The 241165-nt window shown below is 47.5% G+C and overlaps 2 protein-coding genes, 1 long non-coding RNA gene and 1 pseudogene across 6 annotated transcripts; 2 read left to right on the forward strand and 2 right to left on the reverse strand.

The window, feature by feature from the left end:
* The first annotated feature begins 24241 nt into the window (after positions 1 to 24241).
* WDR44 (WD repeat domain 44) lies at positions 24242 to 75371 on the forward strand. Its single transcript, XM_075007858.1, has 20 exons — positions 24242 to 24408; positions 41029 to 41062; positions 48464 to 48538; positions 49202 to 49856; positions 51245 to 51327; positions 52401 to 52496; positions 54924 to 55060; positions 56027 to 56110; positions 57164 to 57270; positions 58846 to 58997; positions 60509 to 60647; positions 60775 to 60839; positions 63334 to 63447; positions 66609 to 66731; positions 67483 to 67674; positions 67922 to 68023; positions 69581 to 69696; positions 72567 to 72694; positions 73621 to 73752; positions 74274 to 75371. The coding sequence occupies exons 1-20, from the start codon at positions 24332 to 24334 to the stop codon at positions 74366 to 74368; spliced, it is 2706 nt and encodes a 901-aa protein (XP_074863959.1). The 5' UTR covers positions 24242 to 24331; the 3' UTR covers positions 74369 to 75371.
* Positions 75372 to 80163: 4792 nt separating this feature from the next.
* On the reverse strand, positions 80164 to 82861 carry LOC142020372 (small ribosomal subunit protein eS4-like; annotated as a pseudogene).
* Positions 82862 to 84824: 1963 nt separating this feature from the next.
* On the reverse strand, positions 84825 to 87271 carry LOC142020332 (uncharacterized). The gene is made up of 2 exons (XR_012647365.1): positions 86994 to 87271; positions 84825 to 86221 (listed from the first exon to the last, which is right to left on the reverse strand). It is a non-coding gene; the product is annotated as an uncharacterized LOC142020332 (long non-coding RNA).
* On the forward strand, positions 86611 to 222614 carry DOCK11 (dedicator of cytokinesis 11). Of its 4 annotated transcripts, none has more exons than XR_012647363.1 (54): positions 86611 to 87072; positions 117541 to 117657; positions 117883 to 117972; positions 119171 to 119253; positions 120274 to 120343; positions 122414 to 122509; positions 127301 to 127435; positions 128519 to 128696; positions 129023 to 129102; positions 130813 to 130896; positions 133203 to 133337; positions 134889 to 135104; positions 135827 to 135949; positions 136892 to 136974; positions 138539 to 138661; positions 138832 to 138908; positions 139905 to 140089; positions 140165 to 140230; positions 140669 to 140761; positions 141135 to 141258; positions 141894 to 142015; positions 142596 to 142682; positions 144210 to 144299; positions 147778 to 147896; positions 149818 to 149887; positions 150056 to 150181; positions 150930 to 151001; positions 151752 to 151898; positions 152341 to 152424; positions 153110 to 153221; positions 155071 to 155109; positions 156510 to 156688; positions 161152 to 161268; positions 162840 to 162915; positions 164079 to 164191; positions 172011 to 172122; positions 172993 to 173059; positions 173859 to 173906; positions 174531 to 174673; positions 175312 to 175427; positions 177859 to 177996; positions 186927 to 187109; positions 188025 to 188138; positions 198503 to 198718; positions 198812 to 198869; positions 200857 to 200963; positions 201125 to 201247; positions 202945 to 203058; positions 203952 to 204098; positions 205359 to 205569; positions 207126 to 207316; positions 208667 to 208767; positions 209668 to 209778; positions 210290 to 210427. XR_012647363.1 is itself a non-coding variant. In XM_075008070.1 (54 exons), exons 1-54 carry the CDS (start codon positions 86971 to 86973, stop codon positions 222110 to 222112), a joined length of 6264 nt encoding a protein of 2087 aa, XP_074864171.1. In that variant the 5' UTR covers positions 86612 to 86970; the 3' UTR covers positions 222113 to 222614. The 4 variants fall into 4 exon arrangements, 3 of the variants coding, with proteins under 3 accessions (XP_074864171.1, XP_074864172.1, XP_074864173.1); XM_075008070.1 differs by lacking the exon at positions 209668 to 209778 and adding an exon at positions 221990 to 222614 and having other exon boundaries at positions 86612 to 87072; positions 210290 to 210428; XM_075008071.1 differs by lacking the exon at positions 209668 to 209778 and adding an exon at positions 221990 to 222614 and having other exon boundaries at positions 86612 to 87072; positions 142599 to 142682; positions 210290 to 210428.
* The last annotated feature ends 18551 nt before the right edge of the window (positions 222615 to 241165 follow it).

Consider the following 241165-nt stretch of genomic DNA (forward strand, 5'->3'; position numbering starts at 1 on the left):
TTAATCATTCTTCTTGCTCTTCTCTGGACCTTCTCCAATTTCTCCACATTTGTTGAAATGTGGTGCCCAGAACTGGACACAATACTCCATCTGAGACCTAATCAGTGCAGGGTAGAGTGGAAGAATGACATATTGTGTCTTCCTCCCAGCACTCCTGTTAATACATCCCAGAATCACATCTGCTTTTTGTGCAACGGCGTCACACTGTTGACTCACACTCAGCTTGTGGTCCACTATGATGAGGTGCATCATCAAAGTTGGAACTCTGGAAATGGTGATCTGGGGAGTCAGCACTGGGGATATCAGGCAGCTGGGCTGCTCAGATTATGACGTCCCACTTTGGGGCAGGGATGACAGAGTGTGTGCCAGAGAGGCCTGGGGGGAGACTCATCTAGGACCATGGGTTGCTTAAGAGCACTTGAGTCCAATATGTGAGCCCAAACCAGCAGCCTGGCATATATCCAGGTGGGGGCGGTTTGACAAGGGCTTTGACAGCAGCACACAGCAGGTTCCTTTTGAGAACAACATCTCCTGTCTGTCTCATTGACCTTGGGGATGGTCTAAAGTGCAAACTAAGGCTTGTCTAAGTGCAGCGGTGACTGACGCTGCTGCTGCCAGGCGTGCTGGCGGCAGAACAAAGAGGCAGTGGCCCCGGCAGCAGCGGTGACCAGAGCTCCAGGCCCTTCAAATCGTTGCGAGAGCGCAGGGCTGCGCACTCTGAGCAGATCTGAGGGCAGGGGAACCCAGCGCCATGCTCCAGGCAGCGCTAAGGGCTGGCTGCCCCTTACTCCTGAGGCCCTGCCCCTTCCGGGGGTACACAGGCAGCCTGCACCCACGCTTTACCCAGGGATCTGGGGAGACATTCAGCTTCCCTGCCAATGCCTGAGCCCAGCTGAGTCCTGCCACCCTGTCCTGTGGCTGTCTGTTAGGGACTCCTGGTTATCTAAAATTCATTTGCCTTTCTTTAGAGGGGCTGTGAGCATCAAACCCAGACCAGGGGGGCCTCAGCTATCGTTCAGACTCTCACTCACACCACTAGAGAACGTGGCTAGCAAAAGTCTAGCTCCCAAAGGGCCCCATCCCTGAAGCAACTGACTGGGCGAGATGTACAAGCCCACCACAGACAGGGACTCATGACTCAAACCAGAAAGAGTGACAGGAACTCCTCAGAGTACCTCAGCGAATACCTGGCCGTGGCACCTGAAGCTTATTTGCTTGTCTTCTGAGCTCTGCCTTCCTCCCTGCCCTCTTCATCCCAGCCCCTGTCTGGTCCTAGGTCCTGCCTTTCTCCCACACCCTGCCTGTGCCACTGATTCCAGCTTTAACCCCTGGCTTAGTGGCTGGCTCTGGCCTGTTGCTTGACACCTCAGTCTGGACCCAGGTCTCATTACATGTTCCTGACTCTAATCATTAGACCTGCCCACCTCGCAGCCCCTCCACCTCTGCAGTGGTGACTGTCAGTCTGGGCTCTTCCTCCCAAGAGCTAAAGAGTCTCCATTAGTTCTGTGTCTGGGTAGCGATGGCCTTTCTGTCAGCATTCCTGTTTCCTTGCCTTCACTCCTTCCGGACATTTCAATTTGCTGGCCTTTGGGATTGCTAAGCATATGAACAATACCTTGAGCAGGCTCCATTGACAGTCCAGTTGGTGTGCTATCCAATCAGCTGTGCAGGGAGCTGTTCAATTCTGTTAATAGTAAGCCCGCTGATCCATAGAAATGCATCAGTGACAGTAAGGTTGGACAGGTTGGCCGAGCCATTCATATGCTTTCACAAGGTAAACATGGGAGATTCTGACCAGCCTCTTGGTACTTCTTGTCTATCAAGGAACCAAATTCCCACATCAAGTATATGGGAGTTCACTCTTCAACTTCTGGGATTTGTAGAACCATGGGAGCTCACACCTTGGGTGTTTAGTCTGGCAGGGCTGGCAGCATGAGCTCAGCAAAACTGCCTAAATGTTTACACCGAGCTCTCCCTCTGAGAATGTTATTTATGACTCTTAATGGGCACAGCTTGTTTATGACTAGAAGCAGCTGAGTTGCCGATGTCATGATGCCCTAGAGAAGACAAGGAAATTGGTTCTTTGGGTTTCCTTAGGAAACTAGTTGCAGTGCCTTGTGCCAGATATTTTAACTTTGACTCCAAACCTTTGGACCTCCCAACAGCATAGTGAGCAGCACAAAGCTGAGACTAACCAGCATCCATCTCCTCCAATTACACTGAGCGCACATGGCAATTTCAGCTTTACTTACTGTAATGTGTCCTTTACCACGATCATCTGCCTTGTGCTTTAAAGGACACTGTCTGGCATTTGGTCTTTGGTGGATTCAGCAGTTGCTTCTTAGCATAAGGGTTCTGTCTGGTTAAATCAAGTGTCATCAGCAGCGTTCTTTGCAGCGAGTGCTCCCCGCCTCTGAAAGGTGCTGTTTGCCTTTTCTCTCCACGGGTTCCCGTGCTCCCAGGGAATGTGGTTTCTCTTCCCCTTGGACTGACTGCTTTGAGCGCTAAGGCAGGTGAACATGGCATAAATGCCTACAGCAGCAATACCTAGACCTCAGTGGTGCAGGAGCCACACTAGCAATGGACATCACTCCCCAAAAGCCACCACCCTGTGAATTCATTGTTTTAGTTGCTATAGTGCTATAGATTCACCTTGAAACAGTAGGACAGGGAAATATTTAGCCTAAACACAGACCTACTATTCTCACAGCAAAATAGCAGACCAAAATCTCTCACTTTTATTTTACCAGCTACAAGTAGGTAAAGACTTCCTGATGGGTTAGTAACTTAGATGGGTTAATAATGCAAACCGCATGGCTTTCTAAAGACAGCTGCAGCTCTCCATGCAAATCTGAAATGCCTTCCAAAATCGGGGAGGGACAAGGTGTGGAACATGCCTTCAGAAGACTTAAAAGAGCATCATTCTCATGCGTTTGTGGGAGCACGAGCACCTGGTGGCCGGGCCTCACTCGCAAGGCAGAATGACCATACACTCCATCTTGGAACGCTATCATACAACGGCGGGAAGGTCTGAAGTCAGGCCAGGAGAAAGAAATCAGAAAGTTGACAAGTAGTTGGAGAGTCCCCAAAGAGAACATCCTGACAAGCAGATAGTAAGCCCCCAAAGAGAACAGCTGGGGCTAGTAGCTGGAAGCCCCCCAAAGAGAACATCTTGGTTGTACAACATCAGAGGGTCCCAGGGGAGGTTCAGAAAAAGACCAAGGACAGAGGAAATCTTGTAACATGTTCTGACAGGCCGGGAGGATAGAAAGCCCAAATTAGGTAACAAACGCTTTAATTGGCCAGGTATCGAACCCCCAAGTAAGAAACAGTATAAAAGGTGATTTAGCAGGAATAAGGGTGTGGGCTCCTGGACACAAGGCGGAGGCTAGCAACTTCCAGTCCAGACAGCAGACCCCGGCCTGATCACCCGGACGTCACCACCACGAAAGGTCCCAACCAAGCCGTATCTCTGACTTGAAGGGCCTCTGTAACATAGTTGTTGGTGAGATGTGGGAGCATTGGATGTTATTGGTAAGTCACATGTAATTATATACAGCTATATGTAACCTAGTGTTTAGCCTATGCCAAGTAAATAACTATATATATATATAACAAGTGTTAAGTAATTGTAGTTATGAATAAATGAATAAATCACTATCGGTAAATACCACTAGCTGGTCTAGCTGGGTCTGTATAGAGAATTACTGGGACTTAGAACAGCCACAGGGCATTGTGGTGTTCACAATCGGAGTGTTATTGTTCCTGGTACTCATAATACTGTGGAAACCTAGGTTTTAAAGTGAATACACTGAATTACATATTGCTGCTACACTATATCAGGCTGCTATAAAGGTGGGGTGGTTGGTCCCGGGCCACCCGACTTCCCCCGCTGTATCACACCCCACGCACACCCACGGGACCCGGAGTAGGTCGGCACATCGTCAGCATTCACTACAGAATTGAAAAAACACATGGTTTATTTTGTTTTTTACAGCACAAATATTTGTAAGAAAATGAATAGTGTGCGCTGTGCTCTTTGTGTTTCATGCTGCAATTGCAATCAATATATTTGAAACCATCCAAAATATTTAAGTAAATGGTGTTCCATTGTTGTTTAATAGGGCAGAGTGTGGGAGTCAGGGCAGGCTGTGGGAGTCGGGGCGGGGAAGGGGGCTCGGGGCAGGGGGCTGGGAGGTGTGGGACAGACTGTGGTGGGGGGCAGCCAGAGGAGTTGCTCTCTGGGGCCAGCCCAGGGAGGCAGGGGCCATGCTGCACAGCCGAACACATTGCTCATTGCTCCTCGACACCGCGCTGAGGTGATGAGGGCCATGGGGGCCAGGCGGAGGCAGTGGGGGCCACGCTGCCCAGCTGGCAGCTGCTCCACTGCCCCCCTGTGCTCACTCTGGAGTATAACAACCCCTGCTACCAGATACCTCTTATTTTGTTTGATGAGAAACCATCACATTCCCTGTACATCCCATTGTCCTGGCACAACCAGCCCCTGATCTTGCTTTAATTATGATAAAATCAGAGGAATCTGCACACCAGATCTGGTGGTGCTAGTGCTTAGGAGGAGTTCCTGAACAGACTCACAGATGGACAGACAGACGCGCAGACAGACAGCTGCACGAACTCTCACAGATACAGTAGATAAGGTCTGCATGGCATTGGGAAAAGCCAATACTTTGTTAGAGTTTGCCTTTTTTTCCTCCAGCATTTCTAACCTAACCCAAGGAGAACCAGGTGCCCTTCATAGTGTTTATTGTTGTCATGAAGCTTCCTTTTTAAAGCCTGTGTATAATTACAAACGTGAGGCCAGAGCACCACCGTCTGGCACCGTACTGAAAAGCAAGTGTTGGAGCCAAACCGAAGTTTTCTGTTGATCTCTTTTATCCCTGTGCAAGCTGGAGCAGCTCCTCCCTGGGACACTGAATTCCTTCCCTCCCTCCCAGCTGGGTTCCTGGTTTCTTTCACTGTAGCTCTTCACCCTTTGGCGAGTAGCCAGTGCCCGCAGGCTTGGCACACGGGAATCAGGCTTGTGTAGCTGAGGGGCGCACTCCTGAGATGGAAGGAAGCTCCATGGTCCTTGGAGGCAAGTGAGGTTAAACTCTTGCCAATGGCACTGTGTTGCCTTTTGTCCTGACTTGCAGTTGCGGTTTAGCCTGTGGCACTGTGGTCAGTAATAAACCTGAGGCTCTGCTCACCAGGGGGAAATGTTTGTCCGGGTCCGCTCATCCCATTGCAACCCTGGTCGTTTACATTTCCCTTCCTAACTCCCTGGGGTGTCGGCAGAGTGAGGTGTGCTGTTCTCCATTGCCCCTGCCCTGGTAGCTGCCCTTTGGTTCCAGATAGAGCTTCCTTCACTTGCCCTGTGAAGCCTTAAGTGATGGAACACTTGCCTCCCTAAGAGACCACCTTGCTCCCTGGGCTACAAGCCAGTTGGAGTCACCCCCACACGCTACTTCCCAAAGGGACCCTCTGCATGGGAACCTGCCCTTGTTAGAGCACCCGGCTGTCTGTCTGCTCTCGCTGGGGTGGGAGACAGGGGCCGCACAACAGGGCCTGCTGGGGTTCTTAGGGGAAGTGTTAACAGTTTGCTTTGTTTGTCTTGTCCCTGGTGCAGGTACCCAGTGTGAGCAAGGTGTCACTCTGTAGCATGAGTAAATGTGTCCAGCAAGGTCACTTCCCCAGAATCTGGATCTGCTCTTCAGATGAGCAGCCTGATTAGCTAGTCCAATTAGCAGCCAGCTTGAGCTGCTTCTCTGGGCTGCCTGGTAATTAACCCCTAATGCCCTAATCCAATGTCTGCCACCTGGGGACTCCCCAGAGGCTGCAGAGCCCTGACCACCCAGTCAGGCACTACCATTTTGTCATGTGCTTCAGGATCCTTCCCCAAGGTGCAGGATGCTATTACCAACCCTGCTCCCCTCCCTCTCCACTTGCAGCCAGGTGCTTCCTTGACACTGGAGCCTCTGAGGAGATGGCCCCTTCACATAAGCTTGCAGGTGGGCAGCCCAACCATTCATAACCTCTTTAGTGTATTGAGCGCTCAGCCTGCAGCCTGGGAAGGAATATGAGTAATTTCATGTGTCTCCCTACCTGCTGTGTGGTTGTAGGTGGCCATGAGACAGTCATGGAAAGTTTTTTAGAAGGACTTTGGAGGGCAGGGTGCTGTATCCTTCCAAGGTCTGGACATGTAGAAAAGCAACAACCCTTAGCATATGGCAGTGGTAGCTCAGTAGGGTCCGTAGTTTATTCCACTTTGTTTCAGGTCCTAATTGCATTGGTGAGCAAGCCCCGAGAAGTCATTCGTCTGCTCTACTCTGCACTGATTAGGCCTCACTTGGAGTATTGTGTCCAGTCTTGTGGGCACCACATGTCAAGACAGATGTGGAGAAATAGGAGAAGATCCAGAGAAGAGCAATAAGAATGATGAAGGTCTAGAGAATATGAGCTGTGAGGGAAGATGGAAAGAACTGGGCTTGTCTAGTTTAGAAAAGAGAAGACTGAGAAGGGACATTACAGTGGTTTACAAGTACCTAAAAGAGTGTTACAAGGAGGAGGGAGAAAAATTGTTCTCCTTGGCCTCTGAGGATCAGACAAGGAGCAGTGGGCCTAAACTGCAGCAAGGAAGGTTTAGGTTGGACTTGAGGAAAATCTTCCTAACTGCCAGGGTGGTTAAACACTGGAATTAGTTGCCTAGGGAGGTTGTGGAATCTCCATCACTGGGGATATTTAAGAGCCGGTTAGATAGACATCTGTCAGGGATGGTCTAGACTCTACATGGTGCTTGGCCCTGCTGTGAGGGTAGGGGACTGGACTCAATGACCTCTTGAAGTCCCTTCCAGCTGCAGTGTTCTATGAGTCTATGGATGACAGCTGAGACTTCTTGTAAACCCTGATGTTGTTTTTTCCTTTAGACGCTCTGTTACTGAGTAACGGGAAAGCTATAGTAGCCGAATGCAAATTTCTAACTTTTAGAAGTGCTGTGGGGGGATCATCAGATCTCATTTGCTTCCCTGTCTCCAGGTATGGCTAGACTGCAGGCTTCTGTCAGCAAAACTTCTGTTGACAGAGCGCAGGTCCAGACTGCAGATCTCTCAGCAGATATCTGCCGGTCAGCAGCATTCTGTTGGCATCCTTCTACACCTCATGCCACAAGGAAGAAGAGTTGTCTTGGGGGAGGGGAGGCTCCGACATTTGGCCCCGTGTGAACAGGCCAAATGTCAGAAAAGCCTCTCTGGGCAGAACTGTCAGCAATCTAGACATAACCTCTGAGGCCTGACAAACAGACCATTTCTCGAGTCATCGAGGTAAGGTTAAATGCAAGCCTTATAAGTCAGGCCTCTCAAAAGCCATGAGACTGGCTGAATAATCACGAGCTTTTTTGCAATAAATTGGGAGTGCTTGTTGTTTGCTTCCTGAATCTCATTTTTCAGAAGTGGTTTAGGCACTCGGGACCTTACTTACCACTGCCATTCAGTTAATAAGGATGAATCTACACTGCCGAGAAAACACCATGGCAATGAGTCTCACACCTACCTCTACCAATCAGGCTAGGCCCTACACAGCTAAAAATGGACAGTGGCTGGAGTCTGAGCCACCCCCTGGCCAGGGTCCAGAGCCCCAGTGTCTACACTGCTCTGTGTGCTCTGAAAGCCCAAGACAGCTGTCTTGGACTTTGAGATTTTTCCTCAGTGGGGTTTCTTTGTTTGTTTGTTTGTTTTGCGGTACAGATGTACCTTTCGGCAATCTGATGCTCAGGGGAACAATGCCTACATACCTGTAAAGCCCAGGGCCTCCCTCTCTTGGGTTTCTTTGAAAATCTCCCTTGCAAATTATATCAGCCTGTGAGCAGACTTCAGATCCTGTAGGCTGGCAGGGTCCGACCAACCTGTCATATAACACTTCAGTGCAGAGCCCCTTCCTCATCATGCCATTTGGCAGGAACTGGATTAACATCAGCAAACGCATATTACGATTATTTAATTGTACTGCAGTAGTACTTAGAGGCTGCAACCAAAACTGAGCCCCATTGTGATAGGCACTGCACATCCACGTAGTGAGAGAGCCCCTGCCTCCAAGAGGGAACAGTCTGAATACACAAGACAGATGAATGGTGGGAGGGGAACTGGGGGCAAAGGGAGATGATGTGATTTGCCCAGCATCATGCAGAAAGTCAGTGGCGGAGCTTGGAGTACAACACAGGGCTCCTGACAGCCTTTGCCTTGGGCCGTTCATGTCTACCAGGACAAAAGGCCCTGCTTAGTCAGCCAGGACAGAAACCTGCATCATTACTCTTCTGAAGCAAGAGACTATCCATTAAGATTCACTGCTCTTTGCAAGCAGCAAGACAACTCCAGCATTGCTCCTACTGCTTGTTATTGTTACATGTCTCCATGCCCCATCTCCAGGGCTGCTCTGCTCCTCTCTAGACAGCAATCTGCTCCCTGTTGCAGTTGTCACCTGTGCCTTTTCCTCAACCCCACTGAGGGCTGGGAAAAACTCCCAGGGTCTCCTGGGGAAGCAGCTGGACCCTGGTTCCCAAGAACGACCACATGCCAAATCATTCCAGATATTTCACGTTCCTCAGCAGTGATATTCACTGTGCAGGCAGAGGGTTGCCGGTGAGTGCTGGCTGGTGCTATTTACTGATCAGTTTTGCTACTCCCAGGTGGCGTTTCCTCTAGGCAATGTCATGTACTCCACTGTAAAAGTGATGGTCTGTTGAAATTGGACTTCAAACACGAGCTTCAAGGAGAATTTCAAAAGGCAGCACAGAGCCATAGCCCAGGTTATGTTACTCTTTAATTAAAGCTTCTTACCAGCCATCTGTCAGCCAAGAAACAACATGCAAGCTGCCGTAACGTGGGTTTGCTGGAGTTAACTGGCGAGGCTGTGGTGCTTTGTGCTTGTGTGGAATGTGTGTGTTTTGCTGCTTTTCTTTTGAGTATGGTTACTTGCTGTTCATGCCACTTACAAGAGGGTTGGTGGTAAGACCAGCAGTGTGTCCAGTCACAGCTGCTGCAGCTGCTCCATCTAATACCCCGACACCAACAAGAGAAAAGAGGGGTGACAGCGGGCCAGTTGCAGACAGCACTTTGGCATGTTGCTCTTGCAGCAGCAGACAGACGCACAAACCCTCTTGACTACAGGGTTTAAGAGCGTGGAGTGTGTTATGCCTTTTGCACCCCTGGGCGTCTCACCACTGGTGGCGTCAGACAGGTGCAGTAAAACTGCCAGACCCCCCACAGAGCCCAGTCAACACTGAAGTGTACACGACAGTAACTATTCCTGCCAGTTTGATTGAGCTGGCCTCTGTCTTGAAATCATCTGGCAGGGCCACCCCCTGGCACGTGGCACACACTCCTGAAGGTTTTTCTTCGCCAGCGAGCAGGTTGCAGTCCCTGGAGAAACGCGGTGCTGTTCGTTTTCAGATGCTGTGTCTCTGCGGACAGCTAGGACCAGCAGCCTGGGAGTTTGCTTTCTGCCCTAATCTCTCTGTGAAGGAGAATGAATGCTGGGATGGCTGGGCTCCCTGAGAGCCAGGCCTAGGTCCTGGGCTGAGATTTCCAGAAGAAGCAATTGCCTACCAGCTGGGTGATTCCTGCCATTGCAGGATTAGAGGCAGGGGGTTGGATGAGATAGTCAGGAGGGAAGGTCTGGTCAAGCCTTGCTGTAGCAGCCACCATGCATTCATGTTCCCGGGGTCGTTGATTGCCCTTCCGAAGTACTAGCTGAAGAAAGGAAGGGGAATTTCATCACGTCCTGAATATGGCTAAGAGGATAAGGGAAAAAACAAACAAATGCAAATTTGAGAACTGCAAACTTCCTTGCTGCATCTCTGCTTGTATCCGGCTCTAGAAAAGGGCTGGTGATAGGCCACATCCTTAGGCAGACCGTGCATGGCAGTGCAGCTAAACTGTTCCGTTCTGATAGCAGATGGGAGGAGGAGCAGTCGGCTGCTGCTGAAGCCCATGCTAAACGCAGCCAGCTGGCTTGGAGAATTAGTCCCTGGGTGAGACTGGCCGTGTCGGTTTCAGGGAGAGAAAGAATCCTGTGAGGCCTTTCTGGTTGCTGGTGCTGAAGCAGGAAAATAGATGCACTTTGGTTTAAAATCCTTGTGGTCTGAGGGTTTAAACCACAACCAAAACGCTGTGTTTGGAGCAGGCTGAGGGAGGTAACCGGTGAGATGGGGTCATCCATGACCTATCATTGCAGCCAGCCAGAGCAGCACCCAGTGAAAAGGTGAGTGAAAGGGAGAATGGACGGGCTGGAAACACCACCACGGCCTCACAGCTACACTGAGGTTAAATACGTTCTGTGTGTGGTCACCACCCTGAAGTGGTGCAATTCACGTGTTTCCTGCTTCTCTTCTCACCTCCCATCCTGCACACTGAGCAGCTTCATTGGCAGTCTAGTGCCACTTTCCTGTTTGTTGTATTACTGTGGAATGTCAACCAAGGCCGAGGCCTCCTTGTCCTAGAGTAGACAAACAGGCTCTGCCCCAAAGGGTATCCAGCCAAGGCAGATGACAGACAGTGTCCAAGATCCCACTGATCAGAGGGGAGAACCTAGACTCCTGGTGACCGGCATACTGCACTATCCACTAGGAAACACTGCCTCCCACTAACTACTGTGAGATGAGTCCATCGCACAAGCCAGCCGTGTATTCAACCCAGGGGATACTGCAGTCTCCCCTTCTCCTGAGTGGGAGATGAGCCTGATGACCCAGCCGGGGGTCCCTCTCCTGGAGGGACAGACACAACCTTAACGACACCGGCCTTTTCCTTCCCTCCTGCTAGGGAGGTTTTCCACTGGGGCAGGCCAGCGTCGAGGGGCACTGGTGTGTCTACTTACCGGTTGCAGCTGCTCTAGCTTTCCTCCCAACAACCACTGCTGTGCTCCTCTCCCTGTGTGCAACAAACTTTGGCTCATCACAGTCTAGGGGTTGGCTTTGGTCCCTTTTCTGGGTTAAACGGCAGTGTACCAAAACCCTGATCCTGCCATGGAATCTCCCAGTTGTGGCAATTGTCTCAGCCACACCTCAGTTTGCCCCACAGCCTGAACCCGGCAGCTACCAGACCCACAACGTGAGCTACTAAAAGACCAGGACCAGATTTGTCAAGGATTCCCATAGGAAGTTTCCCAGCTGGGAGCTGTAGCAGCATCAGCTCCTCGGGGGATCAGGTCCCAAGCAGGATGTATACCTCACACTAAGCCATTCCTCAGACGAGCATGAATGCCAGGCAGAAGCCCAGTAGCACCCATCACAGGAACGGAGTCCACAGTGGCTGAGCCAGGACAGCCTTGGGAACTGTGCCCTCTCTCGCCTCCCAAAGCCAGGTCTCACGTCACTTACACATTTCCATGGTTTCTTGGCTTCAGCCCTTCCAAGTAAGACTGCTGCTGTCTCTAGTGCCAGCCATGCACCCAGGCAGCAAATCTGGCTATACTTCTGGCGTGCTGCTACATGCACACAGAGCTTTCCGAGGCCATGACAAAAGCTGAACCCCTTAACTGAATTCTGCTCTTGAGTGGTTCATCAAGGACTGTGACATTTACATTAGTTAATACTACAGCACTGAGCTAACATTTAGCTGTACATGGCTAAAATTAGACCAGCAAGCAGGTGTGTGGCATACGAGTAACCATGAGGATCTGATTTAAACCCAGGAAAATACGCACATTCTGGATTCGGCCTGAAACTCCAATCTCACCCCAGCCTATTGTACTTGAGCTCTAGTCTAGAAGGTATCAGAGGGGTAGCCGTGTTAGTCTGGATCTGTAGAGCAACAAAGGGTCCTGTGGCACCTTATAGACTAACAGAAAAGTTTAGAGCATGAGCTTTCGTGAGTTAACTCACTTCTTCAGATCCAGCATCTGAAGAAGTGAGTTAACTCACGAAAGCTCATGCTCTAAACTTTTCTGTTAGTCTAGAAGGTGTGACAGAGAGACTTGGCTCTGCCCACACATTTCTTCAGTGTATTTCTTCTTCTGCCTCTGGCTCAAAGGCAAGCCTGACAATCATTGTAGCCCAGTGGTTATCTTCCCAGCCCCCTGGATCCAGACCCCCTGCTCTGACCCCCTCCATTATTTATTCAGTGGGCAGTAGCTCTACATCAGATGGTGACATAGCTCTTTCTTTCTTTCTTTCTTTTTCTCAGGACGTGCTTTGTCCAATTCAGCATTCCTTCATTAGCTTCTCTTTCCATAGCTGCTATCTTTTGCTTGTCTTTTAAACAAAGCTCTACAAGTTTTAGTTCATAATCAAGTTGCAGTTATTTCACGGCTTCCTGCACTCTAAGTGCTTCTACATTATCTCTGGCCTCTAGCAAAGACTTCCGTTCTTGAATTGTGGCTTGCTTTCTTTCTAAAGATGATTCTTCGAGAAGTAGGTCTGACGCCGGAAAGCACGTGACTTAATCAATGTGTTAGTCTCTGAGGTGCTAAGGGACTGCTTGCTCTTTGTGAAGCTACAGACTAACATCGTTCCCCTCTTGTTCTCGTTAGCCTAGCAGATCTCCTCTGTTACAGGAGCGGGTGTGGTTTTTCTCTAAGAAAATATGCTTCACTGAAATCATTTTCTCGTGAAGATTCAGTCTTCTGTCCAGTTGTTTAGTGGAAGGGAGAAGCTGAAATAGGAAATGGTACAAAATCTCAGTGAAAAGCTTCTTGTCTAAACCTCCAGCTGTAACCCATGAGAGCCTTGTGCTGCTCCATCCACCTTTTTGGAGGAGGCAATTCCCAGAGAAAAGTCTATAACTTCCTTGAACATTTTTCTGATAGTTAGGTACTGGGACCCTGTCGTAATGCTGATCAGAGGAGTATTATTTATAAGCTATAATGGTATAACAATTTCAGAATACTTTGTAGTGTCACTCACAGTATTCAAGTTACCATCATGAGAATTTTTGTAACAAAGCCCTTCTATTTTGAGTGTGGGTCCAGAGGGTGTGGACAAAATCAATTGTTTCAATTTTAGTTATTTTATCATTAATCTTTAATGTTCCTTATCAAGCCTGATATTGGTTTTTACAAACATGAGTCAGAAGTGATTTCCTTTGTTTTTATAAAAATGTATTTGAATTTCTTAATGAATTTTGGCTTATTTTATACTTTTGTAAGCCTGCCAAAATTTGATTAAAAGGCAGCTTTCTGTATCACACATTTTCCATGGTACACAGTGACTTCATTTACTTCTCAGTGTGAAGAACTTCTAATTTAGTTTAAGGAAATCAGACAAGAAACAACAAAAGCATTTTCCAGGGAAGGCCCCACTCTGTGGCACCTCTGCGTAACAATGCATCAACTCTGCTTCATAAAATGGTAGGTGGCCCTTAGATATTTAAAGTATTACTCAGAAGGCAAACATAACCATTATATCATCCTCTCTCTCTCTTGTTCTCTCTCTTACACACACACACACAGAAGACTTTTCTCTACTTCTGACAACAGAATATCTGCATTTACAAAGCTTGAGATACAGCTGGTCTGCGCATGCAAAAGTTGGCAGCACAGCACAAATACATAATGACTAGACTATGCCTTTGCATCAAGGCTGGGTGAGTAAAATGTTTTTGTTTGTAAGACTAAGATGATAAAGTAGCAGGAAAACTCTTTAAGGTATCGGAGGGGTAGCCGTGTTAGTCTGGATCTGTAACAGCAACGAAGGGTCCTGTGGCACCTTGTAGACTAACAGAAAAGTTTTGAGCATGAGCTTTCGAAAGCTTTTCTGTTAGTCTATAAGATGCCACAGGACCCTTCGTTGCTCTTTAAGGTAAGTACCTGCGGACTCTGGGGCTTGGAAAGACCACTGAAGAGGCAGACGGGGAGCTCCACTGAGAGCTGGCTTGTCTGATTGTTCTTCTGCCCAGCAGAAAGCCAGTAGCAGTGCAGTTTGGAACCTCACATCAGTAGGTGCACCCTGTGCTGTTCTGCTGCGGGACTGTAGACCATAGGTTCCCCACCCCTGTTTCTAAAGACTGGCAGTTCAAGGGTCAGTCCAATGAAGAAGTGATCTCTGCTGCACAGAGGACGTTCATCTCATTCCTGCACTTGGGTCTGCAGTTAAACGTGGTCGTGCAGAGCAGGCTATGTGACCTGCCACCTGAACATGCACTCCTGATGCTGCTGCTAATTACAGGAGAGGGTAGAGACTAAATACCATTGAAGATCTGAGCCAGGGTCCCTCTGGATTCCTCAACATGCACAAGCAGCATGGAGAGAACTCCTGAGCCGCAGGGGTAGGCTGGAGTGTCTGAGTGGCCCTACGCTGCCCCTAGGGGAGCCCCTGGCAGGGTGGGAGGAGGGGATGCAGACACAGCCCTCAGCATTGTGGAGACCCTGGGCTGCTCCAAACTGCAGTGCAGCCCACGAGCAATTTGCAAACAGCTGCTGGCCGTTAGAACAAGCCCACCAGAACAGCCTACAGCCTTACTGGGGCTGTGTCCAGTCACGTGACCCCATCCCCTGGAATGGCTGTGTAGAAAACTTCCACTTTTTACCCCTGTCTATCTGGCCACCTCCATTTTTGCTCTTGTGTCCTCTCTACCCTCTGCCACCTTCTACACTGTTCTCAAGCAGCTCCCCTTGCTTCACCCTTCCTTCCCTCCTCCAGTGCTCAGCCAGCCAGTCTGCTGCCTCCACCCTGGAAAGGGCTCCCCTCTTGGCCCTCACAGCTCCCACAGGATCCTGAAAAGACTCCTCTTTAAAACCCACCTGTTCTGGAAATCTTCCTCCCAGCTTCTCTTGCCCTGGGCCTCTCCTGCATGTTTCACCTTGAGTTGCTGTGCCATGGCTTATTTACACTGTCTGGTGTCTGAGGCCTGAAATGCCCCAGGTAGCTGGTAAAGTGCGGTGTTAAATGACAACATCAGTGTTTTTTGACAACCCTGATCAATAAAACCTGATCACAACTGGTTTCATGCATGCAAAATGGAAAATGACTGCCTAGGAAGGAGTACAGGAGCAAGGGATGCGGGGCTCATAGTGGACCACAGGCTCATAGTGGACCACAGGCTCAATATGATCAACAGTGGGACACTTGCAAAAAAAATAGCAGACATCCGTCCGGCACTTATTAACAGGAGCAAGACACAAAACATGATTCTTCCGCTCTACTCTGCGCTGAGTGGGCCTCAGCTGGAGTATTGTGTCCAGTTCTGGGCCCCACATTTCAGGAAAGATGTAGAGAAACTGGAAAAAGTCCAAAGAAGAACAACAAAAATTATTCAAGGTTTAGAGACATCCTAGGGAAGACTAAAAACATGAGTTTGTTTTGATTGAAAAACGAGCTTACTGAGAGGGGACATGCCAGCTTTCAAGTTCCTAAAAGGTTGTTACAAGATGGAGTGAAAAAATTATTCTTCTTGGTCTCTAATGGTAGGACAAGAAGCAATGGGCTTAAATTGCAACAAGGGAGATTTAGGCTGGCCATTAAGAAAAGCTTCCTACCTGTCCAGTGGTTAAACACTGGAATAAATTTCCTAGGGACCTTGTGCAATTTCCATTGTCAGAGATGGTCTGGATGATGGTTGGTCCTGCTGTGAAGGTAGGGGACAGGACTTGATGACCTCCTGAGGTCCCTGCCAGTTATGTAATTCAAGGATTCCAAGAAGCCCATTTCTGCATCAACCTTCTTACTGCCATAAAACTTTCAGCTGGCATCCATGTGATTGACGGTGTTGCTGAGAACAGCCCATTTGTTCCTTTTGCTGAAGCATCTGTTACATTATCCCCTAAGACATTCTGTTTCCCAGCATAATTCCCAAGCTGTCGGGGAGCTGTGTTCTGTCAGGTTCTCACACTTTAAAGAGTTTATCTCCAACTCCAATGCTTCATGCAGGAAAAGGTTAGAACCAATTCCTCTGATCAGATTTTCCATGTTTAGTAAAAGCAGAGTAAAGCAGACACACGTTCAGGTATCAGCACCCACCGACCCACCCACCCCCCTGCCCACACACCCATACCTCTGCAAGGAGAATTCCAGCAGCCAGGGGCCTGTGACAACTAAATAAGGGACAAGAGCTTGACAGCCGAGGAAGGGGCACAGGGATCTCCAGGGTCTCGAGCAGGTCGCCAGGATTTCCAGAGTTAAGAGGCTACATCCTCTGCTCCTGTTGCAGAAGAAAAAGAAAACCCATCAGCCAGCTCAGGACTGGGACTCAGGAGCCCTGTATTCAGTTATTCCTGTGTGACCTGGGGCAAGCTACTTAATCCACGTGGAGCCTTAATTCCCCAGTGTATGGGGAGGACAACAGAACTTCCCCACCTGCTCAGGGTGTGTGAGGATATGTTAATGGTTGTGAGGGGCTCAGCAGCTGCTGTGATAAGGGATGTTCAGACAGCTGTACCTCTGTCCCTTTCTCCATGGTACTTTCTCCACCTATATCTCCATATCTTCCTCATCCTACAGGCAACACAGCCTCTCTCTGATCCTCTTCCACAGTGCTTCAGCCAGCCTCTGCTCGGGGCTATTTAAAGCAGGTAGTCCTGCCCTTTGTGTCCACGTGTTGCTTGTGACAGTTGTCAATTCTTTGGGCAGGGATCTGGCTAGAGACTTCTGATACGTCCATAAAACACCGAGCACAACCCGGGGCACTAGAGACACCATCATCATCATTTAACCGGGAAGCCAGACATTACGGATCCCAACAATGACTCCACTTTCCAGGGGAATCCCAGTGAAATGATTGGTTAGCATTTCCAAGCATCCCTTGGCAGTTGTCTCCCTCTCCCCCTATAGGAACTACATGGACCAACCCAACAGGGCCCCATTCTAGAGCGGAAGTGAGGAAGTAAATTCAGTGCACATGGGGTGGCTTATGGAAGGTGGAGGAACCTGCACAACAATCACAAGGAAGAGAAGGAAGACACCAATCGTTACTAGCTGGTGCTGGTTGTGAATTGTGGCTGTCATGGCAGTTCTTGGCTGGTGCCAACAGGAAGGCTAATCCAACTCTGAAGCGAGCTGCTGCTGCAACACCTATTAATGATAATGTTAATTGAAGCGGCTAATGTCACAGCTTCATGTGGTCCTGTGGCCCAGATTTCCTGTGTCCTGCTGAGCTGTGCTCATTCCAGGACTGGGAAGAACAAAGGGAATTTAATGGCCCCCTAGCCCTGGGGCTGACTGATGACAGTTAGGGCCTTTGCACAACTCGGAGTAGCCTGAGGGCTGCTCTAGCTTACACCCAAAACAGCCAGGGATCACCAGAACACAAGAGCACTCCAATGACTCACCCTTTTACCTGGCCGTACACCCTATGCCTGAGCTTTAGAGAAAGCAATCAGTGGGCAGTAGCGCCACTACTCTGATTCTGTCCCACTGGGGGTGGCTAACCAGGCAAGTCAGAATGGTGGGAAGCTGGCAGATTGCAGGGAATACCTGGCGCCAATGTTTCATATCCTGTTCTTAAAAAATAACTGGTAAAAAGGTCATTAAAAGGCTTGTGCCAGACTCCTCACACAGCAGGTACAGCCCATCCAGATCTGTGAGCCTTACCCCAGAGGGATTCCTTTGAGCTGGAGACATACCTATCTCATAGACCTGGAAGGGCCTTGAAAGGTCGTTGAGTCCAGACCCCTGTCCTCTTTTTTAAAATCTGTTTTTCCCAACCTCTGAATGGCCCCCTCAAGGACTGAATGCACAACCCTGGGTTTACAAGGCCAATGGTCTAACCACTGAGCTAGTCCTCCCCGCCCCTTAAGACGCCTTCACAGGCAGGCAGCAGTGTTCCCTCTCATTTTTTTCATCTGAAGGTGGAATAAATTTTATCACATGCACCAGGGCCTGTGTGGATGTGCACCACCAATAGACCATACATGCTACCCACTGTGGGTCACTGTGGCTGCTCTGTTAATCAGCTGAGTGGCAACTGAATCTCTCCTGGGCTACCACTCACGTGCTCAGCTTACAAGGAACCCTGACAGGCAGCACAGACATACTGTTCTATTCATGCTTAGACCAAAATGTCCTCAGCCGGGTGCTCACTGCTTGGACAGGTACGCCAGGGCCAGACATTTAGTCAAGTCCTGTGCCCTTGGCACTTTGCAGAGGAAACTCATTTCTGGTTTCTCCAGCGGGCTCTACCTCTGGCTTGCAGTCCCCTTTCACATAGCCACAGGAGAGCTGGCTGGTCGGGAGCTTTTTTAAGATTACTGCAGACACTCTGACCCCATTATTAACCTCGAGCTTTTCTATGTTTTGGGATTTTTTGTTTTGTTTTCTGACATGACATTTGCTTCCAACACACAGGTTTTCTGCTTCTCTTGGGACAAGTTCACTTCTGGCTCAGGTGACTGCCACCCCAATGTGTGCCTGCAATGTGTAGCCAGTGAACATGAAATGTGTGGTTTGCACCAGGGTCCTTGGCTATTTGCTGCAGTCAGATAGCTGGGGTAGATCACAGCCGCATGCCAGACTGGGGCTGCCTTGTAGTTAAGACAGCCTCAGCCAGACAATCTAATTCTCAGTTACTCCAAATCTGAGGAAGTGGGTCTTACCCACGAAAGCTCATTACCTAATACATAAAATCGTTAGTCTTTAAGGTGCTACAGGACTGCTTAAGGGCTTTTTTGTGAAGCTACTGACCAACACAGCTATACCTCTGAGACTCTCTGTTACAGATGTCATTATTTTCCTTATTGGCTGCCAAAGCATTTAGCACAAAAAATTGCAGCCCCAGTCGGAATTGCAAAGATTTGCTTGGGTTGCAGAGACTTGCTTGGGATGGGGGGAAAAAGGCTGAATACTTTAAAAATACCAGTCACAGTCCATACACTGTATTTCTGGAAACTGTATTTCTGCTATATCCAAACTGTGCTCTTCTGGTTGGCTGGGTACAGGAAGGTTAACAAAATTCACCCTTTAAAACAAACTGGAAACAGCTGACCACACCCTGAAGAAGTATGAGAGAGATTAAAATCAGGGAAGATGCTCTTCTATTTTGCTCCTATGAAGTTGGCAGGAATGTAACACTGTGGCTGCCACATCTCATGCATACCTCTCCTTCCAGCCTTTTCCTTTCAACAAGATTTACTGATGCTTAATGACATCTGTAAAAATCCTTCATAATGAGGAATGTTGTACTTCTCCATCCTGATAAAGAAAGTTTGGGTTGCTTCTTTTTAGTCCTGGGATAATAGTCCTACCAATTTCCTATAGTGTCTGACAATTGCTGTGACTCTAGGCAAGCGTACACAGGATAAAAGCTTTCAAAATGTGAGGGCGAAGATATAGGAAATTGGCCTTGATCCTGCTCTTTACGTAAGATTGGAATTAAATGAAGTTATACTTTAGTGCAATCCAGACTTAGGCTCTTGGTGATCTTTGAAATGCTAATGTTAGTTACATCTTAGACCAGAGTAGGAAATAATTTCTGATGGGGCCACTCCAAGAATTTGGAAAGTGCTCAAGGGCTGCACTCTTCCATGTTAATGGTGGAAGGGTGGGGTCTGGAATGGAGGTTGGGTGCAGAAGGGATCTTGGGCGAGGGGACTGGGGTACAGGAGGGAATGTGGGGTCTGGGAGGGGGTTTATGTGAAGGTCAGGGTTGTGATATGGGGCAGGGAATTGACGTGCAGGCGGGTTGCAGGGTCCAGGAGGGGTATGGGTGCAGGAGAGGACTCTGACCTGGAGAAGGAGGGGGTGCAGGGTCTGGGAGGAAGTTGTGACCCAGGAGAAGAGGTTGGGGACAGGTAGAAAGTGAGGTGCCAGGTGCAGGCTATGGCTGGCAGGCACTTACCCGAGTCAGCTCCCAGCCAGCAACCCAGCAGGACCCTCAGGTCTGCGGCACCCTGCAGGCCTCTCAGAGATGTTGGCTGTTAGCGCCATGTCTGTTTCTGCACCGTATGCTCCTACCTACTGGAGATAGGGTCGGGGGCTTCGTTCACTGGTCATCAAGCCTATTTCTCTGCAATTTCCTTTCCCTGGGTAACAATATATTCAGCCTTACCAGTTCTGTCAGCTACTGCAAAGCACTAAATGGAAGAAGCTCTTCATATTTTTTTCCACTTCTTTCCCATTACCATTATATCATTCGCATGAATAATTTAGAGACCACTCTGTTGTCTTTAATGGAATCTATGTGTCATGCAGATGGCCAGAATAAAATCATGGGCTATACATTAAACATTGGATCATTATTCAGTAATTTGCTGCATGGGGTATTTCACCCCATCGTTTTTACATAAAAATGCAAGGTGCCAGCCAGGTCACACTTTCCCTTTGTGTCAGGAGAAATACAAAACTGCAAAAGGATGCATCTGACGAAGCGGGTCTTTGCCTATGAAATCTTATGCTCCAAAATACATTAGTATATAAGGTGCCCCAGGACTCATGTTGCCTTTTTCAAGGTGATATCAAACGGATTTTCAGAGATTACTTTGTGTGTGTTGGCAGCTCTCTGCCATAGAATTACATTTACACAATACCTAAAACTTGCGGTGCTGCATGGCCCTAACAGTGTCACAGCCTTGTTTTTGGTATCGGATGTTTTTTCCTGCCCTACAAAACATATTGAAGGAGCAGGCATGGATCTCACAGCAGATTGTGCTGACCAGGCCGGATGGCACAAACCAAGGTAATGTCACCCCAGGCTTCTAAACAGTTGCTAAGAGAGAATCTTCTTGACAAAGCTGACACTCCATAGTGAACCTAATTCAGCTTGTTTCTGAACCTGCAATCTTCCTTAATGCAGAGGCCAATCTAAGATCCCAATCCTGCAATGACTTGCACCGATGCTTAGCTTGAGGTTCTGAGAGTAATCCCATTGATCTCTATGGGAACATTCACAGTGCATCACATTCAGTATGTGTTCCCTAGTCTTTGCAGAATTGAGGGCTAAGGAAACCTGACATGCTGTCAATCAGAAAACGCTCTACTTGCAGATTCTGAAGCAGAGGAGACGACTCACTCATCAAGAATCAGGATCCGTACAAGTATCCGTAAGAGTAGTCTATGTTACAAGGACCCATAATTCAGCTTCCAGCCCTGGCCAGAAATATTCACCTTGTTATCGATTACTAATGTATTGCACCAATGTCTGGAGTCCAACCAACACTGTATTTGGTGACGTACAGACACATACCAAGGTGGCCGGAAGAACATACAACCTAAACATAAGACAACAGGAATAAAAAGGTGGACCTAACAGATGCAGGGAAAGTACAAGGTAACAATGAGACAATTGTGATGAGCATGCCATCTTGGCAAGTGCTGATACATTAATTCAGCTTTGGCTCAGTAACATGTACTTATAAAATTGCTGCACAGATACAAACAAAATGAGCGTTTAGTAGGCGAGAAGGAAGTTAGCTCCCTACAGCAAATTATTGTTGCCTTATCCACTGATTATTTGGTGGTGGATGGAAAATGTCCACGTTGGATAAATCTCATAAGCAGGAAAATATACACAGGGAACTAAAGAATTTGTCTTTCATTGGATTCAAATCTGTCCTTCAATTGCTATTCCCTCACTGGTGTAACTCAGGATCATGGTGCTCTGAAACAGCACCTTCTGGATCTTCTCTATGTAATCACTGTCTTCCCTATAAAAACAAGCCACCAGAGTACCACCCGCCCACAAAAACAAAGATGCAAGTGTCTGAGTCATTTCAACAGCTCCATTTATTCATGACATGACACTCTTCAGTTCTCTTTTTAATGGGTGCTACTTACCTTCATTTTTCACAACCCACCTAGCTCCACCCTTCTCCTGCCAAGTTGACCACATTTCTGGATTATAGAGCCATATGTCTTAATGATCAACCTAGGTTGGGGATGGGGATTTCCTGTATTATCCTCCACATATCTCTGTACATGCCCTGGCATTGGCTTTCACCAGTCAGGGAGGGATGGCATCCAACTGTTGGTCGGAGCTGCAAGATGCATTAACAGGTGTCTTGTCAACAAGACATGAGAAGTCATTCTTCCTCTCTACTCTGAGTTGGTTAGGCCTCAGCTGGAGTATTGTGTCCAGTTCAGGGCACCGCAGTTCAAGAAAGATATGGAGAAACTAGAGAGGGTCCAGAAAAGAGTGACAAGAATAATTAAAGGTCTAGAGAATGTGACCTATGAAGAAAGGCTAAAAGAACTGGGCTTGTTCAGTTTGGAAAAGAGAAGATTGAGGGGAGACATGACAGCAGTTTTCAGGTATCTAAAAGGGTGTCATAAGGAGGAGGGAGAAAACTTGTTCTTCTTGGCCTCTGAGGATAGAACAAGAGGCAATGGGCTTAAACTGCAGCAAGGGAGGTTTAGGTTGAGCATTAGGAAAAGGTTCCTAACTCTCAGGGCGGTCAAAGAGTGGAATAAATTGCCAAGGGAGGTTGTGGAATCTCCATCGCTGGAGATATTTAAGAACAGGTTAGATAGATGTCTACCAGGGATGGTTTAGACAGTACTTGGTCCTGCCATTGGGGCAGGGGGCTGGACTCAATGGCCTCTCGAGGTCCCTTCCAGTCCTAGTATTCTATGATTCTATGTTTTGATATGAATGGATAATCCATGAGAGTACCAATCCATCTCAGTTTGATAGTAATTGTTACACAGAAATTACAGCACCACAATCTGCACAAATGTGCATGGGTGCATTGGCCCCGTGCTGTTTTTTCCAGATGTCGTATGTGCGTGGGGTGGGGTGGGAGGTGCCATGCCAGCTAGGGGTGGTGGAAGGAAGCAGTGGGGGGGCATAGAAGGAGAAGGGATGACTGAAGTGCTGACTAACTTAACTGCTTATTTTCTTTTTTGGGGACCTTGTACTTAACTGAGTCATGCAAATTTAGCCAAGGTGGAGCTGCAGCTCACTGCTTGACAGGCCAGTAACTGTGCAAACAGAGCACCCTGCCAGCCCAGGAACTAAGTTAATTAAATCACAGCCTCGCTGAATGCCTTGTCCTTCTTGACCAAATGCTTTGTCCTTCTTGAGCACTATAGGCATAAGCTGTTTTAGGGCAAGAGCTCCCTCTCTCCAGCTGTCTGTGCAGCACCTAGCATGGCCCTGATGTGTCTCTGCAGCACATAGTACAGAGGAACCCTACCACTCCCAGCCCAACAGAGCTAAGTACCAAGTCTGGAAGCACCCAGCAGTGCACTGCAGCCCTAGTGCCCTTTGCCTGGAAGTGCTGGCACTCCCCCTTCTGCTGCGTTTGCCCCTGCCTAGCACAGCGCAGAGCTGTTTGTGCAATGTTCATGCTGTAAATGAGCACCAACTTTCCAGGATAAGCCAAAACACAGACTAATGTGCTTTCAAAACAAGCCACTCTCTAACAAAATCCCAGCTCTGTATGTGACTGGATTTCCCCCCAACCCAACATGCAGCTTGGGATTGCAGTGAGCCCACTGTACACCCCTGGATCTCTCCCCATAATCCTTCTCCCCGCAAAGAGTGAAGCACTAGCCAACTCATTGGCCAGGGAAGCCAAAAGCCAGGGCAATGACCCCAGGAGCAGCCAGGGACTGATTATGAACCAGTGCGGCCCTGGGACAACGCAGTCACCAGGGACCCACCCCCCACTGAAATTTATTCATGCCTAGCATTACTCCTAATGCCTAGTACCATTACCCACCAATTAATTCCAAAGAAAGAGTGATGGGATATATGTCTGTTGCGCCATTCAAGCGAACTGTTTAAACCAGATGGAGTTATAGAGCCCAGGGCCCCTCACTCCTGGGGCCACTGTCCCATTGGCCTTTATGTCACCCACCCCTGGCAGCTGCCCCAGCTCTGCACAGAGCGCACGCTTCAGGACACGTCCCACCAGAGAAGCTCTCACAGCCAGGCAGGCCCCTCTCCAGAGTGGCGCAGCACTGCCTGGGGATGGGGTCTACACTGCAGCCCAGGGCTAGGTGCACGGCGCTGTCTGGGGCTGGAGCCCAGCCTGGAGCAGGGTGCACAGCGCTGTCTGGGAATGGAGCCCGGCCAGCAGCCTGGAGCAGCGTGTACGGTGCTGCCTGGGCTGGGACGCGGCCTGCAGCCCGCGCGTGGGTGCACGGCGCTGTCTGGGGATGGGGCCCGGCCGGCAGACCGCGACACCCATTCCCGGGCCGGGCACGCAGCGCAGCGCAGCGCAGCTCAACACCGGCGGCGGGACACCGCACTGCACTCCCCGCAGGGGGCGCTGGACCCTCGCCCAGCCAATCACCGGCCCCGCTCGGCCAGCACCGCGTCGCACAACCCGTCAGCAGCAGCCCCGCCCCTCTGCCGTTAGTGGGCGGAGCCTCTGCGGCTGCCCTCGCGAGAGTTGTGCGGCCTCTGCCGCCTGCTGCCCCCCGCCGCCGCCGCCGCCGCCGCTTTGCGCTGTGGTCCCGGCACCTGCGCGCCGGCTCATGGCGTCCGACAGCGACACCGAGGAGTTCTACGACGCGCCCGAGGAAGTGCACCCGGGGGGCGCCTCCCCTGCGCCGTGAGTAGCGGCCCGGTCCCGGTCCCGGTCCCTGGCCTGGCACCGCCCCGGCCTAGTGTCCCCCGCCCCGCCCCGCCCCGCCCCGCCGAGCGACCCCCTCCGCGTACTGACCCGCTGCCGCCCAGCCCAGCTCCCTGCGCGCCTCCCAGTGCCCTCAGTGTCCCCCCCCGCCAGCCTCGGCACCCCCCTCGGTACCGCCCCCCCCGCCTAGTGCCTCCTCACAACCTCAGTGTCCCCCCCCGCCAGCCTCGGCACCCCCCTCAGTACCGCCCCCCCCCCGCCTAGTGCCTCCTCACAACCTCAGTGTCCCCCCCCCGCCAGCCTCGGCACCCCCCTCAGTACCGCCCCCCCCCCGCCTAGTGCCTCCTCACAACCTCAGTGTCCCCCCCCGCCAGCCTCGGCACCCCCCTCAGTACCACCGTCCCCCGCCTAGTGCCTCCTCACAACCTCAGTGTCCCCCCCCCCGCCAGCCTCGGCACCCCCCTCAGTACCACCGTCCCCCGCCTAGTGCCTCCTCACAACCTCAGTGTCCCCCCCCCGCCAGCCTCGGCACCCCCCTCAGTACCGCCCCCCCCCCGCCTAGTGCCTCCTCACAACCTCAGTGTCCCCCCGCCCCGCCAGCCTCAGCACCCCCCTCAGTACCACCCCCCCCCCCCGTCTAGTGCCTCCTCACAACCTCAGTGTCCCCCCGCCCCGCCAGCCTCGGCACCCCCCTCGGTACCGCCCCCCCCGCCTAGTGCCTCCTCACAACCTCAGTGTCCCCCCGCCCCGCCAGCCTCGGCACCCCCCTCTGTACCGCCCCCCCCGCCTAGTGCCTCCTCACAACCTCAGTGTCCCCCCGCCCCGCCAGCCTCGGCACCCCCCTCGGTACCGCCCCCCCCGTCTAGTGCCTCCTCACAACCTCAGTGTCCCCCGCCCCGCCAGCCTCGGCACCCCCCTCGGTACCGCACCCCCCGCCTAGTGCCTCCTCACAACCTCAGTGTCCCCCCGCCCCGCCAGCCTCGGCACCCCCCTCAATACCACCGTCCCCCCCGCCTAGTGCCTCCTCACAACCTCAGTGTCCCCCGCCCCGCCAGCCTCAGCACCCCCCTCTGTACCGCCCCCCCCGCCTAGTGCCTCCTCACAACCTCAGTGTCCCCCCGCCCCGCCAGCCTCGGCACCCCCCTCAGTACCACCGCCCCCCCCGTCTAGTGCCTCCTCACAACCTCAGTGTCCCCCCGCCCTGCCAGCCTCGGCACCTCCCTCAGTACCACCGCCCCCCCACCTAGTGCCTCCTCACAACCTCAGTGTCCCCCAGCCTCGGCACCCCCCTCAGTACCACCGCCCCCCCGCCTAGTGCCTCCTCACCACCTCAGTGTCCCCCCGCCCCGCCAGCCTCGGCACCCCCCTCAGTACCACCGTCCCCCCGCCTAGTGCCTCCTCAGCAACCTCAGTGTCCCCCCGCCGCCAGCCTCGGCACCCCCCTCTGTACCGCCCCCCCCGCCTAGTGCCTTCTCACAACCTCAGTGTCCCCCGCCCCGCCAGACTCGGCACCCCTCTCAGTACCACCGCCCCCGCGCCTAGTGCCTCCTCAGCAACCTCAGGGTCCCCCCGCCCCGCCAGCCTCGGCACCCCCCTCAGTACCACCGCCCCCGCGCCTAGTGCCTCCTCAGCAACCTCAGTGTCCCCCCGCCCCACCAGCCTCGGCACCCCCCTCTGTACCGCCCCCCCCGCCTAGTGCCTCTTCAGCAACCTCAGTGTCCCCCCCCACCGCCAGCCTCGGCATCTCCCTCAGTACCACCCTGCCCCCCGGGCCTACTGCCTCCTCAGCAACCTCAGTACTGACTCCGCCAGCCTCGGCAACCCCCCCCCAGCCTAGTGTCTCTTCAGCAACCTCAGTACCCCTCCCCCCCTGCCAGCCTCCGCATGCCCCTCAGTACCGGCCCCTCCGCCCCGGCCTGGTGCTGCCTCAGCAACCTCAGTGTCCCTTCCGCCTAGCGACCCCTCAGTAGCAGTCCTCTGCGCATTGGTGCCTTAACCTCTCCCGCCGGCCCCGGCGTCCTGCTAGTGTTCACCCTCAGCACCACCAGCATCGACCCCTCTTCCCCTAAGCTCCTCTGTTTCTTCCCACCACTGCCGCCTGGGTCTGCTCCCCCAGCCCCTGGGGCCTGTCCGAAGTGGGGTTTGCCCCCTGCCCCCCCCCCCCGGGGTGTGCCTGGAGGGCATGCAGTCAGAGAGAGATGCTGGGAGGAAATGGCTTCCTTTGGCCCCGCCCCAGATGGGGAGCCCTGCAGCTTCCCCAGCCTGGTCCTGTCTGGGCCACCAACCCCCTAGTGACCCTGCGTAACAGCCCACAGGCATTCTCCAACCTGGGACTTCTGGAGCTTAGTGTAGGTGCCTCTACAGCTTGAGCTAAAGGCCAGCTGGCGCTCAGCTTAGGCTATAGAGGACACTTGTTCTTTCTCTGTGAAGTGATCTAGGTACCACTATATAGGACAGTTAAACACACCTAGGTGTGTGGATTATGCCTGCACTTCCCTTCTGCCTTGGGGTTAAATGCCTGAACACCAGGGAAGGTTTTTAAGGGTTGGGTAGGACAGCACCAAGACTTCAGTCTGTCTGCCAGTGGGTAGGATGCCCCTTCTGGTTGTTGGGGTATATGTGGTGATCACAACTGTATGGTATTAGGACAGTGGTGTCCAACACTGGCCACGTGGTGATTTGGTTGGTTGAGTGTGGCTAGTTGGCTTGAACAATAAATATATTTTCAGAATAACGTGGCTAGTTTGCTATCTTTAGTGAGAAGTCTTGTGGCACCTTATAGACTAACAGATATTTTGGAGCATAAGCTTTCGTGGGCAAAGACCCGTTTCGTCAGATGCATGAGTGGGGGGGTGTGTGCTTCAGGGGGTATTTAAAGAGTGGGGTCCCAGTAAACGGGGAGGGCCAGAGCTGACAAGGTCTATTCAGCAAGGTGGAAATGGCCCAGTATCAACAATCTGGCTGAATAGACTTTGTCAGCTCTGGCCCTCCCCGTTTACTGGGACCCCACTCTTTAAATGCCCCTCTGAAACCATCCCCCCCACATCCATCTGACGAAGCAGGTCTTTGCCCACGAAAGCTTATGCTCCAAAATATCTGTTAGTCTCTAAGGTGCCACAAGACTACTTGTCGTTCTTGAAGCTACGGACTAACACGGCTACCTCTCTGATACTTATCTGCAGTGAGTCTACTTCAGAACTGGTTGGATGCCATGGCCTTAGGGTATCATCTGACTTAACAAACTCCTAAAAATTTAATGTCCTGATTGAGGCTGCTTCCAAACTCTTCTGTCATAAAGTCTTTTGGTCTTTGAAGAATTGTTCATGTTTGCTTTGGTGTCTTCAGGTAAATGCAGTAATAAAAACTTACATGCAACAGAAATGGCTTCCTACAAATGTGGTGAAATTAGCTATTTAAAATAAAATCCCCTTGCAACATTTGCAAGGCCTTCAACATGGTGCCAAATACATCAGTTCATGAGAATGGCACTGACTGGTCTATATTAATTGACTCTATTGAGAGAGAATCTGCTTATGAGAAACAAGTTTGGTATTTTATAATATAGAAGTGTCAACCTAATAATGAATAATGTGACTGTGCACAATTTTGAACTTGTGTTCAGTTTAAGGCTTTCTTAGGAGTTGAGGTGTTAGAAAGTAAAACAGTTATGTACTAAACACAGAATTTTTGAGGTAATCTATGGGTTTTGTAGACCTACTTTAAAATCATATTTTATGCTTTTATGTTACTGTACATTGATGTTGAGTTTGAGAATGCATGTACAACTAACAAGCCACACAGGATTCTGCAATTTAGATGACATCATTCATTCTAGTATATTTGTGCTACATCATTTAGTTATACATTTCATAGGCTGTACTCTTGGTAATGCTAATCTAATGCTTTTTGTTTTGAATTAGAGAGGGTACCATTACCAACATTAAAATCAAACCATTACTTTTCAGTAACGCCAGATTGTTTACAGTTGTAACCTATGCCTATTTGTATTGAAGAATTTTTTAAATGTCTACAGCTGCAGACAGTACAGATAGAAAAGCTTATGCCTCATAGGTTTGCTGTGCTTCAGAAACAGCTCTATTGCTGAAAACTAATTACGGTTTTTGGTACAGCAAAATTTTTGAAAGTTTCATTTTTGTTTCAAATACAAAAGCTCTTTAACTGGCTGCACTTGATTATACAATTATGTAATTTTTACATCTCTATTGTCTTCATAAAATTGTATTTGTGTGCCCTGGCCAAGTAATGCACATCCTTAGGCAAGGACATAAATATTTTTACCACCAATGTCTACTGCATGTAATAGACATTATTTCTGTATATAATCTAGGAATCATACATCAGTGAACCACAGAAGTAAAGCAGAATCAATTATGTAAAACTCAGGCTTTTTTTTACAAGTCCATTTCACCCTGTGTGATCTACAATGAACTACACAGATGTATACCACTTCTTTCTATAAACTAGTAGAATGCTCTCCAGGCATTATAAAGCATCTTATTGTTTATATGCTTTTAGCAAAAAAAAAAAAAAAAAATAGTGTAATCATGAAATGACCACATGAAAATTAAGTGTTTTTTCTGTAGCACGGGTAGCAGTGGATTTAGCTAAGTATGTTTATGTATTACAGTTACCAGCCACAAATACCTGTCTTTCTAACTGTATATTTTAAATATTTATTAGCTATATCGGTTCTGTTTTGCTTACAGTCTGAACCGAAAGCTGGGCTCCTTTTGCATTGGGAAACTCATATGTAGTTTGTTGAAAGAGTAGTGAGATATAAATTAAGGGATCTGTTCAATTTTTAACACTTTAAGTGAGCTTCAGTTTTAAAATCTGTGGCTCAACAAGCAGCTGGTGTCCAGTACTAAGCAATGTATGTTTAGTCAACTCTGTCTGTGCCTCCCTTACACCAGTGCACTGTTGTCAAAGATGATGCAGTCTGCACTAATAGGTTTTTATGTACACTGGGTTATTTTAATGCCACAAAGACGTATTTTGGGTTTACTAGATTTGATATGTAATTTTTTTTAAGGTCTCTCACGCGTATCATGCCTAGGCTGGAAGCATAATTTAATGGCCACCTTCAGAAAGGTCCACGGGTCTTACAGGACTAGACAGTCCTAGGGCTGGGAGCAGGAGAGACCAGCCAGACCAGTGGCAGGAGCCCAAGGCAGGGCAGCCACCGCTCGGCTGGGAGCGAGGGGGAGTGGGGTCAGCAGGAGCAGGGCCCGGGCTTGTAAGCTGGCAGCCCAGGCTGGGGAGCGGTGGCTCATCCCCAGGGCAGGATAGAAAGCTGCAGCGCTGGGGAGGGATGGCTGGGGCTGGCAGCCTGCAGCTGGAGAGCCTGTAGAGGAGGAATTGGGGTTTCAGGAAGCTGTGGGGAGGGCAGCCCAGGAACAGGGGCTGAGGCCAGCAGCAGGGGCAGAATTGGCCACCCCTGGTCCAGCAAAATCCCTGATCTGGGACCCCTTGGGTTCCTAGGATGCCAGGTAAGGGAAGTTGAACCTGTAATCTTAAAATCTTTGCAAATTAGGCCTACTCCATCTGGCTTAAGCAGTTTTTATGTTGCCCACCTATATGGGTCATACTCTTCTGAGGTTGGAATAACTTTTTTTTGTTTTACCATCCCTGTTGGTCTTGAAGGTTTCTGTGCATATGGGGTGGAGTGGGGGATTAGTATTTGAGTTGAGGTCCACCAGAAGAAAAATGCCCTAGGAGAGTAAGAACTGTTTAGAGGCTGTTCCCATGCATACCACTACACATCAGTTGGGATTTGTGATAGCCTGTGTGGGTAGATACCCAGGCAGTAGTTCTGTTTGATGTAGCACCCACTCATAGTGGTCTGGCCACAGAAGAGGCTACCAGATACTCTGGTAGTTCCCCTGGCATTTTGTTGGTGTTCTCAGCTCAGCATAATGAGTCTTGCGACATCTTCTGAAGACTGGTAATTATGAGTATTTTCTTGCTAATTTTTGCTGACAGTCATGCAAAAGTTTAGCCATTTGATCCTTAAGAAGAGCTTTATCACCCACAAAAATAGTTTTCAGTGCATTACAGACCTGAATGGGTGTCTTTTAATTTGGTGTATGTGTTTAATAACTTGAAATGATCATACTTGAATTTTTAAAGAAAATGTTTTTAGTATAACTTTCTGTGCTCATCAAGTCAATCACAGCATAAAGTTGGGCTTGATGTAAACATCATAAAGCAACAAGTGAACAAAAGAAATACTGCTGAGTCTGACTTAGACATTAATATGAATTTAACAACTTAGCAAAAATAGTTTTAATGGAAGTAGATAGTTCACGTGAGTCTTGCCTATTAAGACAGCTGTATTTAAATCATCTTTTAAAGTTATACAGAACTTTGTGATTGAATTGACTTTACAGTGGGCTATCTCTCTCCCTTTCTAGCCTTCTTATCAAATAGAACATCATCAACCTTGGATAAATTTACTCCACGTCATCAATAACATATCGTATCAAGTTGACATATTGACCTTATTTATATGACTTAATGTACTTTGTTAATTTATGAATTCTTTTTACATCTTGCTTGCGTGACTAGGTTTTTAAAAATTGTTTATAAATCTGTTTAAGTGTAAAAGACCTATGCAAATAGTACATGCAACAAGAGTGGTTGTATACTTTTAATGTTCTGATTTTTAATAGCATATCGGTAGGATTGAGAATGTAAGGGCAATATCCTTATCTCAGGTGACAATGACTTAATCTCCCACTCCAAAATAAGTTTAGATATTGTGAAACATTTATGAGCACCCATATCATTTCAGGAGCATACCTTCTCATAGCTTCCTTCTGTGCTGTTTCTGCCAAACAGAAGGGGCTTGAAGTTGTCCTTGTAGAGCATAGCCTTGGTGTGATTAGCAGCATATTCATTTGTACAAGGGCATTCAAACCCAAGGCTCCAAGTCTGGATGGTATTCCAGTGCCTCTGGGGGCCTGGGGTGTACCCAACAGTATATGCAGGATTTAAGCTTTCATTGAAATTCAAGGTAGTGTTTCTAGTTACAGGGGTACGTTTTGAATATGAACCAGAATTGTGCTGTCCTGCTAAGATAACTGGGAGAAGGTCAAACAATAGCTGATATATGTCGAGTACATCACTTATATCTGTTGAATATTGACTCTTAAGTTTAATGATTGTTTAAATGTCAAAAATTTGACTTCTGCACATATTAGTAAAATAATTGGCTTTAGAGGTGGATAAAATGTATTAGTTCACCTTCTTTCTTCCCTGTAGCCTGAATAAGATTTTCCTAATGTAAATATTCTCAGGGATTTTTTTCAAACTAATTAGAAATAGTTCAGGCAATGTAGTTGCCATCATATAGTTAAGGGGGCTGCTCTTTTAGAAGTTTTCTCAAGTCTAATCCTTTTATTTTTTCTTAATTGAATACCATTATTCTTAGTTCAGCCCAGTGCTCAATATCAAAGGATTGAAAGAGTGGTAAAAGCTGCCTATGCATGGGTGATATAAATTGGGCATTAGTTTTCAGTTTCACATGTGTGGAGCACATCCCCCTTTATGCAGAAGACTGTTTTGATTGTTGAGAGTTTGCAAAGTAGTCTCTTTGGAAAAGGTTGGTTTGGTCAGGTTGTCTTAATAGGTGAGGTTAGGTTATTCATTGTTAAGGGTGTCTGTGTAAGTGTCCTGCAAAAACTTGGACCTGATGGAAGAAAAGTATAGATCAAAAAACTTAACATTTAATTGTTTTGTAACTTGGACCCTACCAATTTCATCATCCATTTTGATCAATTTCATGGTCTTAATTTTAAAAATAATAAATTTCAGAATTTCATTAAACTATTTTAATCTGAAATTTCGTGGTGGTGTAATTGTAGTGGTCCTAATCCAAGGAATTGGTGAGTCACAGGATTATAGTAGAGGGGTTGCAATACTGCTATCGTTGCTTCTGGGCTGCTGCTGGTGGTGGCTGAAGAGATAGGATTCAGAAGTAAGGAAGGCATGGTATGACACTGCCATCTTTACTTCTGCACTGCTGTTAGCTGCCTTAGAGCTGGGCCCCTCACCAACAGTTGGAAGTGGTTCTGGGAAACAATTTTTTTTTCTGACAACATCCGACACCAGAAACAGCTTGGGAATTTACTTATCACTTAAGCTAAAAGGCATAGAGTGTCTTGAAGAATGATGCCTTGCAAGATGAATTATTGCATTTACTATACAGTTGATCCACTCAGTCATATCTGCGTAACTTTTTCCCAGTAAGCAGTTTTCTTTTACGTTTCATTCTTGTATCTAGGACCTGCATCATCTTCAGGAACTTTTTACACTTGACATGTTTTCCTTTTTTATCCAGGGAATCAGTTTCTTCAAAATATTTCCAGGTAGGGTCTCTCTTGTGCCCAGATGCCATGACAGTTTTTCTGTGGTAAAGCTGTGGTGGAATATAGGAATTTGTGTGTGTGCTGAATAATGAATTCTCTTTTTATTTTCAATCCACTTCACTGTTCCTTTCCAGGCTGCCTCTGTCCTTTTCTTCATGTTGTGTCTCTTTAACTATCTCCTCTGCCATGATTGGCCCAGGTCCTCCACCACATAAGCATGGAACAAAAACAGTCCTGTTCAGTTTATATCTCTCTTTCCACATGTTACCTTTTAGCTGACTGAGAAGCAGAAACTGAAAGCCCACAGCTTTCAAGAAGCAGGAGTTAGTAAGTAGGCTGGACAGACTACAGTAAACTCTTGGATATCTGGCATCCATGGGATCCAGAGGTAGCTGGATAATCAAGGATTCTAGATCAGCATTTCCCAAAGTGTGGTACGAGGCCTAGTACCGGTTCTTGGGGGAAAAACCAATACTGGTCCTTTAGAAAATACGCAAATTATCACACACAATCCTATTAATTTGGTACCTTTTGTATTTTTTCTGTGTAATTAAGATAATAAGTTATTCCCTTAAGTATTTTATATCAAGATTTATATTATGTACTATTGTTGTTGTGAATAAATAATGAACAGTGAAAATTTATTAATTTTTTATTAATTTTTTGTGTGTTTGTGTATTGGGCTGCAAAAAAAGGTACTGAAAAAACCCCAGTTTCCAATGGTATAAAATGAGAGGTCCTATGGCACCTTATAGATTAACAAATTTTTGTGATCATAAGCTTCTGTGGGCAAGGGCCCACTTAATTAGATGATGCAGGTCCTGGATACAAGAATGAAACATCATAAAGAAAATGGCATACTGGGAGAAATTTAAGTGGATATGACTGACAAAGTGGGTCTTTGCCCACAAAAAATTATGCTCCCAAAAATCTGTTAGTCTATAAGGTGCCACAGGACATTTTGTTGTTTTGCAAGTTCAGTATTAACCATTTTTAAAAAATCAAAAATTGTGATTTAGATAAAAATCCATTTTTAATGGTAGATTTTTATCTACCCCACCTCTTCTGCTGTGTTCTGTGCACTTCCACACCCTTTGTTGCCTCATCCCACTCTTGCTTTCATGCTTCTTGACATGCCGCTCTTTATATCTGGAATGGCATCTGCACATCTATCAGAATCTGTAACTTGCTCACTATATAATTATTTTTTTTCTTTTAACCTTTGTATCTCATTTCTCTTGACCCTCCCTTGTCTGTTACCTTTTTGGGACCTAATTTCTTTTATAAAACTGACCTTTTCAATGGAGACTTGGTCTCCCAACTCCCATTGTAAATCAATAGGAATTGCGTGCCTAATGCCCCTTTGAGAGTTAGTCTCCATTCCTTTGGGAAGCATCATGTAAAACTATGGTGCTATGTAAATATTAAATATGGATAAAAATCCACACAAGTAACAGCATAGAACACAGTTAATCCTGAGGATTAAGGGCTGAGCTTCCCCGTCCAGGTTGGGGACTTCAGTAAAATTAAATATTCTGAACCAGATCTTTAGGGAGCTAAGCTATCCTGTGTAACTGAGAGTATAGGCTTCATTGCCAAAGTATAGCTTTCCTTTTATTGGTAACTGTGCTTCTGTGACAGGACATATGGAAAGTCCGTCTCTCAGACAGCTGGGTCCTAAATCAAGTCAGCTGTAATTAGTTTTCGATACATCACTGAGGGGAAAAAAAACAAATTTAGGTGTTACGGACTGACAACTAAGATCAGAATATGTCCTAGATGATAGGCTGTAATAATAGAGGATAAAACTGAAGCTGTTGTAAGGACCCTATATAAACTGATGAAATGCCTTATCTGGACTACTGATTTTAGGGTTGGTCACCCCATTTCTAAAAGGGTATAGTGATAGAAGGGGTGCCAAGAATGGCAGTGAAGAGTAATAGTCATGAAGATTTTTTCAGAAGAGGAAACTAATTATGGCTGACATGATTTAGGACATAATTCAGGCTCTTCAATTCAGAGAAGAGGGAAGTGAGACTGTAGAGAGAATGAACTATATGGTTAGGGTGATTATATGCCTATGAGTAACCTTTTATTATACAGCAAGAAAAAGGGGAGGGGCCACCCAAGGAAACTGAACAGTGGCACATTTGCATCTGACACAACTTGACCTTCATATGATGAAGAGGGTCTTTGCCCATGAAACATTATGCTCCAAAAAAATCCCTTAGTCTGTAAGGTGCCACATCTCATTGTTTTCATGGATACAGACTAATATGGTTACCTCTCTGATACAGTAGCAGACTTAGTATTGATAAGGGGAGACTTTTTTATCAACTACACGCAGGAAACCTTGGAATATACTGTTAAAGGGGATTAGGCAGAGCACAGTAGAATTAAAAAAAAGACTAGACTTAATTTAGTAGGGTAAATATATGAGGGTTTCAACTCTTGTGTTCTTAGGATATAAGCGGTCCACTAGTGTCCTGTGGTTACTGTCTAACTTCCTCAAGACTATTATATTTTTTGAATTTTAAACATTGAAGCATCATGTACTTGTCCTTATTAGAGACTAGATAGGATGTTGATATTTGTCTGAGAATTCCTTTCCTCCTTTACTTACTTACTTAATCAGTGTCCAAAACTGTGCTCAGATTTGATAGGAAGCCAGAGCAGTGGATGGAGCATTAATTATATGCCTGTAATAGCTCACACCTCGGGAGACTAGCTTTTGCGTTCTGTCTGATGATGATTCCAAATGTTTGCTTTCCAAGGGTGGGTAGAGTATAGTGCAAAAGAGTGATGGTGTAGACCAGGCATTCTCATACTGGAGGATGTGACCTGTCTGGGGAATCATGAGATTATTATGTGGGGGTGTTGCAGCCTGTCAGCCTTCTCCCAAAAGCCAGCTTCACCGTGAGCACTTAAAATAGTGTTAAATATGTATTTCAAAGTGTCTTAATTTATAAGGAGGGTCACATTCAGAGGCTTGCTGTGTGAAAGGGGTTACTAATAAGAAAAGTTTGGGAACCACAAGGTAGGCTGCTGCAGTAAGACCTGAAGATAGAAATAACTGCAGCCTCTACCGTCTGTATGTCTGGAGGGACACATTACTTGTCATTGCTGTTACTTGGAAGTCAAAGTTTAGCAGTGAATATGATGACTGGACTGGATTGAGCTAGCTGAAGACAAACATACACTTCCTGTACAAGATAGTCTTGTGGCTTCCCTCTTCCTGTAAACCTCATTTTCCTGTTAACCTAGGCTGCACGTAAATCAATTTGCTCCCCTCTTGTTCCTTCATCCCAAAAAAGCAAGAAGATTGTAGTTAAGAAATTTGACAAAAGACCTGTCATTCATAGACGTTAAGCTCAGAAGGGTCCATCATGATTTTGTTGGCCCCCCTGCATACCTTATAAGAGTTGGCTTATGAGTATGAATATGCATAACTCAAAAGGTGCTTTAGACAAAATACCTCATGTAACCTATCAGTTTTAAAGTTACAGTCTGCTGTGTATATATATGATTTTTGTGCATGCATTATTCTTGTGAAGTTAGAAATATGAAATATGTATTTGTTTATGGTTTTGAATATACTGTTGAAGGCTATTATTGATGAGCTGGAAATGTGACGACTTGGTGATCAAATCAACGACCTGTGAATAGTCTTGTTTGTCCTGTAAACTCAAACAGTGGTTGGTCCCAGAAAGACATGACCATACCATCTAGTATTAGAATCCATTTTGAAACCTGGTATTTTTCTTCTGACTTGGGAGATGAAAAACAAAAGGTTCTTGCACTTAGGAATTTCTGCTGAAGCAATGAGAAGCAATCAGCCTTTTGTTTTCAGTTGGCTTTTGAAACTGACTGACCTCCCCTAAAAGGACACAAAGGAACTTCGAAGATGTAGACCCAAATCAGAGTAAATGATCAACTCTGATTTGAAGCTTTTATCTGAAATAATAACTGTTTAGGGTAAGAATTCACATTTAACAAATTTCTTAGTGGATTAGACCTAGTTAAGCGTTATCTGTTCATTTTAACTTAGTAACTTTACTTTGATCTGATTGTTTTTATTTGCAGCCACTTAAATTCTAGTTTTTGTACTTAAAAAGGGGAAACATGGAGGAGGAGGAGGAGGAGGCCTTTTACAGCCTGGTCAGTTTTAGGATGAATAGTAGGTGGAATGAATGTAAGTGCAAGTTTTACAGGATGCTGCTGGTATTTTCAGATTTAAGTAGTTTAAGCTAGTTATGTTTGTGGCTGTTGCACTGACTCATTCTTTGACTCCTGCTTTGCCTATTAATCTCCTTTGGTTCAGGTGTAGAGAGGTGGCAGGGATATGATAATCTAACTTAAACAAACTATCCTGTAAACATTTCAGCTGAGTCTACATTTGCCCCCTCCTTTTGGAGGGGGCGTGTTAATGAGGCAGTTCAGAAGCTGCTAATGAGGCACTGGCATGAATATGCAGTGCCTCATTAGCATAATGGTGGCCATGCGTGATTTGAAAGTGCCGCTTTTGGAATACACAATGCCCGTATAGACGGGGCCTTTCAAAAGGAGCCCCCAACTTCAAAAGCCCCTTCTTCCTATAACCAGATAGGAAGAAGGGGCTTTCGACAGTGCATTCATAACTAATAATAGCATCTATCACCTTCACTTGCCTTACGGTTTTTAGTGCATTACATTTCATTGCTCATATAGCATTAAGAAACTTTCTAGTTGTATTTTTTGTGAAGGCCCAAACTTCTGTAATATTTGTATCAAATACGTTTTATGTCTTCTGTACACTTATTTATGAAACAAACTGCTGCTGTTCAGATACAGTATTTTGTGAAATCATGTCAGAATGAAATAGAATTGATAAATAATTTCAGGGGGCTAGAAGAGAATAGGAAGCCACTGCAGAACAATATTGAAGATACTTCTTATAGGTAAAAGTGCCTACTAACAAGTTTTTCTGTGCTGTGCTTATTCTCCTGATTTATTAAAATGCAAAAATACAAACTACTCATGTTGGAGGAACAAGTAGTGACATTTATGAATAATTGAAGTACACACAAGCCTAATGAACAGGACTTCTTATTATTTTTAGAATACTACTGATTGATCTCAGAGAATTATGCCACCACCACCACCAAAAGAATAATTATGGCAGACAATCTGAATGCCCTGTTATGTTGAATAGAGGCCACAGCAATAAAAATCTGTAATGTGACTTTTATTCAACAGATTTATCAGATACTTGTGTTATACATTGTCACATCCTTGAAATTCTTATTGTATTATCATTGTAGGAATTCTGTACCCTTCAGTAACACATCAGATGTTGAAAATAGTTAAACTTTATTTTTCCCAAGCAACTGCAGGGAGTTATTTTGAATCTAAAAAGTCTTCCTGTAGAAGGTGGGAAGAATAAATTGGTTTACTATTTTACTTACTTTGTGTAACTAGTGAAGAAATGGCGGTGTTTCCCTTCTTTGTTTCCTTTCTTAGAAATCAGTGTTCACACTGATAATTAGGTACACATATAACTGTTTAGTATTACTTTGTGACAGGTAGGATGTCTGAAATATCATTTGCCAGTAGGTTCGTGTAGATCCATGGTGTCCAGCACAGTAGCCCAGTGGTGTACAATAGGAATTCAAAGATTGTCACGCTTCGGGTTGTCGTCTTCCCATATTTGCCACATTGTTATACAAAACTTGATGAAGCCAGGGACCCCCATATCCCCATTCTACTTCAATGCCAGCTACTCCCCAGAGCCTCAGGGGCCTCTGCCATCATGCTCTTCTTCCACCAAGCCTTGGGGCTAATGCCCAGAAGGCACCTCTCTTGTACGGTTCTCAAGAGGAGTTGAATTTAAAGGCTTGAGGAGCCACAGGTTGACCACCTCATATTCACCACAACACACTGTCCTGTTCACCACATGTGGCGAGTGGAGAATGTATTGGACATCCCTGCATTAGCCACGAGCCGCATGTGGCTGTTTGGTTGGTTGAGTGTGCCTAGTTGGCTTGAACAATAACAACACAAAAATTGTTGTATTCAAAAATATTTTTAAATCAAAAAACAAAAGTTTTCAGAGAATAATAATAAACAAAATTTCAGGAGATCTTTCTGAATTCTAAAGCCACTTTCCTTTTATTTGACCCATCTGCTGGATGGGTCAAATTACTTATATTTTTAGAATAATGTGGCTAGTTCAAAAAAGCAGTAGCCACTATAGTGGCTACTGCTTCAGAAATAGTTGGACATCATGGATTCGATTGTAAGTTTTTTCAGGGGAGAAACTGTTAACTGTTGTAGTGTTTTGCACTGTGGTCCCCCCATTCTTGATTGGTCTTTAGGCACTGTTACAATAAACATGTTTAATAATATGACTAAGAGATAAAATACTTCTGATTTGTGGCTATCATGACATGATACTGTGTACATCAATGCTCCTTTCTCCTTTACAACCTAAAATTGGGGACTTAAGCACGTAAGCAGAAATGCGAGGTGATTATGGATAGCTGCTGGGAAGAGGAGTGGGAGGAGGGGGGAAGTGATAGGTCATCTTCCCAAGCAGTATATTAAGAACAGTAGTAAAAGGCACATACTGATTTTTTTGAGTTGAGTATTGATTTATTGACCTGAACACCTTGGTCAACATTTACTCTTAGTAACTGTACATCGTAATCACTGAAATAAGTTACTATCTGTATTTTCACAAATATTCTGCATATTTTGGGCATAATAGCCTGGAGATATCCAATGTAATGATAAATATCAAAAATAGCTTTTTCCTATTAAAGAGATGATGTCAACTTGAAATGTAGTCAGCTTCTAAAATGACCTGAAAGTGGGCTTGGATACTTCATTAAAAACAAATAAAACAGAAATTCTACTCTATTCTTTCAAGGGTCTTCATAAACAATCAAAAACTTGATGACTGAAGTAAACCAAGTAAATATTTTTCTGTAACCTTTCAGTTTATTTTTTTAGTTGTCTCTGTAACATTGATAGTCTTTTTTTATTAAACAAAAAGAGATGGTAATTACGTGTTTTTCAAGTTGATAATGCCCTTTGCAAAGGTAATTTTGGAAAAAAGATGAAGCAGTCTGGAGGGGAGGAAAAAAGTGTTCTCATGCTGTGTCCGCACTAGGCAGGGTTTGATGATATGGCTGTACCAGTGAACCCTCCTACTGGAGTTGGAGTTTACACTGCTGAGAGTTTTCTTCCAGGTGGTGTGTCTATTTCCCAAATTAAATGAGCTATTACCCGCAAAAGAACTTTTTGCAATGGGACTTTCACTGGTGCAGCTGTATTGATTAGGGGTGTGATTATTTTTTTCACATTTCTAATTGATGTAACTCGGGCAGCAAAACTTGTAGGGTTGGAATAGACCTAATCAGCTAGGAATCAAAGATTTCATTGTGCATGTGTCTCATCAAAGGTGTGGTCATTGACCTTTGCATCAGTTAAAATAACTGAACACATTGTTTAACATAGTTTCAGATTTTGATATTCACTTGAGGACGCAAACTATGAGCGACGGAGCCATCCCTCAAGGGGTGTGGGCAACCCTTCCCTAGTATCTGATGGTAGGTGTGTAGGGGTCCTTATCATAGTCCATGCTAGTTGGAACCCTGATTGCAGCCTCTTTGGAGAGGCTGGACGTGGTCATAATAGAGAGGACTCTGTCAGGCCTGAGGCACCTGACTGCTCTCTCTTGGTGTTTGTACTGCTTTTCAGTGAGGGCTTTAGTTTTCTCCGGTATGTTTCACAAACAATAATTCTTTTAAATTCCATCTGATTATAAACAATCAGTGGCTGCAGAGATGAGAGAGCATCTGTTTTATAGAAGAAATTGGGGAAGTGGGGCAGGAGAGTCTTATTTCTTAGGTTCTTAGGTATTATTTTTGGCTGGGGATTTTAAGGAGATTTAGGGAATTGTTTTCTATGGTCCTATCAAATTTCAGTGACGTTGAGCAGTTCGCTACCTTCCGCTTCTCTGAAAAGTCTTCATTATAAGTGTTGTAGAACCTGTGGTATAACCACTTGTCTGTGTAAAAGAGGCAAACACTATTTTTAAACTGGAAATTCAAAGTAAGCCACCAGTTTAGAGAAACCTTTGTCATTGTTGGTTTTAATTCATTTTTTGAGCTTTGTTCTGCATACTTTTATCTAAATCTTTTTCCTTTTTTTTTTCCACCCTTATCAGGTCACCGACGAAAGTTGGGTTCCATGCATTAAAGGTGTGTGTCTCCTTATTTAATCTTAAATGTTTATAATTTAACAAATGCTTATATAACATGCCTGGTCTTAAGTCCTAATATTGGGTAGTATTATGTCACAGCATACCTAGGCAGAAGATTGCAAACTAAGGATGGGATTTTTTCCAAATCACACTTTCCTTGTTGCGGGTTTGTTGGGGTTTTCAATGCTTCCACTGTTTGTGAAGTTTAAACGTCTTATTTCCTTTGGCTTTTTTTTTTTTTTTTAAAAAAAAAAGGACCTGCACTCTTTGACCAAAGAGCTAATAAATGGTGACACTAATTTGCAGAGTTTTTAATTACTCAGCCAGTGTGTAGAGGCACTGAACCCATCTTTTGTATTGTATGGTGATACAGGAGCATGTTGGAGAGTTTTGGTCACCTTGATTATGTTGACCTATTTCAAAAAAATTGACTTTCCTAAAATTCTGTTTATATTTTGGTGACAGGAGGCAGTAAAGTGTTTATTCTTCAAAAGCCATTACTTTGTGTTAAGTGAAAGCAAAACTCTAAATTTAGCTTATTGAGACAGCATCACCACTTCCCACTCAGGTAATTAGTATGCTGCTTCTGTGCACAATGACAGTGCAGCTGAACCTCTGGCATTTATTATGTAGGTCTGGCTATGGTATACATACAGACAGAATTCATTGTATAGATTGGGAGAAGGGCCAAAGGTGGTATTTTTGTTCTAGAAGTTTTGGGTAATTAGTAGTGAAAATAGCAATATTTTTATTACACAGTAGAGGTAGAAAATAAGTTGTAACACTGTCCCAAAGCTAACAGCATATCTTCATTCCACTGTAATGTGATTTAGGAGAAAAGATTCTGAAAAGTCAGTGACACAATTCTGCTGGTACATTTTGTAGGTGTCTGACCTTGTATCCTGCTTTACTTTGTGTTTCCTTCACATATGGTATTAAATGTTTGAACTTCTTGGTTAATGTATTTCCATTTAATCCTGGTAGAAAGTAGTAGGTGGATATGGATTAAGTTGGATTCCATGTGTTGCTGGTTAATCTTTGAGTGAGAGGTTTTGGCTGTAAGCTTAATTTTTACGTACATACAGGCTGCTTCTACATTGTTGTTTCAATTTTTCAAAGATTTTTCAAAAGAAGGGATCTCTTTCAAAAGGTCCCCTAGAGTGTCTATGCACAAAAAGCATTCTTTCAAAAGTAAAGTGAAAGAATGTGGTACTCCTTTCAAAATTGCGTTCCTTTCTTGTTTCAGGAAGAGTGCCTCCTTTTGAAAGCTTCTTGCAAAAGAAAATGTGTGTAGACGCTCCGCAGAGACTTTTTCGAAAGAGCAGTCCTTATGAGGCCTGATTTTTTTTTTGATCCCTGGCCCATTCGTTTGAAAGGGCTGGGTGGACACTCTCTTTTGAAAGAGCAGATCACACTTTCGATCCTTTTTTTTTTTTTGTTTGTGGGTGCACTCTTTCAAAAGAAGCTTTTTTGGAAGAGATCTTCTGGAAGGGATTCTTTCAAAAGATCTCTAATGTAGATGTAGCCACAGTGGCTGGGCATGAATGTTTGTTGCTTATGGGGTTCTCACTGTATTACTAATTTTCTTTTTCTTTAAGGAGCATCTTCCTCAATCACTTCACCTTCAAAATCCATCTTCTATAAAAGCTAACTGTCAGTTTTACTGCTTGGTACTGTTATCAGTTCATTAAACTTGTCACTAATCATACAGTTGAAGCAGTTTGGGATCTTTCAGAAGTTCAAAGTCTAATGTGTTAATGTCAACACCAGTGGAAATTAATATAGCAAGCTTGTTGAGGCATGGACTGTAGTGGAATGTGTTTTTTGTCAAAATGTTTGCTTCTTATTACCTTGTCAGTAACTTATGCTGTTCTTCAAAAACATAAAATATTGTAGGAGTTCATTATATGATGTGTTGTCACTAAGAGTACTTAGAAAAAGTACATTAAAATATAAAAGAATTTCTGTTATAGGAAAAATGCCTATGTACTCTCCTGTGCTGTGTCTACACTGCTCCTCCCTTTAGGAAGTGGCAGGTAAATGCACCTGATCAAAAATGTTAGTGAGGTGCTGGTATGACTATTCAGCATCTCATTTGCATAATGGCCATTCGCCTCGTCGAAAGTGCTGCTTTTGAAATGCACAATAGCTGTGGGGGTTCCTTCGACGGGAACCCCCTCCTTTGAACGCTTCCTTCTTCCTTAAACAAATTAGGAAGACGAGTGCTTTCAAAAGTGGGGCTTCCTTTTGAAGGAACTCTGTCTACACGGCTATTTTGCATTTTGAAAGCAGCACTTTTGATGTAGTGAGTGGCCATTATTAGGCGAATGAGGTGCTGAATAGTCACATCAGTGCCTCATTAGTATTTTTGGTCTGCTGCATTTACATGCCCCTTTTGAAAGGGATAGGCAGTGTAGATGTAGCTCTGTTATCCTATTGAGTAATTTTGCTCCTTAATTAGTTCTCTGGTGGAATAATTGCAGGTGGTTCTCGGTTTTGTGCTAGTGTACATTTCTGGGACAGCACTTAAAATGTGTGAGCCTAAAGCTAGGCATTCAAAAGACAGCTGAGTTCCACTGAAATTATTGGTAATTGCTGGATGCTCATCTTAGTTAAAAAACAGGTTACTAATTTAGGTGCCTGAATGTGGATTTGGGAGCCTGAAATCAGGCTCCTACTTTTCAAGAACTTTCCGTTATTTTCTAACTCTTCAACCCAAATTGTGGGATTGGATTATAAATCATTCCCTTGGTGGTCCTCAGACCATAAATATGTTGACTTCTGATTTTTAGCTGAGATTCGTTAAGATGTTTAATTGTAGGCTAAACTAGATCCCATGCAACAATTAAAATTGGGATTGATACCACAGTAAACTGTTCCATATCCAGGAGCCCTAAGAATAGGAGGTTGCCAGATATTCCAATATTCTGGATGATAGAGAGGTATACCTAGCAATGTGTAACACTAAAGAAAAACAAGATTCGATATGAAGAAACAAACAAAAACGGTATGCAGAGTGCTTTATTAACCAACAACAGTACATATTGAACCTCTCTAATCTGTAACACACTTGTCTGGCAAATTCCGTAATCTGAGGTGATTTTAGTTAGCTGGGTAACTGTTTAGCGTGGGTGTGGCCAAGTTTCTTGTGGTCCCTTAAAGATTGTTTACAGCCACCAGTCCTGGATCTCAGTGTTCTGTGGTGTTATTTAGATGTAATTTACCCCTAAATGTGTTCTAAAAGCACAGTAAGCAGTGGAAGTATTGGTAATGTGCTAGAAAATATTGATATCCTGTGGTCCAGCAAATTTTCTCACCCGGCACCGCTCAGGTCCCAAGGATGCTGAATGAGATAGGTTCAACCTATAGTACTGTACACTATAAACTTATACTATATTTGCTATATTTATTTGTATTTACTTTCCCTATACTGTAATTATTGAAAACATAACTAAAATTTACTTATGGTTAAAATGTTGGTTGAGTGTTCCAGATGATAGAATTCTGGATATGAAAGATTGTACTGGGCATTTTTGACCCAGCTTGATATTACTAGGTTACTAAAAGATTTAGAAACAGTGTATCAGTGGTTCTCTAACTGTTCTTTGAGAGCTCAGGATGGCTCATAATCATGTGCCGGTGCTGAAGTTAGTCGCCCCACCAAGGGCAGAAGTTCAAGGGCTCAGCCCTGCATGGTGGAGTTCATGTTACAGGCCTCACTCATCTCAGGGTGATGGTACTTGGGCTTTGGCTTTCCTGCATAGAGCAGTGGAGCCTTGGCTTTGAAGTTGGGGTCAGGCAAACTCAGATCTTACGTCTTTGTTCTACCCCTCCCCATCTCGATCCTGTTGTGGTTTTTGTTGTCAGAAGGGAGTTGTAGTGCAGTGAAGTTAGAGAACCCCGAAAGAGAACAAATTCCTATTAGAATGGTGGTTGTTTAAAATCTCTGTCAAGATACAGCAGTCTGCAAAGTCCAGAAACGAATAGAGGTGCTGTAAAATGAAAAGAGACTGCATTATTAAGATGTGCAAAACTTCAGAAATCTTTTTCCTTTAGCTGTGACTATCATATAAAAAGTGCCAACATTTTGAAGTCTTAATGAAATAGGAGGTGTGGGTGGTGGGAGGCAGGGAGCACTGCTCAACTCATATGAGAGTGGCTGCTTTCTGGCTTGCTCTGTCATGAGGCAAAAATGTGTAGAATAGCTTTGGGTGCATCTGAGTCCAGAGAATCAAGTGTGGTCATTTTACCTTGCTTTGTGCATTGGTTTTACTTCGTCACAGGTTAATCACTAAACTAATGGCTTGTCTGATGACTTGTTCCAGCCAGTCATGTGCCAGGCTTTCTCTCTTCTGAGAAAGGTTAGCTAATACTGGCTTTTGCCTGTGGGTTTGGGCTCTAAGTGCCACTCTTTTCCACACCACTGATATAATATGCGAGTAGCAAAGTAACTAAAACTTACAGGTCAGCATATGATCACTATTGTCAGCTAAATAGAAAACTAGCTTTTTTGTTCCCTTAGCAGAGTGAGAGGGTGAATTCCTAAGAAGTAAATTGCAGTAGCAGATATGTAGGGAACAATTGAAATGATCAGACACATCAGTTTTCTAGCATAACTTTTTTTCTATTCCTGAAAACTGTTCATTATTCCTCCCCGGGTTAAACTTGACCAAATGGTTGTAGTCTCCTGAAAAAAATGCATTGAATGTCATGCTTGAGAGTTGCGTTGTATGTTTGTTTTACTCATACTCAGTGGAAATACTTTTCAGATGAATGGTACAAGGTGCAAATTGCCCTGGATATGAAATATTTTCTAACTACAACATTTCTTATATTTGTAATAAGCAAGTACCCTATAAAGATGACACCTAGTGACTTTCACTTTAGGGTGGAGCAGTTTTGTCCATCTGTGGAATGGTAAATAGTTGTTTAAGTATTTCCTTGTTTGTGTTCAATGAATCGTGTAATGAAATAGATCTAATACAATCTATTTTGTTATTACATTCCAAAAACATCTGAGTGAATATATTTTTTTTATTTACTTGTATTACCTAATTTTGCTGCACTAGGTGTTAAGCGGTGATAATTAAGACAATATAAGGTTGGGAATTTTCAAGAGCTCAAAGATCTATTTGATTGCCTGATGTGACTACCCTGATTTAACTTGGCACCTACTAATCGCATTACACTTGCTATTATGGGTGATGGTATTACTAGGTTTTAAAAGTGTGAAAAATATTACAGGTAACTAAAGATCATTTGTAATCAGCTTGTGTTGCATATTCAAAACAAACTTTATGTAAACTACCATAATATTTATGCTAGTTTGCAGTTTTGTAGCTGTGTTGGTCCCAGGATATGAAAAATAAGGAGATAAGGTAGTGTCTGTTATTGACCCAACTTGACAAATATATACAAAAAACCCAGGGATCATCAAACATACCTTCCCAGATCCAGTAGCCACCCAAGACACCAAAAAAATCTGTTATCTAAAGCCAGAAACTCAGCTACCACTTAATTTGCTATGAAAAGTGTGTCAGGGAAACACACTTAAACACTTACAAGTGCCTTCACCAAGCAAGGTTGCCCTACTAGAGACATGCCTTGGAAGAACCTGTTTCAGTACAGAGAAGGAAAAAAATCAACTGTCCACTCACCCTAGTTGTCATCTGTCATCCCATGCTGGCACTGAAGGGGACCACACCCTGAAAGAAATCTCTTCTGACCTTTCTTCTCTGGCTTTCGGACAACTCTTAAACAGTAGCAAGCTCCTCATGGACTGGGACAGGTCAAATCAAGATTGCATCAAGCTTTGCCAAGAACGGATCATACAACACCTCTAGACATATCTCTAATGCTAAGATGAAAAATACCTCTCACCGTACACCTTTGTGAAGGCCCCTGGATCCTGCTATGCCCATTGCAATACGTAGTACATGTCATTTGACACATCAGATGACCCAGAAACAACTATGTGGGGGAATCCAGACCATCACTCCACTCCAAATGAACGCTCAGAAAAATCAGGCAAAAACACCATCTCATCCATCAGTCTTTGACCACGAAAGCTTATGCTCCAAAATATCTGTTAGTCTGTAAGGACTTCTTCAAAAACAATGAGAAGTCCTGTGGCACCTTATAGACTAACAGATATTTTGGAGCATAAGCTTTCGTGGGCAAAGACTCAGTTCGTCAGATGCATGACTAAAGACTTCTTGTTGTTTTTGCAGATACAGATTGACACAGTTACCCTTCTGATACTCACAGGATTGTTGCTTTATATCAGACCTTTGACTCATCATCCTCAAAGAGCCTGCACAACTTCTTTTAAAGCAAGGCTGGGAACATAAATACATAATGCTATTAGACACTAAAAACCATGGATCTAACAGGGACACTGGTTTCATGGCTTGTTACAACAATCTGTAACGCACACCTGCTTGCTAATCCGTATTGGCCCACTTCAAACCTCTTTTGCATAACAATCTAACCTTTATTACCCCCTCATTTCCAGTTTCTTGGTAGTCACTCCATCACACTTATGTGACCCTCTTATTTGTGAGCCCATTGATGGCTGATCAGTCTGGATTTTGGAGCTGCAAGTTTTATGACAGATGGGACAGGTGTGGTGGTACAATTTGAGGGGTTCTATCACAGTGCAGAGCAGGACAGGCAGAGAAGAAAAGAGCTACAAAAACTGCCCTGCCTCCCTCCAACAGCTACTAACTCATCTCAAGTGACCAGTAACACATTACTGCTCCTTCATTGTCTATATCATTGTGATTTCTTTCCTTGGCCTACACCTAAAAAAGAACTCCGGTTCAAAAGTTTGTACCTTCTACCAAAAGATTGCCTTACTTGTCTTTTCTCTTTTACAAATGTTAATTTTCATTTGCAGATTATTAACTATGCTTGCATTTATTTCTCATATCTTCACGTTACGTTCAGTTTGGTTATTTTAGCAGGGAAGTCAAAATACTGTGGTGTTTGACAGTTCAGAGGGAAAAACACTGGTTTTCATAAGCGTGAGATTCTGATTTCTATGCAAGATCATTTAGCAATAAGAGGTTATTTTTAGATAGGCAGAGATCTTATAAAGCACATAGAAAATTATAATGATAGAAAACTACTGAAATTTAATTACTTTATTTCTGTGTGATGTGTGGTGTTCATTTCTGTTATCCCAGCATGATGTATCTTTTCCAGTTTTCTGTGTGAACTACTAGTGAAGCTTCTCAATATGACAGCAATAAAATCAGTCATCAGATATAGCAGTGTATTTGCCCCCTTTAGCTGTTTTCCTGCTTTGCCATTTAATTTGTATCTTTGCTAGATTCTTTGTTAGTGATGAAATTTCTTACTCCTTTCTTTTGCTTATTACTGATGGTGATTTTTTCAGGAAACAGACAGAAGTATACACAGAATTGCAAATGAGGACCTGATACAGGAAGTAAAACAAGATGACTCTAATGAGGTTGGTTAAACAATTGATTAACAGTATATAAAGTGTCTAAACTTAGGTTTGAAATTTTCCTAGCTTAATTAAAAATCTTTCTAAAATTAATTGTAATATGTATAGCAATATATTGAAATTGGAATTAATAGAAGTTTTAGTTACATTAATACAAGATTTTAAGAAATAGTTTAGTTGGGGTGTTTTTGCTCTCATTTGGGCAGGAGGGAGGAGGAGGAGGAATCAAGCTATGTATTTTCAAAATGAAGATTCAGGATTTGTAGTCACTAAATCATTTGGCTATTTTGTAGTTTAATAGGGGGAGTGAAGGAGATTATAAATGTCCAAAATAAATCAGCTTTGATTTTTTCTGTTTTATTACAATCTAATCTTTAAAAAAGAACTACACTGGCAGGCAAGAAAATGCAGTTTCCATTTCTTAATTCACTTGCCTCCATTAACTCTCAAGCGGATGTATTCTGCAATCAACATCTGGTCCCATAAATTTGTTCAAAAATGCTGGATGGTAATATTTATAGTTCTTGTGTCCTTTGTTTCAATATAAAAACAAGGTAACTTTTCCACAGACGCTGAGGCATATTCTATGTTGTGGCATGGACTGTGTGACGTGCGCTCTGAGCTGTTCTGTCCTATATTTGTATGTCTTCTAATTTTTTTTTTAAGATTATTGACAGTATTATAGAAGAAAGCCAAAAAGTGCAACGACTAGAGGATGTTCCTTTGTCATCCGAAGAAAAAGAAGTAACTGATCAAACTTCAGATACAAGTACTTGGGTTACTGGAGCAGATCTCCTCAGTAATATTCCTGAACTACTAGCTACAGAATCAGCATTACAAGAAAATTCTGAAGAACGTGTGGCTCGCAGTACATGTAAGGAGGATGAATTGGAATCCAGGTGTTTTCTTCCTTCTGATCATACCATTGAGCATCAAGAAGGTGAAACCACTAAAAAACTAGCAGAAATAATAAATGCAACTGAAGAGCTGAAAATCACTGAAACTGAAGCACCAAAAGAGACAACTAAAAATGAGGAAATCACAGAAGTGAAGCAGTCAGATATCTTAGAGCAAGTGACTTCAGATTTTTTGTCTACCAAAGATCTTACAACAGAAGAAATGCCCCCAGCCAAACCTCCAAGGCAACTTAGTGTAGAACCTGATATAGTTGCTAGCACTAAGAAATCTGTCCCGGCACGCCCACCACCCCCAACAAATGTTCCTCCTCCAAGACCACCACCACCTGCACGACCCGCTCCACCACCCCGGAAGAAAAAGAGTGAATTGGAGTTCGATGTGCAAAAATTATCTGGTTTAGAAGGCAAGTATATGCTTGTTGTGAGGTATTCTGTCTGGATTAGTGAACCAACTTTCTGTCAGGCAGTTGCCATTTTTCTGTTTTTTCACTCAAGCTGAAATTTAGTGAGCCTCTTTTCCTTTGGCTGCCTGGCCTTAAATTGAGGAGATGCAGCTAACTGAACAATCCTTATGAGATTTTCAGAAATCTGAGAGTTAGGAGCCTGAGTCGCTTTGGAAGTCATAGGATTTGGGGTCTTAACACACTATTTCTTTCATAATTTTTACCTGCTTTTATTCATAACACCTAAAACAACAGAACAAGAGAAAATAAGTCTCTTTCTAATTTAACTTGGTTTTGTCATAATTGTCAGTCCTGTGTCACTTTAAATCAGTGGTTCCCAAACTTTTCGGCATCACCCCTCGCTTTTGATTTTTGAGAATCCCTCATGCGCTCCCCCTCCACCTCTTTTACCACGGGCCAGCGCCTGCCTGAACCCCTCCCCTCATCTAACCCCATCCTCTTCCTGTCCCTCAACCCACACTCACTCACCTTTGCAGGAGGCAGCTAGCTCAACATGGGCCTTTGCCAGCTGCCTGCTTTTTATAGCAGCTGCACCAGTCGCCCACATGAAATGGCAGGGCTGAGAGCTAGAAGCAAGGGCTGTTTTTTTTGTCTTTTTTCTTTTTTTCTTTTTTTTTGTGGGCGAGGAGGGGGGGCTTCTGGGTTGCCTTGCACTGGTTTTGTTCAGGTGCCAGTATTGACATAGCCTTCCTCCTGCCACTAGTGCAAAGATCACGATTAGATGACCACTGAATGTCCCTTTCTCTCATAGGCTTTTGTGTTTAAAGAAGCTAGTATATTATTTGACCAAAGTACAGTATCTGATCTGCCTGTCTGAGCTCTCTGTACTGGTCAGTAGAAGTAGTTACCTAACAAAGGCCTGTACAAGGAACAGAACAATGAAGAGTGTATTCAGCAGCTTGATATATGGCAGGCTTCCCATAGTTCTGCAAATTTAGCTGAATCATGCATAATCTACATGCCCTTGCTAATAAACAGAAGGAAACAAAACGCAAGTGCTGCTGAGGCCTAGTAGTAAAGAACAAAATAAAAACTTGCTGAATGGAGGGGAGCAAAACTTATATTCAGGCTTAATGGTGGTGGTGGATTTGTGTGTGCATAAGAAATCCAACTGGCAATGCAGATTAATGATGTCTGATATTTATTTTTCTTTTGAAAATGTGGTTTGCTAATGCAACTGACTAAATGAGGGCTGTTTTAGTATCGCTTTTTAAATTAAAAAAAATTCTAGGGCATGTAGTATCATAATTATCTTTTTCTAACCTACATTTTCTTTAGAATTCCTAAACTGATTTTAACAACTAGTGGTCTCTTTGCTTTGAATGCAGTGACAGAATGCATGGCCAAAGATTCTCAGCCTTCTTTGGATCTGGCAAGTGCAACCAGTGGAGATAAAATAGTTACTGCACAGGTTAGTAAACTATTATTCTGCATTGTGGAGTCCACATCCATCTATCAGGGGCCCATATGTGTGTACACAGACAAAATGAAAAGTCCTTGCCTCAAAGAGCATATAAATGAAACAAAAATTTTGGACAATATTAAAGTATTTAGAAATCTTATTAAATGGGCTGATATAAATTGACACTTTCTCTAAGTTTGTTACAGTGTGAATCAAAACATGTATGTATGTATGTGTAGCCAGTAGTGTGTAGAATACGATGCAGCAAAAGGAAAAATAACAATAATGAAGTGACAGTATGTAGGTTTTAATTCTTGGCAGCACATTTCTGCAGATAGTCTCCCACAAGCACTTGTCTCCCAGAGCAGTTACACACAAATGCTTTCCCTTCCATCTCTGGGTTCTCACTAACCCCACCTACCAGCATCCCAATTAGTCCTGGGTGAGGAGAGCCCATTACGATAGGATATATATTTGTTTTGTCAGTGAAGATAGTTTAATCGGAATAACATTTTTCTCTCTCTCAATGCATCTTTTATTGGATTGTACAGTAGGTTTTGGCAAGCTTTTTGAAATTATTGTGGCCAAAATGACTTCAAGTTTACTCTGTTATAGCCAGCGGAGTTATGCATGGATTTGCTGGAAGGTCATTTCAATATAAGCACAGTCATACTTGGTTGGGATAAAAGCCAGGGAAGCTATGTGAAACGTGGCATGAGAGTAAATAGATCTTGGGGTCCAATCTTTCACAAGTGCTCCCGACCCACAACACTTAAACAGAAGTCAGCTACAGATGCTGAGCACTTGTAAATATCAGGCCTATAGGTTTAAAGATTGTGCATTAGGTAGTCCATCTGTAAAGTTATTTGTTCAATGGTGGTTTAATTTCATAACGCTCAAACATATTTATAGACATTAAATGTACATTTTCAATGGGAGAATGGTTAATATCTCTATTCTGGATATTTTGTGTAATGTAATTGACTATTTGACTTTTGGAATTATAGTGAAACTAATGTACTCTGAAGAATATTTGCAATGAATGCATATATTAATATATCTGTGTACACCCACAACTGCAGGAAAATGGAAAAGCAGCTGATGGACAAACAATACCAAGTGAAGTGCTTGGACCGCAAAGACCCAGATCAAATTCTGGAAGAGAACTCACAGATGAGGTATTACTAGGACTTGTACCCAGTTATTTCTTTTACATGCTTTTTTCTTTGCAGTTTGAGAGGTAGAATAGTCATGTTTCATCACCCATGCTTGTGCCTTGTTAAACCATGATATTGAGAGGTTCGGAGTGTTGTAGAGTAGCATTTTTCTACACAAGTTGTGTGCCCAAGTGAATTGGGGCTGTGAATGGTCAACAAGTGTTTCAATGCCTCTGTGTTGAGTGTACTGAAATTCCAAGAGTGGTTGCTTGCATATTTTCTTAGAAGGTGGAATATTTTCCGTTACAGTTGTGACTTGTATTCTTGTCCATTCTGACGTTGTAGGCTTTCCTCCCCTTATAAATAGGTACTAGCTGTTTTGGTTGTTGGAATAACACTGTTGGCTTTGTGGGTTTTTTTTCAAACTTTTCCTTTATGTATCTCTTGTGTCGTTCCATACCTTAAAGTGGTATTAGTTATTTCAGCAAAATGTTGGATTCCATTCCTATTGGCGTAAGAATGTCTGTATTGAGTCAGATCAGTGGTCTACCCAGTCCAGTGTCTTGTCTTCCAAAAGTGATCAGTGACAGATGCTTCAGAGGGAACAAATATAACAGGGCAAAGTATTGAGAGATCCATTGTGTTGTCCAGTCCCAGCTTTTTGTAGTCCCAAGGTTTAGAGACACCCAGAGCATGGGGTTGCATCCTGGATTATCTTGGCTAATAAGGATAGGTGGACTTTTCTTTATTTTTTCATGGATTGCTTTCCCCCATTCCATTCTCAAATGAAGTAGCATTGTGAGTGGGAATTGAAGCAAGTTTTTTTTGTTGCATCTAAAAAGAATGGAGGACAGCCTCTCTTGAGATGGAACAACCAACCTCCCAGTGTCATTGGGAAACAGCTGACTTTTATTAATAAGGGAAGAAATGAATGATAGCGTGAATAAGCCAACCTAGGATTTAATGATTGCTATCATGGGATAGTGGATCATGGCAATGTTTACACTTCAGGTTTTTTCTAACATCACTTATTTTGATGGTCTGATGTTTAAGTAAGTAATGTTGGAAAATCACCACAGCACTGTGAAACAGAGCGTTTTCATTTACAGTCACAATTCACAGCCACGGAATTGCAAGAGGAACCTTCCTGTGAGTTATAATAGCTGTGCTTTGTTCTCATACATTCCTTTTCAACTCTGAAAGGGGCAAAAGGGAGTCAGCAAAAGTCATTCACAGAGCTGGAATAATTGTTTCCAGGAAAAAAGCCCTCTTATCTTGAATTACTCTGCTTGGCTGTGTGCACCACTTTGGGGTTCTTTTCAGACTTTTTTTTTCCCCCAGGAGGGGGAAAAGTATAGATGTGCCCTAAGTTGATTGTCTGTGACATCAGTAGGTTAAATTGCCTTTAAGAAACTGTCCTTATTTTGTCCTAAGACTCCATAGTTGTAGCTTACAGTGTCTCCTGGTGAAAAGAAGTTGCCAGTGGGCAGATAAGATAATAGTTTATCTTGTATTTGGACACAAAACTCAAGTAAAGTTTGAGGGGAAGGATTTCAGAATTCTGCAAACAACATCTTATCCAGTTTTCTAACTGTATAATGGTGCTGTTGCCTATTAAATAGGACAGTATCTGTTACCAAATATTGATTGAGAAATTTAAAGGTAGTTGAGTTTGCATGTTGTGAAACAGAAGACAAGTTAAATAGTAACAGAGAGTAAGCCGTGCTAGTCTATACACTAGCAAAACAAAAAGCAGTCAAGTAGCACTTTAAAGACTAGCAAAATAGTTTATTAGGTGAGCTTTCGTGGGACAGACCCACTTCTTCAGACCATAGCCAGACCAGAACAGACTCAATATTTAAGACACAGAGAACCAAAAACAGTAAGCAAGGAGGACAAATCAGAAAAAGATAATCAAAGTGAATTGCTCACCTTGATTATCTTTTTCTGATTTGTCCTCCTTGCTTACTGTTTTTGGTTCTCTGTGTCTTAAATATTGAGTCTGTTCTGGTCTGGCTATGGTCTGAAGAAGTGGGTCTGTCCCACGAAAGCTCACCTAATAAACTATTTTGCTAGTCTTTAAAGTGCTACTTGACTGCTTTTTGTTTTGATAGAAGACAAGTTAGGTTGTGTTCTAAAGAGGTCATTGTGAATACATCCCTTCACACATCTAAACTGTGTGACTCTGGCCTTCTGATTCAGTTAATTTTCATTTTAAAAAAATGCCATCATTAGCATTCTGTGTAATGTCTAAGACAATTTTTGAAGAAAATTATTCCTGGAATGCAGTATTGCAAAGCATAGAGCATACTGTAGAATTTCCCACTACAAACAAATGCAAAATAATTCAGTATATATTGTGTTTTTTTCTTTAGTATCTTCTAAAAATCATTGTCTCAGAATGTAATGAAGACTCAATTAGATTCTTCATATTTTTCTTTACTGCAGGAAATTCTAGCAAGTGTAATGATAAAGAACCTTGATACAGGAGAGGAAATACCACTGAGCTTGGCTGAAGAAAAATTACCTACAGGCATTAACCCCCTGACATTGCATATCATGAGGAGAACTAAGGAATATGTGAGGTATGAGTGAAGATGATTTCTAGTTGTTTATCTCTGATAGCTTGAGATATATTCCTGTAATCCCTTTTTTAATAGTAATTTTTGTTTCTGTACTCCATTATTTTGTTGAAAGCCTTCATCAGAAGCAAAGATCTGTTTCAACCCATTTATCCATTCCTGATGTATTTAATTTGAATACTGTTACCCAGTTCTCTGATATTAGGTAGTTTAACTAGGTAACAGGATGTCTATTAAAATAGTGCATTTTAGAATACTTGATTATTATACAGTAAATGTCTGACTGGCTCTTCAGATGTTCAGCATCTTTGAAAATCAGCTCAAACTCCAAACCAAACAGTAGTAAATATATATAATGTTGTGTCACTTCTGACTGAACTAAATCCATTGTATTACATCAATAATGGGTGCCTAAGAAGTAATTACAATAGGTTTCTGGGAGAGCAAACTTTAAGTATCGTCAAATTAAGAGGTCGTTAATGCTTTGACATTCTAAATATTTGCTTAATATATAATCAGAGACAAAATATCATAAGGGAACAGAAGTGTCCATAATGTTAGGAAACAATAAATGTTATATGTACAGATAATTTGTTACCCAGTTCATGTATTTAGTCTATTTCAGACATTCTTTTTTGCTTGTTTTGAAAACTGTGGACTTTAAGGCTATTTGAATGTGCAGAATGTAATAAATAACATGTAGTTTAGGTTGGTTATTCTGGAGAAAGATGTATATGCAGTTTTAGTCTTAATCAGCATAACTCATGCATTTGCTGGCTAACATTATTGCTTGCTGATTCTGATGCTGAACATTTTTGGAGGATGTTAAACTTACTCATGGTCTCCTAAATCAAGAGATGTGATACAAGTATGAACTTAAAGGATATGCTTTAATGCTTAGTAGAATGATGCTAAGACATTAATTTGTGGTGTTATGGTACATTGCTTATAACATTGTTTATTTCACAGCAATGATGCAGCACAATCTGATGATGAAGACAAAATGCAGTCACAGCAAACTGATTCTGATGGAGGAAGGTTAAAACAAAAAACGTAAGACTTTAGGCTTCTTGTGTCCATATGTTTCATGTAAACTGCCAGGATCTTTAGAAGTGCAAATGTTTTGATTTTATGTGACTATCTACAATCTGGTCACAACTTGTCTGCTGCCTCCTCTTTAATGTTTTAAGAACGACATCAGACTATGGATCTGAAATCAGTTATATCTACTAGTATATATGAAAAATAGGCAGCTATATTTTACTCTTATTTATGCATGTGAGCTAAAAAAGCTGAACCAGCAGATTTAAAACAAACAGAAGGAAGTACCACTTCAAGCAATGCACAGTCTAAAAAAATCAATCCACCATTGACTGTCAGAGGCTGCAACTGGACAATAGGGAATGAATCCCTAGATAATTGCTCTGTTCTGTTCATTCCTTCAAGGATCAGGCAGCAACCACTGTTGAAAGACAGGATACTAAGCCAGATGATGTATTTGTCTAACCTAGTGGGGCCAGTCTTATGTTCTTACATTACGCTCTAAAATGACAAATGAAAGAATAAAACTCAAAGGCTGTGTCTGTACTAATCCCCTTCTTCGAAGGGGGCATGGAAGTGACACGGACTGGGAAATATCAATGAGGCACTGCCCTGCACATGCAGCTCCTTGTTAGCATGAATGCGGCCATGCGAATTTCTCAGCTGTTACCTTTGAAGTCCTGACAGGCTGTCTAGACGCAGGCACTTCAAAATACATGCCCAACTTTGAAATTCTTTTACTTTTCATTTGATTTGGGAATAAAGGAATTTTGAAGTTGGGCATGTATTTTGAAGTGCCTGCATCTAGACAGCCTGTCAGCACTATGAAGTTAGCGGCTTCAAAATTTGTGCAGCTGCCAATGAGGCACTACATATGTATGGCAGTGCCTCATTGATATTCCACAGTTTGTGTCATTTCCATGCCCCCTTCAAAGAAGGGGACTAATGTAGACACAGCCAAAGTGTTTCTGGAGTCAAACATTGTGTACTATATGTGATTAATTTTTTTTTTTTGTGCAAGACATGGATGGTTAAAAAAAAAAAAAAATATCCTTGCTTTTGAAGGACTCAGTTGAAAAAGTTCTTGGGCAAATCAGTAAAGAGGGCAAAGCATCTTGCTGAAGAATATGGTGAACGTGCTGTAAATAAAGTTAAAAGTGTTCGAGATGAAGGTCAGTGAAATAAAATCATTATCTAATTAAGGGGTCTGCAACCTGTGGCTCTGGAGCCGCATACAGCACTTCAAAGACTTCTTTGTGGCTCCCGATGCTATAACTGCAAAGTGTTTGGTTTTGTTTTTTTTTAAAAAAAAACTGTCCTGATTATTCTCGATATTTCAGTGAATGTCTAAAAGCCAAACAATAACAACTCATATCTAAATAGCAAACGATATGAGATCTCGCAACGTGGGCTAATTCCCCCTTTAATATGTGCAGTGCATTGTAGGATATGTGTGCCCTTTTCTTGAAATAGGGGTTACAAAAAGTATGGTTTGACCATATTTGTTAAGGACTGCCTCATAGTCACATGCATTACCACTCTTGAATTACTGAGAGTTTGTTTTTTTTTTTTACCAAATTCAAAAAAATGGCACTTCAGGTTGCTGACTCCTGATCTAGTGGAATCTAGTCGTCTTGTGTATCCCTTCAGCCCAGTAGCCAGCTGTACAACGGAATCTGAGATCTTTGTTTGAGCGGAAAATTAAACATTATGCTTCCACCCAAAAGCTTCCACATAATGTGGGTTTTTAGACTATGGTCTGTTTTGCAGCTCTTTGTGACATGAAAGGCTAACCCTGGCAAACTGGTTCCACACACCAACTTCAGGAGGTATCATTTGAAACCTCATGAGCTTCTGAGCATCATTATCCTTTTAACGTGATTATTGCATATGCAGTTATGAGATTTTGTTAAATTTTGTTACTGAAATATATAAGTCTGAGGAACATGCACTGGTTAGATCATAAAAGATAACAAAAGGATTGCAAACAAAGCCTTCTATATTGTCCCTGAAGATGCTTCAAAAGTCAGGTACACAGAAGACGTGAGTAAGAAATTTTACAATTCACCTGGAAGATGCCTTGGAATTTCTCATAGAGGACAGATTAATTGTATGCACCTGGGAGGGGCAGGGTTTCTTAAGGAGAGGGGGAATATGTAAAATCAGACAAGGGCTTCCCCATTTACGTCTTCTCCCCCACCTCAATGCCTGGAAGCAGAGATTGCTTGCATGACAAAATAGAAACATCATTGAACTGTGGGAGGGGTGGTCCCAATCTGTAAAATGATATTGCAGTTTATAGTAACCTACATAAAGTTTGAGAATGAGATTGGGATTTTACTATTTTTTTTTTTTGTAGCCAGTTTTTGACTTTATGCCATTTTCACTTAAAAATTATCTTAATTTTCTTTCAATGTTTTAATCTTAAACTAGTATTTTGACTGAAGTATCTAGGGGACTCTGTTTGGGTTAACAAAGGAAATGGCATTGAAATGGCACTCATTAATGAAATTACTCAGATGAAGGGTGTCTTCAGCAGTTGAAGGAGTTCTATTATTCTTTCTTTCAATTAGATTTAGACATACTAGTGCAGTAGCAGCCATGGTCAATTTGTAAAACCAGAACTCATTTCTAGAGGAATCAGCTTGGTTTTGAACTATCTTTTATTGCAAGAAAAGTGATTGAGAAATCCATATTGTTGGGATTGATGTTATCTAATGTGCACAATTCTCCTGTGTTCTGCTTAGTGTTTCACACTGATCAGGATGATCCTTCTTCAAGTGATGATGAAGGAATGCCATATACAAGGCCAGTTAAATTCAAAGCAGCACATGGCTTCAAGGGACCTTACGACTTCGAACAAATAAAAGTAGTTCAGGATCTCAGTGGTGAACACATGGTAAGTTTTTATCTTTTTGATGTCAAATGCCACTTTGATTTAAATGAAGAAAATACTTCTGGTTGCTGAGTGCAGTCACACTAGAATAGTGTCACGAGTTTGGCAGAGAACCCATGATTCCCAAGTCTCGTTAGGCTCTGCTGTCAGCAGGTGTCTCTAGAATCCCCTGCAGTGCTTATTGGCCCAAAGGATGAGAACTTACTTCGTTCTCAGTTACTCCATTAGCTTGAGCAGGAAAGTCTGTGCACTGGCTCTAAAGGTTTCAGACCTGCTGATGAGCCATGTGGATGTCATTGTGGTGTGTTCTCACTGTACATTTTAAATGGATGGAATTGTTTTCTCACTTTACATTTTAAAAACCTAAGAAAATTATATACAAATGGTTCCAAGAACATTAAGATTTCAAAGTCAAGCCTCAAAAGCTAAGCCAAAATTCAGGTTGACTCCCCAGCCTTCGTTCAACTCTCTTGTGCATATGTATTAATATACAGTTGCTAATTATGTGACCACCTAGTACTTTTCCCACCACAGGACTCCTTTCTCATTTACTGCACAGTATGGAACTGCTCTGGAGATTAACCAGGGTTGTGTAGTGAAGGAGGTTATTGTCTTTAAGACCTTTGCTTTGTTGTTGCTGAGGGGTGTTGCGTGCAGCCTACAAAAAGAGAAAGGAAGGTTTCGTAAGGTGGTTGATCATGCCCCGGAGAATTATCTTGTCTTGCCTCTCCCACAGTTGCTGTGTAGTACAAATCAAGTCACTTAAAGCAAACTTTTCACTGAGGGTCACCAATTGTGCAATCTTCATTTTTTGTGATCCTGACATGAGGCCCTAGGGTCTGATTTGTAGACATGCTGAGCACTCAGCTGCCACTGAAGTTGGTGGAGCTGTGCTTGGAACATAGCAAGTTCTGTGTGGTGCTGCAGAGCCTAAAAAATCTGACGGTAGTATCTCAAATTGGGCATACAAAATCAGTGGATGTTTTTGACCTTAATCTGTCTGTGCCTCTGAAATATGTAGAAAACCATCCATTCATCCTACAGGGGTATAAACTAATTTCACTAATGTTTGTGCAGCAGTCTCGTAGAATGGTGCGTGTCCGTAGACAAGCTCATGAGATGTTCATTCTGGCTTTTTCACATGCGCTGAATAGTGTGCAGTACCTAATTCGTGGGGCCACATACTGAATAATGAGGTGAAATAAGAATTGAACAGCTGCACTTTAAATGAATGTTGCTCATCTGTGTACCGAGTGAAGCAGGTGTCCTATGTAAAAAGTGTTATGTGATGTAATTGAAGACTGTTATGTATGAACTCAGGGGAGGGGGACGACAAAGGAAGATTGCACAGGCAGCCTTAATCCAGGACTTCCTCACTTTTTGGTGCTTACCTTCACAAACTTAATATAATGTTCTGTTAACATGTTGAGCGTGTGTGCCAATTAATGTGATTATGATTCTGGTATGGAAAAAAAAATGTTGTTTTTATTGTGAAATCCTCTTTATTTTGACAGGGTGCTGTTTGGACCATGAAATTTTCTCACTGTGGTCGATTACTTGCATCAGCTGGACAGGACAATGTAGTGAGAATATGGGTTTTAAAGAATGCTTTTGACTATTTCAATAACATGAGACTGAAATACAATACAGAAGGTACTTCTCCATACCTCACTGGTATTTTAATGACATTAGAAATATCTAGACTTTTTCTTGTGTGGTGTGTTTTTTTTAAACCTACTTAAATAGTTTCTAACGTTCTGGGTTTTAATCTGTATTCTAGGTCGTGTCTCTCCCTCCCCATCTCAAGAGAGCCTGAATTCTTCCAAGTCAGACACTGACGCAGGGGTATGTGTACTAGATAATGTAGGAGTTTAAGCAATAAGTGTCCTCTTTCTGTCAGGCTGTAGATTGACACTGCTTTAATCCAAAAAACAGGCCCCAGTTCTGGAGGAGATCCAACTCTGAAGTCTTGCTTCTGCAGTCTAATTCTTTGTTGTCTTCCAAGGTAGTTTCCCACACTAAGAACGCAGGCTTAGGTCCTATGTGTTAAGACTCAGACATGTATTCACTCAGTCAGAAGCTAGGATTTGCTGAAGGTGTTTAGCCCATGCATGCTTGTGGTACAGGCAGGAAATAAATTGGAGCAAAACTAGATAACTGCTTGTTACAATCTTCACATCTTCATTTGGATATGTTATTAATTAAAGCTAATCCCTCAGTGGGTATTTGAGCTGAATGCTGGAAGTAATTAAATACAAATAATTTTGAATGTCCTTACCTGATAGTTTCTTTCACAACTTTATTTAAACATGAGTTTGACACTGTATCCTTAATTGTCACCAAAGCTGAGATTTAATCATGGGCGTTCGTAGTAAAAGTCTCAGAACTTGTCCAAGCGATAAACAAAAATTCACAGCCCATGATGTGTCCATGACTTGTAAGGGTTAGCTTGCATATTGAGTACATGTTTTGGGGGAGCCTTAGGCACTGTGGCTAACATGCATGGGGTGGGGGCAGCCCAAGCATCCAGCCTCAGGACCACCCAACCAGTGGCTGATGTGGTTGGCTCCAGGGGCCACCCCAACTCTTTGTGTGTCCCTGAGCTCAGCCACACCATCAGCTGCAGAAGTCATGGAGGCCCTGAAAAGCCATGGAATCCATAACATCTGTGGTGGACATGCAGCCTTAATTCTCACAGACTGGCGAGGGGACTGAACAAAAAACCCCAGGGGGTGTTTTAAGAATCACATCTATTATGAACAGACTTGTATACACATCTGTTCTATTTGTTTATACAGTTACATAAACTGAATACAGCTTAGTCAATAAATCAGGGAACTGACCTGTCTTAAATAGGCAGTATATGTTTAGACCATGTTATTTTTAAACTGTTCAAATCAGTTGAATACAATGTGTTGAAATCTTGTGATTGACGTTTTTGCCAGTTAGTAACGAAGAACACTGCAGTAACATTAGCTAATGCTTAGTTTCACAGTTTGTCTGCAACTGCATTGCATGTTTAAAATCTTTTCTGAATATGTATGTTTTTTTAAACAAAAACCCAATGACATCTTTGGGTAAATCCATACCAGCATCATACACCATGTCAGTGCTTATGTGGATGTTTGTCTGAGACCTAGTTTTTAAATCAAAGATCCTATGCAGAAGCCAACTACTTTCCTTTCCTTTTGTTTATTATTGAAAATCTCATGTATATCACTGCAGTTTCTAAATACCCATTCCTAGAAGGCAGTAAGAACCTTCATGTTTTTTATTTAGAACTTTTTTCATTAAATGGATGGTGAAAATGTATAGCCAGAGAAACCGTACTCAAATATCTAAAACCCTGTATGCATTCTAGCAAGGTATTGAATTAATGCAATAGCTTGCCTGCCTTCTCCTGTAATGGAAAACGCCACCATGTTTGACATTTCAAAATAACTGAAAATTTGAGCTGTATGACATACCATTGTGCTTTTAGAACATTATACAGTAATCCCTCAAAATGCACAATTAAATGCAACTCAAACTCCTGCTCCCCCCGGCCCTGGTTTAACCCCTCCTGCACGCGGCTCTGGCTCACACCCCCACCATGTGCACAGCTCTGGCTTGTGACCCCCCCAACACTTAGCTCTTGTTCAACCCCACGCCCACGTGGCCGCAGTTCAAACACCCCCCGCAGCTCCAGCTTATCGCGCCCAGCTGTGGTTCCAGCTCTCCTCCCCAACTCCACCCCAGCCCTGCTACAGCTTATGCCAGGCTCCAGTTCATCCGCATGCCTGGCTCCGGCTCAGTTCCCCACCCTGTACCCAGCTCCAGCTCAACACCCCCAAAGGGATGCATGGCCCCAGCTCACTACCCCCGCACCCTGAGCAGCCCTAACTCATCCCAGACTTAACCCACCTCCCACAGCCCTAATCCACTGCTAGTCTTAACCCTCCCGAACTGCCCCCTACCCCAGGACTTAACCTTTCAAAAGGAGCTCCAGGTGGGCCTGCTCCTTCCCTGGCTGCAGAACGTGTGTTCTGCTGGGGAAAAAAGCCACCCCGACTTACATGAAATTCAGTTAGGCAAGGTTGTGTAGGAACACAGCCTTCACATAACTCAAGGGACTACTGTATCTGTGAACTCAATACACTGCTTATAGCACTATGTAATTTATTTTGAATGTTCAAATAACTGACATGAATCACTTCTCAGATGCTTCGTACTTAGGTTTTATGTTTGTGATAAGATATCTGGGACACATCTGCATATCTCAGAGCCATACCACTGTGTTCTGTTACCCTGCTTTTTTCTGTTGCACTGATTGATTTTTGATGTATTTATGTCTTAACAGGTTTGCAGTGGAGCTGATGAAGATCCTGATGATAAAAATGCCCCTTTTCGTCAGCGGCCTTTTTGCAAATACAAAGGTCATACAGCAGATCTCCTTGATCTCTCATGGTCTAAAGTAAGCCAGCTTTGGTGCAGACTATTTAGAACTTTCCCCTTTTTCCCATGTTCTGCTGTGTTCCTTTTCCTGCACTTGCCATTGGCACTTCATGTATAACCAGTTAAGTGACAGGTACAGCTCATCCATGAGTTGGCCGATAAATGTCCAAAATGCGTTGTAGCTGTTTCATCTTTTCTCAAGTCGAGTATACAGCATAAAATCTCTCGCTCTAGCTGCAGTTTTCAGGGGGGCCAGATTCTGACCTGGTTTAAATTGACATAGTCATAGAATCATTCAAGCTGTGCTTGTTTGTTTTAGATGAGGATTTGATTGCAGAATGTTCAGTACTTTTGCCTTGGCCGTCTCTGAGTTCTATCTGTGTTGTCTGTTATATCTGAAATGTGATCTTAGGTGCCGGTCTGTGAAGAGTTTATTTCACTGCATCCTTTAAATATATTATGGCTTCATCTATGTTGTCAAGAAGCAGAATCAACTAGTAGTTTTCCATCTTTTATATAATTAGGTCATGTCCTACCACCACTGGCTGTAGTTTGATTATCTGAAAACGTTGCTGTTCCTCATTCTCCCTTGTGTTTAAAAAGTGAAGAAGACTTGAACTGGTTATTTCAACCCTTGTTCATAGAACCATAGATGACTACAAGAACTGGAAGGGACCTCGCCAGGTCATCAAGTCCAGTTCCCTGTGCTCCCTGCAGGACCAAGCACCAGCTTATTCCATCCCTGGCAGATGTTTGTCTAACCTGCTCATAAATATCTCTGATGATGGAAATTCCACAACTTCCCTAGGCAGTTTGTCTCAGTGTTTAACCACCCTGACAGGGAGTTTTTCCTAATCCAACCTAAACCTTCCATGCTGCAATTTAAGCCCATTGCTTCTTGTCTTAGCATCAGAGTTAGGGAAACTAATTTTTCTCTCTCCTCTTTATAACATCCTGTTAGGTACTAGAGAACTGTTATGGCCTCCCCTATGTCTTCTCCTTTCTAAACTAAACAAACCCAGTTCTTTCAGTCCCCCATAGGTTGTTTTCTAGACTTTCAGTCATTCTTGTTGCTCTTCTCTGTATCTTCTTCAGTTCACCCACATCTTTCCTGAAATGTTGATGCCCAGTATTGGGTACAACACTGCAGTTTAGGCCTAATCAGTGCAGAACGGAGTGGAAGCATTACTACTTGTCTTGTTCATAACACATCTAAAATTCATCCCAGAATGGAGTTTGGTGTTTTGTTTTTTTAAGCAAAAAATGGCCAGTTCACATTTTTTAGTGTCATTGTTGACTCAAATTTAGCTTGTAGTCCACTGTTACCCCTAGATCCCTTTATTGTAGTGCTCCTTCCTAGACAGTCACTTCCCATTTTTGACTATTAGATGAAGAATTGGCTACATAGCAAGGAGGCCGGAATGGTTGTTACTCCTTTTCAGCGTTCACTGGCACAGGTTGAATGACAGCCAAACACAAAAATTCAGCTTGCATCTAATTGTACAACCCTACTGACTTGTATTGATGAGATCGTACTTACTGGGGGCTAATTGTGGTAAATATTCCTTTATTCTCTTTGTCCTTCATAGAGCACACAAGTGAGAACTAAAAGATGAAACAGAATTTTCAGCTGGAAAAAAAAAAAGCTCTAAATAGAACTAAGTGACTAATGCATTCAGACTGAAATAACTCTGAAAAGCTCTGAATTTGAAGTGGGAGGGAAGGGGAATATCCACCGACCTATTATGTGGTTTTTAGTTCCTCAGCATTGTTGCTATTTTTGTAATCTGTACATTCCACTGTTCTTGTGCAAAATTGTATAGTTGTCGAAGCCTGCGCTGTATGTCTGCAGTTAAAATGAGAAAATTATCTTACCTTCAGTTTTAGATTACATTTTTAAAACAATTTATCTTTTTCCTGAGTTCTCTATACCCAAATAAAGAACAGTGCAATCTCTTAGGAATGCAGACATCTGGCCAAAGAAGACCCAGGCAGTGGTCTTGGCCCTGTCCCTAGATTTTCTTCTTCCCATGCATTTTTCTGTAAATACTTTTTAGGAAATAGTCTCAGGGGCAGGGGGTGGAGTAGCTGTGTTAGTTTGTAGCTTCACAAAAAATGAGCCATCCCAGAGCACCATAAAGAGTAACTAATTTATTTTAGGTCCAATCTGAAGAAGTGGGTCTTACCCACAACAGGTCATTGCCTAATAAATGTTAGTCTTCAACGTGCTACAGGATGGCTTACTTTTTAGGAACTAATTGTTAAAACCAGTTCATTGCCACTTATTGAAATTTTTTCTTTGTTTAAAAAATGAATTCTTCCTAAACTACTTTTATACCTTACCTGTTTTAGAGCAATAATGGATATTTTGGGTGAAAATGAGATTTTTATGAAAAGACCAAATGTTAAACATGATAGGAATGAATGAGTGATCTGTGAAAGCCTGTAAATTTCATTTGGCATCATTTAGTCTTGTAGTGTGAAATTTAGAGGTTGAAAGCTGTGTGTTTGCCATCAGTAATTCTGTTTAATATTTAAAAAACCTACAGGCTGCACCTTTCAAATGCTGTAAAAATTATTCTGTTTAAGTACTGAAAAATATGAGTGAATTTGTTTTTCCATTTCTATGAAAAGGGAAAGTTTATTCTTGATTAGTTAGTTTGCTCCTGTTGATTATTTCTCTTCTGAAACAGCAACTTTGCAGCTGGTTTCTGTGGAGGTTATGTTCATGTCATAAATGCGAAATTGACATCAAAGTAGGCAATATGCAGGAACAGATGGATTCTGAGATTTTATCCAAAATTTTCGAGTAATAAATAAAAGGAGAATAAAGTCTGAAGTAGAAATGGTTTAAGTGCTTTTTAGTATTCTTCAAGAAATGATGTTGGATACTTAAGAAAATAATGGTAGTTAGTCAGTGCTTCTGCTAATTATCTCGGTTAGTAAGCTAGTTGGTGCAACTGTTGTCTTTCCAGCCCCCTCAAAGTTATTCTGTTAGTGTTTGAGTGTTAGCATTTTGTGAGGGGTAAGCTTTTCATTAATACTGAGTTTCTGTAGAAGTATTGATACTTGGAAATTCATGTTATAATCTTAGAAGGAAATCTATACCAAACTGCATTTGTGCTGTGTACCAGTATATTTGATAAACCTTTCAATTATTTCATGTAACTTCTTCCGCAGAATTATTTCTTGCTTTCTTCTTCAATGGATAAAACAGTCAGATTATGGCACATATCCAGAAGAGAGTGTCTCTGCTGTTTTCAACATATAGATTTTGTCACTGCGATTGCTTTTCACCCAAGAGTAAGTAGCTGTTGACTTTCATGTGAACAGAGGAGAATATATTTGAAAGCAGATTTTGGCATCTCCCTTTATTGTCAAACTGAAAAATAGAGTCTCGGTTCAAGTTGGACTCATGAGTACTCTTTGTTCCTCTTGAAAATATTCCCTGTGTTCTTCATGTTCTCTCCTGAATACTAGTTATTGCAAAACCTTGGTCTCAGTTCAATTTAACCATGACTAGCTGACGTGATACAAAACATGAATAGTTGTTTTCTGCACTGACCACAAATAATTTGACTAGTATTTTATTAGTTAACTGGATTATAAAATAAACAATGTTTCATAATAAAATTTCTAATCTTGACAGCTGAGAAGGAACACCTTCCAGCACACTCTGGAAATTCATCACAACCTCTTTTGAACTTACTCATAGACTCTGGAAGGAGCTGTGTCCAACCAGTCAGAAAAACATCAGTCCTTAGCAGGCTATGATCAGAGAGAAAAGAATTCTGACACGTGGCACCTCCTGAGAGAAATGCTGAGCAGTTAGAATATCTTAGAATAGAAGATATTGATAATGTTGCTAAATTAAAATAATGCTAGGTATGTTACATTGTATATTAAATTTTATTAGTGTCTTTCTCTTAATTCAACTAACTAATTTGTCAGTGAATTCCTGTTTGGGATGAGTGTGGTGGGACAGGGTGTCCAATATATATTTTGGTGCATATACATGCTTTTACTCCACAGCTTACAATGTCTGCCCTTTTAGGATGACAGGTACTTCTTAAGTGGATCACTAGATGGAAAACTCCGACTTTGGAACATTCCTGACAAAAAGGTGGCATTATGGAATGAAGTGGATGGGCAGACAAAATTGATAACAGCAGCAAACTTCTGTCAGAATGGCAAATACGCAGTGATTGGCACATATGATGGCAGATGTATTTTCTATGACACAGAGGTAACATTTCTGTTTTTGTATATAGGGTTAATTAGACATGGCTTCAATTTATTGATAGAACAGTTTCATTTCTAATTTATGTTATGTCAGGTAAACACTTTAAAGCCTTTTTTACCATTCTTTTAGAAAAATATAAGCTTTCTTAAACAGTTACTATTTTTTTAAAATTCTAGCAGAGTTATTTAGGCTGCCTGCAGTTTTATTGCTTGCTTTTAGGTAATTAAGAATCAGTGTAATTTCTTTCTAGCATTTGAAATACCATACCCAGATACATGTGCGTTCTACCAGAGGACGGAATAGAGTTGGAAGAAAGATTACTGGCATTGAACCCTTGCCTGGAGAAAATAAGGTACTGTAATATAGTCCAAAAGATATTTCACATGCATCTTCAGCAAATTATTAGTCTCAGGTCCTCAGAATTCTTCCCAGGGCTCTAGGGGACATATTGCCCATGCTGACTTCCACATTAGTTTCTGGACACTGCTGCCATGTAAACATTTGCACAGATATAGTTAAGTGGATAAGATACCATAGTCATAGCAGAGAGACAAATGCTATTTTTAATACTAACATTGGAGCTATCTAAAATTACTGAAATTGGCCACTGATTGGTACACCAGGAAGATCTTACATCTTTCTCTTGGTACCACTGACTTGTTCTCTATTAATTGAGTTCACTTGTGGAAAATTTGCTGAAGTTACATGTGATTTCTTACAATTTACCTAGAAAAGTTAAATGTGATTCAGAAGCTGCTATTTTAGGATATAAGTTACTTTGGTGTTTCCATAGTACCTCCCCTTGTTCATCATACAGGACAAATTATGGGTCAGGGAACATGTCTTGAAACATACTATAGCACCCTAAACTTAACATGACAATTCCCAGGTGCCAGTAGCGTTTGGGGGAGGTTCCATCCCCTTTGTGTCAGGCACAGCCAAGTCCCTGTCCTGGTGGCAGTGGGGACTTCTGGGTGATCTCCCATCTCCATGCAGTCAGTGGCCTGTGTTCTGCACTGCCATGCTGGAGCCACATCTGTTGGCAAATAAAAGTTGCAGAATTTTAAAATATTGTGCACATAACTTAATTTTTTGGTGCAGAATTCTCTCAGGAGTATCTCATTCACTACTAAGCTGTTAATTCCCACCTCCAGTCAGCCAGGGATGCCAGCCTCCGTCTCCCACTTCTTTGGATTTTTAGTTAGGTACGTTTATGCTTTCTCCCAAGCTGGACCTCATGTTTGGGTATTGCCATTTCTGTAAATATTCCTCTTATTTCTGTAACCCTCTGCAGGGCTACGTCATCAGCCTCCTACGTCTCTCCCTGAAAGTCTCCTTTGACACGAACCAGCTAAGCACTTGCCAGAAGTTAGGCCACTGATAGGCTGAGGCTGTTGCTGATCTCGATGACCAGTATTGTCTCACTGTTCCCTTGTACCCCCAGATCTGTCTGTTTTACTCTTGTATATACTTTGGTTGTAAGCTCCTGGAAACAGAGATTGTCCTTCCATTCTGTGTTTGTGTAGCACCAAGTGCAGTGGGTTCCCAGTCCATGACTGGGACTCCTAGGTGCTACAGTAATCCAAATAATCTGTTTGGCGGCTTGGTCCATAACTGACATGGGTGAGCATTTCCTGTAGCTACCGTTTGACCTATGAGCAAAAATGGGGAAATGCCCTTGTTACTAGTTCTTCTGGGATAAATGTAGGTGGCAAGAAGGAAAGTAAGTGCCATTCCGCTTCAGTACGTGAGAATTCTGAGGTTCTGTGGTTTGAATCACCTGTGCTGATCTTGTATGCGTTGCCTGGTTTGTGCAAAAGGTGTGCGCTTTGTGTAATTTAACTTATGCTAATTTAAAATTGAAATGTCGTTTCCAAATCTTTTTGCAACATTTTTACTTCACTTATAGATACTAGTCACCTCCAATGACTCCAGAATCAGGCTATATGACCTAAGAGATTTGTCTCTGTCTATGAAATACAAAGGTTATGTCAACAGCAGCAGCCAAATCAAAGCCAGCTTCAGGTAAGAAGTGGGAATACAGTAAACCCTGGATTTAACAGACTTGGGAAATAATGGACGCAGTCCCCCACCCTCCACCAGCTACTTCTTCCCCCTCCCAGCCCCCACCTGGCGACTGACCACACCCGCCGGAGCCACTGCTGGATCCACAGGGGCTGGAGGGGCCACCAGAGTGTCTGGGGTCACCGGGGCTGGAGGAGCCACAGTGCTGAGCGTGCCAAGAGCCACAGGAGGTGTAATGAGCTGGGCCAGTGTGCAGCTCCTCTCCTGGTAATTGGGAGATGGAGGGGTGAGGGGAAGAAAGGGGCAGGAGGGCGGAAGGGAAGTTGGGGGCAGAGGACAGGAGTGAGTGATAGGCTGGGAAGATCAGTGCATTGTCATACAGTGTAACCATTCGGCATTAACGGACACCCTGTCCCCGTTAGCCCATTAAAGTGAGGGTTTACTGTACATAGAATGTGTTGTAGCGATATACTTTGACTCCCCAAGAAAGTGGTTAAAGGTAATGTACAAAATCATCTTGTTAGATCATACCTGTATGTAACCTCATGTGACCTGGAGTAGCTTGGATGCTAGGTCACTAGAAGTCTGAGTTAGTTGTAGGCAGGAGAAATCCCAAGCCCCCTCTGCAGGCAGGGTAGCAGAGCCGCTCAGGGATAGAGCACTCATGTCAATGAGCTAAATCTCGTTCCCTCACCAGCACCATTACTCTCAATTCTTGAGCCCTAGCTCAGAATTGCTTCCACAGCTGGCACATGGGAGGCACACGGGAGGCACACTCAGATGCTGGGAAAGCTCTAGGACTGGAATAAGTACCGTTGCAGTGGTGAGGGGAGAGGCTCTTTGATGTGTTTCTTTCATTAATGTAGAATATGTCTTGGTGGCTGTTGACATCTTGGTTCATCCTTCCCCAGCTGTTGTATGGAAGTAAAAAGGCTCTTGATTACTGCTATTGTTGCCACCCCCATCAGCAAGCTGCTTGCACCTCTGAGGTCGGGGAAATGCTCCTTTTCTTCCCCTGCCTCAGATTGCGTTGGTGGGGGAAGGAATATTTGGCCCCGTAAGAATAATATGCTTTCCCTGCCTACTCTCCTTTGAGCTTCTGATTCCACTCAGGCATGATGGTGCCTGTTAAAAAACAAACGAACGAACAAAAAGTCTTGGGAGTTAGAAGGGGGTGGGGGACCTTTTTTACAAGTTTAACACATGGTAGTCAGGTCAGGCGAGTTGCAGAGCCAAGCCTCTGGCAGCCAGGCGCTGGGACTAGATGGATCACTTGATAGGTACCCTGCAGTATTCCTTCTAATTTTTCCTGTGGGCAGAATAAATTTTGTGTGCACCAAGGCATGTGCAGGCGAGCACCACCAATAGAAACATGCTGCCAGCTGGGGAGCACCTGAATCTCTCCTGGGTGGCTGCCCAAGCACTCGTCTTACAGGGAACACCAGTGCCCTGTTTTGTTCATTCCCCTTGTAACATCTGGTGCCAACCATTGTTGGAAGACAGGATCGTGGGCTAGATGGGCCTTTTGGTCTCACTGAGTATGGCTGTTTGCTCTTATCCCTGACAAGGAGGTGAGTTTGGTTAGCTGCTTAACCCAAAAGCTCTTCTGGGATTCTTTTCTTATGCCAAAATTGAACAAATGTACAAAAATTCTAGGCATTCTGTGATAGTGACAGCAGGGGAATGAATAAAGCCCTCAGTGATGATGCTAGTAACCCTGTACGTTGTGCAAAGTTTAAATACTCTTGCATAGTTTTGGTTTTTAATGTTACAAGAATAGAAGGCTAGTCCAGTTAAGTACTCAGGTTAGAAATTGCATGTACTACCTCGATTGAGCCTCTCCTGTATGTGTTATGACCCTGTCATCATATGATCACATCCTGTTTCTGAAACGTCTGTCACTTGCAAACATTCATGTGCAAATTTGTGCTTCTAGGTATTGGTCTGTTTGGCAGACCATGAATATCTACATTGTATGATAGGCTGCACTGTGACTGTGTATCTCGCAAGGTGCTTTATTTCAGGTTGTAGCCAGAAGCAGAAATAAAACTGGACTTTGCTTTTGCGTGAGTGATTTTTCTTCCCACTGAATGTGGCAAGCTAGAATAGTGTAATTCCTACAGTTGCAGTAGCAGCAGGAGAGTAACTTCTTTGCAGCAACCAGTGTCAGTTGTTGGGAGTATTTTGTGCAGAACAGGATGGCTAGACATTTGTTGGAGGTTATCAGCAGTGGGCTGCTGATTTTAGAGCAGGGCTACACTTAAAAAGCTGCAGTGGCACATCAGTAGCACTTTAGTGAAGATAGCACTACACCAGCAGGAGAACTTTTGCCATTGGCATCCTTAAATACTGCCCCTTGGCAAGGCGGATTATGTCAAAGGTAGAAGCCTTCCCATTGACTTAGCACTGTATATACCAGAGTTAAGTCCCAGAACTTTGTTGCTCAGATGAATGGATTTTTTTTCACTCCCCTAAGCAACATAGTTAAATCTGTTTAAGTTTGTAGAGTAGACCTGGCATTAGACCCTCTGGGTTTCGTATTTTTAGTGGCCATTGGGTTGTCACTGAATGAAAAGAGCTACTTTGATTGGTATTCGTGTTTCCACAGTTGCCTACTTTAATTCCTCACTCTTCTGGTGTCTAAATCCTTTTCTGGATTCAAATTTAATCATTTATTACATTCCAGCTGCCGTATGTAACCACTATATATATATATATATATATATATTGGAATAACTTCTTATTTCTGTTCTTTTAAGTTTTAAACATCAAGTATATGCTTTTCCATGGTTTCATATCCTTTTAACTACAGTAATGCTGAGTGGAGAAGCTAAACATTAAAGTAATAAGTCTGTCTTTTGTATCTTTAGCCATGATTTTACTTACATTGTAAGTGGCTCCGAAGATAAATATGTTTATATCTGGAGCACCTACCATGACTTAAGCAAGTTTACTTCAGTAAGGAGAGACCGAAATGATTTTTGGGAAGGCATTAAAGGTAAGTTACTTGATCTTGTAAATATTTCATTTTTTATCTAAACTTCTACAGCCTTAGGAATTGAAGGTTCTTAAAATTATTTTGGCTTTTACTTTTGCCAGCAATAATTAAAAATTTGAAGGATGGTCACACAGACTCATTAACCTGTTATATAACAGACATTGTTTCTAGAAGCAAGATGAAATAATATATTGAGCTTTGCTCACAATGAAACTTTTCATTGGGATAGATGAAGAGCTCCTTCAGAGTACTTGACTAGGTAGAACTAAATAAGGGGGATGGTAAGAGATGGATGTAAGGTTTTCAAATAATTCAGAACGGTCAGTGCAACTTCAGTCAGGGTCTGGCCTTAGCTTTCTAGATACATTATAGTCATGCAAGTCAGCAGAGCTATTAGCTAAGTTGTAGAACTGTAGGGTAATCACATGGAAAAGTGTGTTGCTTGGTATCTAATTTGTTTAAAATTTCCAGGGGGTTTCTTTTGTATGGAGGCATTAATTTGACTCAGAAAGCAAAATGACGTGCTCAAACTTTAATCTTTGTAACCTGCCTCTCCTTTAAATGAGAGAACATGGCATCAAGATAAAGTAAACAAGATCACCAAAGCACACATCTTCTCCCTTCCCACATCCAAGGAGCTAAAACAAAATTCTTTGTATCTTTTTTGTGGTCTGGGCAGTTGTTTGTATTGTGTACCTTAACTAACAAGCACCTGTTGCAGAGATTTCACTTCCTCTGCTCAGCAAGATGGCCAGAGCGCTCCCTACGGAGCTCCAGAATTCCCAGAAAATGCCAGTTTTGTCGTAGTTTACATAACGTACATTGGCCCTGTCAGTCTTGGGGTTTTTTATGGTATTATCACACACTATATATTAGTGATGTTTCTTTAAATGAATTATCTTAAAATTTGTTTCGCTCTTTTTTAGCACACAATGCAGTCGTCACATCAGCAATTTTTGCCCCAAATCCCAGTTTGATGGTATCATTGGAAACCTCTGAAAAACAAGACTCTGAAAGCAAAGGAGATGACTCTGAAGCATCAGACACTATACCTTCTGGTAGGTTGCTAAAGTCCATCTGTATTTGTTACCAACTGAAAAGATCAGACATGATTTGATTCATAGCGTATAAATGAATTATCAGAATGTTCTTGAGGAAAATTGTCCTTCATCCCTTGGTATAGGCATTGTATTAAAGAGATGCTTTAATAGATCTAAATATACCCAACTTATTCTGTGGAAATTGTTTGAAAATGAGAAGAGTCCCAAGTTTCTCATTAGGAACATGTCACTGACATCCAGTCCCCATTAGGAAGATGCATTTTTTTCATTCAGACTGAGGCCAATGGGACTGCCTTGGTGATAGGTGCTGTATAGTCCCATAATAAAGACTGTCCCTCACCCAAATATAGCTTATGATCTTGCCAAATAACAGAAGGCAACTGCTGACTCTAACAAATGGGGATTATGGAGAGGACGATATAGTTGTACCTAGTGTTTGGGTGAAAACTGCACTAATAGCTTTGTTTTATAAGTAGTTTTTCTTTTAAAATCAACTAAATTATTTCTTTTCCCTTAAGGTGCTTTGAAGACAGATCACACAGAAGTGCTTTTATCGGCTGACTTTACTGGAGCAATCAAAGTCTTCATTAACAAAAAGAAAAATATGTCTTAATTATTAGTAGTTGATAGCATTAAGCAGCGGTCCCCTGGAAGTAATATTCTATAGATGACATGGACAGAAGCAAAATATCTAATGTAATAGCATCACTGACTGATTTAGCTTTAAATCATTATCTTACAGCTATTCAGTTATCAGACCTTTTGGGAAGTAGTCTCACCCTGTGAATACCTGGGCTTGTAGGATAGAAAGAAATGTGTAAAAATAACCTAGCCAAACAAATAGGCTCTACGTTTTCTAAATATTATTATTTTGCTACATAATTATTAACATGCACAGATTTCTGCATGAAAACATGATAATATATTCACACATGTGTGTGCCTTTTTGGTTACATGTACTAAATTGAACATATATCAAGAGTTAATTTATTTAGTGGTGCTTATGGCCACTTGATGGGGTGGGGAAAAATAAATTTTGAAAAACGCTAAGTGGTCTAACTTAAGGAAAATTCAGTCTCTTTGCACAACGTTCCATTTCTAAGGAAGGTAATCTATTTTGAATTTGTAGTAGTTATGATTCAGAATATCTAAGTTATGCAAGTTTCTGATGGATCAACAACCATGTGTTAAATATTTTTATAAATTTGTCGACTTTCAGGATGTGAAATTTTTGTTGTCTTAATTGTGGATTTAGATTCCTTTGTAGATGTTGTGTATATATATTTTGCACACTGGAGCACAATATTTCTATGTAAAGAATTCTTTCATTCCTTATTCACGAGCACCATGCTATGCTCACCTAAAAATAAGCTGCATTAGAAACAATTCTTATATTTTACAACAATGTAAAATAAACTGTTTACATATTTTTTAAGCATTGTAGTTTAAAAAACGTTTTAAGTTCTTTTCCTTTAGAGCTAATTTGAAAGTGTTTGTAAATATTCATATAATGCACCAATGAAATAACATTCCGGGCAACATAACCCATGAAATGTTATTGATGGTTAAAATTGCCTCAGAGAAAAAAGATGTATCATTAAAAATTGTCACAAACACTTGGAAATGTTCACTTTCAGATATTTTATATGCTTGTCTTTTTGCCTTAATATGGTTTCCACCTGTTTCTCTCAGATCAGGTTTTTTTGCATACTGTTTACTTGACCACTCCACTCTCCCTAAGTATTTTCCTTACCTGATTTTAGAAGGTAATTTTAATTTTCCTCTTGAAAGAAGCAGCAGGTAGTGGGGGATTGTGACAATTTTACCCTACATATATTCTGCCATTTTCCTGCACTGCACCTTTTTGGGCAAGGGTGTGAAATATGTATTACTGTTACAATCAGACCTTTGTGCAAACCCACTGAACATCCACCAAGTGAGGAACTAATTATTTTTAAGTTTCTTGTTCTCATGCTACACAGCAAAAGCTGTTCTGCACAACCCATCTGAACCCACCTAACCCTTTAAGTCTCCTATCTTTCAGGAAGGGTCTGGAGAATGGATTCTAAGGTGATTAGGTTGTACTTAAAACATACCATCCACTTTGGAAATTGAATAAAACATCTGTTTATCCCCTTAGCTGCTGAAGGACCTTACTTAAGTTTAAAGATTCATGGACCACATCAAAGTATTCAGTACCCTTCCACGAACACCACTGCGTTAGCTATCGTTAATTATTCAGCTCCTTTTAGAGTATCTGGCAGTAAGTAAAATACTCAGACTATTTCTGATTGAGACAGTCTCGTACACTAAACCCATTTTAGTTTTGCGCCCATAGGTCTCTCTCTACAGTAAGTGAGACTGTTGCATTCTGCTCTCATGGTATCTGAACTATGTGATGATTCTTTGAATAGTTTAGATGCATCAATAAAAAAAATCACATCCTGTTGCTGCTAAGGTGGGCCCACAGCTAGTCTACCACACCTGGTGCCTTTGGTTTTTCCCTTGTTCTCTTGCCCTGCTTCCTACTTCCTTCCTTGTTGTCTTAAATTAGACTGTAAATTCTTCTAGGCTGTTTGTACAGTGCTTGGCACAGGGATGCACCAATCCTGTGCGTTGGTGCTACTATCAGAAGTAGGAAATATAGCTACAGGTATTCATGGGTATTCATGTATGGGGTGTCCAGGATGCATTGCACCTCTGGTGTGGGGACTTGCTGTGTTGCTTCGGGGGCAGTTTGTGCACCTTTTGATCCCCACCTGGCACCCAGCTCTCACCTGTGGCTCGAAGAAGCTGTAGTGCGCAGGAGCCACACCCCGATAAACCGCTTTGACAGGTGGGCTAAACAAGGTGAGGGTAGCCATCAGGTCTGAAACCTGCGGTGAGATAGGGAGTTGCATATCCCATCATGCAAAGTCGGCCCCTGCGGATTGGACGGATGAGATCAACAGCAAGATCCAACGACAAGGAAGGGGGTTCTGCAAGGCTCCGTGGAGAGCGAAGGGCATGACAAGGTACCAAAGACAGCATGGCCATCCACTGCAGCCTAGGAAGTCCCAGACATGACAACTTTTCGTACCAGTGGACCCAGGCTGCTGAGGTCGAGAGAGTGGAACTGTCCCTGTGCAACGGCTTTTCCACATTAAACATTCTCCCGCACGGGTTCTTTGCACATTCTCAATGTCATCATCGGACATGACGGACTACCTACATTCGTCCATCTCCTAGGTGGTGAATTGCTGAGTACTTGGCTACAGTGTACCACAGGAAAATGACCTTACAGGTTTGTCCATTCAGGCCTCTGCTCTTAGCCTCAGCATCACAGAGCTCTGGAGGGCACCAGCTCTGTTAGGGCAGGCATGAGCCACTGGCACCTCAGGCAAAAGGAATCACCCAAGAAGCTTACAAGGAGGTACTTCCAGTCATTCCTGAGGTCTTCCTCCAGTGGCCTGCATCTCCTCCAACAGACTACCTCAAGTTTCTTTCTTCAGCAGATCATCAAAAGCTGTGCAGGCAAAATCCCACCTAAAAGTCACCTCTCAGCCCCTGCCTGCCAAAAAGAAAGGGATGGAGAAAGAGGGGGGGGAGTCCTTGTGGGGGAAAAAAATTTGTACTTGAGAAATACTGCAAGGAAAGAATGAGCTTCTGACATGTTTCTTTGACTTTCAGCTTCCACCATCGCTTCCTGGAAGCAGAGTGTCCGAGGAAAGAATGCATGTCTGGGTGATGTTTAAAGAATGGCTCGGAGAAGGGATTAGGGTCTTTGCAGCCTTTGAAAGAAAAGTACTTGCATTTTTCTATGGATAATGTGGGAGCTTTTCTTGTGGACAAGGGAGGTTAGTTACACTGATTGTTGAGTAGCTGTAGGTGCGTCTTCAATTGCACAATATAACTATAACTAGACAATTCCTGAGAGGAAACCAGTACCTTTTACTGCCAACATCTGCTCCCTTCCCTGATGTTTGTAGTTGGATGGGAACGTGCTGCTCTTGTGTTTTAATCAGTAATTTCAAGGACGTGGATGAAAATATTAAGTGTTTAGTCTTTCCTTTTACCTAGTTTACACTTACAGGCAGGGCTGCTGGGGGTGACACAAAGGAATGCTATCTTCACACTATTTGTTACATTAGCCCCCCAGCCACACCCTATGCTTGGCACTGTACAGCCACAGAACAAAGACTCTGCCCCCAGAGAGCTTATAGGCTGACAGGTGACAACGGGCAAGGACAAGCAAACAAACAGTGTAACAAGGAAGCTCTTTAACCAGCAATGCACGTTAAAAATAGGGAGGGGCTGCATGGGGATGCAGCCTGCAACCCACTAGAGCTCCAGTTGCAGCCTGCAGCCCTCTATCTACCCCTCTGCCGCAGACCACCTCCTATGCCCCTGCCAGCACTTTAGGAGCGCTGCAAATCTGCTGTGTTATGCCTGCCCTGTCCTGCTCCTCCTCTTGCTCCCAGAGCTGGAAGTTGCAAGCAACTGATTTTTGCAGTGTTCCAGCTCTGGGGTGGAGGTACGGGAGTGGGGTTGAAGCAAGAATTAGATCTGTGATGCTCTGAAAGTGAAAGGAGGGCAGTGCCCCCGTGCGCGAGACGGGCTGCAGACTGCGGTGGAACCCACCACTCTAACCCAAAAACCACTTACGCAGGAGAAAACAACAGTGTCAGTCTTGGCAGAAACATGTCCTAAACTCTAAGTAAGGGGGAAACTAAACCCCACCCACACTGGCACACCTCTGAGCGCTTCAGGTGACGCTAGTGTAGGGGTCTGCAGCTGAAATCGTGAGAAGAGCCAGTTTTTCAAATTCACTTACAAAATCAATACTGCCAGAGCCACAATGCACATGAATACGAGGCCGTCCTTAACGAGTAACATCAAACTACCTTGTCACCCATTTTAATAACAGTGCACACCATGACTTGTGCCAATTAAAGTTGTTACCCCCCATCTCTAGGCCTTGCCTGCCTCAGCCCCCTATCTCCAAGCTTTACCTCCCTCCTGCAAGCCCACCCCCCCACATCCTCAGGTTTAACTTCTCTCAGCCCCAAACCTTCCCCCCATCCCCTCATTTGACCTGTCTTAGCCCCAACTCCACATCCCCAGGATTCGCCTGATACTGCTCCTCCACAGCTACCATCTGCCCCACTGTTGTCTTAGCATGGCTGCACAGCTCTGGCAGGGGCAGGTTCAGCTGCCCTTTCCCCCCATCCCTCCTGTGGACTTAGCATTTCCCCCACCTGCAGTGCAGGCAGCTGCCTGCCCTGCTGCATTGGAATAATGGAACTAAATTTAATTGGTTTAACAGCTGGATCCCTCCTGCTGGCCATTAAACCAATTACATGTAGTTCCATTATATTATACCTGCCATGCGACTACGCTGCAGAGTGAACACAAGCCAAGAAAGCTACAGCCCCTTTCGTCAGAACATAAAGCCCTTAGCCTGTATCCACAGGTCTGCTGTCTGTGAGGCAGCACTATCTTTTGTTGACAGCCATAGGACTTCAGACACACTGCTGCACAGAATGTAACTTCTGCTGCCATGTGGGTGGGGACAGCGCTTAGTGCATTGTGAATATTACTGGGATGTAAATAATCATGGCAATGTATTAAAAATAAAAGGAAAGAAAAACATTAGATATGCTGGCTAGAGGCATCAAAGACCTGTGTATGCATCCTTTGAGCTATGTCTTGCAGAAGGAAGAAAGCAGACGATGTTTCTAGAGCACCTATTTAAATTATATTGATAGGTGGGGTTCAGAACCAGACAAAAGTTACTATAGGTGGAACCTCTCTACTACTGCTCCCTCTCAGCTGGCAACATCCGTAATCTGTCATGATTTTTTGTTAGGCAGACAACCACTTACAGGTGTGACCAAGTTTCCCCTGGTCCCATAAAGTTTGTTTCCAGCCACCAGTCCTGGCTCTGTGTTCTGTGCTGTTATTTACTCCTAAATATCTTCTAAGAGCCCAGTAAGAGTGGGAATTTTCATAATGCTGCTAGAAAATATTGATCTCCAGCTGTCTGACAAAATCTCTCATTCCCTTCAGTCACGGTCCTGAGGGTAATAGACTAGAGAGGTTCACCCTGTAAATATTTGATTTGATTTTTAAAATACGTATATTTTTGTGACTAATGATTGTGTGTACAAGGTGGGTGGGATCAGTGCATAATTCATTAGAGAACCCTTCCAAAACTAGGCAGAATTGAATACTTGACCATCTAGCATTACCGCTAATTGAATAATTATATTATTTGACTAGTTTCATGAAACTTTAATAAATTATGCACTGATTCTGTTTGTCCAAAACCAAAAAGAGTACTTCAATAGCTGGTGCGACAGATGATCCTTATAGCTAATCTGTAGATTTTATGCAGATGGCAACCAGGGTAGGAGTTGTGCATGAGAATTACTGGAGAAACAAAGCTTGTTTCCAGATGTTCGTGAGCCTGGTAGCAAATCTGTTGCCATTGGCATCCTTCATGTGCACCGCGTCAAACAAGCCTCGGTCTCTCTCCTGGTTAGTGATCGTATCAATATGGTCCAAGATCACCCCCAGTCTCCATGTACAGGTTACCTGTGTCAACCCTGAAGAAGTCTCTGATCTTTCCAGTCCCAAGGTCAATCTGGATAGTGTCATTCACCTTGATGAGGGAATCTGGGCAACAGATGGTGCCAGCATCATGGGCCACCCAGTGAGGGTGCCCAGAATATGTTCCTCAACTTGCACAGCTTCTATTTGGCCTCATCAGCTGTGATGTGGTGAACAGCAAAATGACCCTTGGTCTCAAAGCAGATGGATGTGCTCGCCTGTCTTCTCAGTGCTGATGACATCCATGAAGCCAGCAAGGGAGGTGATGTCAGTACAAACTTTGCCATCAATCTTGATGACCCTTAACATGCAGATCTTCTTGACCACCTCTCTCCAGGAGATGGCACTGTGTCATAAAGCTGCTAACCATTCCTCCCACAGCACTAGCACACAAGGGTCAGAATGTCTGCTGGGAAGAGAGAAGGGACAAAGAGCTTTGGGCTTGTTTTGCACAGCCTGGGGCTTCTGAACAGTCCTGAATTGCATCCCTGCTGCTGCCAACAGTTCCAAGCGGTAAGTCCCACTGAAAAGTAATTTCTCCTTGGTTTGCGCTAGGATCTGTGATGTGAATACGACCATACTGATAAAGCGCTAACGGTCTCCAGACAGCACCTACACAAATAGGTGTGGGGTTGTATATTTGGTAGTTTCAGCGATTTTTAGGGATAAACTCAATTCACTGCTAAAGTTTAACTTTTTCCACTGATTTCCCTCTATTTTGTAGCCAGGATTAAAACCCTCTACTATCTAAATACCGAGAAATGCATTTGAAATCTCGAGCTATGCTCTTAGAGAAGCCACGTGAGTGAGACGACCTCTGCTGAAATCCTTTCACTCCTTTATCCCTCCTCATTTCTGGATCACAAATGCTCTATAGCCATGGATTATCACTTATTATTTGTATAGCAGCAGAGCTCAGCAGCCACAGTAACGCATCTGGACCCTCACTGTGCAAGGCACTGTACAAATACAGAATGACAAGTCAGTCCCTGCCTCGACCCCCCTGTGAGGAAAAGTAGTACTGAGTGAGGCCCAGAGGGGTAAAGCGATGGCCAGGCAGACTGCAGAGTCCCAACTCTGTGCTGGAGCCATCCAACCATTCCTCCTAGTATTTGTTAAGCGTGAGCACAAAGGTGGGTGGGAGGGTAGAACATGCAAGCCCTGTTTGCTTCCCAGCAAGGAAGGCATGGGAGACCTCTGGTGGGGGATTGTAAATGCCTGAGCTTCAGTGCTGGGTTATCTGTATGTTAACCGCTGATTTAAAGAGTTACAGAAGTTGTTTGTTGGTATAAACGTATCCACATTCATGTCTCCAAGAGCCCTTCCTGCAAGACAGGGTGACATGGCTAGGAAAGCAGCATAGGAGGTCAAACACTCCATGCAGGGCCTGAATTTCTCACACTGCAGTGAAAGCTCTTTGTCACCCAATGGGTGGGGTGTAGGTGGGGGAGTCAGTCTGTCTCCGTTAATGCTCCCTCTCCTGGCCCCCTCTTCAGGAACTGACCCCAAGAGTAGAGGATTCAGGGGATCTCTTACTAAACTGCCTTTAGGAAACAGAACACGACACCCAGCAACACCGCTGTTATTGCCACCACGTGCCCCAGCAGAAATCCGGGGGGGCTTACAGCTGTATGAGACCTGACGGAAAGCCCTTGTGATTTATTATTGGTGCTCATGAAAGGTGCCTCAAGGACAACCAACCAGCCTGGTGTTCTGAGCAACTTTCTGACAGCTGTGAGCTGGTTGGGGTGGGGGAGCAAAAGTCATCACATTTATTTAAACAACAAGAAGTCCTGGGGCACCTTAGAGACTAACAGATATTTTGGAGCATAAGCTTTCGGGGGCAAAGACCCGCTGAAGCGGGTCTTTGCCCATGAAAGCTTATGCTCCAAAATATCTGTTAGTCTCTAAGGTGCCCCAGGACTTCTCGTAGTCTTTGCGGATACAGACTAGCACGGTTACCCCTCTGATACGAATTTACTTATTTTGGGGGAAAAAAGCCCCAACATTTTGAAAGTTAAAGGTTTTGATCAGCTCCTACATATTGTTAAAGCTCTATTTCAACTCCTGCCTAAGTCAGAATGAAGTGGGTGTCCAGATGTCATCAGAGAAAACTGAGCGGGGAATTTTGAGAAGACTTGAAAATCTTGTGTGTGATTTCCCCAGGTTGCCCCCAGCAGACCAGCAGCAGCCACGTTAATAGGTTCAGAGAGATTCACCATGAGGGTCTGTGGAGAGCTCCTGCCTCTTAGCCACCTGCTCATGTTGCTCTTTGCAATGGGCAACACTCCCATTCTGCGTCCTGTCTCAGCAAAGTGGTTGCAAAGTACGTCCCTTTGATGGCCCTCTGAGGCCACGCTCCTGTCATTTGTCTGCAATGACAGCATTTCATTAAGCCTGCAGCTCTTCTCCTCTCTGCTGCTGACTCCTGTGGAGGGAACAGTTCCCTTGGGAGCATGGCTCACCAAGGCACTGCACGTTGGAGGATGCGTGCTGGCACCTCCCTGTCACTCATTTTGCGTTCCCCTCCCAAGTACAGGCCTGTCCTTCTCTGTTGCTTCAATGACCACTGATTTCAACTGTACCAGGAGGATGCGCAACTGAACTGATGCTGTATGACTGCCTTACGCCTAAGTCAAAACTCCACTAGGGGAACCCAGGCAGCAGCAGAAAGCGGCACCAAGCACTGCCATTTCCTGCTCCCACTGGTGGACAGCAATATAGGGACGCGCAGCCCCTGCACCTGCCTGGAGGCTCCATCCCAAGGCACCCACTGGCCTGGAACCCCGTATGCCAGATGCTGTCAGGGGACAGAACGAAAGCGGCTCTCTTGGCTTTGAGGAAACAGGTCCTCTCTAGGTGTGCATGTCCGTATGCCTGGGAGCCAGCCCATCAGTACAGCAACTCAGTGAGACCTCTGCCTGAAACGTCTTCTCATGGAGAAGTTGCTCCAGCCAGATTCTGTCCTAGGCAGCAGAACCCTCCAAGCAGGGACTCTCACAGCACATCAGTTTTGGAAAGAAGTAGTGCTCACGCTGCCAGGGAAGCAAGAAGAGACTCATCACCTCAGGGAGAGAACCACTGCCAGAAGAGGCCATCCTTCGTGACAGCCACGCTGAGAACGGGCACTTCTGACGCGCTGGGAACCACTTGTACTGGGGCCCCTGTCCAGGAATTTAGTGAGTCATGATACAAGCACAAGCCAAATTTCTCCTTCGCAGCACAGACAATGCTAGTGAAGATGACAGCACCACAGCCTTCTCCAGCGCCGACACCCCAAGAGCATCAGCCCCGTGGAGAGATCTACCTCAGCACCACTGGCATTGACCAAGACACCAGGGAACCAATCATCCCCCATCACTGTTACTGCACCAGGCGAGGAACCTTCTCTTCTGTAACTGCTGACAGGCCACCTAGCAACTTCCTTGTCTGGATAAGCCTCCTGTACAACACAGCTGGGAATCAGCACATGGGTTTGCCTTTCTTCACTCATTTTTCCACCCAGAGTTGCCAGGCACAGAAAAGCAAAAGCCTCTTTAACTATGAAATGGTGCTTCCTGCCCAATAAACAAACTGCTTAAAAGCCGACTAGTGTGGGCAGGTGTGCTTTACAGGTTACAAATAATGTTAAAAATTATTTCAACCAGAAGAAGAGCATGTTTGACCCCTGCAGATAATCTAAATAACTCCTTTGTGCCTGCAGTGGTTGGTGATATGAAAACCGTAACGGAGAAAGTCCTCTCCAGTTGTGTTTAAATAACAATACTGCATAAAGCACGTGAGCTCTTTTGGAATATAATTACAGCAAAAACTACAATTCAGTGTTTATCTGTCTCGACCGGGGTCAGCAATCTTTCCAAGGCGGTGAGCTAAAATTTGACCTTTTGACCCCCATGTACACTCTGAGTGATCACCAAGCTGGTGATACCTTTTAAAGTCACTATTAGTCCTACTTACAACAGCTTCATTAATAAATTAAGATGCAAAACTTTACCACATAGGTGGTGGTTGGCAGCATTAGCTGGCCTTTTGTTAACTCACAGGCAGCCTGGCTTTGAGTAAACTCCTTGGCTGCATGGGGGAGGAGGGACAGGGGTGAGTTCCTACCACACACGCTGATGAAAATCAACTCTCATGCCACCCTGGGCACCTGTGCTGGGGGTCGCTGACCCCTAGTCTGTATTTAACTGTACATTAATGATATGTTGTTTACTGATACATAGGGTTTTAGCCCCAGGCCACAGAGCCTAATAAACTAAACACCTTAAAATCAACACATTGGTAAAAATAAACACCATACAAAAAAGCCAAGCTCCACCCTTCGCCCAGGATCCATTACACCTTTACAATCACCACCCCTAACACAACAGCACACATGGAACTAGGGTTAGCCATGAAACTATTGTTGCCTCCTTCTTAAGGTGGCACAGTGGCAGTTCGTGCCCGGTATGCAACGCTGGCCCAATAACACACCGAGAGTGGAAGAAGAATCTTTATTTGGCATGCCAAGTAAGGTGCAGGGGGATCTCTCCTCAAAGCCTGCACACCTTGCAACAAGCAGTGTGCAATACTTATACCTCTCTCCTCCTTTGTTCACCCCCTCCCCACAAACCAGGGGAGAGTCTCTCATAATTCCCTTATCCACTCCCCCAGCTCAAAATGAATTCTTACTGGTCTTATGCCATTCCGCTCTGGTAATTCCCTATTGAGCAGGAGGTCAAGTACCAATAGATTATTAACAAAAAGTAAATTACAGGAAGGTAGAGTTATTCGGTCGTATAGAACATGAACAGGATCTCATTAACAAAACAATACTGAAAATTAAGGAGGATTCACTAACAATGCTAAATTCAATATTGAACCTTATGAGAACATCAATAAGCATTCATTTACAAAACAATGTCTCTATGAGATCAGAATATAATAACGTTTCCCGTGCCAACACGATAGGGAGCCTTTCACCTACTTTTTTCTTTGTTCTGGCCTGCTGTGCAAACTCCACAGCAGCCCGTATTACCGGTGCATTTCTATTCCACAGCACCTAATGCAGGCTGGGGTGGTTCCACTGTCAACCCCCGCTCGACCCTGCAGAAGCTTGTGGAGAACACAGCTGGCTTGAATGAGCAAGTGCAGCCCCTTTTACAGTTTGGGCCAGCGCGTGGGTGGGATCGAATGCGGCATCTCACCAAGGGCACGGAAAGCGGGTTTGGAGTCACAGGCAGAGAGGCAGCGGGCCTCTATCTCCTAGGGCACAGCGAGGCTGCATTCCATCGCCAGAGGGGTTCAGTACGCGCAGTGCCAGGCTGCTGGAAACGCAGGCGGCTGAGTCACACAAGCCATCTGGAAACAGCAGCACGTTCTGTGGCACTGCCTGTCGGCGGATCCGCTTGGGCAGGGAGCGAGGTACATCGGTCTGGTTATTAATCCAGCCAGAACTAAACCCCTGCAGTATCCAGCTCCACCTTAACCTGTGCGGAGAAGAAGAAAAGAGCAGCAGAAACTGCCCCGCGCCCCTCCACGAGCTACCCACACCTGCCCCTTCTGGGAAAAGACCTGCGGCTCCAGACTCGGGCCGATCAGCCGTCTACGGACCCACCAGCAGGAGGGTGACATGACCACGTCCTACTCACTGCCGCGCGACCGCCAGGAGAGGAGAACCTGTGGGCTGCTGGCTCAGTGCCGCTCTCTTACCTTCCCGCACTAGCGCCAGCGCTTCGGCGCCTGCCGGGGCGAGGCCCCCGGAGATCAGGCCCAGCGCATTTAGCCCCCAGCCGCTTTCTTCTTCCCTTCGCCGCGGCAGCCCGGGCGGCAAACGCGCGGGAAACACAGCGGTGCTGCCGGCAGCAGGGCGCGCACCCCTAGGGCTGGAGCACAGCTGGGGCGCCAGCCAGGCAGGGCCAGGGCCAGGCTGGGGTTAGACGCCGTTCTCGCTTCGGAGCCACTCCGACCTCTCCTCACCCTCCTTGGCTGGAACGCCCTGGGCCTGCCCCAGCTGCACTGCCCCTGCGCTGGAGCCAGGCAGGGACCAGCACCAGACCCACAGGGCCTGGCAGAGGGGGCTGCAGGGGCTCCCAGCCCGCGCTAGCCGTAGTGCACCGCCCGCCCCGGCCCCGCTCGGCCCCACGTGCACCGCCCGCCCCGGCCCCGCTCGGCCCCACGTGCACCGCCCGCCCCGGCCCCCGCTCGGCCCCGCACTGCCCCACGTGCACCGCCCGCCCCGGCCCCCGCTCGGCCCCACGTGCACCGCCCGCCCCGGCCCCGCGCTGAACCACGTGCACCGCCCGCCCCGGCCCCCGCTCGGCCCCACGTGCACCGCCCGCCCCGGCCCCGCGCTGACTACGGCCTCGGGGCCCGGCCTCCTCTCCAGCCCCAGGGACGCGCTGGGGCTGCCCGGGCGGGCACGTCTCGTTCCCTGGGCGCGGAGGACGCGGGGCGGGGCAGCGGCCCCCGATCTCCGCCTGCGCCTCCGGGCCCAGGGGGCGTCTCCCGCCCGGCTGCGGCGCTTCCCCACCCAACCCCCGGCGCCGGCCCCGCGCGTGGCCCCGCCCCCGCCCGTGCCGGGGCGGAGCCGGAGCCGGGGCGGGGGCGCGCCCGGCCGGAGCAGCCCGCGGGGAGCCGCGCGCCATGGCCGAGGTGCGGAAATTCACCAAGCGGCTCAGCAAGCCGGGCACGGCGGCCGAGCTCCGGCAGAGCGTCTCGGAGGCGGTGCGCAGCTCGCTGCTGCTGGTGAGCGCCCGCGGGGCGGGGGCGGGGGCGGGGGCGTGCGGCGGGAGGGGAAGGGCCGCGCCCCGCTCAGCCCGGGCGGGGAGGGGAACTGGCGCCTCCTGCCGCCTCCGCCCGCTCGGCGGCCCCAGGCGGCGCTGCCCTGCTCGGCCCGGCTTGCGGGGGAGCCGCGGCGGGGGGAGCCGGGGCCCCCCCGGGAGAGGAGTCACGGGCGTGGCCCGGCGGTGGCAGGCGAGGGGCCAAGGGCGGCGCGGCCCGGCCCGGCGCCTCCTCCCTTCCGCTCGGAGCCCCACGTGGGACTTGCCCGCTGGGCTCCGCTCCGCCAGGGGCCGCTGGGCCCCGCCTCGGGGTTGCGGAGTCCGAGAGCCGCTGCGCGGCTGTGACCTGCGGTCCGGCCGGGGGAGAGCCCCGCAGGCCGCCTGCTCGACCTAGGGCGGGCCCCTTCCAACGCCCTGGGCCCCTCCCCACCCCGGCCCTGGCTCCAGGCCATCGGCCGCCCTCCCTGTGGAGAGCTGTGGGCACAGCCTGGTGCAGTCCAGCCCCGCTGCCTTAGCGCACCCGGGCACCAGTGAGGGGCTCCTGCCTCCTGCCCCACCGTGGCGGGTGGCGCTGGCTCTGCGGGGTGTCAGGGAACCTGCCCTGCGCTGCATGTCCGTGTCCTGCTGTCCCCGGTGCCGGCTGGGTGCTTCTAGCAGGGCCGGGTGTGGGGTGAGGTGGTTTATCCCTCAGGGTGGAGCTGGGTTCCAGGGTTGTCCTTTGAGTCTCCAGGAATTAGAACTGGCCAAGCACTTGGGTGTGTTTGCGCTTCCAGTCCCGCTGGGAGAATCTGGGAATCGCAGCTCCTCGCAAGCTCTAATACATCGCATCTCCTCCCCTCCCTGAGCTGGGGATAGAACCCAGGAGTCCTGACTCCCACCCGCTTTAACCCACGAGGCACCACTGCCCTCCCAGAGCAGGGCGGAACCCAGGTGTCCTGGCTCCCTGCGCCCCCTCCTCCCACTCTCTAGACTCCAGTCCTTTCCGGGAGCCCTGATAGCCAGCAATTGACTTACGTCCACAAGCTCCGGCTCAGTCCTGGTTTGCAGCTTCCCCATCCCTCCCTCCTGGCTCTGCTGGCGCTGGACCTCTGTGGAGGAGCCTCAGCTAACTGCTAAACGGTTCATTAGCCTGCGTGAGGGCTACGGAAATGGGCACCTTTGTGATCCAGTCTCCTGGTGGTTATGGATTGGTATCTCTGCCGTGGGAACTCCAAGTGAGCATCCCCTGTAATGCTTTAAAAATAGCCTCTGCGGGGTCGTAGGTCGCTGGTGCTCCAGGCGTGGGGAGCAGCGTGTGCCTGCCAGCCCTGGGCTCTGGGTGTGTCTGCTACGCTCACGAAGATGTGGGCTGTGGAAAGAACACAAGGAGCTGGCTGGTGGGTGATCCAGCATTTGACATTAGGATCGGATCAGAGCTCCTGTGGGCCTTGGTTTGACTTGCTGCCCTATTCCTGGTTACATGACAATAGGAGGCAATGAGGTTTCCCACACAGCTGTAGGGTGAGATTGTATCAGTAGCCACCCTCCTGGCTCCCGTTGTTTGCCTGCTTGTATGGGAGTGGCTGGAGTCTTGGCCCGAGGACTTCTAACAAAAGTCACTTGTTCAGTGGCTGCCGTGGAGCAGTGTGTGATGGGGTGGTGGTGTATGTTACTTCAGCTCAGCCGCTCCAAGAGCGCGGGGGAGCCTAGAGCTGACAGCCCTCTGGTTCAAATCCCTCTGAGCAGATGTTTGGCCATGAAATACATCTCGGGGCCCCCACAGGAGAGGGTTGCTGTCTGAAGGGCAGCTTCACCCTAGGGGGTAAAGTGAGAGCACAGCATGGGAGGCGAGAGAGCATGTGGGGGGATGCCTGGGTCCCCTACAGACAAGGGCTGGTTTTGCTGAGTGTCTCTCTCCTGCAGACCATAAGTACTGTCTGGGATCTCGGGGCCTCTCCTCCCCGCTGTGCCCAGGGGTCGTGGGGAAATCCCCCAGCCGACAGGGAAGAATGGACCCTTATGACCCTGCACAGAAGAACACACACACCAGAGCTTGCTGCCCGCAGGGAGACCACAGGCTGGAATTGGGGTGCTTCTGCTGCAGATGCTACCGAGCAGCTCAGGGAGATGTAGCTCAGGCTCCCCGAGCATGGACTGCAGCTAGGTTCTTGCTGACTTGGCAGTGTGCGTCACCTCCCCCTCGTGGATCACAAGTCTTGGCTTTACCCTGGGGCTCTTGCCATTGTGAAGTCCTGCCAGTTAGTATCACGGGGTAAAAGTTCCCCCTTGGAACAGGATCCACAATGCAGAGCCTGGTGGCAGAGGCTGGGAAGCAGATCAGCCCCGCCCAGGTCATTGCATAAAGTCATGGCGGCTTCAGCACTGCTCTGTGGAGTTCAGGCATCTCATTCCCCTGGTGAGAACTAATGGATTTTGAAGGCGCAGAGCTTCTGCCATTACATCATTGCACAGATGGGGAGTCGATTGCTGCTCCCAACATGTTTAATGTCTCCCAAGGGCGCTGTCCCCGGGTGGTGATGAGGAAGGAGGAATTGAAGCAAATATAGATAAACACTTTCCCACAGTGTTGCCAGAAATAGTGGCTGTTTGATCGCTGGCAGTTATGCCTCCTTTTCTTTACAGCACAGAATGAGAGAACAGGAAGGGACTTTGAGAGGTCATCTAGTCTAGCCCCTGCCACTCATGGCAGGACCAGGCACCATCCACGTCACCCTAGCAGGTGTGTCTCTAACCCACACTTAAAATCTCCAGTGAGAGAGATTCTGCAGCCTCCCTGGGCAGTTCATCATTCTGTCACAGAATGAGGGATGGTCTATTTCACTTCTTCAGGCATTAGCTGAAGGATTATGAAGTAAATCAGCCATGGACATAATAGAGCATGTTGAGAAACTTCAGACAGTCTCATTATCGATCTGGGGTAGTACATTCCCTGCACACACACAGGTGGGGGTGCACAGGTGTGTCCATGCGTGGTCTCTGACACACAAACACAGGTGCACACGCACTCAGAGTGGTTCCAGTTTGGGGAATCTCTGCTGGCCAAGGGCTGTATTACATTCAGCCGTCTGCTCGTGCAGGTGTTGTGGAGATGAGCGAGAAGTGCTCCCTGACACCTAGCTATTAGAGAACTGGCAGAAAGCCAATGGAAGGTCGTTTCCATTTGCTCCCATCTGGGCTGGGTTTGCACATGTGGCTCAGTTTCCAACTGAAGCAAAGCAGGAGACAAGCTGGTCCAGAGTGCTGAGGTTAGGGAATCTTTGGCTGGAGGCAGAAGCTGGTTTACTTTGTCTTTGTGTGCCTCTTTTTGTTTAATCTCTGTGATCAGCTGCTGGATTTACACGCATTACAGAGTGCAGGAGAGCTGGTGAAACACACACGCTCCTGTAATCTGTGCAAAGAAAACAACCTTCCAGCTGCCTACACCCATGTTGTCATAAACTATCCCCACTGTGAGCAAACAATTACTACTTAGCCAGGGCTGGCCGGGTGTTAGCTGGTACAGCTGGGTGAATGTGCAGCCTGAGCTTTTGGCAAACAGGTGCCCTGCAGGCAAGGAGTGTGAACCTGAGCCCATGGAAATCACCAGGAGCTTTGCCAGCCATGTCAGTGGGGCCATGATTTCACCCGCCCCCACCGAAATAATGAAGGGCCGCATTTTGCCACCTTCACTCACTGTGTCACACCGTGCTCTGGGGGCACCTCCTGACTCCCATGGGGTGACTCAGGGTAAGGTACTCTCCTATACTCTCATGCGTGTAAATCCAGCAGCCGATCATAGAGATGAAATGGAAGGAGATGCACAAAGACCCAATAAAGCAGGCTCTGCTCCTGTCAAAGCCTCCCTAAGCCCAGCATTACAGGCCGGGCTTGACTCCCGCTCTGGTTCTGTTGGAAACTGGAAAGCGGAGGGCACTGGAACGCACACTGAAAGTTCATCTCGTGTGTTCCTGGCTCAGGCCACAGCGAATTAGGGCATCCCAGAGTGTCTCAGGCAATTCCCACGAGTAAGAGGGGCAGTTCTGCTCTGGCTTCCCCAGCCACTGGGAGCAGCGTGGAAGTGGAATGTTGTTCCAGCCACTTCCGAGAATTGAGCTGGTGCTGCGAGCATCCCATCTAGCTCATGCTGGCCAGCTTGTGTCCCACCAGTGTGTCTGGAACCATCAGAGTGCCAGCCTCTGAAATCTGCCAAAATCTTGCATCCCCTGACAGCCGCAGAACCAACTGCCTGCTCCCTTAGGGTCTGGGCTGTCTTGCGGCTCTGGCCTGTACAGGGGATCGAGCCCCTCTCTGCTACTGCAAGAGGTGCCAGCCCCAGCCTCTGTGGGTCAGAGCAGCAGGCTGGGGGAGGCTGTAACAGTGAAGGGCTCCTTGGGTAGGTTTGGAAGCTGGGGCTGAGCTTTATCCATCACCAGCTGCTTTTTGACTTTTCCCCAGTGCAGGAAAACCTCGGCCCTGGGAGCTGTGGTCCTGACCAGCCCAGCTGACCAGGACCCCCAAAGGGCTGGATGTGGCGGGTGTGTGGGGTAGGAGCGTGGGCCTTTCTTCTCCTGGCTGGCCGCGGTCGCCTTTGAGTTCTGGGTGGGTGCTGGCCTGCCCACTCCTGAAGGGGAGGAGCTACCAAACGCGGGACTTTAGCCACTACTGGGGACAACTCATGAGAAAACAGGGTGGAAGGACAGCTGCTGGTTCAGGGATCCCGGGGGACACCAAGCAGAGGCCTGGGCACCACTAGGGCGACTGTATCTTCCCATCCCAAATACAGCATAGGGAGATACGGGGGGAGGGGCTGCTCTTCCTGGCTCCACCAAGCCCCGGGGTGCCAGGAAGGAGGCACAGCCACTGGCCCTTCCCAGGAGCCCCCAGAAGCAGCCGGGATGCAGCCGTCACCCCTGCTTCCCTGAGGATCCGGGACATGACTCCTGCCAGCAGCTGCACCTGCCAGCTGCTGGCGGAAATGGTCAGCGGGCTGGAAGGGCCCAAATATGGGACGATTAGTCCCTTTTGAAATATAAGGAGGGATAAGTTTTTGGTGTCCAAAATGCGGGACCATCCTGCCCAGTACGGGATGGATGGTCACCTTAGAGCAGCACCCATGGCTGACTTTCAGGCAAGGCCTACGCCAAGGGAGAAAATCGATGGAAGATACACGACTCCAGCTACGTGAACTGCACATCTGGAGTCAACGGAACTTACTTCGCTTTCTCTGTGCCGTCCCCACAGCGGGCGGTCAAGGGGAGAAGCTCTCCTGTCGCCGTCCCACACAGCCGGGAGTCCCAGGGCCACCAGGAGCGTCCTCAGCATTTGACTTAGCACGTCCTTCCAGGCCTGCTAAATCGAACCCCCGAAGACTGACCTCTCTGAAGTATAGCCGAGCCCTTCGTTAACAGCCAAATACGCTGCTGCTGATCGCACCACAGCGACGGCTGGGAGAGAGACGGGCCGGGATGCGCAGCCTGAGCAAAGTCCCCAGCTGGCTCAAACCGCCAGCCCTCTCCTGCTTATTAGGCAGGCCCATGAAAGCAGCCTACTGGTTTCTGTGGAGTTATGATTGCCTAATGTGCAAAAGGCCCCTGGTTGAAAGCTTGATAGCAATACAGCATTTATGTTCCTGATAGCAGCTTCCAAGTGCCTAAAAGGGTGTTACAAAGAGTAGGGAGAAAAAATTATTCTTCTTAACCGGTGATGATAGCACAAGAAGCGATGGGCTTAAATTGTGGCAAGGGAGGTTTAGGAAATTAGGACATTTTTCTTAACTGCCAGCATGGTTAAGCATTGGAATAAATTACCTAGACAGGTTGTGGAATCTCCATCACTGGAGATATTTCAGAACAGGTTGGATAAAGACCTAACAGGGATGGTAGATGGTGCTTGGTCCTGCTGCGAGGGGACTGGATTTGATGACCCCTTGAGATCCCTTCCAGTTTTTGTGAGCAGTGTGTCTATGGCTAAGCTGGTTAATGTGAACAAGCAGAGCCTGGAGCCTGACTCGAGTCGCTCATCACAGGTTCCAGGAGTGAAGGATTCTGCTTGCTTGCAATACCTTGCTTTCTTGCACCTAGGGACAGACAGGAACAGGGCATGGGCCTCTTCCCCCCCCATTTCATGCACATGCGTGTCCCGCCACTCAGGATGGGGTTTCAGCACTGCTGCATCCCATGTTTTGAGTGGTCAGAAAGGCAGCATAGTGCCAGTCTGGGTCATGGGATGTTTGGGTGAGGAATGGTGCCTCAGGCCTCTGTCAGAAGCTGGAGATGGATGGTAGGAGAGGGATCGTTTGATCGATACCTGTTCGGTCCCCTCCCTCTGGGGCACCTGGCATTGGCCACTGTTGGCAGACGGGACACTGGGCTGGACGGACTGTGGGTCTGACCCAGTATGGCCAGTCTTATGTTCTTGTGTGAGCTGCTATGGCCAGGCCGTTCCTATCAGCGAAAGGAGAGCTCCCGGGCTGACTCCCCTGCACTGAGCACTGACGAGAACTGGGCTCCGGCTGCCAAACTCCTGTTTGGATTGGACGTGCCCCAAGCGAGGGAGGTGTTTGGATGTGGGTGTTGGTTCAGCCCGGGGCTGGAAGCAGCGCTGTTGGTAGAACCCTGCCAAAGACCGAGGGTGCTCAGTTTTAGCATAAGCCATGGCAGCTTTTCCATCATTTCCTTAAAGCTTCACGCGCTGCCTGGTTATCTCATCATTCTCCTCTGTGGGAAGGATCTTGCCAAAGCAATGAGAAGCCTTTGGACAGCAACCAGCTTTCAGTGCAGATGTTTTCCAGTCTCTTGGTCAGCTGGTCGTCTTGTTCCCGGTCCCTGCTGATCACAGGCCCAAACTCACCCGCCTGCCTGGGCTCTACTGCTTTTTTCAGGAGTGCCGGGAACTCGCTGGCTGCCTCCATCTGTGTCTGGTCTGGCTTCGCTCCCTCCTGACCTTAATGATGCAAACGAGTGCTCAGAGCCTGTCCCAGCTCAGCCTGCGCTTCACAGCTCCCCTGGCCGCTGCTGTTTCCCTGGTGGTGCCTCGCCTGTCCTTGCCTGTCCCTCTCTCTGCCTCCTGCTCTTGTGCCGCGTGAAATAGCTTTGTCTCCTGCCCTGTTAATTTCGTGCTGACCTAGCAATGATTCAGTAGCAGAGCTGGGTGGGAGGGGTAGGTGTCCTTGGGGGAGCAAATGCAGAGGGGGAAACCGACTCTCTCTCCCAAGGCAGCAGCTGCACAAAGCTCTCGTATTCTCTCTGTTCCCTTCCCAATGTGCCAGGGCGCCAGCTGCTCCTGGCATCTTGCCCTCAGCCTCCACGGCCCCAGCCAATGGCGTCTGATCCAGCCCGACTGGGCCCCTTCCCCAGGTGTGTCTGCTCCAGAGCAAAGGGAACAGATGGGGGAGCACACCCAGGCCAGGCTGTGGCTGGACCCGCTGGCAGGAGCAAACTGCTGCTGGCACCCAGCAGTTTCAGTGCCTGAGGCTGTGGCTTGAGCCGTGTGGTGGGGGCCAAAGCGCCCCGGTGTTCCTGGGAATGGATAGGCCCCTGGGTGGGAGAGGAGCACCTAGCGGGGATTGTGACCAGCTGACCAAAGAGATCTGCAGGGGTGGGGGTTAAAATGGAAGTGACGTACTAGTGACTGTGCAGCAGTCCGGACCTCCGCTGCTGGCATCTAGGTGGTCATTTTGTTCACCCCAATGCCAAGCAGGTACAAGCTGCTGTGAAGTCAGAGCAACAACTGCTCCCTTGGCCTGTGCCAGTGCGGGCTGGGAGACTCCCTGCCTCTCCGTTCACCCTCAGGAAGCGCAGTGACATGCACAGCTCCTGGCACAGTCGGTCGGGCGCAGAGCGGCAGGTCGACTAACAGCACAACCTGCCCAGGATAAGGCTAGTGGCGCGCCAGCTGCAGACGGGGGTTTTCCTAGGTCGGCCGGAATGGACGGGGGCTCTCGCCGGCCGCTGTGGAACCGACTGGATCACTTTCCAAAAAGACTCTCACCATTTGGCTGGCGCGTTGGCATTTTGCCAGGGGATTGGTGAATGGTTTAGCTGAAGCCTGTCCTGCCAGGCCTCCTGGGCTCTTCCAGAACACGGGGCTGTGTGCAGAATCCATCTCCCTGCTCTGGCCTGGCTTCTCCTGGCTGCAGCCGGTGTCACGCCTACCTGAGAATCGTAACATGAACTCCCAACACTGAGGGGGTCTCCTAAAATAATAACGGCCAAAGAGGAGCGCTTTGGCAGCGAGCCATCACTTGCCTTCCTCTGTGTGTGCTGTCCGGCTGAGCTCGCGCTCCCTGCAGCCAGACCTGGTTAATGCAACGCTTTTGGAGGGGGAGACTCCTTCCTAGGAGTTAAAATAATGAGTAAGCTGAAAGTGTAGGTAGCAAGCAGTGACTCTCTCTCTGGCCCACTGTACTGTGGCCACAACATGAGCCCCCTTTATCAGATTACTGCAGGCTGAAGCCCTGCGCCTGAGCTACACACTAACATTAAATCTTTCAAATTGTCTTCAGGAGCCAAAGCAGCTAACGATTTTCAAGCTCATTAAAATAAATTTCATTGGCAATTGAAGCACATGACCCGTTGCCATTGCCGTGAGAGACAAAGCTCCCTTAAAACCAATGGCAGCAGCACTGGCTGGGAAGTAACCGGGAAAATGAGACATGACAAGCGATTGGGAAAAAGTCCTTACTGCTGTGCACCTCGACGAGCTGCTCCTGCTGGACAGCCATGGCCAGGATATGCGGGACAGGTGTCCAAGGGCGCCCATGAGAGCCGAGGTTTTGAAAATCATGATCTGTGTTTAAAAGCAGCTGGTAAAATGTCGTGACAGTAACCGAGCCTTAGAGAAGCAAGTCGAGAACAGAAGAGCGTAAATGCCCCTCTATCTGGAGCCCTACCAAAGTCACAGGTCACTTTTCTCTGTTTCATGAACCTGGGACTTTAAAAATTCTAGATGTGGTGATTTCAGCTGTTGAAATCTGAAACATGGGGGTGGTGTGGTTGCAGGGGTCTTGTCTCCGGAAGGGACTGTGCAAGGTCACCAACAACATTCGCTCTGATCTTTCCCATCCGTGTGCGGAATATGTTTATGTGCACCAAGGCATGTGAATGAGCACTATCGGCAGAAACAAAACCTAGGCATGGGCGCTCTGCGAATCAGCTGGGCGGTGTTTGAGCCCCTCCAGAGGGGCTGCAGGAGTGCACAGCTTACAGGGAACGCGGGTTACTGTAAGGTTGGGTGGGTTGCAGGATTATTTCTGCACTGCTAGTGGCAGAGGCGCTACCTTCGGTGCTGAGCAGCTGGAGAGGCGTTTGCTGGCCAGGACCGCGGCTTTGAAAGCAGAGCAGCAGCAGCACAGACATAAGGAGGGCGTGGAATGGTATTGCTGTGCTGCAGCTGGCGGGGTGCTGCCTTTGGCGGTGGGTGCCTGGTCAACAGCTGCTGTTCTTCAGCCCCCAGCTCTGAAGGCAGCATGGAAGAGTGGCCATTTGACAACACCTTAAAATAACCTTGCACCCCCCTCTGCCAGGCCCCTCCCTTTTGGGCCAGGACACCAATTTGAGAAACACCGGTCTGCCCTGTGAATCTGTGCAGCGTGCGATAAAATCATGCCCAAGGCTGGATTTCATAGGGAAGAGCAGGTTTCTCGGGCTCTGATGTGTGTTCAGGGCTGTGACTTTGGTGGGGCCCTACCTATATTGCAGTAAGACTTTCCTTTCCCACAGTGGTGAACGAGCATCAGTTCTCACAAGGCCCAGACAGCGTAGGGAGATTCTTACCTCCTCTTTGCAGCTGAAGAATCGGAGACACATGAGATCTGACACTGTCTGTCTCCGGGGAGCTGCTGGCCAGGCCCCTCTGTGCTCAGAGCCGTCTCCACAGCAGACGGCGCTGGTTGGGACCCAGAGAGCTTCCCGACTGGCTGCTGCAGGGCACAGTCATGGGAGGATGAGTCTGGCATCGTGCAAGCAGAATTGAGCAGAAGAGCTGAAGCTGTGGCTCGCCGGTTCCCAAACCAGCACTGGTTGTGCATGTTTGTAGGGATCAGAGCAGGGTTTGGCCCACAGAACTTCAGCACTAGATTGTGAAGGGGCTGTGTGTCCACACGGGAACTCTGTCTGTCCCACGGCGGTCCTTGCTCCTAGGGGCTGGCTGTGCAGGGGGACGCAGGTGCGGGGGGGAGGGCGGGAGAGGCAATGAGCAGGTTTTGGCCTCCCCCCACCCCTGGATCTGGTCAGTGCGTCTAAATTGGCTGCCTGGCTGCGGATCCAGCCGGGATGTGTCTGGGCGAGCATGGCCTTGGCACGCTGCTGCTGAGCAGAGTTGTTGTAAATTGAAATTTGCCGGACCTGGAATAAGCTGGCAGCTGGAGCATTGTCACTAGCATAGCAGGTATCACCAAGTGCCTGGCACCCCGCTTCCAAAACCGAGCCCTCAGCTCAGCCAGCAGCAGGGCATTGGAGCAGCCTCTACCACAGGCCTGGCTTGATCTGGGGGTATATGCCATTTGCTCTCGGGTTTGGGGCGGGTGTTTGGCTGTTTCACTTCTGGTGAGCTTTGCTCCTCCTCCTGGGTGTGCTGTAAAGGTGGCTTGTGCAAAGAAATGCCCCAGGCAGAAGGCCAGCAAACCCCTTCGGCTGAAGGACTGTCCCGGACTCCCTGGGCGTGGGAGGGTGTAACCAAGGGGGATCTGAACCTACAGCCTTAGCAGCAGCCATGGTCAGGAAGGTGGAGTTAAAGGGACAGCTGAATCTTGGTGAGGGGAGGGGCTGTGTGGGAAGGGGGCGGGCTGGGGCAGAGCTCCATGGAGGAGAGATGGGGAGGCATGTGAGAGCCAGCGGGGAGAGGCAAGGCATGGGGTGGCCTGCAGAGGAAGAGGCGCAAGGGGAGGGATGGGGCAGACCCAGAAGAACAGACAGGGTTTGGCAAAGAGGGAGGCAGATGGGAAAGAGTCTGCTGAGGATCTGAGAGACCAGACCAAGGTGGGGGGGGGGCCCTCAAACACAAAGCCCAGCTCTCGGGTCAACAAACTGCTGAAATTTGTGTGTCTCCATGTTTGCCGTGTGTCCGTGTGCAGGGACGGATTGTCCCGTACCTGTGGGCCTGTGACGGGGTCCCACGACTGTGGCACCTCCTTGTGGCTGGATCTGGGGATCAGCTCTTGTCAGACGAGGACCCCCGGCCGTTCCTGGCTGGCCCCACAGCGCTCTAGCTAGAGCCAGATTTACACATGATCCAACTGCAGCTTCGGGCCTCTGCATACAGAAAAGTTACTGACTGCCCTGTGTTGGGCAATGCCATGGGGTCTCTGAAACGTGGCGTAGCTTAGGGCTGCAGCCTGTCTCAATCCACCCGTCTTGTGCTCTCTCCCTGGAACCCAGCCTGGAGTTCCCCTTCTGGGTGGCTAAGTCCCACTGGATAATCCGCCCGTGTGCTGTCCCAGGCAGTCCTCAGCACTCCCCACTCTGTGCCACTCTCCCCATGGCTGGGAGGAGAGCCCAGGCCTGCCGGCTGCTTGGGGTCTGCCCCCTTTCAGACTTCTCTACTCCTGCCCTGCAGCTTCTTCCTGCCCTCCGCTTCCAGGCTTTCCACAAGTCTGTCTGCTCCAGTCCAGCAAGACTTCACCTTCACTTAGAGCTTGTTGATCAGGCCTGCCCCTGCCCCAGGGTCTTGGCTCCTCCTGAGCCCTCTCCACTCCCTGAGACCGCCCCCTTGCAGGGCCAGACCCTGCTCCTGCTTACAACAATAGGAAAACGAGGCAGGGATACTTGTGCCCAGACCAGTTCCCTACACAACCCTGCCTCATTTACTGCCCAGCCTGTGCATCACCTCCTGCATGTGTGTTCACACTTCGTCATGGACTGACTCTCCGTGCTGTGTTGGGCAGATGGCTCGGGGCTGGTGTGCTTTGTTGGACTGGACCATCTGGAGTCCTTTCCCCGCTCCAGCCCTTGAGGGGTTGTTCACACACAACTGCGGTAGGAGCAGAATGGAGAGGAATGTTGTGTCTACTAGTATGCACTGTGCCCCTGCATTGATTTAGCTTGCAGAGCAGGCTGGGAACATGCAGACTCCTGGAGCTGGGTGAGCTGTTAGCATGTCTGCCGTTTCATGGAAGTTAATCATGTTGTTAAGGCAACCTGGTGTGTGTTCCTAGCTTCTGCCCCGGACTCACGTATAACCTGGGGAACTCACTCACTAAGTGATACTTCAGTTTGCACCGCTGCCTGGCAGAGCTGTAGTATTTCACCTACAGGTTGAACCTCTAATCCAGATCTCTTCTGTACAGCAACATCCTTAATCCGGCATGGTTTTAGTTAGGCGGATGACCACTTGTCACAGGTGTGGCCAAGTTTCCCACAGTCCCATAATGTTTGTTTGCAGCCACCAGTCCTGTCTCTCAGTGTTCCGTGCTGCTGTTCAGCTGTAATTTACCCCTAAATGTCTTCTCAGAGCCCAGTAAGAGTGGGAGTGCTGGTGATGCTGCTGGACAACACTGACCTCCCGCGGTCCAGCAAATTTTCTCGTCTGGCACCAGTCAGCTTCTGAGAGTGCTGGACAAGAGGTGTTGCACCTGTATCTCCCAGCACGGCCAGCTGGGGTGGAGAGCTTCCATGCCACTTGTTTGGCCAAGGTTCTGACCACTTCTCGATGGAGAAATGGGCTTTTCCTGGTCGCCCGCGGTGGGCTGCCACGTGACTGTTTTATGATGTCCGGAGCCCAGGTGCTTTGTTGCTGGATGTTCAATATAAATTCCAAACCACATCAATAAACAATGAGGCATCATCTGCATCTGTAAGGCTCTGTGGGAGCCTGAGCAGGAAGAACTTGCCAAGTATTAACATTATCTTTCATGATGGGTTCCCTTATCTGGAACACTTGTGTGTACAAAACTAGGCTGAGAAATCCGCTCCAGCCGGCCCTGTGTCCAATGGAAACAAGTAGTCGTGTGCCAATTCCTAAGCCTGCTCCTGCTATTTCCAGAAGAGGAAATCAAGGCAGTGTTTTGTTTACATTCTCCCTGGCTGGAAATGGCTGTGACTAGACAGTGGAGCTGCACTGCTCAGGGTCTGTCCCCACCCCCCGTCCCATGTTTAATGTGTACAACCTGGAAAGCCACATTTGGTTCCTCCGGGACAGGGGCACCTAGTACTACCGACTTCCCGGGGAGCCAGACACTGTGTCCAAGAAAGAAGATGCCCTAGTGACCAGTGCCTAGTGATCATTATCATGTGTAATGCAGCAGCGTCCAGGACCCACTTGGCTGAGGGCTGCCCTGTGCTGGGGTGGGGGGAGAACAACCAGAGGGCGAGAGTAACCAGAGCAGGATCACGTGGTCGCGTTGCTGAGCTCTGACAGCCTGAGGTGCTACAGTCACCTGGATACACGTGTAAAACCGAGGCCTTGTCTGTGCCAGGGATTCCCCACGACTCCAGTGGTGAGTGGCAGCCACTAGTGTAGTGATGCAGGTCCAAACCTAACCCGAGCCTGGTTCTCCATTCCCCCTTGTGCAAAGAGGGTGTTGAACACACCAGGGTGTTTACCTGAGTTTGCCCGGCTGATGGCCTTGCTGCTCTCCCTTGGCGATCTTGAGTCTCTCCTTTTTCGCTGCTCGCCTGCAGGCAGATGACTGGGTGAGTATCCCCGCTCTCGTTTGAAACAGGGAGGTCCCGGCTCTCGTGGCTGTGGAAGAGAGCCCTCGGCCAGGAGAACTAGGAGAGCCACGTGCATTTCTTGGAAATGGGGCTTTCCAGGCTGGGAAAGAGACACCAAAGCGGGGAGGTGGTAGGGGTCTGTCAAATCCTGACCAGTACAGAGACTGTAGGTAAGGGAGTGTGATTTACTCCTGTTCTTAGCTCAAGAACTAGGAGGTGAGCAAATGAGATGAGTAAGCGGCAGGTTTAAAACAAGTGCAAGGAAACATTTCATTGCACGATTCAGTCCATCTGTGGGACTCTGCCGGAGGATGTTGTGAGGGCCAAGACTGCAACCGGTTCAGATAAGAGCTAGGGGAGTCTGAGGAGAATGGGTCTGTCAATGGATGTTTGCTAAGATGGATGAGAATGTCCCTGGCCTCCGTTTGCTGTGACAGGGATGGGTCAGGTCACCTGATGATTCACTGTTCTGGTCATTCCCTCTGGGGCACTTGGCACTGGTGCCATCGGAAGACAGGACACTGGCCTGGGTGGACCCAGGACAGCCGTTCTTCTGAGGCCAAAGTTAGAGCTAAAATGTGGCTTGACCCAAATTGGCAAGTCCGGAAAAGCCGGGTCCCCACCCCCTCTACACCTCTCAGGCAGAGGCACAGGGATTCTACAGCAAGCCAGAGTATGAGCAGGGAGCCTGCAGTCACGGATGGGGTGAGGTGACATCCTGCAGCTGTTACGCTGGAGGGGCTCTGCCAGCCACAGGCTCCCCTGGGGCCAGGCGGATGCCCAGCCACCTGTCCGGTTTCCAGTGCTCTACTCACTACTCTACTCTTGCAGTCTTCACCTGGTTTCTAAAGTCAGCGAGCTAAGCTAAAGCCAGCCGCACTCCAGGAGATGAGTGCTGCAGCAAGCTCTCGCTGGGCTGTTAGAGAAACAAGCACTGGCATTAAAGAAACAAAAAAAAGATGGTTTCTAGATCCCCCCTTGGGGCAGAGTTCTGAGGGAGGCTGTCCTGGCTGGTGCGTTGCTGTTCAAACGGGGTTGGCCAGTGAGTCCAGCTCTGCGCTTGGCTCTGCCTGGGAAGTTGAGTCAGGCATCGCCAGGGTGAAACTCCTTTGGTGAGAGGGATGCGCTGTGAGATCCCCTGCTGGGGGCCCTATCCTGGCTGGAATGTGCTGCTGTGCATGGGATGGATAGGAGGCAGTGGGTTGGGTTGGGCTGTGGTGAAAATGCTCCGACTCCCCAAACTGGAACTTGTCATGGGGGCTTTAGGAGCAGATTCCTGGAGCTGGTGTGCAGGGGACTCGGGTAACAGAGGGCCCATCTGCTCCTTTCCTGCAGCGTGGGTGAAGCCTGCTCTGGTCTCAGCCTGGCTGCGTCTACACGAGCCCCTTCCTTTCAGAACGGGCACGTTAATGAAGGGGTTTGAAAGATGCTAATGAGGCACTGCCATGAATATGCAGCACCTCATTAGCATAATGGCGGCCTCAGCAATTCGAAAGTGCGGCTTTCGAATCGTGTGCCGCCTGTGGAGACAGGACCTTCCGAAGGGACCCCCCAGTTTTCGAAAGCCCCTTCTTCCTCTGGGGGGCTCCTTTCACGGGTCTCCACGGGCGGCGCATGATTCGAAAGCTGTGCTTTTGAATGGCCGTGGCCGCCGTTATGCTAATGAGGTGCTGCATATTCATGGCAGTGCCTCATTAGCACCTTTCGAACCCGCTCATTAACATGCCCCTTGCGAAAGGAAGGGGCTTGTGTAGACACAGGGCCCATGTCCTGCCCAGCCTGCTTAGGAGTCCCTTGGCCTGGGGGGGAGGGGCCTTGCAGGTATTGTCAGGGCAAGGCACAGCACAGGCGTGCAGCTGCAGCTGCTGCTGCGTTCGCACCAGTCCTGACCCTGTAGGGAACAGCGCTGCTGCACATGCCAGAATCTTGGCCTGAATTTTCAGGTCACTGAACATAAGAACAGCCACGCTGGGTCAGACCAAAGGTCCCTCCAGCCCAGTGTCCTGTCTGCCCGCAGCGGCCAATGCCAGGTGCCCCAGAGGGAGTGAACCAAACAGGTAACCATCTCTCTCCTGCCATCCATCTCCAGCCTTTGACAGAGGCCAGGGACGCCATTCCTACCCATCCTGGCTAGGGGCCGTTAATGGACCTAACCTCCATGAATTTGTCTAGCTCTGTTTCTGAACCCTGTTATCATCACAGCCTCCACTGGCAAGGAGTTCCACAGGTTGACGGTGCGGAACTGTGCATCATCATTGTGCAGATTCCCTGCTGGTGCCCCAGCTGCCCCCTTGTCGCCGAGTGGGGACTTGCCATCCTCCTGGAGGGCCCTGCTCGCACCGGCCAGGGGAAGCCTCGGAGGAGAACAGGAAAGCTGTTCTGTTATGCTGCGTCTCATTGCAGTCCGGGCCTGGGCCGAGCGAGATGGCAGCCGGCGAGCTAGAGGGCGGGGGAAGGCTGTGTTTACCGACTGGTCTCACTCAGCCCTGGGCACCTGAGCCTTGGGCACACCTGCAAAGTCCTTGGCTGTTGGTGGGTTCTGCAATGGCACAGTGGGCGGGAAAGGGGGACAGGGTGTAATCTGCAGGTGGCAGGGCTGTACAGGGCGGCAGGGCTGTACAGCCCGCCAGGACCAAGCGTGTGCTCTAGAAGAAGGCAGTAGCCAGTGGCGATGGGCTGAGGTGGGAGAAAGGGGCTGGGGGATTGCTTCTGAGGGAGCTGTGGAGGGGCAGGGGAGAGATTTTGAGTTCAGAGCCTTGGGAGAAGTCCTGCACGTGGTGAAGAGGGGCCTGGATCAGATACGACAGTTACGGGCTGGGATGGAGGGGGATGTTCACCGTGTTACCATGTCCCCGAGGACTTGGTTTGCAGAGTGGGGAGAACCACCCGCAGGGTGACAGGGGACAGACACTTTGCCGGGTCCCTTGGGTGCAGAAAGGCCGGTGTCCAGAGCCAAGCCATGTGTCTTTGCTGCCAGAGGGGTGACAAACGGCTGCTGTGAAAGTGAAATTAACATATGCCTGAGTGCCAAGCTGTCCTGCTCCCCCATAGACCACTCTGCCCGGGACACATCATCTCCATAAGGACCCTGGCCGGGGCTCTCGGGGTCTGTGTGTCGATATGAGCCCTTCCTTCTTCTCCATATTGTGCCGATTTCAGGGAAGCCTGGGGTTCTGGCCTCTCCGCCGGTTTGGGGAGAAACAGGAGTGGAGCAAAGCACAGAGGACAGCTGTGTTTTGTAGCCCCAGTGGCCGCTGCCTGTGGGGCCCAGCTCTGTACAGCTATCCGGATGCTTACGTCATGTCCTTAGGCTACTGTGCTGTTAAACAGCTGTGCTTCGGGGGGATGAGGTGGAGGCGGGAAACATGGTTTATTGGGCTAACATCTGCGGATGAGGGAGACCAACTTTCGAGCCTCCAGGAGCTCCTCTTTGGGTCTGGGAAAGGAACTGGCAGCATCACAGCGTGGCAGCACGGTTTAGCTCCAGTCAGCACACACTGTAAGGGCTGTTGCAGGTCCGTTAACTCCTCTGCCGTCAGAGGACACAAAGGGGGCAGGTGGGTTACAGATGGTTGCAGTCAGCCACACGTGCAGCTCTTCTGCTCAGTGGCTGTGTCTAGCCGAGGAATGAATTTGGGCTCCCAGGCTCGCCTTGGGATGGTGATGGGCAGGTTTCCTTTGAGGACGAGGACTGAGAAGCCAGCTGTGGAGTGACCAGTGAATGGAAATGTGCACCTACAGGCGGCGTTGTCCTGTGCTTTAGGGCGTCCCTATGATGCCTGGAGTTTCTAAAGGGGGGGTTGTTCCTATTTCAAGTGGATCACTAGTTCTGAATCCCTGTTTCCTCCTCTTGACTGTAGGATCCCTTTGTAGGAAGAAGGACATTGTGCACCCTGTGCTGTCCAGGTCCATGGTGTCCGACATGCAACCACTAGCCGCTTGTGGCTGTTTGGCTGCTTGAGTGTGGCCAGTTGGCTTGAACAATACACGTTTTCAGGATAAAGTGGCTAGTTTGCTGTATCACTAGCTAGTGGCTCCTGCTTCTGAATTGATTGGACACCATGGGTATAGATAAATTCGTGTTGCGAGCTTGCATGAGGGATGATGCTTTCCTTCAAGTCCCAGCTCCTGCAGTCAGGAATGACATGAGCATCTCGACGTGGTGGCAGGTTTGGGTTTTTGGTAATGAATGTTTTAGCTGCTACAGCTGCAGTGAAAAGCTTGGAGGTGTGATAGTCACTCCAGGCTGGCTCAAGAAGACAAATGAAAAGAACTCCAAACTTAATGTTCTTATAAAACAAACAAATCTCATGATTTTTAACGTAATCCCAAGTGTTTTAAGAGGTCTGATTCGTGATTTCCAAGTGTTTTGGTGCTGGAGATACTTTTCTTTCACTATGGTAATTTACTGGTAAAAATTCCTCACTTTCCCATGCTGTACTTACCGAAAGGTGGGTTCCCCAGTTCCTGAGTCAGTGTAAAGTCTCACTTCCTAACAAAATGTCATGAATAAAAGGTGAGATGTGATCTGATGTCTGTGGTTTTATCTGCTTATGTACCCAAGTTAAGTACCTGTCTGGGAAGTTGTTCTCCTTCTGAAATTAGAGGTGGCAAGTTTCAAAACCAATGTGAGAGTGTATTACACATGCACACAGCTGTTCTTTCTGAAGCATCTTTGACAGGGCCACTACGGTTAGTCTGTCCAAAATGGGTAATTATACGTTGTCATTTTTGTTTATCTAAATACACCCTTTTCAGTCAGCTCCTCAGCTGAACTTTTGCCTCATGTGTTCTAAAGTTTTCATCTAGTCGGTGCTTTGGGATCTATTTTTAAGTTTAGTTTGTGCTGGGTTTTATCAGATGCACCCAGTAAATGATTTCATATGTAAATCCATGCATTGCCGACTTACGGGGGGACAACAGAAAGTAGGTGCGCTGGAAAAAGCCCATTTATTTGTGAGCAGCACTTGCAGGGCCTAATGTGAATGTGATCTGTGGTGTTTTCCTCTTGTGTGCAGTGCTCTTCACAGCTGTCACTCTTTGTACTCAGATGCGTAGTGTCACTTTTCTGCAGTCAGTTGGTGCATTTAGCTCAGTCTCTTGTCAGATACTTCCTCATCAAGTCACAGGGAGGAAACGTGACGTCTTCTGTCCACTGGCTTATCCCCAAGCAAAAGATATTTGGAGAAGACCATGTATTAAAGGCTGACGTTAACTCAGGGAGGATCATCTACTGGAGAATTCTTTCTGGCTTTAACAGGTTGGCACTTGCGCATCGAGAAGTGAAAGCCTAACATAGAGCAGTTCCTACCCTGGCGCTGTGGGTTAAAGAAAACCCAACTTCCGCTCTGGCGCAGGAAATGTAAGTTGATGGTTAGTGACGAGTCATTCGCATGTGCTGTCTAAACAGCCTGAGTGAACTGATTGTCTGATTGATTGGCAAAGCAAAGCCAGTTTTTGGTCTGGGTGTTACTGCTGCAAGCGGGAGATGGGCAGTTACTCTTCTGGGTTTTGGTTTTTAAACCTGAGCAGCACTGAAATGGCTGATGATATGAAAACACTCTCTGTTTGTTTCCTTAAGGTGCCATTAGCAATCTTTTCTTCCAGTTTGGTGTGGTGCTGTATCTTTGGTCACATCCAGGGTGATATGAAAGGAAATGAGCACTGAGAGAGAGGCCCTGGGGTATGTTTCTATTAAGAAGTGTGTGTGTGTTTGCACATGCGTGTGCAGGAAATTCAGCAGGTGTGGAAGGGAGGCCATTTGGGAGAGAGTGTTGTACTGTTCTCCTTTCCTGTCCCCAAGATCATGCACATCCCAATTGTCATCATATGGTTGCTCATGAAAGCTGGGCTGGTGGCATTTAAACACAGGCTGAACTTCTCTCCTCCAGCACCTTCTGGACCTGACTAGTGCTGGATGAGAGAATTTGACGGTCGACAGGAAGTCAATATTGCCTAGCACATTACTGACACTTCCACTGCTCACTGGGCTCTGAGAAGGCATTTTGGGGTAAATTACAGCTAAATAACATCACAGAGCACTAAGAGCCAGGACTGGTGGCTGGAAACAAATGTTACAGGACCGCAGGAAACTTGGCCACACCCATGATAAGTGGTTATCTGGCCAACTATAATCGTGCTAGATTATGGATGTTGCTGGACAACAGAGGTTCAACCTGTTCTTCCTTTTCTGGAGAAGGGTACCAAATCCCTTGCTTTGAAAACCAGTGCAAAGAATTGCATTGATTTTGCAGAGGGATACAGAACATGTCTCTGTCTGGCTCGTCAGCCTCAGCATCTCAGTCTGTCCCGTTGATTTATCGGTAGTTCTCTTACACACCCCTCAAGGCATTTGTGACAGTTTCCCATGTTGTTTGCGTGCTGGTGCCACAAACTACTTGTCTGGGGGCCTGCATGTGCGTGGCTCTAGCTGAATGGGATTCTGTGCAGAAACAGGGCAGCTTGGGGTTGTTTCCTGGGGGTAGCCCCTCTTTGTATCTTCACCCAGAGAACAGCAGTGTCTCGTGCTTGCCTGGCCACGCAAGAGGGGTGTGTTTCTCTGGAGCAATGCAGCTGAGGTCCCCCTCAAGATGCAGGCCAGGTTTGGATCATTCGGAGACGGCCCACAGGTGAAGGGTTTGTCTGAAGGCATGTTACTCCCTAGGGCGCTTCCTAAGCTACAGTATGGTGACCACCATCTTGGCTGACACGCTGAGGATCTCCAGAGCTAAAGGCAGGAACTGCCACAGCGGAAGAGCCAGGGCCATGTATCTGGGGCTGCAACAACTCATCTCCTTGGCTCGGCACAGAAAGGGACCTGGCCGCGGGGTTACACTGACATGGCTTTGGACGTGCTGGCCTGGGGTCAGTAGGGCTCTCACGGGGGCTGATGTAACTTGACGAACAAGCACACCCTCTGCCTGTGCAGACCTGTTCCTTGAACCGCCTCCTGACTGGCCCTCCCCCCCCACGTGCATGTGACCTCCTGCTCCGTATCCGTAAGAACGGTGCTCACGCCCCCTCGGGCTGACTGGACAATGCAGCAGCCGCTGCGCTGACTTTCCTCTCCCAAGCTCCAGCGCGTGGCCTCCAGGAGGAGGGGAGGAGAGACGTGTGGACCCAGAACAGTCCTGGCTGCCCTGCTGGGATACGGGCCCTTAGATTTTTCAGCAGAGCTTCAAACTCCCCTCCATCAGGGCATGTTAGCCAGGCACCACTTTCTAAGCGTCGTGCAAAAGGACAGTGACCGAAGGCGTCTGCGGAGAAGTTCTAGATATCTGCTGCTGACCTAGCTTGACATTATCCCCATGGGCAGCCCCAGTTCCTCACCTGGCAAAGAGACGACATAACCCAGGCCCCTACTGGGTGGGGTTCACTGTCCCATGGAGTGGCACCTCGACCACTTACACGGTGAGGGAGGATGAGCATCTTCTGCAGCCTTAGCTGCGAGCCTGCTGGCTTTGAGCTCAAACTGCAGAGGCTCTTGCAGTGAGCTCCAGAGGTCCCAGGTTTTCGTCCGCCTGGGGGCAGTTACAGTATTAGCACTGAATGTTTGGACACAAGTGGGGTCCAGGGTTCCTGCTGGTTTTTCCATCCGGGGCAGAATACGCTTCTTGTAAAGTGTGCCGAGGTATGCCTCTGTGCACCACCCGTAGAAACACGCTGCAGGCTGTGCGCGCTCCGCTAGCCATCCAGGCAGCACCTGAATCTCTCCTGGGCATGTGCCCCAGCCGCCAGCTCACAGGGAAGCCTGGGGGTGGGGAGGTCACTGAGGTAGGAGAGTGCTGAGCTTTATGGCTGGCTTGGCTTTGCTCTGCTTGGGGGAGGCTGTGGGGGGGTGCAGACTCTTTAATGGGAAGATGTTTCCCCTCGTGATCGGCACGGAATGAGTGTTGTAACAGGTTGGAAAACTTTACTGCACAGAGCAATGCGTGTGCGTTTGTACATTTAATGCCGTCCCGTGTAAACGCCTGCCGTGACCTGCTGCTCGGTGTCAGTGGGGCTGGCAGAAGACGGTGATTTTGTGGCAGGGTAGCCACGCTCTCCAGCGCTACGTCAGCTCGCTTTGTAGAACAACGTGGGGCTTCTCATTGCATAATTGCGTTAGCGCAGTTGTTCCTCCCCGAGGTTCAGTTAGATTGGTGGCTGCCATCTGCTAACGTAATAGCAGGCGGCTGACTCATGTACACCAGTAGGTGTCTGGGGTTTGCAGCTGAAGAGAGCTCAGCAAAAAGAGTTTTTTTTTTTGTTTTGTTTTTTTAAATCTTCGTCAAGGCTTGGGAAGCTTTGTCTCCAGCCGGTTGGCTCAGCACGCCCTGACGTGTGCTGGGGAGCAGAGAGGGATTTGGGATGCCTGTCTTGCCCTCCTAACAGTATGCAGTTATCACTCGCATCAGGCACCTAAAATTCCATCTCTCCAACTGGGTGACAGTTTGTCGTTTCGGTAATAACTGGGGAATTCAGGTTCTCCCAGGCCCTAATGGGCTGTGAGCTGACAGCTCCTTTCACGGACGCTTGACCTGCACCTTTCAGTGTCACTGGAAAGGGCCGCTCTAGTGGTTTCAGGGTTTGTGGCAGGTGGTTGGTTTGTGTTTTGGTGCTCTGTCAAACTAACGTTACGTGTCAAGTTGCCACGCGGACGGGAGCTATTCTGGGAGATTTTTTTTTCCCCCCAGCATGACTTGATGCCACTTTCATAAAGTAGCCCATTAAAATCTCCAGGGTGGCGGTTGGTAGTCAGCAGGTGAGCGATGCCTTTTGGAGGAGACACCAGACCTGTCCTGGAGAGTTGGCAACCCTCGGGATGTGACCCCTACCTGGCAGCCCAGTGTGGTTCTTCGGGCTGTGTCATTCAGCCACTCCTGGGCCAAGGTGGGCTGGAGCAGTTACTGGGAGGGCTGGACAGAGAGCGATTCGACGCTCCTGAAGACCCCAGGTAGTGTCACCCTTCCCTGAAAAAATGTGAACTGGCCCCCAAAAGGGCAACCTTGTGTCAGATTCAGACAGGTGGATGGCAGCTTCGCAGCTGGGGGAGGCAGAGCTGGCTTTTATTTCCTCAGCAGCTGTGTGGCATAAGTACTGCCAATCTTAGCGCAGCCCGGGACCAAACTCGAGAGCTCCACCCCTCCTTCAGGAAAAGATCACTCTCGAAGCTCCCTGCCTGGCCGGGCATCGCAGAGCTGGCTGACTAAAGGGTTATGCGTCTTAGCTCTCTGGAAAAAAGTAACATAAGCCACACTCGGCTCCTGTTACTGAAAGGCCTGGCCTGCAAAGCCTTGTGAGTGTTGGGCATTTCTGCCAGTGGCTGGGCTGGACGGCTGTGAGCTCAGAGCTGTGGGTCTGCGACATTTCCCCACATACATTAGTAAGGGTGCTGGGTGTCCTCCACTCTCCCGGAGCCCTCTTTGCAGGGCTGAGCCCAAGCAGTAGCAGCCATAAGAAGATGCCCGTCACATCAGGTGCTCTGAGTGTCCCTAGCATCAGAAGTGCTGAGGAAATTTGGATTATTTTTAGTTGCTCGGTAACACCAATTGCAGGAGTTGTACAGGGAGAAAAGCCTCCCATTGGAAGGGTCCAAGCTCATTTGTAGACACAGAAGTCTTTAAAATTCAGTGGACACCAGTTCTATTAAAGACGCCCAGGCTGGAATGTGCTTTAGAATGGCTCCCTGCTAACGCCGAGTCAGCCATGTGCCAGGGAGGGAAGAATTTGGCTATTACAAAAGGTATAAGAGGGAAGGTTTGCAATAGTTCTGGGATCTAGCCTCATTTCCAGGATTATTTTTGCTTTCAGCTGAAAGTGAAATCCTGCTTCGAAAATCTGAAAGGGTTTTTATAAAACCAATGAAACCTAAAGCCTGAATTCTCATGGGCACCGCAGTCCATTTGCGCAGCCTGTGCAGCGTAAAAGGCTCTTACGGTGGCTAAATGACCATCATCCCCATCTCCATGGGCAGGGGGTTGTGCAGGCCCAAGACTTGTAGTGTCTGATTTACCAATTTACTTTCTTTGGTGCTGTAGCAAATGTTGCCTGTTCGAACCAGCATGTTCCAAGGTTGGTTTCCTCCGAGCTCAGAGAAAGTTGGAGCCTGTTTTGTACTTGCAGGATGTAAAGCCACACGCCAGGAAAGTGGCTTTTAGTACGTTTCTGCCGATCACTAGCAAGTCTTTGGCACGCTTTCACAGTGTGCTCTGTTAGCCTGAAATAAGACAGCTGTCTGGGGACGCTAACCAGCAACTGCATCAAGGGCTACTTCCTGCCATTGCTTGTTTCCAACGCAGGCAGAGACAGCTGAGCAGAGGCCGTGGGCTGTGATCATGAGGAGGGGAAGTCAAATTTAGCTCCTGTCCCCTCACGTGCATCATACTGCTGTGAGCATTGACATCTGTGGACCCCCGCTGGGGGGGAGGAAAATGGAGGTGTGGGAGGGGGGCTTGCTTTGATCTCCCCAGTGCTGCTGTGGCATAAGTACTGCCAAATCTGAGCCGTCAGACATCATGAGATTGGCTTGCAAACCATGAGACGTTACCAGCAATCAAGATCAGGTTCTTTTTATTTGCTGTCTCGTTTTTGAGCATTGGGGGTCCCATTTTCAATCTTCTCTCTGCGATTGTGAAAGCTAGACACTTCCTTTTGTTTAAAAAAAAAATCAGTGGAGACTCTCATCATCACATGACTCCAGGAGCCAGGGTCTTATGCAAAGCACCAGCTGTCAGAAGGCTTATGATGAAACAAACACAAGGCCTAGGGGTCACCAAGTGAAATTAATAAGCAGCAATTTTAAAACAGACAAAATGAAGTATGTCTTCACCCAGTGCACAGTCACTCTGTGGAACTCCTCGCCAGAGGAGGTTGTGAAGGCCAAGACTGTAACAGGGTTCAAAAAAGTACTAGGTAAGTTAATGGAGGTTAGGTCCATGGATGGCTGTTAGCCAGGGTAGGTAGGAATGGTGTCCCTGGCCTCTGTTTGTCAGAAGCTGGGAGTGGGCAACGAGGAATGGATCACTCGACGATTACCTGTTCTGTTCCTTCTCTCTGGGGCACCTGACACTGGCCGCCGTCAGAAGACGGGACACTCAGCTAGGTGGACCTTTGGTCTGATCCGGTCTGGCTGTTGGAAAATTAGTGGTGTTCACAACACTTTGACACAAGCCACTGTGGCTTCACAGAGATTCCCTGCCTTGTTAGGGGAACACTGGTGCAGTGCCCGGAAGCTGTTGGGTCCAGTGTTCCCTGTAAGCTGAGTGCTTGGGCGCTCGGCCAGGAGAGATTCAGGTGCTGTCCAGCTGCTTAGCAGAGCATCCAGCCGGCAGTGTGTGTGTGTACTGGTGGTGTTCATCCACACATGCCTCGGTGCACATAACGTTTATTCTGCGCCTGGATGGGATAAAGTTAGAGGAAACATTGGTGTGCATGGAGCTCGTGGACCTGCATTTACACTGACGGGGCCACCTGCTGGCAAGTCTCCAGGCTTAGGTTCTGTGCATGGTTGTGATTCAGGCAGCGTGACAGCTCCTACGTAACTCTGGAAGTGACCCAGCGGTGAGCGCTCAGAGGCTCTCTGGCGAGCACCTCTTGTTTTCCCAGATGGTAGTTTGTCGGGGTGGGAGGGGGAGGTGCTCATCATGCCGACCTCTAAGGGGTTCTGCTGCCGTTGGTGCCCGGCTGGAACTTGGTGGGACTCATCGAGGGGTGTGGGCAATGTTCCCTTGAATTTTTCTCCCATCCATGGGTGGAATAAATTCTGTTACGCACACTAAGGCGAGTGCAGAGGTTCACAGCTCATAGAAACACGCTCTGGAGGGTGTGGGCGCTCTGCTAATCGGCTGGTAGCACCTGAATCTCTCCTGTGCTGCCGCCCCAGCACTCAGCTTACAGGGAATGTTAGCTTTGTAAGGGTGAGACGCATTTCCAGGGGGAGATTGTGATGGCGCCTTTTGAGGTATTTGAGCTAATCCACCCCAGCATTACTGCCCTGCGCTGCGTGAAAAGAGCTCGGTGTGGAACATCAGGTGGGGCAGACACAGTGTTTTGACACGACTCTCCATTGCCTGCCCAAAGCTCACCAAAGTGTGTACGTGCCAAGCTGTGGGCACGGCATTCGCATGGCATGGAATTCCTTAGAGCCACATGGCACCAGGCACCGCCTGCGGTTTAATGTGCATGTAGACCCTGTGCTAACCTCCTGCAGGGATGGGGGCTGGCAGCCCCTCCAGAGCGGGGTCCCACGGCGGACGGTGCGGTGTTTTCTGTTAGCGCGAATGCCAGTTTGAGGAAGCTTGACGTGGCCGATGGGTATTTGTAAAGTGCTGTGGGAAACTGTTGCAATCTCATTGCTTGTTACTTCTCACTTTAAAAAAGCAATCCCAAATACTTCCTGATCAAGCCTTCTCCAGGCCAGAGGGCAGCCTTTGCAATGGGTGGTGTTCATCTGCTTGCAGTTTTAAAGCCGACCTCACTTGGTCCCAGAGGTACAATTTGTGAAAACCAGTTGGAGAGGGATGGTAATGTTCTCCCTCTTGCTTGGCTTTTAAAACTGAGTGGGAACAGTTGGGTTGAGTCAAACGCCAAATCTCTTGAGGATATTGCAGCCCTCAAAAATGAAAGTACAGTAACTTTAGAGCAACGTGAGGGGCATGTAACTGACTTCAGTTGTCCACAGTGGAGGAAAATGCAAAAAAAGAGCAAAACAGCAGAAATGTAGCACTTTAAAAACCTTCAGAATGATTTAGTCAGTGATGAGCTTTTGTGGGCAGACCCACTTCATCAGATGCATTGCATTCTGTATTGGAAATGTGATTGGACTGATGAGGTGGGTCTGTTCGACAAAAGCTCATCACCGAATAAATCATTTTGTTAGTTTTTAAAGTGCTACATTTCTGCTGTTTCATTATGTTAGAATATAAACTAACATGGCTACTTCTCTGTTAATAAGGAACAAGAAACAATGATTTTTCATGTTGGGTATTTAAAATCATTTTAATTTAATAATCAGACTTACTGGGAATAGAGAACTCATTCTTGTTTACAACACACTATGTAAGTTAACAGCAGCCCGTTCATAAATGGAACAAAAAAGTAAAACAAAACAATAAAGACCCAGTATTTGATATCCTTGTTTTATATAAATTTTACACTGTAAAATCTCATCTTAAAAACTGTCTGGAGATCAGTTGGTTCTACTTTCCAAAGCTACTAAACGTACTAAATATTCTGGTGGGGCTCAACCATATACAAGAACAATTTGAAGGGTCTGTTTTCATCTTTCTGGTCGCATGAACCTTCTGCTAATGTGAATTGGGATTATTGGCAGGTGTTGACTGGAAATATTGCTGTGCAGTCAAGATGTTGAGTTTTTGTTGGTAGGTTAGTCAAAACGATTAAATAAAAACATAAATAGCAATTTAATTCTTAAAATAACCTAATCAGAGGTACTTAAGATGTGAGAGCATAGAGAAAAGTTGAAGAACGTACGTTTTCTAATACTTCTGTCTTCACAAAGGGGGTAGTGGAATTATTTTCTGGTACTACTGCTGGCAAAGCAGTTTTCCACAGCACATTAAATTGTTTCAAAAGAATATGCATCTCGGATCCAGTATATTGCGGTTTTCATCATATGATGGCACTTCCTTTTTTGGGCGTAAGCGGTAGGACCACCACACTCCTCTCACACAAAATAGCATTTCTGCCTTGCGGGTTGCAGTTTGGGGGAAGTGCTGTATCCCTTTGTTTAACTGACCAGACCTACACACTGAAAACAAAATTATGCTCCCAGGTGTAAACTCAAGCTCCTTCATAGTGTCAGCAGGTGCAGTTCTGTGAGGTGCTGGAGAAGAAAATGATCAGGGGTCACAGGCCAAATGACGATGGCGTCGGACACCAAGGAGACCCAGAAGAGACACCCAGAGTGTCAGCCTCTCCTTCCACCACAGAGTGAGGCAAGAAACAGCTGCTGAGCTGGTCAGAAGAGAAGTGGAAATTATAGGCCAAACCCATCAGTTCCTATGCCAGTAAAATTCCCCTGATCGCTGTAGGAGTTTTGCTGGAGTAGAGATGGCAGAAGTTGGCCTTTTGCTGCCAAGGTGGCTGTGGCCTTATGAACACAGAGGCAAAACCCTGTGCAGACCCCAGGGCAGCGTTTGGCTGATCAGTCCCTCTGCTGTAACGTTATTGGATGCTTCAGTGTGGTCTCAGGAGTGTCTGGGGTGTTGGTTTTAGCTGCACACCTTCCTGTGTTGTGGTCTGATAATCCCACCCCAAAACCTTAATAGCTGCATGTGCATTTACTGTACTGAATGACGAACAGGCATTGAAACAGGCGTGTGAAAATGGAGTTTAATCACTATTAAGCTTTAATTGGCTCCGTCTGGCAAATGGAATCCGGAAACAGTGCTGCACGGTGATTGCCTAATCCTGCCTGGGTGTAACGTGATGGTGCTGTGGTCACTGCTTGTGATGACCTTGCGCTTTAGTTTACAAGCTGAGCCTTGAATTTCTGCACGTTAATTCTCAGTAAGAATTCAGAGAATGCCCAGCCCTGTACCAGTGGCAAAGGCTGCAGTGGGAAGCAGGTGTAAAGATGCAGCTTTTTCTGCTGGTAGCCTAGCCGGTCGGTGTCCTCTGGCCGCAGCTTGTGTGAAAGTGGGAGAGCGAGGCCGCAGATGAAATGCAAGTGTTTGCAGGCAGGGTGTGCTGGCCCGGTTGAGGTCTCCACCATCCCAAGGGCTGGGCGCCCTCTGGCGAAGGTGCACCTCCTGGTAGGGAGCCACAAATGTCAGAAAGTGCTCAGTGTTTCCCAGAATCGGGCCCCGAGGGGATGAGGACACAGTTGAAGTTCCCATCCTTGAGGATGCTCTGGACCACGCTGCACAGAGAGGCAACTAGATTGCGCAAGCACAAGGTCCACTGAAGGACAACTTTGCAGCCATTCTGAGTCGCATCAAGTGCTCGTTGGTGGGTGCCAAGAATCTGATCAGGGACAGTCCATCTGACACGGCTGATGCGCCTGTTTCCCAAGATCTGTGTTTCCAAAAAGACTCTTCAGGGTTGTTTGTAGCCATCCCTGGGTTGTCCAGTGTCCAGTAGATAAGTAACATATGATTATTGCAGTGTTGCCAACTTTCACTAGCAAGGGTGTTTTCCTTAAAGCCCCAGCTGCTGGAGTCCTGTGATTACATGAGCATCTCGGTGTTCATTCAGAAAGGGGTCAGTCTCTAGCCTGAGTGGTTGTAGAGGAAAGCTTGAAAACATGAACCCAGCACACTTGAATGACTTAGAAACCAGGCCAAGCAAAAGAGCTTAACGGTTATGATTTTAAAAAAAGAAGGCCTTTCTGGGTGCTAGGAGCCACTTGGGTGCAGGCCGTTTGTCTCGCCAGCAGCAGCTGTTACCGGGAAGGCTTGTCACAGGGCAGTTGTTGGAATTTTGATGATCGTGTGCAGAATATAAGCTGCTGAATGCTGTGCCTCTCATTCTAACTGGTCTTGTCTTGGGCTGGACTGCCTGGGTCTGGCTCCAGAGAGCCTGCCTGGAATCTCCCTGTGGCTGCTAGGCAAGAGGCTGCCACGGGGGTGCCCTGTGCTGCACCCACCAGTGTTCCTTGTAAGCTGAGCTCTTGGGCGGCCACGCAGGGGAGTCAGGTGCTGCCCAGCTGACTAGCAGGACTCCCACAGCCGCTCACAGCTGGCAGCGTGTATCTATTGGTGGTGCACGTCTGCGCACACCCGGGTGGAAAACTTAGAGGGAACGCTGGCCCCCAGCCTAACGGGGGGCCCACCGCTCCCATTGCTCAGGAACTTTACCCCTGGGGATCTGCGGGGGTGGTGTCTGCAGAGCTGCCTGGCCATGCCTCTGGCTGTGAGCCAGTGGAAAATGCTGGTAGCTTCCTGGAAGTTGCCTGAGGAGATCTCTGCCTGGAGCCTGCAGCCCAGCTTCCAGCCCCTGCCCCTACCCAAACCCCTTCTCCTCAGCCCCACAGCCAAGCCCATACCCTGAGCTGGAGTCCTTACCCCCTATACCATGAGGCTGTGCTGCTGTGGTGCAGTAACCCAGGCCAGCTCGCCGTCTCTGTGAGAATGACATCAGGCCTGGGGATCTTAGAGTCGCTCTCGCCAAATACTGTTGCCGTGTAGTTTATCTGGAGGGCTGGTTTATTGCTGGGCATGCGGGTGCCAAGTGTGGAAAGAGGCCATTGTGTTGCTCTGCTTTTGGATACTGCCTGAACCTGAGCGAGCGCTCGAACGGCTGGCTTGCTTCCACCTTGCCAAAGGGAGGCCTTCCTGAGAGTGTACGTCTTGGCAGCTCGCATCACCTAACAAGCCTCAAACCGAGATGGCTTAAGCAACCTGGAGTTACAGAGTTGCACAGTTGTCTCAGACTAGTGCTGAAGAACTATGCTCGTGGTCGGTACCAGGCCGTGGAGCTGCTTGAGAACCACGCCAGATAGCCTGTCTGGGCAGGGCATGTGGGCAGACTGGCTAGAGCAGGTGGGATGTTTGGCTTGTTTCTGTAGTCCCCTGTGTCCATGAGCATGTCCCTGATGCACTGGTTTTCCTTCCTGTGGGACGTGTGGTCACGTTCACCTACACGGCAGGGGAAATGTAAGGTGGATGTAACGAGCACTTCACTGGCATCGTGCTTAGAGGGCAGCACACTCGGTGTCACTGGTGTGATTTGTAAAGGGCCCCCAGTGGAACTGGTGGCTCTTGCTGTGGGCATGAATCCCGGTTCTTGGAAGGATGCTTCAGCAGCAAAACTCTTCGTTTTGTTCACTCTCTCTCTTGTGGTTTGCTTTTCTTTTCCTTCAGGAAAAAACCAAAGTGGTTGAGCCCCTGGACTATGAGAATGTGGTGCTGCAAAGGAAAGCCCAGATCTACAGCGATCCTCTCCGCGATCTGCTCATGTTCCCCATGGAGGATGTGTCTGTGAGTTTGGGCTGCCTCCATCTCGCGTACTGGGCCTGATCCACCCTCCCACCCGGCTTTCCACCGTACCCCTTCAGTGTCAGTGTTAACTTCTGCACTGATTTCAACGGCATTTCAGCCTGGTCAAATGGCAGGGATCAGGCCTTAAATCCAGCCTGCAATATTTATTATTTCCCTGTCAATTTATAAGGGCTCGGTTAACCACAAGACCTCTCTTCCCTGCAGATCTCAGTGATAGGTCGCCAACAGAGGACCATCCAGTCTACGGTGCCAGAAGATGCTCAAAGGAAGGCTCAGAGTCTCTTTGTCAGAGAGGTAGAGTTCAGAGACCTGCAGCCCCTTCCCTTTGGGGAATGCTCTCTGGGCGGCTTTGCAGCTAATGGCAGGTCAGGCTGCCAGCAGCTTTGGAGGCCTCCTCTGTGATACCAGGGAGCTGTGACATCCAGGCTTGGAGGAACAGCTCATCTTTCTGATTTCCAGCAGCTGCAGTTGATCAGCCCCCTGCTGCCCCCAGCTGCTTGGGGTGCTGTGTGCACCCCAAGGCCTTAACTGGGGCGAGGGAAGGCAGGGGCTTGAGTGCTTCTGCCCGTCACGCCTCAGAGCTGCTGGAGAGGCCCCATTTGTGCATTGGCAGGAGAGAGCCTGGGGAAGGGACGCCTGAGAACAGCCGCTTTGAGCAGCACCACGTGGAAAATTGACTGTGGGTCACTGTTAAGCAGGCAGCGATTCTCCTTGGCAACTGGAGGGTGGCTCCTGGGAGCAGCAGGTGGGACTGCTGGGGAGCCCAGCTCCTGCACTGCCAGAGACTGGGGGACCCTGGCCAAGGGCCATTCTTTAAAGCAGCTCGACTCTGGAGGCGGTGTCTGAAAATCAGGGTCCACAGAGGGGCCTCATGCTGGGCACTCAGCAGCCCTGGCCAGGTCTGAAAGCGGGGGCTCACGTGAACCCTGATTCCAGCCCCTGCGTAGCTGGTGAGAGGATAGAAGCAGAGAACACTGGAACTGGAGGGGACCTCAAGAGGTCATCAAGTCCAGTCCCCTGCCCTCATGGCAGGACCAAACGCTGTCTAGACCATCCGCGATAGGTGTCTGTCTAACCCGCTCTTAAGTACGGATGGGTGCGCCTTGTATGCGGGCAGCTGCCCCTTCCAGGAAGGCAGGCCCAGCCCCCCAGCACAGTCCAGGTGTAATGAAGGGGGCGGGGCGCCATCAACAGGAGCGGCCTGCAGGCAGAGAGCATACTGGGGCTGGGAGCTCAGAGGAGCAGGTACGTAGGATGCAGTCTGTTGGGGAGGGGATCCGCAGAACGGGGGGCTGTGGGGGGGTCCCTCATTGAGTGTGGAGACAGAGCTGGCTGGTGAGAGGGGGAGACAGTCATGGGCAGACGTGGCGTGGGTCACATGCACCTCGCCCGGCTGAACGTCGTCTTTCAGGCAGCTCAGAATTCTCCAGCGCTGTACGTGTTTTTGTATGTTGGCTGTGATTTCAAAGCACATGCATCGTTCTCCTTACAGTGCATTAAAACCTACCACTCAGACTGGCATGTGGTGAACTATAAATACGAGGAGTACTCAGGTGACTTCCGAATGTTGCCATGGTAAGTGTTTCTCTCTTCGGGGGTGCTAGGAACTCTCCATAACCCTGCCAGACCATGGCTTGATCGCGCCTAACTTTCAGCGTAGGGAAGAGATGGCCCGAGGAGGGAAATGATAGAGGCCTATGAAATCATTCCTGGTGTGAAGAAAGTGAACAAGGAAATGTAATTTATTCCTTCTTACAAGAGAAGAACTGGAGGTGACCCAGTGAAGATGATAGGCAGCAGGTTTAGAACTATGAAAAGGAAGAATTTCTTCACACGGTGCACAGTCAACCTGTGGAACTCCTTGCCCCAGGCCAGGGGATGTTGTGAAGGACAAGAGTAGATATGTGTTCAAAAAGGAACTAGATAAGTTCACAGAGGATAGCTTCAGCAGTGGCTATCAGCCAAGACAGTCAGGGATGTAACTCCTGGCCCAGGGTGTCCCTAATCTCTGACTGTCGCAAGCTGGGACTTGACATCATGATGGATCACCTGTCAATTGCCCTGTTCTGTTCACTTCCCTCTGGGGTGCCTGGCACTGGCCACGGCTGGAAGACAGGGCACTGGGCGGGACGGATCATTGGCCTGTCCCAGTCTGACCAGGCTTATGAAATACTGTTGCTGATCCAGGAACCCCGTAACGTTTTCTGTTCCCTGGTGCTCGCACCCCTCCCCTGCCATATTCTTGTGAGATTGACTTGCCCTTTGTTTGGGTTTGCAAGTCGGAGACCTTTGCAACACTGCTGTGTCTCTCCGACTGGATCGGGGAACTGCAGGAGACACCACAGGGATTCGTTCGTTATCTCACGTTGTAACAGGTCAGGCACAAACATCCTCCTGGCATCAGCCCATCCGACAGGAAGGGACTGAGTTCAGGGCATGTGTCAGGATAAGCTTCAGTGTAGTCTGCTCTGAATCAGGCATCCAGCAGTCTCTCAGCGTTCCCAGCAGCGACAGGGCAGCCCAGTACCTTTCTTACCGTTATCCTGAATCCTTCCCGTTAGTGGGGCTGTATTACATACTGTGTTCTGTTTGCAGCAAATCCTTTAGACCGGAGAAGATTCCAAACCACGTGTTTGAGACTGATGAAGACTTCGAGAAGGACGAGGTAAGGGGAAGATCAGGGTCTCCATAGCACTCTGCAGTGCAGCTGGACCAAGTCACACTCTGGTATGCCTTTGCTGGGGATCATATGCTGGTGGCCCCAGTCCCTTTTCTGAGCAGCTGGGACAAGGCTGTGGACAGTTATCCATTCCCAGGTGCTACGATATAATCTCTTAGAGCCAAGAAGCTGATGAATTAGAAGGCACATGCCTCCTATCAGTGAACTGGGATGTTTGCCCTGAGTGCTTTCTTTGGGTCTCCAGCTGGTATTGTCAGCAGTCTGAGACAGAGAGGCCAAGAGATCGACTAAGGTCTGAATGAAATCTACTGCAGTGAAAAGAGAACCGGTAGGTTTCCATGGGCAAAGTAATCTTGCAAAGTGGCGCTGCTGCTCAGTTAAAGTACAGGGTCTGGCTCTCCTCTGCCTTGTGATATGTGCAGTCACGCCTGCTCACAAGGTGTGAAACGCCACTGTGCCAAGGGCCTGAGTCTGCAGTCAGATCCCAAGTACCCATTGCTTTGAGGGGCCAGTGCCCATGTGCTGGCCGCATTCTGGGGCGCTGAGCCCACTCATGCTTCTCCACAGGTGTCTGAGCTGAGAGTGCGTTGCCCCTCTGAGAATCAGGCCCAAGGGGTTTCACAATGGGCATCTAGTGTTAGTGGTCGCATTTGAACCTGTGCACCTTGACAGCTCTGTCTGATACCACTGCCTTCTGCATCCAGGCGGTGAAGTCTGCCTCTCTCTCCAGCATCCTGTGGAGCTCCTTGTGTTTGGGCAGCACACTGAGAGCCACTGGGGCAAGTTGTTAATAAGTTTCAGCCTGAAATCATTGGACTCTGCAGCCTGAGTGTCTTTAAGTTTGCCATGGCAACAAGGCACCATGGTTGGTCAGTTTGTTAAAGGAGAAAGGCAACGTGTGTTTCGCCAGGGCTGCAGGTTTGAAAGTGATGTTCATGTGCCTTTTTAACGACGGTTGTGCATGCCTTGGATGTGCCTTTTTGAGGAGGGCTGGAACGGCTCTTGGTCAGAGAATATGGATTATTGGGCACAACCTTGAATTCCCTGGTGGTTTTGTTGGCTTGTGTTATAGACTTAACATTAGCTAGGCGTAGTTCTTTCCTGGAATAGCATCTCATGCTATCTCGATGTGGAATTTTGCTGTTAGCTACACTGTGCTTTTCCAAAAGAAAAGGACAAACCTACATTCTCTGCGTGTAATAGAATTGGTTTCTTTTACGCAATTCTCCAAATCAAATAGTCCAGTGAAAATACTGAAGTAATTTGAGGGTGTGTGTCCACACCCCTTCTTTGCTGTACTGTAATTTGCCGGCGTGGCTTGTCTCAGTAGAAGAGGACTGTGCTCTTTGTAATTTTCCTTGTGCATCAGGATTAGATAAAGGAACGGCAACAGAAAAGGCTGAACTGTCAGCAAGGAGGGAGTCTAGACTTCAGTCACAGCTGTAAAGCACCATAAAGGTTTCCATAGTCACTGGAGAGTCTTGAATTATGAGACTTGGAGGCTGGTCTCTAGCGGGCCGGGAGGCCCAGGTTCTGCCCCTGCTCTGCTGCTGCCTGGCAGTGAGACCTTTAGCAAGTTGTTTTCCTGCCTGTGAATGGGGGTAGGGTAGGGTGGGGCGGATATGATGTGTGCTCCATTGGAGAGAGCTGTGAGATCTAACTTTGGGAAAATGCGGAGTGTGGTGAGCTGGGTGGATGCTAAGGGCCAGCTTACCCTGAAAAGTTTTACCTGTATAACTGGTGTGGGGAGAGGTGGTGGTTTTTTTTTTTTCCCTTTTAAATGCAGAATGGTCCCAGGAAAAGCTCTCAATTAGTGACCCTTGCTGTACAGATGTTCCCCTGTCTGAACAGGAATAGCAGTGCCATTACAAAACTCCTCTGTATCATATAGTTGCATCCATTGCGGGGGGTAATCCACTATAACCACAATTTTGTACAACTTGCTAGTGTAAACGAGCCCTAAAGTTCCTCTTGACTTCTGTGGAACTTTCTGCATGTGCTGCAGGGGCCTGGTTAGCACTGACATCACCCTTCTAATCCGCTGGTTTGTTTCAGGACTCCTCCTCCTTGTGCTCGCAGAAGGGTGGAATCATCAGGCAAGGCTGGCTGCACAAAGCCAATGTCAATAGCACCATCACGGTCACCAGGAAGGTGAGCTGGGCTCCATGGGGAGGATTCTCTTCTACAAGGCGTAGTCCTGTCGCTGAGCATTTCAGTTCAGACCCAGGCTCCCAAGTCTGTCTGCTGGGTTTGGTCTGGGCCCCTCTGTGGCTGTCTCGGAGCTTCCGTCTGGATGAGTTCCTCTCTGCAACGCACTCTTTGCTGCCTCCCAGTGAGCAGTGCAGCGCTCACTGGGAATAGCGAGGGGCAGGGTAAGCAAAGAGGAGATGCATAGTACAGCAAACGCCTGCTTGCCTTCTGAAGCCGTGTCTGGGGTCCAAAGAGGAGGACAGCTGAGTTAAGCTGAACCGCTGGCCTCTTTAAACAAAAAGGGGGTGGGGGGTGGGGGAGGCGTTTTGATTGCTGGTTTCCTTGTTGAGTGCAAAGAAGCACATGGCCAGACTTGTCAAATCAGAGTGACAAGTATCGGTGCTTGAGGCGGGGAAGGTGTCACAGACAACGGAGCAGGGCTGACCTTCCCTGCAGCAGCTAAGGCCACACCTACACCAGGGGGAAACATCGAGGTGAGATCTGCAGCTTCAGCGACAAGAATTGCCTGGCTGGCATCGACGTTATCCTAAATCGACTTTTGCTGTCATCCCAATAGTGGGAGGTCGATGGAGGAACTCTCCCATTTGACTCCCCTCACTCCTCATGAGCGCGAGGAACACTGGGGTCGATTTAGCAGGGCCTCACTAGGCGCACTGCACCGAACCCCGGAAGATGGATCTGCAGTGCGTCCATCTTCTGGTGAGCATAGCCAGGCCCTGAGTCTCCGGCTTCTCTCTCCAGTGGATACAGCACCGCACCGCACACCTCAACTTCCTGCCGGGAGTTTGCTCAGCCCGTGATCTTCGTTATTTCAGCCAGCAGCTGTTTTGTGCCCTGATAAAAGAGCTGATGGGGGATAACGTTCCGGACTGTCCAGATCACCGTGGCAGCAGGGCTCAGCAGGGAGGCAAAAACGGGACATTCTTTTGCGTCCCGCGGGAGACCACAAACGTTCCGAAGTGTTCAGTGTTTGGAGTTTCTCCATTCAACAAGGTGCAGCAGCACCTGCCTGACTCGTAGCCCAAATTGTGATCATCTCGTCTGACCTCCTGCGTCACGCAGGCCAGGGGACTGGTCATTTCTCCATTAAGGCCGTCGCTTCTGTTTGCGTTGGAGCATATCAGTACAGCGCCTGTGAAGTGAGGCACGTGCTTTAGGGGGTTGCTGCAGTGGGGGCCACAGTACTCAGCCACAGGCATCTCTGGTTTGATTTCCGGATCCTGAGCAGCTGCTGTCCCATTGACTTGGCTGGTGTTACGGATGGGCAACACCTCTGTAAATCAGGCTTGTGTTTAGCTATAGGTTGATTCAGAAATCAAGGGACCTGAACCTCATGGCATTGGTGAAAACTGGTTTGATCACTACTCTTCCGTGCAGAAGACTTCTCACAAGCCTGTTGCTAGAGTTCTGAGAAAGCCGCAGCACCTGGCAGCTCTGAAGCCATCTGCACGGATACATTGAACTGGCATTCAAGTGCTGCAGAAGGCAATATGCCATGAACTCAGTTCTGAGTTCCTTCATTAGAGTGCTGTGCTAGGCAACGGGCAGTGCAGGCTGTCGATAAGCATGGACAGAATGTTTTTCATGGTGAGCCAGCTTAGGAGCAAAACTTAATTAGGCTACAGCTGACTGCAGTGCACTTTCTTGAAGACACGTTCTCCAGCATGACTCTGGTTAGCTTTGATTCCTACACACACCAGCCCAGTATAACCCCTGGCAATTGCTAGATCAGTACTCCTCTTTTTTCCTGAACCTCCTCAATTCTCTGGCCAGCTCAACACAATTGTTTTTGCTTCATCTGAAGCTGTCACAGCTCCCCCGTGCCAAAGGTGGGTTACCAAGCCAGCTGTACAGTGGTCTGCTGTGATACGGCATTCACTTGGTGCCGCGTTTCCTGCGCTTCGTTCCAAAAGCAGCACAGCATTCTGATAACTTCCTATGGCCCGCAGGCCTGCAAAGGCAAAATATATATAAATAATGCAGACTATTTGGACGTGCTGTATGCTTTGGCGCTGCCCATTGGAAGGATGTTGCGTTGCATGAAATCAAGTGTCCTGTGAGTGAAACCAGGTCAGACTTAGTTTCCTGTTGTCTGAACTTCAGTTAAGTACACGTCTATTGCCTCTAGGATTTGCCACTGCACCCAGCACTGAAGTGTATAAGGCCCCAGTGCGGGTACTTAACGCTGAGTTCCTACTGAAGTCCACGCATGCTGAGTGCATCGTTGAAGCAGGGCTAAAGCGTTCACGCTATCCTCAGCACTTAAAATTCTTCAGCACGTAGTCCTTGGTGCTCACACAGAGTTCTCATCTAGCCACTTACACAGTGTTGTGCGTTAATGGTTTGGATTTAATTCACTCTTCCCAGCCTGTGCCCCAAGCAAATGACCTGATTAAATATGTGATGGATTCACAATTCCTGAAGGCATGAAATTACTGGAGGAACCTGACCCTTGCGGTTCAAGTGCGACGTTGGCCCATATGTGTCCCAGGCCCTCGTTACAAGCAGAATATTTTCAAATCCTCAAAATGGGAGTGCAATGGAGGACCTCTTCTCTCTGGGCGGGGCCCTTCCTCCTTTTAACCATGACCTCAAGCCAGAAAGAAACACCTTTGTGATGCAGAGCAAACCTGAGAACACGTGAAGCCACTTTCCAACTGCTGCAATGGCAGAATGTTCCTAGCCATTATGTACGGTCACCATCCGCCCCATATTGGGTGGGATGGTCCCGTGTTTGGGATGCCAAAAAGGTATCCCCACTGATTTGTTGTTTTTTTTTTTTTTTTGAAAGGACCGGTTGTCCTGTATGTAGGCCCTCGGGGCTGGGGCCAGGAGCACCCATGGCTGCCTCTTCCCGGGGCTTGGTGCAGCCGGGAGGAGCTGCTGCTCCCCTGCATATCTCTCTGGGATGTGAGACATGTTGCCCTACCATTCTGGGCCAGTATCTGCTGCTGGAAAGCTGGGTTTTGTGACTGCTGTGAGGCAGGAGAGGCGCTCGATTGTCTTGCCTCTGTTGTGCCTCTGTAGCTCCCACGGAATAGGAGTCACCTCCCAAGCCTCAAGGTGTTCAGCTAGACTTTAATTTGGCCTCCGGTGGGAGGGGAGCAAGAAGTTGCAGATGCAGCTAATGGTGCCTGTGGCCTAGCGCACCCATTGAATTGCAGCACCCAGTTGCAGCTGTTACTGTGATCTTTAGCGCACAGGGCTGTGCAAGCAACTCGCGTGTGCTGGAACAAATCGCCGGATGCTTGCGCAGTGGGCTGCCCCACGGCCTACCTTGGCTTTTCCTTTGAGAAGTGTTGGGGACGGGAGAGAGCAGCATAGGAGGTGTGCAGACATTGTAGGGACTCTGCCCTGGGGGCGGGGAGGCCCAGATGGTAATATGCACCTCTCCCCAACCCCAAGGATGGTAATCCAGGGTTTGCTCCTGCAGTGCGCTCAGCACTTTGACCCTGAGCCAGCAAAGCACTTAAGCAGTGGAGTCATCCTATAGATTGCAGTGGGACCGTCGACAGACTCAAGTGCTTTGCTGAGTCGGGTGAGCTCTGCTCAGCCCCTTCCGATCAGCGGGGCGACAGGACTAGGTGCCGGCTCTGATCAGGCCAGAAAGGACCATCAGGCTCACCTAGTCTGGGGCGTCACAGGACAAAGTTCTGAGTGACCTCAGAGTGCGGCAACCAGCTGTTGCTGGAGGCTGCTTTCACACGTCCCCCAAAGTCCTTAGTTAGCTTTGGGAAAAGCAACTAAATAAGCACATACGCACCATCAAATTGGGGCCGTTTACGCGTTCCTAGTGGGCAGGTCCACTGGGAAAAGCAGTGCTAACAAGCAGCCTGGGGCGCCTCCGACAGCTGACTTGCACAGCCCTGGCAAGCTGGGGACAAACTGAGTGCTGGATGGGTGGCCACGGAGGCAGTGGGGGCTGAAGCCCTGTGGCCTGAGCCTGCTATCTTGGGGCTAAACCCCCCAACACCCTTTGTCCCAGGAAGGCGGGGGGCTCACCAGATGCCTGCTCATCCAGTGCTGTGCCCCAGCTGTGTGTGGTGGGGGCAGAGCCCAACTCCTGCTGGTGGCCCCTGAGAGCAACACAAGGCAGGGCACCCGGCGGCGGGGACCACTACTCCCCCACCCCTGTCAGCCCGGGAAGCGGTGGTCCCAAGAGAAGTCCCTGGAGAAACACTGGTCTAGTCTGACCTCCTGCTTATCCCAGGCCAGGGAACCCCACTCACCCACTCTTGTGGCACAGCCCTAACCCCAGGCTGAGTTACTGACATCCTCAAATCGGGTTGTAAAGACTCCACCCTTTACACTGGTTTAAACCAACCGTGATCAGTGCCACAGGCTGCAGGGGGAAGGCGAAACCCCCCAGGGCTTTGCCAGTCTGAGCTGGCTACTGAGCGTTGAGCTAGCTCAAACTGCAGGAGGTGGCCGGAGGGTCTTGGGAATTACCCTGGAGTTCAGTGTGAGATGCAGGAGCTTTGTGGGGTTGTTTCAGCCCTGGTGGGAGTCGCTGATCCGTGAAATGTGCTCTCTGCTCTTTCCTCCTTCTAAAGGCTGAGTGTGAGAACATCTTTGATAACTCCCTGGTCAGTGTTGAGTCCTGAGGGAGCAGCCATTTTTCCTAGGGGGCATTTTCATAGTGACCGAGAAGTCCAGTGTTGTGGGAAGGTCTTGCTAGCTACAAATGGTACAGCGTGACCCTTGTATGCAAATGGTCTTCTGCTCTGGCAGGTATTCAAGAGGCGGTATTTTTACCTCACACAACTCCCAGATGGTTCCTATATTTTGAATTCCTATAAAGATGAGAAAATTTCCAAGGAATGCAAAGGCTGCATCTTCTTGGACGCTTGCATTGATGTTGTCCAGGTAGGTTGGTAAGGGGTGAGTCCCACCAGCTTTTATCCCTGTATGGGAGCTTCAACAGCATCCTTCGCTTGCCTGCCTGACCTGTTCTGCAGCAGACTGCAAGGCCGTCCTTCGGCTGGCGGGGCAGGAGGCAGAGCCTACAGCTGCCGGAGTAAAACCCGGCCATTTTGCTGCTGTCGTGCCTTCCTTGCTAAAGTAAGATGAGCTCTTTTTCTTGGTGACTCTACAGAGTCTGCCGCAAAGGGGCCTTCTCTCCTGCCTGCGACCTCTAGACCAGAGCAGGTATAATACGCCTGCAGGCAGGATCTGGCCCTCCAAGGCTCTGGATTTGGCCTCCAAGAGCCTCCATCACACTCCCTGCCTGTCCCGCCCCTGCTCTGTGCTCAGAGCAGCTCTCTGAATGCTGCCGATCTGGGGAAGGAGAGAAACTTTGCACGCTGCCCCTGCCCCCAGCAACGTTTTTCAGCTCCCATTACAGTTTCTGGCCAGTGGGAGCTGCCTGTTTGCAGGACAGGTGGTGTGCCAGGACACCTCCAGGCTCGCAGCACTCAGGTATAGGATGCAGCCATGCAGGGGTATGGGATGCAGCCATGCTGGCTGAGAGCCACCCAAGTAAGTGTCTCCCAGCCAGAGCCTGCCTTGGCTGCTTGCTACTGTCCAGCCCTGAGCTAGCTGCATGTCGGTGGCGCTGAGCAGGGCCTGCATGCAGCTTATGATTCCCTTTCAGAATGAGAGTTGCTACGGAAAGTCAGACATTTGTGTCACTTCCCAGAGGGGTAGCTGCAGAACGAACGAGGAGTCCTGTGGCACCTTGAAGACGATCAGATTTATTTGGATGTAAGCTTTCGTGGTTACGAACATCTGGCAGAAGTGGTTTTTCACACACGGAATCTTATTCCCAACTGAATCAGTTTGCCTCTGAGGTGCGGCAGGACGCCTGGTTAGATATGACATTGTTCTGCGTGTGTAATGCGATGTACGGGGGAGGAGCCTCATACTAGCTGTACATGGAGCTGAGGTGTACGGGGAAGACCATATTAGTGCAGTGTCATGTGAAGCCCACTCTCCCGTTTGTTGGTGCAGTGCCCCAAAATGCGCCGTTACGCATTTGAGCTCAAGATGCTGGATAAGTACAGCCATTACCTGGCTGCCGAGAGCGAACAGGAAATGGACGAGTGGCTGGTAACTTTGAAAAAAATCATTCAGCTCAACACGGAGAGTTTGGTGCAGGAGAAGAAAGACCCAGCGGAATCTGCCCAAGGTCCGTTTTTAAATAATGCGAGATTTCCTTCCCCCCCCCGTCCTGCACAGAAGCCATCCCTCTGCAGCATGGGGTGCCTAAAAATAAACATGGGAACAAGTAAAGGCTGGTGCTGAGGTGAGCCAGCAGCACACAGCTGTCAGCGGGGGAGTAAGAGTGGGTTGAAACTTGACTCTTGTGTGGGATGGGGAACCCAGGGCAGAGCCCCAGCAAACTGTCCATGTGCCCTTGTAAGGGAGCGGCCTAGGAGCGTAGTCCGGGGCCTAAGGGGATGAGACGGCGCCAGGGCTGTTGTGGTGAACATCTGCTTTTCGTTGACTTGACAGAGGATGACTCTATCAGCCAAGGGAGATCGGAAAACATCCTGGAGAGCTTGGAGCGCAGCATGCATCCGGAGCTGATGAAGGTATTGTGTGCGCAGGGCTGGTTTCCTCCAGCCCACAGCAAACCCTCAGCTGCTGCCAGAAAGGGCCTTTCCACTGGACACTAAGTGACAGAGGTTAAGGTCCCTACGGCTGATGTTCCCAAGCTGTGCCCCCAGGAGAGCTGGGTTGCCATGTGTTGCTGCTGGTGCCAGCTTCACCGCCTCGGGTACAGAGCCCATTGGGCTGTCCCAAAGCAGGGAGCTGGAGCTGCTCCCAGGTCTGCTTCCAAGGCTACTGCACAAAGAACTGCTTGCAGTTCCATCCAAATGCAGGCGAGCCACCCGTGGGAGCCAGAGCCAGAGCCAGCACTGCCAGGGCTGCCGTCCAGAGCCAGCTGCAGCGCTGGGGCAGAAGAAGGAACAGTGAGGGGCAGCAGTGAGCTGGGTCAGGACGGGGCAGGGGAGCACCTGTGCCTTTGCAAGGGCAGGGACCTAGGAGACTGGACCCAGAAGGAGCTGCAGACAGGAGGACGACAGGCCACAGGCTGAGAATTCAGCTTGAGCAGGTGCTCTGGTTCCTTTTTCAGAGCCCTTTGTGGGAGGGACCTGCAGGAGGCTTTGCCAAGGCAGGCTGTTCCTACAGAACTGTGTGTGTGCCAGGCATCGTGGCACAGAGCTTGGAAGGGGCTAGTGGCCGCCGAAGGGCGGTGCGGGGACGAGCGTGCCATAGGGGAAGGGGGCATGTGCATCCAAGGTGCTGGCTTGGTACATCTTCAGGGTCAGTGTGAGGCACCTGAAGTCCACGTGGGAAGAGACAGGAAGCCCTGGGGAGCAGGGTCAGAGCAGCTGCCAGGGAAGAGTGTTTTTTCTGCAGCACATGGGGTGCGTTGGAGGAGATGAGATGAAATGAGGCGGGGAGGCTGCAGGTGTGTGGGTAACAAGGGCTTGGAGAGAGGAGGCTGGTGGGTAGGGCGGCAGAGACCCTGCAAGGTAATGCCGTGGAAGGAGAAGCGGCTGGATTTGGTGAGAGCCGAAAGGGGAAGCATCAGACTACCACCAGGCTGAAGATGTGAGTGACTCAGAAGGTGGGGACATTGCTGATGGCGATGGAGAGAAGCAGGGAGAGAAGTGTGTTTTGGGAGCAAGCCAAGAAGTTCTGGTTTGGACACATTGAACATCCCAGACGAGGTGGCCTGCACTGGGTGTGGGGCCAGGAGAGAGGAAAGGGAGGTGCTAGTCTCACTGATCATGGTAAAAAGTGCATCCCAAGCCACAAAAGGTAATAAGTTCACGGAGGGGAGCGCATACTGCAAGGGACAGTGGGTGCATCTGGGGATGGGGGTGGGAGAAGAGATCCCCCAGATCTACCCCAGAGACTTGCAGTGCGGCTGGGGAGGAAGAAAGCTTGGCCTCCAAAGAGGGACCATATTGACAGCTCCGCTCTGTTTGGCAGGGAGGTGCCAGCATGTCTGGGCTGTGCTGGGTAGGCAAGCAGTTGGCATCTGGTAGCCAGCTGGCTGTGTAACCCAGAGTGACCCTGTCACTTAGCAAGGCCCCGATTCCTCTTGTTTCCTGGGGCTGAGTTCATTGGCGCGGCTGGGCGATTGCATAGTCTCAGTGTTCCTGGATCAGCACTGAACAATATCGATTGCTTTGCTTGTATTACATTTCGCATCCCTTCCTCCCAAAGACAAACACGTGCTTCTCTCTTGGCCTGTCTCCTCTGTAATGTCAATGCTCTGCTTGTCCTAGTATGGAAGAGAAACAGAACAGCTGAATAAACTGAGCAGGAACGACGGCCGACAAAACCTCTTTTCCTTCGATTCAGAAGTGCAGGTAATTCCTCCCCACATCCCCATTTAGAGGCTCTCAGGGTTCACGCATGCTTGAAAAGTCCATTTGGTGTCACCTCCCTTCCTGCCTGGGGTGGCTGCGGTCCCTATCGGCAGCAGTGGGACTTGTAAGTAGACAGCGAAATGACTTGTAGTCAAATCACCTCCACAGGTAAGGCAGATGAGATAAGCAGCAGGTGTCTTGGCTATGCCAGCCGCTCAGGTTCCTGGTGTCTCAGGGACTCAGTTGGAGACGCCAAAGCTCAGGGCACCTCTCTCGCCGAGGAAGTTTTCAGGGCTGCTAGCACACGGAAGCTACTGGACTACGCAGGCTGGTCCCTGTTGAAAGGTCTGCCAGCTGTAGTCTTTCCCCATGTCTCCTTCCCAAGGACTCCATCTGGTTCCATGATACACCTGAACTTTCTTGTGTGGACAGCTGACCCTTCTCTAACTAGGCTATTATAGGTAACACGTCTGTATGTTTCTACGTTTGTTCTTTACGAACTTCCAAGTTTTGGCCTTGGAAAAGTGGCAGGAATCCATCTCAATTCACGTGGGTAGGGAGGGGTTCCTAGGAACGCTGATACAAGCACACTGATAAGGAGCTCAGTATCTGTGGAATACGAAGAGCTGACTTCCCCCCATGCCTGTGTAGTGCAGCGGGTAGTTCTACAGGCAACATCTGCCTCTCCAACAAAATGATTTAAAATAGGTATTGAACTGGGCACACCAAGATCTGGATTGACAGGGGCACGAAGCTCTCCACAAAATGACAAAGGCATGGTGTGTTGGTAGGTTCGGCAAGGAAGCTAGCGACTCTTCTCAGTTACTGCGACCAGTGGTACGGAGCTGATGGTACACGTGTTATTGTTATTTAAATGAAATAAGCTGCTGCTATTAACATGACCATAGAAAAATGTTGCAGTTATTTTCTGGTTTCCGATTTATTGTAGCATTAGAGCCCAGGCGCGTGACAGTTCTGATTTAACAGGAAAAACGTACCGTCTCCCAAGAGTCTTTCTTGTACCAAACCAAACTTCCCCCTCGGCCTGTCTTCAGGCAGAGTGCACCAGGGTCTGTCTATCCCTTGCAGCAGCCATGAGGTTTGTTTTTAAAAATGGACTTTTGGCAACTCTCCAAAATGCTAGTCGTGTGAGTCCCAAGGGAGCATCAGCCCAATCTCACTGTGTGCCAGTACAGAACGTCCAAGATCTCTTCCTTTGCCCTGGGCTGTAACTGATCTCGTTAGGAACACAAAGAAGTCCGTTGATTCTGGTTCAGAGAAGACCCCCGGGTGTTCTGTGGCATGGTGCGCCAGCAGCTGCGGACATAGGTTCAGGTTTGTGGGTTTACACGCTTGTCAGGCTGAAGTTGGAGCCGCTCTGGGATTGCAGCGAGAGGGCTGAGAGAGGGCTGGGTCTCCTGTCTGCTCGAAAGCAATTAGATCATTGGAAGGGATGGAGTTTTCTAAAACAGGCGAATGCTTGCAGCCTGTATTTGCTTAAATTACTCATAGGGGGACGATAGTCCTCGTGGAACTCCACTGGCCTCTTCAGTAACTGGGGGTGGGAGACATGGTAGTATCTACATCACCCGTCAATAGACCATTCTTGTGATGTTCTGGATGAAGTCAATGACCTTGGCACACAGTAAGATAGGGCTGGTGAAGGAAGGAGGAGAAGGCTGTTCCCTGGCTGTAGGGGTTTGGCTAAACATTGTCTTCTCTGTTTCTTCCCATGCTGTGAAAGGCCCCTATGTAGCCTTACAGGCTGTGGAGGCAGGGACTGGATTCAGGATGGTTTGGGTTTTTTCTAACAAGTCTAAGTCAGTCAACCATTTTGGCCCATTTGAAAAAAAAAAAAAAGTCTTTCGGTTTGCAAGCTGTTGCCGGTTCTGGCAGTGCTGCCAGTGAACTGCCTGAACAATCTCCTAAAGCGCCAGAATCTTGCAAAATGGTAGAAGTGCTTTGAGCGTCACTGCCATTCATGTGTTGTTTTCACCTCCTTGTGATTGGACGTGCGGGTGGCTCCTCGGGGTTACGACAAAAAGGCTGAAAGCAGAACTGAAACCTTGTGGTGATGTAGTTCTCTGCGCCGTTCCAGCCAGACTGGTAAAAATCAATACAGAGTTACGAATTCCTCCCTGCATACGAGTGCCTAATGGGCACCAAAGGGGGTTCTCATTCTGTGCGTGTGCTGTAATTTTTGTCCCTTTCTTTTTGATCAGGGTAAAATACCAGTCGCTGTATTGTGATCCCTTTACTGTTTCTGACATTCCTGTTCTAAAGCAGCTGTATCGTTTCTTTTCCAGAGGCTGGACTTCTCTGGAATCGAGCCAGATGTCAGGCCCTTTGAGGAGAAGAGCAGCAGGCGCTTTTTGGTGAAATGTCATGATTTAACCTTCAACCTGCTGGCTCACGCCCACGCCGAGGGCCCCCCCACAAATGTATGCACTTTGACTGGCTGGTCTCGCTTTCCCCCTTGGAACGGTGCCTAGACATAACCCGGTACCATCCTGAGTTGTCTGTTGAGCAGTAGAGAGCTACCAGGGTGGAGCTGGGAAAAGAAAGAAGGCCCCGATTCTGCTCCTACAGGCCTATGGACTCTCACAAGGGATTGACTAGCACAGAGCTCATTGCTGGCCTGGGGTCTCAGTTTGCACCCATCACCGTGACAGTGTGTCATCACTCTGGGAGAGGGGGCTGGAGATGCGGGTGTGTAATGGAAACCTTGGGCCAGTGGGAACTGTAGGTTTTAGACTGCAGAATCAGGCCTGGAGAGGGCAGATGTCTCTCTCACTGGTCCATTCAGTGCCGGTTTGCAGGCTGCAGTCTGACCTTCACATGCCGGCTTTGTCTTCTGCAATCTTTCTGACCCAAAACAATGGGCTATTGGTGCTGCTTGTCAAGGCATGGAGCTGCAAAGCCCAGGCTGAGGTCCGAGGTAGTCACCTCGCTGTGGTACTCGCTTCGTGCAGGGCACGTGACAGAGAGAAGGGCTGCTGAACAGCCGTTAGTTTATGCTGGAAGATTTCTCTGCATGGCCCCGCCTGGTGTGACCAAGAACCATGGAGAGTGTCTTGCTAGAACACTAGTAAAGTCAGGCAGCTTGGGACCGAGTCCTTTGAACTTTGTGAGATGTGAAGTAACACGCAGAACAGCCACGTCCTTGGGCTCTGTGCGCAGTGCAGATCTCACAGCCGTGAGCTGTGCCACTCTCAGATCTGCCCGGTGCCCAGTGGAGGGAGCTCCTTGCTGGCCTAATGAAACCTATGCCCGTAAGTGGTGGTAACTGCTCTGCTGCCAGGATAGCGCTGCACACACCAGCGCTTCTGTTGGTGAAACTTTGCACGCTCCTGACCAGCAAAAGCTTTTACCGACAAAAATGCTAGTGTAAACTCAGCCTGACGCTGCACTTGCATCTGTTCTCACCCTAAGGTACGAAAGGCTCTTCCTGACCAATCAGCACCTTCATCTCCTCCCGACAGTCGTGTTCCACCCTTGCTCTTCTTTCTGTAGATTTACATCAGTGATTTTTTTTAAGTGGCACTGTTCACCTTTACTAGATAAAAACACAATGCGAGCTAGGCAAGTGGTCCTTTATGGGTTGCTAGGGGCAAATAAGCTACTGCTTATGTAACCCAAAGGCCCTGAGACCACAGGGAAAAGGAGAGTGAAGGCTTCTCTACAGTTGGCTTTTAGCTCATGCAGGAGAGGCTCATGGGTTTGTCTCCCAGGTTCAGTTCCACCTGCCGATGACCTGGGTCTGTTGGCTTTACACTGACAATTTTTCACAGTGAGATTCACCCTGCGTTGACGGCCTTCGCAGATTGTGAGTGGGGCAGTCTTGTGAAAGGGTGAATTTCATCATAAGGGTTGAAGTGCCACTCAAAGCAGCAGATGTCACACTTGTGTATGTGGCAATGGATTTCAAGTGCAGCTGGATGTCAGCACTGGCTCCATGCTTTTTTGACGAGAACATTCATTCCAATTCCCAGGTGGAGCCTTTTTTCATCAGCCTGGCATTATTTGATGTAAAAAACAATTGCAAGATTTCAGCCGACTTCCACGTGGACTTGAATCCTCCCTCAGTACGTGAAATGCTGCTGGATAGCCCCAGCCAAGCAGCAGGGGACGGTCACACCAACGGGGCTTTGGCCAGTGAGCACCTCATTCATGGAATTGCTGAATCTCAGCTGCGCTACATAAAGCAGGTGAGGAACTGGCTTGCTGCTTTCGTTCCTTGTTGTCCATGTCAGGAAAAAGCTGTGTGTTGTTGCAGCGCTTCGGAAAATTTGCAGCGTGGGAGTGATGAAGTGGAGAGCTGTAACGTCGAGGGGCCTTAGTCGTGTTCCAGACTCCATGCTCACTTAGTCATGTTCCTCTGTGCTATGTGCTGACAGACAGACAGTGCCTGAAAAGCTGGCCCGTGCTCCCAAGAGCACTATCCCAGTCCTCACCTGTGGCCTCTGGCACCTGAAAGATCACTGGGAGCCAAGACATCTCCTTCCGGAGGTGCATTTGACGCTCCCAGCCAATTAATTTAGCCCATAGGCTGTACCTTTTCTTTGAGTAGGAGGCAGGTTTTATTACCAAATCCCTTCCACCCAGCTCAGCATTCTGCTGGGAACCCAAATGTTTTGGGCTCACAGAAAGAGCCAATGAGTCGTTTAACCCTCCACATCCCTCCGCTAGCCCCTACCCCTGAAAAGTACTGAGTGCCTGTGCTTCCCAGTTGCCTCTCCCAGGTTTGGCCTTGCTCAGACCTTCAAAACCTACTGGAACCTGGCACGTGGCCCTAGAGCCACATCTGTAACAGACCTGTGCTGCAAGCCCAGGCAGTGAAGCTACCAGGCTCTGTTCTGATTGGAGCTGGAGGAGAGCGTCGCCGTGGGAGCAGTAATGGCCTCTGACTGTGCTGTTCATTTCCTTTCAGGGAGTTTTCTCCGTGGCAAACCCCCATGTGGAGATCTTTCTTGTTGCCCGTCTGGAGAAGGTGTTACAGGGCAGCATTACGCACTGTGCTGATCCGTACATCAAGAACTCTGACCCGGGGAAGGTACTAGATAACTTTATGCATGGAAAGATCTCCTAAAGGGTGCTGCAGGGTGCTCCTCTGATAACCTGGACCTGGCTAATGGCTTGGGATGGTCTTAAAAACAAGAAAAGACAGAAGTAGTGTTATTTCTCGTCCATTTTGGCAAACCTTGGGCTTTTCCTGCCCTTGGTGTTTCTGGCCCAGCTGCAGGGCTGATGTCTGCTCTGCTCTCAGAACAGATTTTTCAGATTACATAATTATTTGCCCAGCAACGTAGAACCATGTGGGACCTGATGCTGCATCAGTCTAAACTGGGTGTGGAGCTGTTCTGTCCAAGAGAGATTCAGCTCTGTGCACAACCCGCTGCCTCTGGTTGCCCCTGGGTTTGCTCCTGCAGCTATTTTTTAATGCAGATGGTTCCTGCACTGCAGTGTGTGGGGCTCAGAACTATGCAGAACATGACCTACCTGAGCGCCACGCCTTCTCTGAACACAGCTCCACCTCCTGGTCTTCTGATAGGGGTGCACAGGGAATGTTTCGCTAGCCAAAAGGCAGCAGGATTTGGGGGCCCTCTAGTGGTAGCTGCTGTGAGTTGTGTGTATTCCAGCTGGATACACAACTGAATTTAGTGCGAAGAGTCTTGCTGACTTCAGAGGTTGTGGGAAGTGGGTATCTCTGTGCTCCCCCTGCATACCACATAGAAGGGTGCAGGGTTGCTGGAGTCGAATTGGAAACTGATAACTGGAAGCACAGTTGCACCCTAGCAGGCTTGCCAGTCTCATGCAGCAGTGCAATAGAAGTGATGTGAAGTCATCCTTGGTCTCAGCTCTGACTTGTTACCTGGCTGTGCGTTGCTGCAAGTTTGAGCTCTTTCTTTCCCTCGAATGGTCACGTTGCACTTCCTGTCCTATGAAGCGTGACCCCGTTGTCACCTTGTTGGTTCTCTCTCTCGTTTGTTTGCAGACTGCCCAGAAGGTCCACAAGTTGGCTAAACAGGTGTGTAGCCGGCTAGGGCGGTACAGAATGCCCTTCGCTTGGGCTGCCAGGTGGGTTGGCTTGAAATCCTCACGTCCCGCTGAGGCTGTTGTTGCCTGTGCTGTTGGTAAATTGGGCCATGTGTCTCAGAGGCTGCATGACTGCAATGGAGGGTGGAATTTGTGCTGCAAATTGTTTTGCCGAGCCAGAGTCAGAACAGGAGAGATTCTAAAATAAAGCAGTGTTCTGGGGAAGGATGTAGATGGAGCTGGTAGAACTGTGGAACTTGCGGTGTGGTGGGAAATGGCACCTTTTTGAAATTTGTTTTTTGTCCCATATCAGAACAAAAATAATAGAAATTTCCCGGAAGAGAGAATTCCTGTCCAAGTTCTGTTTTGGAACACTTTCGTTTTGGGATTCTGGAATTCCATTTTGATCTTTTTTCCAGTTTTTTATTTGTTTTGCATTTTGGCATAACTTGATTGTAGTAGTAGCTTCCGACAGTTCATTGTTACACATGGAAGACGCTTGGATCAGGAAAAGAAAAAGTTTCCAGCATGGCTACACCCTGTCTGCTCTCGTGCTTTTTAAAATAAAATGGAACGGTTCTGCTCTTGGAGGGAGGGCTGAAGGTCCTAGTCCTGCGCCTGGTGTGCATGAGCAGTTCTTGCAGCTTCGGTGGGACTGCACAGGTGACCAGGGCTGCAGGAGGCTTGGGAGACAGGGGGCAGGAGAGGGTATAAGAGAAGAGTTGGGTGTAGCTCTAGGTGAGAAGAAGGGGCAGGGGCAGGAGCAGGAGCAGGGTGGGGTCCAGGTAGGAGGGGTGTGTAAAGTTTGGAGTCAGGTGTCTGGAAGGGTGGGGGCAGGAGCAGGGTGTGGGTGGGGAGAGGGTGGGAGGGAGCTGGGTGACGAGGGTACACTTACATTTGCAGCACACCTGGACACGCACAGCTCTATGCCCTCTCCCTGCCCTCCCGTGCCCCACTCCCAGGCACCACGCTCTGCTGCGCTGGCTGATTCCAATCCCAGCTGGGAGAACAGCAGCGACCGGCAGCAGACACTGGAGCTGTCTCCTGCCCCCAGCCCTGGCCCGTGGCTTGCCTGGTCTGGCCTGCCAGGCTCGGGGCTCCAAACCCTCCATCCCACTGCGGGCTGCATCCTATGGAAGGGAGCCCCAGGCCTCAGGGTCCAGATCCAGTTGCCGGGGGTTCCCCATTTTTGTCCTAAACCAAGATGGCCATGACTGTTACATGTCAGCTTGGCCGGTGGCTTGGTACATCCACGGAGGTTCCTGCGCAGTGATTTGGTAGCGCAGGGTCATGCTGAAGAGCTTCCAGACTGGCTGGAGGCTGTTGAGCAGAGAGCCTGCCCAAATCCCAGGCACCAGCTGTGTGCTGGGTTGTGTGTGTTTGTCGTGTAGACCTGGCATGTGTGGTTTGCACAGGAGCGACTCCTACCCTGTGAACTGGTCCAAGCCCACTGACATCAGTGAAAAGATTCAGGTGGGCGTTGGGTCTCTCCCTTCTCCATGTGCTTGTTGATAGCAGGGCAGAGCAAGTCACAGACTGGTGTGGGTAGCCATTCTGCTCCCTGGCTGTCATCCCTGGGAAACAGGATCGCTTTTGCTTTTTGCAGGCCAGTTTTCAAAGACTCTCAGGGCACGCTGGATCTCGATGGGAAATTCTCTCCACTCTATAAACAAGAGAGCAGCAAACTCTCTAGCGAGGACCTTCTGAAGCTGCTAGCAGAGTACAAGAAGTGAGTGTACAGAAGCGGTGTAGCAGCTCTCGGGCATGTGAATAGTCTTTAAACTAGAATGTGTGGATGCAAGACTGTTTCTAAACCACCCAGAGAAGATCAGATATTTGGGGCTCATTTGTTTGGTGCTTGAATTATCAAGATTTCTAAGTTCTTGCTTTCTAATGCAGGCCAGAGAAAACAAAACTCCAGGTTATCCCAGGCCACTTAAATATTACCGTCGAGTGCATCCCTCTGGAATTCTCAAGTAAGAAACGCACATCCAAAAGTAAATATTAACTGTGCTAACTATCCTGCTAACATTTTAGTACATGTTTTTCTGTGCTGTGGGTGAGGAGTATCTGGAATTTACTGTTAAATAATGAGCAATTAATGTTATGAAACTTACAACTGAAATTCTTTTTTGATGGCTATGGTAGAGAAATGTAAAGGGCTTCTCTTGAGGAACATACCTGTGCACTTTTGTTTTCAAGTTTTAGGAAACCTGCAGCTCTAGCTGCTTTGCTCTAAGGGTGATGAAACAGCTTAACTCTTGCATAGCACTTCTCCTGAGGTTAATATCATTGTGCTCCCTTCACAGAAAAGGAAACACAGATGAATCACAGGGAGTGAAGTGATTTGCCCAGGGTCATCCAGCTGGACAGTAGCCATTCGAGGAATACGCAGATCTAGGTTTTCTGAGTCTCAGCCTGATGTTCTAACCACTTGCCAAGCTGCCTCTGTGGTGTTTTTTTTTTTTTTTTTTTGTCTTTGTGTTTAAAAACCACCTCAGTCACATTAAGATAAAGATAATTGGAGACAAATCCTTCCCCTAAATACATATTCAGAATTCTCGTACATGAAGGCATGTAACAGAAGTAGTAGTGAGGCTGGTTGTAAGTGTAAAAAACAAAACAAACAACAACCTTTCCACCTGTCAGGAGTGAGGTGGTTTGGTGAAAGCCAGAACTGAATTCTTAAAATGCTGCCTTAGTAATGGGCCAAATTCTCACCACTCACCCAGGTGTAAATCCATCGAAGAGGCTGTTGTCATGTCACCGACCAGAGAAGTTGGCCCAGTATCATGAAACAGAGAAGAGCCACATTCTGCTCTAGGGCACACGCACATAGGTCTCTGACTACCATGTGAACCCCGTACGTGATGGCAAAGGTGGAATTTCAAGTGGGAAGTGGCATGTTGCATTTACCATCTTTCCCATGTTTGTCAGACACCTGCTTATCTCAGTGTATCCTCCCTTTTCAGACTGTGTCACTGCCTCTTACATACCTATAAAGCCTTTTGAAAAGGACCACAAGAACATCACCCTGGAGGTGGAAGAGTTTGTCCCGGAAGTGGCGAAATACTGTTACCCTTTCACTGTTTACAAAAATCATCTCTATGTGTACCCCTTGCATTTGAAATACGACAGCCAGAAAACATTTGCAAAGGTGAGTCACAGGGAATGCAGGCTGCTCTGACAATCCGCAGCTTGCTTCTTACTGCCCCATTCTTCCTAATTCCAGGCAAGGAATATTGCGATCTGCGTGCAGTTCAAGGACTCGGATGAAGCTGATGCCCAAGCTTTGAAGGTTGGCTTAAAATCCATTTTTGAAACAGTTAATATGTGTATAGAATTGGGCACTTCATTAGGTCAATATGGCGTAGCACTGTCTCCATAAGAGTGGCCATGCTGGGTCAGACCAAAGGTCCGTCTGGCCCAGTATCCTGTTTGCCGACAGTGGCACTGCCAGCTGCCCCAGAGGGAATGAGCAGAACAGGGAATTGTCAAGTGATCCATCCCCTGTCACCCGTTCCCAGTGTCTGGCAAACAGAGAGTAGAGACACCATCCCTGCCCATCATGGCTAGTAGTCACGGATGGACTTATTCTCAAATGGTCTCTCCAAGCTGAAGAAGAGAATCCAGAAAAATGTCCTTTTTGTCCCACTTCCAATGTATTCCATCATGTGCTTGACCTTTATGGGTAACAGCTGCATTTGATTCAATGCATTATTTGCCTTTGTTCCAGTGTATCTATGGCAAACCTGGAGGACCCATCTTGACAACAGCTGCTTATGCTATTGTGCTGCATCATCACCAAAGTCCAGAATTCTACGATGAGGTAAAAACTTGCGTCACGAACAGCGGCAGGAAGCCTTTCATGGGCTTACCAAGCCATTGAGAGGTTTAGCGCCCCTCTCTGGAGGGCTGGATGTGGAAGTATGGGGAAAATAATGACTGGCCAAATCACTCAGTGATTTTCAATTTTAATATCGGGTTGTTTTCTGGTCTCTTGCTTTCCTGGTACACTGGAGGTCACGGTCGCAATATATAAATAAAACACCAGTGGGATGAAACTGTTACTCGGTGCAGTTCTAAGATGTGTAGAAATATCTGCAGTGTCATGCAAGACTCTGAAAATGACAGTAAAACTTCAGCACTCACAACGTAAGCTGACAATTAATCCAGTCTCATCTGTCGTGGTATCATTTTAGATTAAAATTGAGCTTCCAATTCACCTCCACCAAAAGCACCATTTGCTTTTCACCTTCTATCATGTCAGCTGTGAAATTAACACCAAGGCGTCAATGAAAAAACAGGACTCCATTGAAACACCAGGTATGTCTGTGGCTTGAATTGCAGCCATTAAAAGGTAAGACTTGGCAGCCGGAACAATGAGAAAACGCTGTGATTTGAGGTGCTAGGCTGTTTTCATCTCCTTATGAACAAATCATGCACGCATCCCCTCCTACGGGAGGCAACACGAGGGGTTAGCGCCTACTAGAATACAAATGACTGTCTGTCTCCTGCAAATTCTTCTGCATAGTCTCACCTTTACTCGTGTTAGAACTCCCACTGACATCAGTGGGACGGTCCATGGGAGTAAAGCGGTCGGTTGGTGCAGGATCAGGGCATATGCATAACTTGTCTCATTGAAACCTGATGGAAGGGGGCACCAAGGTTGACAGTCCTCCTTCGAGCAAAGCCCCAAGGGGGAAGTTAAGCCAGCACAAAGGCTGTTTGCCTTGTGGCCCCGCTGATGGACTCAGTGCTGTGTCCTCATGGCTGAATTTCAGCCCTTGACTCTGCAGTGGGGCTTTTAGGGGAGCCAGGCAGGCGGAGGCCAGTTCCTGCTCTCTGGGTTGATGTCCCTGGGGGTGAGCTGTGGCCACAGCTCCGAGTCTCATGCGAAACTGTGCTGAACACACACCGCTGCAAGTGCATTAACCTCTGCTTATTGGCTCTTTCCCCAGTGGGATTTGCCTGGCTCCCTTTGCTGAAGGATGGTCGAATTATCACCTTTGAGCAGCATTTATCTGTTTCGGCCAGTCTTCCGCCCGGCTACCTGAGCCCTGGAGACACGGAGTCACGCAGGGTAGGAAGAGCCTCTGAAATGCATTTCGCCTCAGAGCGAGGAGGAGAAAGCGGCAGCGGTTACCAAGTCAGGCCTTGGGTTTGCCTTGGCACCACAGACCTTCCTGTCCGCACCTGTCCACCCAGACTGTCCAGTTTGCACCATCAGCACCCCAGTGCAGTGGTCAAAGGCCCCTAGTGCGCTGGCGCTTTACTGCTGGGGCGCTAGACAAAGCAGGCTTTGTGGGTGTGGGGGGCGTGGGTGGGTCAGGAGGTGTCATGTGCTACATCCGTTTCTCGGGCTGGGCCTTCACTTCATGCTCCTGGGAGGTGACTCCCCAGCGCAGTGTGGAGAGGGCAGTTGTGTGTGGCGCGCAGCCAGCGGGTGTGGTGTTACGTGGGTCCGGTGCAACAGGCTGGGAACAGACCAGTGCCCTCTGGGTTGGAGGCAGGTGCTGTGCTCCACGCAAAACCCTTATCATCAGGCTTGGTGCAGGCATCGAGCATTTCGTTGCAGGGCTGGAGACAGGTCCAGCTGCACAAAGCCTCGTTCTCATCCACCAATGACAGCAGCCAAGTAGCCGAATGTTCTCTGTTCGCAGCAGCCTGGCGTTGATGTTAAATGGGTCGATGGAGCAAAGCTGCTGTTTAAGATCAAAATCCACTTGGAGTCCACCATTTACACCCAGGTAAACCAACACTCGTTCCTCACCAGCAGCGTAGTGGGAGCAAACACTTGCAGCAAGCGGTGTGGAGGGTGTGCACTCAGGCGATTGGAACTGCTCGGTGTTGCCTACTGGGTTTGGTGTGCTGGGAAAGGGATTAGTGCTCTGCAGAATGAAGCCGAGAGAGGCTGGGTAATAAGATTGGGCCTTCAGGTTGGAGCTGGCTTTGCCACGGCTGAGGGAGCTGTGGAGCCTCCTGAGTCGTTCAGCAGGTGGGAAAAGGGGCCTTTCCTGCAGACACATTGGAGTTCTCATCCCAAGAAGAAAGCTTTTCGGGTTTTGAGAGAGCCAAGCTTCTCCCCAGACTGTGCTTCCCCCATTGAGTCGCGAGCCCCGTCTTTCTTATAAATGCAGTTTAGAGGGAAAATTTTCCCCAACCTGCTGAGTAGGTCAGACTCACGATGATCTGTTTTGCAACCCTGGGGCATGACCTGAGACCCTGGCTCTGGCTGGTGGACTGTTCTGGGAGCCCGGCTGTGTGACTGAGTCATCGTGCACTGTACCTGTACGGGGTGGGCTGTAGCATAGATGTCGACTTCAGTCTTAGAAGGGGTTTTCTGTCGGTCCAGAACTCCACCTCCCCATGTGAGGGCAGTGTTCTCCCATTGACTGAGCTATGTCCACACCGGTAGTTAAGGAGCAGAGCTGTGGCCTGGGGTGGGGATTTTTGCATAACTCTGGGTGCTGCAGCTCTGCCAGGCTAAGATTTCTAAGGGTCCGTTGAGCCTGAGCATGCGGCTGCGTCATTTTAACATCGGAGGGGCAGCCGTCTTAGTCTGGATCTGTAACAGCAGCGAAGGGTCCTGTGGCAGCTTATAGACTAACAGAAAAGTTTTGAGCATGAGCTTTCGTGAGCCCAGACTCACTTCATCAGATGCTGGTCTTGGAAATCATTTTAACATGTGCTTTTCATGCCTTCAGTGATGCTTAAGCAGTCTGCTCGTAATTGTGTGGTAGTGTTGGTAGCAACAATGCAGGCCCAGCTATGCTGTATCCTTCACACCAGCTTCAGAGGGGCACAGCAAGGCTTTTTCAAATATCTGGAGCTAGGAGGAGAAAATGTCTACCCCACCCTCAGTGATGGGAACTGGAAGAAGGGGCAGGAGGAGGCTGGAGCTGGCCAGAAAGAGACTCACGCCACAGTTGGTTCAGCCCCACCGAGGCAGCTGTTCTGTGCTGGATGCTGAAATGAACAGCGTGCCAGAGGACTCGCTTGAAGAGGATGGTTATGTGGTCACGTTTCTGGGGTCACACGAAAAGGCAGGGAGCAGTGCTCCGGCCAGGCTGTGGCCAAAGGAACTGGGAGTTAGAGAGGCCCTTGTTGTGCCCTGAGCCACTCCTGCCGGGGCTGAGATCGGGGTTCTCCACACACGAGGCATTGCTATATGGGGAGAGAGGTGGCTTTGCTGCAATGGGAAATGTGCATAGGAAGGCCTGACCAACGCCGAGGGTGATTCACTGAATGTTGTTTGGTTTCAACTCTCTTGTTAGGATTTGCACCTGCACAATTTCTTCCAGTACTGCCAGCTGGTTCAGGCGGGAGCTAAAGAGGTGCCCTGCGAGCTTGTTAAATATCTAAAGGTGAGCAGTGTCTTTCCCTGGCCCTTTTTACGGCCCGTCAGCGGCTTTTCCACCCACTCAGTTTCAACTAAGTATTCCCTGTGGACCGTGGAGACAGGGCTTTAAGTGCTCAGGTGGGACGGCAGTCAAGGTATTGATCTTAGTAAGGCTTTGTGGTGTGCGCACCAGTACCACAGAGTCACAGCGCCAGAGCCAAGGGAGTAAACAGCTGGTCACTGGCATTTCACCCAAAGCTTGTCCCCAGTTACTATAACAATGATGCACTGGTGCTGTGAAGGACGCGCGTGTGGTTTTGGTCGCAGTGTGCATGGCAGGCACTGCAAGCTCGTTGTCGTGCCAGCGCGGATGTGCACCTGCTGGCTGTATTTAAATGAAATAGCAAGATGCTGGAGAGAGAACATTCGCCAAAAGCAAGGGGCTGCTGGTTTGGAGTCACGCCTGTCGTTCCCAGGTTTCCTGGCAGTACCTCCCCTTTTCCGGCTTCCGCTTCCGCTCCCGCTCCCACTCTGCCCTGTCTCCAGACTGCACACGCCTAGGGGCAGGGACCTGCGAGCTGTAAAGTGGCGGGTGTCCCATGGTGCAGGACTGATCATTGGTTTTGCTCAGTTCTCTGGCGCACGCTGCAACAGCAGGGTCTGTCCTTAGTCCCGTGCAAGAAAGGCCCTCCTCTCTACACCCCTTACAGTCTGCCCCTGCCCCTGGGGGTGTTGGCAAGAGTCTGCTCTTGGCTACAATGGGAAGAATGAGTAGTGGGTCATCCATCCTTGAGATTCTGAACCATGTGTGTTAAAATAGAAGGCCCTGCTTCCCCCGAGCGAATGGTCCAGTGTCTGCACTCTCCCAAGTGTTCTCTCCTCTCTTGTGAGCGGATTTGCTCAGAAATTCTCCTCCCTGTTTTCCCTTTGGTTTGGATTTGTACGAGGGTGTGAATGCAGTGGTGTTTGTGCAGCTTCTGAGTACCCTCTAGTGGTAAAGGCCCCAAAGGCCCCTTCGGATGAGAATGTTCCCCAGCAGTTTCTATAATGCTTTTGACTGGCAGGTGTCACAGGCTCGTAAGTCAGAGAACGTTCCCTGATCTCCCAGGTGGGTTTGCTCCTTTGAACCTAGCTGGCACCAATGATTTCCCCACTTGTGGTGGTGGTTTCCATCACGCCTGTGTTCTGTGCTGCGGAAGATACTGGTGTTGCTCTTGGATTAGCATAATCTCTTATTTTCAAGGATTTATAATTTGAGTGCAGCAATTTCCTCCCCCGCCCCCCCCGCCCCCAACCTAAAATTTGGTCCCTGAGGCCAATGGCTCAGAACTGAATTTCAGTTTTAAAGGAGCGCCCCAGTCCTCATGGGGGAGAGTTGTCACACTGAAATCTGAAGGCTGGATGTAGGATCAGGCCCACATTTTTATAAATGGTAACTTCTGAATATGAGGAAAACTTTCTGTTCACTCTGGCTGTGTCTACACGTGCCCCAAACTTCGAAATGGCCATGGAAATGGCCATTTCGAAGTTTACTAATGAAGCGCTGACATGCATATTCAGCGCTTCATTAGCATGCGGGCGGCAGCGGCGCTTCGAAATTGACGAGCCTTGCCGCCGCGCGGCGCGTCCAGACGGGGCTCCTTTTCGAAAGGACGCCACCTTCTTCGAAGTCCCCTTATTCCCATGAGCTCACGGGAATAACGGGACTTCGAAGAAGGTGGCGTCCTTTCGAAAAGGAGCCCCGTCTGGACGCGCCGCACGGCGGCAAGGCTCGTCAATTTCGAAGCGCCGCTGCCGCCCGCATGCTAATGAAGCGCTGAATATGCATGTCAGCGCTTTATTAGTAAACTTCGAAATGGCCATTTGCATGGCCATTTCGAAGTTTGGGGCACGTGTAGACGTAGCCTCTGTCTGATAGCTTTGATTGCAAGTTGTATTCAAGTGTGATTCTGTAGCAAAGGGGCAGATATTTCAGCATTCAAAATCATTGGGTATATTTCATAGAATCATAGGGCTGGAAGGAACCTCAGGAGGTCATCTAGTCCAGCCTCCTGCTTCAAGCAGGATCAACCCCCCTAAATCATCCCAGCCAGGACCTTGTCAAGCCGGGACTTAAAAACCTCCAGGGATGGAGAATCCACCACCTCTGTAGACAACGCATTCCAGTGCTTCACTACCCTCCTGGTGAAGTAGACTTTCCTAATATCCAACCTACTCCTCTTCTTCTGTAACTTCGTACCATTGCTCCTTGTTCTGCTATCTGACACCACTGAGAACAGTTTCTCACCATCCTCTTTAGCGCTCCCCTTCAGAAAGTTGAAGGCTGCTATTAAATCACCCCTCAGTCTTCTCTTCTGTAAACTAAATAAGCCCAAATCCTTCAACTTCTCCTCGTAAGTCATGTGCTCCAGCCCCTTAATCATTTTTGTTGCCCTCTGCTGAATCTGCTCCAGCACATCCACATCCTTTTTATACTGGGAGGCCTCATACTGGACACAATATTCCAGATGCGGCCTCACCAGTGCCGAAGAGAGGGGAACAACAACCTCTCTAGATCTGCTCAAAATGCTCCTCCTAATGCACCCTGGTATGCTATTAGCTCTCTTGGCTGCAAGGGCATACTGTTTACTCATATCCATCCTTTCATCACTAATAAACCCTAGGTCCCTTTCCCCTGTACTGCTTAGCCAGTCTGTCCCATGGATCTGAGAATTATTTTAAGAAATAAAAAATAATCACATCTTTAATAATAATGGTGAACACTTAAATAGTAGTTTTGATATTCAAAACACTTTACAAATGTAATCTAATGAAGCCTCAGCCCCCTGAGATAGGCAAGTAGCAGTTGTTCGGCCTGTTTCACAGATGGGGGAACTGAGACATAGATGTCCTGTTGCCAAGGTCATAGAGGGAGTCAGTGCTCAGTGTCAGATTCAGGGCTTAATGCCTCTGAAAATGAGGCCACCTTTACTTAGTTGCGTAAATGAGGTCTTAAGCCTGGAGAATGGTTGAGTGAGATCAGTTAATATTTAAACTCACAGGGTTAAACTTCCCAAAGCTCCAAAGTCCCATGTTCAAATGTACACCTGGGCAAGGGGGAGGCTGAGATCAATGCACATCATTGGAAGTTAATCAGTGAAGTTCCAGAGCCGCTTCTGAAAGTTTTCCCCTGTTTGCAAAAAGAAAGTTGGGATCAAAACTTCAGCTGTAACCTTGGGGATGGGTTGGGCCTTGTGGAGCAAGCATGTGACTTCTTGTAAAGGCAACTGAATTGTTTCAAGATAACGCTCGCTGGCTGTCAGAGCAATATGCAGGAGCCCTGGTAGTAATTTAGGCGCCCCAGGGTAAAGAGCTGGCTGAGTAATTCTAAACACGCCTTCTTGTTTGCAAACTGGGAAGCCCATGCCTGAACTAGTGCAAAAATTTCTGTGCAAAGCGTAAACACTTGGCAACATCTGCCCCATGCAAGGCTAAAATCTGTGTGTTCTGTATGTTTGTTCTAGTGTTTGCACGCCATGGAGATTCAAGTGATGATACAGTTTCTACCAGTGATTCTTACGCAGCTGTTCAGAGTCCTCACAACTGTAACCCAAGAGGATGAAGTAGCTGTCAACTGCACCATGTAAGCCTCTGCTAACCAATGCTGCTTGCTTCTGTTATAAATATGAAGCTGTAATTCAGCTTTTTTCCAAAGGAGTCCTCATATTCCATCACCAAAAAAAACCCAAAACTTGGCACCCTCCCCACCTCCAACCAACAGATCTGTTCAAGGCATTACAGATCTCCACAAACAGCGTCAGGGTCATCTTGCCTTTGTTAGAAGGTGTTTGGAAATAAAATTGGAAATCTGGGGAATTTTTCCCTCTTCCGTTATTTTACTTCTTGGCTTCAAAACCCTGTTTGTGGGCAGCCAGGTGGTTGCTGGGCTAAACTGGGTTGGGTTTGCTTAGTAAATGGTCCTGTTGGGAACAGGAGAAGATGCTACTCCACGTGAGTAAAGGTTGCAGACATTGATGCTAATTTTCTTGGGGACCTTGACATTGTCTGAGTGAGGCTGGAGTTGCTCATCTACTCTGAGCTCTCCCTTCCCACCAGATCCTGGAGCTTGGATTAGAAACTGAGCATCATCAAGTATTGTTAAAAATGGTGCATGTAGCACCAGCTGGGACATAGGTGGTCAAGGCTTGCGATCCAAGGAGGGGTCAGGAGCTGGGAAAACAGAGCCGAGCGCGAGAGCCAGAGTCCAAGGCTGATGGCCAAAGCCCAGAGTCTAGTTTGGGGGCTGGAGCTGGAGTTGGAAGAAGAGGGGAGGTGTAGGGGCTGCTCCGGGCAGAAGGAGCAAGGCAGGGATGCAGGGTACAAGAGTCAGGCAAGGCTGGACATCGGGTCCAATGCTGCAGCCAGCCAGGAGCCTGCTGATTGTGTAGCCAATTGCCTGGCTCTCTTTCTGGCTTGAGTAGCGCAGCTGGGCCACTTGGCTACGTCGGTCAGGACTCCTGTGGGTGGTGCCTTTGGTGGTGGGACTAGGGTTCCAGTGGCTGCTAGTAAATTCCTGGATGGTTGCTGGGAAACAAGGGTGGCCTAGGGCTCTGGGGGACCCAAGTTCAAGACCCAAGGAGCCTCATGCTGAACACGCCTGGTGCTGCGCAGCCGCACAGGACATCTTGCTCCCCTCAGCGCAGCGCGTACCATCAGCAGGGCCAAGAGTAGTTCAGGAGGAAAGGCTCCGGAGGTGATGGGAAAGGGTTCCTGGCGGAAGGGTTTGGAGGAGAAGATGCAGCATCCGGATGTGAGAGGGTAGGTGCTGGCTGGCTGGCACCTGCTAATGACTCTGCTGGGTTGATCTGGATTTTGAGAAACCCCAGCCCCGACGGCGTGGTTCCTGCATGCTCCCAGCTCTCCTGTGTAACTGGCTTTTCATGGAGTTCGCAAACTCCTCTGCAGTGCTCATGAGCCCAACATTGCAGCTCTCGGCAAGCAGGTGAGAGCCACAGGGCTGCTGGTTAGGCTGCCGAGCTCCCTTGCCCCACCTGAGAGGAAACCCCAGGCCTCGCAGCAGCTAGTGAAGTTACTTTTTAAAACACATTTTGCACCTGGTAATTTAAATGACTGGTGAAAGTAGGTAAATAAAGTGGTGTGTTAAACCCCTCCTGGGGCTGGTTGGCTTCTCACACTGTTACACGCTGGTGCAGCACCGTGTCAGAGGCTCAGGCCTTACACCAGGCAAATCAGGCCCGTGGATTTTAACCAGACCTGCAGGCTTGCACCCCTTGTGGGGAGAGGGCAGGGTGGCTGCTTCCTGCTCTACCCCATCTCATGCACGCACTGGTGTTTGAGGGGACTCGGTCGGGCTAGAATGCCTTTGGGGTGAGCCTCTTCCACAGCCAGGAAACCTGGCTGATCCCACCTGGCAGTGACGGGCTATTGGGCTGCTGTTGCCTTTGAGCCAGAGCCCAGGTGTTCTTGGCTCACACACTGGATGAGCTAACCCTGGTGTATCCCTGAGGTGCTCTGTGTGAGTTTGTGTTCGGTTTGTTTTGTAGGATTCTTCTCCATATTGTGTCCAAGTGCCATGAAGAAGGACTAGATCATTACTTACGATCCTTCATAAAGGTCAGTCCGAGCCTAAGAATGGCCAGACTGGGTCAGACCAAAGGTCCCAGTAGCCCAGCCTCCTGGTGCCCCAGAGACAGTGATCAGACGGAGGACGCTCTGGTCTGGTACGTTCCTCGCTGTGAGCAGGAGCCTCACTGGCCTGATGATATCCCTGTTCCTTTGTAGTACGTCTTCCGAACAGAGAAACCCAGCACCCCGCAGGCGAAGACCACTCACAGAATCCTGGCCACCACAATGGCCACAGTGCTGAAGCAGTCAGCAGATTTTCTAGCCATCAATAAGCTGCTGAAGGTAAAGGGGTCACTGGCACACAGTCAGAGCAGAAAGTGGGAAAGGCTCTGTTACATGCCCCAGCCACTTCCCTCTCCCCATAGCCTCAGGATCAGAGCCTCACGTAATCTGTTGCCAGGTCCCCCTCCCAGCAGACCCTGTTCCCAGCTCTCCCTGCCAGAGGCAGAGCTGTGAGTGTGATAGTGCCTTTATAGCCATTCATTTGGGATACCGCCAGGGTCCCTTCCAGTTGCTACACCGAGCAAGTGTCTGATTTTGCATTCCCCAAGAGAGGGGCAGCATTACTGCTTCCTGTAGCCTACGCATGGTCCCTTTCTGTGCCCTCCCTCTGCCCACTTCTGTCCTTTGGTGCTGTGTTGTCCCCAGGCCCTCCCCAGCAATGTCTCCTGGCCTTTCCTGCGGGCCTTTGCATAATGACATAGCCCCTGGTCCTGCAGGTGGATCCTCTGTGGACAGACCCTTGTGCCTGATGGAGACCCATTGATTTCACAGGGGCTCTGTCCAAGTCTCAGGGGTGGGCTGAAGGGATCCGAGTCCCAGAAGGGGCAGAGGGATATATTTGCAAGCATTTTCAAGCCATAGTCTACTTACCTTATGGCTGTGTTTCGGAGTCGGTTGAAAAGACGTGCTCTTGGTTTGACCTGTCATCCGAATTAGTCCCAGTCATTAGAATGCTGCATTTTCTGATGCAGCCCAACGCGCTCTGTCTTGCTGGGAGGTGGGACTGATCTCCATTTGTTTCTTTCAGTACTCCTGGTTTTTCTTTGAAGCACTCGCCAAGTCAATGGCAATGTACCTGCTAGATGAAAACAAAATCAAGGTAAGCGTCACTGCCCCAGGCCCCTGGCAAGAGAGCTGCCACGAGGCAATCCTCTTCCAGACAGCTTTTCTGCAAACTTGATCTTCAAAGATCGTGTAATCCTTTGTAAATGCCAGAAAAAACAGGCTTTGCTCTTGTCTCTTCTCACCTCCCCTGCGTCGTAGTTCTGCCACTGTAAACATTTGCGTCTTCTGGTCAGTTCAGTACAGGCCTCCTGTGTCCAAATACAGGACTCAGTACGCCATTTGCAGATAGCGTTAATAGACTGATCGCCGCTAGTGTCCCCGCTGCTTGAGGAGCACACGATGCCCCACGGTCTGGTGTGTAGTTAAAGATTTCTTTATGTGAATGCTTGAGGCAGTGGTTCCCAACCTGGGGTCCACAAGGGAATTGCAGGGGGTCTGTGAAAAAAATAAACAAAAAAGGATCATAGGAAGTAAGTTTAAATAAATTGCAAAGTTACAATCTATTATTATTTTAAACTAAATATCTTCAAATGATGTTGTTAACTGCTGTCTGAAAATCTGTGTTGTGGTTTCCTTTGTTTATTTAGTGACGTGTATATAGTGGCTAGAATTGGTTTTGGGGGTCCATGAACCGTTGGAGGGGTAATTGGGGGTCTGTGAACAGTTGAGGGGGTGAATGGGGGCCTGCACTGGTGAGACGCATGGGAACCACTGGCTCAAAGGAAGCTTGCACGTTGGCTGAGCTCTGAGAGCGGATCGTCCTCCGTGGTGTGTTTGATTTTAGCTCCCCAGAACCCAGCGATTTCCTGACTCCTACCATCACGTTTTACATTCGCTCCTCCTTGCCATAATTCCCCACGTGACTATTCGCTACAGTGAAATCCCTGAAGAATCTCGGAATGTCAACTTCAGCTTGGCCAGCTTCCTGAAGGTCAGTCCTTTTCTCCTTGCTTCCAGGCTTCATAGAGACAAAAGCAGCTAGCACCTAGTGGGCTGTGAATGCACAGGCCAGGCAGACGAGGCTTTGTTGCATCATCTCTTGCTTCTCCAGTGGCTCTGACTCTTCTTCCCAGGCTTCGCTTTCGTAGCAGCGACAAGGAAGTGAAGCCACTGCCCATTTAATAGGGGCCCTGCCATCATGCACAGGCTCTGTGCCAAGGCATGTGCACTCTCACTGTAAGGTTTCTCGTGTCCCCGGAGGCTGATGTGAGGTCATCCCGAGCATTGCAGACAAGCCCGGTTATAAAGACCGTGGGACTGGAGCAGTCTTGCAGAAGAACACCACTTGACTCTTGGCAGGACCCTGGCTCTTGGGCTGTGGCAGTTTGGCGTTCTTTTCACGTGATCGCAGACGTGTCTCTCTGTTTCTGCAGCGCTGTTTGACGTTTATGGACAGAGGGTTTATCTTTAACCTGATCAATGATTACATGTCTGGATTTGGCCGCAAAGACCCAAAGGTGAGATGATGGATTTATTGAAGCCCCTTGTGGGGTGCGGGGGGGTTTATATCTTTCAGCATTAAACAGAGCTTGGCAGTTGTTGTTTGCCTTTGTAATTGGCTGCCATGTAACTGATATTGCAGCACTTGTATCTAAGGCTGTCTACTCTAGCTCGGAAGATCGACCTGCTTAGGGTCGATCTTCCACACAGAACGGATCTATTGGGGTCGACATTGACCCTGTACTTGCGAGACATGAGGAGTAAGGGAGATTGATGGGAGTTCTCCTGTCAGCCTTGTTCTGTGAGGATGGCCCGGTAAGTTGTAGATACGCTGATTCTAGGTACACAATTGCCGTAGCTAGAATTGCATATCTGCAGTTGACTTACTTTCCTTGGTGTAGAGGTGTCTCCGTGCGCTCAGAGAGCACCAGCACTGTCCTGAATGTGAAAACAACCTGAGAGAATTGGAGCAACCAAATTCAGGAGATGCTAGGGCGTGTCAGAGGCCCGGGGTGGTAAGAGAGAGTAAGGGAGGGAGAGAACAGGGCAGAGGCGACAGAAAGTCCGCGTTTTATAATGACTGGAGAGAAGAAACAGGTGGTTGTCATTCAAACTCCATTCCTGGGCTGACTCCCCAAGCAGTACCTCAAATGCCAGCTAGCCATGAGCTAGTCAAACTAAGCTCTTGTGTCTTTTATCCAGATGCTGCTTGAATTAAAGTTTGACTTTCTGCAAACTGTTTGCAATCATGAGCATTACATTCCTTTAAATTTACCGATGACCTTTGCCAAACCCAAACTTCAGCGCGTTCAAGGTAGGTCTGTTCATATTGAATTGCTTAGACAGCCCTAATGTGTCAGCATGCGGGGGTGCCCTCGCTGGTGTCTGGGGTTATTGTTATGTTAATGCCCTCGGCAAGCCCCATATGAGTTAACCACAGGACACTGATACAGTTTTCATGTTTCTGTGTGCCTGGGCCCACATAGCGACAGAAGGGCTCTTGCTGTGTTCCGTAGGTTTAAATAAGCACGTAGAGTGGCCCAGTACAGATTTTCTCTGTTTGTGTGGACAAGATTTGTTAAATGTTCATAGATCATTTATCTAACTGCCCTTTCCCACAGCCGCCGAAGTCTGGCCCCATAGTGGATGGCTTTTCCCAAGGGCAGGGCACTAGCCTGTGACGTAGGGCAACTGGTGTCATTCCCTGCTATGCTGCCAGCAAGCGGGCCACTGGATCTCTCTGTGCCTCAGGGTGCAGCTACACTGCAAATAAATAGTAAAAATAATGGTGGCAGTGAGTCTCCGTGCTCAGGTCTACATGCTTTGGCTCCCAGGACTGGTGCTACAATGCTAAAAATAGCTGCATAAACATTCCAGCTCAGGCTCCAAGCCTCATGCCTGTTACAGGCTCCAGTGTGGAAACGGCTGCGTGGCTTTGGCTAGCATTGCCGTGTGAGCCCCACAAGCTCGAGTCTCCAGGCTCTGACACTTGTTGCCACAGGATTTGCTGCAGTGTAGATGCCCCCTTGGTCCCCCATCGGTACCAGAGGATAATAGCCCAGCCTGCCTCAGAGGGAGCTCCAAAATGTGTTCGGTTGCAGTGCTTGGGGAGAGATCAGCATCTTCCTGTCTCTTTTCTTGTGTTACTAACCTCTGAGCTGCCCAGCCCCACTCTCATCTCATGTAGAACTGGCCATCTGGCTGGCCGGCCCACTGTCACAGCACACGCCGCTGGGAAAGAGGAGATGTGACGCTCTGGGGTGGCTTCTGCCTGCCTGTGGTTAATGCTGTGGGATGGGACTGCTAGTCTGACACGGTTAATATACGTCTCTCTACGTGCGGCTAGTAATCTAATAGTCTTCGAGCTGCTGCCCTGTAGCTCTCTGCCACCAGCATCTGCTGTTGGAGTCATTCTCCTTCCCCTTTAGAAGGCACGCTTGTGTTAATGAGTGTGAAGTGGTTCACCATGCTCACCACAGTCTGGCTGACGTGAGAAAGTGGCAACGCCCCCTCCTGGAATGTGTGTGTGCACGTGCACGCGCGCGCACACACACACACGACAAAAGTGGCAGTGTCTGGGCGTTCTGCCTGCCCTGGCAGAGGCAGGTACTGGGGTGTATCTGGTGAAGTGGGCAGGCGTTCAGGTGTAGTGATGGTGTATGGAGCTGTCTGAACCAGGGGCAGATCCCTCCTGCTGCCCTTTGCATGCCCTAGAGAAGGAGTTGTTTGCAAAGAGCTGACAACAGGACACAGTGTGGGCAGACACATCGCATGCAATCCATCCCCATTTCAGGCCACACTCATTGTGTCTCAGAGGCATCACCAAGCCATTTCTCTGTGGCTTTCCAGAGCAGGGATCGTGAGAAACCAGTTTTCATGTCTCACCCCGTGCTGCTTCCCCTAGTTTTCCTGGAGGATATCTGTTTCCTCAGCAGCTAGAATTTGGCACAGCATGTGCAATCCGAACTCTCATGGAGCAGGTTTTGCAGGTTGCTGCCATCCAGCTAAACAGCCAGTTACTAGAAAGAAGTGTTCCAGCATGCGAACTGTGTGTAACAACCCTGCCGAGACTGTCCCCTGCTAAGCGGGAGGGCAGGGTTACTTAATGCTTTTGAGTTTGCTTTATTTTTATTTGTTCCTTTTCTTTTTTACGTATTGATTAGATTATTTTTCATTTGCTCTGGAACGGTTCACTTCAGTAGGTAGGTTTGACTGGGATCACTGAATCATTTAATATCAAATTAAATACACCATTTCAAATCAACTAGCTTGCTCACATCCAACTAACCAAAATAACCGGTGTATAATTGACATAGACGTTTTATTAAAACTACTAAAAATCCATGCTAGATAACTTTTCTCTAGCTTGCTTTCTGTTTTCTCTTAGGCAAGAATTCCTAGTTCGTTTCACCTTTTATCAGACTATGTGAATCAGCAGAATTTTGAATATTCATTGGTTCTGCAACCAACATGACAGAGCTGTTGAAAACCTGGTCTGGGATTTTTAAGGCTGTCTAGACACTCCAGGCCTAACCAGGTGTATCAGGGAACTTCCCATACTTGTGGGAGTTACCAAAAGTCAGCTGAGCTGGGAACAAGGAGACTGTTGGCAGTAGGGAAAGAACACACAGCCTGGGGCACATCCCTGAGGCTGGGAGCTTACAAGAGCATTCGAATGTTGCATGCACGCATTGGAGGAGAGCCAGTGAAGTTAAACCTCTCCAAGCAGTGAAATGCTGGGCTGCTTTGCTCCTTTGTGGCAGAGCTACAGAAGATGTCCACTGATAGAGATGAAGCCATCACAGTGCCTAGCAAGCCAGGGCATTGAACCCCCATCCCAGTGAGCTCCTCAGCCCTTTGGGGGCATGTTGGAAAGCCAGCAGCAGGGACAGAATTGGGCAGGGAAGGTGTCCTAATTTGCCACACACGTTTTGGCTCTTCCTACAGTTTGGTCTTGTACAGGAAATTTGCAAGAAGCTCTTTCCTGCGTACCAGGATTCTGGGGTATTATAACCAGGGTTTGCTCTAATTTTTTTCCATCTGTGGGTGGAATAAATTTTGTTACACGCACCAAGGCATCGACTGATGTGCACCACCAAAGAAACTCAAGCTGCCAGATCTGCACACTCTAGCAATCAGTTGCGCAGCACCTTAGTCTCTCCTGGGGGGCCGCCCAAGTGCTTCGCTTACAGGAAACCCTGATTATAACCCTTGCAGCAGGGGAGGTTTAGGTTAGGCATGATGAAAAACTTCCCACGTCAGGGTGATTGAGCACTAGGGAGGTTGTGGGATCTCCATCATTAGAGATACTTTAGAGCAGGTTAGACAAGCACTTGTCAGGGGTGCTGTAGAGAGGGTTTGGTCCTGTAGTGAGGGCAGGGGACAGGACTTGATGACCTCTTGAGGTCCTTTCCAGTTCTGTGATTCTAATCAGAAAGTGACTGCGTTGAATGGGTACAAGAGATACAGGGTTGTCCACAGTCACCAAAGCACCCTGACGCATTTACAAAGGGAGTGGTATCTGCATTACAATTTCACCGTGTTTATGTTCCCTAAATGAAAATACTGCGAGGACTGCTCAGTGTTTTGCTTTTTGTTGCAGATGTAAATCTTGAATACAGTTTAACAGATGAGTATTGCAGGAATCACTTCTTGGTGGGGCTGCTGCTGAGAGAAACAGCTCTTGCTCTGCAGGACAATTATGACGTGCGATTTACAGCCATCTCCATCCTAAAGAATCTTTTAATAAAGCATGCATTTGACAATAGATATCAGCACAAGGTAAGGCACGACTTTTTTTGACAGTTCTGTATGTGTCTAGATTTGATGCAAAGACACACAACAAACTTCTGGTTTTGCACAGTTCGTTGGTCTGTCGTTTCTTTTTAAAGACCTGTTATGAATGATTGACAGGAGCTTCAATGTGCTGTGGTAAAAATTCAAGATGGCAATTGCTTAATCTTCCCTTAGTCACGTCCATTGGGGTTAGCCACATCAAGCATTAAGGTGATAAGATGCTTATCCAACAGGCAACTTAAGCATATGATTAACCCATTGACTACATAAACATGTGATTTCCTGGACTAGACTATGCTGTAGTCTGGAGAGAGAACCAATCTTTAATACCCGGGATGTTTTTCTAGCTAGTCAATATCACAGGAAGGTTAAAAGAGTTTGGGTGACGGTTGGCTTGAAATGCCCACGGTGTGTTTGTGGGGCCTTCTTTCCTGCACTGGTTTTAGGGCAAGGTATTGATAAAGACGGAGCCTCTGCTTCCCTGTGACTTTTTCTGCTGGTGATTTCTGAGCTGCAGGGTTTCTGCCAGGGTAACTCCTCTCCCTTTCACAGAGAATGAGGCAGGAGGCACTCAGTAGCAGGTTTTTTGCTTCTCGCTGATCTCTGCCGGCTTCTGTAGCTTAGACACTCTTAGCTGCTATGCTTAGTGGCTGGTGCACCATGCTGTAATAATTACTGAGAATGAGGACAGCTCCTGGGCCCTGCTCAGTACGTAGTGGATAAGAGAACAAAGCTACAACTCAGGAAGTCAAAACAAAAAGCAGTCAAGTAGCACTTTAAAGACTAGCAAAATAGTTTATTAGGCGAGCTTTCGTGGGACAGATCCACTTCTTCAGACCATAGCCAGACCAGAACAGACCCGATATTTAAGACACAGAGAACCAAAAACAGTAAGCAAGGAGGACAAATCAGAAAAAGATAATCAAGGTGAGCAAATCAGAGAGTGGAGGAGTCGGGGGGGCGGGGGGGAGGTCAAGAATTAGATTGAGCCAAGTAAGCAGACGAGCCCCTATAGTGACTCAGGAAGTTCCCATCATGATTTAAACCGTGTGTTAATGTGCCGAATTTGAATATAAAAGCCAGCTCGGCTGCTTCCCTTTCCAGAACGGTGCGGTAATTCCTCTTCAGTAACACACATACCTTTAGGTCATTAATAGAATGCCCCATTCCACTAAAATGTTGACTAACTGGTTTGTGGATCTGGAGTGTTTTGATGTCTGTTTTGTGCCCATTGACCCTTTGTCTAAGGGAGTTAGAAGTCTGTCCAATATACAAAGCATCTGGGCATTGTTGGCACATAATGGCATATATGATGTTAGTAGAGGAGCATGAGAAAGTGCCCGTGATTCTGTGAGTAACCTGGTTAGGTCCAGTGATGGTATTTCCAGAGAAGATATGTGGACAAAGCTGGCAGCGGGCTTTGTTGCAAGGAAAGGTTCCAGGACTGGTGTTCCTGGGGTATAGACTGTGGCTGTTAGTGAGGATCCTCATGAGGTTGGGAGGTTGTCTGCAGGAGAGAACAGGCATGTCACCCAGGGCCTTCTGGAGTGTAGTATCCTGATTAAGGATAGGTTGTAGGTCTTTAATAATTTGTTGCAGTGGTCTGAGTTGGGGGCTGTAGGTGATGACCAGTGGTGTTCTGTTCTTGGCTTTTTTGGGCCGATCTTGGAGTAGCTGGTCTCTGGGTATTCGTCTGGCCCTGTCGATTTTTTTTTTTTTACTTCTCCTGGTGGGTAATTCAGGTTTATGAATATTTGGTAAAGTTCTTGTAGTTTTTGGTCTCTGTTAGTTGGATCAGAGCAAATGCGATTGTACCTAAGAGCTTGACTGGAAACAATGGATTTAGTCACGTGTGCAGGATGGAAACTAGAAGGGTGTAGATAAGTATAGCGATCAGTAGGTTTTCGGTACAGTGTGGTACTGATCAGGCCATCCTTGATTAGTACTGTAGTGTCCAGGAAATGTATCTCTTGCATGTTGTAATCGAGGCATAAGTTGATGGTGGGGTGTAAATTGTTAAAGTCCCTGTGGAATTCTTCTAGAGCCTCTGTACCATGGGTCCAAATCATAAAGATGTCATCAATGTATTTTAAGTAGAGGAGTGGTAATAGGGGACGAGAGCTGAGGAATCGTTGTTCCAGGTCAGCCATAAATATATTAGCATATTGTGGGGCCATGCGGGTGCCCATAGCAGTTCCACTAATCTGGAGGTATAAATTGTCCCCAAAATGGAAATGATTGTGTGTGAGAACAAAGTCACAGAGGTCAGACACCAGATTGGCTGTGGTGGCATCAGGGATGGTGTTCCTGATTGCTTGTAATCTGTCTTTATGTGGAATATTAGTGTACAGGGCCTCTACATCCATTGTGGCAAGGATGGCGTTATCAGGAACTATTCCGATGTTTTGTAATTTCCTCAGGAAGTCGGTGGTATCTCGGATATAGCTGGGAGCGTTGATGGCATAGGGTTTGAAGAGGGAGTCCACGTAACTGGATAGTCCAGTAGTAAGGGTGCCAGTACCTGAAATGATAGGGCGTCCAGGGCTTCCAGGTTTGTGGATTTTGGGAAGTAAATAGAATAGTCCAGGCTGCGGCTCAGATGGTGTGTCTGAGCGGATGAGGTCCTGAGTAGCAGCAGGGAGTTCCTTCAGTAGTAGTTGTAATTTCCTTTGGAATTCCAAAGTGGGATCAGCGGAGAGAGGTCTGTAAAATGTGTTGGAGAGTTGTCTGGCTGCCTCCTGTTCATAGTCGGACTTATTCAGGATGACAACAGCACCCCCTTCATTAGCTGGTTTGATTATGATGTCTGGGTTATTTTTTTTTAGACTCTGGACAGCATGGCGTTCAGCATAGTTGAGATTGTGTTTCATTTGGCATTGTTTGTGTATAATGTCAGCCTGAGCACGGTTGCGGAAGCACTGTACATAGAAGTCCGGACTTTCACTACCACCCTCAGGGGGAGTCCACATAGAGTTGTTCTTCTTTTGTTGTTAGTAGGGGGGGTCGAAAGAGTCAGACTGTTGTTCATAGGTGTGCTGGAAAAATTCCTTTAGACGGAGGTGGCGAAAGAAGGCTTCCAGGTCACCACAGAATTGTATTAAATTCGTGGAGGAGGTAGGGCAGAAGGAAGGACCCCGGGATAAGAGAGACTCCTCTGCGGGGCTGAGTTGGTAGTTTGAAAGGTTAGCAATGTTCTTGGTCGAGCTACTGTTATTGTGTTTGAAGTATCCTGAGGAATGAATTAATGAAGAAAATTTATTCTCTTTTCTTTTTTGTAGAGAGAGGAAGTGTGTGTTGTCTGGCACTGGTAAAGCCTCGTACTGTGGGGTCTTGCATGGATGCCTGTTTGTTGATGATAATTTCAAGTTCAGAGAGTTCATTTTTGACCATCTTTTGTTTATTGTAAAGGATTTTGATCAAGTGGTTCCTCAGTTTCTTGGAGAGCGTGTTCACTGTAGTCAGTGTACTATGTTGATTGTAATGGGTTTTTCACTCTGTCCCTTGGGTACAATGTCCGTTTTCTTGCATTTGGAGAGAAAGATGATGTCTGTCTGGATCTGGGCGAGTTTTTTCATGTAGTTGATGGATCTCCATTCCAAATGGCTAAATGTAGAAGTCAGTGACAGTTGCTGGGGTCTCGGTGCTCTTGCAAATCTGGCCAATCATTTAAAAGCAGTGGGGGGGCCCTTGTGTTTAGGGTGCAGCTGGAGAGGCAGGAGGGCGGGGTTCAATTGCTAACACTGCCACATGCTTCCTGTGTGGTGATGGGCATGTCACTTAGCACGGCTATCAAAGAGGGATATCATTTATGACCAGTTTGGGGTGGGGCTTGTGCAAATAAATGTATTAAAGAGGGTGGTGGAGCTAGGTGCTAACTCTTTCTTGGCTAGAGCAGTGAGCAGGGCTCATCATTGAGAAGTTCAGGGGCTCCACTGCTGACGCGTGGGCGGGGAGGGCAGAGGGCTTGTTAATTCAAGCGGGCTTGGGGCTCCCAGCCACCACTGCTGCTGCTGTGGCAGAAGTGGCACCTGGAGCCCTGGGTGCTTTAAATTGCTGCTGGTGAGCTCCAGGCAGCACTGGGGGGAGGCGGATAGTGCACTGTGGTCTGGGTGGCACTGCAGGCTGGGTGTCCCAGCCCCGCCCCTTACACCTGAGGCCCCGCCCCTTCTGGGAGCATGGAGCTGTCCGTCCCTGGGCCCTTGCCCAGGCCTGGGAGGCTGTCAGCCCCCTGCCCCTGTGTGCAGCCAGTGGCACTTGCTGGGCGCTCAGTCCACTTGTTTAGAACTGGCGTGGGCCTTGCGTTTAGGGCACAGCCAAAGACGCAGGAGGACTGGGTTCGATTGCTTATTCTGCCACATGCTTCCTTAACGGAGGGGACAGCTGCCCCTTCCCAGTGACCGTACAGTTACCACAGGCCCTCGCAGTGTGCGTCACTGACTCTCTTTCAGAACCAGCAGGCGAAAATCTCCCAGCTGTATCTGCCGCTGGTGGGGCTGCTCCTGGAGAATATCCAGCGGCTGGCTGGGTGGGACGCCCTCTACTCCTGCACCACCCTGTCCAATTCTGTGAGTAGCTCTGCGCCGGCCGGGAATTAGCAGTTCTCTTCATCCGGACTTGTAGCTGGAATGAAGAGGGGCCATCCGGGTGCCCCATCTCTCCCTCTTCACCGGCACCAAAGAGCCCCCTCGCTCTGCCTTGTTCAGGGTCCGATCGAGGTGCTGCCCTTCTCTGCCGTACGTGACAGAGCTGCACATCTCCCTAGCTTAACAAGCACTTGCTGCCAGACCCAGCCACCTAGAACGCAGTCTGTTAGTCCAAACACAGGCGCACCACCACCCACAGAGCCCCTCAGTTCGTCCTTTGTCCTAGTGCTTCGCAGCCGCCCCCTCCCGGGCCTCTGGACATCCTGTTCTCTCAGCCCCCCTGTCCTAACCAACTTCCCTTCCCACAGCCACTTCTCTGCTCTCGCCACCTCTCTCTCCCTTGGGAACACTGGCCCCGGAGGTCCCTTCTCAGGCTTCTGATCTCTTGCTCCAGGGACCCACCACCCAAGTGAGCGCCTTTCCCTTGTGGATCCTCTTCCTCCTCTTGCCCTGCAGCAGGCCAGGCTAGTCCTATGGTAGCCCTGCTCCCAGAACTGGCTCGGCTGGGCTCACTTGCTCTGAAACAAGAGCAACAGGCCTGCTCTTCCCACAGGGACCAGCCCCCTGTGCTCTTAGCTCTGTCACCTTACCCAGGCCCAGCCTTCGAGCAAGGCGGTTGCCCTGAGCCCTGCACCTTCAAGGCCCTGCACTTCAATTAACTATAGCATCCACCGCCCACTGGCCAGACCCACATGGCAGGGAGCAGTGTGTGTCCTGCCCACCAGCCAGGTGGCACTGGCAGCGTGCTGCATTGGACTTGCCCGCCGGCTGGGCCCCACGGGGCCAGCTGTGGCCCTACCCACAGTTCATTAGTGCATGCTGCCAGCCGTCTGCCTGGTTGTGCTTTTATGGACAAACACAAGTGTTCTGTTTTCCATAGCCCAGTTTGATCTCACTTGTTTCACTCATTTCACGTTCCGGTTTACTCTGAGGCATAGCTCTCGGCACTGCTAGGGGGAGATTGCTTTGCCCTTTCCTTTGCGGTCTATCACGCATTCTTTTCAGCTTTAGCCTACGTAAGGGCTGTCATCTGAGGAAAGAGAGCCCATTAGTGTGTGTTGATGTCACACCAAGTCCTGTTCTCTCACACACATGGCTTTGCAGTTGAAGTTGTATTTTCAGATCTGAGTTTGGCCTGGATCGAGCTCAGCTTTGCAAATTGGCCTTGCCCATTTATTCAGGGCAAGTGATTTTTTTGGGCTGGCAAGTAAAATATCAATGCTTTGGAGCCAGTCAACTTTTCAACAGAAGTCTTGGAGAAAACTGGAGAGAAAAGATTGACACAACTTTTTGTAAAATGATTTACTGTTCTTTGAACAGTTCTGCTAGTGTGTTCGTCCTCCTCTTGGCCTGAGTAGGCAAGGAGAGGTTTTTTTTCCGTAAGTCATGCTAGATATTTTTTTATCCCAAATTTGCAAAGCCAGTCTAGTTGGTAGTCCTTATGATGCTTTGACAGCTCTTTTCCCGCTCACACATCTCCTGCTGTTTTGCAGGCGTCCAGAGACGAGTTTTTGTGTCATTTTACATCCCCTTCAAACAGTTCGAGTCTGATTGTGGAAAAAGAAACAGGTAAATGAGCTGTTTAAAGTGTAATTAAAGTGCAAACTGCAAGCAGCTGGTAGAACCAAACAGCACTTTCCTTAAATGGTTCCAAATGCACAGCAAAAGAAAGGGGACAGGAGAACAATACAGCAGATGGGGGACAGAGCTTCAAATGATTAAAAGTAGCAGAATTTTGTGTCATTCCTTGCCCAGCACAATTGCATGGTCACCCTGTGGGAGGGACTTCAGGTTCTTAAGCTTACCAAGGGCTGTATTTGGCCATGCTTCAACTGCGCACCTCTGTTCAAATCAGAAGCAAAGTTCATGATAGCAAATGCCACCCTCCGATGGAGCAGGGGTCTGTCCTTACTGCTGTGGAAGCTGTGAGTGCAGCTCATGGACACGCACCCACCCAAAATTCCATCTAGTTAGCACAGCTGAAAGGAGCAGTAACGATCCGGTGGCACAAGCTTCAGCACAGCAGGCAATGTGAACATATCCTGAGGGTCCCAGGGGGCTTGTGCTACCCTCCCTGAAGGCCAGAGGGATTGTCACAGCTTCACTGCCCTTTTCAGCTGTGCAAGCTAGAGTACAGCTAGTGCAGAGGTGGCTCTCGGGGTCATGATCGTGTCCTGTGTTGTAGTGTAGACATACCTGCAAGCATCAGTATTGCAACCCAGGAGATTATTCCGAGGGGTGATTATTGCTTTTTAAAAGTGTTTATAGCGAGCTTTGTTCTTGGGGGGAAGCCACGAGACATATTAAAAGAATCGATTTCCCTAATTAGGCATGGGAGACAGGTGATCTGCCACGTTCGGGTGTCCCTTCCCCCAAGTAAAATCAGTGGAAAGGCCAATGGCCCAGATGCATTGTGAATATTCAACAAATGATGTATCAGTTATCAAATCATTTGTCAAAAGGCACAGTAGAAAGTGTTACTTGTGTGAGTAAGTGGAAGAGAATCTGGCTCAGAACATGACACTCCTATTCTGTTAAAGAGCCTCTGGAAGCTCTGTATGTCCCGATCCAGACACTGTCTGAGCCTCTCGGTTCATTGCTTCAGTGGAATGCACATACATGCATTCATTCCCTGCAAGTTGCAGCCATTTCTTCAGGAATCCTCCCTGAAGTCCCTACCCAGTGCTATGTAGGCTCTAACTGTGCCTTTGTGGGTTTCTTCTTTTCCCTAGGCTATGGCACGGCACTTCTGAACGGCCATGCTATCAAAAGAGAGGACTCAAAAGGATCTCTGAACTCTGAAGGGGCAGTGGGTTCTCCGGATCAGTGCAGCACCGTGGAAAATGTAATGCATGCAGGATGACAGCAAGCAATAGCATACTTGGGCTGTTGACAAAAAACAATCCATCATGTTGATTGCTCCCTGGCAAGCCAGTTGTAAAGCAAACAGACAACAATCCTTGTGTTTTGTAGCAGAGGTCAGATGAAGGAGACTACTTGTGCCTTGATGTATTAATCTCAGTACTCTGAATTATTTATAAAAGGTCGAAGTCAGAATTCAGAGGGCCATGGTGTTTAACCAGTTAGCTATACAGGTTGAACCTCTCTTGTCTGGTACTCTTGTCTGGCAACATCCATAATCCGGCATGATTTTAGTTAGCTGGAGGACCACTTGTCATGGGTGTGGCCAAGTTTCCTGTGGTCCCATAAAGTTTGTTCTTCGAGTGCTCCCCGTGGATGCTCCACAATAGGTGTTGGGCTCGCCTGGCGCTGCAGATTGGAAATCCTCCAGCAGTTTCTCCTGGGTCGTGCATGTGCTGGCGCACGCCGCTCCCCCACACACCCCTGGCCACGTGCGCGATCCAGTCCCCGCCAGTTCCTTCTCAACCGCCATCGGCTGCAGACGGAATCCGCTCAGGCTAAGGCCAGAGTCAGATTAGATAGTTGTTTTCTATGTGTAATTTGTTGTTTTTGGTTACTAAAAAAAAAAGAGAGGGAGAAAGCAAAGACAAAGAGAATATGAGCAAAAAAAAAAAAAAAAAAAAAGAGGAGTGGAGAAGAGAAGAGCGGACGTGAAGGCCATTTAGGCCGCCCACTGCCCCGCAGGCCGGTGATCGCTATTTGGGGTGGAAAGGCACGGATTAAGTGCTAAGTACCCTATTAACAGTGAAGGACTCACCGCAATGGCCTCTTCAGGTTTTAAAAAGCGTGAGTCATGCCGTGACACTATGCCGGCCTCTGATGGGCATAGCGAATGCATCCGCTGCCTGGGGGAATCACACGTTACCCAGAAGTGTTCTCACTGTGCTAAGCTCACAGCCAGGGCCAGGAAGGACAGAGAGATGAGGCTTAAAATGCTCTTGTTCAATAAGGCTCTCCAGCTGGACTTGCCGGAGAAGCCTCACCCAGAAGGGCCCTCTGGGTTGCATAAGAGGAGGGCAGTTTTCTCTGACCCCCTCAGTGCAGAAACGGAGGAAACTCTCCCTGGCTCGATCCTTGCTGGCGGGTTCAGCGAGCAGGACGAGCGGCGCACACAGCCCCCAGCTGCATACTCAGGCAAGTGGCAACGCGGCAGCGCACATGGCAGAGGCTGCACCTCCAGTTACACAACAGCCGGCATGCGCGGTGCCCAGAGCATCAGCGAGGCAAATGCCGGACCTGGCGGCACTGCCCCAGGCGGCACCAACGGTGCAGGGGCACCAGGCACAGAGCCTGCAGGTGCCGGAGGAAGCTACCCACACGGCACCACAGCTGATTTGTGCCGAGCGCGGCACCGACAGCGGGGCTGAGATCCCCGGCACGGGAGGGGAGGGGTAAGGCAAAATCAAGAACCTGGCACCGCAGCCCATCTCCAGACAGGGCTGCGCTGCTGTTAGCACCAAGCCCTTCCCCTGTGTTACACACGCCGCACCGAAGGCCTGTGTCTCCACCGGCTTATCCAGAACCACCTCCACCGTTCCTCCAACCAATGTCACCATGGCTTGGGCCACCTTCACCATTTCTGGGAGTGGATCCCCTGGAGTACTGTCACAAGCCAGTTTCATCTCTATCTGTGTCGTCATGGAGGTCTCGCTCTCCCAGACATCGGGGGTACACACTCCGTGGGTGGTCCAGGTCTCCATCCCCAGACCCTTGCCCATGCTGCTATGGTCGTCCTCATCATGCCGGACACAGACACCGCAGGCCTACATCCAGGGGCAGGTCCCCCCCCGGCCGCTCAATACCCCCGTGGACACTCTCGATCGGGGACGGAAACACAGCTGTCTCAAAGGGAGTTAGTTTTAGAACCCCGATATCTTCCTTCACAATCCTCCAGGGAGCAAGTGTATCATCGACCGCAGGAGCCTGAGGGTTCGAGGGAGGTTTACCCCAGTGGTTCCTCCTCATCCTCCCCAGATGAGGCCATGGCCCCCAGGGATGTCTCCCCCCCCCGGATGAACTTAAACAATTTCAGGAGCTATTTAAAAGGGTGGCTTTCACGCAAGACATTCAAACGGCAGAGGTGCAGGAGAAACATCACAAACTCCTGAAAAACTTGAGACCCCCGGCTTCATCCAAAATTGCTATTCCGCTGGACGAACCCATTATGGAGTCAGCCCCTACCATATGGCAGACTCTGGCCTCTATCCTGCCTACGAACAAGAGAGCGGATAAGAAGTACTTCGTCCCAGCAAAGAGCATGGAGTTCCTCTTTAGTCACCCACAACCAAATTCTTTGGTGGTCGAATCGTCCCAGCAGAGGTCGAAGGCTTCTCAGTACAAATCGGGGGGATTGGACAAAGATGCTAAGAAGCTAGAGCTGTTTGGCAGGAAGGTATACGCCTCTTCTACCCTGCTATTGAGAATGGCAAATTATGCGGCACACCTAGCAAACCATAATTTTGATAATTACTCCAGACTTACTCCCCTCATGGATTCACTTCCGGAAGACAAAAAGCCGGTGTTAAAGGCGATTGTTCAAGAGGGCTACGCAGCATTGCGGACGGGAGCCCAGATTGCCCTGGATGTGGCGGACACGGCGGCACGGTCAACGGCTACAGCAGTGGTCATGCGTAGAGAATCCTGGCTCCAGACGTCTGGTATCCCTAGGGACCTACAGGCAAAGATCGTGGATCTTCCCTTTGATACACAAACCTGTTTGCAGACTCAACTGACTCAGTCCTCCACTCCAGTAAGGACTCGAGAGCTACACTTAGAACCTTGGGCATTTATACTCCCCCATACAGGGGGAAAAAAAATTTTATCCTCAGCAAAGACGCTACGCTTACCAACCACAGCGTGCTCCATATCAACGGGGCTACGACCAAGGGCGCCAGGGTGCTGGAGATCATAGCCATGGGTTACACGATCCCCTTCCAGTCGCTCCCACCGACGAAGCCTCCCGCCAGGCCTCACCTCAGGGACGCTGCCCATGAGGCAAGGCTCAAGCAGGAGGTGGACCACCTGCTACTTCCTAACAGAGAAGAAAACAGGAGGCTGGAGGCCCATATTAGATTTTCGGGGCCTCAACTGTTACTTGCGCAAGCAACATTTTCAGATGATCACAGTTGCCTTGATACTCACGGCACTGGACGATGGAGACTGGTTTGCAGCCCTCGGCTTACAAGATGCTTACTTTCATATAACAATCCACCTGGCACACAGACGCTTCCTCTGCTTCACGGTCGGCAAGGAGCACTTCCAGTACAGGGTTCTTCCATTCGGCCTCTCCTCGGCCCCCAGAGTCTTTACCAAAACCCTGGCAGTGGTGTCAGCCTACCTGCACAGACAGGGGGTGTTTATTTTCCCATATCTGGACGACTGCCTGCTGAAAGAGGCCTCGAAGGCAGAGGTCCTACGCATGATACGTGTGTCAGCGGACACGTTTCTTTGCTGGGCCTAGTTATCAACCTCGCAAAGTCAAAGACCTAACCCACACAAGATATAGAGTTCATAGGGGCACGCGTAAACTCTATCACAGCAAGGGTGTACCTACGCGACGTCGGCTTCCGTGCCATCAGTTCACTGGTGCAAGTCATCACATACAGCCCCACGTGCCGGTCTTAACGTGCCTACAGCTGCTGGGCCACATGGCGGCAGCGACGTTTGTGGTACAGAACGCCAGGTTACACATGCGAAGCCTGCAGCATTGGCTGGCGAGCGTTTACAAACTGGCATCCCAAACTGTCCACAGGGTGGTGTCGCCCACGACAGAGGTGCGCAGATCCCTGGCGTGGTGGGAAAACCCCAAGAATCTGCTAGTGGGGTGCCCTTTCACCAACCACGAATTTCTATTTTTCTTACTACCGACACCTCCCACATAGGATGGGGAGCGCACATCGGCGACAAGGTGACGCAAGGGCTATGGTCCCCTGCGGAACAGACACTGCACATAAACATACTGGAGCTCAGGGCAGTGTTCAACGCCTGCAAACATTTTCGAGATTACCTACATGGCAAAGTAGTCGGGATCAATACCGCCAATACCTTCACTATGTTTTACATCAATCGACAAGGAGGAGCACGATCCTGTGCCCTATGTGCGGAAGCAGTCCGATTGTGGAACTGGTGCATCGCCAACAACATAACGTTGAAAGTATTTGCTGGGCGCTCACAACGTGAAGGCAGATCAGCTGAGCAGGTGCTCCGCACTCACGCACGAATGGCAGATCCATGCTGATCTGCTACGGCGCATTTTTTCGTATGTGGGGGTTTCCCCAGATCGATCTGTTTGCCACCCAGTACAACAAGAAGTGTCCCCTGTACTGTTCCAGGGCAGGAGTGGGGCGGGGGTCCCTGGGGGACACATTCATGATTTCATGGAGGGGCCCCCTACTTTACGTGTTTCCCCCCACAGCGCTTATCCACAAGGTTCTGCAGAAAGCCAGAAGGGAGAGAGCTCGCATGATACTCATAGTCCCAACTTGGGATCGGCAGCAATGGCTTCCCTTGCTTCTGCGCATGTCGGACCGCCCACCACTTCCTCTACCGGTGGCGCTGGACTTACTCACGCAGGCTCAGGGGTCCATAGTGCACCCACACCCTCAGGGTCTGCGTCTACAAGCATGGCTAATCCATGGCCCAGCTCCTTAGAGAGCATATGTATGGAGGGAGTACAACAAGTCCTGGAATGTAGCCGAAGGGCCTCCACCAGGAGGACTTACAAGCAGAAATGGACTCGATTTACAGCCCGGTGTTCCTCCAAGCAGTTAGCTCCCCTTGACGTTCCTATACCTGTAATACTAGAATGCTTATGGGACCTCAAAAGAGGCGGGCTTTCTCTATCCTCGCTAAAGGTCCACCTCGCCGCTATATCAGCCTTTCAGCATACAGAGGAAGGGCCCACTGTATTCGCCCATCCTATCATTACAAGGTTCTTGAAGGGGCTGGTAAACCTGTACCCTCCTTGAAAACCGCTTCCACCATTGTGGAATTTGGACTTGGTGCTCAGCACACTATCGGGTCCACCTTTCGAACCATTAGCCACAGTTCCCCTACATCTCCTTACGATGAAAACAACCTTCCTCCTTGCAATTACGTCAGCCCGCAGGGTGAGTGAGCTCGCAGCAGTGATGCCAACGCCGCCCTGCACAGTATTCTCAAAGGAGGCGGTAACCTTAAGGCTGCACCCAGCCTTTGTTCCAAAAGTTTCTTTGGAGTTCCATCTTAACGAACCAATAGTTTTACCCTCGTTTTCCCCGAAGCCTCACAGCTCCAGCAAGGAGGCACGCCTGCATCTCCTGGATGTGAGGAGTGCGTTGGCCTTCTACATAGACAGAACTAAGTCCTTCCGGAAAACGGACACGCTTCTAGTCTCTCTCGCTCCCAGGTCAAAGGAGAAGGTCTCTCTTCACAGAGAATCTCAAAGCACATTGTGTCCTGTATAAAAATGTGCTATGAGCTTCAAAAGACTCCTTTGCTGGCCCCGCCCAGGGCTCACTCCACCAGGGCGGTGGCGACGTCAACAGCCTTCTTCAAGGGCATCGCGTTAAAAGACATCTGTAGAGCGGCGACCTGGTCGTCCTATGACACCTTCGCCGAGCATTATGCCCTGCCTCGGGTATTCGACGAGGATGCGCATCTGTCGACAGCAGTCCTCTCGGGGGCAAGCTGCACATAAACCGATTACCCACCTCCTTACTTGGGTTACTGCTGGGTAGTCACCTATTGTGGAGCACCCACGGGGACCAGTCGAAGAAGAAAGAAGTTACTCACCTGTAGTAACGATGGTTCTTCGAGATGTGTCCTCGTGGGTGCTCCACCACCCACCCATCCTCCCGGCTTCGGATCTCTGTCTAGTGATTTTCAGGAGCATGCGAGACGGTTCGTCAAGGAACTGGTGGGGACCGGATCGCGCACGTGGCTGGGGGCGCGCGGGGGAGCGGCGCATGCGCAATCCAGGAGAAACTGCTGGAGGATTTCCGATCTGCGGCGCCGGGCAAGCCCGACACCTATTGTGGAGCACCCACGGGGACACATCTCGAAGAACCATCGTTACTACAGGTGAGTAACTTCTCTTTTCCAGCCACCAGTCCTGGCTCTCAGTGTTCCGTGGTGTTGTTTAGCTGTAATTTACCCCAAATGCCTTCTAAGAGCCCAGTAAGAGTGGAAGTGTTGGTAATGCTGCTAGACAATATTGACCGCCTGTGGTTTGACAAATTCTCTCATCCAGCACCAGTGTGGTCCTGAAGGTGCCAGACGAGAGAGGTTCAGCTTGTAGTGACTACTGCTATGACAAGCTAGTCACATTATTGTAAAAATGTATTTATTGTTCAGGCCAACTATCCACACTCAACTGGCCAAATAGCCACATGTGGCTGGTGGCTAGCATGTTGAACACCACAGTCATTGGGAATGTTTCTACAGCCGGTCTGCGCATAGGCTGTGACTGACACACACACATGCACTCACCTCCCCATTGACTTCCCTTGGTGAGTGCGCATTTGACCAAGACGTGGTGAGTTCTGCGTGTGGACTGAAAGCAGAGCGCTGTGGCATTTACCTGCCAGTGATGATTGCCTGAAGGGGAGAAGACACTGAGAGGACACAGCTATAGGGCAAGCAGCTCCATTTAGTATACAGCCACCATCTTGACCTGCAGGAAATAACGTTGGTCGAATGATCCAACGAAGAAACCAGCCCCAAATTTTAAGAGCATGGCTGCCCTGCTTTGGGCCCATGTTACCTGCAGACAGGGGATTGGCCCCAGCTGTGCCCTGACCGCTGGCATTTTGCATGTGTAACTGGGACAGTGTGGGCCACTTGAACCAAACCAGCAACAGGAGTGAGGTCTCGGTGCCGTCACCAGTCCTGCCCATGCACGCTCCGAAGGGCGTCTACAAAACATCTCAGTGGGAGGGTGGGGCCTGGTGAAGGACCAGCATCCCCGCCTTGAGCCCTAAGCCCCCATTCTGCTAAGAACCTGGGCACCGCACCATTCCTAGTCAGCCAGGTGCTAAGCATGTGCCCCATTGGAGAGAATATCCAGCAGTACTTGGCAGCAAGTAGGGCTGGTGTTAGGGACCCTTGTTAGTGAGGAATCCTCTTCCAAGCAGTAGAAGGTTTGTTTTTCCCAGTACTCTCAAAATGGTTCTCAGTTCAGAGCTGTGGTGCGCCAGGACTCGGTATTACTGCACCAGCCTGTTTAGAGCTGCCTGGCAGATGCGGTGCATTGAAATCTCTGCTGCCTCATGCACCTCCTGTGTTCCAGCCCTGAGCGGCATGTGGATTGATTAGGTTGTTTGGCACATACGAATAGCGAGAAGCACGTTCCGTGCTGTGCAGTGACTCGTGCCTGTAGCTTGCTCCAGAAAAAATAATAGATTAAAAACATCTGTGAAGAAATCTCAGCCCGTGTGGGGCTTCAGCCAGGCTTGGCAGGTCCGAGAGGGTGTATGCATTTCTATTCTGCACTCACTCTGGGGGGGAAATCATTCAGTTGTTCCCCTTCCATGAGCTGAGGCCCCAGCCAGTGTCAGTTCCTGCCCATTCTGATGGTGGCTTGGGACGTGGGAGAAGATCCCATCCCTCGCAGGTGGATTGCAGCCGTAGGTTCACCTGAGCCCCCAGCTAGCCCGCAGGGGGAAGCAGCCTCAGGGCAGGGGCAGCCAAGTCTGCATTAGAAGCAGGGGCTGGCTTGCTGTGCTTCGGGGTGGTTTTCTAACACGCCTTTTTCTGGTTGTCAGAGCCGGAGAAGTTCCACCAGGAGTAACGTGTCCCACCACAGTAGACTGGACCAGTATGAGATCAGGAATCTCCTCATGTGTTACCTCTATGTCATTAAAATGGTCTCTGAAGGTTTGTGGTGTTTACCGTCCTGCGTGCTAAGGGAGACGGGGCTGGTCCCAATCCCTTAGGCCATGGTGTGTAGCAGCCATAAAGCCAGGGGATCTCCCCCAATACCAGAGCAATGCAGGGCCAGCAGGAGCAGGCATACACTTCCTCACTCGACAGGCAGAAGGGAGCATCCCCTGGAGAGTTTGCATGGCTGCCTGTTTGCATGGGCCCAAGGTCTGGGAATGCTGCCCGGCCAAGTGGTCTCTGTGTATTGCACTGGGTGAGTTGAGGCATCGCAGAGAATGGGGTTCCAGTTGTGTGCCCTCAGTGCTCATTGGTTGGCCCTCGCGTTGCCAGAAACGTGCGGTAAGTGCATTCCTCCTGCCTTGCCATGTCCAGCTGTGTCGCACAGCCAGCCGGGGCCGCACGGAGCTGCACACCCCGGTCTCTCCCACACTGCTAAATTAAGCAGGGAGAGGAGGGGCCCAAATAGGCAGAGATCCCGTCTCAGGGACAAGGGCAAGCCCACAGGCACCACGTCCATCAGAAGGGAACCTGAGCCTGCCCTTGCTCCGGGTCTTAGAGCATCATTTTCAACCCCCTGTCTGCGGGACAGGGGAGCGTCTGACCCCAACGCAGGAGCAAGGCAGCTGGGGGCTGTTGGCCTTTGCGGCATGGAGCATGCCTCCTGTGGCACTGTTGCACTGAGCAGGCTGCTGTGGGCACAGGCCTGTGGGGAGCTCTGGCCAGTGTTGCAAGGACATACGCTTGTGTGGCTGCAAAACTCACGTTCCACGGGCCGCCGGTCACAGGCTGGTTCAGCCTGTAAAGAGCCCTGTGGCAACCTCGCCTGTGCGTTGTGCGTGCTGAGCCCGTTTGTTTCCTTTCCAGACACGCTTCACACCTACTGGAACAAAATATCCTCCCAGGAGCTGATCAATGTCCTCGTACTTCTGGAGTGAGTAGCAGGAGGTTGTGTCTGTGCTTCGAACTAGGTGTGATACGTTGTTATAGAACAGGGGTCAACAACCCCCAGCACACGTACCAAGAGTGACACAGGAGCCGATCGTCATCAGCACATGAGTCAGGAGCTCAGCCCCACTCACCTCCCCCAGGCAACAGGAGCTTGCTCAAAGCCACAAGGCCTGTGGATTAACAAAAGAGCAGCTAATGCTACCAACCACCACCTAACTGGTAAAGCTCTGCCTCTTTGTTTCCTGATGAAGCTGCTGTAAGTAGGACCATTGGTGACTTTAAAAAGTATCAATGGCACTTGGACCGTGCATAGAGGTCAAAAAGTCAAATTTTGGCCCTCCTCCTTGGAGAGGTTGCTAACCCTGGTATAGAACATATGCAGGTAAAATGAAGCCAGCCCCCATGCACCATATGTGGTGCGTGCTGCTCCTCAGCAAGTAGAAAAGTGGCTTGATAGAGCTCAATAGGAGGAATGATCTCGGATCAGCCCGTGCAGGTGGTAAGCTCACGCAGAGGAGCACAAGCTAACAGTGGCCTGCACGGGTCCTTGGCGCAGTACATTCCGTTGCATAGCCGGAGAGATGGTGATCGTGTCAAAGGCTCTGGAAATACCAGCACAGTCTTGCTGTCTGTTCTGTCTGGAGGAGCAGAGAGGGGTGTGTTCAGAGGGGCTGAGGAGAGGGTCAGAATACAGACCCCCCAGACCCATGCCTGTAGACGTGGGCTGTTTAAGGTGAAACAGGCCTGTCTCCTTCCTGACATTTACCTGTTTTTCTTTCTAGAGTCTGTTTGTTCCACTTCAGATACGTGGGGAAGAGAAACATAGCCAGGTATGGTACGCTCTTTGCTAGCGGGTTCTCCCTCCCACCCCACCTGCCCCTCTGGGGGCTACATTCAAATGAAGCAGGGAGCCCTTGTGTCCAGCAAGGGCTGAGGGGGTACTGGGGAGCCTGATCACCCCAGCCGGGGGGTGGACGGGTGAGACAGGCTCCCTTCTGCTCTTAGCACAGAAAGGGAAACTACGTGTCTCTCCACGCTCTTTTGCTGTGGCCCAGCCAAGGGTAACGTCGGCTCTCGCAGATAAAGCACAGCTGCCCAGCCATCAGTCTGGCCCTTCCCAGGTAGTTTGTTGCATAGGTGTCAACTTGTGTGAGGGTGCAGGGTTTGAAACACGAGGGGTGGCTCTCGGGTCACGAGACTGGCTTGAGGCCTGCTTCTCCGAGGCGCTGCGAAGCAGCCCCTTTGCAGCGGGTTATTCGAAGGGCGGATGCAGAGCAGGAGCACGCCAGGGGGCCAGCAGGGACCGGCTGTCTGGGCGTTTCCTGTTGCCCACCCTAGGTGCTGCTTTAAGTTCTGTGTGGTATCCGCATGAGCGAGACGTGCGGCCAGACGTGGTCTCCCTGCTTGGTGTGCCACGGGCCCAACCCCGTCTGCGTCTTGGCTTCTCGTTCCAGGGTTCAGGACACCTGGTTATCGAGGCACGTTGGCGCTGACAGGAAGTCCCAGACCATGCCTGCCCTGCGCAGCAGAGCTGGCCTGATGCAGGCCCGCCTGCAGCACCTGAGCAGCCTGGAAAGTTCGTTTACACTCAATCACAGTACGTGTGGCGAGACCGGGCTGGTACAGTACTTTACTGGGTTAGAAGTGGCTCATTGCCACTTGGGATGTGGCTGCAGGCTGCTTGGCTTTGCATATTTGCACCCATCCTCCCTTCCCTGCAGCCTTTCAAATGTGGGGTGTGCAGAGGCGTTCTGCCCAGAGGTTTGTTAACCCCCACCCCCACCCCAGCAGTGTGTTGTAGATGGAATTTTCTTCATCTGCTCTTGATCCCACTTCTTGGTTGAGGGCCGGGCAGTGCGCTGGTGTCAGAGACCGAGCAGAGCCAACAGAAGTGCTGCGTCCCTCATGGTGTTTGCCCTGGACTGACCCTCCTGTACATGGGTGAACTTCACCTCTCCCACAGGAGCGTCCCTGCCCCACTTCTGCTCCAGGAAGCCAGCTTGGCGAGGCTGCGGGGACAGGGGCATCAGGCTGTGTCTGACTGGAGGGGCTGAGGGAAGCGGCGAGAGGGCACTGGCCTGGTGTAGCGATGGTCCCCTTGCCTGTTCTGGGTCAGGAGAGTAGCTGCCGCGTTTAGGTCACAGGCGAGTTGGCGCCACAGCCCTGTGTGAGCCAGAGCTCCTTTGTGCGTGTGTCCTGTACGGCTCCATCCATCCCTTTCCTTCCTGCTCCTAGATGCTGGCACCTCAGAAGCAGACATTGTGCACCAGGCCTTGCTAGAAGGCAATACAGCCACAGAAGTTTCCCTGACAGTCCTGGACACCATTTCTTTTTTCACCCAGTGTTTCAAGGTGAGCATTGAAATCGGCAGGAGACACCCCCCTCCCCCACCCCCCCACAAAAGCAGTGTCAGTTTGCAAGCCCTGCGTTAGACCAGGCTTGCAGATTGACTAAGGGGCTTTTCATTGGGCTCGTTATCACAAAGGTGCATCGCACAGAGGTATGATAGAAATAAAGAAAACAGCAGCTGAGTCTTGGGCAGTTATGTTAGGGTTTGTTTACGTTTACGAATAGTAGGTGCCCTGGAGAGCCATCTCCCAGGGGTTGATTTATCAGGTCTAGTAGGGACTTGCTAAATCAACCACTTCTTGTGCCTCCCATCAACCCCAGTACTACACAGGGCCGTGAGGAGTAAAGAAAATCAATCAGAGAGTTTCTCCCATCAACCCCCCTCGGCGGGGACACCACAGTAAGTTGAACTAAGTTATGTCAACTCCAGCTATGTGATTCATGTTTCAGGGAATTGCGTAACTTTGACTTTACCCTCTCATGTAGACAGACTCAGTTCAATAAAATAAGTAAATGTAGCAAACTAGTGGGTGTGTTTAGGAATTCAAACAAATGCAAAAAGCCAAGAAGTCATGCACAGCATTGCTTGTGCTTTATGTAGAACGTCTAAAAAGGCAATATTCAGGTCCCTTATTATCTACTTCTCTAGGGCTGGATCCCAGCCCATGTACACAACTCTACCCAGATATCTGGCCTACAAGTTTGCTATTGTTTTTTTAGGCACTGTGGTTAGTTCAGTGGCTCCACGTTTGTAGTTACTTCTGCAAATGTGGTAACAGCTTTTGACTTTTCTGTAGTGTAGAAAATAAAATCTCTGAGCAAATACTAAGGCTTGGTACTGGGACTTGCTATTTTTCTACCATTATTTATTGGTACTTATTTACTTAAGTCACTGTAACACAGCTGTTTTCTGGATGAAGAAATGTATATTCTGTTATGCGTGGGTATCCTAGACACGTAGAGTTGTTGAATGCTTGCTCATGTCAGTTCCATCCTATGTTCTCTCACTTCCTTTTTACCACCCCGGGGTTATTAGGCAGAGCACCTTTCTCTTGCCTAGCAAGGATTAGTTGCTCTTCTGCTTCAGCAACTCGTGTCCAGCAGGTCTAGTTGAGTAGCAGAAAGCCCTCTGCCAGAGCCACCTATCTTGCCAAGTGGAAAAGATTCACATGCTGGACCCTGGACCAGGATATCCAGGCTGAGCAGACCTGGCTGCAGGCAATCTGGGACTGTCTTCTGCCCCTGGAGCTCCAGGGGCTGTCCGTGTCTTCAGTCAGAGTCCTCTCGTCTGCTATTTTTGCCTTCCACCTTCTGCTCCAGGCCACGTCAGTCTTCACTCTTGATGTGACAGTCCAGTGTTTGAAAGGTCTGAAGAGTCTCTACCCACGTGTTGGGGATCCTGACCATCCCTGGGACCTCAACCGCATCCCATTATGGCTCCTGGGTCCTCCCTTCAAGCCTGTGACTTCCTGCTCTCTTCTCCTCTCCTGGATCATTTTGTTCCTATTTCCAGTAATGTCCACCTGCAGGCTCTCTGGGATCAGGGCGCTTACTTCGGTGCCACCTTATATGATGTCCTATGAGAATAAGAACCAGCTGTGGTCACACCCAGCATTCCCGCCCAAGGTCATTTAGCAGTTTCATACCAGCCCGGACATGTGCTTACCTCTCATAACTTCGAGGAGGAGCACAAGGTGCATCCTTTCTACATCAACAAAACTAAGCCATGTCACGAGTCAGCTCAGTTGTTCGTTGCGGGTAGCAGGTAGGGTGAAAGGTTTCCCAGTGTCTGCTCAGAGGATTTCACCCTGGATCACAACCATCATCCATTAACGCTAAGAGCTGGTGTAAGGTCCTTCACCGGTGACCCTGTCCACTCAGCTAAGGATGCCAGCCTCAGAAGTGGTGCCCATTCAGGATACTTGTGGGCTGCTACCTGGTTGTCCATTGATCTATGTCCATCTCTTTATGCACTCACCCGGCCTGCGATGATTCTGGCTTTGGTAGGGCAGTGTCACCAACCTCACGACCGTGAACACTGAGCCCATCTCCTCAGGTACTGCCAGCGTGTCACCACAAACGTAATGAACATGAGCAAGCACTCAGAGAAACAAAAATGCTTACCCACTTTTCATAGCTGGTGTTCTTTCAGATGTGTTGCTCATGTCCCACACTCCAGCTCCTTTTTTGGGGTCGCCAGGCAGAGGAAACTGAGAGCGCCCAAGGTCCATGATGCTCTGGCTTCGAAGGCGTGCCACAGTTGGCCCTACGGGTTCTGCCAAGACAAAAATCTCTGAGCGTGACCGATGGGGCACGCACATGCCTAGAATGGAACAGATATGAGCAACTCATCTAGGAGAACAATATTTAGGAAAGGTTGGTAACTGTACCCTCGGGCATTTCTGCAGGATGAATTTTCTCCTTCCTTTCCAGAACCAGCTGTTAAACAACGATGGCCATAATCCGCTCATGAAAAAGGTTTTTGACGTTCATCTCGCCTTCCTCAAAAATGGTCAGTCAGAGGCAGCTTTGAAGCACGTCTTTGCTTCCCTGAGAGCTTTCATTAGCAAGGTAAGGGCAGAAGTGACCCATGAGGCAGTCGTGTGCCCCCACCACCGACAGTTACAAGTTGTCTCTAGGTGGGCGGGACAGCTTTCAAGTTCCTGTTACAATTCATGTAGGTAGGGGCTGAGGGGACAACCCTGCCAGAACATTCACTGCTGGTCTGCACTTCACAGAGGGACCTTCCACCAAAAAAAAAAAAAAAAAAAAGTCTTCAATAATTCCGCAGCCAGCCCAAGCTAAGTCGTCTACCTAAACCGTGATCAGCAAGGTGCTGACACTCATGGGTCTGGGTGAAGTAACAGGGGACATCACAAGCATGTAAGGTGACAGGGCAGACTACGCCTGTACGTGCACAGGTGTGGCCTGGAAGTAGCTGCACTGATGCTTGTGGTGTTTCCTGTCAGTGGTCAGTATCGGTCCCTGCAAACTGTTGTTCCCCCTTGAAGCATTTGTGCAAACAGGCAGCATTAAAATGAGTTGGGCTAGAACCCAGGACCTGCTACATCCCTGGGAGGTAGCGTGGCAGTCGCCTTCTCTGGCAGCTTGTTCAATGTTTAGTTACTCCCGTTTTTACCCAGAAGCAGCCTGAGGTTGTGGTTTTGAGCCTTCCTCCCTTCCTGGCTAGTTGCTCTGCTATTTGAACAAACAGGCACATCCACGCTGGCTCTGCTGGGTCTCCTGACAAGATTCCAAACCCCAGAGCTCAGTCCTTATGTCCATGTGTTCCCAAGTGAAAACTGGTGGGCCAAGTTCCCTTCGTGGTGTCAGTGGAGCCATGCATCGACTTCATTGGAGTCCTGTCCATCCACAGCTGTGCTGAATTTAGCTGATAAAGTTTCAGAGATGTGAACAATTATTTTAGTTGCTTTCTCATTTCCACTGCAACATGTTGCTTCTGTAAAATTAGATACAAGCCCAGTAGATGGTATCAGCAAGGAAGTGTTTTCTCTCTGTCAGCTGTAAACACATGGGTTCTAAGCGTCTTTGTCCTACCTATGTTAGACTTTAGAGGTCATTTCTAACTGCAGAGTGGCTCAATCAGGGCCAAGTTATTGCCTCTCAAAGATGGGTACAAGGCTGGCTTGTGTGTGTGTGTGTGTGTGTGTGTGCGTGCGCGCGCACGTGCATAGTGGTCCCCAGCAGGTGGATTCTGGTTTCCACACTGTAACAAAGTGGGGTATGCAAGGATTTTATTCCTCTGGTTAGGTTGCATGTGTTTCCTACTGTCTTGCAGTAGCCGGAGGTGGGTGTCTGTTTCCCTAAGCACAGCATCAGTGCGGAGTTGGTGATGGGAGTTGCCATGTCATGATATGCAGGCAGTGGGGCTCCATGTCATGCGTAACCTAGGCAACCAGATGACACCCTTCTTCCTGGGGAAAGAGGACAAAAGCGAGGCAAGGGGTTTGGCTGGTTTGAATTGGAACTGGGCAGGTAAACCGGGGAGTCTCAACTGGCTTAGCAGGGAGGAAGGAAGGTGAGAGCCCTGAGTCGGGGGCCCCCCCTCCCAAAGATGGATTGTATGGTTTCTGTGCTGACAAGTCTGTTCTACGCTGTGTTGCTGTCACCTGGTCAACCTTCTGTTCTCCCTGCTGAATGAGAGTCACATCCGCCTGGAGATGGGGTGCAGGGCCTGGTGACTTTGTGTTCTGTTGTAACTCCGCTGAGATGTGGCTGCATGTGCTGCCTTCTGTTTTAAGTGTGGAGAGACTGGTAATGGAACAGGCAAGGACCTAGTGTCGTGGTGTGTTTGTGAAGCTAATGGTAAGGGACAAAAATCTTTTAGTTTCATCCAGACTAGATGCGCTTTATCTCTCGCTGTCTCAAAGTCCTTCTGTCTGCGCTCAACTCAAACTGGAAACAGGGAAGAGACAGAGTGGAACTGGCACCAGAAAACGGAGCTAACACTGTGGTTAGTTGCTTTACAAAGAAAGGAATAAAAGGGTCTGTTTCTTTCCCTAGCTGGGAACGCAGTACAAATCCATTGCTTTTAATTGTTTATACTCTTGGTTGCTGCCAGCCCGCAGCTTGCGGGGGAGAACGCTGACATTAAACTTCACCGGCACTTGAGGGTCTCTCTCTGTTCAGAGAGACCCTTGAGGAGAATCTGTGCAGAGCCCTGGGGGTGGTGATGCAACATCCAGATGGCAGCATCTGAGGGACACAATCTACAACACGGCCTTGTCAGTGTTTGAAAGAAGAGCTGGAAACACAAACGACTGGTTCGAAGCTAACTCCGATGAGATGATTCCATCCATTGAAAAGAAGCGCGCTGCACTTCTGGAGTATAAACGCTCACCCAGTCAGAGTACCCAGCAAGCACTCAGAGTAGCCAGAAAAATAGTACAGCACACAGCCAGGCGCTGTGCCAGCAGCTACTGGCTTAAACTATGCAGCAGTATCCAGACCTGTGCTGACTCTGGTAATCTCAGGGGAATGTACGAGGGCATAAAGAAGGCATTAGGACCCACCCAGAACAAGACGGCACCTCTGAAATCCAAATCTGGTGAAGTCATCACTGACAAAGCCAAACAGATGGAGTGATGGGTTGAGCACAACTCCGAGCTGTACTCATGTGAGAACACTATGGTTGATACAGCCCTCAACGCCGTCGAGCTCCTGTCAGTTATGGATGAGCTGGACCAGGAACCAACTGTGGTCGAATTGAAGAAAGCTATTGACAGCACTGCAGTAGGAAAGGCCCCAGGCTGGGATGGTATACCACCAGAGGTAATCAAGTGTGCCTTGGACACACTCCTGGAACCCCTACATGAGCTGCTGTGCCTGTGCTGGAGAGAGGGTGAGGTTCCACAGGATATGCGGGATGCCAACATTGTAACCTTGTATAAGAACAAAGGAGAGAGAAGTGACTGCAACAACTACAGTGGAATCTCCCTCCTGAGCATCACTGGTAAATTGTTAGCTCGTGTCATCCTCCGCAGACTCCAGAAGCTCGCTGAGAGGGTGTATCCTGAATCCCAGTGCAGATTCCGCGCCAAGAGATCTACCGTTGACATGAAGTTCTCCCTGAGGCAGCTGCAGGAGAAATGCAGGGAGCAGAGGAAGCCACTCTGTCACTTTCATTGACCTGACCAAGGCTTTCAACTCGGTCAGTAGGGATGGACTGTTCAAACTGCTCCACAAGATAGGCTGTCCACCACGGCTACTCAAGATGATCCAGTCTTTCCACTAAGACACGAGAGGAATCATCCAATATAATGGTGCATCATTGGATGCCTTCAGCATCAGGAGTGGCGTCAAACAAGGATGCGTCCTTGCTCCGACATTGTTCGGGATCTTCTTCGCACTCCTCCTGAAGCACGCCTTTGGATCTTCAACAGAGGGCACCCTTTTGCACACAAGGTCTGATGGGAAAGTGTTTAATCTTGTCATGGCTCCTTCCCCACTCCAGCAAAACAAATTCAGAAGTGGGGGCCAGCAAAAGTACCTCCGAAACCTTATCTACCAGGTTTTGGTATAAACTCCCCCCCCGCGCCCCAAAAATCCTAAAAACCTTAAATTTGGGGGATAAAATTTGCTGCCACCACCCAAGTAATAATAAGGAAACCAGGGAGAGACTACTTGGGAAATCTCAGCCCCAAAAGTAAAAAAACCAGGACGCAAACATTAACCAATACCAGGTTAATAAAAAGAAAAAGAGAGAACTTTAATTATTACAACAATATTCATGTTGCAAGCCTCATGACTGGCTGGAAGAGTCACAAAATAAAACACATGGGGAGTCTCCACCATGGGCCTAGAACTTAGTTACAAGGAGAGTAAAAAAACATTTCTAAAAAGTGCACAGACATGAGATCCCACTTCCCAAACCATGAAACAACAAAGCGTAATGGATTTATCTGAACTTTACCCTACTTACAGAAGATTGGAGGCCCTGCTCTTGGAGGGAGACACTCTGTCTCTCTCTCCTTCACGGCTGGAAAGAAGAAGAGAGACCAGAGGACAGAAAAAGGGAGGAGCCAAAAAATTCTATTCTTACCTACATTCCTATAGGCCAACCCCACCTGGCTAAGGAGGTTAACCCTTTTACTCCCAGGCTGCTGGCTAACCCTCATGATCATGACATCTTGCAAGGCTGAAGGCTCAGTCTGAGGTGCGGGAAGTCCTCATCAGAGAGATGCTGTTCGCAGATGAAGCTGCTGTAGTGACACAGACAGAAGGCCAGCTTCAAAAACTGCTGGGTCAGTTCTCCAAAGCATGCAAGGACTTCTGGCTTACCATCAGCCTAGAGAAGACAAACGTACTTGGCAGGACGTTGCTGAACCTCCATCAATCAGCATTGACAATTAAACGCTAGAGGTCATCCACAAGTTTACTTACCTCGGGTCCGCCATCACCGACACCCTGTTGCTGATGTGTGAGCTAAACAGGAGGATTGGAAAAGCAGCCACAACTCTGTTCAGACTTAGCAAGAGAGTGTGGAACAGCAACAAGCTGTACACTCACACCAAAATGCAAGTCTACAGAGCCTGCATCCTCAGCACCCTCCTCTACAGCAGCAAGTCTTGGACCTTGTACACCCGCCAGGAAAAGAGGCTGAATGTCTTCCACTTATGCTGCCTCAGGCGCATTCTTGGGATATCATAGAAGGACAGAGTGCCCAACACCGCCGTCCTCAAGCAAGCTGGAATTCCAACCATGCACACCCTCCTCAGGCAGCGGCGGCTCCGCTGGCTTGGCCACATCCACAGGATGCATGATGGAAGGATCCCAAAAGACATCCTGTATGGTGAGCTAGCCTCTGGCAAAAGACCTCCCAGATGCCCCCAGTTGCGCTACAAAGACGTCTGTAAGAGGGACTTCAAGGAGGTAGGCATCAACCCACGTAGTTGGGAAGAGCTGGCAGACGACTGCAGCAGCTGGAAGCAGGAACTACACAAGGGCCTTCAGAAGGGTGAGATGAAGATCAGACAGCTGGCAGAGGAGAAGCGAGCCCGTAGAAAGGACAGCAAGGACCGGCCAGACACCTACTACATATGCAGCAGATGTAGCAAGGACTGTCACTGTCGTGTGGGCCTCCACAGTCACAGTCAACGCTGCAAAGGACGATCTTAAATGGAGTTACGAAGGGCGTGATCCATAGTCTATGCAGACTGAAGGATGCCTGGGATACTTGGGAGTGCTCCCAAACTGAGCAATTAGGAAGGAAACATTTTGAGGGTCCAACTCACTTGAGCTGCATCGGGCTTGATTCTCTGCTGCGTCTGAGTGGAGCCGAGAGGAGGGATGCTGCGAGGGGGTTGCAGATCCTTGGTTCCTGGCCTTGTTGTAACTTACAGCTACAGCATTAGCTTTGGTCACTGGGACAGGCCCTGGAGGACTCCCTGCCAGCGGAGAATCGGGGTAGCAGAGCTCCGCTCGGCTCTGCCAGAGCCACCCTCCGTTTCTCTCGCCCCCCTGGCCTGGCACTTTTTCTCCCTCACCTTATGCCAGGTGGGCCAGCAGTCACAGGAGGCTTTTCCCACAGCACAGGGGAAATTCTCTGGCCACTTTAAGGGCACCATGGGCTACTTGTCTATTTAGGCCTAGCATCAAGACACTTTCTGACATGCTCAGATATCCCTTGGAACTGCTCCCTGGTGGTCCCACAGTGGGGCGTCAACGATGCTGCGGACTGTGTGCTACAAGGCAGAACCTCACTGGACCCTAAAGCAGGGTGAGCTGGGGGCCCCTTTGCACTTCTCCAGCATTTCTAGACAGGAGGGTCTAAATCTGGTTGGGCACTTACAACTCCTGGGGGCAGCAACTCTGATGTTAGCAGCTCTAGGACAGCTTACAGGATTTGCCCCATGGATGGGAATCAGCACAGCACCCTTCCATGAACGGGCTTCTCTCTGGATGGCCGAGAGCTGCCTTCCTGCTGCTGGCCTGGTCCAGAAGCAACTGATTATTACAAGCATAGGAAAGAGCCTCCGAGAACTTCATGGCAGCCACAGACTAGACTATCCTGCGGGTCCAAGGGTTGTTCGGTGGCGCAGTGCCAGGCATCTGGGCCAGAACCCACACCTAATATAAATATATCGCCCGACAACTATCTCATCCCACGGTTGACTGTACTGGATCTTAGGCAAGCTGCCTAATAGGAATGCTTGAACTGTGCTTGACCTTCTGCCTGCACTACTAAAAGAGGCCAATGCTACAATAGGCAACAGTTAATCTTTAATATTTGGTTTCTTATGTACACGCTCATTAGCTCTTTACTGTTACCCGGATGTTTGTTTTCACTTTTTCTGAAAATTTTGATTTCGTCCAACGACGACGAATATAAGGCTTATCTGTTGTCTAGCTCAGTATAATTGCCTACGATTCATATTTCTGTTTCCAATTCAAAATCAGAGACCTGGCCTGTGCCTTGGAGCAGATCAGAGCCGGCCTACAATGGTTCGGTCTGCCCGCAGAGTAGGAAATATGTGCTCTTTTGGCTGTTGACTCTTCTTCAATAACTAATGCCCTGGTGCAGCATGGTCGGCGATGGCACTGATGTTACTATTTACTTAGTCAAATTTTAAAATAAACCACACGCAGCCTCTTGTAAGCTGAGCAAGTTGCTACGACAGATCAGGAAAGGGATCTTGGAGTTATAGTGGATAGTTCTCTGAAGACATCCACGCAGTGTGCAGCGGCAGTTAGTAAAGCAAATAGGATGTTAGGAATTATTAAAAAAGGGATAGATAATAAGACAAATGATATCATACTTCCCCTATATAAAACTATGGTACGCCCACATCTGGAGTACTGCGTGCAGATGTGGTCTCCTCACCTCAAAAAAGATATATTGGCATTAGAAAAGGTTCAGAAAAGGGCGACTGAGATGATTAGGGGTTTGGAACGGGTCCCATATGGGGAGAGGCTAGAGAGACTGGGACTTTTCAGTCTGGAAAAGAGGCGACTGAGGGGCGATATGATAGAGGTATATAAAATCATGAATGGTGTGGAGAAAGTGAACATAGAAAAATTATTTACCTTTTCCCATAATACAAGAACTAGGGGACACCAAATGAAATTAATGGGTAGTAGGTTCAAAACTCATAAAAGGAAATTTTTCTTCACACAGCGCATAGTCAACCTGTGGAACTCCTTGCCGGAGGAGGCTGTGAAGGCCAGGACTCTATTAGGGTTTAAAAAAGAGCTCGATAAATTTTTGCAGGTTAGGTCCATACATGGCTATTAGCCAGGGGTAAAGTATGGTGCCCCTAGCCTTCAGTACAAGGGCAGGAGATGGATGGCAGGAGATAAATCACCTGATCATTGTCTTCTGTTCTCCTTCTCTGGGGCACCTGGCATTGGCCACTGTCGGCAGACGGGATACTGGGCTGGATGGACCTTTGGTCTGACCCAGTATGGCCATTCTTATGTTCTTAAATCAGATGGAGGCAGAAAGCCTGGAGCTCCCCGGTGACAGCTGCACGGCTGAATTTTAGAGCTTCCCCACAGTTCATTCCCTTAGAAAAGTCTGCCTAATATTCTGACCATTGAATCCAACCTTCAGTAGAGCTGACAAGTCCCAATCCCCTCCAAAAACCTCTCTGCTTGGATCTGCCACAGAGCCCAGCGGGCCCCCTCGGCTGCTGCCCGGAGCAGCTGGCAGAGACAAGTCTGTGGCATTGCCCTGCACTGGGGTGAGGCTGAGGCCTGAGGTGGCGGGTCAGATGCTGAAAATGCTTGTGCTGGGGCAGTCTAGGATGCATCTGCACCCAGCACAGGTAGACGGATGTGTGCAGTGGGGCAGGAGCGGCGTGGGTGGAAGCTCAGGCTCTTCCCACGCCTCCATGTACAGACCAACCCGGTACTGGTGGGCTGGTGGTTAGCTCAGGCCGCTGCAGCCTCTCTGGGATGTGCCTTGCCCTGCTCCTATGCAGAAACGTCTTGTCACCGAGTGCTGCAATAGTGAGCATCTCTGTGATGGCGGGGAAACAATCCCCCCCTTGAACCTAGCCCCATGCCAGTGAAACCGTCCAGCTCTGAGTCTCAGCTTTTGGGCTGTAGGGCTCAGAATTGCAGCGTCGACCTTCAGGCTGAGGCGGCAGAGCAGGGCTTGGGAGCCTCCCCTCTGCCAGGGTCTTCAGGCCAAGCCTGGGCATCTACCCTGCAGCCTGAGCCTGACTCAGCTGACCTGGGCCAGCTGCAGCTCCGAGGCTGGTCTTCGACTGCCTCCTGCAAGGCATACCCTGAGCCTTTCTGTGGGTTCCAGGCCCACACGCTGATCCTGTTACGGAATAGGTGGCACCATTTCCCCAAGGAAGGTCCTTGGGCCACCCCCAGGTTCACCTTGTCTCTGAAGCTCCCTGCTGAGGTTCTCTGCTGGTGGCTGGGAGGTACCATGCTTCCCCCTGTCTTCCTTCCCCAGGTCAGTTCTCTGCTCTGGCCCCCCCAGTCCCACTCTCAGGACCAGTAAGTTCCAGGAGGGAGCAGATTGCCACTCCAGGCAGCCAGCAGAGAAAGCATCAGCTACAATCACTGTTCTTGGGTCATAAACTTGCTAGCTGCCGCCATTTCTCTCCTGCTACTCCAGGTCATTTTCAGTGCATACGTTATCTGGGATGATGTAGTTCCCCCTCAGCTAAATAGTCTGTGCTTGTTCTAGCTCTCCTCTATCCCTTGGCTGCTGCTTCCTTTGCTGCGAGCTCTCTTAGGGATGAGTCATTGGGATTCCAAGCTCCCTAAAACAGGAAGTTTCTTGTTTGTGTGTCTTTAGGGATCCGTACAAAGTTAAGGCATTTTATAAACACTCAGCAGTTAAAAACAAGACCCTGAAATTCTTTCCCATGGGAGTTTAAAGGAACCAAACATCAGGCAAGGCTTGTTTGCATTCAGACATGAAGACAAGCATGGCCCTGTGTGTGTGTGTGTGTGTGTGTGTATTGGGTGTGTTTCGTGGGGGTGGGAGGTATTTTACTAACATCAGTGCACTTCTTAAGTTTCCTGCAGCCTTTTTCAAAGGAAGGGTGACCATGTGTGCAGCCCTGTGCTATGAGGTCCTGAAGTGCTGCACCTCGAAGCTAGCATCCACCAGGAATGAGGCATCTGCCCTCCTGTATCTTCTGATGAGGAACAACTTTGAGTTCACTAAAAGGAAAACCTTTCTGAGAACACACCTGCAGGTCAGTAGAAGGTGGAACTCTTCCAGTGGTGCACCTCAAGGCTTCATCACCAAGTCCTGGCCCTGTAATGACAGGGAATGGGACTCTGAACTGCAGTGCGACAGGTTAAGATAGTAACGCTGGGACTCAGCTGTCATTGCACATGTGTCGTGATTTCACTGCTGGAGAGGGAGGCACTGAGCAGGGCAGTGACTCGCCTATGGTCACCCAACAGGAAGGGTCAGGCTTAGAACCTAGAACTCCTGACTGTTCTGGTGATTTATCAACCTCAGCTTGTCCTGTTCATCAGGGAGTCTAGAGGGACTGTGACTCTCTTTTTTTTAAGTGGGGTAAATCCTGCAGTCCTCATTGGGCCAGAAGTCCCATTGGTTCCAGTGACTCCCCTGGAAGTTTGGTCCAAGGTGTGCTCTCAGGATTTGGCCCAGGGGAACGGAATGGAGCACACTGCCATTATACCAAGTGTTCTTTCCAGAGTGTACTGTGAAGGGTCACCTCTTCCCCAAGAGGGGATTGTCCAGGATCAGGTGGGAAGAGCTTTACCTGCTCGACTGGAGGAGGGAAACCTTCCAGGGGGGATTGCTTCTGGTTTTTGTTCGATTGTTGTTTGCAGCAACGTTAAGGGCAGCCAAAGCAGCAGATGAGCTACAAACTGTTATAAACCACAAAACAGGGAAAAATACAGTACAGCGTCTAATAACTGCTGCCAGATTCGTGTTCTGGTTGTTCTAGTTCTAAGAGTTTGTGGTTCTGACAAGCAGTACACTATGTATCAGATTTTGTGGCTTAAACAAGGAAATGAGACAGGTTATGATTAAACGTATTCATTCCTCATGAAAAATATTTGAGACTCAAACATCTTTTTATGCAATTATGAAAACACAGTGCATGCATGAGCTTGTCTCCCTTTCCCAACAGATAATAATTGCTGTGAGCCAGTTGATAGCAGATGTGGCACTAAGTGGAGGTTCGAGGTTCCAGGAGTCGCTGTTCATTATTAATAACTTTGCAAACAGTGACAGGCCTATGAAAGTAAGTTTGATTAGTGAAACAAATAGAAGTTGGCGGGCACTGCCACCAATAAATACATGGCTTGGGAAATATACACGGAGATTGTATTTGAAGACTGAATGTTATGTATTTGTGCTGTATTTGCCAAACTATATTTGTTGAGAGCAAGTGAAAGCAAACATGCATTTTAGCATCAGCAATTTGCTGTCTCTGTCGTCTGTCTGTCTCATGTTTATTGCAGTTTGGAGCGAAGGAGAAGAGCTGTTGAACTTACAGCTTGGTAAAGCATCACTGTCTTGTTGTTGGAACATCTTTCAAAGAGTTTCTAGCAAAGGGGGAAAGAGAGGACCTGATGTTTCTCATGTAATAAAGCTGTCCATTAAAAATAAAAAAGACAGTCATGCAATGAGACAGTCACGCTTTGTAAAAGAGGTACAATGGTTGTCATCTGAATTTTGCTTTGCAGTTGCCCTTGGTATACAATGCCTGCAATCTGGTCACATTTTACAGTTTGTAACTGTCAATCTGGGAAAGAGAAAACCTGGGTACTGTTTTATAAGGCCATAGTTTTCATATTATTTAAAGGCAGCGCAGGGAGGAGAACCTGTTCAGAATTTTGTATTCTCATAGAATGACACTGACCATTGGAACTGATAGATAACAGATGAAGATCTGCACAGGAATTCTAGGTTCTCGTCTGCACAGGAATGTCTGAGCATCTTTGAGGTTCACTGAGCCATGCTTTGCTGGCTGTATTTTATACCCTTTTTCAGGGAAGGGAGTTTGTCTATTTATTTCTAATTTTTACTTAGCATTTTTAGAAGTTGTATAGTACTGTGGGTTGAACCTCTCTAGTCCGCTAACATCTCTAATCTGGCATGATTTTAGTTAGCTGATTGACCACTTCACGTGGCCAAGTTCTTCAAGCGGTCCCTGTGGGTACTCCAGCTCCACCTCAGGTGTTGGGCTCACCCTGGCACCATAGTGCAAAGATTTTCAGAGCGGTGGTTAGCCAGACTGTGCATGTACAGTAGTGTACTGGGCCCTTTGTGCGCTTTTGGTCACATGCGTGATCTGGTCTGAGCCAGTTCTTCTCAACTGCAGATGGACGTCTCCTGTGCTCCTCAGGAGCATGTCTGAAAGAGAATGTTAGTCTTTATTACTTGTATATAGTTTTTAACAAGCTATTCTCCATAGTTTGTCTGTTTTGATGATAATATCATAGAAGAGTAGGACTGGAAGGGAACTCGAGAGGCCATCGAGTCCAGCCCCCTGCCCTCATGGCAGGACCAAGCATTTTCTAGACCATCCCTGAAAGCCATCTGACGAACCTCTTCTTAAATATCTCCAGTGATGGAGATTCTACCACTTCCCTTGGCAATTCGTTCCAGTGTTTGATCACCCTGACAGTTAGGAACTTTTTCCTAATGTCCAACCTGAACCTCCCCTGCTGCAATTTAAGTCCATTGCCTCTTGTTCTATCCTCAGAGGCAAGGAAGAACAAGTTCCCTCCCTCTGCCTTATGACACCCTTTTAGATACCTGAAAACTGCTATCATGTCCCCCACCTCAATCTTCTCTTTTCCAAACTAAACAAGCCCAATTCTTTCAGCCTTTCTTCATAGGTCCTGTTCTCTAGACCTTTGATCATTCTTGTTGCTCTCCTCTGGACCCTCTCCAATTTCTCCACATCCTTCCTGAACTGCCGTGCCCAGAACTGGACACAATACTCCAACTGAGGCCTAACCAGTGCAGAGTAGAGCGGGAGAATGACTTCTTGTGTCTTGTTCACAACACACCTGTTAATGCATCCTAGAATCATGTTTGCCTTTTTCGCAACAGCATCACACTGTTGACTCATATTTAGCTTGTGGTCCACTATAACCCCCAGATCCCTTTCTGCTGTACTCATTCCTAGGCAGTCCTTTCCCATTCTGTATGTGTGACACTGATTGTTCCTTCCTAAGTGGAGCACTTTGCATTTGTCCTTATTAAACTTGATACTGTTTACCTCAGCCCATTTCTCCAGTTTATCCAGATCCTTTTGAATTATGACCCTCTCCTCCAAAGCAGTTGCAACCCCTCCCAGCTTGGTATCATCTGCAAACTTAATAAGTGTACTTTCTGTGTCAATATCTAAATCGTTAATGAAGACATTGAACAGAACCGGTCCTAAAACAGACCCCTGCGGAACCCAACTAGTTATACTTTTCCAGCAGGATTGAAAACCATTAATAACTACTCTCTGGGTACGGTTATCCAGCCAGTTGTTCACCCACCTTATAGCAGCCCCACCTAAGTTGTATTTGCGTAGTTTATTGATAAGTATATTATGCGAGACCGTGTCAAATGCTTTACTGAAGTCTAGGTATTCCACATCCACCGCTTCTCCCTTATCCACAAGGCTCGTTATTCTATCAAAGAAAGCTATTAGATTGGTTTGACATGATCTGTTTTTAACAAAACCATGCTGGCTGTTCCCTATCACCTTACTACCTTCCAAATGCTTGCAGATGATTTCTTTAATGACCTGCTCCATTATCTTTCCTGGCACAGAAGTTAAGCTGACTGGCCTGTAGTTTCCCGGGTTATTCTTGTTCACCTTTTTATAAATGGGTACTATATTTGCCCTTTTCCAGTCTTCTGGAATCTCTCCCATCTCCCACGATTTTCCAAAAATGATTGCTAAAGGCTCAGATACCTCTTCTATCAGCTCCTTGAGGATTCTAGGATGCATTTTATCAGGCCCTGGTGATTTGCAGACATCTAATTTTTCTAAGTAAATTTTAATTTGTTCTTTTCTTATTTCAACTTCTAAACCTACCCCTTTTTCACTAGCATTCTCTATGTCAGGCATTCCTTCAGATTTCTCAGTGAAGACGGAAACAAAGAAATCATTAAACATCTCTGCCATTTCCAAATTCCCTGTTACTGTTTTTCCCTCCTCACTGACCAATGGCCCTACCCTCTCCTTGGTCTTCCTCTTGTTACCAATGTATTTGTAAAAAGCCTTCTTGTTCCCCTTTACGCTTGTAGCTAGTTTGAGCTCATTTTGTGCCTTAGCCTTTCTAATCTTGCTCCTGCATGCTCGTGGTGTTTGCCTATATTCATCCTTTGTAATTTGTCCTAGTTTCCATTTCTTATACGATTCCTTTTTTAGTTTGAGATCATGAAAGATCTCCTGGTTAAGCCAAGGCAGTCTTTTGCCATGTTTTCTATCTTTCCTACACAGTGGGATAGCTTGCTTTTGGGCCCTTAACAATGTCCCTTTGAAAAACTGCCAACTCTCCTCAGCAGTAAACCTAGCTCATAGAGCTGGAAGGGACATTCAGAGGTCATTGAGTCCAGTCCCCTGCCCTCTCAGCGGGACTAAGCACCATCCTGACAATTTTTTTTTAATCTATTTACCCCATTTATCCTTAAATGGCCTCCTCAAGGATTGAACTTACATCCCTGGGTTTAGCAGGCTAATGCTCAAACCATTGAACTATCCCTCCCCACAAATGTACATATCTCATAGAACTGGAAGGGACCTTCAGAGGTTATAGAGTCTGGTCCCCTGCCTTCACAGCACGACCTATCACCATCCTTGACAGATTTCTTTTTTGCTTCTTTGAGTGATTACTCATGTGCATTCCAATCTGGGTGTGTGCCAAGCACATGCCCAGTTGCCGGAAGCTGTTTTGCCCTATCCAGTAGCCCTAGGGTTGGTGCGGTGCCCCCTATGCACTGACCCTAGGGCTACCAGCTAAGCCAAAAAACTTCTGGCAAGTGGGCATGCGCTCAGTGCACACCCAGATTGGAATGGACATGAGCAACACATCTTAAAAAACACCTGTTACAGAACAGGTAACTGTCTTTTTTTTTTAATAACCTATTTGCCCCAGATCCGTAAATGGCCCCCCTCCAGGACTGAACTCACAACTCTAAGTTTAGCAGACCAGAGCTCTAACCACTGAACTATCCCTCTCCCCACCCCCAAATAGTTCTAACGTTTAAAAAAAAAAAAAAAAAAACAGTCTTTTTTCTATAGACTGTGAGTTAAAGTTTTAGCAGTCTCATTGTTTCCAAAATGCCTGCGATGGGGTTTAAGAAATGTGGCTCTGGCCAGGAGGCAATGCTGGCATCTGACGGCCATTCACAATGCAAACTCTTGCAGAATCTCACCTGCGTCACTAGTGTCTGCATGCTCCAAGCTTATGCTGAGAGCTTGGAAAGATAGAGAAATAAGGCTGAGAATGAGTCTCTTTGACACCTGATCCATCAGCCCCTGAGGGCATGAGAGTGAGCCAGAGCAGCTTCATCAGCCTCACCTAATGGCCATACGAAAAGATTATCTCCCACTCCATCTTAGCCTGTGTTATCTGGTGACAAGATGAGGGGTTGAGAGCTGAGGTTCCTTGCTTCCTAAGGAGGACAACTGGCCCATGACAAAGAAATCAGTGGCTCTGGCTCCAGCACGCAAGTCTCTCTTGGAACCGAGAAGCTCAGCTGTGCCAACAACTAAAGATACCACGGTACTGATGCAGTCTATGCCAGTGCCACACGCTATAACCCCAGCACCGCCAGTGACCGAGCCTGCACCGAGAAATGTGGTACTGATGATACTGGCACCAGGTGCGGCACTGGACTTGTGGGCACTGGCTCCTGTGGAACCAGAGACAGCACCAGCAGGCTCCACTTCACAGCAGGAGCTGAGGAAGGCACAGGCCAAGACTCAGCACTGTTACAATCGTTACAGCAACCTATTCTCAGTCACCTTTGCCTCCCCGTTCGCCTGCTGTACTGTCAGTCATTGAATGACCTGTATCTCCACCTCCACCTTCACTAGTTCTGAGACTACCCTCACCCTTTCTGGACTAGCTATACTATGTCCGTAGCTATACCCATCAAATATCAACTTCGCCTCCACCATCTTCCAGACCTTCTTACCTACCATATTCGTACCATCAACATGGACATAGAGGCATTCTCTCTCGCTTTTCCTCTCCAGATGCTCATCTCCGTTGGTACCCTCATACTTAGCAATACAGAGACCATCACCAGTGATATCACTACTGCTGCAGGTCTAGGGACAGATCTGCTGATTCATGTCTGGAATACACATGATCAAAAACCCCACCAGCACCACTTCCACAACTCACCCCGCCATGGGCACAATCTGAAATGGCCCATCTCTCGGAACTGATGGAAAAGCAAATGCAAGAAGGCACAGAGTAACAAATGGAGACTTACCATACAGATGTTTCCTCATTGTCCCTGGATGAAGCAGTTACTCTGGATGACATTTGCCCACCAGACAACTTGACACGATTTCAGGACCTTTTTGAAAGGGTGGCCCAAAGTCAGGACATTGACGTTGCAGAGGTTCCAGAAAAGCAAACCAAACTTCTAAAGAGTTTGAGACCTCCAACATCATCCAAAATTGCTGTACCACCAGAAGATGCCATAACAGAGGCAGTGAATATCATCTGGCAGACTCCTACCTCCATTCCAGCCACGAACAAGAGAGAGGATAAAAAGTATTTTGTACCATCAGAGGGCATGGAATTTTTATTTAACCATCTCCAACCAAATTTGCTGGTGGTAGAGTCATCACAGCAGAGGTCCAAAGTGCCACACTACAAATCAGCTGTCTCGGAAGGATGCTAAAAGACTGGATTCATTTGGCAGATGCATCATCCACCTTGTTATTGCATATGGCTAATTATGTGGCACATTTATTCAATCATAATTTTGATAATTGTACAAAATTAATTAATGGACCACTTACCAGAATCCAAGAAACCTATCCTGAAGGCTATTATGCAGGAAGGTTATGCAGCTTCCTACACGGGGTTCCAAATAGCATTGGATGTCGTGGATACTGCTGCACATTCCACAGCAACAGCAGTGGGTATGAGATGTGTTTCGTGGCTCTAAACCTCAGGTGTAGCTAAAGAGTTACAAACTAAAGTTGATGACTTACCATTCTATAAAAATAAGTTGTTTGCTGAGACGACGGACACTATCCTGAATTTAAGCAAAGACTCACGAACAACTCTCAGAACATTGGGCATGTACACCCCTCCATGTAGAAGGAAGAGACAAAACAGGTCTTTGCCCACGAAAGCTTATGTTCCAAAATATGTGTTAGTCTATCAGGTGCCACAGGACTTCTTGTTGTTCTCGAAGATACAGACTAACACAGCTACCTCTCTGGTACCTGTATCAGAGTTGCTATAACTACCCATGTCAGCGACAACCCTCTCAGCAAAGGTTTTATGATCAAAGTCAACAACCCCAAAGTCCATCTAGAAGATGTAACCAGTAGCAGCATAATCTATCCGCGCAAGTGCCAAGACAGCAGCTTTGAGTCCTCAGTCAGGGTCTGTGTGACCCTATCTTCTCTCCAGCACAAACAATTAGCTCAACATCTTTTCCATCATCGCTTTTACCAACCATGGTCAAATATCACCACAGACAAGTGGGTACTCGAAATAATTTCCACAGGCTTATACCATCCCATTCTGCACTATTCCACCTACTACCCTCCCACCCTATTCTCCTTCAGGGACCCCCTCACAAGATTCTATTGAAACAAGGGGTTGATCATCTCAACTCCATAGAAGCTGTAGAGCAAGTACCAAATGAGTCCAGAGGGAGTGGGCTCTATTCTTGATACTTCCTCACAGAGAGAAAGACAGGGGAATGGAGACCCATTCTGTACCTAAGGACACTAAATCACTACCTTCTCAAGCAGCTTTTCAAGATGGTTATGATTGTGTCCATAATCACAGTACTGGACAAGAGAGACTGGTTCGCAGTCCTTGACCAACAGAACATACATTTCCACATAACCATTCACTCTGCCCACAGGCGTTTACTACGGTTCACCCAAGGCACAGAGCACTTTCAATACAGCATGCTACCCTTCGGCCTCTCTATGGCACCCAGGGTTTTCTCAAAGACCCTGTCTGTAGTATCAGCCTATCTCTGTTGACTAGATGTTATAATTTTTCCATACCTAGATGACTGCCTATTGAAAGGGCATTCACCGCGGGACATTCTTCATATGATATCTGTCAGTATGAGAGTGTACCAATCACTCAGACTCATTATCAACCTACAGAAATCAACAACCGAGCCCACACAGAATGTAGAATTTATAGGGGCCTGCTTCGACTCTGCAACAGCAAGAGTATACCCACCGACCCAATGTTTCCACACTATTCAGTCATTAATCAACATTCTTGTTCACAGTCCTACCATGCAAGTGATAACTTGTTTACAGTTGATAGGTCACAAGGCTGCCACCACCTGTGTGGTGCAGAACACCAGACTACACTGCTGATGCCTTTGGCATTGGTTGACAACCATGTATGTGCCCATGAGGCGTGCGATCTGTAAGTGGGTATCTCCAACCACTCAGTTACTGCAATCCCTGTGGTGGTGGATGAGGCCCAGCAATCTGTTGTTGGGAGTTCCCTTCAATCAGCCCCGACCTTCTGCATTCATAACTACTGATGCTTCCAGCATAGACTGGGGAGCTCACATGGGCAGTATGTCAGTCCAGGGTCATTTGTCCCAGTGACAAACGACTCTCCACATAAACCTCCTAGAACTCAGGGCAGCGTCCAATTCCTGCAAACACTTCCTGCCCCACATTCACAATGCATTGGTGAGAATCTTTACTGACAATGTCACCACAACGTACTATGTAAATCAACAAGGAGGGGCAAGATCCCTCTGTCTTTGTGTGGAGGCTCTTCATCTATGGAACTAGTGCATCGAGAATTGCGTAACTCTAGTTGCGTCATACCTACCTGGCATCAAAAATATTACAGTACATTTGCTAAGCAGTTTGCACCAGACCACGAATGGGAGATTTGATTCGATGTTCTCCTTCACATCTTCTGTATATGGGACATTCCCTCCATAGGTCTCTTTGCAACCTGCAACGATAGGAAATGTTGCCTTTATTGTTTCAGAGCAGACATAGGCCATGGGTCTCACAGCAATGCGTTCCTTGTTTCATGGAAAGGCACCTTGTTGTACACCTTTCCCCAAACAATACTGATACACAAGGTTCTGGAAAAAGCCAGGCTAGAAAAGGCTAATCTGGTCCTTATAGCTCCTGCATGGACCTGACAACACTGGTTTCCAATTCTGCAACGCATGTCATCATGCCCCCCACGCCTGATTCTCATAGTTCTGGGCTTGCTAACCTAGAACCAAGGATCACTAATACACCCGCAGTCACACACACTTCGCCTCATGGCTTGGCTGATAATTGGTTCGATGCCTCAGACATCTTATGCTCCTAGCAGGTTAAAAACGTTCTGATACACGGCAGATGAGCCTCTACACGAAAGACGCCTACAAATGAAAAAGGTTCGTAGCATGGTGTTCCATCAGGGACTTAAGTCCATTGAAGGCCCCTACACACACTATTTTAGACTATTTACTCCACTATAAACAGGAAGGCCTTATGTTACCATCCTTAAAGGTGCACTTAGTGGCCACCTTGGCCTTTAGACACACAATGGAAGGAACATCAGTATTTATACATCCAATCACAGTGCATTTCCTGAAAGGCCTCGCCAATTTATACCCTCCTCGCAAACCTATCTCACCTCCCTGGAGTTTGGACTTGGTTCTAGACACACTATCTAGATCGCCATTTGAACCATTGGCAACTATTCCACTATGTCGTCTTACCTTAAAGACAGTGTTTCTTTTGGCCATTACATCTGCTAGTTGGGTTAGCAAGTTGGCTGCTTTGATGGCAACTCCGCTATATACAATATTCACCAAGGAGGCAGTGACACTCTGTCTACGTCCTGCCTTTGTTCCCAAAGTCTCTTCTGAATTCCATATAAATGAACCAATCATACTGCTGTCTTTCTCTTCCAGACCGCGTACATCAAGTTAGGAAACAAGACTTCATTCTCTGGCTGTAAGAAGAGCTCTGGCTTTTTATTTGGAAAGGACAAAGCCTTTCTGGAAGACAGACAGACTATTAGTATCCCTGGCACAGAGATCTAAGGGCCGGGTGATATCGTTATCATTATCACCTCTTGTATCATCGTGTGCTATTTGTTATATAAAACAACATTACCTGTTCTGCCCAAGGCTCACTCTACCAGAGCAATGGTGGCATCGATAACCTTCTTCCAAGATGTTTCTTTAAAGGACATTTGCAGAGTACCGACATGGTCGTCCCATGACACATTCGCCCAGCATTATGCTCTATATCACCAATTGGCTGAAGACACGCACCTTTCAACAGCTCTACTTTCTGTGGCAGGCGACACCTAACTCTGATACCCTCCTCCATGTTTTAAGGGCACTGCTGTGAAAGTCACCTGATGTGGAGCACCCATGGAGACCACTCAAAGAAAAATAAGTTACTCACCTTGGTAGTAACGATGGTTCTTTGAGAAGTGTCCCTGTGCATGCTCCGCTACCCACCCTTCCTCCCCACTTCGGAGTTTTTTCTTGCTTTGTGTTTCAGATATATACTTCCAAGGTGGCTTCGAGGAACTGGCTCGAACCAGATCACGCACATGACCAAAAGTGCACACAGGGCCCTACACACTACTGCGTATACGCAGTCCAGCTAACAACTGCTCTGGAAATCTCCAGACTGCGGTGCTAGGGCAAGCCCAACGCCTGATGTGAAGCACCCACAGGGACACATCTCGAAGAACCCTCGTTACTACCCAGGTGGGTGACTTCTTTTTTCTTGTGGTCCCATAAAGTTTGTATCCAGCCACCAATCCTGGCTCTCACTGTTCTGTGCTGTTCTTTAGCTATAATTTACCCCTAAATGTCTTCTAAAAGCCCAGTAAGCCGTGGAAGTGTTGGTAATGCTGCTAGATAATATTGACGTCCCGTGGTCCAGCAAATTCTCTCATTTGGCACCAGTCAGGTCCTGAGGTTGCCAGATTAGAGAGGTTCAACCTGTATATGCATAAACAAGATAAGGCGCACTTGATAGTGAACAAATGAGTCACGCGTTGACTCAAGTGAAAAGTACTTCAGGAACTACTGAAGGCTCAATTCTGTAGCTTATATGCATGTCAGTTTGGCTGTTGTTTACATGAGCACATGCTAGTCAACTAAAGTAAGAGTTGTAAAATTTGACCCTGAACCAGGGGATTCGCTGACAGTAGGTGAACTGCAGTGATTGTGTGGCAAAACTACACAGTATAGGATTAATGTAGTAAAAATCCAGTCAATGTAGCTCCTGTTCCTTGTGTGTGAAAACTGCTACATGCTGTGTACATAGTAATTAAAGCCATTGCACAAGGAGTAATTCAAAGGGTTGACATGCATGTTTCTGTGGCAAAACCTCAAGTATCTTTTTCTGTTGGCTGCTAATTGAAGTTTATTTTGTGTCAGGCAACTGCTTTCCCCTCAGAAGTCAAAGATTTGACCAAGAGAATCCGTACCGTACTTATGGCTACTGCTCAAATGAAAGAACACGAAAAGGACCCCGAAATGTTGATCGATTTACAATTCAGCTTAGCCAAGTCCTATGCTAGTACTCCAGAGCTCAGGAAAACGTGGCTGGACAGCATGGCAAAGATCCATGTCAAAAATGGAGATTTTTCTGAGGTAATCTGTCCAAATCAAGTGAAAAGAGGTGATGTGAAGAGGGAGAGATTCCAGCAGAGGTTGTAACGGCTCCAATTGTGTTGTATTTTGCAGGCTGCCATGTGTTGTGTCCATGTCGCAGCTCTTGTTGCTGAGTTTCTTCACAGAAAAAGTAAGCATTTGGGAGAGGGGAATGCTGTTTTCACCTTGAAGTTTACAAGTTCTCCAAATGTTTTCAGGATCAAACTCGCTGTGAGAGAATTGTTTCAGGATCTGTTGGGTTCTACTAAAATAGTGAACTTAAGGAAAAACTACAGAGTAGGAATTTACCACACAAATGCCAGTCTGAGTTTTCCAGCACCGGACTGAACTATCCTAATCCATTTAAAAATGGGTTCCCCTGTGTTTTGAGCATGTGGCGCATGTCACTGCAGAGTGTTCAAAGTCACATGCTCCTTTGCAGAAGACACACAGTCTAAGTGCAGTGAAAGAGGAATTGGTTTATGCCCTGTACAACTTGATAAAGAGCCAGTGGTGGCAGGGGACATTTGTGGCTTATTGCAGAACAGGAAGTTTGGGGCAGACTGGTTGGTTTTAAAATATCACCATTTTGCAAGTAAGAACAAGGTTGTCTTTTGAGAAAGTCCTTCCTCTGATAGTTAATGTGCTGCACGCCAGCTTGTCAGCTGCCTCGGACCTTTTAATCTAAAGGGCCCCATTGAAACTGTAGCTTGACTGTCTGACTGCAGTTGATCTGCAAAAACTAGAAAAAAAGGTGCAAAGAGGAAAAAACTTTGGTTTTCAGCTGCAATTTGCAAAGGTGAATGATGGCTCCTTATCTCTGTGCTCTGAGAGTCAAATGTAACTGGCTTACACTGAGTTCCACCATTTACATATCATGTTAATTGAAAATGTGCCTGGTTACGTGTCCAAAACGTACATGGTTGCAACAGAAAGAGTACTGAGATTTGCAGCCAACTCTGTTCTTCTGACTGGAGAGGAAGGGACGCTGAAGCCAGCAGAAAAGGCAGAGGAACCATTCCAAGGGCTGCATGAGTTAGCACCACTACCAAACTGCAGAATCAAACATGGTCTTGCCCATGGCTGAGGGAGTATTCTCAGTTTCAGAATCCAGGCTGCTAGAGAGAGGCAACCCTGCACGTTCCTTTCCCTGCACTCCAGCACACAGCACTGAGCATCACTCAGCTTGGCCATTCAGTGCCCAAACACATCCTGCTCCTTCTCTTGTCTCCCTCTGCATCACAGCCACGTCAGTGGTTCATGGATGACCTTGCAGCAGGCTGGAAGCCATGCAGTAGCTGCTAAGTAGGAAATGTGTTCGTTGTTTTGTTGTCGAGGAAGCCAAGGCTGTTAGTCAAGGAGGACATTATTCCAAGAAGAGGGGCCCTTATCAGATGGATTAGGCTGGAGTAGAAAGGTGCATGAAGGAAGTGGCTAGTGTCCATCAGAGGGAGCAGGCCAGCTGGCCTTGCTATCAAACAAACCCAGCTGCTGGATTAAGCCACCGTCTCAGAAGACATGCTAGTTTGTTAAACAGTATGACTGACTCAAGGGGCAAAGTGTAATTAGTTGATATTCCCCCACATCCTTGCAGCTGCAGAGGGTTCATTTGGAGGCTACACGCTCTACTGTGCTGATTCAGCTATTCTGATTCCGTTCCACCCTTTGAGATGCAAAAGCAGAGCAGCCTGAAGACCGTGCTTGTCCTTTGTACACTGCAACTGGTTCTTTTACAGGCATGCTTTTCGATAGTCATGTGTTTATTGCAGTAGCAGCTAGCAACCCCCACTGGCGTCTGAGTGCCATTGGGCCAGGTGCAGTACATGTGGCCCAAACAACCTAACAGTCCAAAGAGAGATGGAAAACAAAGTTTAGGAGGGGAAAGAGAGGCACAGAGAGGAGATGTGACTTCCCCAAGTCACCCGGTCGGACTGTGGCAACACTGGAATAGAACCAGTGTCTCATGACATAAATGCCCTATTTGCTGGACCACACCACCTCCCATGCTGAGGCATGATATTGTATATTAACTATGCTTAAACCAAATCTGCTGTATATAAGCACGGTATTTCATACTCCACATTACACTGATGGATAATATTTTCATTCTTACTCATTTTTCTTTTTGCCTCCCGCAGAATTGTTCCCTAGCGGCTGCTCAGCCTTCCGGAAGATTACGCCCAATATTGATGAAGAGGGAGCAATGAAAGAAGATGCTGGGATGATGGATGTTCACTACAGCGAGGTGGGATTCCAAAGCGCAGAACCGTCAATTAACTAAGTCGTTAAGAATCAGTCCCCAGCTCTTGTGCTGTGGAACTTCTGTGCTGACATCTTTAAAGGAACTTCCTTCCTCTCCCTATGATTACTTAGCTATGAACAGCCTCCATTTTGTGCTTCCTGCAGGAAGTCCTGGTGGAGCTGTTGGAGCAGTGCGTAGAGAGCCTGTGGAAGGCGGAACGCTATGAAGCAATTTCAGAGGTCTCCAGGCTGATCATACCAATTTATGAAAAGCGCCGGGAGTTTGAGGTATCTCTTTGAAGTCTGACGTGTTATGGAGAAGTCCCCAGGTTGCCTGGTAAAAACATTCCTGATTTGAGAGTGAAGAACAGATGTGATGGTGTGTATTGTGTCTCTTGTGGGCGCTGCATTATTGGTGAATATTAATCAACATAACGTAAAGCAAGAATCTGGAGGGTAATAGTTCCCATGAGAGGCTGTAGACACAGAAGGCCTCATAAATAGGGACCCAATTCAGGAAAGGTTTATAGCTACCATACACATCACAGATACCCATAAAAGCCCCTTTTTCCAGGGACCCTTAGACTTGGGAAGGCTTCAAAAAAGTCAGGAGTTTTTAAAACTGGATGAGTCCCTTCCTTTGACATAGGGGTAGTCGATGCCAAGCGAAACCCAGAACCAGCAGAGCACCAGCTGTCCCTAGGCAAACATTTTTCCCTCTTCCCCAATGGATACTTGTCTCTCCTGTGTTCCTTGATCTTTTTTCCAAGAGGCAATGCACCACAATGTGTCCAAGCCCACCTCAGCAGGACCTCGGCCAGGAGAAGGTAGTTGTGCCCTATGTATAGGCACCTGCTGCTTTGCTGCAGACCATGAAAGTGAGTCATTAAAAGCAGATAAGGAACTAGAAATTAACTGTCCCTACATCGTGCATTGACCTGTTGTTAGTGCACAGTTGTTGCATTTCTTTGTGGTTCATGGCTCCATGAATTGTGCAGGCATGTTCCAAAATCAATGTCATTTCTGGCTGTTTAACGTAAAGATTGACAAAATATGAGCTATGCCCCAGTATGCAGCTGGGTCGGTTAACTTTCCTGAGAACAGGTGGGATGTACAAACAAACCTGCATTTTTCTGGCTTACCAGTGACACCCATTGTTTTTCTTTATCCTGTGGGCCATTGGCTGCTCTTGGCTGAGCCACTTGGCCCCATTGCAAGCAATGCCTATGTGTTTGAGGACTGAATTTGGTCACGGGATGTTTGGGGACATCTTTCAGTTCCCGTGACTTTAGGAAAGGAGAGGGAGTGAAAGAATGCACCAAGACAGAGTGGGTTACACAATTTTTCTCAGGGACTTCAGTGCTCTGTTTTGCCAGGTTTGAAGTGGACCCGTTTTCTGCTTTTCCTGGAGGTTTCTACCATATTTGTCACCATTTTCATGCCAGAATTGTTACTGACATCTTATACAGGAGCTGTTAACCAACATATTTTGTTTCCTGCAATCCTGAACTTTGGTAAACAAATGCATTGAACAAAGATTTTGAATATTGTAATAAATACTCTGATTTAAAAAATAAAAATGTCACTGAAACTCTCAGAAAAACAAAGTTTCAAGTAAAGTCAGCTGTTTCGAACTGAAAGTTCAGTTTTCAGAAGAAGGGCTGTTTTTATTAGAAAAACTTGGAATGTGAAATCTCTCCAGCAGCTCTGCTTTCAGAAGCTCCGTCCTGTAACAGAGCTCTCAACCCAGCAAGGCATTTAGGTGTGTGCTAACATTTACCAGGAAGAGCCCTGTTGCAGTAAATGGGACTGCTCTTGTGCTTAACATTCAGCATGTGCTTGAGTCTGGCATTTGCTAAGGAGCCTCTGTGCTTTGCTTAATCTATACAAGAGTGCTCAGCATTTTGCAGGGTCAGCCCTGACTTCTGGTCATGTAATTCTACTTTAATAATGATGAAACACACCTGCCTTTTTCTGCTTTCCAGAAACTTACTCAGTTGTATAGAACACTTCATGGCGCTTACACTAAAATAGTGGAGGTGATGCACACAAGAAAAAGACTTTTAGGAACCTTTTTCCGAGTGGCCTTTTACGGACAAGTAAGTACATAGATCAATCTGTCAGTTAACTTGCCCCCCAGTACCCTGTCTTTGCAAACCATCTCATCCAAGAAGCCTTCCAGTTGCCTTGAGCACTACTTTCTTTAAGATGCTTCTGTATTTTGGTCACCCACATTTTTATATAAACTCTTCATAAGAGGGCTTCTGTGCCTTTTTGCTATATTAGTACAAAGCTTTATGACGTTGAGTGGCATACTCAAACGCAGTCGACTGATTTAGGATGGGAGTCCCATTGATTTTAATGAGATTGTGCCTCCTAAGTGACTTAGAGGCTTTTGAAAATCCTATCCTGTGTAAATATAGCTGTAATAAGTAACAAAGTTTAAAAAAAACAGTTTGGATTACTCAAGCAATACAGAACCAATAGCAACTGTGGATATTGCCTTCTGCTGAAAATTGTTGTGACTTTTCAAGGTATCAGCACTGATGTATTTGGGGGAAAGGTCTGCTGAAAAATCGATGGCACAATACGACCCATTGTTATTACAGTTTGACATTCTCAGGCAGTGGCTGTCTGCAATACACGTAGTCTGACGCCTCTCACTTTGGACTTCTATAAAACAAAGGACAGAATTCCTTTTAATAAAATGTAAAAGGAGCAAGAACTGGGTTTAATTTTCTATATACTAACTACAGTTACAGTAACCAGATTAAATGGTACTCAGCCTTATTCCCAGTACAGGTTCCTGATTTTCATTTTAAAAGTTTCACAACTTTTCAGGTATTACATCACGGGGGTTGTTGTAACATACAACCCTGTCTTCTCTAAGGAGTGTTTATAAAACACAGTTCAAAATGAGCTTTTTAAAATAGAATACTTGGTGATGTAAAATCTCTCCATTCACTGCCTACATTTTTCTGATTAATACTAGACTTTCTTTGAAGAAGAGGATGGCAAGGAATACGTCTACAAGGAACCCAAACTGACAGGCCTCTCAGAGATCTCCCTGAGACTTCTTAAACTTTATGGAGAAAAATTTGGAGCAGAGAATGTAAAAATTATCCAGGATTCCAATAAGGTGGGGTTAAAGGGCACATGGTGTCCCTGAGTCGAGAGAGTCCTGCTTGGAAGAGTGAGCACTAGGCTACGTCTGCATTACCTGGGAGATTGACCCTGAGGAGGTCTGTCTTCCAGGGTTCGATTTCGCATGCTTGGGGGAGAAGCACAATCTATTGGGTCAGCAGTTGACCCCCTGTACTCCTCACTGTTGCAACAAATAAGGGAGGTTGACGGGAGAAACTCTCAAGTCATCCTTCCTTAGTGAGGACAGCTAGGTAAGTTGATTGCAGAAAAGTCGATTGTAGCTCCACAATTGCCATAGCTAGAATTGCCTATCTGCAATTGGCTTACGTGGCTAGTATAGACTAAGCCTTAGGCTTCAGAGTAGAGAGGGTAAACGAAATGGAGGCGCCATGCTAACTTGCTCCTCTTTTGGACCGTTACCAGGGAAGGAGACCAAAGCTACCTTGACCTCCTCACTCCAGTGGAAACCCCACCCCTTGGCCCTCATGCAAATATCACACAGCTGGGCCCTGTGAGGTCTGAAGAAGGCAGCTCTCAAATGAGAGAGAGAGAGAGAGAGATCTGGAGGGCTTCCGGGTGACAGTGAAAGAAGTATTCACTCATGTTCTGCACCCTCTCCAGACTGAGCCCAGCAGCCAGAGAGCAGGGAGCAACAAGTCTAGGGGCAGGACTGGCCGTGGCTGCTCAGGACCTGCCAATCAGGGACCAGATGCCCCTTGTCTCTTTTGCAAATGCCTCCCCTTTTCTGGACAACGCCTTCAGGTTCCCCTAGTGCATGTTCCCTACATGGGAGTGTCTCCCCTGCCGCAAGCCCTGGATCTGCTTGTTCTTCTGAGATCGCATAGCCTGCTGATTTTTCACTGAACGTAAGCGTTAGTCTTTTCAGCACTTGCACTCGGTTTGGAACGTCTGTCACCATTACCGGGTGTGACTGTGTCTTTATTGTGCTATGTGGGCAAGTCAGGGCAGGGGGTTACCGTCTGGAGGTGCTGGGAGCAGCTCGTTGCATAAGCAGCAACTGGATGCTGTCTGGCGAAGTTCAACAAAATGCTTGCGGAGGAAATTCGTCGAAGGCCTATGTATCACTTCCACCCTTGAAATAAGAGTGTAAGTGGCACTAAAGTGGCGTATAGGTTCTCTGGTCCTCTGCATGGGGTGAATTACACCCTGATGGGTACTGGCATGACCCTCTAAACTGTTCAATAGTGTAGTCTGGGCCCCTTTCCTCTTCTAGTAAATAACTCTCCTACCACAGGTGAATGCCAAAGATCTTGATCCCAAATATGCTCATATTCAAGTGACTTATGTGAAGCCCTACTTCGAAGACAAAGAGCTCTTGGAAAGAAAGACGGAGTTTGAAAGAAATCATAACATTAGCAGATTTGTATTTGAAACCCCTTATACCTTATCTGGGAAAAAACACGGCTGTGTGGAAGAGCAGTGCAAAATACGGACCATCCTAACGAGTGAGTATGACCCTCTAACTAGCAGGCGCTAGGACTCCGCAAGTATTGTTTCAATACACAAACCACAGCTGATTAACCCCCCAAAATGGTAGGAAGATCCCCTGCAACTTAGAATCATGCAGAATTGTTCATTTTGGTGTGTTACTTTTTATTCCCACATACAGAATGTTTAAAGTGTTAGCTACGTACAGGATTCCATCCTGGTACTCCCAGGGGGTATTCTGTGCCACTGCATGGGTGCATAATTCATGTCCCTCCTCCCCCAGATTTCTTTGCTTCCCCACAGAAAAACTACTTGCTGATGGGTAAGCGCAGGGAAGCCATAAGAGCGGTCATGCACCCCTCCCGAGCTGCATGGATGCGTCCTTGTGGGTAAATCACTGCGGGGCAGAGGGCTGGGGATGACCAGGTAGTGCTTAGTCAGACCCATCTGAGTCTGGTTCAGACTCATCCCCCCATGCATCCAGACCCCCAATGTCCAGACTCTGTCCCCTAAGCCTCCCCATCCCCACCCAGAATCCCTCCCACTGAGCACCTGTACCCAAACTTCCTCCCTGCAAAGTCCCACTCCTGTGCACTCAGCCTTTCTCCATGTCGCCTGGGGTGGGGAGCACCCTGGCAAGTGGCTCCCACTCTGTTCTGGGCCCCCCATGCTCAGACCCTCACCTCAATCAGCCCTGCATCCTGTGCACATGAACAGCCCCAGCAAGTCACCAGCATATGGCCCTCCACTCTGCTGAGTCCTGACCAGCTGCACCTGGATCTCCGTCTCACCACGGCCCATCCCCCCCAAAATCTGGACCTCTCTGCTGAGCCACCCAGGCTCCCCCTGCAGACAGCCCATCCTCCTCCACCAAACTCCCCACCACGAGCCCCAGCCAGCTTCACCTGGGAGTCCCTTTATCTAGACCTCCTGTTGAACCTCGTGCCCCAGATCCCTCCAGCACCTGCATCTCCACCCATACCAAGCCTCTCCACACATGGATCCTGCAGGGCTGAGCTGCCCTGCCCACACCTGGTATCCTTGGCTTGGAGGGGCCAGGCCCTGATGGGCTTCTGGAGCAGCCCCAGCCCCTGTGCTATGTCAAAGTTGTGTGCAGCTCACCAGCGAGCCCCTGCCCTGGGAATAGCAAGAAGCTGCAGGGGTGATCTCCACCTGTACTCCCCCCTGCCGTGCTGGAGCCCCCACATGTATCTGCAGCATTTTAAAATACGAGGCACAGTTTTAATTTCGGTGCATGTGCAGAACTCCGCATGGCCCAGAATTCCCTCGGGAGTCTCTAATGAGTGGGCATGGAAGACTCTCCATGTTTTTTTCTGATCTGATTTATTCAGCCTCTCCGCTTCCACCTCCTCTTGCTCATGATTGTCATTGCTATGGATGACATCCTGACTCCTCTGGAAACTCCATGGTCAAACTATTACCAGCTTCAGCACAGTCCAGATTTCACCTTAGTTCTCCTCAAGAGAGGGAACTGTCCACATCTGTTCCATTAGTTTTTGGGAGGGGCTCTGCTGTGAAGACTCTTCAGACTCCTATTCTCTTTGTTTAATAGCTTCGAACTCATTTCCCTATGTGAAGAAGAGAATTCCGGTGAATTACGAACAGCAGGTTAATCTCAAGCCAATTGATGTTGCTACAGATGAGATAAAAGACAAAACGGCCGAGCTGCAAAAACTCTGCTCTTCCAATGAGGTTGACATGATCCAGCTGCAGCTCAAGTTGCAGGGTTGTGTTTCTGTACAGGTAAGGCCTGTTACTGCTTATCATAATGTGTGTTCATGCACAAGATCTTGAAATCATTATTCTTGTTGACAGAGTAGAATATTTACCTTCCAGAAATCATTAACTAGCTCATTGCAGCATTGTGGGCCAGACCCTGATTCCACTATTGAATATAGTGCTTGCCAGTGTAAGTCAATGGGACTACTCTTGGAGTGTGTACTGTGCCCAGTCATGTTAGAAGATCACACCCATGTGTATTTGCCCATTATTTGTTTGTGTCGAATGTTGGTTATGTTTAACGACTCTGAAATACTGACCTGTAAGTGGCAGATAGAAACAGGTTCATGAATCCTGACCGGTCCCCTGTCTTGAGTGGGAAAGAGGTCACTCCCCAAAGGGAAACGAAGGAATGTTAATTTCTTCATTTATCTTTTTGTACATAAAGATCATAAACAGAGTGAAGTCTAGCAGAACCCTTTAAACAAACCACTAAAGGAACACACAATATAAATTTAGAGATATCTGAAACTTCAAATTTGTGTGTAAAATTGCCTAATGCAGATAGCTTTGTTGGTACTTTTCTTCTCTGACAGTGATTTTTAATAAAGAAAGCAGTGAGCACAGTTATATCGAGACTGTCTGCATCATCTCAGTCTATTATTTTACTGTTATTTCACGTCTACCCTCTGATGACAACGAGTATTGTGGCTGTAATATTAACATAGCAAAAGTTTGGTAATTTTTAGTTGTGTTTCTCCGTGTCGATATGATAAAATACATAATATTGCTGCTGAGGCCGGTATGAAATGTAAAACACCCGGGTCCACTTTTCATGCACATAATATGGGACTTTTGGATGGCAATAACTAAAAACTTTATTTCTTTCAGGATGTTTTTTAAATATTAGCAATAGAAATTGAACAGGACTGAAAGGTGTATACTAGGAGCTGGCCTCTTAAATTCAAACCAGGAGTATAGATAATGTAATGCCTTTAAACAATTGGGGGAACAAAGGGAAATATTTAAAATATAGCAATATATTTAGCAATGGCAGTGTTCATTGTGTTGCTTAATATCATTTATTCTGTATTAAGGTATGCGTATCAAGACAATATCATCATAATGTTTTATTCTAAATGTCTTAATATATTGGTAAATAAAATGCTTCCATCCCCAAAAAAGGGAAGCCTAACGCTTTGAACTATAAGTGCCTCTGAGTTCTTACATAATCAGTATTCTAACACTGCTATCCCATGATCGTATTGAAATACAGACTTAGTGGCATGAAGTAATATGTCTAATAAAACAACCTTTTTACCCTGTGAAATTAATCTAAAAGCTGTAGCATAGATGAGTTCTCGTATTTTTCAGGTTAATGCTGGCCCAATGGCCTACGCTAGAGCTTTCCTGACTGACAGTCAGTCTAGCAAATATCCCACTAAGAAGGTGAATGAGTTAAAAGAAATGTTCAGGTACGTTACTGATTAATTGAATTGGCCTGCTGGCCACAATGCTGTCTGTGACTTTTCTTATATTTTTCATGATCAGGCGTAAGATTTGAGATACCAGTTTAAAGATTTGGTGCTATCCTTCTGATTTTGGAAGGAAAGCAGTTTCCTGGCCCAGAAGTATCCTGACCGGAATGAGTTTACCTAGTCAGAGTTGTAATATCTTGCTTTCTTCTAAACCTGAGCCCAAGCTCAGCACCCTGTCCCATACTGTCTCATTGTGTTTAATACTCCTCTTCCTTCCTCCCCATTATCAGTCTGTCTGTATCCATCCATTTGTCTCTTGTATTAAATGGTAAACTCTTTGGGGCAGGGACTCTCCCTTCATTCTGAGTGTGTACAGAACCTAGTACAATGGAATCCTGTTCATTACCAGAGCTCCTAAGTGCTACGTAATACAAGTAATAATAAAGACACTAGCAGTTGCTGCATGCTAAGGCTGATTGTTTTTAAATCTAGACCTTTCCTGGAGCTATTGGGGCCCAGTCAAACCACGAACACAAAACTGCTAAAAGCCTAGCTGAGAATCAGAGGCTTGGTGTGCTTGTTTATTTTTTTAAAATTGTTTTTTGTTTCCTGATCTTTCCAGAGAGACTTGTCTAGGGGAATAGCTACACTGGAAGGAACTTTAAAATATTTAAATCAATCTATCTAATGGTCTGTTACTCTCACTACCATTGCTAATTTTCCAAGAGAGTTGATTTCAAACTAGAATTTGTCTTGCACTTGTTTGTCTCTGCAGTCTTAGAATGCCTCCAAAGAGATAACTAAAGCCACTAACCACCTAACTTCCCATCCTCCTTCCAGTTAGGACCAGTGTAGGTTTTCTACCACTTTTCTCCTCTCTCTCCTTTTTCTTACTAGTTCTCCTTTGGTAACTAGAATTCCTCCTGGAACATGAGAGACACCCAGACTTGCCTTCTGCTGCTGCACCCTGTTGATGGCAGCTGCCTCCCTCTCCACCCGTGTACAAGGGTATGGGAAAGTAGGCGGTAGACACTTCTTTCCTGTCACCTTTGGGGCACTGGACATCCCCGGGAAGTATTGAGGGAGCAGCTCCTTCAATTCTGCTGGACACTTAACCTGGCCATGAAAGAAAGAGAGGAAACCTCTCAGACCCCTAATGCTGCTGCGCAGTCTTGAGGTCCTGGCAGATGCTGTCCCTTTCATGACAGCAGCCTTTGAAAGGCAGGCACACATGGCTATCCTTTCACCGCAGCATCAGACAGAGGGAGAAAGGGCCTGTGAAAGAGAGAACTTTGTCTGTGAGTAACAGGAACAGCTGGAAACAGAAGACAAACATTCTGTTTGCTCTCTGCCTCTGAAGGATAACCAGCCGGTTGCGTTTGGGATTGGATGATGCCTTTGCTTGCCCATGGGGTGAATTTGTAAGCAGTCATCTGTATCTGTTTCGGGTTTTTGTCTCCATTCTGCAAATCTGAATGAGAAACAATAATACCCAGTGCCTATTTTTTTTTATCCCCAGGAAATTTATTCAGGCCTGTGGACTTGCTCTGGAACTCAATGAGCAGCTCATTAAGGAAGACCAAGTTGAGTATCATGAAGGACTAAAATCAAATTTCAGAGACATGGTGAAAGAGCTTTCCAAGATCATCCATGAACAGGCATGTATTAAAGAGACTCCAAACGCTACACTGCATTGTTATCTATAGCCCTGGCGCTCAATGTAGTGAAATCACCTTCTGTGAGCAGCTTAGTGATAGAAAGTAAAAGAGGTGTCATCTGACTTGAAAAATTCGGTGGAGTTACAACTTCAGTGGAAGGACACACTTCCATCTTCTTCCCCCCCAGCAGCTAGGTTCAGGTCCTCTGGTTGGTGGAAATGATGATAATACAATATCTTCAGAAAGGGGTTGAATTGGGTATCATTTGCAAGCCCGTTCTCCATGAATTTAATGGTACCAAACAATGCTCCCTCTAATCTTTTCCATCCATATGCAAAATAAATTTTTATGTGCACCAAGGCACATGCAAATGTGAACCACCAATAGAAACAAAAAAGTGAGCTGTGAGTACTCTGCTAATCAGTTGGGTGACATCAGACTCTCTCCTGAGCAGCTGTACAAGTGCACAGCTTACAAGGAAAATTGATGTGAAACACAGGAAACTGAGAACAATTAAGTAGATACATATTTGAGGAAATGTTGAAAAATCAATGGTTTTTTAAAAGTTTACTTAGCTCAGGGATGTATTGCTTACATGAAAAAGGACATTGATCTTTGGTAGTCCTCAGGAAGTTATCCTTGATGTGTAAGATTTGAAAATGTTTATTCATTGAAGTCATCTCTATCTGGGGCATCACTAGACCCATTGTCACACTGATCATCATCCGTATCATGTTTGGACTTCTCTGTACAAGAAGGGCTGCTGGCCACATGTTTGCACGTTGGTGAATACCTGGTCTTTGTGCACAAGCATTTGATTAGCTGAAGGATTGATTCAGGAGCAGATGGTATTTCACACGACTAGTGTAATCAGTCCATCTTCTGGTGCCCCTTTGTGCCTGCTATGTAGTGTTCCCTCTTTTTTTTTTTTTTCATTCATGGGCAAAAGAAATCTTGTTATATGCACCAAGGCATGTAGAGATGCGAACTGCTAGTAGAAATACATGCAGCCAGTTGGGGACACTCTGCTGAACAGCTGGGTGGCACCTGAATCCCTCCTGGGTGGTTGCCCAAGCACTCTGCTTACAGGGAGTACTGCTGATAAGGGTTGGTAATTTTGGATGTGTTCCATCACCCAAAGACATTGCAGTCTTCATCAGTGACTGTCTGAGCTGTTCCAAGCAGCTCTAGAGCAAGGAGAGAGTCTTTGGAGGCTGAAATAAAAGCTTTACAGTAAGAGAGTTTGGTATTTCCCACCAACCTCCAGGAGCAACAGAGAGGTCACCATGTTAGTCTGTGTTCTAACAAAACAAACCAGCAGTCATGTAGCACTTTAAAGACTAACAAAACAATTTATGATGATCTGATCACCTAATAAATTATTTTGTTAGTCGTTAAAGTGCTACGTGACAACCTCCAGTAAGGTCACGTTCTGAATGGGCATGGAGACCAAGCTCTGCATGGGCCATGTGACAGGAACAAGTCACTGAGGGACACTGATTCTGCTCCTCAGCAGGAGGCACAAACGAGAACCTTCTGAAAGTCTTGGGTAGCATCCATGTGACATACCGGGGTGCAATCCAGACCAGTCTGAGACTTTCTAACCCTCATCCCGTGACCTTAGGTGCTCTATAGTGTCTCACTGCTGTAGCTCCCACCTGGACTGCTCACAAAGAGTCTTCAGAATGCAGCATGCAAGCCACTTCCTCCCTTTCTCTCTCTCTCTCTCTCTCTCTCTCTCTGTGTGGGCCAATGGAAGTGACAGGGGAGGGGGTGGTGCCAGCACCGAGTGCTGCCTAGTAGCTCAGGAGCCACTTCCCTTAGCCAGCCAGAGCCCATGGTCTGGATCCATCCCACACCTTGCCTGGATCAGGCCTGTGATGTTCAGGGCTTCCCACATCCCTGCAGGGTTGCGAGCTCTGGTGCCCCCCATGTGATTGAACCCCTGCCAGGGGCATAAGGGGGAAAGGAGCTGATCCCCAAGCCTTGCGGGCTGGATCCAGGCAAGCTCCAGGCTGGATTCAGTCCAAAGGCCATCCATTCCCCACCCTTGCATAGGGTGTGAGTGCAGGTTGCAGCACTAGACCATCTGACTCGTGCAAACATCTGGAGTTCCATTGCTCTCTGTGGCACCGATGACATGCGGGATAATTTTAACATCTGCCTCTTCATGAGAGCTACAGAGGAACTGCAGGGAGCAGTGCAAGGCAGCAGCTTCGTAATACCATGTTTGACATGTTGAAACTGCATAATAAATGCCTTTTGACTTACCACAGAAGAGGCAGGTGTTATCTAAACAAGTATAAGTCAAGTCCTGCCCACAGCTGGCACTTGTTCCATCAGTTTTGCTGTTGCTCAGCATACCTTCTCACTGCCTTTCCCATACCCTTTTGGTATGCATGTCTTATAGCTGGGGAGGAGGGGCTTTTTTGGGTCAGAGGGCCACTGACCCACAGAAAAATCAGCTGGGGGGTGAGGTTGGCACATAAATGTGAGAAGCAAAAAAAAAAAAAAAAAAAACCCACAAAACACGCACTGATACGGCTCCTGACTGAGACACCTCACTCCCCTCACCATGGGTAGGAGGGTGGAGGAGGAGAGACTGAGGTGTTCAGGGCTTCCCCCGAGTTAGATTAACACTTCAGGTGGAAGGGTGCTTTCAAAAGCAGGGTTTCCTTTCAAATGAACCTCATCTACATGGCTGTTTTGGCATTCGAAATCAGCTGTTCTGAAATAGAGATCCCATGTAAGCATGCAAATGAGGTGTGAGATATTTAAATCCATGCCTCATTTGCATTTCCAATTGACCACATTTGCATGCCCCCTCCCAAAAGGGAGGGCCAGTGTAGCCACAGCCATAGTGTTTTTATGAATGGATTGCAGCATCTTAATTAGTGCCTCATTAAAATGCTTCTGGCATAGTAAAGCTGAGAGCTAGTAACACTGAGCTGCTGCTTTTTTTTACCAACAATGACAAATCAGCTTGATGCACTCCTTCCATTTACAGTGATCCATAACATTAAAAAATGATTCAGCTGTCAAGTTCTGAGCAACAACTGACAACACCGTACTGGCAGTCAAGGGCCACAATGTACTTTTGTGAGGGCAGTGTGTTTCCCATGCCTGTGCTGATGTATAATTACTAAAACATTGATTTTTTTTTAAACATTTAGTACCGTTGTGTTTGTGGCAGAAAGAACATTGGAATGAAAACCAATTTGACCCATTTTGGATGGCATCATATTACCAATTCAGTAAACCCTCACTTTTACAGACCTCAATTTAGTGGACTCGAGGAACAACAGATGTTCCCACCTCCACCCGTCGTTCCCGACATTCACTGGGGTCCATAAAATCATACCCCGCCTGCCCCCCCGCCCCACAAAAATGTTAAGGCTTACTGCTGGTGCAGCCTGGAGGAGCAGCCACCTCTTCCACGGGAGCCGCCATGCATACATGGCAGCTCTGGCGGCGGCTCCTCCAGGCCATGTGGTGGCTCCTCCAGCTGCACGCAATGAGACAGCTACAGCTGCACATCAGGGCACTTCCAGCTGCGTGGCTGGGTGCCTGCAGTGGCAGCGGCTGCTCTGGTGTGCGGCAGGGTTTTATTCAGGGGGGCAGGCTGGGGCTGGGGGAGCCTGAGTGGGCAGTAAACTCTTGCATATAATGGACTTTCAGGAATAGCGCGCAACCTTCCCCCGCCATTAGTCCATTATAATGAGGGTTTACTGTATTCACACCAAGCAGAGGACTTCAAGCTGGAAGTGAAGGAGAGGAGAATAAGTCTTCCCTCCCATGCTACAGAGGGTGACCTTCTTGAAATTACGATTCTGTAGATTTTTGCAAATCCCTCACCTTCTTACAATGAATTTGCCCACAGAATTGCACTCTCCCAGGTGGGGATATTGTCTGTCAAGGACATAAAGAACGTGGATTTTTCTTTGTGCTTGAAAACCAGCTCAAATTCATTATTTAACTGCATGATGTAAACCCACGGCCCTGAATATGGAAGTGTGGGTGATTCAGCAGAGAGAACTCTAACCTGTGGGTTTGTATTGAGCCTGTGTGCGTCATAGTGGAATTGCTGTTCCCTGTGCTTCAGGGTTCTGTCTCTGTGAATGCAAGTAGCTCCTATCTTGTCCATGTATAGACATGAAAAACTGTGCAAGTTTTTGCAGGAGTACAGTAAGAAGCCTTGGCTTGCTAACAAGTAGATTAGTTACATCTTGCCTATATAAATTCCTTCCCCCTTTTTTTAATGTTCCTTGCTTCTTGGTCTAAGCAGCAGTGTAGTGTCTGCACCATTAAACAGAACATATGAAACCCTGGAAGGAATGAAGTGGGTGAGAGGCCATTAGCTATTCATATGGTGTAAGCGCATGTTAGGAATCTTTTGGCCAAAAGGTGTTGTGTAGATGTAATCTGTGATTAATAATAGCATAGTCTTCACAGATGCAGAAGACAACATGGTATGAGATCAGAAGCCGGTAGGTTTTTTGAAGTGATCTTTCTACCTCTGGCCTCATAATCTTTAATTTAGAAAAGAAAGTTAACATAACAAAGTTATAGTGTCAGATGAATAGTTATGTTTGAACTAATGTGTTTCAAAACTGTGTCTACACTGCGATATAAAATTGAATTTCAAGGTGTTAGCTCGATATTAAAATGTGACTGTCATCACACTTAATACTATCAATTTGATTTATTGAGCCGTAACACTGATTACAAAATATTGATATTACAGGACAAATATAGTGTCAAATTCAAATTTAAAATCTCGAATCAAGGCTAGTGTGGAAGTGCCGTGTCCTTAATTTGAATTTATTAGACTCCAGAAGTGTCCCATATGTATCCCACAAAACTATATGGTGATCCTTCAAATATGGCTGCTTCATTCTGCACTGCTTTCAGATGTGCAGGAGGAAGGTTGAAGTAAGCCCAAGAAGTTTTGATTGAATTTGAATGGGAATGCAGCAGCCCAGCCCTGCAAATATAAATGGTGCCCATTATGAAAAAACTCCTTTCCCCATTACATCACACCGCATCAGTAGCAATTGCACCACATAGGTAGCAATTTTCGGTAACCCATGTACTGCAAACATGGACACTCAGGGTAGTGATCTGACAAGCATTTCTCAGGCTCACAAGAGAGCCCCAGCTTGGACTCACCAGGAGATTCTTGATCTTATTGCCATTTGGGGAAACCAGTCAATGGTAAAGAAACTTCAGGTGACCAAAAATTGTGGCAATCTATGGCCAGATGGTGCATGAGATGACTGCCCGGTGCTCAGAAGCAGCTCCACAGACCTGCTGCTATTATCAACAGCTACACGTGCTTAAGGGGAGCGACCCCGCCATGGAGCCCAGTCTGAATTACAACACTTGTGGAGGCCCTGGTATGGAGTTAGGGGTGAGCCCAAAGGAAGAGGGCAACTGAGAGGAGGAAAGGGGCGATGAACAGGGGACAGAGGAAGTTGTTCCAGACAGCCCAGAGCTCTTCACCATAGACTTGGAACTGGTTCCCTCCACACTGGTCCCTGATCCCTCTGGAGCAAGCAGTTCAGGTGCGTGTTTATTCTGCAAGCTAGAAGCGGGTTGCGGGTGGGTATAGCTATGGGGTTCTGCATGGGTACAGTTTTGCTAGAAATGGTTGTGTGCCCCTCAGAACAACATGTAAATGTTTCTTGGGCTGGAGCGCTTCTCCTTTTTGGAGATCTCCTCAGATGCCTCATCCAGGCACTCTTGTATTTTTTTCCACATGGTTCTTGGATAGGCCTGACTTCTTGTGGCTGTCAAGGTCACGCCTTGCCATGCCAGGCAACCAGATAGTGATCTGGTGTTATGGTGCCACACAGCATTTTAGCAAATTTTGCAGGCTTTTGGTCACACCGCAGGAGTAGCTGTTTTCTTCATATCTGTTAGTTTTAGGAGGGTGATGTCTTCTTTGGCAACCTGCAAAAGCACAGACATTTGCATTTTTTAAAATTTTTATTAACATGCTTCCCACCCCATAGCTGCCAGGTTCTGCGGGGCTTTTCCACCTCCCATGTCCCTTTCCCCCAGCATTTCTTTTTCCAGCATTTCTTTGCATTTTTCAGGACTCCCTGGTGCCACACAGCAGCCAGGCTTTGCTGAGCTTTTCCCTTCCCATGACCCTTTCCCCCAGCATTTCTTCTCTAGCATTTCTTTTCATTTTTCAGGATTCCCCTGCGGCTGCTAGGCTGTGCTTGGGCATTTCCCCTCCCATATCACTTTCCTCCAGCATTTCTTTGCAGGACTCCCCAGCACCATGCAGCTGCCAGGCTCTGCTGGGCACTTCTCATCCCATGCCCCTTCCCCCTGCCTTTCTTTGGATTTTTTTCCCCTTTACACTATGTTTATTGTACATTGAACCCCTCCATACAGCCATCCATTTTTCACTGCCACAGGAGACCAGGCCAGGACTTTGCTTTGTAGACCTCCCCTTCCCCCACAAAAGAGGACAATTGCTTATAGCGTACCATGTCCACAAAGCAATGTGGTGGATAAATGATGGCAAGTGATGCACTGTAAAATTCATGGATACTATCCCATCCTTAATAACCCATGAGTGTCTTTCAAAAGTATATTTTCACTGATAGTACACACAGAGACCCACTCATTGCACTTCAAAGCACATTATGTGAATTGCATCTTAATTTTGACATTCATTTTCCAGACCCAGTGCCCAATGTTCCAGAGAAAAATTAAAGATGGAAGAAATGCAATCAAGATCTTATCCTGCAGCATATTGAAAAGACTGAGGGTAAGCACACTAAGCTGACAAAAGACACTGCTCAGTGGCATCACAGTGCAGCTGAGTCGCGTCACAGTCAAGGAGAGTTTAATGAGAGAATGCTTGATCTCCAGCAGCAGCAAGTGGCAAAGATGAGTGAGGCTGCTGCAAAGCAGACTGAGGTCATGGCAATGATCGTAATGGCCATTACTGAGAAAACGGAGATCCTGCGCTCCCTGCTGTGGCTGCAGAGGGATTCCCAACCCATCAGCAGTTGTCGTCTGAGGATAAGTCGCCTACCCACCATCGTTGCAGTCCCCACATGTGGGGAGGGAGGGCAAGGCTAGCCTGCTGCTCCAGCCTCAAGGGCCACTGCAAAAAGCAATTCAGGCATCCTTGAGAAGGATTCTTTTCCCAGCCACTTAAACTTCTCCTCCCATCAAAATAAAATCATTCCTTTGAGCTTGGTGTGATTTCTTGTCATGCAGGAGTTGGTGGGGTGGGACACAGATCAAACCACAGGGGCTGGGGCTGAAGACACAGCTGCCCAGTGATACTCCCTGGTCTGCAGCAGATGCATGGCTGAGGGAACCAGGCAGGCTGGTGGGGGAGTGCTGAAGGCAGAGCTGCCTGCCACATGCATTCAACTTACTGAAACTTAACCCCACTTCCAACAAGTAAAAGCATTCATTCATTACAGCACAGTATGATTTACTGGCATCATGGTAGAGAAATATATCGGTAGCTTGTGAATTACAGATCCATCATAAAGCTGTGTTTTAAAGCATCCCTTATTGCTGCTCCCCGAGCATGGCTACTGGTTGATGTTTGTGTAAGCGGCTGTGAGCAAGCCCTGCCTATGGCCTCTTTTTTGGAATTCCAGATTGATGGGAAAGTCTCATGCCTTGATTCACATGTTTGTGCAAAACAGCGCACACTGTAATAACAGTGGGGACATTACCTTCAGAAAGGTCCAAACGTGTCAATAAACATCTGAACCTCACTTTTAAATGTCCAAAAGCACATTCTACTACCATTCTTCACCTGCTAAGTCTGTGATTAAAGTTTTCCTTGCTGGGGTCCAGGCTCCTGGGTAGGGTTTTGTAAGGCAGGAAAGCAGAGGATAAGCAGGGTCACGCAATATGACAATGGGCATCACCACATTGCCAATCTTGATTTTTTTCTGATGGGGGGGGAAAAAGTCCCATGCAGGAGTTTTCAGTACAGTCCCAAATTTCGGAATATGCGCACATCATGAACCCTCCCTGACCAGCCAATGTTGATGTCAGTGAAATGACCTTTGTGATGTACCAACCCCTGCATCACCGTGGAGAAGTACCTCTTTCAATTTATATACTCCAAGGCAAGGTGCATGCCATCTATTGCCTCATCGCAGTTAGGAAAGCCCTGGGCAGCAAAGTCATCCACTATGGCCTGTACATCTCCCAGGGTGACGATCTTCCTGAGGAGAAGCCAACAAATTATATGGGTCACCTCCATCACCACGGACCCCAGTGTAGATCTGCCAACCCCAAACTGATTTGCTACTGACCGGTAACTGTCAGGCATTGCAAACTTCCACAGTGCAGTTGCCACTTGCTTCAGAATCATTAAAGCTGGCCTCATTTTTGTGTTGCTGTGCTTCAGGGTGTGCGCCAGCACATCACAACGTTCCATAAAAGTGGACTTGTGCATGCAAAAGTTCTGCACCCACTGCTGGTCATCCCAGGACTCCAAAATGATGTGGTCCCACCAGCGTGTGCTGGTCTGACAAGTCCAAAACCGCCACTTCACTGTCAGTAATGCAGTCATGGCAGCCAGCGGCTGTGAGATTTGCTCTTCCAAATCATCCTCAGTAGCAGCATTTATATAGTCAACCATCGCTGAGTTTTGGAATTGAAGGACAAATTGCATGATAGCCACTGTGGTTGCCGAAATGATCTGTGTTATGAGTTGGAGCATTTATGGATCCATGCTTGCACTGAAATGCTGCAGCAGGAAATGGCGCACTCTCCAGTTCTCTTCTCATGCAGTTATTGATGCTGTGAATTCTGGGATTCCAACATAAAACACCACAAGCAACCAGGGCTAAGGCACTTTGGGATAGGTACCCACAATGCACTGCTCACGCTGTCGAACTTGCATAGGGTAATGGGGATGCAGAGATTTGACAAGGAAAAAAAGGTTGCTCGAATTTCAAGAAACTTTGTAGACACTTCATTTGAATTCATAATATCAAGGTTAAATATCTGAATTTATTAAATATCAAATTTATCTCGTAGTGTTAGACACAGCCAAAGTGTTTGTAACTTCTGATTAAACAAGATGTTCTCAGAATTTCCTAGTCATGTTACACAAAATTGCATGTCTTGGCAGTTTAGAATACTGTATATAGTTTGAGTTGAACACGTTAAATCAAAATTATTTTACCTAAAATAACTGAGGAGAGGGTCTGCACACAATCTGTAATTATTTTTGTTTTGTTACAGTTCCATTTATTTGTGTTCTGACTTTACCATTTAATAATCATAAACATCACTGCTGACTCTCTTATAATATATTTCCTCCAATTCAGTTGTAGCAAAGCAAGCTCTGCTAATTGATAGGAAAATATATGTAAGCAGTAAAGTATAACTTGCATCGATTTGGCATTTGCAAAGCAAGCGCAACTTATACCAGTTTGGTGTCTGAGGAAGCCAAATAGAACCTTGATATAAATGACTGTAATGTTGGTTCTGTTCAATGGGACTTTCCTTCTCTTGTGCTGGGGCTGAATTTAGCCCTGCCAGTGTTGGGGGAAAAAGGCATGTGTGGACGGAAGAGGGGGGGTTGCTGTCTGCTTTCTTACATCTTGTTATTGCTTTTTCTGCTACCTTCCCCCTCTGTGTTTTCTCCACCTGTTACCCACTTAATACCGTTTACTTCACTTCTGCATTTTGTTCAGACATGTTTACAGGAGTTGCACCTGCTTACTCCAGTCTTTTTGTAAGTAAACCTGACCTAGCTCTTTAATTTACATGCAGCTGCCAGAACTTGAGGTTATTGTTTACATTCTGCAATATTCAAATGGCAAACAAATCAGCCCATATCATACCCTAGCATCACAGCAGTAGGGGATTCTTGGAACAGAGATGCATTGTTTATGCTCTTTATTGTCTGAACACATTTAAAAATCCACTCAACTTGTTCTCTGAGGAATGGGCCAACATATTAATGCATTATCCGCTGTTTTCAGGTTAAGTGCTAGGTAAGAATATTAACACTTTTCAATAATGAAGTTCCAACATTTTGAATTGTATAGAATGAATGGCCCAAGGCTTCATATACAGAATTGATCTTCATGCTTGTATTACTTATGACATGTAAACGATAGATGGTTTAAATCTTTTATGTATGGAAATATCTTTACCAGTTTTATCATAGTGAACCTCTCTTCTGCAAACTTCCTGAGTTAAACACAGAGGATGAAACTGGGTTAGTTCAGAGGCCCAATTTAAATTTTAAAAAATGGTTGCTTTTTTTTTGTAAAATCAACCAACAAACAAATACTGCTCCCTATTTTGATATAGGAGGGAGAATGGAACCCAACAGTTGCCCCCCGACGTCTGATTTCAGGTCACTTAAGATAGGGAAGAGAAGCTCCAAAATTGTGAGCTGGGGAAGAGAAAAGTAGACACACAAGTAGATGGAGAAATGCAATTGGAAGGACACAGGGAGCCAAAGAGACAAGCAGAGCACTAGATGATCCCAAAACGGGCCAGATTCTGAACTGAGTTCCATCAGTGTAAATCAAGAATAATTCCTTTGGCTTGCCTGTGCTCCACAGAATGGATGCTGAGCCCTCAGTTGCCTACTGCAAGAGAACTCTAAGGCATAAAGGTACAGCAGGTAGTCTGAGGCAGATCCCACCATGCCATGACTTGTTTGGCAATCAGTGCAAGATGGGTGACACAAACATTCTGAATTGCTATTGCCAATTGCTTTTCAGAAGGGGGAAAAGGTTTTTATTTGAAAATACTTTCATTCAGAATCTTCCTTTAGTTGTATTTTAAACAGCCTAAACACATTTCATGTAGAGTCACATAAACAATTTCATTCAACTTGAAACAAATCTTTACTTCTGACTTTACCAAAAATGTATTTCAAATCTGACCCAAAACTTTTTATTTCCAAAACTGACAGTAAACAAACAAACAAACCCTTTCTTCACCCGCTCCACAGCCATGCTCTCTGAGAGAGTGACAAAACCATTTTTGTCCTTTCTATATCTGAACTTATGCTATATTTACCATCCCTTACTGACTCCCATTGTCAACAAATGGTTGGTTTGCTTTTGTAGAGAAGACTCAGAACTCCCACCTATTTAAATGGGATCTGAGCACCTTAGAATCTTTCTAGCCTCAGGTTGTACAAGCAAGTAGGTCCCTATCTGTGTTTGTATTTTTTCCCTTAGGGTAGAGAAGCCTGCAAGGCTATAAAGCTAAATGTACTGAAATCAGATTGAGAAATATCAGTTCTGAGCTACTGTTAAAATATACAGATATCTCAGTAATGAATTCTTAGTCTTGCCTCTCTTTCAGCTTAAGTCTTTTCTCCTGAAATCTACTTAATATGTATGTATTCATGCTCTAGTTACTGAATAACCATTCTTTCTCATTTCATTGTTATGCTGCCTTGGCACCCCAGCTATGAAGACAAGATTGGGTAATGCTCTAACACTTTTGCTTTGCGTATCTTTTAAAATAGTGATATCACGAGTGAATGATGAGCTGAAACTTGATTTAATCACTACATTGTTTTTGTTTAGATTTACCAAGAAGATACTATACATTCTTCCTGGATGCACGACTCCCTACATGTTTTTTGCGCAATCAGTGGAACATCTGGGGACGGAGGTTATGGCTCACTTAGATCCACTGCTGAAATATAAGGACAGTTACATGTAAAAGTAATAATTTACAGATATTTCTCAGGAATACTTGGAGCTGTGCAAAGGATGTTAAAATTCAAATGAGTAACTAGTAGACAGTATTATTTTCCAAAAGTTAATGTTCTTTCCAACAGGGTTCTTGCTTACTTTGCTGAGCAATATTAAAAGTGCCCAGACAATTGCACCACTGTGCTTGTTTTGTACTTTTTTTTTAGTTAAATATATACAGGACACAAAAGGTGTTTATTGAGGTATGTATTGAATTGCTTAATTATGAGCTGAAATTGTAATGGTACTCTGTAAAGTTGTAAAATGGAATATAATAAAGTGTAAAACTGCTTTATAAGTAGAAAACAGAGTACAATATGTAGATATTACCGTGTGCATTATTTTCTGCTAGATTCCCAGCCCCTTGTGAGCATGGACTATGCAGATCAATGTGGTAGCAAAAGTGCCCTCAGAGTACTTGTAAGCAGCAGTGGCACTAGCTGTTTTCCTAGCCATGGTGGAAAACATTTTCTCTGCCCCCTGCCCAGCAGTCAAACATCAAATATATTTTTAAAAGGCTAAGTGGTGCCCTGTGGAAGCTGGCACTCAGGGCAAGAGCTCTGCTTGCCCATCCCTAGAAATGTCCCTGCTCATAAGAGCTCCTGCTGTGATAGAATGTGATTTAGGCTGTATATGTTACCTGTGCAGCACGAGGAATTGCTGTATAATAACTAGACTTGCCTAGTTTGAATCCTGCATATTTCACAATTAAAACCTAATGCAAACCCACATAGTTCACAGACAGACACTCCATCTGGTGACTCAGAGGGAATCCTTGTTGAACTGCTGGGAGACCATCTCATCTGGTGTTTTGCTTCTCTTAAACTGTCTGATTTGAGGAACTGCCATTATCATTAAGTAAAATCTCTGAGAATATAATCCTTTGTTCATATAGCCCTTCCTCTTTATCATACACGGGCAAGAAGTCGAATAAACCTTTAGAGGTCGCTTATTATGGAGTTATACATCTTAAGAGTGAGATAAATATTTAGGAATAATCTTAATATGGGTGTGGGAGTTTAAAGTGTTTTAGCACCTTTCAGAAAATTCTATATATATTTTAAAGAAAGAATGGGGTTTTCCATCAGAAATCTGACTGAAATAACTTTTATTAACTTGACTCTTTACATCGTGTGACAAACCTCTATGTTCACTCCCCTCTGCTGGATGGATCTCTCAGATATGTGTCCTTCAACGCAAATTGGGGAACATTTTTCAGTTAACATACTTTTTTTTTCTGGGAGCTGGAGAAGGGTTATTTATGTACAAAGGGTTTTATTCATTACTGAGCCTCACAGGCTTTCATATAGCATCTCTCAGTTTCTTTCATACTAATGGGACTTATTCATATATAGGAAGAGAAGAATGGATCCACCAAGGACTCAGTAATTCCTTCATGCATTAGCTTTCATCCAACAACATTTGCATCACCTTTATTTTCAAATCATTCCTATGGTTAATACAATTCCGGTATATTTAGAGCTTTTAATTTAGACATTGGTAAAAGCAGATGCATAGTAAAATACATACAAATATACACAAGACACGCTAGCTAAGTGTTTGACATGTGCAATATGTCTCAGTACATTCAACCTTACCAAATGCTAAACCTCTAATCTCTATAATAAAGTAGTCATTACATAGCAAATAGTCCATGCTCTATGAATGTAGCTATCTTCGAGACACCCCTGACTTCCTGAGGAAACTGCAATGCATTTGTGATCTTCCTGAAAATACCATCCTGGACACCATGAATGTAGAAGCTCTCCACACCAATATCCCACACAAAGATGGACTACAAGCTGTCAGGAATAGCATCCTTGATGATGCCAAGGCCCAACTGGTGGCAGAGCTCTGTGACTTTGTCCTCGCCCAAAACTAATTCAGATTGAGGGACAATGTATACCTTCAAAGCAATGGCACCACCCATAGCATAGCCCAACAGTATGCCAACGTTTTTTTGGCTGACCTGGAACAATGCTTCTTCAGCTCTCGTCCCCTAGCGGCCCTCCTCTATTTGTGCAACACTGATTACATCTTCCTCATGTGGACCCAGGGGAAGGAGGGTCTTGAAGAATACCACTGTGATTTCAGCAATTTCCACCCATACCATCAACCTCAGCCTGGACCAGTCTACACAAGAGATCCACTTCCTGGACACTACTGTGCACATAAGTGATAGTTGCATAAACACCACCCTATACCAGAAACCCATGGACTGCTATGCTTACCTACATGCCTTCAGCTTCCATCCAGGGCACACCACATGATCCGTTGTCTACAGCCAAGCACTAAGGTACAACCACATTTGCTCCACTCTCTCAGACAGAGACAAACACCTACAAGACCTTTACCAAGCATTCTTAAAACTACAATACCCACCTGAGGAAGTGAGGAAACAGATTGACAGATGGGCCCAACAAGGAGAATAACACCACCAGTGGCCGTCACATTTAACCCCCAGCTAAAGCCTCTCCAATGTGTATTCAGTTATCTACAACCCCTCCTGGACAATGAGCCCTCAGCCTCACAGACCTTGGGAGGCAGGCCAGTCCTCGCTTACAGACAGCCCACCAACTTGAAACAAATTTTGAAGTGCTACTGGACTGCTTTTTTGTTTTGATAGTATGTAGACTAGCACGGCTATCTCTGTTACAAATTCTCACTAGCAACTATATACCATGCCACAGTAACTCTAACTTGGGAACCAATCTATGCAACAAACCTCAGTGCCAACTCTGCCCACACATCTCCACCAGGAACACCATCATAGGACCTAATCACGTCAGCCACACCATCAGGGACTAATTCACCTGAACATCTATTAATGTAATATATGCCATCATGTGCCAGCAATGCCCCTCTGCCATATACATTGGCCAAACTGGGCAGTCTCTACATGAAAGAATCAGGGGACACAAATCAGATATCAGGAATGCTAACATACAAGAACCTGTAGAAGACGACTTCAATCTCCCTGGACACTCAGTAGCAGTTTTAAAAGTAGTCATCCTGCAACAAAAAACTTCAAAAATAGGCTTCAAAGAGAAACCACAGAGATACAAGTCTTTTGCAAATTTGACACCATTGATTTAGGACTGAACAATGACTGGGAATGGCTGGTCAACTGCAGAAGCAGTTTCTCCTCTTTTGGTGTTCACAATTCCACATCAGCTGCTGGAAGTAGGCCACATCATCCCTCCCTGAATTGACCTTGTTAACTCTGGACTTGCTCTTGCTTGGTATTCCCTTCTTTTCATGAGCCTGTAATTAGACCTGCCTCTGGAATCTTCATTCCAATGCATCTGACGAAGTGGGTCTGCCCACGAAAGCTTATGCTCCAATAAATCTGTTAGTCTATAAGGTGCCACAGGACTTCTTTGTTTTTGCAGATACAGACTAACACAGCTACCCCTCTGATATGTGGTCTGCGTATGGTGACTCATGGGACAGATGCCCTGTGTGAGGACCTAGGCTCTAGTCTAGCCCACATTAGTTGGCTCATTGAATAAATCTATTATTTACTAGAGTCTCTGGGTAAGATAAAAGATCAAAACCAGGGTTGACGTCATGGTAGGGGGCTACTGCAGACTACCTAACCTGGAAGAAGAGGTGAATGAGACTTTTTTTAAAACACCTAAAAAATCATTCGAAGCAGAGGACTTGGTGGTTATGAGGGACTTCAACTAGTCAGACATCTGTTGGGGGAAATAAAACAGAGTTCTTGGAATGTATTGGATTTTTTTTATTTCAGAAGGTAGAGAAAGCTACTGCAGAGGGGTCAAGACTGTTCTAGATCAGGATAACAAACAGAAGAACAACAAGAAGTCTTGTGGCACCTTATAGACTAACAGATAATTTTGGAGCATAAGCTTTCGTGGGCAAAGACCCACTTCATCAGATGCATGACTCATGTATCTGATGAAGTGGGTCCTTGCCCACGAAAGCTTATGCTCCAAAATATCTGTTAGTCTATAAGGTGCCACAAGACTTCTTGTTGTTCTTGAAGCTACACTAACACGGCTACCTCTCTGATAACAAACAAGGAACAACTGGTTGGGAATTTAAAAGTGGAAGGCAGCTTGGATGGAAGTGATTATGAAATGATAGAGGAATGATACTAAGGAATGGTAGGAGGGAGAACAGCACAATAAAAAGACAATGGATTTTAATAATGCAGACTTCAGCAAACTCAAGTTACTGCTAGTTAAGGTCCCATGGGAAGCAAGACTAAGAGAAAATATATCTGGAGACAGTTTTTCAAAGACATTATTAAGGGCACAAGAGCAAACTATTCTACTGCATAGAAAAGATATGAAGCATGGCAAGAGATCACCGTGGCTTAATCAGGAGATCCTCAGTGATGTGAAAATCAAAAAGAAGTGCTACAAAAAATGGAAACTGGGTCAAATTACAAAGGAAAAACAACACAAATATGTAGAGGCAAAATTAAAAAGGCAAAGAGACAGAATGAGCTCAAACTAGCTGGAGGCATAAAAGGTAATAAGAAAACATTCCATAAATGTATTAGAAGCAAGAGGAAGACCAGCAGCAGAGTAAGTCTGTTACTCAGTGAAGAGGGGAAAACAGTATCAGAAAATGTGGACGTGGCAAAAGTGCTTAATGACTTCTTGGTTTCAGTTTTCACCGAGATGGTTGGTGGTGATTGGATGCCCAGCTTAGTGAATGCTGAAGAAAATGAGGTAGGTTCTGAAGTTAAAATAGAGAGAAAAAGAAAAGGTAAAAATCACTTAGAAAAGTTAGATGTTTTCAAGTTCCTGGGGGCCTGATGATATATCATATTTTCAAAGATTTGTACTGACTGAGGACCTGTATCATCATCTATCATCTTTGAAAAGCCATGGAAGATGGGAGAGATTCCAGAACACTGGAAAAGGGCAAATATAATTCTCATCTATAAGAAAATGATATAAGGACAACTTAAACTACAGTAAACTCTGTTTTATCCTGTATTGGTTCAACTGGAACTCTCAAATAACCAGCACAAACATGGGACTGCAGGGTCAGTGCCCCACCCTTCGGGGGTCAACCTGCTCAATGCTTGCCCTGCCTCCCTCCGAGAAGGGCAGAGAAGTGAGACCTCAATGAGATCAGAAGCCTATGCCAGAATTGAGAGAGACACCGCTCCCCTGTCCAGCAGTATGCACTTGGCTAGAGAGAGCACTGGGCTTAGGTGTGGGGGTGGATTAACCAAGACTGATCTAGTCTCCTAGCTGCAAGGTTGAAGTGAAAGTTTTGTTAACATCCTCCACTGGCTTTTCCATTAACAAATGGGACCATCCACTAGGAGGTGCTCTGGCACCTTGTGATGTGTTTGATACCCTGGATGAAGGGAAACTCAACTAAAGGCTTGTCTGCATATCCCATATCCACCTGCAAGGGCATACAGCCAGGGAGGCTGTAATGATAGTGTCAAATGGCAAAAAATAAAGCATCTTTTAGGAAGGAGATTGAAAGATCCATTATCTGTAGTAGTAAGCAAAATACAGATACTCTTGTCTTGCAAACAGATCATGTTTCTCTGGTACGTGCTTGTGTTCCAGCCAGGATCCAAATATAGTTTCACAGAAAGAGGAAGAGAGATTAGTACATTTAGTTGTAGTCATTACCACCTTGGTTGTCAGCTTCCTTTGAAGAATGTTTAAGGACAGATAGTGGGAACTTTCCAAACTATGCTTTGAAAAGATAAAGATGTCTATCAGTGACTGCAAGAAGTGACCTTATCTGTCTGTTAAAAGCAACCAGCAGTACTGAAGAGATGAAGAGTACACACAGAAAGCAACATGCAATTAAAGCGTCCGAGCTATATGCACAGATGATCTTTCAAATGCCATAGCTGTGCTGCTGCTTTGTGTGGTGATGACAGTGCAATTGTTCCTGGTTTCCATATACACTCTGTTTCCAGCAGCAGGACTGACAGTCACCCTGGGGCAAGGTGGGAGGGGAACCCAGCTCTGTGCCCCAGAAGGGGCCAGGCATAGGACAATGTCCCCTTAGTGCCACTCAGATTGGGGTGCAAGGCACCCACACTTCCTCCCATTGCCGTGCAGAGTGGTGGAACAGCACAGCTGGGCACAGGAGCAACTGTCCCCTTTGTGTCCACCCCCTTACTCTAATCTCTTGAGGATAGTTTAGAAGTGAATGCTTTCATTCAAGTCAACTAACTTCAGAATTGCACTTTTCAACAAGAGCTGTTCAATCAGGATTCAAACAATCCAAGATTTTATTTGCATACATTGCTCAGTGGCCTAAATCGCCAATAGGAGTGTAGGAGAGATGTTTACTGGACACTTTGGCAGGTAGTAAAGGGTGACCAGGAAGGCATCTTATGCTCTGATGCATTTGCCTTATTCTAGAAGCCTCTTGAGCATATAACATACAGGCCGTGTCTACACTAGCCCAAAACTTCGAAATGGCCATGCAAATAGCCATTTCGAAGTTTACTAATGAAGCACTGATATACATATTCAGCGTCTCATTAGAATGCGGGCGGCCGCAGCACTTTGAAATTGCTACGGCTCACCGCCCCGCAGCTCATCCAGAGGGGGCTCCTTTTTGAAAGGACCCTGGCAACTTCGAAATCCCCTTTGAAATCCCACGTTCTAATGAGGTGCTGAATATGTATTTCAGCGCTTCATTATTAAACTTTGAAATGGCCATTTGCATGGCCATTTCGAAGTTTTGGGCTAGTGTAGACATAGCCACAGTGTTTCAGATACTTTTATGATCTACATAGCACCTGTCATCTCAAAGCACATTGCAAACTGGGGGCCTACTACTTGTAGACAATACACATGCAAATAGCCTCACTGGCTTCAGTAAGGCAGTTTTCTCCTAGGACCTTATCATAAGAGCACAGGAATGGTTCAGACTAAAGATCAACCTATCCAACAATCCTGTCTTCCAACCGTGACCAGTGCCAGATGCTTCAAAGGGAATAAACAGAAGAGGTAATCATCACATGATCCTTACCATATTACCCAGTCCCAGCTTCTTGCAGACAGAGGCTAAGGACACTATTCTTGATCATCTTGGCTACTAGCCATTGATAGGCCTACTCTCCATGAATTTATCCACTTCTTTTTTGAACCCTTTTATACTCTTGGCCTTCACAACATTCCCTGGCAAAGAGCTCCACAGGTTGATCTTGCTTTGTGTGGAAGAAATACCAACCTTATTTTCTTGCTTGATAAGGTAAATGGCCAGAGAAGGAAGCCGCCATGATTTTGAAAGTAGTATAAATTCCAACCAGCATCACTGGAGAATTGGTTAAATTGATTTATCCGAAGGTTGATAGCTAGATTATTAAAAATGTGGTGTAAAATATGCTGGGTCTGTTTAATCAGAAATACATACATTTGGCCCACTAAGAGAAGCCACCTGTGCAGAAGCCAGCTCTCCACAATCTTCAAATAGGTAAAGGTCTGCAGTGGGGTGGATGGTGATCAGTTGTTCTCAATGACCACTGAAGTTAGGACAAAAAAGTAATCGGCTTAGCTTGCAGTGAGAAAGTAGGTTAGGTACAAAGAGAAACTTTCTAACTATATGGATGGTTCAACGCTGGCATAGGCTTCTAAGGGAGGCTGTGGAATCCCCATTAGTGGGATGCTCCTGTTAGGGATGCTCTAGGTTGGTGCTGTCTCAGCACAGGTGGCTAGAGTAGAAGGTGTGTCAAAATCCCTTCTCATCCTACTTGTCAATGATTCTGTTCCATTGGTTGTGTGTGTGATGATGAATAGGATATGGTATCCTATCAATTAAATTGCTAACTAATGTGATGTTGACACTGAGTGATATGCAAAAGCTACTTCTGGAGAATGCTAAAAACTAGCTTTCCAGCAAGGACGTTACGTGATCCTGGTTCCTCCTCCTTGGAAACCATAACCCATGAGGGGAACTGGGAGGAGACTCTCATCTTGGGTAAACCAGAAAGGACATTTCACAAAGACCTACTAAAAGGATTATACATTAAATTCTATCCTGTCTGGCATTCTGTCATCCGGAAATCTCAAATAACCAGCATTTTAGCCATAAGTAAATTTTAGTTACTTTTTCCATAAATACAGTAAAAGTAAATACAGTAAATACAGTAAGTTTACAGTGTACAATACTACTGTTGTTGGTAAACAGAGTACTCTGCATACATTTGTTTCTTAATATCTAGTATTTAGTAAGACATGCAAACATGGTAGGCAACCAGCTTGGCTTAACAGGGAAATCCTTAGTCAGCTTAAATTCAAAAAGGATGCATACAAGAAATGCAAACGTGGACAATTGACTAAGGAGGAGTATACACATATGGCTGGAGAATGTCGGGCAGTAATCAGGAAAGTGAAAGCACAATTGGAACTGCAGCTGGCAAGGGATGTGAACAGTAACAAGAAGGGTTTCTACAGGCATGTGAACAATAAACAGGTTATTGGAGAACGTGTGGGGCCGTTACTGGATGAGGGAGGTAACCTAGTGACAGATGATGCAGGAAAAGCTGAAGTACTCAATGCTTTTTTTGCCTCAGTCTTCACAGACAAAGTCAACTTCCACATGACGGTCCCAGACGATGCAGTATGGGAAGGTGGAGGGCAGCCATATGTGGGGAAGGAACAAGTTCTGAGCCATCTAGAAAAACAAGATGCGCACAAGTCCCTGGGTCTGGATTTAATGCACCCCGGGGTACTGAGGGAATTGGCAGAGGTCATTGCTGAACCTTTGGCCATTATCTTTGAAGACGCTCGGAGATCGAGAGAGATCCCAGATGACTGGAAAAAGGCAAATGTAGTGCCCATCTTTAAAAAAGGGTGGAAGGACAATCCAGGGAACTATAGACCGGTCAGCCTTACCTCAATCCCTGGGAAAATAATGGAGGGAATCCTCAAGGAATCTGTTTTGGAGCACTTGGAAGAGGAGAAAGTAGCCAACATGGATTCACCAGCGGCAAGTCCTGCCTGACTAATCTAATTAGCTTCTATGACGAGGTAACGGGCTCTGTGGACATGGGGAAGTCAGTGGATGTGATATACCTCGACTTCAGCAAGGCTTTTGATAATGGTCTCCCACAACATTCTTGTCCATAAGTTAAGGAAATATGGATTGGATCCGTGGACTATAAGATGGATAGAAAACTGGCTTGATGGTCGGGCCCAACAAGTAGTGGTCAATGGCTCAATATCTGGATGGCGGTCTGTTTCAAGCGGAGTGCCGCAAGGCTCGGTTCTGGGGCCAGTGTTATTCAACATCTTTATTAATGACCTGGATGAGGGACTGGATTGCACCCTCAGCAAGTTTGCGGATGACACAAAACTAGGGGGAGAGGTAGATTCGTTGGAGGGTAGTGAGAGAATCCAGAGGGACCTGGATAAACTGGAGGACTGGGCCAAAAGAAATCTGATGCAGTTCAGTAAGGAGAAATGTAGAGTCCTGCACCTGAGGCAGAAGAATCCCAAGCATTGTTACAGGCTGGGGACCAACTGGCTCAGCAGCAGTATGATGGAAAGGGACCTAGGGGTTATGATGGATGAAAGGCTGGATATGAGTAAACAGGGTGCCCTTGTAGCCAAGAAGGCTAACGGCATACTAGGGTGCATTAGGAGGAGCATTTCGAGCAGATCTAGAGAAGTAGTTATTCCTCTTTATTTGGCACTGGTGAGGCCACATCTGGAATATTGTGTCCAGTTTTGGGCCCCCCAGTATAAAAAGGATGTGAATTTGCTGGAACAGGTTCAGCGAAGGGCAACAAAAATGATTAAGGGTCTGGAGCACAAAACCTATGAGGATAGGCTGAGGGATTTGGGCTTGTTTAGTTTACAGAAGAGAAGACTTAGAGATGATTTAATAGCAGCCTTCAACTTCCTGAAGGGGAGCTCTAAAAAGGAGGGTGAGAAACTGTTCTCAGTGGTGTCAGATGGCAGAACGAGGAGTAGTGGTCAGAAGTTGAAGAGGGAGAAGTGTAGGTTAGATATTAGGAAAAACTACTTCACCAGGCAGGTGGTGAAGCATTGGAATGCGTTGCCTAGAGAGGTGGTGGATTCTCCATCCCCTGAGGTTTTTAAGTCCCGGCTGGACAAGGACCTGGCTGGGATGACTTAGTGGGGGTTGATCCTGCTTGAAGCAGGGGGCTGAACTTGATGACCTCCTGAGGTCCCTTCCAGCCCAGGGGTTCTGTGATCTAATCTTGTTTTTTGTTAGCATTATGCATTGCTAGGTATACCTCTCTATTATCCAGAATATTTTAATATCCAGCAACCCTCCAGTCCTGGGGCTTCCCAGTATAAAAGAGTTTACAGTGGAATGAGGACAGGAAAAACTCGTGGTACACTTTACACTCCAGTGAATCTTTTACTCGCTGAGCCCAATTCTGTTTGTTTATACCAATATACAACGAAATTATCGTTTTTAAAGTGAATAGCTATACTACTGTAAAACTACTGAGAGCAGAATTAGGTCATATATATGCTGACTTGTATATACCACCCCCAACCCCAGATGACTATGCCATTGCACTTCCCCTCATCCCTACTGTCTAGGCACTTCAAATGAATGATGAGTAGTACTGAGTCATTTACTGGGATGCAGTTTGGTAGAGTTGACATTAACTCAGACGGTACCTAAGGAACACACAGGCCCTATGTGTGATTGCTAGAAGCACAGAAGTAACGCTTACCAGGAGACCTCCTGTGTCACATTAGGCAATAGCCAAGACTAGCAGGAAATACTGTATGGCTCCCCTAGAAAAGGGACTGATGCCAGCAAACTGTCCTTCCTCTACTCCTGGGGAAGATTCAGCAGGGCAGTGATCTAGTTCTTGATACATCTTTCAGTACATCCTGTGCCCAGAAGCCTGTTCTCTCGGAATATATTTACCTTCACTGCCCACTTCAGGTACCTAAAGGTAAGCGTCTAGATTCTGATCTTTGCTACTCCTTGGTATATCTCAGATACATGTCGTAATCCTGGCTTTACAGCTGGTGTTGCTGAGATCACAATGAAATCCCACTATTTGCAAGCCTGGAACAACTGATAAAAGTTTGACATAGCTTTTCGTGCACTAAATGCCTGAGGAAGTGAATCCACCTGCCACGGGGTTAAGAAGAAAAGCCTGGTATTGAGAAGACTGGCTGAATATGGACAGAATTTCCCTAGAGCAACTTTCTGGCAATACTAATGCTGACAGTAATTGCTGGAATTAGTTATACAAAGAATTACTATAGCACTAATTTAGTCTTAAATTAATTTTCTGAGACCAAAAGCCAAACATTTATAAATCATTCTAAACATGTCTAAGAAGTCTAAATAGTAAGAAATATTCTCCAGCCAAGCACTAACAAAACATAACAGTTTTATCAAGACAACTGGGTTAAACCCAGGGCTGTTTAATCTGCTCAAATTTATAGAATCATAAAATCATAGGTCAGGAAGAGACCTCAGGAGGTCATCTAGTCCGGCCCCCTGCTTCAAGCAGGATCAACCCCCACTAAGTCATCCCAGCCAGGACCTTATCCAGCCAGGACTTAAAAGCCTTGAGGGATGGAGAATCCACCACCTGTCTAGCAATGCATTCCAATGCTTCACCACCCTCCTGGTAAAGTAGTTTTTCCTAATATCCAGCCTACCTCTCTGCCTCCTCAACTTCAGACCATTACTCCTTGTTCTGCCATCTGACACCACTGAGAACAGTTTTTCACCCTCCTCTTTAGAGCTCCCCTTCAGGAAGTTGAAGGCTGCTATTAAATCACCCCTAAGTCTTCTCTTCTGTAAACTAAACAGGCCCAAATCCCTCAGCCTGTCCTCATAGGTCTTGTGCTCCAACCCCTTAATCATTTTTGTTGCCCTCTGCTGAACCTGCTCCTGCACATCCACATCCTTTTTATACTGGGGTGCCCAAAACTGGACACAATATTCCAGATGTGGCCTCACCAGTGCCCAATAGAGGGGAATAACTACTTCTCTAGATCTGCTCAAAATGCTCCTCCTAATGCACCCTAGCATGCTCTTAGCCTTCTTGGCTACAAGGGTACCCTGTTTACTCATATCCAGCCTTTCATCCATCATAACCCCTAGGTCCCTTTCCATTGTACTGCTGCGGAGCCAGTCAGTCCCCAGCCTACAACAATGCTTGGGATTCTTCCACCCCAGGTGCAGGACTCTACACTTCTCCTTGTTGAACTGCATCAGATTTCTTTTGGCCCAGTCCTCCAATTTATCCAGGTCCCTCTGGATTCTCTCTTTACCCTCTGAGGTATCTACCTCTCCCCCTAGTTATGTGTCATCCGCAAACTTGCTGAGGGTGCAATCCAGTTCCTCATCCAGGTCGTTAATAAAGGTGTTGAACAACCCTGGCCCCAGAACCGAGCCTTGCAGCACTCTACTTGAAACCGACTGCCATCCAGATGTTGAGCCATTGACCACCACCCACTGGCCCAACTTTCAAGCCAGCTTTTTATCCATCTTATAGTCCAAGGATCCAATCCATATTTCCTTAACTTATGGACACAAATGTTGTGGGAGATTGTATCAAAAACTTTGCTGAAGTCAAGGTATATCACATCCACTGACTTCCCCATGTCCACAGAGCCTGTTACCTTGTCATAGAATCTCATCAGATTGGTCAGGCAGAACTTTCCCCCGGTGAATCCATGTTGGCTACTTTTGATCACTTTCTCCTCTTCCAAGTGCTCCAAAATGGATTCCTTGAAGATCCCCTCCATTATTTTTCCAGGGATTGAGGTAAAGCTGAGCGGTCTATAGTTCCCTGGATTGTCCTTCCACCCTTTTTTAAAGATGGGCACTACATTTGCCTTTTTCCAGTCATCTGGGATCTCTCTCGATCTCTGAGCGTCTTCAAAGATAATGGCCAAAGGTTCAGCAATGACCTCTGCCAATTCCCTCCGTACCCTTGGGTGTTTTAAATCCAAACCCATGGATTTGTGTACATCTAGTTTTTCTAGGTCACTCAGAACTTGTTCCTTCCCCACAGATGGCTGCCTCCATCTTCCCATACTGTATTGTCTAGGACCGTCATCTGGGAGTTTACTTTTTCTGTGAAGACTGAGGCAAAAAAAGCACTAAGTACTTCAGTTTTTCCTACATCATCTGTCACTAGGTTACCTCTCTCATCCAGTAATGGCCCCACACTTTCTCTGATGATCTGTTTATTGTTAACCATGCCTGTAGAAACCCTTCTTGTTACTCTTCACTTCCCTTGGTCACACATATTATTGCTGGTCCAAATGCACCATTCTCTCATTAACTATTCCTGCTAATTGGACCCGCTGGTTCTGTCTTATCAGTTACCTTTTGGGTCCAATATTTCCAATTAAGCCATATTCTTTCATGGTTTTCCAACAAGATCTAGCAAACCTGCACTTAACATAACCTACAAAAATATGCATTTTTCTACTTTTCCCACCCCTCACTCGGACAGCACCTTGCCTCTTCTGGCCTCTCCAGCTGATGTGATGGATTTGTCAGCTAGGTACAGTTTGTGGCCCTCTAGTTGAAAGCAATTTTCAGATGAAAAGGAAGTACCATTGAATTCTTTCTGCAGTATTGTTTGATACAAATAGTTTGTGCCTTGTTGATGCTCATGACCATAAACCATATTTAAAAATTAAACTGTAGTCTCCTCCCCAAAGAGGTTACCTATGTAGGGAGCTTGCAAGACTTGGAGATATCTCTGTGAAGCCAGTTAAAATCTCTCCCTTCTCTGCTTCTGGACAGCAGGCGACTAGATAGGAAAGAAAAGAAAACTAACATCCCTATTCTCCCCTAGTTATACAGAATTTGAGGAGCTTTATACAGAAGGATGTCATCTGGGGAGCTATGTGATGGAATGTTGGGACCTGGAGGTTGAGTGGCAATTAACTGAGAGAATGCACCTGCTGATTATTTTGCCTAGGCTAGTCATTCAGTTCACTAGCCTACAAACTGTAGTAAAACACAGCAGGAGTATAGCCACAGTGAATAATTCAGTGCAAATAAGCTTGGGTCAAAACTTGTAAATCAGAACAGAAAAAACTACGTTATGCATTGCTTAAGTCTCAGATTTGATCTATGAAACTACACATTTGAAATCTATGGGAGTTTTTCTACTGAACTGCCTGGCAAAGAAATAAGACTTACAGGTTATCAGTTTGCACTTTTGAAAAACTTTTATTTCCTGGAGTAAGGAGAACGAGTCTAGAAAGAAGATAAATGGAGAAAATGTTTGAAATCATTGTCTTGCCTCATACAAAATTGTTCAGTGTGCCTTGGGGACTGGCTACTTGACTCTGTTTAAGGAAAGTGTGGCCTGTTCTGCTATCCTTATTCACTCTGATGTAATACTTGGCTCTACATGTTTAAAAATTGCTTTCAATAGGATTATTCACGATGGGTGCATCTACACTAGGAACTAACTTCTAAGTTAACTTAGAAGTTAGGCACTACATTGAAGTAGCCAGCAGAGCGTCTACACCCATTTTTTTCCTCTTACTTTTAACTTTGAAGTAGGGAGCCCAACTTCGAAGTCCTCACTCCATTCCCAGGAATGGAGTAGTGCCCTTCTTTGAAGTTTAACTTCAAAGTAGGGTGTGGGTAGATGCTCTATGTTGAAGTAAGCAACTTGCAAGTTATTTTTGTAGTGTAGACAACCCATGAATAAGAGTGGTGGAATTAGTCTTCAGTAACATCTTTGTCTTACTGAAACCCAAATTATTTCTTTCTTGAGGGTATTTAATCCAATCAAAACATTTTCATATTGAAGTCTTCTTTATCAGGATTTATATGGCCTTTGGGATGCTTGGCATTCTTGCTTGGATTTATGCATGTCTTGTACAATGCAGAGAAACGTGAGAGGTGGGGCTGGTGGCACAACTGGGAGTAAAGCTACCCCACATTTACCCATATTAAAGCCTGGTTAGGTCTTATAACTTGCCAGATTTATAGGCAGAATCCTATGGAAAATATAGCATATGATAATTTAATTGAAGATTGTATCTATATGTGTGTGTGCGTGCGCGCAGCGCGCGCAAGGGAGCTGAATTAAGACTGCACAGGCAACCTTACATCAGCATTTATTCATTTTTGGTGCTTGACTTTGCAACCTTAATAGTATTCTTTTCTAGTGGGCTGGTGGTATTTTTTCCATTCTACACACAAATGATTACAAATTCTGCCTGCTTTTACAATCATACCCTGGTAACTGTGAAATTAAATGAAATACCAGTCTTGACCTTGATTTGAAACACCAGTTGGGCTTATAAATGGAATGTAAAAACATATACACTGCTTGTGTAACTCCATTAAGGACAATACAGTACCTGGGATGAATAAAAGTCGGGGGGCCAGGAAAGAGACAGAAGGAGGAAAGAAAACAGAAGAAAAACTAATAGAAAAAGTCAAAACCGAGTGAGGGGGAAGATCTAGAAAACAAAAGAGAGAATCTAGCCTGCTAGGAACAGTGTTTCTTAGTAGTTACCAATGTTGCCGTTAATCTTTTCTGTCCATATGGAATAATTTTATATGCCCCAAGACACATGTGCACCACTAGTTGAAACAAAATCAAGCTGTGAGTGCTCTGCCAATCAGACAACAGCATTTGACTTTCCCCTGAAGGCACAGTTTACAGGGAACACCAGTAGTCACCTAAAAGCATTTCTCCCTCCAGCAGACCTTATAAATGTGTCCCTGGAGACAGGCTGCACTGAGAAAGAAGGCTAGGAAGGGAAGGAAACAGAAGGGAGTGGTTCTATTATTTCAGGAACTGGAATGGAAAGAGGCAGGACACCAAGGAGACATAGAAAGTTGAAGTGTCAGATAATAGAAAGTAATGAACTCAGGAAGGGACCTGATTGCTATCCAATATGGGGGAGAAGGGGGAAATATGTGTTAATGTCACAGAGAGGAATGCAAAATGCTGAGAACTGAGTTGAGAAAAAAGATTTAACAAACATCTAGGAAGCAGACAGAGAGTAAAGGACAGGACCCATCTGTGACTCTGTTGCTCCTCAAAAGGAGAGAGACAGTGAAAAAGAAAGCAGATGTGAAAACTATACAGCATAGTGCTTAGTAAGCATGGAGGTTGTGAGGACTCCCCATCTCACGAGCAAGCCTTCATCCCATAGTTCCAGAAGGTCCCTGTCATAAATCTAACAGTGAAAGCTTGACTCATGTTTACACATACTGGAACATTAAATTACAGTGTTTCTGTTTTGCTTATGTCTTGGATACCATTTTGCAGAGCTTAGGAAGTTTCCTGGACACTCTCCTTTTCTTACACCACAATGATTTTTTAAAAAGAGAACAAATGTTATATTAAGACAGGGTATTCAACACCCCAGCTGAAAAACGTCGGCTTCCTTTTTTCTCAAATGGGAATGAACTCTAATGAATGTGTGCAAAACTCTTAGGCCACAGTTGAGTAAGTCGCACGGAAGAATGTTATTTTGATAGGTTAAAGGAACAAAGTGAATTTTAGCTAAATCATTCTTCGGTCCAGCAGCAGTTTAAAATTATTACTCAGTTCTCTGTGCAAAACTTTTATCATTATTTCTAGTGTGACACACCTCACCTAATGGGCTGCTAATGTTGTTTGTACAATAACAAATGGCTCTTGTCTCAGAGTTTATAATCTCCTTTTGTTCTAGTCTTGCATATATTCAAGGTATAAATCAAGAATAACCATACTGAAGTCAGTAGTAACAGAGAGTAAGCCGTGCTAGTCTATACACTATCAAAACAAAAAGCAGTCAAGTAGCACTTTAAAGACTAGCAAAATAGTTTATTAGGTGAGCTTTCGTGGGACAGAACCACTTCTTCAGACCATATCCAGAACAGAACACACTCAATATTTAAGACACAGAGAATATTAAATATTGCGTCTGTTCTGGTCTGGATATGGTCTGAAGAAGTGGGTCTGTCCCACGAAAGCTCACCTAACAAACTATTTTGCTAGTCTTTAAAGTGCTACTTGACTGCTTTTTGTTTTGAAGTCAGTAAGATTACATCAATATTGCCTCAGTATTCCTGTCTGGCTCAGGGCTGTGGAAAATGTTGTGCCCTCTGAGCACCATAGTTAGCTTAACTTAACCCCAGTTCCCAGCCTGATAGAAGAATTCTACTGCCACTTGGAGAGAAGGATTACCTACTCTGATCAGCAAGCCCCCACCCTCAATGTAGGAAGTACCTATGCTATAGCAATGCAGCTGTGGGGCTGTAGCTGTGCATCCTGTCAAAATAAAAGCGGCCCCTCCTACTGCAAGGGACTGGTGATGTCTATACTTCCAAATACCATGCTTTGAGTGCTACAGTTAGGCCAGATTAACACCTTGCTCAGAACAAACCAGCAGTCACGTAGCATTTTGAAGATGATAAAATAATTCATGCGGTGATGAGCTTTCCTGGGGCAGACCCACGTCTTCATATCTGGAGATATAGCACTTCCAGTACTGACTGAAAATTATGTAACACAGAGGTCCACAAAAAATTGAAATAAAAACTGACAAATCAGATAGAACTAAAATTGGGGGTGAGGGGTATGAGAAGCTAAGTGTCCTGCCTGAGATCATGGCAAATACCCAGGGAAGGGCAACAGTCCTTGTAACGTGTGAGACAGTTGCTATCTCTGTTGAGGCCTTACACAGAGATGGACAATGGACTTTTTCTGTCACCCTCGGAATCATCTCGCTCAGAGGTGGACAACTTTACTGACAGAGGCTTCTGACATCAACAGAAAGTTTTTCTATGCATAGGGTCTGAATGCTGTAGCAGAGGGTAGGTGTCTGGGTGCAGTCTAAAAAGTCTGCCTAACACCTTGTCTGTACAGGAGCTCTTCAGGAAGTTAAGGTGAATCGACCACAGGTCAGATCAGATTATAAGGATTAAGAAATTAATATTTGAATGAAATTACCCATATGGTATAACATGCCTCAATATATGTGAATTTACTTCATGCTGTTAGCTGATTCACACTGGGTATGGCTATGGTCTGAAGAAGTGGATTTTTCCCACAAAAGGTCACCTAATAAATCAGTAACAGAGAGGGAGCCGTGCTAGTCTATCTACTATCAAAACAAAAAGCAGTCAAGTTGCACTTCAAAGACTAGCAAAATAGTTTATTAGGTGATGAGCTTTGGTGGGACAGGCCCCCGTGGTCTGAAGAAGTGGGTCTGTCCCAGGAAAGCTCAGCACCTAACACCTGGATTTTGCTAGTCTTTAAAGCGCTGCTTGGCTGCTTTTGTTTTGTTTTGTTTTGTTTTGATCGTACACAGCCGAGCAGGGCCTTCTCGCCCTCCCGCGCTCCTGACTGTCCTCATGCGGGAAGGTCGCAGGCGCCTGCGGCGCTGGGCTGCAGGAGAAGCGCGCGCGGTGCAAGGGGCGAGGCCGGCTTGGGGCGGCGGCGGGCGGACAGCAGCGCTGCAGGGCGTGCGGGAAGGCGGAGGGGCAGGTGTGCAGCTCGGGGGGCGGCCGCGGGGGCGCTCGCAGGGAGCGCAGCAAGGCGGCCCGGCGCGGGCAAGCCGAGCCGCCCGGAGCGCCTCCGCGACGAGCCAGGGGTTAGGGCCTGAGCTCTGGGGTGAGACCCGCCAGTTCGGGTGGTGGCAGGGGGCAGGGGGCGCCGGTGTCCCCCGGCCGGCTGCGCCGAACGGAGGGGAGGGGAGGGGAGGGGAGGGGACGCCCCCCCGGCGGACAGCCCCGCTCGAAGGCACCGCCGCCTCCCTCGGGGCGCGCGTCTCTTCCCGCCACAGCCCGGACCGGACCGGAGGTACACGCGCCCGCGCTCTTCGCCACCTGTCCATGGCCCTCACAGCACTGCGGGGGCGGCGCGGCCCTGAGAGGGGGACGGGGGGATGAGAAGGGGCGCGCGGCCCGGAGGGGGATGTAGGGGGGAAAGGGGCGGGGGGCCGCGCGGCCCTGAGGGGGGGGTGAGGAGGGGGCCGCGCGGCCCTGAGGGGGGGGTGAGGAGGGGGCCGCGCGGCCCTGAGGGGGACGCGGGTGGGTGCGTGGGGGGGGGGG

Source organism: Carettochelys insculpta, chromosome 13 (assembly GCF_033958435.1).
Source record: "Carettochelys insculpta isolate YL-2023 chromosome 13, ASM3395843v1, whole genome shotgun sequence".
NCBI classification, from domain to species: Eukaryota; Metazoa; Chordata; order Testudines; family Carettochelyidae; genus Carettochelys; species Carettochelys insculpta.

Excerpts from the sequence above, each read along its gene's own strand:
- DOCK11 (XM_075008070.1), top strand. The coding sequence starts at position 86,971 with ATGGCCGAGGTGCGGAAATTCACCAAGCGGCTCAGCAAGCCGGGCACG. Across the intron at positions 147,897-149,817 it reads GTAGCTGTCAACTGCACCAT|GATTCTTCTCCATATTGTGT; the intron begins GTAAGCCTCTGC and ends TTTGTTTTGTAG. Across the intron at positions 151,899-152,340 it reads GCTTGGCCAGCTTCCTGAAG|CGCTGTTTGACGTTTATGGA; the intron begins GTCAGTCCTTTT and ends CTGTTTCTGCAG.
- WDR44 (XM_075007858.1), top strand. The coding sequence starts at position 24,332 with ATGGCGTCCGACAGCGACACCGAGGAGTTCTACGACGCGCCCGAGGAA. Across the intron at positions 24,409-41,028 it reads GGGGGCGCCTCCCCTGCGCC|GTCACCGACGAAAGTTGGGT; the intron begins GTGAGTAGCGGC and ends CACCCTTATCAG. Across the intron at positions 57,271-58,845 it reads TAAAAGTGTTCGAGATGAAG|TGTTTCACACTGATCAGGAT; the intron begins GTCAGTGAAATA and ends TGTTCTGCTTAG.